At 39.8% G+C, this 288,358-nt stretch overlaps 4 protein-coding genes across 4 annotated transcripts; 2 read left to right on the top strand and 2 right to left on the bottom strand.

The window, feature by feature from the left end:
- Nucleotides 1-24,170: 24,170 nt before the first annotated feature.
- Nucleotides 24,171-33,557, bottom strand: Nhlrc3 (NHL repeat containing 3). The gene is made up of 7 exons (XM_042685532.1): nt 33,272-33,557; nt 32,360-32,509; nt 31,797-31,944; nt 29,157-29,357; nt 27,249-27,340; nt 25,087-25,199; nt 24,171-24,573 (listed from the first exon to the last, which is right to left on the bottom strand). The coding sequence occupies exons 1-7, from the start codon at nt 33,353-33,355 to the stop codon at nt 24,321-24,323; spliced, it is 1,041 nt and encodes a 346-aa protein (XP_042541466.1). The 5' UTR covers nt 33,356-33,557; the 3' UTR covers nt 24,171-24,320.
- Nucleotides 33,558-34,380: 823 nt separating this feature from the next.
- Proser1 (proline and serine rich 1) lies at nt 34,381-55,406 on the top strand. Its single transcript, XM_042685753.1, has 13 exons — nt 34,381-34,752; nt 37,148-37,213; nt 39,601-39,669; nt 41,437-41,531; nt 42,529-42,622; nt 44,320-44,430; nt 46,683-46,766; nt 48,179-48,257; nt 48,732-48,827; nt 50,939-50,983; nt 52,265-54,017; nt 54,475-54,625; nt 55,139-55,406. Exons 1-13 carry the CDS (start codon nt 34,708-34,710, stop codon nt 55,259-55,261), a joined length of 2,811 nt encoding a protein of 936 aa, XP_042541687.1. The 5' UTR covers nt 34,381-34,707; the 3' UTR covers nt 55,262-55,406.
- Nucleotides 55,407-62,373: 6,967 nt separating this feature from the next.
- Nucleotides 62,374-84,574, top strand: Stoml3 (stomatin like 3). The gene is made up of 8 exons (XM_042685841.1): nt 62,374-62,425; nt 71,669-71,772; nt 71,857-71,929; nt 77,229-77,311; nt 79,076-79,279; nt 80,984-81,118; nt 83,174-83,380; nt 84,503-84,574. Exons 1-8 carry the CDS (start codon nt 62,374-62,376, stop codon nt 84,572-84,574), a joined length of 930 nt encoding a protein of 309 aa, XP_042541775.1.
- Nucleotides 84,575-93,806: 9,232 nt separating this feature from the next.
- On the bottom strand, nt 93,807-250,542 carry Frem2 (FRAS1 related extracellular matrix 2). The gene is made up of 24 exons (XM_042685857.1): nt 245,370-250,542; nt 238,677-238,766; nt 171,426-171,572; nt 168,003-168,233; nt 153,689-153,814; nt 151,704-151,955; nt 129,482-129,631; nt 127,006-127,215; nt 124,843-125,040; nt 123,394-123,558; nt 121,847-122,029; nt 118,608-118,738; nt 116,126-116,284; nt 113,629-113,932; nt 111,796-111,927; nt 110,769-111,100; nt 102,655-102,847; nt 100,817-100,921; nt 99,364-99,491; nt 99,109-99,243; nt 97,385-97,511; nt 96,408-96,595; nt 95,805-95,951; nt 93,807-94,987 (listed from the first exon to the last, which is right to left on the bottom strand). Exons 1-24 carry the CDS (start codon nt 250,540-250,542, stop codon nt 94,475-94,477), a joined length of 9,519 nt encoding a protein of 3,172 aa, XP_042541791.1. The 3' UTR covers nt 93,807-94,474.
- Between the last annotated feature and the right edge of the window lie 37,816 nt (nt 250,543-288,358).

Raw genomic sequence — 288,358 nt, 5'->3', positions numbered from 1 at the left:
ATTTGAGCTGTCTTCAGCACAATTCAAAGCCAATGATATCTTCTTAAAGTTATTCTCTTTTATAACTTCTGTCATATTATTCTGTCCTAGGTTTCCCACCACCCCACTTGCTGTTCCTTCTGTGTCCTTGCCCAGCTTTGTGTGTTTGTGTGAATGTGTGCCTCTGTGTGTGTGTGTGAGTGAGTGTGTGTGGGTGTGGGTGTATGTACACCAGTACCAGGGCCTTTCACTCTTATTTGGCTTTGGTGCTCAGCAGCTACTCTACTACTTGTGCCATGCCTCTAGCCTGGCATTTTGCTAGTTAATTAAAGTCTTGTTCATCTTGTCTTTGAACCTCAGTCCTCAGATTTGAGCTTCCTCTATAGCTTTGATTATGGGTGTGAGTCACTGATGCCCACTGCTAACTCTCTTTGAATTCTTTCTTAAAACTTGAAGCTCTTAGCTGAGCACTGGTGGCTCATTCCCGTAATCCTAGTTCTAGTCAGGAAGCTGATATCTGAGGATCGAGGTTAGAAATTAGTTGGGGCAGGAAAGTCTAGGTGACTTTTATCATCTATGAGCCACCAAAAAGCTGGAAATTGAAGAATAGTTCAAGTTGTAGAGCACAGCCTTGAGTAGAAAAAAACTTAGGAACAGTGCTCAGGCAGTGAGTTCAAACCCCAGTATCAGCATCAACAAACAAACCCCAAATACAAAAAAACAATTTAATGCTCTTATGCTTTGGTTCACGGTTTTCTTCCATTACTTTTCCCATTCTGATTGATCCCACTTATTTAGCTTCCTAATTCTACCTAAACAAAGGTATTTTTCCTAATTTCAGCCAAGATTTTTCTTCTGAGCTCCATGGTGGAATATCCAACTACTAACAAGTCATTTCATCTTGAATATACCACAAGCATCTTAAGTTCAAATGGTGTCCTAAAATTGAATTAATTGCTTCTTTTCTCCAAATACTTTTCTGTGCTCTTTTCTGGAAATCTTATGCCAGAAACCAGGGATCATTCTAAATTCATTACTGTCCTTCACTGTCTTTGTCCAACTTTATGCAAGCCAAGCCTCATAGTTTCTAAAGTCATGATGCTTACCATCCCTATTTCTTCCTCTTCCTCCCTGATGGCTTCCTTCAGTAATTCTTCTTATCCCAAAATTGGTCATCTGTGCCATTTATCTCTCTTCCCATTCTCTCCACAGCAACCAATGTGGCCTGTCCCAAACAGTACCTTATCTTTATGTTATGTCTCACTTAACACCTGCCAATGTAAGAATACTTTCTATGTTTAAGACTATGGAGATACTTTTCTCAACCATCAAGTCAAAACTTAGTACATGCTGGGTGAAGTGGTTCACATCTGAAATCCTGGCTACTCAGGAGGCTGAGATCTGAAGACCATGGTTCAAAACCAGTCTGAGCAGAAAAATGAGACTTTTATCTCCAAAAACTAGCAAAAAGCCATGGATGGGTGGCTCAAGTGGTAGAGCACCAGGCCTTAATGAAAAAACCAACAGAGGGGGGGAGATGGGAAGGGATGGGAAGCGGAAACAAACGAAGAGGCTACAATGCTTGATAAGAAATGTACTCACTATCTTGCCCATGTAATTGTAACCCCTCTGTATTTTCACAATTAAAAAAAAAGAAAATTAAAAAGAAAAAGAAAAAGCCAACAGAGAACAAAGCTCTGAGTTCAAGCCCAGGCCTGGCACAGAAATAACTTAGGACCTCCAGGGAGTTCTGTATAATCTGGTCTCCAACTTAATTCTGTTTATTATCACTTTCCCTCCCTAGGAATCCTGTATTCCAACTACATGGACCTATTTCTACTCTCTACGTTTATAATGTTATTTGTGCTTCTACTTTTTCGTGTGTGAAAATACTATACAGAGGGGTTATGTGCTTCTACTTTTGCAGATGCCTTTCTTCCTTCTTTTCTTCTACCTGGGAAACTCCTACCCATCCATTAACCTATGTTCAAGTAACTTCTTTGCTAAAATATTCTCTGACTCAGAAAATCAGGACAAATAATTGTTCAATAATGTCCGTATTCTTCCTTGGATATGTGTCAATTATTGCATTTGCAATGCATTTTAACTATTTTCACATGCCTCTAGTACTTATTGTTAGTCCTTGATATTCTTTTTGTTTTCAATGCTGGGGATATCAGTTATGCCCAGCAATTGTTTTACAATTGTTTGACACCTCCAGTCCAGCATTTGATATTCTTTTTTTAATTATTATTAATTTTTATTGTGAAAATACTGTACAGAGGGGTTGCAATTACATGAGCAAGATAATGAGTACATTTCTTATCAAGCATTGCTTTTGTTTCCCCTTACCACCCCTGCCCTCCCATCTCCACCCCCTACCCTCCCACCCCTGCCAAAGTTGTAAAGTTCGTTTTTTGACATAACATGTTGTACATCTCATTGTTGCAATGGGTCCACCTGTAGCCCTATTTAAACAATTTGATATTCTTTTTTTTCCTTTTTGTCAGTTGTGGGGCTTGAACTCAGGGCCTGGGTGCTGTCCCTGAGCCTCGTTGTGCTCAAGGCTAGTGCTCTACCAATTGAGCCACAGCTCCACTTCTGGTTTTTTGAGTGATTAATTGGAGATAAGAGTCTTATAAGGACTTTTCTGCCTGGGCCAGCTTTGAACTAGGATCCTCAAATCTCAGCCTCCTTAGTAGCTAGGATTACAGGAATGAGCCACCAGTACCTGGCTTCTTTTTCTTTTTTTTTTCCCGGTCAGTCATGGGGCCTGAACTCTGGCCCTGGGTGCTGTCCCCCAGCTCTTCAGCTCAAGGCTAGCACCCTACCACTTGAGCCACACAGTGCCACTTCTGGCTTTTTTCTGCTTATGTGGTGTTAAGGAATTGAACCCAGGGCCTCATGCATGCGAGGCAAGCACTCTACCACTGAGCCAAATTCCCATCCTCAACCTGGCTTCATTTAAAGACAGAGATGATGTCATAGAATTTTTTTGAGTCTCTGGACCTAAAACACTACCTAACACATATAGTCATTGAATGACTATATTGAAAGACCATCATCTCATAGATCAAATATCCGTATATTAAAATTGAACTGTTTTTGATCTAAATTACTTCAAGTAAGTCCAAAGCTTGAGTGTATAAACCACTCGTCCTTCTATCCCTTCTCTGCCTCATCATTACTTGATGAGGCTCTGGAGATCCTAATGTTCATACTGTTTTGTTTGTTTGTTTGTTTCAGGAACAAAAACACACACTCCCTAGTAATTTCTATCAAGGACCAACTATCATCTGCTAATGAACCTGTTATTTCACATGCATTATACTTAGCATTATATACACAATGACAAAATAAGTATAATGGAGTTTTACTCCAATTCTTTTGATCAACAAGGAGAATATTTCATTAATTCTGAGTGATTATAACCAGACCGTAAGTTTATACAATGTTATTTTGGGAAGCCTAAAGCAACATCTTAAATGATAAATGTTTATTGTTCAGAATAGGAACATGTAAATAAGCTGATAATAATTCATTTGTTAATAGTTGTCCTCTGTTCATGAACAAGAGCCCAAGCAGTGATTGCTATAGAAAGCAATGATGAAGTAATCAGTGAAGCCAGATTTAAGTGTGGTCATTGATATGTTTAATCATTTATTAGATCAAAGGAATCCTGTCCCTTAGTTGTACTGAGTATATGGGGAAGTATTGACTGCACCTGAACTGCTGATTTAAAAGTAGAAATCACAAAATGTTATTTCTTCATCAGTGATTCAGGATGACTTTAAGGGACTTTAAGACAACCTGGGTTTTATGGAAAATAAACTATTTCATGAAAAGGAAAAAATCCACATAGAAATTAAGTGATTCAAAGTCACATACAGCAATAAATCTTACTTCAAACTCCAAACCTATTGTCTTTCTATTATAGAAAAGATTGCATAATTGTTGGAAGACTTATAACACACAAATAAAGAAGTGTTACTGAATCCACTTAACGGGCTGATCTTTTTTTTGGTCCAAATGTGCTGTGGTGTGGCAAGTGGTATACCAATCGAGCATAATAATAAGTGATACATACAGAAAATCTTACTGTCTGATTTCCTTACTAGACATCATAGCTGAGGCAGGAGGAATAGTAATTTAGTTAAGAACATCAGCTTCAAAAAGGTACCCAAAAGTGAAATTTCCCTTTGTAGTAGTGCCATGCCCTGAAAGATGGAGAAAAGACCAAGAATTCTGCTTATCAGTAGTAAAACAGCCAGCTCTACAAGCAGATGCCCAGTTGGTCACTTTCTGCACTGGAAGGTGGCTGTCAAAAAGAAATGAAATAATGTAGGGAAAGGAGCCTGGCATGTTAGTGACACTTTCTGTTCTTCTTTTCCTTTATGAGGTCCCTGAATCATTTTTCAGAGCCAAAATGGCTTCCTCTAGAAGTCAGTTGCTCAGATGAAGAAAATAAGGCACAAAATCTGATGGCAATCAAGATAATATTAGGAATTAAGTCAGGGCTCATCTGCTACAGTACCAGCAAGAAGAAGGCCATGAGTTCACACCCAAGTACTCCCCATAATACACAAAAATACTATAGTGCAATATTTTATAAATCATATACAATGTAAAAGAAACTCATGATAAAAAATCATTTCAACAGCACATAGTTCTAAAAAATGTCTTTCATATTCTTCAGAACAAGAATAGTAGTGTTTATTATTTGCATGTTTTAATGATAAGTTGTTGATTCTACATAGCTATTCATAACTCTGACATAGCCAATAGCAGCAGGAAAAACTCTTTAGGTGCATTGTTTCAAATTCATTTAAGATTGACTTTGAATATGAACTCAGCCATATCTTGAGTATTTGGCCACTTTATTGATGGGCTGAGCCCACATATGGCCTCCTTTGCAGATAGGACCATCCATCACTGGCCCTATTAAGGGTCTGAGAGGCCAAAGATGACTCTTAATCCATTTTTTTTTGTCTGCAGTGAACTTGTCTTCTGCTTGGAGTGATACTCCAGAGTACCACCTGTGTCACACATATTAAAGTCCATCACAGATTGGGAGATTGAACATAAAGTAATCTTGAAAAAATGTCATTGTGAGTCATAAATTAAAGAGAATGCAAGTACTTTACTGTCAGAGCTTTCATTGGTAAGGTAGATATCTACAGAGATTGTTCCCATCAGGCAGGAGAGAGGCTTTCTTTTTTCCAAATAAATGAGTGCTAGAAATGTTTTATATATTGTTTTAGCTGCCTGTCATTAGTATTCTAATTTGATAAGCTCAGGTTGCATAATAAATCAACTTATAGAAAATAATTTTTCTGGGCTGGGAAGGTGGCTCAGTAATACAGTGTTTGTCTTGCATGCATGAGGCTCTGGATTCTATTTCTCCATACCACATAAGGTAGAGTGCTAGCTTTGAGCTGAAGAACTGAGGGACAGTGCCCAGGCTCAGAGTTCAAGCCCCATGACAAGAAAGGAAAGGAAGGAAGGAAGGAAGGAAGGAAGGAAGGAAGGAAGGAAGGAAGGAAGGAAGAGAGGGAGGGAGGGAGGGAGGGAGGGAGGGAGGGAGGGAGGGAGGGAGGGAGGGAAAGAGAGAAAGAAAGAAAAAGAAAGAGAAAGAAAGAATGAAAGAGAGAAAGAAAGAAAGAAAGAAGGTAGGAAAGAAACGAAAGAAAATAATTTTTCTTAGTCCAAATCGTTCTTATCATTCACTGCCTTTCATACAGACTCAGCCTGATCATCACTCTATTCCTTTCCTACCCATTAAATTTCTCATTCAAGTTGCTTTTCCTAACATCAGACCTTTCTTAGTAGCCACATATCCTTGTATAATTCTTTTTTTTGGGGGGGGGGTGGTCCGCTCATGGGGCCTGAACTCTGGGCCTGGGTGCTGTCCCTCAGCTCTTCAGCTCAAGGCTAGTGCTCTACCACTTGAGCCACAGCGCCACTTCCGGCTTTTTTCTTTTTGCTTATGTGGTACTGAGGAATCGAACCCAGGGCCTCAAGCATGCAAGGCAAGTGCTCTACCACTGAGCCACCTTCCCAGACCTCCTTGTATAATTCTTAATTCTCAGTAACTGCTACTTTGCTTTCTCTGAGCTAAAAATCATGACTAAAGAAGTAAGGGAAATGAAAACACTTAACACTTGGCATTCTTCCTCTCTGACTTTAGTTGGCAAGAAATTCAATGATTTTTTGTTTCCTAGCACAACATTTGCAATAGCTATCCAATGCCTAGTTTCTTCCTCTGACTCATGCTTAACCATGTATGGCAAGGTTACTGAGCATGTATTTTCTCACTTAACATTCCTCCATCTAAGGCTCTTGTTTTGTTTTTTAAATTTTATTTTACTGTAAAGATGCTGTACAGAGGGGTTACAATTACATGAGTAAGGTAATGAATATATTTCTTGTCGAGCATTGTTACTCCCTCCTTTATTGTTCTACCACTCTGATCTCTGTTTTAGTCAATATTTTGAGGATATTTGCAGGGGGGGAGGGCAGGGGGAGGAGGGGGAAGGGAGCTGCCAGTACTGGGGCTTAAATTCAGGGTCTCATCCTTGCTCTGATAGTGGTCTCCCATTTGAGCCATGTCCCCAATCAACCTTTGCTTGTAATTCTGGAAATAGCATTTCATGAATTGTTCTTACCTGGCTAGTGTTGAACCATGATCCTCTAGATCACAGTGTATGGGTAGCTAGGATTACAGATGTGACCCACCAAAATCCTGCTAATATTTTTAAAATTTAATTTCAACACAACTCACCTAAGTTTGCAAAGCTTTGATAGATGTAAATACATACATGCATGTATATATAAAACTACCATCAAAATGAAGAAGAGCTTGTTTTCCATTATTATAAAGTTACCTCATAACATTCCATCTTTGTGGCTTCAAACATATCAGTTTCTGTCATTATAGAGTAGATTTTCTTTCTTTCTTATTTTTATTTTTCCAGTCCTGGGGCCTAGGCACTGTCCCAGAGCTTTTATTGCTCAAGGTTGCACTCATATCACTTGAGCCACAGTGCCACTTCTGGCTTTTTCTGTTTATGTGGTACTAAGAAATCAAACCCAGGGCCTCATGCATGCTATCACTAAGCCATATTCCCAGCCCTAGATTTTCTTTCTCTAGAATTTTACATAAGTAAAATCATATAGTACTTTTTCATTTCTTCTTGTTCTTAGCATAATATATAGGAGATTCATTTGTTGACTTGAAAATAAATGTGCATTTCACATTAGAAGTGCGATACTTGCACTTCTAAATGTCTTGTCTTTATATAGAAATTCATTTCTTATACTGTACATAGTTTGGTGTTTTTGTTTCATCCATTCTAACAGTCACTGGGGAATTTTAATCATTTACACTTAATATAATATTGAATATGACTGGATCTAACTCAAACACTGTTTTCCATTTGTCCTGTTTGTCCTTTGTTCCTTCTCCCTCTTTTCCGGTTGTTTTGAAACTTTATTTGTATATATTTTATCTTATTCTATTGACTATACATGTTTCATTTTTTTAGAGATTGCACTAAAATTAAAAATATCCCTCTTCAGGAAAAAGTCTACTTTTTTTTTTATTGTGAGAATACCGTACAGAGGAGTTACAATTACATGGGCAAGATAACAAGTACATTTCTTATCAAGCATTGTTGCCTCCTCTTTGTTTCCCCTTCCCATCCCTTCCCATCCTCCCCCCCTCAAAAGTCTACTTTTGAATGGCATACTACTTCCCATATTCTTATAATTGTATGTTTCAATTTCCTTCACCTCATCCTTTGTAATAATTTCATCATGATTTATATTTTTGCCTCATACACACACACACACAGCAGTTCATTGTTACTAGAGTTGTTTTAAATTGACTCAACTTCAAAAGAATTTTTTAAAAAGAAAAATGTCTTTGATACTCAGCTTCACATTTGTCCTTTTGGACTCTTTTTATTCCTCTGAGTAGATCAAACTTTCCAGCTGGTACAATTTTTTTCACAGTTTATATATCTGCCTTTAACTCAGATGTGGTGGTTCATATTTGTAATCTCAGCACTTGGAAGGCAGAGGAAGGATGATTGAGAGTCGAAGTCCTGTCTCAGAACAACTAAAACAACAAAATCTTCCCACAACAAAATCTTCCTTTAATATTTCTTATAGTATAGAACTTATGTCACCGACTATTCCCAATGATCATTTGCTTGAAATATCACATTGGCCTTTACTTTTGAAAGAAATACTTTCTTAGTACTAGATTATTTCTTCTTTTAGCAATTTGGAGATATGACCCCATTACCTAGAGATTTACAATCATTTCTCTTTATTGCCACATTATGTGTATTGTAACTCTTATGTTTATTCCATACATGATGAAAATATACTTCCATTTTTCAAAACGATGTCCCTCATTTGCTTGAAACTAGCAACACCATTAGCATGAACATTTTCACTAAAATTCCAGTGAAATGAGGATATATGGCTATCCAGGACAGCACAATTTTGCAATGTTGTTGTTGCAACAACTTACCATAGTGAGTGACATAAAACAATACAAATTCATTATTTCATACTACTGAAGGCTAAATGTCAGCAATCAGTACCAATGAGCCAAAATCAAGGTCTAAGCAGGACCATATTCCTCTTCCCTAAAGGCTTCAGGAAAGAATCTTGACCTCTTCCCTCTTCCAGTGTCTGTTGACATTCCTGCCTTTGGCTTCACCCTTCTCATATCTGCTTTCATAATCACATTGACTCCTCTTCTGTCTAGATACCAAGTCTCTGTTTATCTCCTTCCCTCAAGGAGGCATGTGACTGTGCCATAGCCATGCAGATAATCTAGGATTCTCTGTAATAACCTCATCTCAGAAACTTTCTTTTTTAGCCATATACGAGGCCAATCAGAAGCAACAAAGAAAGGAACTCGATAATGTGGAGGAGTGGGAAATATTCACGAGGCAATTTAAGTATTTCTTTTTTTCACGTGAAATGATTCCCATCCTAATGGCTTCACTGAATGTCAGCTAAACACAAAGATCAGCAGTTGTGAGAAAATAGCTTCTCAGGGTGAGTCGATGGCTAGAAACACTATGAAAGCAGGGTGGATATACATCTGGGTAAAATGTAATGGATGAGACAGGATCATCTTTGAAGCTTTGAAAATTCAGAGCATTTCTATAAAGTACCTCTAATGCCTGAGATAGAACAAAGGATACTTACGTGTATTTAGATGAGGAGGAAGTTGGCTCTCAAGTCACAGCTTTACAAAGACAAAAAAGGGTACACAAAAAAAGCATTACAGAGTGGGTGGAAAAAGGAAGGATGGGTGACTACTGTCAGAATACTCAATGTACATATGTGAAAATGGAACGAGGTAACAAGATAATGAGTGGTATCAGAATAGAGAATGAAGAAGGGTGACATTGATCAATATGCACGGTATTCAGAAACTGACATGCTGAATTGATACCCCTTTGTATAACTAAAGATCAGTTTTTAAAGAGAACATTACATAGCCATAAAGAAAAATAAAGTCATGTCATTTGCAGGAAAATGGATAGAACTATAGTATATGGTCTTGAGTTAGGTAAGTCAAACTCAAAAATATTGTATGTTTTCATTCACATGTGGATAGTAACCTAAAAGGCATACATATTCATGGACACACACATATATGTATCCATACATAAACACACAGAGATAGAAATATGGTACCATTTAGGAGAAGGAGAAAGGTAAAAAGTAAGAGAGTGAATAAATTTTGTAATACATTGCAACCAAAGTTGTTAATCAATGAGATTTGGAGAGGCAGAGAAAAAAAACATTACATATATATATATATATATATATATATATATATATTGCCAGTCCTGGGGCTTGAACTCAGGGCCTGGGCACTGTCCCTGAGCTTCCTTTTGCTCAAGGTTAGCATTTGAGCCACAGCGCCACTTCTGGATTTTTCTGTTCATGTGGTGCTGAGGAATCAATCCCAGGGCTGTATACATGCTCAGCAAGCACTCTACTACTAAGCCATATTCCCAGCCCAGACAGTTATATTGAGCAAAACACAATATATTCACATCAGAAATACCATGGTGAAAATTTTTGGTGCAATTTTAATATGCATTATAAGAATGAATGACAGGGAAGTGGCGCTGTGGTTTAAGTGGTAGAGCACTTGCCTTGAGCTGAAGAGCTTAGGGACAGCGCCCAGGCCCAGAGGTCAAGCCCCACAGCCAACAAAAAAAAAAAAAAAAGAATGAATGACAAGAAACTTATAAATTGTTGGAATGATACCTGAAGGAGGAGGTTTGGTTCCCAAGAAAAGGGGGAGTGAGGATGAATATGGTTGAAGTAGTTTGTTTCCAAGTATTGAAAATAGAATACAAAAACATGTTAAAATGTTTTAAGAAGGGTAAGGGTAAGTAATGAGGGGATGAGATTGACTGGAATACATTTGTTCATGTAGAAATGTCACAATGCACCTTTCCCTTAAATAACTAATGTACACGAATGAGAGAAAAATCACCCTTATGAGCCTGGAAAGTGATGCCAAGGATTCCTTTCTTCAGTAATAAAGAAAGGAAATGAGAAAGGAAAAGAGAAAGAATATAGTTGTCTCAGTAGCTAGGACTACTACAGGATGTCCTGAAATCCAGTTAAGTACCCCAATGGAAAGATCATTTGTCATAGGATGCTTACATTGCTTAACATTATATTGAACTATTCAAAGGTATGAGTTTCTAGAGAAGCTAAGTTATGATACTAGCAATGGGATACATTCTTGCAATTCACACTTGACAAGTTGATTGACCACCTACTATGTGTTGATGTGGTACTAAACAAAGCAAAGTCACCTCAACCCGTAAGAACACAGAGGGAACAATAAAATTAATGACCAGTATCAGAGAATTGCAAGAGTGAAGATGAAAATGAAGTCAAGTGAGAGAAAACATAGGTAGGAATGAGAAAAAAAATGTTTTTTGCGATAAAGGTTCAGAGCACACTTTACAAACATTTGCATCTTAAGTGTTGTGCAGAGGCCCCTGTGTTAAAGATATGGTCCCTAGCTTATAACACTTAACAAGTGAGGCCTACCGAAAAAAGCTAGGCCATCGACAGCATGCCTTGAAAGGCCACTGTGGGACTCCTTCCTCTTTCCTTTGCTTCCGGGTTGCCACAAGGTGAGCAGCCATGCTCTCCCACAAGCTTCCTGTCATGGTGCTACAGGCCCAAAAGCAACAAGGCCATACAAACATGAACTGAAACCAAGGGCTGGAAATAAAACATCCTGTATTTTAAACTGATTATCTACAGTGTTGTTTCATGCCATTCATGGTTTCGGTGATTTCAGTACATGGTCAGTTTGATTTCTACTTTGGGCCTGTGGTGACACAGTACCTCATGGCAGGAGTGCATGACAAAGGGAAGTGCCCATCTCATGATGGCCTAAAGATGGTGAGGAAGGTTCTGGGCACCAAGTACCCTCTCAAGGACACACCCCCAGCATCCTAATTTCTCCCTACTGAACCTTGGAACTTAAAGATTCCACCACCTCCTGATTAGCCATGGGCTGAGGTCCAAATCTTTTCTAACACATGAGTCTTTTGAGGTCATTAAGGATCCAAACTTGGCAGCACCGATCCCTTTGAAGAGGTTCATTTGAGCAGAACTTGAAAGAATATATGAAGTGAGTAGAGAACTTAAGTGAGGATGCTTCCAGTAGATAGAGGAGCCGAGCCCTTAGGGTAGTACATGGTGGTAGTCTTCGATTTGAGATGGAAGGAAATTAAGTAGCTATTTTTGACATGTTACATTTAAAATAACTATTAAATGTCCATGTGGAAATGTCAAGAAGGTAATTGTCTATCGAAGTCCAGAGCATAAAAGAACCACAGATGTTAATTTGGAAGTCATTAGCATTTGGGTGGTAATTAATTTCATTATGTTGGATGGGAAGGGACAAGAACAGAGAGAAAACAAGAGCAAGCCCAGGGCCCTGAAAAATGACAGCATTTAGAAACCAGGAAGAGAGGATCCGCAAGCATAGCAAGATATTGGGGAAAAATCAGTAAGGTAAATGGAACCCCAGAAGAATGTATAACCTTGGAAGTCATGAGAAAAATGCATCTCAAGGATAAGGAATTTGGAAAATCAGATTCATCATCACAGTTTTATATTGTTTACCAGTGAAATTTAAATTAGCATAAATATTCTTGGATTCAGAGGTGCTAGACAGCAGTGCCTTTCAGAAAGGAAAGAGGGACAAGAAAGCAAAACAAAGGCATTTGTGCAATCTAGAAGGATAATTTCCCCATTTGTTTTACTGCGTGTCACTATATAGGCCTATCTTTCCTATAATTCCACCACACAAACATTATCACTCCAATCTGTCATATAATGCAGAGGCTGTCAGTTCAACTCTAGACTCTAACGCTAGACTACATGGGTTGAAATCCTGGATCTTCCTTTTCTGTTGCACACTCCTCATCTTAGTATGTCTGTGGCTCAGCTGCCCTGATGTGAAATGAAAATGGTAATATTTACTCACAGGACTTCTATAAAGATTAACTGGAATACTTCACAAAGAGCTTAGACTAGTACTTTGCTTAGAGAAATTAGGATGCATGTTGTTACTTAGTGGTAACCACACAACCACAATGAACATCTTCTATCATTCCTACAGATCTTCCCCACTTGGTGTGGATCTTAATCATGTGGCTTTATACTCCCCATAATCTCTGTTTTTCCTTATATAGGTCCTGGGGCTTGAACTGAAGGCCTAGACACCATCCCTAGGCTTCTAGTGCTCTACCATTTTGAGCCACAGGACCATTTCTGGCTTTTTGGTAGCTAATTGGAGATAAGAGTCTCACAGACCTTTCTGGCTTTGAACTTCTATCCTCAGATCTCAGCCTCCTAGGTGGCTAAGATTACAGGCGTAAGCCACCAGTGCTTAGCCATAATAATCATTTCTAAGGCCTGCAAAAGTATCTTTATAGGATGGACATATCATAATATCACATTGCTATCTTGTATATTGATGAATTCTAAAAATTTCTATTTAGTGAATACACACTTGCAGACATTCCCAAACACTTTTAAACATTAGTACGTTTTTGTGTGTATCTTCTCTGTTTCAACTCTGTCTGTTTCTCTTTCTGTCTCTCTGTCTCTGTGTCCGTCTCTCTCTCTCTCTCTCTCTCTCTCTGTCTCTGATCCAGCACAAGGGCTTGAATTGTGGGCCTTGAGCTATCACTTAGATGATAACAGCTGACACTCTACCACTTGAGTCATGTCTCCAATCTGGCACTTTGCTGTTTAGAGACAAAAAGCCTCAAAAACTTTTCTGCTGACTTCAAGCCATGATCCTTTAGGTCTCAGCCTCCCAGGTAGCCAGGATTAATTGGTATGAACAACTGATATTATCTGTGGGCATCCTTCTAAGAAAGAAGCAGATTAGCACAGTGGTTGAGGAAAAGGTTTGGAACCATTCTTCCTTGTGTTTGAATCCCATTGCTACACTCTACCAGTTGCCTGAGTTGCTCATCTTTACTGTGACACCACGGTTCATCTAACAATAAATATGTACTTACCTCAGGGGCCATGAGGAGAATCAGAATCAAGTGAGCAAATACATGTAATGTGCTTAGATAGAGTAGGGTCCTCTGCCAAGTAGTAAGTCTCCCGTAACTGCCAACTCTTCATTTTGTTTGAACTATTTCTAAGGGAATCATCCTTATGAAGTACAAGTAGTGCCATAGTGACATCCTTTAGCTAAGAAGTTCTACTTGTTAGGATGGCCGTAATTGAAAGAACACAGCAATAGCAAGAGTAGGGAAGGACATAGAGAACCCTGTTCACTGCTAGTGGGTCTGTATAATAATGCAGCTGCTATGCAGGACAGGATGGAGTTTCAACAAAAGCTTAAATTAGAATCAGAGCATACATCCTAGAGCACCCAAAGCAGGATCTGAGCTATCTGTCTAGCCATATTCATGGAAGTATCCACAATAGCCAAGATGAAACAAAGCAACTGCCCATGGACAGATGAACTGGTAACAAATAAATGTGATATAGGGGCTGGGAAGGTGGCTCAGTGGTAGAGCGCTTGCCTTGCATGCCTGAGGCCCTGGGTTCGATTCCTCATCACCACATAAGCGAGCTGAGGGACAGCCCCCAGGCCCAGAGTTCAGGCCCCACGACCAGACCCCCCCTCAAAAAAAATAAATGTGATATAAACACACAATGGAATAATATTCAGCCTTTAAAATATGGAATAGGCCTGGGAATGTGGCTTATTGGTATAATACTTGCCTAGCATGCATGAAGCCCTGGGCTCAATTCCCGCAGTACTACATAACCAGAAAAGGCCAGAAGTGGCACTATGGCTCAAGTGGTAGAGTGCTAGCCTTGAGCAAAAGAAGCCCAGGGACAGTGCGTAGGCTTTGAGTTCAAGCCCCAAGACTGGCAAAAAATATAAAATAAAATATGGAATAATCTTTTCGCATGTTACAACATGGATAGAGCTTGAGGACATTATTTTAAGGAACCCAAAGGGCAAAATTATATTATGCTATGTATAGAATACATGTATGTAATCACAGGCATAGAACAAGATTTCTAGAATACTGGTTGCCAGGGAATGGAGAGGGATGGAAGTAGTTTCATGAGTAGTTTCAGTTCTGCAAGATGAGAAGTGTTTAGAGATTGGTTATACAACAATGTGAATAGCTAACACTACTGAATTGCACACTTATAAACGGTTAAGAAAATTCATTTTAATGGAGTGTTTTGGATTTTTGTTTGCCCATTTGTTTTTTGTTTTGTTTTTTTTGTGCCAGTCCTAGGACTTGGATCTATCCCTGAGCTTCTTTTCCTCAGGGTTAGCACTCTACCACTTGGGTCACAGACCCATTTCCAGCTTTTGGGGGGTTAATTGACTTTCTTGCCAGGTATATGTTGTCTTTGAATCATGATTCTCAGATCTCAGCCTCCTGAGTAGCGATTATTACAGCAAGAGCCACTGGTGTTCAGCATGATATGTGTGTGTGTGTGTGCGTGTGCGCGCGTATTTAGAAGTTAAAAACAGCAAAAAGCCCTGAGTGTTTGGCACAAGGCCTGTGCTAAAAAATGTCAAATGAATAAAATTTCTCCTCTCCAAGTCTAATATCCTGGCTTTATAATCAGATATAAGGAGTAGCCTTAGGCAACAACCAGTTTCATAATTACTCTCAGCAATCAAGAGTCCAATACTAATCACGGTTAAAATGAAAATCACTAGGGGGAACTCTTCATTTTGAAGAGTTCAAATGAAAAATACTGAATAACCCATTCATGGGTCAATTTTTTTTCAGTAACATACATTTCTGTAGCTAAGTATCTGTGGCATGACACCCCAAATAAAGACTGTTTAAAAGCAAAGTGGATACAACAAACCATTTCTTCTTAAATTGGGGGGGGGGGGGGCGTTAATGGGACACAATGGCTTACACCTGTAATCTAGCTACTCTGGAGGTAAAAGTCAGGAGGATCATGTTTTGAGGCCCGCTGAGACAAAGTTTGCAAGACTCCAATTCAACTAATAAAAAGCTGGGTGCACCAGGCATCAATGGCTCACTCTTGTAATCCAACTCAAGAGGCTAAGATCTGAGGAGCATAGAAAGTTCATGGGACTCTTATCTCCAATTAACCAGCAAAAAAAGTGGATCAAACAGTAGAGCACTGGCCTTGAGCAAAAAAGGTCAAGGATAGCACCCTGTGTTCAAGCCCTCAGACCAGCACGCAGGTGCACACAGATGCACATAGGTACAGTGGTGTGCCTGTGTCTGTTGCCTTAGCTACATGGTAAGAGCAAATAGAAGGATCATGCTCTATACTCACCCTGAACATAAATATGAAACCCCATTTGAAAAAATAACTAAACCAAAAGCAAAATGGGCTGGTGTATGGCTGAAATGTTAGAGTTCCTGCCCAACAAACACAAGGCCTTGAGCTCAAACCTCAGTGTGACAAAAAAAAATGTTGCAATTACCTCAGATGGCCCTTAACAGGTAAAGACCTGTATTGTAGATACTTGGTATGGTAGTTTAGAATGACATTTTAGTTCAGACGTCAGTATAACTTTTTTGTTGTATTTTGTTTTGTTTGAATCAGGATTGTGCTATTTAGTCCAGGGTATTGGCATTGAACTCTATAGCCTGGGATTACAAGCAAAGTAACTTAGAAGATTCTTGGTTTTTTCTGCTATCTACATTAGGACAACTCCAATTTCCAGTCAGGAGGGTCACACTGGATAATCAATGGTCTCAAGGGTTTGGCAAGAGATGTCTAAAAGAAAATTGTTAGGATGTTGATGATACCTCAGTGAAGAACTAACTTTCTTGTACCAGAAGATGGCTTTATCCTCGACAGTTTTGAATTCTATACCACATCCAAATGGCTGAAGCCAGAGGCTGAAATAAAATGCAGACATCTCTCCCTCACAGAAATGGGAATAAGCTGCACACAGGACAATTAGGCCACTTATGAGAGACTTCCTAATCTCCAGGCTGACAGGTAAAAGAAGGAAGGAACATCATAATCACCCATGACTAGCTCCCCTTCATTCTTGTTTGGACATGGTCATTAGCCACTTTGGTACCACAATCCCAGTTTAGATGGGGGCTCTCAAAATAAAGGTAAATTACAAAATTGAACCAGGAAATTAAATGAAGTTATGCCACTATAACAAACCTATGCTACCCTATCCAATATAGTAGACAACAGCCACATATGACTATTTATTCATTTTAATTTTATATTATTTATGTGTTTATGTATTTACAGTATATAGGTACTAGAGCTTGAACTCAGGGCTTCACACTCTTGCTCAGCTTTTTTGCTCAAGGCTTGCACTCTGCCACTTAAGCTGCATCTCCACTTCCAGCTTTTTGCTGGAGATAACAGTCTCTCAGACTTGTCTGTGTAGGCTGGCATTGAACCATGATCCTCAGATCTCAGCCCTTGAATAGTTAGGTTTAGAAGCATGAACCACAGATGCTTGGTGACAATTCAAATTTTAGTTAAAGTATGGTAGAGAAGTATCTCCACACACACACACAATATCATGTCAAGTGCTCAGTAACCACCTGAGCTACTGGACAATAGAGATAACAACTGTTATCTTTATACTGGATAAAGCTGATGACCATGCATCCAATTACTGGTATATAATTATTATTTATTGGTTTATATTTTAGTGTATATTATTGACATACATATTTACTGGTTTAAAAGCCCTATCCCCTTCTCACACCATCGTTGTCTTTATTATTAAAAAAAATTAAAGTTTCATGTTCTATTAAATTTTAGATGATGTGTTTTGTTTTGCCTATAAGGATCCATGCAATGTTAATAGGAAGATTTTGATCTATCTATCTATCTATCTATCTACCTACCTACCTACCTACCTACCTATCTATCCTCCATTGCTTCCACTGCTCAAAAATAACTTATTAATCCAGGTTTTGAATGTAAGTACTTTTATCCCACCCCCATGCAATTTCTGATATGATTTTATCTGTATCATTTCTTTTGGAGATAGCTAGAACATATATAGTAAAGTAAATTGCATATGAACAGAACTAGACTGCCCTCTTTCTTTCAAGAATAAAAGTTCCAAGCAAGATATGAGGTCAAGAGCAGTTTTTTCCAAAAGTAAATCTAAGAAAAAAAATTTGAACCCTCATTCCACTAATATATTGCATATATCATTACCAGTTATTTTTGATAAAATTCCAAGAAATTAAAAAGAGACAAAATTGTCCCAATTGAAAGTAAATATTATACTGAGAAAACACTGGTATTTCTATTAAAATCAGAAATGAGGATAGTGTTCATTTATTACCAAACATTTTGAACAGTACAACTAATGTAATAAAAATGTTGAAAAAAAAACCAGTATTTTTAAAGCCTAGTCATAGTGGCAAACATAGAAAATGTAAATATCTATGGCTAATTACAGTCAGCAAAAGTTCCTTAAGGTAGAGATAGAAAAATTAATACCTTCTGTATAGCTATCATCAATGTCCCTTTACAAATGAGGGGGGAAAATGTACAGGATAAATTTGATACAGGAATCTAATCTATCACCAAAGAAAGGCAAAAAATATAAAAACAAGATATCAGAGTGACATATTCCCGGATATATAACAGTAAAACTGTAAAAAATTTCCATCCTTTTCAAATTAATACAGCCTCTTTCAATATTATATTTCCTAGGAATGTTTTGTCTTCATAAAAATGTTCAACTAATAGTAGCTTAAAATGCAGAAATGTTTAACCATCTCATATAAAAGGAAGTCTGGAAAAAGGAACTACAGGCTAGTACAGTGCTCTCCAATTTCCTGAAAACTCAAACGTTCCACATTTCTGCCTTCCCTAAGATTGCTGGTTTGCTGGTAGCAAAGCTGCTCAAGGTCACCAGCAAGCCCACTGAAGGTCAAGGCAGAAGTGAAGGTTGGACCTAAAGACTCCTGACCATTTTCTTTTCTTTCTTTTTTTTTTTAAATAAAGGGAACATGTTTTTCAGAAGTCTGCCAGTAGACTTCCATCTATGTTACAGTGTTTAGAACCAAGTGATACAGGTAACCCATCGATGCTTGAAGGCTAAGGAAGCAAGAAGAGAACTCTTCCAGGTCCTCTAGCAGTGGAGGGAAGAAAAGGATGGCAAGTAGCATCTGTTTAGTCAAATGTTAGTGAATACCACCAACTCTATCTAATCAGACTCCCATTTTCTTTTCCAAGTCCTCTATTTCCTCAATTAGAATATAATCCAGAAGAGAAGAGGATTTACCCTGCTCACCACCATATCCTGGCACCTAAAATGTAAACAGCTGTTCGATGAACTAATAGTTTTAATGTCAACTGAAACTTATTTTTTAATGGCATGTGTAATCCAACAGCTCAAGGTGATTCACACCTGTAATCCTAGCTACTCAGGAGGCTGAGATCTGAGGATCACATTTTGAAGCTAGCCTGGATAAACAAATCTAAGAAACTCTTATCTCCAATTAAGCTGCAAAAAGCCAGAAGTACAGATGTCCTTCAATGGTTAAACACCAGCCTTGAGGGGAAAAGCTAAAGGAGAGCATGAGGGCCTGAGTTCAAGTCCCAGTACTGGTACAGACACACACATACACACACACACACACACACACACACACACACACACACACACACACACACACACACACACACACACACACACACACACACACACACACACACACACACACACACACGATACTTTTCTCTTGAATGTAGCATCCTCAAGGAAATTCACCACTGCAGCTGTATACTAGGGCACAGACTCTCCTATTAATTTCCTATTAATATCATGATATTTATACACACAGTTTAGCTCTGCCAAAAAATTAATAAGGCTGATTTTTTTGGTCAATAAACTTTCTACATCTTTTTCAAATAATTTGCTGCCATGCCAGGTTCCCTTTCATAGAATTTTGAATGTATATGTGAAGCTCTAATTTATTCCATGTGAAGTTTCTAATCAAATTGCTCTGTTGTATTTGGGCTGATGCTGTTAACATGTGTATTTATACTTACATAATGCATACTTATGGTATACATGCCTATACCCCAAAAGGTAAAAATGCACATAAACCTAAAAGTTTATGATACCAACCTCTTGTGATATGCAAATTGATCTTTCTGAAGATTCTATTCAAGACTCAGTCTACCTAAGACATACTTGTCTAATGTATTACAATGATTCTTTATGCATTACACAGAAATACAATATGATAATTGAAAGTGTTATTTTACAGTCTTTAACTCTTATTTCCTTCCTGGAGAACAGGAAATATTTCTCTTTTTTCTATTTCTCCCTACTTTAACTATATTAAAATAAATCCTTGCTAAAACTTTCAAAAATTAAGTGTAACTAGCTATTATATCATTAGTTATTACAGTCTATAAGAATGGTTTTAAGAAATGCTATTTTTTACTGCTCAATTATTACTCAATTCATACATACAAAAAAGGATCCACATATAATGTATTTAGATCATTAACCAGAAACTCATAGGTTATAGGCAGGTTACAGGAATAGAAGGGATTTGGCCTTTTTATGAATAATTCATTTTTCTTATTTACAAAATCATCAACAATCACAGGTAAAATTGCTTTTATGTTTTTTTTTTTTTTTTTTTGTCGGTCGTGGGGCTTGAACTCTGGGCCTGGGCGCTGTCCCTCAGCTCTTCAGCTCAAGGCGAGCGCTCTACCACTTGAGCTATAGCGCCACTTCCGTAAAATTGCTTTTAAAAAGTAGCAAGAGGGCTGGGAAGGTGGCCTTTGCCTTGCATACATGAGGCCCTGGGTTCGATTCCTCAGCACCACATAAGCAAAAAAGAAAAAAAAAGCCGGAAGTGGTGCTGTGGCTCAAGTGGTAGAGCGCTAGCCTTGAGCTGAAGAGCTGAGGGACAGCGTCCATGCCCAGAGTTCAGGCCCCACGACCGGACCAAAAAAAAAAAAAAAAAGTAGCAAGAAAAAAAAGAATAATTCTGTGCTAATACAAATGCATTTTCCATTATACTAAATTTACCTAAGAAAATAGATGTATTGGTATCTAAGGTGAATAGTTTACTTATGGCTGTTAGCTTGAATTACTGAAACTATGTAAACTTTTTTTTTTTTTGTCAGTTGTGGGACTGGGCGCTGTCCCTCAGTTCTCCAGCTCAAGACTAGTGCTCTACCACTTAAGCCACAGTAACACTTCCAGTTTTCTGGTGGTTAATTGGAGATAAGAGTTTCATGGACTTTCCTACATGGGCCAGCGGTGCCCGGCTTGTAAACTTTTTTTAAAAGGAAAGTCCAATTAAGCAGTAAAAATGTGAAGCTCTTAAGGAATTAGTATAATTTTCTCAAGATATAAGTGAGCTACAGAAGAAAAAAGAAAAAGTATATGTGTGGTTAAGACAAGCTTTTTAAACTTAATTATCTTAACGTAGTTGTACAAAAGGCTTGTTATTTAACAAAGCAGTTCAATGCATCTTTAGCAACAATCTCACCCATCCCTCCTACAAGCTTCAATTTTAAAAAGCAAAATATAACGGGCCATCAAGATGCTCATAAGTAGAGCTCTACTGCCCTCTTCTGTCTTAAGAATATAGGAAACCACAAGTGCAAATTTCAGAAGTACTGAAGCCTTAATTAAGTCAAGGGTTAAATAGTGTTTCCCCAACTAGCATACAAGTAACACACAGAAGATCCTTGTCTAAATGCCTTCACATTTGTTGACACATAGATTTGTTAAATCAGTAATGGTCATATATTCTGACTTAATTTATTTCTGAGAATATATGCTAGAAATTTACACAATTTAAAATCTAAGAATGTTAACTAATGATTCAAATTAATCTTAAGATTCTAATTTTAATGTTGTTTTTTTAATCTATTCCAATGTCTAATTAAAAAATGCTTATAAATCATGAAAAGCAAAACAAATTATCTTAGCCTTATAACCAAAAATTGCCTAGCATTAGATGACATCCGTGTTTTCTCTGATTGACTAATTTTAAAGACTCAATCCTACAGTGGAAATATGAGAAGATATACATAGTCTTTGGTTAACTAAAGTGGAACAATTCCTCTATTCCCAAACCTCAAAATAAACCTAGAAATTAGAAGTATGAAGAAGTTCTACTTCTATCTGGGCACTGCTAGCTCATGCCTATAACCTTGGCTACCTAGAAGGTTCAAAGATAGAAGGGATGGACAAATCAGGTAATCCGCAAAAGTGGTGGAAGTGGAGGTCTGGCTCAAGTGGCAGAACATCAGCCTTGAGCAAAAATGCTGAGTGAGAGCATGAGGCTCTGAGTCTAGGCCCCAGTTAAAACATAACAACAACAACAAAAAAAAAAAAACCCTACCAAAATTAAAGCATTTAAAAGCATAAAAGAATAAAAGAAAAAAGTTCCCTTTTTACCACAGTGATAGAGCAATAATTAGCAAGTTATTACTGTCAGCTACATCTGATCTTCACACAAAGGAAGCTCCATTGTTTAAATCTTTCAAGCAACCTCTAGCATTATGGATGTATATTATCCTACACTACTTCATAAATATAAAACTGGAGACATTCTCTCAGTACTAGTCCATGAGCTTACTTAAATTCCTTAATGAAAAAAGAAATTGTATACTTTTTTAATCTTTTTTTTTAGCTTTTTATTTTGGTCGGTCATGGGGCTTGAACTCTGGGTTTGGGCATTGTCCCTGCGCTCTTCAGCTCAAGGCAAGTGCTCTACCACTTGAGCCACAGCACACTTCTGGTTTGCTAGTGGTTTTATTGGAGATAAGAGTCTCACAGATTTTCTGCCTGGACTGGCTTTTAATTGTGATCCTCACATCTCAGCCTCCTGAATAGGTAGGATTACAGGCGTGAGCCACAGGCGCCCGGCTTACTTTTTTAATCTTTAATTGAGAATCCAGACAATATTAACTGTTCTTTAAAATTCATAATTTTAATGTAAAACACATTTCTTATTCATTGAACTGATTAATCCAAAAACATCCAAGTAAAATTCTGTAATTGAAATTATACCAATAAAATAAACACTTTTTTTTGCAAGAACACAGGAATGGTATTTTCCAGCAAGTTTTACAAAATATAGAATGAGTTTAATGAAACTTTCGAAATGATACCAGTTGACACAACTTACCTTCCTTCAAAGAGAGAGACATTTGAACTTACTGTCCTGGATCACAAACAAACAAGTAAAGCTTAAAATTACTTTTGGCCATATTAGCTCAACTGCATTAAGCCCATTAGGATACATTTTACTAAAAGTAATAAATATAAAACCAAGATGAACTCAGTATTTGGTATCATGTACATGGCACATTTAGAAGAACCAGTCAATGAAATGCTTGTAACAGACCCTTATAGACTTCAAGGGGACTTCTGCACCTCAGAGCCTTTACCAAAGATGACAGACGGGAGCACTGTTATCAGTGGCTTGGGTTACAGCATAAGTATCTTATAGCTAAAGATCCAAAACTAAATAACTAAAGGTTGACTTTTACAAAAAGGTACAAAAGCCTGCTGAAATTCTGTTGTAACTCTTTACACCTTCCCTACTTGGATCAGGTTGTTTTCTCCTTCTCCCTGGTCAGCTCAAGAAGACACCAGTGCAGGCTCCATGAGTCCCAGCTGGATAAAGTTCCGCTGCATTTGTGTGCTGCTGTCCTAGTGCTGGGGCTATATGTCCACTTACTCTTCTACTAAACTCTGCAAGCTATTCAGAAGGCTGTCATCCTACCCTGCTTCTTTCCTTTTTGAGTCTTTAGTTCCTTGCATTCTATCGATACTCAAATTACTCTGCATACCATCTTGCTCAAAATTTCTCCAACAGTACATTAAAGAAACTAGCTGAACACTGTGGTGGCTCACACCTATAATCCTAGCTACTCAGGGAACTGGGATCTGAGAATCAAGGTTTTAAGCCAGTTTAGGCATGAAAGTCCCTGGGACTCTTATTTCCAATTAACCAGCAAAAAAAACAAACAAAAAAACTAAAAGTGGAGCCTTGTGTGAAAAATGCCCGGGCCTGAGTTCAAGCTCCAGTAAGGCATTACCTACACAAAAAGTAAAAAGAGAAGTGGGAGGGAGGAGAGGGGAAGGGAAGGGAGGAGGGACTCTTTTGCTTAAGGCTAGTGCTCTACCACTTTGAGCCACAGCACCAATTTCCATTTTTCTGGGGGTCAATTGAAGAGTGTTATCGGCCTTTCCTATCATCAGATCTCAGCCTCTTGACTAGCTAGGATTACAGCCAATGGTCCACAGGAGCCTGGCTGACCCCATTTTTTTAAAGTCACACGTCTTTCACTGAAATATGTTTACACAGTAAGTCCCTAGAACAGCAATAAAACATCATGACTCTTGATGCCATACAAACAAATTTTTCTGTTACCAGATCAGGTGAAAACAAACAAATTTTTGTGTTTGAGCTTTTTTTTTTTTTTGGTCGGTCATGGGGATTGAACTTTGGGCTTGAGCGCTGTCCCTCAGCTCTTCAGCTCAAGGAGAGTGATCTACCTCTAGAGCCACAGCGCCACTTTTGGTTTTCTAGTAGTTTATTGGAGATAAAGAGTCTCACGGACTTTCCTGCCCAGGCTGGCTTTGAACCATGAACTTCAGATCTCAGCCTCCTGAGTAGTTAGGGTTACTGGCGTGAGCCACCAGCGCCCGGCTTTGAGCATTATTTTGAAACACGGAACAACTCCAAAAATGTTAACTGCCACTCATCTCCAGAAAAAAGCAAAAACAAAGAAGACTAAACACTGAACCCAGGAACGTGGCTATTCAAAGGAACAAACTTTTGTACTTGCTTTGCCCCAATTTCTGCTACATAGACTGCCCCAGTCTTTCTATCTATTTCTAAGAGATGTGGCAGAACTTGATCTGGTAGCTGGATGGTGCTGATCACTGAACAGTGCCCGAGGTTTCCGGTGGGTGGGGCCGCCAGGATGGACAGCCTGCTGAGATTCAGCTGGGCCACAATCAAGTACTTCCCATCTGGAGTAAATCTAAGGAGAAAGTAATGTTCAGAAGAAGCCTAAATATTTACTTTGTCAACATTTTAATTCCCACTGTGCAAACTACATCAGTTATCTATTTGCTGGGTGATTCTGTTACAGAGAAAGAAAAATTGATCTAATTCTACAGAGGGAATAAGATATCTGGGACAGTAGAGACAAAGATTAACTTAAATTAAAAAAAAAAAAACCCTCAATATTACAGTTTACTAAACAAAAGGAAACGGAGTGAGAACTGGCAGTAGGCTGGGTCCACTATCACAGACTCACACTTTGATTCTCTGCCACTGGCTGTGGAAGGTTCACTGGGATTTCACAGGCCACTGGGAGTTAATAACTGTATCTGGGATATGAAATTCCCATATATAAAACTTCTCTCTATGCTTGTTTCTTTCCACTTTTCCTAGATGAACATGAATAATACCTTGAGCTTTCTGCTGGCCCTTCAGAGATAGTGAATCATATAAGCAAACAAAATTAAGGATTTTGAAAAGGCACAATTACCTGATTGAAGAGGGGCCTTCTTCTGTGAAACAACTACTCCATGCTCCTAACCACTCTCCAGTGTCTTTATCAAATACTTGGAGTCTTTTATTTCCTCGGTCAGCAACCCACACCTGAGAAAACAAAAAAATTTCAGTTGGGAAAAGACCCACGATATGAGAATATGATTACTTTTGCTCATTTATATAAATTATCTCCGTACTTAAGAGGTCTCCAAAGGAGAGGGCATTATTAAATCCTATTTTCTGATCTGTAAAAGCTACAGTTCAAAGGTCAAAAGCTTTGTTTGTGTGCAGTGAGAAACGTGAGGGCCACAGTCTAAGCCCAGTGTCAAAACACAGAGCCCAGGACGTTCTGGCTACTGTATTAACATGAGAGTAACTAAAAACCTGAGGGGCCTAACAGTCACGTAGCAGATTAAGGATACAGAAAGTCATTCATTCATTTGTTAATGAGCATTCACTATCTCTGAGGGCTGCCAATTTGTCACTTCCTAGTCTAGGCCACAAGACAATGACAAGAGAAAGTGGCCTAGCTCCACAGCTCAGCACAGTGGGAAGTTTACCTTCAAAAAGCAGTGTCTCTACCTGCAGTGACTGAGGTGTGTCCTAAGCGCTAGAGCACTTAAGAGAGGAAGGACGGGAGATGACAAAACATATGAAGGATAACTTGTTTAAGGTAGGTTATTGATGATGATGACTTATTAAGGAAATATTGGTATAAAGTAGGAGGTTAGATTCATTCTAAATGACTTCTATATGGATGGGTGAAACTTGCTACATAATGTGAAAGGGTTTTCATGATGTGGTTAGAGTTTTAGACAACAGGAAGAGTTGTCAAGTGGAAAGATCCTGCTACCCACTACCTCCCCATTTGGCTCCACTGGATCTCATGGGTTTGGGAATCCAGGCACCATTTCTTCGGGATAACCCTTAGATCTTTATCAATGTGTGCTTTTGGTAGTCCTTAGTTTTATTCCAAGTAGAAACAAAGGAGCTAACCCCAAGCAAATGGTATCTCTGATAAGGAAAGGGAGTAAAGGAAAAAGAACTGTTAATAAATGGGGGTGGAAAAGAAAAAGATTGAAATGTATTGGTTAAAGCTTTCTTTCTTTCTTTTTTTTTTTTTGGGTCCGGTCGTGGGGCCTGAACTCTGGGCCTGGGCACTGTCCCTCAGCTCTTCAGCTCAAGGCTAGCGCTCTACCACTTGAGCCACAGCTCCACTTCCAGCTTTCTTTTTGCTTATGTGGTGCTGAGGAATCCAACCCAGGGCCTCATGCATGCAAGGCAAGCGCTCTACCACTGAGCCACCTTCCCAGCCCTGGTTAAAGCTTTCTGTTCCCCATTATGGAACTAGTGAGAACAAGTGTTTTTCAAACGTTTAAAATAAAACTCTTTTGTCTTTTCATTTTGGTGAGAATTATTTTTTTTTCTTGTAAATGGAAAGTATTTCACTTAAAGACTTTTCCTAGTGGAAAGAAACATTTTCTCCCCCCTCAGGTAACTTTACGTTTGGATTCAGTATTCTTTTTACCACATAAGGGATATAAACACAACTATCTTGCTAATTTTTAAATATGTAGGGAGGGCTGGGAAGTTGGCTCAGTGGTAGAGCGCTTGCCTTGCATGCCTGAGGCCCTGGGTTCGATTCCTCAGCACCACATAAGCAAAAAGAAAAAAAGCCGGAAGTGGCACTGTGGCTCAAGTGGTAGAGTGCTAGCCTTGAGCTGAAGAGCTGAGGAACAGCACCCAGGCCCAGAGTTCAGGCCCCACAACCGGACCAAAAAATAAATAAATAAATAAATATGTAGAGAATGCTGTCAGTATAGGAGCTGAACATTAGTTAAGAGAAGAACTGAGGCCTGGGAATGTGGTATAGAATGGTAGAGTGGCAGAGTGCTTGCCTAGCATGCATGAAGCCCTGGGTTCAATTCCTCAGTACCACATAAACAGAGAAAGCTGAAAGTGGTAGAGAGCTAGCATTGAGCAAAAGAAACTCAGAGACAGTGCCTTGAGTATAAGCCCCAGGACTGGCCAAAAAAAAAAAAAAAGAGAGAGAGAGAGAATTGACCAGATATATCAATTAATTCTCTCTCTCTCTTTCTCCCCCCATCTCTCTATCTTTCTTTCCCCATCCCAAATATAAAGACAGTGCATTTTTACCCGACCAACTGAATCAAGTGTAACACTGTGAGGAATGTTGAACTTAGCAGGTCCTGTTCCATTTTCTCCACGCAGCCAAAGGATCATGAAATCTATAAATAGTAAGTACATATGGTCAGTGCAGTATATAGAATTGTGTCTCTGAATGCTATATTTCACAACATAAATTTTCAAAAAGTACACCCTACTGACTTGACTGTGCTTTCCTGGCTTTCTGTCTGTTGATCCACTTGCCTAACTCCTCCATTACTACAAGCAATTAGGGCACTTTTGCTATCTCTGCTTGATGACTGCTTCGAACTTACTTGCTTTTTAGTTTTGTTATTTCACTGAGCTTAGAATGTTATTTCACTGGGCTGACATTTTTATAGTCTGTCTACCTTATTAATCACTCTAGGGAGGGCTAAACTGTGGTCCTCCAAAAGATACGCCCATGTACCTGTCACCTACTTTAGAAATGGAACTTTCATTAAGTTAGGTATCCAAAGATGAGATTATCCTAGATTTAGAGTAGGCCCTAAATCCTCCTCCAAAGAGAAGGAATATAGAGACTTAAGCAACAAAAGGGTCATATGACAGAGGCTCAGACTATAGTTATACTGCCATGAGCCATGACAGTAAAACAAGCAAGGAACAACTTCCCCTAGAACCTTTAGAGGTCACTTCAACCTACTCAATTAATTTCAGAATTCAGGATTTCAAAAGTATCAGAATATATTCCTGTTGTTTAAGATCACCTCGTTTGTAGCTTTTTTTTTTTTTATAGCAGCCACAGAAAACCAATAGACCCATATTCAATCTGTCTCCTAAGTTTGATTGTTCACTCCTTTCATACAACTTTTTGGACCGCTGTTTTACCCTGTCTTACCTTCCTTTTAACTGATAATTTCCAAATGTACTCTTATATGGTAAGCTAACTACATAGCTCCAAATGACAGCACTCACTAACATGTCCTCATGTCTTATAAAAGCTGTTTCTGGAACATTACTTTCCTATTAAAACCTCAAAAAGAGCTGGGTTCCATTGGCTCACACTTGTAATCCTAGTTACTCAGGAGCCTTGAGTGCTGAAGTTCAAGACTAGCCTGAACATAAAAGTCTGTGAGAGTCTACCTTCAATTAACCAGCAAAGTACCAGGCTGGAGGCATGAATTAAGTGGTAGAACACCAACCAAGCAAGTGCAAGCCAGAGCACTAGCAAATGGCCTAGTTTAAACTCCAGCCCTAGCAAAAAGAAAACCAACCAACCATACAAACAAAACCACAGAAGACTACAATATAGGCAAAATATAGATTCAAGAGTCCTCAGATAATCTTTCTACTATTCCAGAAGCACATTTCCAGCTAATGACCTTTGTAAACCTCACAGGATAAAGCCTCCAGGACTGCTCTGCCCACCCTTTTCTTCGTTTACCAAAAGTAGTGTGGCCCAAGGACTTTATAACATCTCAGCCCATTTCTCTGGACAAATTAGTGGTTCCTACTCCTAAATTCTATTTTATTTTAAAAATTGCCACACATTACATTTAAGTGTCTCATCCATAACATAAAACAGACTTTCCCCTATAGTCACTACCAGGAAGTCTGGCATTGAATAAATTGCTAATGGATTGATCAGCCAACAGGCTACCTGACAATGGGGAGGAGCCCAGAGTATTAGGAGTTCCTAACATTTCCATTCTTAATTGAGTAAGAGATCCACTATCCCTATACCCACCCACCCACCCAGTTCCTTCAATGAAAAACCAGTAGGCCTGTAAGCACATTCATTTATTACTGGCAATCCTAGCCACCTGTTTTTTTAGTGTATTCCTAATGCACAATATATGGCCTTTATGCCAAGTATCAAATAAATCCCATTTATAAAGTAATATTCTCATAATTAACATTCAAAAGTAAGCCACGTACTTTGGGACAGTTTGATCAATCTGTTATTTAATCCTCCATCCCCATCCACAATGTAAATATCTTCTGTGTCCTCCACATACAGTTCTGCAGGGTTATCAAACTGCAGGGGATTCAAAGCCGTGCCTTTTTTGCCTGGAGTACCCAAGACTTGAACTAGATCACCAAAGGAATTGTATTTTTTAACAGTATGACCATAGGATCCTGTAAAGACAGATATTCATGTCTCACAAATAAAATCACTGTACAACCTCTACACTTTTCAAGTAAGAAAAAATTTGATATAAACTTAAAAAGGTCGACAGGCTTAGATAACTGTTAATAGTGACATCAAATAGAGTTTCTTTATAAGTTACAGCCGATTTTTGATGAATAAAATCTTAATTACTCCAAAACAGATTATAAATTCAAATAAATAACCAAAAATGTTTATAACACAGAAAGCTGATGAGGTTAACAAATTATTGGTGTGCCATTTTCATTTTCAGATGCATGGCCTTGCTTATTAAAAAGAATCAAGAAATAACTGTAAAAGAAATAACTTATAGTTGAAGGTATTTCAATCAGTCATGTGCAGCTATTTTTTAAAAAAATATGTATTCTTCTAGTGTAAATCAATTCAAAATTGAACCCACTAAGTATTCCTTTGAGGAGGAAAATAATCTTTGAGTTTAAGTGATTTTTATGGACAAAATAAGTAGAACATGAGTAAACAAGAGAAAGACAAACACTTAACAGAAATCAACTTGAAGGCATGCAAGGTTAAATTCATTAACAGGTATTCCAAAGACTAACTGGATATACTTGGCTTACTAGTTATAAACTGAATCACCAGGCATTACAAATTATATCTTAAGAAATATATTTATTATACTTAATCTACACACTTAAAATTTGCAGCAGTAGCTGGACACTGGTGGCTCACATATAATAATCCTTCCTACTCAGGAGGCTGAGGTTTGAGGATTGGGTTTTGAAGCCAGTCTAGACAAGAAAGTCTGTGAGATTCTTATCTCCATAATTAACTATCAAAAAGCCAGAAGAGAAGCTGTAGCTCAAATGGTAAAGTGCTAGCCTTGAGAAAAGGAGCTTAGGGACAGTGCTCAGGCCCTGAATTCAAGCTCTAGGACTGGCGTGTGCACATACATACATACACACACATGTGCAGAAGTAAAAAGAGAACAAGATATTACAGAAAAAGCAAACAGTTCCCGAACTTCCTCTAAAACTCAGTAGATGAAATCAATTCCTTGGAAAAAATGGGAAGGAACATAAAATTTGGTTTTTGGATCTGTGCATGGAAAAAAAGATGCAGTGGAAAAGAATGAAGTGTTCATATGTGCTATTTTTTTTCTTTCTGAGAATCAGTGAAGTTCTACATTAGAAAAAGATGACATGTAGAGAATAAATTAAAAGCGGGGGTCTATTAACAATGAATTCACTGTCAATGAAAATAAGGCAGGGAAGCAAAAATAGTCAAATCGAATTACAATTTTATACCAACTCAGGTACTACAAATTTTTTAAAACCATAACTTTATCCCCCAAAATGAAGCTTAAAATAGTTATCTACCACCCAAGGCCCAGAAATCTTTTATGTTCTGAGAACTAGTTTGACAATGTCTCTACTTATAGAAATCAAGAACCTCTTAATTCACACACTCACACACACACACACACACACACACACACACACACACACACACACACACAACTGAATTATCCAGAACTACACACACACACACACACACACACACACACACACACACACAACTGAATTATCCAGAACTAGAGAAGCAGTATGTCCTTCAAGTTAAGAACGTAACTTAGAGCCAGATGCTTAATGGCTCATACCTACAATCCTACTATCCAGGAGGCTGAGATCAGTCAAGGCAGGAAAGTCCAAGAGATGCTATTTCCAAAATATTAGGAAAAAAACTTGGGCTAGAGGCATAGCTCAAGTGGTAGAGTACCACCCAAGCAAGTGTGTGTGTTAAACACAGAGTTCAAATCCCACCCTGGAAAAACATATCTTAAAAATGAAAGAACATAACTGAGCCAAGAACACTACAAATACTACATTTATGATTTCATTCCTTCTGAGTTCTTAAGGTAATCTAGGCTATTTCTCCTACTAGCCGGTCTTCACCAGCACAGATAAATTTGCTTTTTTTGAGAAGTTTCTTCATAGCTGTAGACTCAATTGTGCTTTCTTTGTCTTTAGACATTGTCAACTAAAAATATTTGACAGAGGAAAAGATTTCAGATATGCTTTGGTCAGTGTAATTTCAAAATCATTAACCTCAGTTTCTGCAAATCTTTGCACTTGAGGCAGCAAAGTAATAATGGCTTGTTAGCACAAGCCCTTCTAAAAGAAAACTTGTCAAAGAAAATGAGAAGAAATGAACTTGTTCATTCTGAGTTGCCATTTTATTTGACTTTGCATGACGAAGTACAGACTTATTTGAGAGAAGCAACTGATAGCTTAAAGAAAGATCCCTTGAGTAATTTCCTTGTTCATTTATTCTTCACTGCAATAGAATTATTAAAATTTGGCAATTCTGATTTCAAAATGCAGAAGCAAGGACCTGAGCAAAGAGCGCGGCTTTGAGTAAAGTAATTTAATGCATATTACTACACATACCACTTCCTACATCCGTGATCCAGACGGATTGTTCGAGTGGTGTGCTGGATGCGAACATACCATGAGGTGTGTCAACTGTGTGATTCCAAGATCGTAGTAAATATCCGTCCTCTGTGAACACTAATACTTTTGGTATGTTATCCCCTCTCTGAAGGTATACAAAAATAACTGCTTAGTTACGTAGGATCCATTTTAAGGAATGATCATCTTTATTTTGTAAGAGATAAACAAAAAGGTTCATTTTGGAAATTCGTAATGTTTAAAAAAAACCCAACTTCAAAATCTAAGTTAAACCTGACTTATGTTAACTCTAACCAATCTGCACATCACCATTATAATAACAATAATAAGAATTAAAAATTTTAAACAACCTAACAGCTAACGGCTATTACATTCAAAACCAATTTACCTGACGCCAATTCAAAATTAAGTTGCATAACTAGCATAATATAAATGCATATGGCTACCTACGAATACACATATATACACATCTATATGGAAAAAAAACGGGGATCCATTGTTTCCTTTTATAGTGTCGGGGGCAAAATCCACATTTTACTTACTTGGGCCACGTAAACCAACCCGTTGAGGGAATCAACCGCAACACAAAATGTCACGCCAGTGAAGTATTCTGAAAACCTAGGCCAACCCAAATCCAAGCGATAAAGCATTTTCTCCGTTCTCCACTTTAGAAAAGGGCGTTTCCTTAAAACCTTCAATAAAACCAAAAGATTAGGACAAGTGTAAGAAAAAACAGGGAGGGGAAAGAAATGACCTTCTCTCTTTCTCTCCCTTCTCCTCCCCTCCCCTTCCCCTTTTCCTTCCCTTCCTCCCCCTCCTCTCTCTCTCAGGAGGGGAAAAATGAGGCCCCCCTATCCCTTCCCGCTCCCCACTCCCCTCTTGTGTGTGTGGGGAGGGGCGTTATATATGTATCTATCAGGTGTACCAGTGCTGGGGCCTGGGCGCTGTGCTTGAGGGGTTTTTTTGCTCAAGGCTACCATTTTTATTTTTAGCAATTCCAGTCTTTTTGCTAGTTAAATCTGAGAAAAAGTCTCCAGGACTTTCTGGCCCGGGCTGGCTTCGAAACCGCGATCCTCAAGTCTCCTATTCCTGAGTAGCTTGGATTACAGGTGTGAGCTACCAGCGAGCGGCGAGGCTTACTTATTTTAAGTATGTCTTTCCACAGCCTGAGGGCTTGCTGCCCTGACTGAAATGATTCCATAGAAATAGTGTTGTTGTTGTTAACGTCTAAAGACCAGAACGCACATAGAATAAGTGTGCAAATGAGTGTGGCAGGGGCAGATGAAGGCGTGGAAATGTCGCTACCATACTCGTTAACACTGAAAGCCTAGATGAACGGCCCGAGGTCCGGCCCCCGGGCAGCGTTTGAGGCCGGCCAGCAGGGCCGGAGCCCGGATCACCTTCGGAAGAGCATCTCTCCCGGGCTGTCCGCACCCCGTCGCCGCGCAACTCACCGCAGGGCCACAGAAATGCGAGTGCAGCACCAGACAGGCGAAAAACAGGGCGACGCCGGCCGCGCAGACCCAGCATCTCGCCATGGCCGGAGAGCAGCATCCGCAAAGGTCCGAGCGCTCGGTGGCTCACCGCCCCGCCGGTCCGCCCGGAAGTCCCGCGCTAACGCTTCGATTTCCAGAGCTCCAGCCCGGAGCCTCGGGCTTTCAAAGCCAAAATGCCAAAAGAAAAGGGAGAAAAGCAAAACGCCCAAGCTTCGCAGTTCCGCACGCAGCCGTCGGCCCCAACGCCCCGCCCCCACGTCAGGTGCTCAGATGCCTGTCACGTGACTGTTTCGCCCCGCCTCCACCCCCCACCCAGCCCGGGAGGGTCTACGCTGTTGATGTCTCCCGGACAGCAAACTGGGGTGTCCCGCGCATACTCCTTACTCATTTGCCACTCATTCTTTTAAATGCAGGTTCAATAAGGAAGGCACGACTTCTAAAAAGGAAGACTAAGGGGGAGAGCATGGTGGCGCTACAACTGCCAGACTCTGAGGACAATTCAATCCACATTCGTTTCCAAAACATTCAGGCATTGCCTGTGGACGTCTATGTTCCCACACTAGGACCCAGGAGCCTCCTTTCTCCCCGCCCCCCTCCCACGCCCTCCGCCGCTTTCAGAAAACTGGAGCCCCTACTGGCCGCACCAAGTTTACAGTTACTGAGCGCGACGCGGAGTACGGAAGGTCCCCCGAGCCGGTGGGGACTCTAGGGCTGATCCCGTAGTGCGCCTGGTGCGTTAGGGTGCTCCGGCCTTCGCGAGTCCCCCGGTGTGAAGCCGAGCTCCCCGCCGCCCGGCTCCTGCTTGCTCTCCGGCCGGCGGCTCGCTTCCCGAGCACCACGGAAGCTGGTAACAAAGAGCCTGCCGGGCCTCCGGCGACCGGAGTTGTGTGGCACCCCGCAGTCGGGCGGAGCGGCCGGGGATGAGCGGGAGCCTGGCGGTGAATCCCGGATCGCGGCGGTGAGGCGCACCGGTGCGGGCGCTGGTGCGGGCCGGGAGGCCGCCGAGGGGCGGGGGAGGGGGGGAGTCGGGGCGCCGGGGCCGCTGCGGTCGCGGAAAGTGGCCCCGCGGCCTTGTGGTCCTGGCTCTCCAGCTCCGCGCCGGAGCCCGGACTTGGCCGCGAGGCTGTGCCCTTCCCCGGGACGCCGTGGAGCTCGGTGTGGAGTTGGCTGCGGAAGCCTCCCGGCGGTGGCTTTCATCTATTTTTGGTGGTGAAAGTTTTTCCCATCCGCGTTTTAATGCGTTGACGGAGTTTGCAGTACTCTACCTCTTCACGACCCCGACCCCGAGTGATTTCCTTCCCTGGACTGTAAACGTGTTTTCCTCCGATCGGCGCTGACGACCAGAGATGAAGATTTTATAGTTGTCTAAAAACTACGTCGAAATAGGGCTCAAGATGGATAAAAAGTCCTTTGAGACGGTGCTGGATGAAATCAGGAAGGTAATGACACCCCAGCCGCTTGGAGCCTGGAATACTGGCGGGTGGGGGTGGGGGGTTGTTTGCTGGTTTGTTTCGAGGTACTGCATGTGGGGGCGTGCAGAAACTAATTGCTTCAATGCATTGGCAATTTCACGCGTGGTGTGGAAGCTACGTCTTGATGCGTTTCACGGTGCGTCTTTGGAAGTCAGTGAGGCATTGTGGAAATTCAGATTTACCTTCGGTTTCCAAGCCGTTTCCGCAAATCTCTGTTCTTCAGGATAAGAAACTTAAATACGTAGAAATGTTCTTTATGGTAATTCCTAGGATTTCTTTTTTTCTCAAATCTGAGGATGGGGTAGACTACCATGTTGACCTAGAGGGACTTGTTCTGTAACAAGTGTGACCTTAAGTTTACAGCCACGTTGTGGGGAAGGGATCTTCAGTAACTTGAACTTTGTTTCTTTGCGTGGAGGAGTCCTCCACTCTTGATTTACAAGGTTATTTTGAATCTCCTACCTCCCACAATCTACCAGAAGCATTCTGGGTAGAGTCTACAAGTATCTCCAGCATCCCAAGAACCTACCTACTTAAAACTAAAAGAACTTACAGGAAGAGGCTGTTGCGTCAGCATGGGCGCCATGGTTTGGCCATTTGGGCTAGTAATGGGTATTTCTATGCCTTAAACCCTTTAATCCCAAAAGAATCCAAACTGGGTGCTTTGGTACTACTGATTGTTTACTTCAGTTTATGAAGCTGCTAGTTTTCCTTTTTTCTTTATTTTCTTTCGCAAATTGGCCATTTTTAATTTTTCTTAGTTTGTTGATTTTTTAAAAAACATTTAAAATTTGGAAACTTGCAAATCCAACTTATCCAGTTAGTATTTGGAATGAAATATTGGTGTGCCAACTGTGTATACCTGGAATTTGTCAAATTTGTTCATGAATTGATTTTCAGCTTGCCTGAGAAAATACCTTGTAAATTCAAGCAGACCAGTAGATTTTCTACAGTAGATTTTCTACTTATAGCTGACACAGGGTTTCAATATGGATATCCTCTCCCTTAGTGTTGTTAAAATGTCCTATAGTAAATAGAAATGAGGGGTACAGGACATTTTCCAGAGATGAAAGATATTCAAGTGTGATGGCAACTTAAGTTATTCATGCTCTGCTCTTTGTAGATGTTCTTTTGCTTCCTTGGCCTAAAGATTGGGTGCTTGTCTGAAATACTTTAAAGTGGACTGCAGTAGGTGCATGCCTGAATATGGCTTTGCTATGGTTTGTCTTTAAATGTAAATGTCCAATTAAACTGGTCTTGTATCTCTTCTTAATTTGATTGTCACTATTGTCATTTAAAACAAGTTAGTAGACTTTTAGGAATGGAGATGGGAATGAGGGCTTTGTTGAATTTGAAGGTAACTTTAGCCCCTAATTGTGAGTACTTAATGTTTGAGTCACTTTCTTGGTTACCCCTGAGGGAGAGACTGATGGTTTTATTGGCGGCCCACCTAGTTCTGTTTAGTTTGACTGTGTGAGATTAAAGCAGTGGGTGGTAGGGTGTGTAGTATTCAATCTGAGGAAGTCTGACTAAAGCTTGGTACTCAGTGCCAGAGGCTAGGTATTTGAATCTGAATTGCTAACGCTTTTTTCCTCAGTTTCTGTGAGGAGCACCCTGAGGGTACCAGTAATTAACGACGTTTTCTCCTGCCAGAATCAAATATTTGGACTAATACAAATACTGTAATTGTTTCAGTGTAAGAGCAAAAGTATTAGTTCATTTTTAGTTATTAGTGACTCTCAAGTTATGGTAGTTGAGCATTTCTGTTTCTCAGTAAGGAGCTGGGAGTGTTACGGATGTGATTTCAGTTTTCCGGGTCCTGTACTTCTCTCACATACTGTTCCAGAGCAAAGAAACAGGTTACTGAACAGCTGTTGTGGGTCAGATCAGATTTTGTCTTGCACTTTCTTTGAGGTGGGTCGTGAATGATGCTTTAAAGGAATGAAAATGTCTGTCAAAGTCTGATGTCAGGGAGTGGCAGACCCAGACATTGATTGAGGTGTTTGCTGAAAGCCTCAACCTGACTTTGTATTCTTGTTTTTTTTTAATCACTTGACGTTCTATACATTTAATATATTAAGAAATGACAAATAGTTTAGGTGGCAAATACTATATGTAATTTCTCCCATTATTGACTCTTCCGTGTTAAAATGGTATTCTTTTCTTTGTAGGAGTGAGTAGGGAGTCCCAGGAGGCTCTCTGCGTGCTCTCTCTCTCCGCCTCTCTCCCTCCCTCCCTCCCCTTCTCTCCCTTTCCCTCTTCCTTCCTCTCTCCTCCTCTTGCCCCCTTTTCTCTGTAGATGCTGTTGAGTTGCTTGAACAGTTTGGTATATGTATATATTAATACTGCTTTTCTTTTCTAGGCTGTCTTGACAGAATATAAATTAAAAGCAATTGAATACGTGCATGGATACTTCTCTAGTGAACAGGTATTCCTTGTCTAAGCCTTCTCCCTAGACTAGTGTCCTGGTTAATATATGTATTTACCTGCTAGTCAAATACAGAGTTGCTTTTATTTTGTTGCTATAGTTACCCAGGAGCTTAAGAAACTCAGCAGAAAACTTTACAGATTTTAGTAAGTCAAAGATACTTTGTGAACCTACCCTTTATAAGACAATAATTAGCAAAATTCACTTGATATAAAGGAATGCATGAATGTTGTATGACGCCACTAACTGTAAACTGCGGCATTAAGGGAAAAGATACACAGTGTCTTAATGGTTCCCTTACTGTCTCAAGAAGACTAATGTATTAAACATGAATAATTTAGTGAACACTTTCCACCCCACTTCAGGGAACTTTAATGATTTTTAGAAAAGTGTTGGTACATATAAATGTGCACATATGCAGAGTGAAGGTACATATAAATGTGCACATATGCAGAGTGAAGGACAATTTTTATTAGCTTATGTTAGTTATACAAGGCAGGATTTCATTGTTACATCTCCACACATTTACATTGTGTTATAATCAATCTCATTCCTACTGTCCTCCTGCCCCCCAACTATCCCGAGTGAAAAGTTCTATCACCAACAGTTTTCCTTGTCCCATTGTCATATTACAAACTTATAGTATCCAGTGTCCTTGAGGACAGTGTTTGAGAAATGCTAGGAAGGGTCTTGCTAGAAATCAGAAATAATTGTGGAGGGCAGTTCTGGGATGGACATAGAGACTGGATTAGTAAACATCCACTCTCTTTCTCAAAGGCTTGAAAAGTATCAAGAACTTCAAAGGCCTAAAGGTCTGTCAACCAAGTTCTTAAAGCTCTTTTTTGATGTACATCTGTTACTATCCTTTTAATGTTGATTTTTAGCTTTCCCATGGCTTTACATAGTTATCTATGTTCTTTACATGTTTTGAAAATAAAAGTTATAGTCAATAGCTGTGTGTGAGGGGTGTGTGTGTGTAAGCAAGAGAGATTGATTTTATAGATAATCTTCCCTTAGTGGTGCTTCACTTTGTTAAAATCATTTAAATCTTTAAAGCTAAGTCCACCTGCTGCATTAAAAGGCTAGCAGTTTAAGTTTTATAATATATAAAATACAGCCTTGAATATGAAGTAGGAATACCATTCCCATAGAAAAAATTATAGCTTCATTTCAAATGAACTGGGAAGTATGAAGAACTCTTTTTACTGTTTGTGTGTTGCTTTATAAGAAAAGTATTTTCACTTTCTTTACATACTGCTTAATTAAGTTGTAGAATTGAAATGTTAGCACATTTTAAGGCCCTCATAATAAGGTAGTTGACCCAGTTTTGTGATGCAGTATTTATTTATTTATTTATTGAATTATCCTTGGGGGCAGTAGACTAGATCTTAGACCTTGTTCAGCTCTTATTCTCTGTCTGTTCGCTGGGTGGTAGTGGGAGTTAATGAGAACCTAGCTATCTGAATTCTCAAAAAGATAACGCCATTAAGAAACTGCTGGAGTTGCCTATGGTGATCCTTAGATTTTGAAAGAATAGATGAGTGAAGTATTGTGCCCTACATATTCAGGTGAAGTTAGACGCCATTGGACCTCCATAAGTCATACCCACCACACCTGTGTAGATGGTTGAACTCCTATCACACTCTCCATCTTTGTTTTAAAGTTTTCCATTCACAATATACTTTTACTGTCCCAAGCTGGTATTTAGTTACCATTTAGCACATCTCACCAGCCCTCCCACTGGTGCTCACTTTTTCCTGGATTATATATTTTCCCTTTTTTGTTTTGTTTTGTGTGCCTTTACTTTGTCTTGAGCTCAGGGCTTGGGCACTGTCCCTCAACTTTTTCTCTCAAGGCTGCTGCTCTGTCACTTAAGCCACAACTCTACTTCTATTTTTGTTACTGTTGTTTGTTGTGGGGTTTTTTTTTGGGGGGGGGGCTGGTTAATTAAAGGTTAGAGTCTCACAGACTTTTCCTGCATAGGCTGGGTTCCAACCATAATCCTCAGGTTAAACTCCTGAGTGGCTTAAGATTATAGATGTGATGAAACCAGTGCCTAGCATGTTTTCCTTTTTTTGGAAACCAGTGCTGTTCATCACAACTTTCTGTGATGGTAGAAATATTGTCTGTGGTAGCTGTTGGCTTCATACGGCTATTGAGTGCTTGAAATGTGCTTTGTGCTTCTGAAAAATTGAATTTTAAATTAGATTTAAGTGATTTAAATTTCCACATTCAAAGACATGGCTGGTTACTCCGTTGGAAGTCACATTTAGACTCCAGTGCCATCTTCATCACGTAGGCTGCACAATTTTAAATATTGGAATGAGTTTTTATAGAAATGTATGCAAACATACTGTCATCAGTACTAAATTAACATTTGCTTTCAGGTGGTTGATTTATTGAGATACTTTTCCTGGGCAGAGCCTCAGTTGAAAGCAATGAAAGCATTACAGCATGTAAGTATCGTATTATAAATTTTATCATAACAAAAAATTTAAACTTCCTGAAGCGTAAATTTATATTTCATGCCCTATTAAATTCCATACCACATTTCCATGATTAACAAATTAGAGGAAAGTATTAGTTGACTAGCTTGAATTTGTAAGTGTTCTTATGCACTTGATTAAACCATCTTATGCATTTTTTAAACCATCTTGGTGCCTCTTCTATTTAGTCTTAGAAGAGTCATCACATCAGGCAGGTTATGTTTGCATTCTTTGAGTCTATATTGATTTTCTTTAAAGGTAGATTTTTACCATTCACCCTGTGTGTTTTGGTAGGCATTGGTCACCCATAGCTATTGAACGTAATGGGCATAGCTAGCCTACGGAACTGTGTTTTTATTTCATGGGAATTATTATGATAGGCATGGAGTCTGGATAAACAGGAACATCTAGGAGGTACAGAGCACCCATCCAGTTGTAGAGGGAGGTGTTCCAAGGAGTGTCAGGGATGAGTAGCTTTGATAGAACCAGTTAACAAGTCCTTAACTTCTTACAGGAATCAACCTAGTATTTGTTTTTGTTATTGTTGTTGTTATTGTTTGTTTGTTTTACTTTACAAAAGAAGTAAGGGTTATCTCTCCCATCCTCTGGTATACACCTTTCTCCTGGCACCAGTGAGATTTATTTCTAAATGAAATACTGATGAGAGTCTCACATTATTTTATCAAACTCATAACCAGCTCTGTAGCCTGCTTGCCTCTCTGCCTGCTTTAGAATTACATTTCAGAGGTGAAGAGTGTTTTACAGGGCCAGTTCATATCATCTACCTGAGCCAAACTGTCGCACTTTTTCTATCAAAGGCAGTCTGATTTGACACATTATTTTCACACAGAAGACTGATTTTGCTAAAGAAGTTGTAAAAGGAATGTTTCCATACATTACATGAGCTACATTAATTTTTGGTGTTTTACATAATTCAGTATATGATTGTGTAACATTTCATTTAATCTTAGATTGTCTTATGAACATTAAGTAGATGCTTTATAACAGTTCTGGTTTTTTCCTGGCTCTGTCCAGCACTATGGATTGCTGCTTGGGAGGTGCTGGTCTGTGGCATACCAAATTCCTGCAATGAGAGAGATTGTCATTCTAGTCCTTTGACTAGTTTAATCTCCTGTATATATAAATACTCCTTTTATCTATAAATGTTCAGAGGAAGGTAGTACTTGTTAATTTTTTCACTCCATAAATGAACACATTTAGGAAATGTGGATTGAAAGGGTTCATAGAAAAACTTAGATCTTCATCTGAAAATAATAATTCCTTAAAATGTTAATTCCCTTGTGTAATTTACATGTTTTCAAACTTCATTTTGAGTTGTTTGGGCATTTGCTTCTGTTTTGTTTTTTGTTGTTGTTGTTGGTGGTGGTCATGGGGCTTGAACTGTGGGCCTGGGCACTGTCCCTCAGCTCTTTAGCTCAAAGCGAGCACTCTACCACTTGCCACAGCGCCACTTCTGGTTTTCTGACCATTTATTGGAGAAAAGAGTCTCACATACTTTCCTGCCCATACTGACCTTTAACAGTGCTCCTTCAGATCTCAGCCTCCTTTGTAGCTAGGATTATATGCATGAGCCTCTGGTGCCCAGTGGCCTTTGCTTTTCTTTCACCTAAAATGTTCCTACTAAGAACATTTATATTTTCATAAGGTGAGTGTGGGGGGACACATTTCTGGCATGAAAACTTGGCATTGATCTGAAATTATTTTTTGTATCAATAGAAAATGGTAGCTGTTCATCCAGCAGAAGTGGTCAATATACTCAACTGCTTCACCTTCAGTAAAGACAAGCTAGTTGCTCTTGAACTGTTAGCTTCGTAAGTAGTTCATTCTCTTACTTGAAATGTGGAAGCTTGTTAACCATGTTCCCACTCATTGCTGTGTGTTAATGTGTGAGAACTATGTACATAAATAGACCCTTAATAAAATACAGTCTAGAAAGTTTAATGATGGATTCTGATTCTATTTGAATAATAGCCAGTGTGCTTATTACTAAATGGTATAACCTACAAAATCATAGGACATGGAGGGATAATTTAGTTTGATTTTTCTTCATATCAGTGACTTGCTGCCTTCCTGCTCCAAATGACATGAAAGACAAGGTGAAGACACCTATACTTTCTGAACCTTCTTTCTCTTAATAGTAAAAATCAGGATTCACAGCTATGAAGTACATAATGAACTTTAAATGCTATAAGGGAAGTGAAGACACCTCAGAGCTTTTGAGAGATGGTCATAATGAGCATAGCTTGAGAAAAGGGAAGGATCTAATCCTTGTTCAGTTGAAGGATATGCAAGTTAATTTATTCATAGGGCATACATTTTGAATGTTTATATACTGATAATATCCATTAAAACACAAATTTTAATATGGCAAACATTTACATCAACCTTCATTTTAATGTATTGCATACATTCTAGTCCCATCTCTCCTGACACTCATCAGAGAGACTTTGTTTTCAAGAATTTTGAAACAATTGTTTTTTTCTTCTATATAATCTTTAAGTAGTATTGTGGGGTCAATTTATGAATGTAATGTATCTTGATTAATGTCAGTCCTTCCATCATTCTCCCTCATTTCAAAATCAAAACAATGTTCTTTGTTTGCTGTATTACTTTGTAACTTCCCAGTAATCATGTAAACAGTTCAGTTATTTTTGTCATTGTTATATAAATGTATTTAAATTGATCTGTTAAAGGAAATAATCCTGTTTTCTCCCTGTGTCCTGAGGTCTCAGCTATGCTTGTGTGGTAAACCAGAGTTGCTGACCTCTATGTTCTTAAGCAAAGAGCTGAATTGTGTTTCCTTGGTAGAAACATTGTTGATGCACAGAACTCCCGCCCCATTGAAGATTTGTTCAGAATAAACATGTCTGAGAAGAAACGGTGCAAGAGAGTACTGGAGCAGGTAATTTCCTCAAGATTGCTGTGAAAAGGACATGATGCCTTTTCAGAATAGTGGTGGTGAACGAAATGTCTCCCTCTTATCTGCTAACTTGGATATACGGAGGAGAGATAGGGCTGGCTCCATGGGGTGCCGGAGGAGATGGCTTAACAGTGAAAACAAATACTAAGGAGCTTGAGCTTTTGAATTGGCTGTCTTATCAGGCTTATGTTAAATTTATAGAAAATTAGTATAAAAATAAAAATATCAATTTAAAATGTATGAAAGAGGGTAAAACAGTACCTGCTCAAGCCTAAAATGCATGACTAGTCACTTAAGGTAGAAAATTCCTTAGCCTTCCCATGGCTGTAAGCTGAAATAATCAGAAAACTACATGAAGAATGTGCTAAGTAACCCTCCTATAGCCTCACAGCTTTCTCTGAATCCAAAGAAGGGTGGCAACGCTGCCTTTCTCTGTTTCATATACACAGATTTGAGCCCCGTTTTTAAATTTTTCATTGTGCTCTTGACTGAGGTCTTTATGGAGCCATTATATACATGGCTGTAGTTTTATTAAAAATTTTGTCAGTTTTCTCAGAAATATACTAGCAATAAGTGTTCTGTGGAATATAGGGTTTGATTAATTAGCATGACAACTGTATTCTCAAATGTAGACTTATAGACTCTTTAAAATAAAATGTTCAAACATTAAATGTTAGGACATTTTTTGCCCAAAAGTTCTACTTCCTGGAATTTGTTCTAAGGAAATAGACAGAAACATACAAATTCATATATAAAGTTATATATAAAGTTACTATTCATCTAGTATAGTTCACAGTGAATGACCCAAAATCGAGATTTTTTTTTTTCTTGCTCACAGCTGGCACTTGACCACTTGAGCCAGGCCTTAGCTAAGATGATTTTTGTAAGGGCTAACATTAGTAGGGAGCTGAATTATACAGCTAATAGAAATAAAAGTTATGAATTATAGTATAACTTGCAGGCGCACAAACATATGTATATATAAGATATAATATAGTTTTTTATGTAAATATTTCTATAATGTAGCATTGAAATTGCCTTATACAGTGGTTATCATTCATTTAACTTATTTATTGTGTACCAGGGTCTAGAGATGTAGCTCAGTGGTGCTGCAGCGCTTTTCTGGTATGCTCAAGACCTTGGATTCCGTTCCCAGCACCAAAATGATAGTAGTAATCTATAATTAGCTCTTTACTATCTAGATCAAAATATAAAGACTTCAGGGATTATGAACTCAGTATGTGTGAGACAACATTTTAGAAGCTGGGGATACAGAATTATACAGTCTAAAACCAAATCCCTTCTAGAATTTTGTAACATGTTGTGTCCAAAATAATTCTTGGCTACTAACTAGTATAGTTTTTGAAGACCTAGTGACCTGTGGAGTAGATTAGTTAATAAATAGATTTCTTTTCCACCCAATTTACCGAATATTGTGAAAATATTTTAAGGAAATATTAGTTATAACATTAATGTTCCCATTTTAATAATTGCACAGTAATATTATATACATATATATTTTGTATAGCATATTGCATTTGGACTGTTGTGTGCCCCAGTTGGTATATGAACCAATGGAAGGTGGTACTATTCCTTAATTCATACATTTTAGCTGGATTTAACAGATTACTTGACTTGGAGTTGATTTGACTTTTTTGAACTACTCTTTTGTATTACAGGCTTTCAAAGGGGGCTGTAAAGCTCCTCATGCTATGATATCTTCTTGTGGAACCATCCCAGGAAACCCATATCCCAAAGGAAAACCCAGTCGTATAAATGGAATATTCCCAGTAAGTACATTATGCTGACTATATGTGAAACTCCTTATGATTCAATGTGAAAGCAACATGAGTTCATGATATTTAAGAGAACATCCCAGATGATGAGACTTCTTCAAAGGAAAGGTCTTCTATGAAGTCATCACCTCAATGAATAGCTATATTAACTTGATTACACACGCACATGTATGTATGCACACCAGTACTGGGACTTGCACTGAGGGGTTCTGGTTCACATCTGACACTTTATTACTTGAGCCATGCTTCTAGTCTGGCTTTTTTGCTGACTCATTGGAGATGAAGTCTCTATGATTTCTCTACATGGGCTGATTTTTGAACACATGATCCTCGGACCTCAGCCTTTCAAGGACCTAGGATTAGAGGCATGAGCCGCCAATGTCCAGCTCATTATATCTGTAAATTTTTCAGAGGAAGCCAAACAAAATAGGATAGGTTTTGTTTTGTTTTTACATGTATTGTGGAAACACTGATTTACATTTAATAAAGGAGCATTTCTCAGATAGTCAGTACTTTTGTCTCAGTTAAATACTAAATAGTATGTAGACTTAGGAAAACTTTACATGTCCTATTTCCTTCATGAGAATTACATTGCATAGTAAAGCCTGGAAGAAGTTCTGTGAGAGAAGCATTTTTTATACCATCCAGGCTCCTTCAAATCCCTTTGTGAAATAACTGTTTCCATTTCTGTTACTATGTAACAGAAACTATGTAACACAAACCCCTGGTTTGTATATTAATCAATATTGGGGATTTTATATTGTTTCTTGTTTTTGTTTTTTGGTCAGTTGCGGGGTTGAACTCTAGGCCTGGACGCTGTCCCTGAGCTCTTCAGCTCAAGACTAGCTTTCTGCCACTTGAGCCATAGTGCTACTTCCAGCCTTTTCTGTTTATGTGGTACTGAGGAATTGAGCCCAGGGCCTCATGCATGTGAGGCAAGCACTCTGCCACTGAGCCACCTTCCTAGCCCCCTCAATATTGATCTTATATAGCTGAGGAACTTGAGTATGGCTTAGCTGGGTAGTTCTGGCTCAGGGTTTCCTGTGAATTTGCATTCATCTGATTGGAACTTAAACATATTCTTTCAAAATAGCTTACTTTCTTGCCTGTCAGGTTGGTGTTGCTGATTGTCAGGGGACTGTTCCTTGACATAAGGACTTTAACTTGTCAGTGGACTGTTCCTTAACACAAGGACTTTTCCATTATGCTGCTTGAATATTCTCATGGTATGGCAGCTGGCTTCTGTCAGAGCAAGCAATCTGAGAAGCCAAAAAGAAATGCAGGGGTTTTTATCCCTTGATCTTGAAAATCAAATGCCATCATTTTTGTATATGCTATTAGTTATACAGGCTGACCCTGTCCTTTCAGGGATGGGTACTATACTAGGGCAGGGACAAGATTAGTGCCAATGGAGACCATGTTGGAAGTTGACTTCCATACTAGTGTATGCCACTAAGGACATATAGTATTAGTCTAATCAGCTTATTCTGGTATGTTCATTTAGCAGTCTTTAGTGAGGTTTCATTTGTCTTTGAAAGCATAACATACTTTAATAGAGAACACCCTTTTCACATTTTCAACTGGAATACTGGTATTCTATTTCATTCTTTTTTTTTTTTTAATCAGTCATGAGACCTCAACTCAGAGATTGGCCACTGATCTTGAGTTTTTCTGCTCAAGGCTAGCACTCTACCACTTTGAGCAACAGTGCCACTTCCATTTTTCTGGTGGTTAATTGGAGACAAAAGTCCTAGACTTTCCTGTGTGGGCTGGCTTTCCTGTGTGGGCTGTCTTCGAACCATGATCCTCAGATCTCAGCCTCCTAAATAGCTAGTATTATAGGCATGAGCCACCAACACCTGGCTTGTTTCATTTTTTTGAGTGTTTACACACTGGGGCATAAGAAGTATGTTTTCATGTTTCTCTTACTTTCTGTGAAGAAGGAAATTAGAATATATTTGATTCTTCTGTGTTACTCCTTTCTGCTGATTGTATGTTTACTTTAGAGAACTTGATACCAGTGTTACCAAGTTTCATGACAGGACAGTTAAGAACCCTATCTGGGCCAGCCCGGTGTGGCACATGCCTAAAATCGCAGCACTTGGGACCACTTAGGCAGAAGGATCAAGAGTTTAAAGCTAGCCTGGACTACATAGTGAGACTCTAGGGCAGAATGTGGTCTAGAGTCTGAATCTTAACTCTAGGAAATAAGTCTAAATTATTTTTCTTTTCCTTTTTAAAAATAGGGAACCCCTTTGAAAAAAGATGGTGAAGAATGTACCAATGAAGGCAAAGGAATTGCTGCACGGATTCTTGGACCATCCAAACCAGTATGTTCTAAAAATAAAAAATGAAAACAGTATCACATGTAACTTTCTACTGAATGCATGTTTTTGCATAACAAAATTTAAATATACTAGAAGTTCTCAAGATAAAATACAGTATATATTATAGGGGCTGGGAAGTTGGCTCAGTGGTTGAGTGCTTGCCTCGCATGCATGAGGCCCTGGGTTCAAATCCTCAGCACCACATAAGCAGAAAACAGCTGGAGGTGGCACTGTGGCTCACAGCTCAAGGTTACAACCTTGAGTTGAAGAGCTGAGGGACATCATCCGGGCCCAGAGTTCAGCCCTCACAACCGACAAATAAACAAAAAAAGTATAATTAGTTAGCAGTATTAAGGCATTTTTGAGGTTAAGCAGTTTATTTTAAAGTAACAAAGTCAAATTGTTTTACTCCTTTCAGCTATTGAGTTGGAAGTATGAGTTGGCATATGCTTGAACTGATGTTCAGATTTGAGGTCAGCTTGGTGAAATAAGGATGGAACCAGGATGTTGAATCTCTCCAAGAGAGTGATTATGACTGGAATGTAAATTAAACAGGAGAATTTAATCCTTTGTTGAAGGATTGTTGAAGTTTGAGGCACCCACACACAGCCTCCCTGTGGTCCTTGCCTATCCTCATGACTAGAATGCTAGCAACTGTGGAGAAACAAGGTCCTGTCCCAGCAGTGATCTCTTCTATCCCAAAGGTTCACTCACACTCTCTCACTTTCTGCAGGTAAAAGTACAGCTTGAAATGTTTAGCTCTAAGTACTTCTGATTCTGAAAAGACCCAATTTTTTTTTAATGCTCTTTGTTACATAAACACCACAAACTGTACAGTTTAAATACTTAGCTTTAAATACTTCTGATTCTGTAAAGACAAAATTTTTAATGCTTTTATTAGCATAAACCATAAACTGTACAATAAAATGTGGGTTTATGGATTGCAATAGGCAAAAGAACTGAAATATTGAATTCCTAATTCCAATATACATTCTGTAGGAGTTGTTGGAATTCCAGGTGCTAAGAAAACTGCTTTTATCTTCCAAAAGGAGAAAAGAAGCTAGGGCTGATAGGATGAATTCCTAATCCGTTTAGAGTCTGCTGCCTTCAGGTTTCTCACAGAGCTAGTTTCTTCTGCTAGTTACAAAGGAAAGGATAGGAATGCTTGGATTTAACTTTATTTGAGTATTAAACACACAGCTAGCCATCTGTGGCAGAGCATGCCTTTGAATTTTAATAAGAACCACATTTATTAAAGAAAGATCCTTCATTTTCACCATTGCACTGTAGTAGCATTTGATACATTGGAGCATTTTTAGGCTTATTGGTACTAAAGTATAAAAAACAAGGTATATTTTGCTTGGAGACAGCTTACTTGGTTTTCTTCTAACTGCTTTACTTTCCCTCTTGTTTAGCCTCCTTCAACATACAATCCACACAAACCTGTTCCTTACCCAATACCTCCATGCCGACCACATGCAACTATTGCACCAAGTAAGAGTGCTCTCCGTTTTACTTATTAAGTTGAAAGTTTAGTTGCATTCTTGGGATATCTGTAGCACTTAGGAACTTGTATTCTCATGATCAGCTGTTTCTATTCTGTACCACAGAAGTGGAGTCCATTTGATTTTCCTTAAGATAAATGAAGTTCAGTTTCATTTTAATCACTCTTTATTATTGTAGTTTTTGTTTTGGTAAGTGATCTTGAATTTAAAATGGCAATGATGTATGTTAAGTATGACAAGTTCTGCCTTATGTGCCAGTGAATGGGCTTTTGCCTTCAATGGACATCTCCACTTGTCTGACTGCTGTCAAGTCTCACTTAACCCTGACCCCACATCTCCACCTGAGATGCAGCTCTTTTACAGAGTAGTTGTAAAAATAAGTTAGATAACTAATATAGTTGGAATTCCTGATAAAAGTGATACTAAGTTATATGTATTTTTTTGTATTGCATTTTTCTTTTAGGTGCTTATAACAATGCAGGTCTGGTACCATTAGCCAATGTCATAGCTCCAGGTATACCCCCTCCACCTCCGTATACTCCAAATCAAGGAGGAACAGGTAAAGTCATGTTATTATGGGTGTTAAAAGTAAGTAATTCATACACAAAGAGACTTAATTCATATAGAGATAGACAGATGGAGGGAGCAGTTGCTCTGCATGGTATGTCCTACCAACAAGAGCCTGACAGATTTGGTTGTTGTTTTCATAATTTCATACTTCCCTTTGCAGTATAGAATAATATTTTAATAGTTATTCGGTACTATTTTTAAGTAATATTTGATGGCCTTTCAAGATGTGCTTTGTGTTGGGCTTACAAAGGTGAAATATCCTGTTTACAAAGAGTATAAAGTGTAATGGGAAATACAGGTAAGGAAAACATTGAAATTTCCATGTAGTCGCCTATAATCCTAGCTATTCAGGCTGAAATCTGAGGATCATAGTTCAAAGCCAGCCCAGGCAGGAAAGTCTATGCGATTCTTATCTCCAGTAAACTACCAGAAAACTGGAAGTGGTGCTGTGGCTCAATTGGTAGAGTGCTAGTCTTGAGCTGAAGAGCTGAGGGAGAGAATTCTGGCCCAGAGTTCAAGCCCCTGACCAACCAAAAAAATTTTTTTTTCTGTATAGTCTACCTCATTGTTTCCAAAGCTAGCACTATACCACTTGAGCCACAGCTCCACTTTCTACTTTTTGGTGGTTAATTGGAGATAAGTCTCATGTACTTTCCTGCCTGGGCTGTGATCTTCAGATCTCAACCTCCTGAGTAGGTAGAATTACAGGTGTGAGCACCTGATGCCCGAGTTAAATAGCGCCTTTTTGCGTTGTCTTATTTCTCTGAGATAACTTAGATTATGAGGGGTAAAGAAAAATAATCACTACTGAAAGAGCAAAGTGCTGTGGAACTCACAGGAGGGTCTTCCAGATCCCCCATTTCAATAAATGTGAGCTGCTTATGTAATGTACCACTGCGGGTTTGTTGTGTTAGTAGTAGAAGACAAGACTGGTGATAAGATGTTCATGAGAAGAGTGGCAGAATGACAGTAAGGTAGATTTTTCTGGGCCAGGGACTACTTGGGGTATTTAGTAAACATACCTTCAATTTCTCAGTTGCTGAGATTCTGTTTAGTAGGTTAGTGATGGATCCCCACTATTATTTTATTTTCCTTGTATTCATTTGTTTGCTCATACTAAAGTTTTAAACTCAGGGCCTCAACCTTACTAGGCACTTGCTCTACTACTGAGGCACACCTTCAACCCTTTTTTGTGCTGGTTATATTTTGAGATATGGTCTCAATTCCTATTGGGGCACATGCCTAGGCACCATCTACCTTTTACCATCTACCCCCTCTTATAAACTTGGGTTGGCCTCAATTCATACTCCTTTCAATCTCAGCCTCCCAAGTAGCTCAGAATATAGGCATTAAGCACTGGTTCCTTGCCTGTTATTTTTTTTTCTTTTCCTTAATCATCACCAAAGGATTGTTACCAAACAAGTTTGGAAAAGCTTAGCATCTATACATAAAAGAATCCAAAAATGATAATAGTATCTGGTTTTGTTTAAGCCTTCCTGTTGACTATCAGATTAAAGAGAGTTTGAGGGATTTTGTTACTTCCAAACCTTTTAAGAATATTTGGGCACTAGGGTAGGTAGTCTCATGAACTTTTTTGTCCTAGTTAACCAGGAACTGCAATCTCAGCCTCTTGAGTAGCTAGAACTATAGATCTGAGCCACTGTGCCTGGCTTCTCTGATGACTTTCATAGTGTTTTTAACAGATAGCTTTTAATCTGTCTGCCCACTTGGATAACTGGATTCTGTACATATTCCCCCAGCAGCCATTGCCCACTCTCAGTCTCTACTCCTGTAAGCAGTGCTACCTAGAAGACTGGCTGTTGGCTCAGCTAATGACAGTTGTCTCTGCCCTTCCACAAGTTACACTTTCTTCTAGGTGGCAGATTCAAAGGGGTCTCTTAAATGTATCTTATTTTTTTTAAAAAAAATCTGTTTAAAACCTGACTTGTTAAGGCAAGGTCCTGCTATGGAAGGACAGGATGTTCAGAGAGGAAAAACAATTGTGTTTAATCCTGTCGGTGTATTTCCCATAGGTACATATTATGTTTACTGCTGTGTATTTACCTGTTCTTTAACTTATAATTATTTATTTTTATATAGAAAATGAAGATCTTTCCAATCAGTCAAAACCTACACAGAATCAAAGTAAGTACCAAGTTTGGTCAGGTATAATTTATCTTGTCATGTTTGTCTACTCTGTTAATCACTGAGCACAGTTTTGAGTTAAGCATATTTGGAATAGTTTAAGGAAAGCTCCTACATAAGGAATTAATGAACTACTTGCTAAAAAATGGCTTAGCCCTAATATGTTTGAGATACAACGTAAAATACACGCATTATACTGGGTCAGTTAATCCATGATTTTGTATCCTGTTTGCAAACATGCAATGACATCTGAATACCATGTGGCATGTGTGCCCATAGTCACTTTGCATTCTGTGACTTTTTAAACTCTATGTCAGATTCTCCTTTTAAATGTAATCATTTCAGTAGTACTGTTGGGCAGGAAAGGGAACGAAGGTACAGTGTGCTTAACAATTCCTCCAGGTGGCAGTAGCACCACAGTAGTGAAATTTCCATCTAGGCACTAATCCCCTGGTCAGGAAGGAGTCACTTCCTGACATGAAAGTTAGAATCAGTTCTTGTGTAGCAAAGTGCACATGGATCTAGTTATCTGGGCACAGTAAGAGTCTCAGAGGGAAAATGTCCTTCCCTGAGAATGATGCTTCTTGGTCCTTTTGAACTGGCTTCTGTGGGAGATTGACCTGGCTTGCTTAGCGCATGGGGGGTCCTCGCTTCCATCCCAGCACTTCTTGGAAAAAAAAAAAAAAAAAACAAGAACAGCCACAGCAAAAGAAAGACACAGTTGTCCTCATAGGAGCTTTCGGGACAAGCCAAGTGAAAGCGAGGGTTGATATAGACTAGATTGGTCAGTATAAGTAAAAGGTAGAGAGAGGGACCAGGGGACTGACACCCAGATTAATAATATGAAGTGTTTTACTCAACCCATGGGGCAGCAACAATACTTTGTATTGGGCAGTCACAAACTCCCAAGTTCTTGAGAAAGGAACCGATGTCTGATTATTACTCTGGATAAGTGGTTTATTAAAATAAATGCATTTAACTCTACTCACAAATTAGTTTCAGATTTTAAGAGTGGGAAAATAGGAAAGGAAAGCTTCTAAGCTTCTTACGACTCCCTCCTTGTTACTTGACAGACTAACACCACCTAGATCTGACTTAGGCTCCCAAGGGAAGATCAGGAATGAAATCCTGGCCATTTAAATATTACAAGAGCCAAGTATTATAAGACCCATTCTTTTCTTATTTGTAAAGCTTGATTTAAAAAATAATAGTTATGCATATCTTTGGAATTCAGATTGGACATTTCAACCTAATAAATTCTTCCCTTTCTTCCTCCCACAGCATTTTCTACCCCAGCAAGTCAGCTCTTTTCTCCTCATGGTTCTAATCCTTCTACACCTGCAGCAACTCCGGTCCCTACTGCCTCCCCCGTCAAGGCAGTCAACCATGCATCTGCATCAGCACCTGCCACCGGTTCTGGATTGAACATGCCCAGCACAGTACTTCCTGTGTTCCCAGGCCAGGTCTCCTCAGCTGTCCACGTACCTCAGCCGTCAACACCAAACCCAACAGTGATCAGGACCCCCTCCTTGCCCACTGCACCCGCTGCTTCCATCCACAGTACCACATCTGCTCCTGTTCCTTCCAGTTTTTCCGGCCTAGTGCCACTGCCCGGGCCTTCTGCTCCTCCAACCCCAGCCCCTCAGGCCTCATCTACGCCTCGGGCCACTCTTGCTTCCAACGAAACATTTGTTTCCACTAGCCTGTCCTTCTCTGCCAGCTCTTCTGTTGCTTCTACTAACAAGCCAAGTTCTGCTTCACTGTCATCGGCTTTTGCAGGTGTTCCTTTGCCCTTAACACCAACATCCCATGGGGTAGCCCACCCAATGCCTTCTGTAATTGCCAGTGGGTCTGTTCCCAGCACCACTGGCCCACTGGGTGCAAACAGTCCTCTTCTGTCTGCTCTAAAAGGCTTTCTGACATCAAATGACACCAATTTAATCAGTTCCTCTGCTTTGTCATCTGCTGTCACCAGTGGACTGGCTTCATTATCCTCTCTTCCTAATCGAAACTCTGATTCTCCTGCATCAGCCCTTAACAAGTGCTATGCCCCGTCCACTGTCCCTGCCATGCAGAGGTCATCCACTCCGGGGCTGGCCATGTTCCCAGGCCTGGCCTCTCCAGCAGCTAACTCTATCGCCACTCCCCCAACCCAGCCTGCACAAGCTCTGCTAGCTGCTCCTGCAGCCTCTTCAGCCACAGTGCCTGTGAGCTGTGGCTCCTCCACGGCCCTCCTGCATGGCCCCCACCCTGGCCCCACAGACCTGCGTATTTCCTCCAACCCTGCTGTAACAACTGTTCCAGTTATGATCAAAACTGAGCCCACCAGTCCTACTCCCTCAGCCTTCAAAGGCCCATCTCATTCCGTAAATCCCTCTCACGGCACTTTAGGTTTGTCAGGGACTCTGGGTCGTGCATACACTTCGACCTCAGTGCCCATCAGTTTGTCTACTTGCCTTAACCCTACCTTGTCAGGTCTTTCTGGTTTGAGTACTCCCTTAAATGGTTCCAACCCCCTTTCCTCCATTTCCCTCCCGCCACATGCATCCTCCACTCCCATTGCCCCAGTGTTTACTGCTCTTCCTCCTTTCACTGCGTTGACCAGTAGCTTTCCTTTACCCAGCAGCCCATCTCTTAATCCCTCCGTGTCTCTGGCAGGGTCATTGATAGCCGCCTCTACAGCCACGCCACACCCCAGCTCCACAGCAGCTGCACTCTCAGGGCTCTCCGCCTCAGCTCCCGCCTCGGCAGCACCTTTCCCCCTCACCCTGCCCACTGCCATGCCCTCGCTCTTCCCAGTCACCCAGGGTCCTCTTCCCCCTGCAAACCCCTCCTACCCTGGCTTTTCTGTCTCAAATACCCCGAGTGTGACCCCTGCGGTCCCTTCGTTCCCGGGGCTTCAGGCGCCCTCCACAGTGGCTGCTGTCACGCCCCTGCCTGTGGCTGCCACAGCCCCATCACCAGCTCCTGTCCTGCCAGGGTTCGCCTCAGCGTTTAGTTCTAATTTCAACTCTGCTCTTGTTGCACAAGCTGGGTACGTGAATACTTTGCAAACTGACTCAAATCATTTTTTAACGTAAACTTTAGATTGATCATATTTTAGGGAAACAAAAGTCAAAATGTCATTATTTGGTGATCCTGAATTATGTTTTTTTTCTGGGCCAAAAAAATTACGTTTCCAAGTGCCCAAAAATGTTTTCTGATTCTTTGTGTTAATATTAATACTTGTTAGGAAAGTTTTAGTATTTATATGTGCTGTTAACTGCTGCTTACAAAGTAACAGACAGTATGACACATGATAACACTATGTTGAATTTATTATAGAGGCTATTTCATTAATATTACATCCTGAGTGGCTAGCATTTCTGGTTTCTTACAACAGAGGAAGAAATTCTGTTTTGTTTATAACATCTTAAGATACTTCTTGACAGGTAGAAAGCAGCTTCTCTGTCTGATCTGCAATTTGACCTATTTTGTATCTATTCCTTTAGTTTATCATCCGGACTTCAGGCTGCTGGCAGTTCTGTTTTTCCAGGCCTTCTGTCCCTCCCAGGCATCCCTGGGTTTTCCCAGAGTGCTCCACAGTCATCCCTGCAGGAATTACAGCACAGTGCGGCTGCCCAGTCAGCATTGTTGCAGCAGGTAAGTGGCAAAGCCAGCCTGAATAGAAAGGTAGCACACACAGGTAACCTCAGTAGCGATCACACCAATAGTGGCAAGAATCTGCTCTTCTTTCTGGGGATTTCAAGATCAATTAGTTTCCCCCAAATTTGCAAGTTGTGCTTGCCTTCTTCCAGAAGATTAACAAAGGCTTAGATAAACCCTATGTGAATTTTTTTTCGCCACCAAAGAGATTTTTTTTAAATCTCCAATTGAAGATCTGAATAAAATGGATTCTTATGTCTGACAACTTGTCTTCTACTAAAAAGAACCTATTTGCAAGAATAGGTAGTATTTTAGTGACACTTCCATGCCTCTCCTCTACCTGAAGAAGTTTAAACATTTCCTAAAATGCTAGAAAGTCTGCTAGAAACAGACTTTCCTTCCTTAAAAGTTTGGCCTTTTCTTAATTTTACGAATATGTGTAACAGCCAAAGCAAGTCAAGACTTGATTGCATTTGGCGCTCTGCTAAGCTCTTTTTCTTTTTCTCCCAGGTCCATTCAGCTTCTGCTCTGGAAAGCTACCCAGCTCAGCCGGAGGGGTTTCCTGCTTACCCTTCCACACCTGGAACACCTTTTTCCTTGCAGCCAAGTCTGTCGCAGACTGGATGGCAGTGATCATCTCTAAATGTTTCTTGTTCTTGGGATCAACTTGAGAACTGCAGCGAACAATCTGACAAATGTGAAATTGGCCAAAAGTTAGAATATGAGGATAGATAGGCCTAGGAAGCTGGGACAAGAGTTGAAAAATTCCTGTTGCATTTTTTAAAAATAATGCTTTTAAGTGTGATTACTCCCCACTCCATTATAACTATACTAGCAAATTGTATGGATTAACAGTATTTAAAAAGTATTTGGGGAGTTTTTAACTTCCATCCTACAAAATTTTGAGTCATGTATGTGATCTAGATAGAATATTAAAGAGGAGACTGAACTCTTTATAGCCGAAAACAGCCTTAAATCCGCTTGTGTAGCCTCCACTGACAGAAGTAATAGTTGTGCCTCAGATGTATGGGTTGCATGCAGCCCTGGGGAAGTAGTACTCTTGATCAAATGCACAAGCAGCTTCTGCTCGTATCAGTTGGACCTTGGTACTCTCTATGTATCTGCAAAAGGGGATTCAAGACCCACTGTTTCTTTTCCTTTCTGCTATTAATGGTGGCACATACTGCTGAATTTAACTCTGTATTTCAGGTAAGTGAAAATGGTGCTTAATGTCATCTTGAGAATGACTTTCAGGTGTATATTCCAGAACTACAAAGTAGTTGTTAAAACTTGTAACTACTTTGTTACAAGTGAAGAAGGCTTTATGACAAGGTTGGCCTTCAGCACATTTCTAATCTCAGCAGTATCCAGATGAGTGAGGAACAGCTAATGGACTCTCAGCTGCACTATTACTCACTGTGCTCTGGAAGCTCTCGGTGAATGTTTACAATCATGGGATGTAGTATTTCTCTTTGTACTTAAAATCAAATGCTTATCTGAAAGAATTACATGACAGCAGCTAGAGAAGACTTGCGCAGTATATATGCAGTGTGTACGCTATCTAAGGACCTGTGGTAGTATATCATGATTGAATGTCATTAATTTAAGAACTGCCACATTGGGGGAGGGGGGACATAGGAAGAATGAATTCCAGTCCTATGATTTAAAAGCATAAACTAGAATCTACTGTAGTACATTTCAGCATCAAGAGGTTTTACTTTTATAAAGATGGTGTCTGGAAGATGTTGCAAATGTATTTTCCTTCAATACGGGGAACAAACATTTTTAAGTATATTAAATATTCCTGTATAGATAGTTTTTAACATTTTTTAAAATAAACTTTATGGATATGAAATATTTTATGCGTTTTATTAAATGCTTAGATAGGTTTTTTTAATTGGCTTTATTCACTAGAGCTAATAATTGTTTTTTCCTGTCTGAATTTGGTTGAAATGCAAACTATTGATGGCCCACTTCCTTAAATCTTTATATAAAAGCCATAATATTTGAAACTGATACATACTTACCGTCTTCAAACACAGAATATAACAGACTATAACCTGTTTGTCTCATTTAGTTGCTAGAAGTTACCATTTGTTCTTTTTAATTCTACATTAATCACACTTTAAAGTTTCTGTTTTATTGAATGAATCGCCTCTGTTCCCTATACTGTTACCTAGAGGTGTGTTTCTGTTCTCCTGTGCACAAAGCAACCATATCCTGTCTTCTACATTTTTTCTTGCTATCTCTTCTACATTTCTTCTTGCTATCTTGCACAAGTTGGACATAGGATTACAAAAAACTGAAGGAAACATTTATGGAACGCTTGCACTGATTTTTTTCAGAGTGATTTTATGTATCTTTCACAACCCTGTGGGGTAAATATTCCTAACCAAATTGGCTTGAAGAAGCCACACTGAGTTACACAGTAGGTAAGTGGTAAATGTCAGAGAAGTATATATTACCACACTGCTGTTACCGAGTGGTTAAGGAACATGGATGGGTGAGTCCAGGGGAAGGCCTTTGTTGCTAACCTGAAAGATTTCTTAGTGACATTAAAGTCTTAAAGGGTTGACTAAGATAATTTTTATAAAGGAACAAAAGGTGACAAAATAGCATAGCCATGTTATATATTTGAATGAAGCAAAAAAGATGTAATGACAGAAGATCTTATAGAGCCAGGTCTAGTGACAAATGGCTATACTACCAGCGCTGGGGAGCTGGAATCAGGAGGATCTAAAGTTGAAGACCATCCCAGAGTATAATAAAAGCTGTCAGCCATGCTAAAGGAGTTAAAAATTTGCTCTGGTCAATAGTTTTCAGTAATTAGAAAATTCAGACTAATGTAGAAGCTTTTGGGCTGGGAGACTGGATGATTATTGCAGAAACACAAAATTGTAAAATTGAGATTGATAACTTGGTTTGCCAGATGAGTTAATTGTGCATTTTAGAAAGCTGAATATTCCAAATCAGAGCTAATGAGATTTTATTTTATTTAAATATCTCTAAATTGCAAGGTTGGCATCAGTGTTTGTGCCTGTGATCCTAGCTAATCAGGAGGCTGTGATGTAAGGATTGTGGTTAAAAGCCAGCCTGGGCAGGAAAGTCCATGAGATTACCTTTAACTACTGGAAACCACAAGTGGAAATAGAGCACTATCATTGAGCAAAAAAGCTCAGGGACAGTACCCAGGACCCTAGTCTGAGCCCAGGACCAACACCAAAAGAAAAAAAAAAGCAAGTGGTTAAAAGTCAGTGGTGAGGGGCTGGGAAGGTAGCTCAGTGGTAGAGTGCTTGCCTTGCTTTCCTGAAGCCCTGGGTTTGATTCCTCAGCACCACGTAAGCAAAAAGAAAAAAAGCCGGAAGTGCGCTGTGGCTCAAGTGGTAGAGCACTAGCCTTGAGCTGAAGAGCTGAGGGACAGCGCCCAGGCCCAGAGTTCAGGCCCCATGACCAGACCCAAAAAAAAAAAAAAGTGGTGATAACTCATAATTGATAGGGAAAGATAGTTTTGGTTTCAAACCATGAGCCTCAGGTGATGGATTCCTGAGCAGCTGGGATTACAAGTGAGAGCAATTGGCTTAAAGGTACAAATTACTCTTGGTAATTTTGCAAAATTGCTTTAAGGCCTAGAAAAGCTTGCATGTTTATGTACTGGGAGAATTATACAAAAAACATTCATGATGGCATTTCTGGTAACAGAAACTCTTAAGTACTCCAAATAACTAGGTAAACCAGGACCAATTGACACTATTATGTATTGAGGAGTACTGAGAAATAGACAATAGCTTCGTGCAACAGTGTGAATAAGCCTCAATAAGATAGTATGGGTTGATAGGCAGAGAAGTACTTTTACATAGGTCAAAAAACAAATAGCAAGACTAAACTGAACATATATGATAACTAAAAGCAAGAGGTTAATGAAACTTAGATTGTCTTCTCCATAAGATTGTCTTTATGGAGAAGTGGAGATGAGAACCTAGAGAGACTAATCAAGTAGCTTCTGTGGTATCTAATTTTCTCCTTGGGTAAATGTTTGTGGTTGCTTTTTTACACAATAAATGTATATAAAACATACTGTATATGTCATTTGTACCAAAAACAGGCCCCCTGGGATGGGGTGGGGAATTGGGAGAGGTGACATTTTCCAAGAAGAAATGTACTCTTTACTTGACTAATGTAAGTAACCCCTCTGTACAACACCTAAACTAGCAACAAAAAAAATTTTTTTAAATGCCCATAAGAAAACCTTTTACTCAATATATTTTATGCAGCATATTTTAATTGTGTGTATCCAGGTAGCTGTTTATTCAGTGGATTGAAAAAAACATTTATTTTTCTGCAGAGAGAACAAGGTAGGAGCTGGGGAGTTACTCCTATACTGAATGAGATTTCAAGTATGTTGTTTTAAAATGTGGAAGTTCAAGAACTGAGTGAGAACTTTAAACAAAGTGCAATGAATGATGAGTGAATGAAATGGACAATTTCACAGAAAGGGGGGATGTACCTCTGTGGGATCAAGAAATGTCCTGGAACAGTTGGGCACTGGTGGTTCACCCCTGTAATCCTGGCTACTGGGGAGGTTGCCTTCTGAGAACTGAGGTTTGCAAATGTTCATGAGATGCTTATCTCCAATAAGCTATGAAAAAAAAAAAGCTGGAAGTGGAGCTGAGGCTCAAGTGGTCTAGTCACAGCCTTGAGCAAAACAAAGAGATAGGAGACAGAAAGGAAGAGATTAAAAAAAGGAAAGGAAAGAAAAAAAGAAGGAAGGAAATCCTAGAACAGATTCGTCTATCTTCGCAAAAAATGGGTTACACCTAGCCAAAGAATACCTAAAACTATACACTTGGGACAAGAGAAAGGTTCAGGACTAGAATGGATTGTCTCTAGTTCGGGGTTAGGTGTAAGGTGATGACCACATGTCACTTGTCAAGTGAGCATTGAACTAGGGCACTTCAAAGCAGCTGCCCTCGTAGTAGGGCTTTATCAGCAAATTGATAACATGACTGAGTAGAAACAACAAAACAATCCCGATCAGAAACAATTTCCCATCCTGCTCCATGGCCAAAGGAATCAGAACTTCACTAGAAATCTGAATTTCACTAAAATCTAACAGTTTTAGACAAAGGAAGAGGAAGGAGGAAATAGGAACTTGAGCTCACTTTTTACATCTCAGCATCCCTCTGTGGGGCCACAGCACCTTGCAGGTGCTCATTACTTGTTGAAGTCTTTGCTTTCTAGGGGAAACATTTGGGACATTTTTTTTTTTTTTCAGGAAGAAGAACAACAGCTGCTTAGTCATCTTCCAAGTCATCTTCCAAGCCAATTACCTTGGGGCTCCTCTCAAGTTCCCCAGGGAGCTGTGATTGTTTTTGTTTTTATACCTTGCACCTCCCTGGGAGAGCTCACGCAAATGATATTTGGCCAATTTGAAGGGAGAATGTGTTTCGAAACAAACTGGACTGGGGCCTTTTCTACATGACTCAGAGGAGCATTGGATTAAAAGAAAAAGGGGCTTCTAGTTCCAAGCAAAGATTGAAAATAGCCTAAGAAAGCGAAATGATAGAAACAAGAAATGTTCCTGTGGATCTCTCCAAAGGGTCACAGAGTTAAGGGTGTGACATGGTAATGAAAGCTGGAGTTAGGCAGAAAGAGGTGGAATTTAGGTGTTAACAATACAGAGCCAAGCACAGGCCTCAAATGTGTAACTGGAGTAGCCCTCAAGGAAGGACTCAAGACTGGTGACTGACCTACAGAAACACCAATCAGTCTTATGTTCATGTGATACCACTGTAACCCACTGTTTAAAAATTTAAAAACCCACTGTTCCCAAAGAGAAAGACACAGAGTTGTGGTGAGAAACATAGTTCAACTTCCATTCGTGATGAAAGCCACCATTGACCAATGCCAATCATTCTGAATATTTTGCATGTAACACTTGGTGATTCTCACACAGAAAAACAAGCCTGTTTGGTAGAAACTATTTTCTCCATGGTACACATGGAGAAAGGAAGAAGAAAAGAAAGGAAGGAAGGAAGGGAAGGAGGGAGGGAAAGAAAGCTAGATGTTAAATACCTTACCCACAGTCACATAACTAGTTCATGGTAGAGCAAAGGTTTCTTCCTATGGAGACAGTGTGAGCTTAAAGCCTGCTTTCTCCACCCCTGTAATGATGCCATTATTTTATCATGTGGAGACATCACCAAGGATGAAGAAGGAACATGCAGACAGACAGTGGCCTTGTGTATGCCCACACTTAAGTCTGAGTCTGTTCTGGGCCCTCAGTATCCTTCCCTAAAGTCCTAAATCCCATATTCATTCAGGTCATTACAATCTGCATATGGCAGCTATAGTTACTGCTGCTTTTTGAGTTTGTGGAGAACGCAATTAAGAGTTGGGAAAACTACCCCACAAGGTGGGAGCTTTTTTTTAAAAGAAGACAATTAATAGGAAGAAAATAGCTATATAGTTGAGAGAGGAAAAGTTGGAAAAGACAATGTGACCGAAGGTCAGAGCTTTCCTTTTTGTTATTTTTAGTAACTTACATTAGTTATATGGGGAGTGGGGTGAGGTTGCATCGTTACATTTCCACACATGGTTTCATATTGTTTTCATGCAGAAAGGGATGAGAAAGACAAATATTAGAAAGCTACCATTTTCAGTCTTGGAATGAACTCACGATGCTCATTGATTTCAGAAGAAAGAAGGAAACCAAGATGCTGAGGCTCTGGATTCAAAAGATGCCTTTGCCATTTTGGAGTCGGTATCACTGACAAATTGCTTCCTCTCCAAGTGGACAAGTATCTGTGGAACATTAGTCACGTGTCTGCATTTCTCTAATTGCTGCAGATGTGGAGGTAAAGAATACCAGACCCAGTCACTCTTCTTGTGAAAGTGTACAGCTGAAGGCAGAGCCAGCCCAGTTTTTCTAAAACATAGATAATATTTGTGATCCTCTGCCTCTGCCATAGCTACTCCACTGCAGGTGTGCAAAAGTGGCCACAGACATCGGGGAGACAAATGTGCATAGCTGCATTCCAATTACAGTTCACTTTTGAAAAACAAAGAGACAGAGATAAAGCGAAAAGGAAAGGGGAGGAAGAAGGTAGACCTGAGCTGTAGTTGGTCAACCCCTAATCTAGAGCAAATAAGAGACACAAGCCCAATATTCATTACGCATATGATTGCATGTGCAAAGACCCTGAGACCAGAGGGCACATGCGAATTTTGAGGGACAAGCGAGCCAGTGAGGAGACAGTGAGTGAGGATGGAAATGGAGGAAAGGACCCACTCACAGAGCCTCCAGGGACACTTAGGACTTTAGTCTTTACCTTCCTAATAATCAGCAGTCTCAGATGATTTTAGGCAAGATGATACCATGATTAGATTTGAGTATCAAAAGACCTCCCATTGCAGTGTGCATACACCACTGGTATACATAGTCCACAAAGAGCAGGGAAACATTGTACAATATATACATGCTACAGGAAAAATACACAGGGGTGTCACCTCAGAAGGTTTCTGTATGAACAATGAGAGTGTGAATTCATGAAAGAAACTTTGTTTCTGTTGCCAGGCTTCCCTCACCAGGGTAACTGCTCCTCTGGGTGCTCATGAAAGAGGCGTGTCCCTCACTCTCTATCCTTGGGCTCCAGCCCACTCCAAAGCACATCAGAGGTGCCACCTGCAAGCCCAGGTTTGCCAAACCCATGACAGTTCACCAAGTTTGAAAGCTTCTCAAGAATGTGATGGATTCCGGGGCGTCTTCCCCTGAGAAGCAGGATAAGGAGAATTTAGTGGGTAAGTTCTTTTCTTCCTCTCTTGCAAGGCAGAAGAGAGCTCTAGTGCAAGCATCAGATGCCTTTACTGGAACTGACTCTGGTTTCATTTCGAGCCCCTGAATTTTGGGTTATAGTAATTGCTTGTTCTGGTTTTATCTGCTTTCTAAGAGTAGTCTATAACTTGCTCTTTTGCCATATTTTAAAATAAAAATGGTTGCTTATCTTTGCTGTTCTTTTTTGATATTTTAATTTCTTACTCACTTAGGGCTAAAAACAACCCTTTTTAAGGACATAAAATGAAACACACCATAAATCTACACATTAAAAAAATATGGTATTAGTTTCAAACCCTTTAAGGTTTTGATAAGTTCTAAAGTGTAAAAACAATGTACTGTCTCAAATAAATTAGAAATATCACTTAACCTTTTGTAATTGTTCCTTTTTAAATTTTATTTTATTGTAAAGATGCTGTACAGAGGGGTTACAGTTACATGAGTAAGGTAATGAGTTTATTGTTGAACATTGTTACCCCTTCATTTGTTTTTCTCCTACTAGCCCTTCGCTCCGCCATGTCTCCCACTCCTCCCTCCCCCCTTCCCCTTCTCCTCCCCAAATTAGAAAAATGTATATACAAGATGCAGGGTACCAAAATCAAATACAGTGACAACAGGGGATATACCATAGGGGGAAGAACATACAAAAGAAACAAAAAATAATCACATAGTACATTAAAAATAACAATGACAAAGAAAAACTTCTTGTGTTCATTTCTTGGGGTTCATTTCATTTAGCATTTTATATGGTCATATGTATATAGTTAGGTTTTGTGTGTGTGTGTGTGTGTGTGTGTGTGTGTGTGTGTGTGTGTGTGTGTTGCCAATCCTGGGGCTTGAACTCGGGGCCTGAGCGCTGCCCCTGAGCCTCTCTATGTTCAAGGCTAGCATTCTACCACTTGAGCCACAGCACCACTTCTGGCTTTTTCTGTTTATGTGGTACTGAGGAATCGAACACAGTGCTTCATGCATGCTAGGCAAGCACTCTACCACTAAGCCATGTTCCCAGCCTTGTACATAGTTTTGGAGCTTTTCTGCTCATCTAATAAAATTATCCTAGACATATACTAATTATTCTTTGCATTCCTTTTTATCTTTCCTTTTTTTCCTTCCTCCCTTCCTTCCTTCCTTTCTTTGTTTTCTTCTTTCTTTGTGTGTGTGTGTGTGTGTGTGTGTGTGTGTGTGTGTGTGTGTGTGTGTGATTACCAGGGCTAGGGTTTAACTCCTGCTTGGCTCTTTCTCTCAAAGCTAGCACTCTACTTCTTGAGCCACAGTTTTACTTCAGAATCTTTCAAATTTGTCTGTCCAAGCTGACTTTGAACATAGATTCTCAGATCTCAGGCTCATGAGTAGCTAGGATTACAGGTGTTAGTCATCAGTTCCTCTCCCCATGCAGTTTTTCCTGCTCCAAAACACACAGAACAGTTTTTACTGGATATATTTTTAATTTTAAAGGTACTTCTTAAAATCACAAATGTATCTAAAGTTAAGAAAACTAAGATTTATAAACCTATTTAAAAAACGAAGGAAACTCAGAATGACCATGTTTTGATTACTCAGAAACAATGATTACTCATATTTTGATTTTCATCCACATTTTTCTTTCTATATATTCACTTGTACTAATTGAGATCCTACTGGCCAAATAGTTTCGAGCTCTATTACTTATTTTTCTTCTTCCTTTTTTTTTGTTTGGCGGTCGTGGGGCTTGAATTCTGAGCCTGGGCATTCAGTTCAAGGCAAGTGCTCTACTACTTGAGCCACAGTGCCACTTCCAGTTTTCTAGTGGATTTCGGAGATAAATGTCTCATGGACTTTCTTGCCCAGGCTGGCTTTGAACCTCAATCCTTAGATCTCAGCCTCCCGCATAGCTAGGATTACAGGCATGAACCACCAGCATGTAGCGAGCTCTACTACTTTTTGTTCCTCTTAGAATCAGTTCATAATGGTCTTCTCATGCATGCTTTTGTACACTTTAAAAAAAATGTTGCATATTTCAGTTTTGAGTGTGTGAATCACAGTTCACTTAATTATTCCTCCATTGTACTGCAAGGTGGGTTTTGTTTTTATTTTTGTTTTTTTGTTTCAAGCACTGAAATAAATGATGCTGTCTGGAAATTGTGTAAGTGTAACTCTCCTGGACAAAGTATCTGCACTTGTCTTTGACAGTGAGTGCTGTTATTTCAGACAAAGGGGGTGGGAAGCCTAGGGACCGTGGGACAAAGAATGATGCAAGGACACACATCTCTTTATTTTCTTCTCATAATGATGTTGTGGGGGTGAGCGGACAGTAGACAAGAGAAAAACGCAAGGGCATATGAGTTCCTGGTTAATTGAGTCTCCTGAGAGAAAACAATCTCTTCTGATGGATCATTATTTACAGAACAGAATGTTCAAACAGGTCTGTGCGTCTGTTTCTGTTGATCTGCATCATCCTGATTCTTAAAAGAGGTAGAAGTGTAGCTAACATTCATTTAATTCGTTTGGCATGGGCTGTGGATCAGGAAGTCAAGACACAAACACTAAATATCTGTGTTCAAAGGGCTTTAAAAAAATGTCAGGGAAGACAGAGAACTATAAACAAGCTGGGCCTGGTTGTTCATGCCTATACTCCTAGCTAATACAGGAGGCTGAGATCTGAAGATTGCAATTCAAAATCAGCACAGGCAGAGAAGTCCATCAGACACTTATCTATAGTTTAACAACAAAAAGCCAAAAGTGGAGCTGTGGTTCAAGTGGTAGAGTAGAATGCCTTGAGCAAAAATGCCGAGTTCAAGCCCTAATGCTGGCAGAAAATAAAATGCAACAAAAGACTCTTAGGAGATGTCAGAGTATTGTACTCATACACTATCATAGATGATAAGGTCCTTGTTCATATCTAAATTATCAGGATTTTTTTCTTTTACATGTTTGGGACAGTCTTGCTATATAGTCCAGGCTGACCTTAAACTTGGAATCCTGTCTCAGCCTCCCATGCACCATCATATTTGAATTAGCAATTCTGCACCGAAGAGTTGGCATTACTGGTTTCTTTAAGAGCCTAAAAGTTATCTGAAAGAGCTCACAATGCCAATGGCCAAATTATCTTTGCAGGTTAAAAACAATGTCACAGGATTTAAAGATTTTATTATATAAAATAGAAAATTTTGTTCTTGCACATACAGAAGAGCCACTATCCTATAAAGATTTAGAACAAGCCAATGAAAATGTTGCTAAGTCTAGGCCAAGTGCTAAAGGGAGAGTGGAGGAAGACTAAGCAACATGGGTAGTTACTCAGCAATTAGATACTGGGGATGGTCACACAATATTGCAAACATACTAAAATCCACTGAGATTGTTTTAACCCACTTAAATACTTTGCTCTAGGATAATGATCTACAATTGGAGTCACAGCCTCACTTTGGGCTTTTTGGTAGTTCATTGGAGATAAGAGTATCACAAACTTGCCTTCCTAGCCTGGCCTTCACCACAATCCTTAGATCTCAGCCTCTTGAGTAGCTAGGCTTACAATTGTGATGCACAAGCACCTGGCAAAAAATCAATTCTTTATGAAACAAACCCTACTCAGTAAAATAAAATAAAATGCATAATTGTCAGAAGAAGATGGTATTGAACAAAGTTAAGCAAACAAGCAAGAGTTTATTCATAGCTATAAAGGAGAAATACCAGAACTAAGTGTGGACCAACTTCACTCAACAAAGGTTGGTAGGGATGGTAAAGGGTGGTGGAGATAGTAGAAAACTTCCTGGAGAACCTTAAGGGTTGGTCATTGGCCGAGTGTGTGTGTGTGTGTGTGTGTGTGTGTGTGTGTGTGTGTGTGTGTGTGTGTGCGCGTGCGTGTGCGTGTGCATGCACCCACGTGCGTCCACACACTCATACATATTTTACAGATATACTGCTCATGTAGGTATGACAGAAGACAGCTGATAGCTTAGGGAAAGTTCCCCACTCAAGCCAGGCCCCCATCTCCTTTGATGATTTCACTCCTAAGACAGCTACTAGGTCCTTGTTTAGTTTCAGGAAGTGAAATCAGGAAAAGGATTTTCTAAATATGCAGAAACATGATCTAAGAAAAGGCTGGTTAGGGGCCTTGGAGTGAGGAAGAGGTGCATTCAGGCTCTCAAATTGTCTTGGTCAAAGCTCGCCTCTAGAAAAACTCTGGACAGTTCCCAAGTGGCTTAGAGGATCGCATCCGATAGGAGTAACTCCTTTAACTATTTTACTGTATCTATACGTGTGTGAACATATATACTTTTTTTCCTTATACTAGGTGTTGAAAATTAGGATCTTATCCTGACTACTCAAAGTGTTCTATTACTGCTTGAGCCAAATCCTCAACCCTTTTGCTTTTAGTTTAGTTTTGCCACCCCCACCCCCCTGGTAGACTGTTGTGATGACTTTTCTAGAACCACTTTCAGAATATAATTCTCTTTCCTCTGCCTCTTGAGTAGCTAGAACCATAAGCATGAGCCGCGATGCCCACATTGTTTCTGACGTTGGGTCTCACTAACTTTTTCTCCAGGCTGGCTTTGAGTTGTGATCCTCCTGCCTTCACCTCCCGAGTAGCCAGAATTACAGGCATGTGCTAACATGCCTAGCCCACATATGTTATTGTATTTAATCTTGATAACTAGCTGTTGTTGTCATTGTGGTTGTGCTACCACAGAGGAAAAGACATAAGCTAGTGGAACGGCTTGCAAGATGTCATGGCTTTGAAGTGGAGGTGTCTGGGTCAGAAAATGTGGCCGAATGACCCAGGGCTGAACTTCTTTTCCTCCCTGATCTGCACACCTATCTGCCCATGGGCTGTAATGCTGAAAGTTTCCTACCCTCTTCTTTCTGAGAATATAGAGCAAACACTAAACTATTAGAGACTAGCCTGATTTTAAATACTCTGATAGTTATTTGAATTACCTATTGAAGTATGATATAGTGCAGTATGACATACAAGCACAAGTCTTTGGCTTGGAAGTCTGAATGGGCAAATGGAAAAATCCAGGTCATGCATGCATGCATTAATACACACATGTACACACCAAATACATTCATATGCATATATGTATTTGTACATATATGTATGTGCACATATGTACATGCATACATGTATGCATGTGACTGTGAACCAAATCCTGTATCAACCCACCCAGAATATTGACCCATTATCTTTCATGAACAGCTCAGAAAGCCTGTCTGTTGTCTAATTCAGATTAGCCTTCAATGACAATCCAGGAATGCAGGCAAACAGTTTCTGTAAGAATAAGACCTACATTAATTAATTGCCAATAGCCGCCCTAATTTCTGTCCCTACTTCCAATTTAGGACCAATCAGAGAACTTCAGATATGTCTCTAACCAATCTGAAAGGAGAGTCCCCTTCTCAACAGTCTGCTTACAGCTTCCCCTCACCCACCAGGGCACACCCGAACCACCTCTGTTTCCCCCACACCTCTGGCTGCCTTTGCATCTCTGAGAGTGAAGGCACTGAAAATAGTCTTTGTCTTTCTCATTCAGTTGGTCTAGGTTTATTTCTCAGGCTCGGTATATATAAGTCTATGTAATCAACCTGCAGACACATACATCCTACATGCCAACAGGCTCTACCATGTCCTTCCCAGTTAATTCCCCAACCAGCAACAGCTTCACTTCCCAGAGATGGCTACTCCTTTCTCTTCAAATATACTAGTTCACTCTTCTTGAATAAATCATGACATATAACAAACCTTATAAATGGAGTCAAAATGTATGCAAAACTCGTATCTGCCTTATTTCACCAGTATTGTACTATAAAATTCATCTTTATTTTGTATATAAGCGATAGTTTTATATTTTTTTCTTACTGGATAATATTCCCTTGTACAAATGTATCACAGCTTATTTATCTATTCTCCTGTTCATGGATTTCAGTGGCCATTTTAGTAAATGTTCTCAAACATGCTTTTCATTGTCATTGGCCCTCATTCCTCTGGGGTAGTAGCAGTGACTATGAGTAAGGTTATATGTTTCAGTTTAGTATATGCTTCCAAATAGTATTGCAGGTAATTGTATCAATTTCTTTCCTTCCTCTCTCCTTGCCATCTTTCCTTCTTTTCTTCCTTTTCTTTTCTTTCTCTGTCTCTTTCTCTTCCCTCCTTTCCTTCTGTCTTTCCTTTCTTTCTCTCTTTCCTCTCTTCCCTCCCTGCCCTTCCTCCCCCCACCTCTTTCTTGCTTGCTTGCTTTCCCAGTACTGAGGCTGGAACTGAGGGTCTGAGCTTTTCTTTTTTTTTTTTTAATTTAATTTTATTTTATTTGAGAACACACTGTACAGAGGGGTTACAATTACATGGGCAGGATAATGCATACATTTCTTACCAAGCATTGCAGCCTCCTCCTTTGTTTACCCTTGGGTCTGAGCTTTTCAAAGCTGTCTCTCTACCACTTGAGCCACAGCTCTACTTCCAGCTTTTTTTTTGTCAGTTAACTGGAGACAAGAGTCTCACTGACTTGAACTGCGTTCTTCAGATCTCAGTCTCCATAGTAGCTAGGATTACAGATGTGAGCCACCAGGACCTGTCTGTGGTCTTGAATCCATTGACTAGATGTGATCCAGGTTTGATTTTTTCCCCCCTCTCATCAGCTCAATAAAGGCAGAAGCCTTGTGTCGATTGACATGAGGGCAGTGTGGGAATTTCTGAAGGCCTTTTGTGACACTGTCCCAGCATTTACTATCAGTCAGATGATTAATCCCAAATCCAGCACCTGGCTTTAGCTGTTGGAGCAAGCTCGGAGAAAGGCCGCTTGAAGGGATTAGCTTCTTCAGAAATGTGAAACCAGTGCTATGCCATCTCCTGCTGGACCCCGAGAGCCCTTCAGGCTGAACTGGGCCTGCCGGGAAAAGGGAAGCTTGGAAAGTGGCTTATGGGGTCTTGCTTTACCAAGAAGCTAAATGATACTCAGAGGTTCCCCCCCTGCCCTCCCTCCCCCCCAGTGCTCTCAGCAGCAGTGACTTTGGCAGTTGCAGTGCTCAGGTGCAACTCTTGGAAGATGTATGTGAGACTCTTCTTTTTGTGCTGGTCCTGGGGCTTGAACTCAGGCCCTGGGTGCTGTGGCTGAGGTTGTTTGTTTGTTTGTTTGTTTTTCCCCTCAAGGCTAGCACTCTACCACTTGAGTCACACAACTCCACTCCCAGCTTTTTGGTGGTTAATTGGAGATAAGAATCTCATTGGACTTTCCTGCCATGGCTGGCTTCAAACCTCAACTCTTAGATCTTAGCCTCCTGAGTAATGAGGATTACAGGTATGTGAGCAATCAGTACCTGGCTATGTTAGCTTATTATGTCCAACCAACTAGTAAAAGCCAGAAATGGAGCTGTGGAGTATTGGACTATGAGAAAAAGTCTTCTATCAAACTAAAGTGCTTTTAAATATTAATATTTCTTTGGTTCTGATATTTCCTAAAATTATTTGCTCCATATTACAATACGCTGAGGCCTGGGCAATTTCTGCTAATGCAATGTTAAATGGTCCTAGAGGTTTTATATGTTTAGACTTTCTTTGTTCTCCTTGCTCTTCCTTCCGTCTGTCTGTCTGTTTGTCATCTGTCTGTCTGTCTCTCCCTCTGTCAACCTTCAACCCTGTGCCTGCCAGGCCTGTGTGGCAGACACAGGCATAAGCTTCCCAGCCATCTGGGTAACTTTCTTTGTCTTGTAAATGTACTAGGAGCAGTTCAATTTCTCTCTCTCTCTCTCTCTCTCTTTTCTCTCTCTCTCTCTCTCTCTCTCTCTCTCTCTCTGTGTCTCTCTCTTGAATTTGGTAGTACTGCCTCCATTCCTGCTTGGAACAGCCTGGCAGGTGGGTCCCCCAATAAAGCCTGAGCCTATATGGGTTGCTGGCTTCTCATGTCTTACACTGGGTAGCTGGGATTGCAGTCATGAGCTACCGCTGCCAGGCTACAAGACAATATTTATTAAGCCAAAATGTCACTGATACCCTAATGTATGGTTCACAAAAAGTCATTGAATAGAATGAGCCAATTCCAACAAAGTCGTGTCACACATCAAAGTTGCCAAGTCCATGGCAACTTTCCTATCCATCTGTAAAACATTAATAATAGTAGTAATACAGTTTTACTAAGATAGATATTACTGCATGAGTCAGGGACCATATAAAAATAGTCTTACTTACTCTTCATGAAATCTTTCAAGGTCAATAGCTTCTATAGATCTAGCCAATGAGGAAATGCAGACCAGACAAGTTTAGTGGGGATTTGTATAAAGCCCTAAGGCTGAAGGTTGAGAGAGCACACATGGAAACTCCTACCTAAGGTCTCTTCCAACTGGTTTTCCCCCAACCCCCACTGAGGATAACCATACATACCTTCCTACCTTAGAGGTTATTTTGAGTTTCATCTGAAAAGTCCATGGAGCCCATGGTTCTGGTGTGATGGATGGATCTCATTCTATGAAGCATGGGTTTCTTTGCTTTGAGAATAATAAACTACATCAACTCTATACGTTCATTACTAAGAGACATTACTTAGAAGGGAGGAGTCAATTTAAATTTCTGAAAGCCTAAAAAAATGTGCACCGGGAGTGTATATGTGTGTGCCCAAGTGTACATAGATGTTGATGTGTGCATGGATGTTAGCTGCTTTCTAACATGTGGAAGTAGTTAAGTTTCCTCTTCAGTCACATCAGGCTTGGCCAGCTCTAAACAGTGGCCTGTGCAGGCAAATGGATTTTCCTTTCCTCCCCCTCTCCCTCTCTCCCTCTCTCCCTCTCTCCCTCTCTCCCTCTCTCCCTCTCTTTCTCCCTCCCTTTCTGCCTTCCTGCCTTTCTGCCTTCCTCCCTCCCTCCTCCCTTCCCACCATCCCTCCATCCCTCTCTTTCCCTCTCTTCCTCACTCTCTCTCTCTGTCTCTCTCTTTCTATTGTTTGTGCTGTCCTAGGGCTTGAACTCAGGGTCCAAGTGCTTTCCTGAGCTCTTGTGCTCAAGACTAGCACTCTACTATTTGAACCACAGCGCTACTTGAACCATAGCATTACTTCCCCGTGATTTCAGTAGTAAATTGGAGATAAGAGTCTTGTGGATTTTTCCTACCTGGGCTGTTTCAAAACATGAAACAGATCTCAGCCTCCTGAGTAGCTAGAATTAAAGGCATGAGCCACCCGTGTGCAGCTGCATGGATTTTCTAAGAGTCACATGGATTACCGGTTTGTTTCTTTTTTACTTCCTAGGAATCAACAAAAACCAGCTTGGCGTGTGTGGCTGGATTCTATTTTTGCTTTCTTTGCTGTTAGTGATCATTACCTTTCCCATCTCCATATGGATGTGCGTGAAGGTAATTCTCCGGGGAAGTAAAATGGGGCTCTCCATATGAGCTGATAAGCCATTAAGACTAAAATGTTCTCCCTTAATCTCTTAGATCATTAAGGAATATGAACGGGCTGTTGTATTCCGACTGGGGCGCATCCAAGCTGGTAAAGCCAAGGGACCAGGTAAGGTACTGTGTATAACCCTGTTACACACCATGGGTACCTGTTACTAGACCACCACTGATAGTCTTCCTAGAGGCATCTATTGGGAGTCAAAAACACAGGAAGCTGGAGCTCTCACCTTTCTGTGCAGTTGAAAGATACTGCCCTGTTTTCTCTATTATGTCAGTGGGTGAACATAACAAGGCAGTCTCATTGCTGGATGTCACTTGCAACCACTGCCACTGAGAATACAGCAAGAGAATGAAGGGACTGAGCAAATTGTCAAGGCACAACATTAAGTTATCTGTGGAGGCTATTCAAGGAGTTGGTTTAGCTCCATGCCAGTGGCTCGCGCCTGTGATCCTTGCTACTCAGGAGGCTGAGTTCTGATGATCACAGTTCAAAGCCAGTCCAGGCAAAAAACATCTGTGAGACCCTTACTCTCCATTTAGTAGCAAAGAACAGGAAGTAGAGATGTGGCTCAAATGATAGAGTACCAGTCTCAAGCAAAAACAAAAAAAAACAAACAAAAAAAAGCTGGTTGGGAATGTGGTTTAGTGGTAGAGTGCTTGTCTAGCATGCATGAAGCCCTGGGTTCAATTCCTCAGTACCACATAAACAGAAGAAACTGAAAGTGGTACTGTAGCTCAAGTGGTAGAGTGCTACCTTGAGCAAAAGAAGCTCAGGGACAGTGCATAGGCCCTGAGTTCAAGCACCAGGACTGGCAAAGAAAAAAAAAAGCTAAGGGACAGCACCTAGTGTCTGAATTCAAGCCTCAATACTGTTACAAAACAAACAAAAGGAGCTGGTTTCTAATTCTCACTCTTCAGAAGGAGCTAGTAAACAAGCAAAATGTAGTTTCTTCTCCTGGCAAGTAGATTGATAGAGATGCAAGCCATTGCACAACTTCTTTTGTTTAATTCCTTAGTTTTGAAAAGAATCTGAAACCAATGTTAAGTTTGATGATTGATCTAGAACAATCTTTATGAATGGCATACAGACGAGCTTCTAACACCTACTGTAACATTTCTTTCCATCTGTACAGCAATGGATGTAAAAAAGTATTTCAAACTATTCATGAGGCAAAAATAATCTTTTAAGGGGCATGGGGTGAGAATAGAGGTATCAGGTGGTAAACTTTAGAAAAAAACATGATGTAATACAACCTCTCTTAGTTGAAGCATAAGAAATTCCTCATGTGTGTTTTGATTAAAAAATGACAATTCTATATTCTGTTTGTTTCTAATTATTATAAAAAGCACCCCCATCTAAGCAATGGAAAAGGAAGAAAGGTTTATTTTGACACATAGTTTAGAAGTTTCAGTCTATGTTTAGCTGACTTCGTTGTTTTGGGTCTAAAGTAAGACAGGACATGAAAGTAGAGATGGCATGATGTAACAGAGCTCCTCATCTCATGGCAGCTAGGAAAACAGAGAGTCAGAGAGAGAAAGACAGAGAGACAGAGAGAGAGATGGAGAAGGAAAGATAGAGGAAGGAGGAGGAGGAAGAGGAGGAAGGAGGAGGAAGAAGGAGAAGGAAGGAGAAAGAAGGAAGGAGGAGGAAGAGTCAGGAACAAACTCTATCTTTCCTGGGCATACTCCAGTCATTCACTTTCTTGAACTAGGCCTTCCCTCCTAATAATATCTTCATATTATAATTCATCAAGGGATTAATCCTTTAATTATATGAGAGTCCTCACGATCCAATTACTTCTCCAAAGACCCATCTTTGAAAACTATCATATGCAGAACCAAGTCTCCAATACAGGGGCCTTTGGGGGATACCTGATATTCAAACCATAACACATATGGGTTAAGTCTAGTATTCTTGAAAGCATCTTAGGCCCATGGAAAACAATGTTCAGTAGCTGTATTTCCCTGGTAATGCTTGCTTTCTGTCTCTTCCTAATGTTTGTTTTAGCAAAATTGTTCTGTCTTCCACTGCACTATAAGATTTCTGGGGACTCAGCTGTCTTTATGCATGTGACATTCTGTGTACTTTTTACGTGGTCATGAACCACGATAGACATGATTTAATGTGATAGACATAGGATAGATGAATACATAGCAGATATTTACAAAATAGAAGCTGGATCATTTCACAGAGTATAATCTGGACTGTTTCAAAAGTATTGTCTTGACCATTTCAGATAGGATAATTTCTTAAAATTTTCTTGGCAGGACTCTGCTTTACACTAATGAGCACACATTTGTTTTACTGTTGCTCCACTGGAGCTATGCCTCCAGCTCTGCAGTGTAAAAAAAAAGTAATATAATTTTATTGTTATTATAAAGGTGTTGTATGGGAGGGTTACGATCTCATAGGTCAGATAATGAGGACAATCCTTCTTGAACAATGGCACCCCTTCCTTCGCTTTCTCTCAGTTCCTCCCTTCCATCCCTGCCCATAAGTTACATAGTTCCTTTTTTTCATAGTGTCTATTGAATACCATGACTGTGTTTCTGTGCCCCCATTTTGGCCTTCCTAAAAAGACAAAAAACATCAAACAACAGTAACAATAACAACAACACATATTTTCATTTCCTGGAAGATATTTTGATAAATACTATTTTAGATGTTCAGGAAAATTATGCTTTTGAGTTCCTCCCCTAAGAGTATCCTCCTTTAGTCTGATGGTTGGTGTGTGAATGTCTACAGCCCTGTATAAATGATCATGTCCAGTTTTTTTTTGTTAGATCTAGCTTCCACATAGGAGGGAAAACACTTACAGTTTGTCTCTCTGCTGGCTCTTCTTTTTACTGATTATTTTGGATAGAGTCTAGTGAATTTTGCTTCCTGGGCTGGCTGTGAAGTATATTCCTCTAGATCTCTGCCATCTAAATAGCTAACTAGGATTACAGATATAAGCCATCAGCATTCAGCAAATAGTATAATCTTACATGTCTAATGTCATGCAAAACCTGAGAAAAAGAAGGCAGGGATTCTTACCAGGGATGTTCTTACCAGTTTGTCAAGACAAATGTCAGACACATCCAACAAAGGATAATAACACAAAGAGATCCCCTCCCAGTCACATTTGATCTGGTGGCACTAAGATTATAAGTTAAAATAAAACTGGCTCTGAGAGAAGCAGAAGGAGACTCTGGGGGAAAAAATTTACATCTTTTAACTGAATTTTCCCAGAAGATTTCACTAGTAAATGCCCAGGATGACAAACCTCGTCATACTTCTCTCCAGGGGTGAGGAGTTACCTCAGACTCACAGGAGGAAGGGAAATCAGCCACATTGCCAATGGAAAACCACTTCTGTAAATTCTTTTTTTTTGGGGAGGGTGCGGTGCTATAACAGGGGCTTGACCTCAGGGTCTGGGCGTTATGACTTAGCTTTTTTGCTCAAGGCTGATGCTTTGCCTCTTGAGCTCTCCTCTACTTCTGATTTTTTTTTTTTTTTTTGCTGCTTATTGGGACTAAGAGTCTTGGCTGGCTTTGAACTATGATCCTCAAATCTCAGCCTCCTAAGTAGCTGGGATTACAGACATGAGCCAATAGCGTCTGGTGCAAATTATTCCTTTTATTTATTTATTTTTTGTCGTGGGCTTGAACTCTGGGCTTGGGTGCTGTCCTTGAGCTCTTGCGCTCAAGGCGAGTGCTCTACCACTTAAGCCACAGTGCCACTTCTGGTTTTCTGGTGGTTCACTGGAGATAAGAATCTCATAGACTTTCCTGCCTACACTGGCTTTGAAGCTAGGATTAAAGGTGTGAGCCACTGGTGCCTGGCAACAAATTATTCTTTAATTATGAAGGTATTAATAATAAGAGCTGCCATTTGTGGAAGTTAAGATGTATTTATCAATGTGTATCACTATATTTTAGTAGCATGTTGGATCATTTTAGCATGTTAATCTTTACTTCTACTGTGTATATGTGTGTGTGTGTGTGTGTGTGTGTGTGTGTGTGTGTGTGTGTGTGTGTGTATGTGTATCTACACACACACACACATATGCAAACAAAGCTCTGGAAAATTAGGTGAATGTTTCCTGGTCACAAGGCTAGACAATGACAGGGCTAAGATTTAACTCTTGCTAGGTTTCAGGACCATGATCATAATAAATATGACATGGCAGCACAAATGGAAGTAAAAATTGGAACAGAAAATTACTACCACAACTGAAAAAGGTTTAGACTCCTGTTCCCCCAAAATACTTCAGTGATAGTCTCCATCTAAGCTTTTCACGGGCCCTTCACATATGTTAAAAACGTGTTTTTACTGTTGAGAGCAAATACAGAACAAAGACAAAACTTCCCTGAGAAATAGAGATGGATTAGTGGCCTTCTCTTGCTGACATGCCTGGTGGTTCTAATCCTTTCAACTCTTTCAGTAAAGGAATAAAAGTATTTCTGGGTAATTCTGAAGATTTACAGAGTCCTCAAAGGAGTTCTGTTGTGCTTTTTCTTCGCTGGCCAATTCCAATATTTCACAACCCAGAGACAGTAAGTTTTTCTGGCTGAGTAACACCACTTAACTCAAGCCAGATCTTTTTCTTTTCTTTTTTTTTTTCTTTTCTTTTTTAGACAGGATCTTGCTATATGGCTTCAAAATCTTTAATTCTTGTTCTTTAGCCTCCTGAGTGCTGGGACTACAGGCAGGAGGTGTTAGTTCTGTAATGCATTGATTTCAGGAAATCTGAGATCCTGGAAATATTTTATCCACTTTTCTGTCAGCATTAATAAAGATGCTACAAATGTTAGCAGTCACTGCCAATTCATGTCTGTCTGTCATCTGAATCTTTTAAATAAGTACCTTTATTAAAAATCCAATTACTCAACTATGCCAAACAAACACACAGATTGAAGGAGATTATGTAAAAATGAAATTTAAACATTAAAAGTTATGTGGGGTGTCAGTGGCTCAAACATGTGATCCAAGCTACTCAGGAGGTTGAGAGGAGAGGGGTGTGATTTGAAGTTAGCCTGGGCCAAATGATGTTTGCTAAATTCTGTCTCTGAAATATCCAGCAAAAAGCAGAGCTGGAGGCACAACTCAGGTGGTAGAACACCAGTTATGAGTAAGCAAACCCATTGAGATCTCAAGTCCCTGAGTTCAAGCATCCAAAGCAGCAAAAGAAATAAATAAGTCAAGAATCTTTAGCTCCTAAACAGAAGGCATTGATTTCTAAGTAATTATTTTTCTTCAGTGACTAATAGGAGGAAATCATTTTCCTGTGCTCATTTGAAGATTATTTGTGAAGTATAAATGGTCCATGTAAATGAGGTAACATACAGCCAGGAGGGTTTGTTGTAATTAGTTTCAAAAAGTAAAACTCTAGATCAATTTTCTTTTCCTTTTTTTAAAACAATAGGTTTAATCCTGGTCCTGCCTTGCATAGATGTATTTGTCAAAGTTGATCTCCGAACAGTTACCTGCAACATTCCTCCACAAGAGGTAAAAGAGTAAAGATGTGTTACTAGAAGAGAAATATTACAATGTCTTTAAACTACATGCCAGAGGATGAAATGAATCTCCCTTGAGTTACCCCAGGTAGCTCCAAATCTAGTAGGCTTTGTTTTACCAAATGAGGATGAGGCCAAGGACATAGGCTGAAATTCTAGACGATATGGGATGAGCAAAGTGGGAAAAGAGATGGGTTAGAGAAAGACAGGACAAACAGGTGCTTAGAAGAGACAAGTCACTGTAGGAAGGAACTGAGTTGATCTTGACAGTGAACTGTGGGACATTCTGATACTCTCCCATCTCCTTCTCAAAGGACATTTTAGAAGCACCTACATGACTTACTTTTGCTTTTGACTTTACTATTCTTTCTTTTTTAATTCTTGGAACGCTATATGAAAGCACCAGCCGAGAAAACCACACGAACATATAGTCACATACAGCAAAAGCCTGCTGGCAGGCATGCTCTCTCAAGATAGAGAGTAGCAGCCTCTCCTTATGCAGGGCAAGTGGTTATATAGTGATAGAGAAGCTAAAGGCAGCACAGGGAGACTGAAAGCAGCAAGTCTTGAAGCTGAACACTAGACATAGCATGTGGCTGGGGCAGAATCTCCTGACTGTGGCAGCAGCATTTTGCTGGCACAGCTGGGGCTAGAGATAGAGCAGTTTGGGCAGGGGGTGGACAATTGTGGTCAGGCCTGAGCTGGTCATCTGATTTGGGGGAAAGGGCAGAGGACCTAGGATGGAGGCTGTCAAGCCAAAATAGAGATGGATATGCAAACACTGTGAATGAATGATCAAACAATAATTGAGCACCAGGTTTGATGAATGGTATTACTATAATCATACATAACCAAAGTGATCTAGAAAGAAAGAAAATGAGAGTAGGACCTAAGGGCGGAGAGAACAAAGGTAATGAGACAAAATGGTCAAGCTGGAGGCTGGTGGCTCACACCTGTAATCCTAGCTGCTCAGGAGGCTGAGATCTGAGGAGAGAGATTCAAAGCTAGAGCCTGAGAAGAAAAGCCCATGAAACTCTTATTTTTCAATTAACCACTAAAAAGTTGGAAGTGAAAAGTGTAACTCTAGTAGTAGAGGGACACCCTTTAGCAAAAATGCCAAATAGGAGCACAAGTCCCTGAGTTTGTCAGAACTCTGTCCAGTTCACAGGAGCCCTGAGAAGTCTCAGCAAATGAGACAAGGGATTTTCTAGATCTATCATGGGTATTTCTAAGTTCTGCTCCAGTGATTTACCCAGAAATGTCTTCGTCACTCCCCAAACCATATCACATTATTGGGAACAAATGATGCTGGTTCTCTGTAAAGCAAAATCCATCTGGCTTTACTTGACCATGGAACCTGGTCTCTGATACCATCTGTGTTTCATAAGAAGCATCACTCATCAAGTCTGATCACTGAAAACCAAGTGGAACCCAGGTATTGGGAAAATTAGTGTCCCATCAGAGTTCTACTATTACATTCTAAGTGGGAAGTGTCTGTTCTCACCCTATCCCATCAAGGACTTCTGTTTGTGTGATGTAAAACTTCTCCAAGGTGAGGTAATGAAGTTTGCAGTCATCAAATCAGTTCAGGAGTCTTGTGTTGTCCAGTAAGATGACATTGCACTCAAGCCAGGACAGAGTTCTGGTGCCTGCTGGTGTGAGTTGTCACCAGTACTCTCCCTCTGTGGAGAGGGTTCCTTTGATGATTGTTGTAAAAGTCATCCACTGATGATTTCACCTTGTTGTTCCTCCACAGATCCTCACCAGAGACTCCGTGACTACACAGGTGGATGGAGTCGTCTATTACAGAATCTACAGTGCTGTCTCCGCTGTGGCTAATGTCCATGATGTCCACCAAGCCACATTTCTGCTGGCACAGACCACTCTGAGAAATGTCTTAGGGACACAGACCTTGTCTCAGATCTTAGCTGGGCGGGAAGAGATTGCCCACAGCATCCAGGTAAGAACCAAGGATGGCATTTTTTTTTTATTCACTCAGTTCAATGATCTTGCAGTTCTAAGCACTCATCCACATACATACATACACACACAGATACACACAGCAGTTCTAGAGAAGTGAACTTAAAGTTAGTTAAAGTGAACTTAAAGTTAGTTAAAGTGAACTTAAAGACAAAGACTTAACTATCTGCATGGGAAAAGAGAACTCTTAGGAATTATGCCCTTTATTCTTTATTTTATTAATTCCAAATTAAGAATCAACCAACTAAACTTAGCCTTTTCTAAAGAGGTTACAATTCAGATTTAGTTTCTTTGGAGTGAAAAATTTAGAAGAGTCATTTAAGACGGCAAAAAATGACATGTCTGGACAATTTTTCTATCATACTACCAATATCAATCATACGAAAAATAATGGTAATCATCAAGGATGTAGCAGTTATGAACTCATCGCTTGTACATCCTAGTTTATAAATCACATTTTTGTATTTTCTTTTAATTATATTTTTATTCTCTTGAAGTAGTTGCACAAAGGAGTTACCATTGAACAAAGCAGCTTATGAATACAATGCATCTAGATTGATGTTAACAATACAGTTTTATAATATCTTAAATCATTTACAATTTGATTCTGATCCTGCAGTCTATGAGATGGGTCATTAGTGCTCTGTTGAATAGTCCCTCAGGTAGTTCAAAGGCATTAAGATTTTATGAGTAAGGTTAACACTGGGAGGCTGGCAATTCAGATGTTTCTTGTCTAGAATCGGGACCCAGGTATCTCTAGCTCCTGGGGTCCTGTAAAAATGATAAACAGGAAAATGTTTAATTGCCCTTTGGGAGTAGAGTTCTCTGCCCTGTTCCTAGGAGGAGTTGCTCTCTGATCTCATTATTTCCTGAGGTATCCTTGTCCGTCTTTCTCCAGGATAACCAGCAAGATATCTTCCATGGTACATATATGTATATAATATATATATATATATATATACAAATATATATACACATATATATGTATACTTGTCAAAAGAAAAAATGTATGTATATTTTACAAAGGATAAGAATATCTTTGATGTTAGGTGGCTTTAAAATGCTCTAAAATATATTCTAGAAATATCTTACACACATATTTGTATATTTGTGTGTGTATATATAGCATATAATACATATATACATACATACTTTTTTTCTATTTGTTTAAAACTAGTCCTAGGGCAGATGGCTGACGAGAGGAAGACAATATAATACATCAAGAAGTACCAATAATAATATTCATCAAATCACTGCTAGGCCTGGACAGATGTTTTATATGTATTATCTTCTAATCTTAGGGCAATCTTGAGAAGGAATCTTTCACAGATGAGAATCAGAGAGGTTATTAAGAAGTTGGCTCAGTCGTTTACACGTGCAGTATCAGAACCAGGACTGTCTGAGAAGCTTGCACCACCGTCTGGTGGATATCAGTGACAAGCAAGCAGCAAGCAGCCGCTCAAATCCATATGGACATCATGTAGTTACTTGGGGATGATTGTAGGGTGGCCCTTTTGGTAGAACACCAACAGACCTGTAAAAATTTGTCCCTGAAACCCTCATGGGATTAATTTCAATTCCAAAAAGTGAACAAGAGGTTCAGAAAAGGATTTGCTTTCCCCTAGACACTTACATCTGACCACTTTTCTTCTGATCAATGTCCTTTCTTTGAATTTGGGAACAGACCTTACTCGATGATGCCACCGAACTCTGGGGAATCCGAGTGGCCCGAGTAGAAATCAAAGATGTCCGGATTCCTGTACAGCTGCAGAGATCCATGGCGGCTGAGGCTGAAGCCACCCGGGAGGCCAGAGCCAGGGTAAGCCTGCCCAGAGCTCACGGGGAGGGAGAGCTGCTTGCTGTTGGAGCAGAGGAGTGTAGGCCTTGAATGGAAGATCAGGTACTGCTACAATAGTTTCATGAGCTGGGATGTATAGCTCAGTGGTAAAGCTCTTGCCTACCAAGTGCAGTATCTTGGGTTCTGTCCCCAGTATCACAAAAAGAAAGGACAAAAAAAAAAAAAAGGAGTTTCTTGTTACAGTTATTTTGCTGATAATTTCCCATGGATTAAAGTTGAGAGGTAAGATACTACTTAGGAGTCTGAGAACTAAGGATTGTAGTTCAAAGCCAGGCCAGGCAGTAAAGCCCTGTGAAACACTTATCTCCAATTAACTACCAAAAAGTGGAGCTGGGGCTCAAGTGGTTGAGTGCTAGCCTTGAGCACAAAAGCTCAGGGACAGAGCCCAGGCTCTGAGTTCAAGCCCCAGGACCAGCACACACACACACACACACACACACACACACACACACACACACACACACACACACACACACACACACACACACACACACGTAATTGGTACCAGGTCAAGAGTATGATTGACATGTGTGAAGCCCAACACTGGCTATATATCAAGAGTCTCCTAGAGAATTGAACACTGCAGATACAGTGGGGCAAGGTCTTGAATAGGTCCAGGTACCAATATTTTTAGGATATAACCAACTTGGTGCCAATCTTTCGAGCATCATTGAATACATTATTACTGATTTCAAAGGAAATAACTAAATACTCAGATTAACATTACAAAACTTAAGCCAAGTGTCCTTCCTCCCTCTCTCCCTCCCTCCCTCTGTCCCTTCATCCCTCCCTCTCCCTCTCCCTCCCCTCTCTCTCTTTCTTATTTTTGGGTTTGAACTCTTTTTCTGGGTTTGAACTCAGGGCCTGGGCACTGTCCCTGAGCTTCTTTTGCTCAAGGCTAGCATTCTACCACTTTAGCCACAGCACCACGTCTGGCTTTTTCTGTTTATATGGTACTGAGGAATCAAACCCAGGGCTTCATGCATGCAAGGCAAGCACTCTACCACTAAGCCATATTATCAGCCCCCAGATGTTCTTAAATCAATCACCTTCAGACTTGGATAGAGTCCCAGAAGTATCAGAAACCAATCAAAAGTAGAAAACTCCATGTACCTTCTTTGGAATCGTACTTAAGGTATGATGAAGGTCTCATTTGCTCTTCTTCCTCATTCATTATCTGGCTTATCTGCTGACTTCCTGTAGTTCCCAAGGAGAGATCTGGTTACCAGGGCTCACATGGACAGCGAGCCCCAGCTGAATTGTTCTTTGAGAAAAAAATGGGGAGTAAGTAACTAAAAGAATCCCAATGATAGTCATCAGGCTAGTACCCCATGTAATCTAGAGGTGAGAGACTAATTTAATAATATCATGAAATAAATGTATTTTGTGGTAAGTAAAAACGGCAAAAAGGCCAGTTGGAGCCCTTGAACTTTAGACTTTTCTGGAAATGAGTGCAGCAGTTAGTAAGACTGCAAAGAGTTTCAAGATCATTGCTGGAGTGGATGGCCAAGTCTCCTTTTGTCAAAGATGGTGCTTTTATTTATGTTTGTAAATAGAATTCAGGAATATATAGCTTGCAAAATACCTCTCTCAATATTGCATAATCTTGCTATCTGTGACCAGACTGTGTGTATGTGTGTGTGTGTGTGTGTGTGTGCGCGCGTGCGCTCATGCGCTCCTGCCTATCCTAGGGCTTGAACTTAGGGCCTGGGTGCTATCCCTAAGCTCAAGGCTAATGCTCTACCACTTGAGTCACAGCTCCACTTCTGACTCACAAACTTTCCTGACTGGGATGGCTCTGAACCAGGACATTCAGATCTCAGCCTGCTGAGTAGCTAGGATAACAGGTATGAGCCAATTGTGCCTGGCTCCACCACAGGATGTGAGACTCTAATTTTAACCAAGGAAAGAAGAAATCCGTTCAGACAAGTGAGAACTGGCAGGAGAAACGCCAGCATGGTCCCAGCAAAAGATCACCCTAGTCACAACTACCAACTATTTTTCCTTTCATTTTAGGTCCTTGCAGCAGAGGGAGAAATGAATGCTTCTAAATCTCTGAAGTCAGCCTCCATGGTGCTGGCAGAATCCCCCATAGCTCTGCAGCTGCGTTACCTACAGACCTTAACCACTGTGGCCACAGAGAAGAACTCCACCATCGTGTTTCCTCTGCCCATGAACATACTGGAGGGCATAGGTGGTGTCAGCTATGATAGCAACAAGATAGTCAGTAAAAACAAGGTCTGAGGTTTTTCCCTCTATCCAGACCATTGCTTAGCGAGTTCTTTGTACTCAACGGAGAAGCTAGCAGTTAGTAGTGTGAACATGCCAGCACTATTCCAGCCACTGTAACTCCAACAACTGCAATAGCGTTAACAGAGGAAAGCAAGGATAGAGAATATAATAGGGTCAAAATTACAAAAGTGAGGACTGTGTACTATTATTTTAAAGACATAATCAGCATTGCAATATTCGTAGGTAATTAGTTAAGGACTTGGCCCTTGACTTTTAGCAAGAACTTTTTCACAGTGGGGGAGAGAAACATTGGGTGACTAAGATTTCAGAATACCTTTTTTTAGTTGTTTTGAGGAAATATTCTAGATACTTCTTAAAGTAGAATGGGTCTCATATGTATTCCATATTGCTTTACAATTCCACAGTAATTATTTGATACAGCTCCTGTAGAAGAGTTGGATAGCTCTGTTGTTATAGCTCACAACAGAACCTCTCAATGCTGACCGTGATGGGTGATGTGTAAGATAAAACAGCAGCTGAGGCTTCACGTGGAGTGGGGAGGGGGAGGGAACTGCCCTCAGCTCAGGACAGGGGAGGGCCAGGATCTACTAAGGCACAAAGTTTCAGTAATTTCTGTGCTTTCAAGTGAGAATATTTACAAAGGCTCCATTCCTGAAGCCATAGGAGTCATCCTGTGAATTTCATGCTTTCACTCTCTTATTCCCTAGAGTCTCTGATAGTTAAGGATTGTTTTTCCCCTCTATCCACTCCCAACTAATTTGTTACAAATAAAGGAGTATTAGAATATGAATGTATTTTATATTATGTTTAACTATATTTTATTATATTATTATTTTAACTATATTTTTATTATCTTTAAGAAGTTGTACAAAGGAGTTGAACAAAGCAGCTCACGAATACAAAGCATCTTGATCAACGTCACCCCTTTCCGCAATGAATGTATTTTAAAAAATCGCTTTGTTGGGGGTTTATTTGGTGGCCAAAGTACTGATTTTTTTTTTAAAGGATCAGCTTTGAGAATTAGGCTAAACTTCCTTTACAGCTAGTATTTTGAATTGCTCTGTGTTACTCTGAAGTCTTTCCTTTATATAGATAACCAAGAAATATCCTTCAAGAGGAGAATGTCATGCCAAAATACGAAGTGATTTGTGTAAGTTCCCATAACCAATGAAGGTTGGATTAGAACTAAACAAACAAAAAAAAAACAAACAAAACCCACAAAAAGCAGCTCTGACTGCCACCTGGATCCTTGCTCTTGTGCTTACACGTCACTAAGTTTGACTGGGAGAGGGGGGTAGGTGGGAGGAGGGGAAGCCTTTTTGCTTTCACCACCAAACTCTGAGGACTGCCCAGATGGGCACACAGGTCCCTTGACTCCTCACTCCTTTCCACACTCCCTCATAACCTCGCCACCCTCGTATTCCACATCTCTGCCACGTCACCACCCTGTTCTCTTCTTGCACAAACACACACGCCATCAATGCATTTCATGAATGAATGCAAAATGGGGAATATACACTAACTCTGGGTTTGCAACCTATTTTATTTCCATGAAATGATATGATTTGAAGGCAATCTACAGCTCATGTTGGATTTTTTTAATAACTCATTCTTTTTTTTTTTTTTTTTTTGTGGGTCATGGGGCTTGAACTCTGGGCTTGGGCGCTGTCCCTGCGCTCTTCAGCTCAAGGCGAGCGCTCTACCACTTGAGCTACAGTTCCACTTCCAGTTTTGTAGTGGTTTATTGGAGATGAGTCTCACGGACTTTCTGGCCCAGGCTATCTTTGAACTGCGATGCTCAGCTCTCAGCCTCTTGAGTAGCTAGGATTACAGGCGTGAGCCACTGGGGCCAGGCTTACTAACTCATTCTTAACCCAGTGATAATCACACTTTCCCTTTATGGACTGAGAACATTAGTTGCATTGTAACAGGACTCGACAACTTCAGTCATGGGGAGACACCTAAGATAGGTCACTACATGAGCTATAGTTGGAGACTGTAAAGCTATGTCAACTAGACATGTGACTGGTGGCTTTACCTTGTAAGGACAATGGCACAAACTTAACACAGGCCAGGGCACTTCAGGCCTTGAGAGCTACCTGAAAGGATGCCCTGCATATACAAGGCATTTTGCTGGTCCTTCTTAAAAAAATTACCTTTATTCCAGATATGGACAGTGAGTCCTTTTTTGGCTTCTGGGATTCACATTCAAAATGCACATAAGTTTGCTGGCAACTTTTCAAATGGGGGTAAACATTCTTTCCCTCACTGACTCATTTCAAATGTCCAACCTTTTCTCCACATCACCACCGTCCAAAACTACAGAGGAAAAACGCTAACAAAAACAGTGCATAGCCTGTTTCCATTCTTTGGGATTGTGATTGGAGGTCTAAGAACTGTATTAAAAATCTGTGGGCTTGTGGAAGATACAGTTTGACAACTCCTCAGGAGATTCAAATTGTCCCATTTCCCCCCTCCCCCCACTTATTTAAACTTTAGCATATATTACAATAGGTTATTTATTATATTACTAAAAGCTGACACCAGATCTTTGGAAAGTAAGTACGCATAGGGACCAAGGGGTGTAGAACAGTCAGGGAAGTTCAGAGTTTGTTTGTGATGTGGCTGCCAAAGGTGATATTCAGAGCAGTGACCTCCACCCATCCCTAGAATAAGGCTAAGGTATTTTCCCCTAAATAGAGAGAGGAACAGGCCAAAAGGAGAGGCAGTAGACAATCTCTCTTGGAGAGAGAAATATTTAGTCTACTTATAATGCAGCCGTAGAACTCGAAAACATTACATCAATCATTAGGTCAGTGCAAATAACCTGTGTCAAGTGATTTTCCATTCTTTTTTTTTTTTGGTCAGTCATGGGGCCTGAACTCTGGGCCTGGGTGCTGTCCCTCAGCTCTTCAGCTCAAGGTTAGCACTCTACCACTTGAGCCACAGCGCTACTTCCGGCCTTTTCTGCTTATGTGGTGCTTAGGAATCGAACCCAGGGCCTCATGCATGCAAGGCAAGCACTCTACCACTGAGCCACTTTCCCAGCCCCGTGATTTTCCATTCTGACTTAGAGTTGTCCCAAACTAGAGTATCAATGCAGGGCTTGAAATTTCCATTCTCCAAGACATCGTTCTTGTTGCTGGACCTGGAGGTGATACTAATACTGCTTTGGTCCATTAGGAATGCTAGGATGAAAGACACCAATAGGTGGTTTATTAAAAAAGCACAATTTGGGAAGTAAAGGTATATCTCAGGTGGTAGAGCACCAACCTTGAGTGAAAAAGCCAAGCAGGAGCTGTGATTCTCTTGAAAACGAAAGAAACTTGCTAGCAGATTATGGAAGAAAAATTTACTCTAGGAACCATGATTAGTATTTCAAATAGTTAAAAATCCTTTCGACTCCATTGAATATTTGAACCTTTTCTTCTTTGCTTTATAATGAGAACCTATTAAGGAAACTGAAAAATGGAAAAAGGAAAATCAAAAAGTTTTCAATGTTTGTTGTCCCCAAACTCTTTCATTCTAGATTTCTGCTAACCATCTTTTGTCATGCTGTGCCCTGAGCCTGGTTTCAGTCAGAACTCAGCACTTCCTTTTTCTTCTTTTACCCTTTCTGACTCCACAACTAGTTGATATGAGAGAAGAGGCAAAAATTGTTGAAATTTGATCTTTACCACTCTAGTTGCAGGTGTTCCTAAATGTTGTGGTGTCTTGTCCATTTTCTGTTGCTAGAAGACAGTATCCAAAGCTGGGTACTTTATAATGAAAAGAGGTTTAGCTCACAGTTTGGAAGACTGGAATTCCATGATTGGATGGTGACAAATGTTATGTCTCTGTTGAGGACCTTCTGGCTACATGCATATATAATGGTCGGAATAACATAGAAGAGTACACAAGGCAGGGGTGTGCAGAAGAGATACCAAGGGAATGTGTCATGCTTGCTTATTACAACCCACTTTGGAGAACACTAATCTATTCCTGCAAGACCTGTGACTCTTCACTGACACCAGTTTTACCTTTCAGAGATGGAGTTCCAATGACTTAAACTCCTTCCAGTAAGTCCTCACTACTTCTCAACATCACTACATTGGGGATGATGACTTTCTGGGGTGCCAACCACATCCGAGCCATATCTGGAGATGTCCTAATAGGTCTTCTATCTAATTCTATCTTCTGTCTTCTAACTCTTATCCCCAAACAGATTCAAAGTGCTTACAATGCTAAGGGTGCAGGCAGAAATTGGGTTGGGATTAAGGAGCAGAGCTGGAAGCACAGTGGAAGAAAAGCCTCTCTTTCCTTTTTCTTCTTTCTTTTTTTCAGTGCTAGTACTGGGGCTTGAACTCAGAGCCTAGAGCTCTGAGCTCTTGGCTTTTTTGTTTTGTGTTTGCTTAAGACTGGTTAGTGCTTTACCACATAAGCCACATCTCCATTTCCAGTTTTCTGCTGAAGACTCTCTCAGATTTGTGTGCAGTGGGCAGCATTGACTGTTCATCCTCACAGCTCAGCCTTCTGTGTAGCTAGGATTATAGGCATGAGCCACCAGTGACTGGCTAGGATTTTTCTTCTACATTCCCTTCTTTTTCATTGTGCTTTTCCCTTTTCTTATAAGGTTGTATGTTCATCTCTTCTTGTTGCCAAATGATACTGGTGTCATGTTAAAAATCTGACTTCATGATAAATCAAATGATTGTTAGGTGAAGTTTGCATCAGGGTGACCCATCCATCTTGGCAGTAAAGACCCTAGCTGTCAATTCTTCCTCATCAATGAAGTTGGGAGGACTGTCTAATGATAGTAATGACTACTGACCTACTCCTTTGGTCAAAAGATGTCATCCCAAGTGTGCTGTCACCAGCAAATATACATGGCCCCTGGCAGGCCTTAGTCTGGATCTTTATCTTTTACAGTTGTGGGCATCTCAGGTGAACTAGTATCAGGGAGGAAATGGGAACACTGTCTCAGTCCAGAGGCCTGAATGATTTCAAAGCTCCAGTTAACTGCCGTTCATTGCGGATTGAAAGATTTCTGAGACTTCAGGTTAAATAAACATAAAGAATGTGTCATCACAAGTTGACCCTTTGAACGCATTATGCTTGCATTTATATGGGCTTTATTTATACTAAATACATGACATACTTTGAAGAAAGACAGGTGTACTTCAGCAACACACATGACAGAATTATTTTAGAATATGTTTACAACTGAACAGCTCTAAATGATTGCCATACTTATATTCCCCAGGAATAAACTTGGATATTCTGCAAATATGAAGTAACTTAGTAAATACATGGAATAAAAGAATGAGACCCTGTTAGTTTGTGGGGAATTCCCATGGGAAAATAACAAAGGCTAATGAGTTTTGTAAGTAATTCCATTACACATAGAGATACATCATTCAGTGACTATTAAGGTAAATTTACTAAGTATTACAGAGAAAGCCTGGGAAGCAAGCAAGCATGTGTAATTATTATCAAACACACAACCCCTTGTCCAAGGTAAAGTTTCTTTAATACACAAATGGGCTTTTAAGTCATCTTGCCAAATATTTGAATTCTTAACAGCAGAGGCAATGGCTCTCATATTGGTTATTTTTTATAACGATATTTTATCTTAGCCTTTATAGAAATTGCCTTATTATATTTGCCTTGTTATGTTTAACCAATGACTACCATTTTATTTTTAAGAATAATTTTCATTAAAGGTTCTTTAATTTTGTTAGCTTTTAAAAACAAGCATTATTATTTTTTTCTCTTTTTAAGGCATAATACTGATAGTTCTTTTGTGGACCCAAACATTGGGGAAAAAAAGTAAAACTCCATTGTAGATGTACCTGAATTGTTTAAGTGATCATGTAAAACAAGTGAAGGCATTATCCGGCTCATTGTAAAAGATCATTGTACATTTAGTAATTATAAATTGAACATTTTTCAGTGCTGTTGACAACCTACTAATCTCTTTTGCCTACTGGTCTCAGTGCAAAGTATTCACTTACTCTAAAAAAATTATATATGTCCATATATATAATATATATGAATGAATGAATCTTTGGTTTTAGACCCACTGAATGAAATTCTTAAAGGGTTTTTATATCCTATATGTCAAATCTATCCTTCCACTGAGAGAAAAAAAAATCAAGGTACAACGTGCTGTCATAATACTCTATATGACATTTTTGATCTTTGGGTAGCAAGTTTTTATTTCATCTCCAAATCTTTAATATTTTATAAAGAAGGGACACTGCACACATACTTGTGGACTTTTCCACATTGGATAGAAGAAAATGCTGACCACACAGTAAACATGGTAACAATTTCACAAGGAAAAGGGAAACCAGTCCTGGAAGAATTAACACATCTCAGAGAAAGCAAAATTAAGTTAAAGAAAAACACTGTAAAGTTGTTCTGTATAAATCAGATCACTATATGTGAGTGCATCTATTTTGAACTCTTTGGTTTCACTCTTGTATTTGTCTTCTTTCATACAATGTGGTGATAACATTGTCTTTACTATTATAGTGTTGTAATAAACTTTGGTATTTGTTCAAAAATAAAACAGAGGAGTCAGAGAGAGAGAGGCAGAAGAAGTCAAATTAGACATCATTGCCAAGATGGTTTTCGTTTGTTGAAATAAATTCATGCACAGAAAGAAACCAAATACATTGGAAAGGAAGAAAGCAAAGTTGTTTTAAGTTCTCAAATTTAATATTCTGATTTTTTTCCCAATAAAATTAAATCGAAAGGGTCATTTTGGCTGGTATGTTTTCCTTTATAGTGCTCTGCCTGAGAGAAAATTAGCTTTCTCTATGAAGTCTATGTAATCTCCTTCTAGGCAATTTCTATATAATATTTTTGCTGGTAAAAGAAAATTATGCTCTGTATTAAAGCCTTTCATCAAAATCAGAATAACTTCTTACACCTCCAAGCCTTTTTTCAAATATTTTGAGAGAATACTTTAAGGGAATACATTAACCTTTGAAATAATGTCATAAGGACTCCCATGAGAAAAGGTTTTCACAAATGACCCTTCATTATGCGAACTATTTCCGCTAGAATTATGGCTTTAGGGGCTATCTAGAAATGAGATGTCTTTGTTTGTGTGTGTGACAGTGTGAGAGAGAGACAGACAGTATTACTATGTATAGTTTTCTTCCAGATTACAAGTTTGCACGCTCTGCAAAGTCAGACTCATTGAACATATGATTCTCATTTATCTGGTGTACAGTTAGAAAAGGCACTTATTTTCATCCTTTTCCTATGGCCCATAATGGCTAGAAAAAATAGTTTCAAAAATTATCACATGCTTATTTTCAAAATAATACAACTAGGAGAATTTCCAATTTGTAAAATATTGGCATCTTTAACAATATATTTTCTTTTTCCCATTAAAGGACTGCTTGGTTTCCAAGTCAATATTAAGTAAATCTTTCCAAAATAAAATTTTTGCCAGGCGCCAGTGGCCAACACCTGCAATCCTAGCTATTCAGGAGGCTGACATCTGAGGCTCACTATTCAAAGTGATCCCCAGCAAGGAGACTCTTATCTCCAAATAACCACCAAACAGTGGAAAGTGGAGCTGTGACACAAATGGTGGGTAGAACACTAGCCTTGAGCAAAAATGCTTGGGGAAAGCAAGCACCTAGGATCTGCATACAAGCCCCAGAACTAGCACGTATACATACCAAAAAAAAATCAACTAATGTCATTACATTCAGCTCTAATATAGCTACTTCCACATGGTTCATCCTGGAGATAGTTCTAGCATTGATGGGGATGAGGACAGGCTTCTTGTAACTTTTATACTAATGTATTTCCATTCTTATGACCTAGGAGGTACCCTGGAAAAACATGTAAACTTTAGATGACTTGATAAAGGTCTTTCACTGTTTATAGAATAAAATCCCAACATACTGAGCCTACAGCAGGCCCTTTTAACAAATGCTGGATTCTAGCAGGGTTCTAGTTGGTCTAGACTTACATTATTCAACCATTGGACTTTGGTTTGAGTGGACCTTAGGAGACAGTGTTGACGCTAAAAGCGGAAGAGTTTATGTGCTACATCCCACTCCTGGAATACAGAGGGCTTGTCCTGCGTGAAGGGGAACAGAAAACACAGTGCCACCTACTGCCACACAATGTACTTCCTCAGTGTGGGCTTGGAATATTTTTCACTCTGTCATAAGAATGACTTATATAAATGTTTTGTTTTTAGATAAAAAAAAAAAAAGAGTGTAATCTAATGTTGGTGCTCCAGAGAATCTTTTCAATAGCTCATAGATATGCCTGGAAGAGAATCTTAATACAAATCTGGACATGCTATCCTGGAAAGAGCTAGATCAGACTGATCGACGACTGTACTTTTGTTTTTGTCATCTCCCAGAAGGGCTAATAAAATCTAGGTGAACACTCAATATATGTTAACTGAAGGAATAAACAAAAATGAGATGATTACTAAAATTTACTTATTTTTATGCTTTTTTGTTTATATGGTTAAAGGGGCCACTAATGATACTGTTTATTGTTTTTTGTATTATCATGTAATATCAACTATATAGTACTATGTAATATCAATAAGACCTTGATTGGGTCACAAGATACTGATGCATAGACTCTTTATTTTTTCAAGAGGATGAAGGGAAGAAAGAAGAGAGCAGGAGAAAGAGAAAAAGGAGAGATGAGCAAAGATTAGGAGAAGAAAAGGGAGACGTAAAGGGAGAAAGAAGGAGAATGGGGGAAGGAGAGGAAGAGGGAGGGGGAAAGGAAGAAAGAAAAGAAAAGGAAGGAAGGAAAGAAAGAAAAAAGGAAGGAGAAAGAAAGAAAGAAAGAAAGATTTCTTTTAGTTAGAGTGGAAAAATACATTTAACATGTTATTCAACTCAAAGACAGTGATTTCATTAGAAAAATATATTGTGGAGCAAAATTTGTATTTTAATGAGCCCAGCTAAAAGAAATTTGTTATAACGATATGTCACTAATTGCTTTATTTAATGACAGAGACCCAAAGACTGCATGAGAATCAGGTTCAGAAGTATTACCATATCAGGAAATGGATTGAGAATATTTGCTCTAAAGATCTTCATAAATTGAACTCCATACTAAGTAGTAAAAGTCTATGCACTATGTGAAGCTGTTTCATTCCTGTTAATTATGAGGTAGCTAAACATGTAGCTAAGCATCTGCCAGAAGGTAAAGCAAAAGAATGGGATAGAAAATTGAGAAGATATTACAACTTATTTTGACAAATGAACTCCTGGGCTATACAGTACTTTCGATTTATGTAAGTCTTTTTGGGGAGAATCTTTGAGATGTAGGTGAAATTTAGAAATTCCCCAATAGCACATTGCAGTTTACTTTCTTTCTCTTTACATGACTTTGAATGTAAAGCAAACAGCTTCCTAAAAGAAGGGAGGCAAGTATTAGACAATTTTCCCTTCTCCCCTAGTACTAGTGTAGCTTACTTTTCCCAACCAACCAGTGGCTGGTATGCACAGGCACCAAATAAAGAAGCACAGGTAGGACCTGAGAAGAAGGTCTTCTTCCCTGAATTTCCATTGTACCAAGAGGCTAAACTTGGCCAGATTATGGCTGAAGTAGAAGAGAATACCAGGTAGCATTTGCAGGTTATTCTTTAGGCATTATTCTTTTCCTTCTAACCTTATTTTTGTCTAAAATACACTGTCTGGATTTCAGAAGACTGGCCATTAAACTACTGATTTCCTTCTCCAAACTAGTTTCTTAAAAAACGAACAAACAAAACCCTACACATTTCTGCAGAAGGTAAATATCCAGAAAGAGGACTTCAGTACCTTGGTTTTGTAGAATGAACAGTAAGCAGTTACAGGTTTTTTTTGTTTTTAAATGTGGAGAGGGGTTGCTCTGAACTAGACACCACAGAGCGATGCTTTCTTCTTAGATCAAAGAAGCACATTACCAGTGGCACTAGGCAGCTCCTCATCTGTTTGTGGAACAATTGTAGTTAGGACATCCTACCACCGTCTGGACTGGGTGCCGTTTAGAATTTCATCACATGTCCTATGGCCACGTGGGTTCTAGAGTTATTCTGTGTCTCTGCGACTGTGAGGGTTGACCTCATCTGTCATGTTTCGAAATGTTCTTTTAAAGTATGTGTAAGAGGCACTCTGGTTATCCATAACCACATGCATAAATACCATTTTCAGTCTTCACCAGCTGTAAAGATGTCTCTCTCATGATCCTTTATGGGTTCAAACCTGCAAACATCTAGGCTCAGTTCTTGGAGAACATTGTCTTAAGAGTGAATCTAACATCAATCCTCTTATTTCCCACAAATATTTAGCACCAAAGAGGCATATGATGACCCAGGAGCTCTACATATCCCAACAGAGCACTCTTGCTTTTAAAAAAAAAGTCTTTGCCAGAATTAACATATTCTTTGGTTTAATTTAAATTAAATAAACAAATAGAAGAAGGAGGGCCTGAAAAGAACAAAATTCAATTCCAAGTGAGGAAGTTCCCTTCTTTCTATCTTTCTTTCCACTCTCTCCTAAATAGTAGCCAAGATGAGCAAGCCCTGGTCATATTTCTATGCTGTCTTCACTGAGTGGAAAACTTGTCATCATAAACAGTGTGTTCATCACCCTTCCAGACTACCAGTTAAAACTATTTCTACTAATAATCAGTTATACAATGAATGAACAAGTGATCATTGCACCTTCAAAGTTTACTCACACATAGCCACAATAGACTCTCAGATTTCCCAGAGAGCCTGTTAGCACCTTTGAATAGATCGTCTCCACAGTGTAGAGAGCATACCCAGAACAGGAAGTGAACTCCTCACCACCCATTCATGGTTCTGTCTATGTGTGACCACATCTTGGAAGCCTTCTGGGCAAGAGGAACGATGTGGTCCAAAAATGTCTTTCCATGCTTAAGAGAATAGATACCATATAAACCCAAGTACTTTAGCACAGGCAGGTGCTCTGAGCAGCTTCATCATGGAAGTCCCCAATTCTCTACCATCTATCTGGGGGCTCTGGTGTCATGTTTTCTGAGGCACTTAGGAAAAAGGTTGAATGCTACCTGCGGTATTCACACCTCTGAGCTGTCACCATGGTGGTTCTGTGGGGACATCATAGGCTCACTGCTGCCAGAGCCCTTGGCAGCATCCTTTGCTCTGATGCTCTTCTTCCTCCGGCACACCATGGCTGCAATGATGGAGAGGCACACGGTGAGTAATCCCACTGCAATGCCGCCCAAGGCAGTGATCAAGCTGATGTCAGAGCCAGGATTGTTGAACTCCCGGGGAAGGATGCCATCAGGAGGAACTCTCCCTTGCGGGATTTGCCTCTTGGTGCTGCGGTCCAGGGTGATATGCTGGATGTTTGTGCCTCGGTTGTTTTCAGCACCAATTTCCCAGGCCAGTGAGGGTGTGCTTCTGATCTCTCTCTTCTTCCTGCTCGTTGAAGTTGCCTGGGAATCTGCATGGCGCACCAGCGAGTGGTACTGGTACTCCACACTCCTTTTGCCAATCCCTCGGAGGGTATTGTCTTTTGATCTTACTGTATAGATTGTGTGTAGGTACCATTCTCGGCCCAGAGTGACCTAGAAAACATACAACACTACTTGTTAGGAAATGTGCCAATCTTAATCATGACTATGTATAAGAGAGCCTAATGGTAGAAATCATGATAAGTGATTATTTCATCTGTAGAACTAATTTACTCAATATTCTTTTTTTTTTCCTTTTTGATGTTATTGGGGTTTGAACTCAGGATCTTGTGCTCATTAGGCTTGCTTGCTTGGTTGGTGCTCGACCACTTGGGCCATGTCTCCAGACCTAGTTTACATTTTTATTGTTATTATAAAGGTGATGTACAGAAGGGTTACAGTTATATAAGTTAGGTAAAGAGTGTATTTTGCTGGGCACTGGTAGCTCATGCCTGTGAATTCTAGCTACTCAGGAAGCTGAGATCTGAGGATCACGGTTCAAAGCCAGCCCAGGCAGGAAAGTCTGTGAGACTCTTATCTCCAATGAATCACCAGAAAACCAGAAGTGGCTCTTTGGCTTAGGTGGCAGAGCGCTAGCCTTGAGCAAGCCTTGCAACTGCAAGGAAAAAAAATCTTCTTAAAAGTTTCAGAGAGGAAGTGGAGATATAGCTTGAATGGTAGAGTACCAGCCTTGAGTGAAAAAGCCAAGTGAGAACCAGTAGCCTTGAGTTCAGGCTCCAGAACTGGCATGCACAGACACGCACTCGCTCATACACACACACACACACACACACACACACACACACACACACACACACACACACATCCATAGGAAAGAAGTATTAAAAAAAGAAAAGCAAATTACTCTTGTCAGAAATGTTATGTGCACATGTCTATGTGGCTGTGATAAGTAAGCTTGTTTGGGACTTACTTGAAACAGCGGCGTTGAGTCAACTTTAAATCCATCGGACCCAGGCTGATTCACTAAGAGAATGGCTTCGGGATCATCTACTGCCAGTTTAGCATTAAAGAGCACATTTCCAAAACTGGTGGCTTGTGTCTCTGGCTGGGCTTTGTCCTTGAAGCAATAAGGAAAATGATGATTGTTATACGTTAATGCTAACTTTTGCCAGGATAGAATGTTTTCCTATGCGTTTTGGTCAAGGATAGATTATCATAAAGTATTGCTAAGCCGGACACCAGTGGCTCACACCTGTAATCCTAGCTACTCAGAGGCTGAGATCTGAGGATCGCAGTTCAAAGCCAGCCTGGGCAGGAAAGTCCATGAGACTCTTATCTCCAATAAACCACTAGAAAACCGGAAGTGGCGCTGTGGCTCAAGTGGTAGAATGCTCGCCTGGAGCTGAAGAGCACAGGGACAGCGCCCAAGCCCAGAGTTCAAGCCCGCCCCCCCCCCCGCCCCCCAGCCAAAAAAAAAAAGTATTGCTATGTGGTTAAATTAAAAAAAATATTATTGTTTGAAATGTCTGACAAAAAGGCTTAGTCTGTTTATTGCTTGGGTCAAAGCACTTACCACAATTTTAAATCTATAGAGGAGCGAAGGGGAATCTGCTAAGCAGCCGTATTCTTCATTTGCTGGACTATACTTGGGCACGTAGCCATCAGCTCCCGTGCACAGGAATACTTTCTCAATGCTGCAGTAAAAGGAGTCACCTAGATTCTGGACAGGATCTACCATGACACGACCATAAATTACATCCCCTGAAACAGACATGGGAATGTTATTTCTCTTGGTTGACAGACAGTACAAACAGTTTATGACAACAAGAACGTAGACATAGTTTCCTAATCTGTTGTCAGATGTAGAAGGCCAGAGTCTGGTCCTCTCCTAGGCCTCAGGTAAGATCACCCTGCAGACTGATCACAACTGATTGATGAGCGCTACAGAGCCTCAGAAGTTCAGCCACAGAGGGAATAATCTCAAAGTCTGGTCTGTGATTTAGCATTCATAAAATCCCCTTTGTGGTTAAAGTCTAGTTTGTAGTGAGATTTAACTAGGGAGATGTAGACTAATAAAATATAGAATAACACTGAAAAAATAAACACCAATAAAAGTCTGTAATTAATTCTATTTACTTCTGAAAGATGACTTTAATGAAGCCTTTGACATTCAATAAAACATTTCACAGCTATCATTGAACTCCTCACATGTGCCAGGTATTTTGCTACATGCTTGATATAAACATCATCAGAAAAGGCACACACAGCTTTGTGCTGGTGGCATTTATAGTCTCCTGTAGCTGCAGTTTAGTCTAACAAAATAGAAAAAAATCAAGAAAAGCAACCTCAGATTGGTTCCAAAAGTCACTCAGATAATGGAAATAGTAAATTCCCCAGAAATCCACTCAGTAACATATAGCCAGTTCCAGTGACTTCTCAGAAGTGTGAAAGAGGCAATTCTTGTCCCCACCCAACCTTCCTAACAAAGCAAACTATCCCAAACCACAGATGCACAGGACCAGCAGAGCTGCCTTCCTGTTCTCGTGATACCTTCTGCAAAAGCAACGTCACTCTCTTGCCCAAATCCCATGGAGCCATCTGACAACCAGAGACTCTTCTTGGAGAGCAGGTACATGTGGGTGTTCAGGCTGAATTCTGCTGCCACGGGATCACTGACCTAAAACCAAGGGTGAAAGCCCTTTATGTAATGTTAGTGGTTCTCACATGCATATGTGCACACCTGGGTGTTAGTAGGCACGTGTATTCATGGAATACGGCCAGGTTCAATGCTGAAGAGTGCATTGAAATTTCCATGGTCAGCCAAGCCAACCACTCCTTCTGGAGAAGGTAAGAATGGTGGAGTTAAAAAAGAATTTTTTTAAGGCATGAGGAGCATTCTATTTCCATCTATTGGGTGATTATCAAGGACTGATAAATTTCATGCCCAGTAGAAGGTCAACTCTTAGTATAATTTCTTAGACAAAAGTTGTCATCACAGCGTGGGGCATGGACCACTCTGGAGATTCTAGCTACTTAGGAGGTGGAGATATGAAAAGAAAAGTATCAGTTTAAGGCCAATTCCAGGCTTCCCATCCCCCAAATATGGTGACACTCCCATATTAGCTCATAAATAGAAACCAAAAACAAACAAAACTGCACATGGTGGTGTGAATCTGTCATTCCCAGCTATGTGAGGGAACATAAATAGGAGGAGCACGGTCCAGACTGGCCTGGGTCATAAACTCAAGACCCTATTAAAAATAACTGAAGCAAGTTGGGCGCTGGTGGCTCATGCCTGTAATCCTAGTTACTCAGGAGGCTGAGATCTGAGGATCACGGTTCAAAGACAACCTGTGCAAAGAAACTCTATGAGACTCTTATCTCCAATTAACCACCAGAAAACCAGAAGTGGTGCTGTGGCTCAAGTGGTAGAGTGCTCAACTTGAGCTGAAGAGCTCAGGGACAGCACCAAAGTTCAAGCCCCATGACTGACAAAAACAAAAACAACTGAAGCAAAAAAGGGCTAGGAGTGTGACTCAAGTGGTAGAGTCCTTGCCTAGAAAGCACAAGGCCCTGAATTCAAAACCTTAGTATCACCAAAAAAAGTTGCTAACATACATCTTTTAATAGTTTGTGGAAATGTAGGTACTTTGAGGTAGAATGAGCTACAAGATATTCATTCGCCTTTAAGACTGAAACCAAGATGGGGAAGTACAGAGGAGCTAGGGAAATTTTTCCCCCATCTCTAAGGTAGCAAACTGCAGGAGGAGAAAAGTGGAAATCAGATAAAGGATAAATAACTCATGTAGCTGGGCACCGGTGGTTCATGCCTGCAACCCTAGCAACTCAGGAGGCTGAGATCTGAGGAGCACGGTTCAAAGCCAGCCCAGGCAGGAAAGTCCATGAACTCTTATCCCTAATAAACCAATAGAAAACTGGAAGTGGTGCTGTAGCTCAAGTGGTACAGCACTAGCCTTGAGCTGAAGAGCTGAGGGACAGCGCCCAGGCCCAGAGTTCAAGCACGACTGACCAAAAATAAATGAATAAATAAATAAATAAATAAATAAATAACTCATATATGAACTTGAACTATGAATTATATACCCAGAAGTAGTGACAGATGGAAAATAATGTCTTCATCCTAATTGCTTCCCTATTTCTCAGCATATGAGAATTAAACTCGGTATGTGGAGAAAAATTACCAGTCAAAGTAAACCTTGATTCCAACAAAATTAGGTTCTAAAAGTGGAGGTCACAGATGCTCTGCAGCATACCTGTTGGAATCGAATGTCAAGGTCAAAGGTGACAGGCTCTCTGGGGTTGCAGGTGACTGGCAGGTGGTACTCCTGATTGGATGGTGTGGTGCACGGCACCAGCTTCACAGTGTAGGTTCCTGAGTAGTCACGTACCTTTGGAGAAGAGAGAAGACATTTATAGATTTATATAGCCATTTCTGGATTTTCCTTTGAAAAGTCTGTGCAATCTGAAATCAGCAGAAAAGCAAAACTGAGTAGGTCTTAGTCACTTACTGCAAAGTCAGAGACAAAGCTCCATTGCTGTACAGGCTGGTTATAGGTTGGTTCACTCCTTATGAGGCGGAGGGAAAAGGTCAGGCCTGGATGGTCAGCTGACATGATCATTGAACTTGTGAAGGACGCTAGGAAAAAAATAAATGTCCCAGATAACACTGTAAAGTGCTTAGGTTGGAAAAGTATGCCACAATTTAGCATTGTCAAAGCACCATATCCCGTACAACTTGCTTCTATTCTAATAAACAATGTGCAGAGTAAGCAAGGTTGTTGGTGTAAATGTCCTCAATGTGCAAGTAAAGAAACTGGGCTATGAGTGACTGTGTAGCTCTCTCTCTCAAGGTCATACAGAGAGGATGTGTGACCTTGGATTCGCACATTAGAAACTTTTCTGCCCTGTAATCCATCAATAGGTAATTGTACAGAAATACTCGAATGGCTCAGGGCTACTTTCCAGGAGTCAGCAAAGGGCAACCAGGCTGGGGAGAATGCATTAATTGTACACCCAAGCTAAGAGCCAAACTTAAAATAGGTCACTTCCATCCTCACATCCGCACATCTGGACAAACCCAATTTCTGAATGGACTCTTAATTATAATTAGATTGCCTGTAATCAGGGCTAAACAAAGATCCAGTGTATTAGAAAGGTGGAGATGTGGAAAGGACCATAAAGACCAGGAAATTCTTGATACCAGCATCGCCAATTACCATAAAGCAAAGTGATTCTTTTTGGGTTTTGTTCCTGAGGCTCAATCTCACAAAAATACCATGAATCCTCTTTGTTGCTCTTGAATATTCTACTCCATTTTCTCCTTTGTTAGAGCTCATGCCATGAAAAAGGGAGGCGTTGGTGTGGGTAAGTGGACTGTGTTGCCTTTCCCATTTGACAGGAGTTGGCACAGAAATAAAACAGACAAAAACAATATGGTAATAGGGAAAATCAAATGAAAAGAAATTATTTCTAGTGAAATGTTCTTGCTAATTCAGACCAACACACACGGGTGGGTGCTTTATTCATATTCAAACACAGTTCACCCTGGGGAGTTCAATTCCCTGGCCAATTCTTAATAAATGTAGCTGGTTAAGCCATGTGAAACTTGAGCGGGGAAGTCAAGTGCCTACTTCTGACTATTAGAAAGGATTCTCACAGTACCAAGCAAAGAGCAGGGAACAGAGAAACACCTGAAACGCAACAATGGAAACAAAGCAGAGAAAGGGACTGCTATTCCTATGTGCTCTTTCTGAGGAACACTACTCAGTACGACTTTCCTTTTTTGCACAGAGTCAGTGTTTTTGGCATTTTCTCCAAAAGCCTCCATAGGATAATTTTGCAGCTCCTGAGAGGCTGAAAAGTGATTTGCAAGCCCAAGGAGGAGCTAGCTGCATGTGTGAAATTCATTTGTTGAAATCTGAGTGAATATGGAATGTTTGTTGTGTGGGGAATGAGCTTTACCTGGATGTGACAGCACAAACAAGCCATGGAACTGAGCCTCTGTCTTGAAGTTCACAGCCAGACGACCCTCTTCACCAATGCGCATACTGGTTGGATAGAGAGAACCTACAATGGGGAACAAAAGCAGAGACGTCAGAGTCTAGCGACTTCAAATAGATAAATCCTTCCCCAAAGTTAGTGATTTCTCCCATCTTTACCCATTCTAGACATCTTTGTCTTTCAGGAGAAATCTGAATAATAAAAGAGGCAGAAGTTTCTTTGTTTCCTCTAAGGAGGAAAGACATCTAGAGAGAGGCAAATTAGGTAATATGAGCCATAACACTATGAAATACATAGATGATGACAATACACTAAGTGACTTAAAAAAAAACTTTTTGTCTGCCAAAATGAATCTGAGAGACAAGACAATTAAACTTGTCAAAATGGTAGTGGATTTAGTTGGGAGCTGGTGGCTTATTCATGTAACGCTAGCTACTTAAAGGAGATCTGAGCTCTGAGAATTAAGGTTCAAAGCCAACCTGGACAGGAAAGTACAAGAGACTCCTATCTCTAATTAAACACTACAAAGTTGGAAATTCAGATGTGTCTCAAGTAGTAAAGGACCAGAAGTGAGTGAAAAAACTAAGGAACAGTGCCCAGACTCTAAATTCAAACCCTAGTACCAGCAAACACCCCCCTCAACCAACCCTCCCCACCACATCTGTAGCTATTTGAGCATGGAAAGGGAGTGACAATTTTATGACCTTCAAGAAAATTCAGATACTTTCCCAAGACAAAATTTGGCCCCAGAGATAAGAGGACCACAGTTAGAGATACCAAGTAAGGTTCACCAATATTCATCTTTTAAGGCCAGATGTGGAATGCAAACACAAAGTGATCTAGAAGGAATCTTGAAGCTACTTCTCCCACAGCTCTAAGGTAAATTTAACCTGCTTCAGGTTGTAGATTTATATTGGAGATGCGCTGTCAACTGTGCTTTCTTTTAGGCTAGTAAAATATCATGCTGGCTTGATATGTAACTATAGATGGAACCAGATGGGCTAAAGGGTAATAGGAGAGTTGAACATAAAATGAGAACTTAAGTTCCAGAAATGTTACACCGTATGCACAAATAATTGTAGGGTAAGTCAGAACTTGTTCTGGACATAATTCATTCTGGATATTATAATGCGTTTCTTGTTTTTTTTTTTTTTTTTTACAAGAAAAAGATATATAACTTCTTCCCTTGTAATCAATTCTTTTTCCCCCTTGCAAGTGATTCTTATTTTCAGCTGGAACTTCCTAGGGAAATATGTTGATTGTGTTTGTAGTATATAAGGGATTTATCACCTAAGACAAGAATAAGAGTAACATATCTACAATATATAGCAAGGGACATATTTTTAGTACGTGTGTTCCTATACTAGGGCTTGAACTTAAGGCCTAGGCATGCTTCTTTAGCTTTTTTTTTTTTTTTTTTTGCTCAAGGTTGACACTCTACCACCTGAGCCACAGCTCCTCTTCTATCTTTTGCTAGTTAATTGGAGGTAAATCACAGACTTTCCTTCCAGGGAAACCTCAATCCTCAGATCTCAGCCTCCTCAGTAGTTAGGATTACAGAGGTGAGTCACAGGTGCCAGGCAACAAGGAAGATTTAACAATTCAAAAAAATGTGTTTTTTGGCAGAATTCGAGATATTACTATGATCTTATCAAACAAGAGTTTTCTCACGACGAAAGTAAGAGTGTAATTTACTGATTTCATAGTTACATATTTTATAATATATGTTTTACAATTAAAAAAAAATCCTTGCAAGTAATGCAAATAGATGAGAAAGCTAGTTTTCTAAGTCAACTCACCCTGGAGTTCAGCTTCTGGTGGGCTGCCAATGCCATCATTCCACAAGATGGCAGTGTCGTACACAAAAGTCAAACGAAGCTCTGACTTCAAGTCAAAATGCTGCCAGCCTCCAACCCCAACTGGGGAATGGAACACGTAGGAAACATACAGAGGAACTCGAAGGGTCACATAGGACTGTACCAAGTTGAGGACCTACGACAACAAAAATGATCCCCATCAACACCATTCAGAGTTAAACCAAATGAGCCTCTTGTTGTCCAAGCTACTCAAAACCGCCTCTCACTTCACTGAAGATTTCAGATCCTCAGGAAGGCAAGAAAATGAAAACATCCTATGACCTTATTTCCTCCTCGCTTCATTTTTGGATCTATTAAATTATTGTTCATAACTACCTCCATCACAGAGAGGTGCACAGCAATTCTTAAGATACACATTTTCTACAGAGGATACTTACACAGTATATCTTCTAGTATATATTACTGTATAATTAATTCAGTAGTTTTAGTATAGTCAAGAAGCCAAGCTTCCATGAATACAATCAATACAATTTAAGGATGTTTTCATCACTCCCAAAGAACCCTGTGCTCATTTGCAGTCCCTCACCATTTCCTCCTCCCCAGAGTCCCTGCCAACTTCTATCCTACTTCGTATGACTATGTAATTTGCTTATCTGAACATTTCATACAAGCGGATCAGGCAGTCCCTGTGTCTCTTTGTGTGTTTTTAAGGCATTTCCAGCAGGTGGCCTGCTTCCATCCATGCCTCATTCCTTTTGATTTTCATGTGTCAGAGCTGCATTTCATTTATCCACTCATTACTAGATAAACATTTGACCCATCAACTATTGGATCTTATTTTTTAAATGCTACTATGAGCTATTTTTAATTATACAGAGAGATGAGACAAGGGGCAAAGATCTGGAACTAAATCTAGTCACTAACAACATGTAGCATTTAAAATGTTTCAAGAAAAAAGCAAAGTGTCTTGCTTTGAATTTTATACTCTTCTTCTTCTTAAGATATTTGACAGATGGTTTGGGAATAGTGGAGGATAAATGAATATTTATTTGTCAAGCACCTACCAAATTTCAGACGCTGTGTAGGGTCCAATAGAAGTTATTTAACATTACCATTTACTCTTGCAACTATGTTTGTGTATATTTGTGAGTGGCTGACTTACGGGTTGCATGATGGACAGAAAGAAAAAGACATAAGAAAATTAAGTATTAAAGAAATACAGTAAATTTTCTATAGAATTCCATATGCTTCCCCAGGGCTCTGCCAAAACCTAGTTTCTGATCTTTTCTTCTCTCTCTCACACCTCACTACATACCAAACAAAGATGGCACAGTCCTAATAGATCACCTAATAAAAATTATTGCATTTAACTCTCAAAATAGGTCTAAAATACAACAAAGCAAACACTATGGCTTATTTTCATGAGAGGAAAACAGAGCCTGCTTCTTGGAAGCTTTAGTCAGGTTATATGATAATCATCCAAATAAACTGGCTAAAAGGACTTAGACACCTGAGTTAGCAAATAATTTAAATTATATGAACTATTGTCCTGTAATCCAAGCTATCCAAGAGGCTGAGATCTGAAGATCTGTGTTGAAGCCAGCCTAAGCAGACACACATGAAAGATATTCACCTTCAATTATCCCCCCAAAACTGGAAGGGGAGGTATGACTCCAGTGGTAGTAAGCCAACCTTGAATTAAAAGTCTAAAAGACAGCAATCAAACCCTGAGTTCAAGCCCCAGCATTGAAAAAAGAAGTACAAATACTGAGACTGAATTTCTATAGCTTATTAATATAGCTTGTCAGCTATGGTTTGCCTAACCAAGCGAACATATTTAGGAATTTTCCTTTGCAATGCAATTATTAAAATATAAAACGAATGACTTTTATTTGTCAGTATTAAGCATGTACTGCTTAGCTTGCTTGCTCCACAGGCACACTACTTGGGCCATGGCTTTGCCCAGGTTTTTTTCTGTTTTATTTGTTTTTGTTTACTTTGGATATAAGGATCTTCCTTCCTTCCTTCCTTCCTTCCTTTTTCTTCCTTCCTTCCTTCCTTCCTTCCTTCCTTCCTTCCTTCCTTCCTTCCTTCCTTCCTTCCTTCCTTCCTTCCTTCCTTCCTTCCTCCCTCCCTCCCTCCCTCCCTTCTTCCTTCTTTTGGGTGCCAATACTTGGGCTTGAACTCAGAAATTTGAGCTCTTGCCTAGCTTTTCCTTTCAAGATTGGTGCTATGCCATTTGAGCCATTAACAAAAAGCCATATTTCTGGCTTTTTAGTGTTTAACTGGAGATAAGAGTCCCATGGATTTTCCTGCCAGGGCTGGCTTCACACCTCAACCCTCAGATCCAGCCTCCTGAATAGTTAAGATGAAGAAGTGTGAGTCGTGTGGTGTGCAGTGTTTTATTTTTTTAAAGAATGGCTTTCAAGAGAAAATTCACTAAACATCCAATGGTTTAAAAAACTTAGTTTAACTTTATTAGCCATTTTGCATCAAAAGTATTTTTCATTTGGGCACTGGTGGCTCACGCCTGTAACCCTAGCAGCTCAGGAGGCTGAGATCTGAGGATCATGGTTCAAAGTCAGCCTAGGCAGGAAAGTCTGTGAGCTTCTTATTTTCAGTTAACCACCAAAAAATCAGAAGTGGCACTGTGACTCAAAGTGGTACAACACTAGCCTTGAGCTGAAGAGCTCAGGGACAGTGCCTAGGCCCAGAGTTCAAGCTCTACAACTGACAAAAAAAGAAAGAAACAGGTTTTTCATTGTATTTAACTTTTATAAAAGCACCAGGTACATATAGATTCCTTCATTTAAATTATTTTTAATTAAATTATTACATTAGTCTTTCCATTCTTTTTAGTTTAATTATTCAATTGTTTTTATATTTTAGAAGCAAATGATTGAAAACTATTTTAGCCAAATTTCTCTATGGAAGCTTTAAGGTTCTTTTCCTTGGCATGTAAAATTCTTAACGTTTTATAAGAATGAAGAGCTGACTCTTATAATTCTACTTTGGTAGTGTATAGATTTGGTCTGCAATCCTTGATTGTCCCCTGGAATGTTCTCTGGGAATATCCCTGGAATGTTCACTGCCGGCTTCTTCAATGAGTGAATGTACAAAGGAGTGGCCAATGAAAACACAATCAAGATATCAGCTGAGGATAGCAGTAGTCAAACTGCATAAATGATCATCAAACTTCCTAGCTGCTGACAATTATCCCCAATTTTTTTTCCACCTGATCCCTTCTCTTTGGCAACTGTTTCTTCTGTGTTAAATAGTCTAAACTGGGAGCTTAAAGGAAAGTAGAAAACTCGGAGTGTGTCAGAGACAGATTTCTATTCACCCTCATGAAAATGCAGGGACTTGGCAATATTTCATCATGGTAGCTGTAAATACAATGACCACATAAGGAAACAAAAATAACTCAGTTCCTCAGTATGCTGCTCCTGGCAGAAGCAATTACAGGGTAATAAAAGTTGTTTGCACAACGATTACTTTATGCTAAAGTGCCAGTGCTAGGAAAGAATGAAAAGAGAGAAGGGACCGCAGAGGGCACACAGACCTGTATGTCCTGCTTACTTGAGGCGTCCAAGGGACCAAAAGGAAAGAGGGGAGAAGAACGAGAGGAGAAGAGAAGCCATTGAAACATTATTCCCATGATGGTGGAAAGTGGAATCCAATTACCATGCATTTAGTTTGCTTTCCTTCAGATGTTGTCTCAAGAAATTGGTTTGCACTGAGCTGCAAGCAAGTCACCAGTGGCTCATGTCTGTAATCCTAGCTACTCAGGAGGCTGACATCGCAGTCAAAGCCAGCCGAAGCAAGAAAATCTGTGAGACTCTTCTCTCCAATTTAGAAAAAAAAAAAATCAGAGCTGTGGCTCAAATGGTAGAGTGCTAGTCTTGAGCAGAAAAGGCTCAGGCTCAGGGATAGCACCCAGGCCCTGAGTCTTGAGTTCAAGCCTCAAGACCAGAAAAACAAAACAAACAAAACAAAAAAATCCCAACAACAGGGCTGAGAAGGTGGCTCAGTGGTAGAGCGCTTGCCTTGCATGCTTGAGGCCCTGGGTTCGATTCTTCAGCACCACATAAGCAGAAAAAAAAAAGCCGGAAGTGGCGCTGTGGCTCAAGTGGTAGAGCGCTAGCCTTGAGCTGAATAGCTGAGGGACAACACCCAGGCCCAGAGTCCAGGCCCCACGACCGGACAGCCCCCCCTCCCCCAATCCCAACAACAAGAACAACAAAAACTCAAACACAAAAATCAAATCAAAACCAAGCTGAGCTCTCTGCACACTGAAGCTGTAGATTGCCTTTGAAAGGACCTGGATTTGTACTGTTTTATTAGTAGGGGCTGTGTGATGTACCCTGGCACCTGTTTTTATGGTTGCTACTGGTCAGCATTATAATAAGAACAGCGGGAAACACTCGTTAGGCACGTGTGTATGTGTGGTGTGTGTGTGTGTGTGTGTGTGTGTGTGTGTGTGTGTGTGTGTGTGTGTGTGTATGTGTGCTGGTCCTGGAGCTTGTATTCAAGGCTTGGGCATTATCCCTGAGCTTTTTGCTCGAGGCTAGCATTCTACCATATGAGCCACAGCTTCACTTCTGGACTTTTGGGGTGGTTAATAAGAGTCTCACAGACTTTCCTGCCTGGGCTGACTTTGAACTGTAATCCTCAGATCTCAGTCCTTTGAGTAGTAGGATTACAGGTGTAAGCTACTGGCATCGGCTTTCATTAGTCACTCTTGCAATCACATCTGTGACAATCATTCTTCATACACACTTGATTAGATATGCCCTAAGCATTATGATGTAGGTGTGAACACAGCATGACCAGCTCCCTGAACATGGGAGTGATCTGACTGGAAGGGGACTAAAGCGGTACTTACAGTGTTTTTATCCAGTTGCATAAAAGATGCTATGTATTTAGGAAAGCATGGTAAACATTAAATGCATATTAGCTATGATGATGATGATGATGATGATTTTGTTATTCCTATGACTACGTCTTGTCTTCTCTAGAACCCCAAGACCAATGGAGAAAAAGTAAGGGATTAGCTTTAGATGATTAGTTTTCTTCTGCATCTTTAACTTCTCCTTTACTATATTTCAATACTATGTAAAGTGTGTTGAGGGGAGAATATCAATAGGAGAAAAAATAGAAGTTTAAGCCCAAAGAAGAACATAGGGACAAATGAGATAGTCATCTCTATTCTTTCCCTGTAAGAGAATAAGCACCTCATTTTATGTGCTTGTGCTACTGTTTACATATTACACTGAGGGTTTTAGAATGTTACAAGCAGGTGCTGTGGTCTCAGTGAGTTACACTGAATGTGCTCATCACTGTGATACTGATTGCATGGTTATACTTTTACATATCTTTCAATATTGCCCAAGCCAAAGAAATCCTCTCAGAGAGAATTCATATCACATGCTGGCCATCAATTTAATATTGCACAAACGGGGTAAGAATCTCATGATGTGACAGCCTCACGCAGTGTGTATCCTTATTCTCTGTGTTATATAGAACCAGACTCAGGTATATGGAGCTTCGTTGAAACCTAGAGCTGCCTGTTTCCACCTAACACAGCAGAACCACTCACAGTTCAACTACAGAGTCAGAGGTATGAGTTTTCTAACTAATTGAGGTCCTGATAAGAAAGAAAGCTCCAAACTCAAAGCCAGACGCTGCTGGCTCACATCTATAATCCCAGCTATTCAGGAGGCCGAAATCTGAGTGAAGACAGAAGTTTGAAGCCAGTTTAGGCAGACAAATCTGAGATACTCTTATCTCTCCAGCAACAAGCTGGAAGGGGAGTTATAGCACAAGTGTTAGAGTGCCAGGTTTTAGCAGAGAGAGCTAAGTGAGAATGAGAGGTTCTGAGTTCAAGTCCCATTTAGTACTGGCCCACATGCATGCCCATTCTTTCTCTCTTACACACACACACACACACACATCCTACACACACAAACCCTCAAAGAATTCAATGGAGGAACTGGAATTTAGCAAAGCAGGGTCAGTGCAGGTAATTATTTTATAGTTGGTTTTAGACTGAGGAGTTAACACCATAGTTTTGCATTCGGAATGACCATAACACATTGGAGAACCAGACAGCTTTGACAAGATGACGCTCAAGGAAGTGTGTGTGGGATTTTCACTAGCAAACGCTGTCTGAATCACATATGAAAGACGAAAGAGTGCCACCATAGTGTGAAGAAAACAGAAAACGTCTCTGAGTAAAAATTAGACAAGGCAGGGGGAAAGAAAAAGAGATTTCAACAAGGAACAACTAAACTACGAATGTGACCTACTACTCTGTCCTTGGTTTACCTGAATAGTTTCAGTGCCTTAAGCAAATCCCTAGGAGTAGAGCAATCAGAAAGGGAATGGTGATTGTTCACAGTTGACTGGGACCACGCTCTGTGAGGAAGAGGGGCAGGAAGCAGAGGTAACTGATGTATAAAGAGAAACACTGGGATAGCTTCAGTAACAGTCTTTATTTTGACTCTGAGGATAGGATATCTTTCTTTCATAGTATCCTTGTTTTCCAGGTAGCAAAGACGGGCGCAGATGAGGCTCTGGAATAGCTCTCATGTATGAGAGTTTAACACAACTTGCCAAGGTACATAGCTAGGACCAAATTCACACTGTCTTTACGTTGTGTTTTTACTTGGGAATTTTTTCTAATTCATGCAAGTTACTGAATATTGCTGCTCTGTGTGTGTGTGTGTGTGTGTGTGTGTGTGTGTATGTGTGTGCGTGCCTCTGTGTGTGTGTTTGTGTGTGTGTGTGTGTGTAGTATCTTGTGTTTTTGTTTAGCTTTTTCACTCAAGGCTGGCACTGTAATATTTGACTATACCTCAAGTTCCGGCTTTTTGGTAGTTAATTGGAGATACTGTCTTGTGCACTTTTCTGCCTGGGCTGGCTTTGAACAGAGATCCTCAGATTTCAGCTAGCTGGGTAGCTAGGATTACAGACAGCCATGAGCCACCCGCATAGAGTTTATTATTGTTGCGTTTAAAAGAGGCTGTTAAGCCAGGCACTGGTGGCCCACATCTGTAAACCTAGTTAGTCAAAAGGCTGAGATCTGAGGATTGTGGTTCAAAGCCAACCTGGGCAGGAAAGTCCAGGAGACTCTTATTTCCAATTATCCACCAGAACAGTAGAAGTAGAGCTGTGGCTCAAAGTGGTGGAGCGCTATCCTTGAGCAAAAAAGAACTCAGGGATAGCACCTAAGCTCTTAGTTCAAGTCTCATGACAACAAAACAAAATAACAAAATCCCCCAAAGAAGCTGTTAAGATCATGCCTCCTGACCACAGTGTCCACTGATTTCTGTATATAATTTGGGGCAGCTTGTTCTCACCAAATTTCTCTTGCTACCATGTATGTTATATTTTAACACTTTAGAGATATAGCCTGAATGAAGCTGGGAGCTGCCAGTTCCATTAGGAATCTAGACCAAATCTCAAAAGGCATGATTTAGTCTGCACACCATTCAGCACTTGAATGAGTAAGTTTGCTTACAGAATATTTAATTTATTCATGAATATACACAAATTAATGTTTACTGTGAAGAGAAATCACTATTTGGATGTATTTCTTCTTTTTGTTGGAACTAGAATTTGAACACAGGATTTCATATAGTTCAACTTGATGGCTTGGTTGATGCTTTACCAACCAAGATACAGTTCAGCCTTATTCTTTGGTAGGTATTTTGGACTTTGCTGCCCCTACTAGCTTTGAAACTCAAGCCTCTAGATCACAGCCTCTTAAACAGCTAGGGTAAAAGGTATGAGTCCCCAGCACCTAAGAATTTTTAGATGTCAGAGTAGATTTGGCCTTAAGGCCAATGATGATACACTGACTTCTGACATAAAGAGAATGTTACTGTCTATAGAATACCTGTATTTTGATGCATAGTTCTAGCAATAGACAAAGATTTTTCTCACCTTCCATCCAATTATTGGGTTCTACTTGTGACTAAAGTCTTGTATCACTGAACATAAACTGAACCGAAATCATTAGTAAGAAAAAGTACAAATCTATTGACAGAACAGATTTATCCAGTGATGAGAGCTCACAGGCTGTAAATGTGTACCTGGCCATCAGTCCCGATGGTGCCTCCGCAGTCAGTGAGGAGCTCTGACATGTCATAGTAGCTGACAAACTCCCACAGGCAGGCCTCCAGGTTCAAGTTTCGGTAGAAGCGTAAGGTGTTGGAGCCTCGGATGGGAGAGCTGTACTGGTAAGGATAGGTCTCTCCGATGACTTCGGGGTTTTTGGTGGCCTCCGTGAGGAAACCGTGGTGGGTCTTCACCTCTGTGTAGTCCAGGAGGTTGGAGCACTTGTGGTTCCCAACTCTCGTCCCATCAGGGCTAAGGATCAGCTCGAAGTTGGAGAGCTCTCGAGTGGAGATCACAGGGAGCATGCCTATAGGGGAGGGAGCGCATTAACACAATCCTGTCTCATTGTATTGGATCTTTCCCAGGCTTATTTATTATTTATTTATGTTTGTACTGGGGCTCAAATTCAAGGCCTTTAGTTCTTGCTTGTTTTTTTTTTTTTTTTTTTTGTGCCAGCCCTGGGGCTTGAACCCAGAGCCTGAGCACTGTGCTCAAGGCTAGTGCTCTACCACTTGAGCCACAGCACCACTTCCAGCTTTTTCTAAGTAGTTTATTGGCGATAAGAGTCTCATGGACTTTCCTACCTTGGCTGGCTTTGAACTAGGATCCTCAGATCTGAGCCTCCTAGTAGCTAGGATTGCAGGTATGAGCTACCATCACCCAGCTTAGTTCTGGCTTTCTGATGGTTAATTGAAGATAAGAGTCTTAAAGACTTTCCTGCCTAAGCTAGCTTCAAACTGTGATCCTCAGATCTCAGTCTCTTGAGCAGCTAGGATTATAGGTATCAGTTACCAATACCTGGCCAAGCTTGCTTAATTTTAAAGAATGATTACATTGTTAGACTTCTCAATACTGACAGAAATGAAAGATAAAAGACTTGAAGTCCATGTTACAAATTCAACACTATTTAGGCTTGGACATTTAGAAGAGGCCGAGTGAAATAAATCAGGTGACGAGGAACCCAAAACCCTTCCAACTGACTTGCTCAGTCTAGATCCCTACCGTCAATGTGTGGCATCGTGACTGTGAGTTTGATCAGGTTTGCAAAGTCTGAGTCTTCAGGGCCTGTGTATCGCAACTTAGCTGAGAATGGCTCAGCCCCCACAACTCCAGGCACACGAGGTTGACAAAGGCCTAGAGGAGAAGGAATACATTTATGTTAAAAGAAGATTAAGAGATTAACACCTAAGGAGTATGTTAATATAAGTGCTGTTACTTTTCTATTTGCTCTAACCTTCCCTGGGCACTAAAACATGGTGAAGAATGTAAATCACCACACACTCTTCAGTGGCTACTTTGCAGTGCTGAGATTTGAGATGATCTGAGAAAAGCCAGTTAGTCACTGTGATTTCATATGTGCTGGTCATTTTAGTTTATTAACATACTCACAAAATTATTTGAACACATTGCTTAAGCAAAGAGTGAAAATGGGTGAAAAAATCACTAGGGACAAAGTTATTAAGTGAAGTCGATATCTGCCCTAGAATAATATACTTATGATTAGTTATAAAGCATTATTTATTGATAAATAAAATATTTATTTATTTATTTATTAAATGGTGCTGGGGATTTTGCCCAGTGTCTCACGGAGGCTTGGCAAATGCTTCACCATTATGGCATAACCTTTAAAAAGTACTTAAACAGCTGGGTGCCGATGGCTGATGCCTGCAATCCTAGCTACTCAGGAGACTGAGATCTGGGGATCATGGTTTGAAGCCAGCCTGGGCAGGAAAGTCTATGACATTTATCTCCAATTAACCACCAGAAAACTGGAAGGGGAGCTGTGGCTCAAAATGGTAGAGGTAGAACACTAGCCTTGAGCAAAAAGAGTTCAGGGATAGCACCCAGGCCCTGTGTTCAAGTCTCATGACTACCACCACCACCAACAAAAGTACTTAGAGTGGTTTAGTATCACAAAAAGCAGCTGAGATCAGTGCACACATACCTGGACTTCCTTCCCTGCCGTCCCCAGACCAGCGGACTTCTCATCCAGCATCTAGCTGCGCTCCTGTGCATACCCGCCGTTCACATCTCATCCTGCTTTGTCTCCTAACCCTCCCTTTTCCTCTCACAAGCTTTTCCATTTCTCTGCTAGACACTTGCAAAATATTCCACTTTTTTTTTTTTGTTGGTCGTGGGGCCTGAACTCTGGGCCTGGGCGCTGTCCCTCAGCTCTTCGGCTCAAGGCTAGCGCTCTACCACTTGAGCCAAAGCGCCACTTCTGGCTTTTTCTGCTTATGTGGTGCTGAGGAATCGAACCCAGGGCCTCATGCATGCGAAGCCAGCGCTCTACCACTGAGCCACCTTCCCAGCCCCCACTTTTTTTTTTTTTTTTCATGCTGCGGTCATTGCTTATGTTTGAAGCTTCAGCTCTATGTTGAACTATCTGGACTCACAAATTTTTCATTGTTAGTGCCAGTCCTGGGGCTTGAACTCAAGGCCTCATGCTCTCCCTTGGCCTTTTTACTCAAAACGGGCACTCTATCACTTGAGCTTCACCTCCATTTCCAGAAGCAATCACTTCTAACTTTGCATTTCAGCACTTTATCCAGACTGACATCTGTGTGTATCCGTCAGCCTCTCTAAGGACTCCTTGATGATAGGGAACTTCCCTTCTTCCTCTTGCCAGGATAAATGCCCTCCATCACGTATATCATAGGTGCTCAAAACATGTGGACAGAATAACTGCGTTTCTAAGGAATGTTATTGTAAAGATGGATTTTCATATTGGAATGTGGAGCGTTACAGAACAGCAGCCGTCTGGAAGAACAGACATTGTGATATTCTGCAGCATTCCAGCCATCTTTATGCGAAGCTGGCAACACAACGGTTTACCTTCTTCTCTGCCAATCGTTATAATTGGGCTCATCAGCTCCAAGCCTTCATTGCCATCCATGTTCACAGCTCGAGCCGCACACTGCACTCGAGATCCAGGCTGGAAGTATATGGAGTCTAAGGTGATTATCTTGGAGGATGTAAAAAAAGTGTCGAAGTCCACCTCTCTCATGGGGCTGGTCACACCGTCAGGGCCAGCTGGAGCACTGATCAGCCATCGGTAGCGGGTCAACGTGTCATTGATGTTCTCGCTTGCACAAATAGACCCTGTTTTGTCATAGTCAGAATATTTGGGGTTACAAGCCTATGGGAAACAAAAACCTATGTTAGAACCACAGTACAGAACAGTGAGGATATTATTTCTTCCCAACCCCTCTCAATCCCAATGTCTTCACTGGTACCTCAGGTTACTCATGCAACTTCCTGTGTGTGTGTGTGTGTATGTGTGTGTGTGCACACACATGTGTGCGTGTGTGCGTGCCAGTCTAGGGCTTAAACTCAGGGTCTGGGTGTTGTCCCTGAGGTTTTGTTTTTGGTTTTTGAAGGCTAGCACTCTATTTCTTTAGCCACAGCTTCATTTTGGCTTTTTGGAGATAAGAGTCTCATGGACTTTCCTGACTGAGCTGGCTTCAAACCATGAGCCTCAGATCCTAGTCTTTTGAGTAACTAGAATTACAGATGTTAGCCATCAGCACCTGGCTGAATTTTCTTAGTTTTATTTCCAGCTGTGATAGTTTTTTTTTTAAATGAAGTCTAAATTGCATTTCTAACCAGTAATTGGATGTTTACATGTAAAATGTTTAAACATATCAACCTTCAAACTCACAAATTAAATTAGTGTTTTCTTTCCCTCATATCATTCTTTCCCTATGAAAGATGTCACCTTGCTCATGAGGTTGATAATTCCAGCAGCGCCATTATGGATACCTATTAGCCACTGAAAACTTCCTAGCTTCCTTCCTTCCTTCCTTCCTTCCTTCCTTCCTTCCTTCCTTCCTTCCTTTCTTCCCTCCCTCCTTCTCTCCCTCCCTCCCTCCCTCCTTCCTTCCTTCCTTCCTTCTCCAGGTGATCAGTGAACTTGATTATTCTTTCACACTGCGTGCGTGCGTGCGTGCGTGTGTGTGTGTGTGTGTGTGTGTGTAATTGTGGGTGCACATGTACCTGCACACGTGCCTGTACTGAGGCTTGAACTCAGGGCCTCATGCTGTCACTTGGCTTTTTTGTTTGATACTGGCACTCTACCATTTAGAGCCACCCTTACTTTCTGCTATTTTTGCTGGTTGCTGGAGATAAGAATCTCTTGAATTTTTCTACCTGGCAGGCTTCAAATTCAGATCCTCAGATCACAGCCTCCCAAGTAGCTAGGATTATAGGCATGAGCAACACTTTTAAATTTTAGTCTCTTCTTTTCCACTCCTGCCACTCTTTCCATCTAATTTCTTTCCAGTCAAGCAATGCACTACTGCCCAGCTAACTGTCCCAGATGATACCCCTTTAATAGAGCAGTTCTTCTCTGGAAGAGTTCACCATTACCCACCAAAAAGCCCAGGTTCCTTAATAAGATGTTTAGAGACCTAGACAATCTGTTACTAGTTATGACTTGTTAATTTGGTAAACTTTGCACAAATTCCTTTAGGTGGGTTGTTACACTAGGGCTGCTGTGATTGAAAAAGCAAGATATGTTTGCTCACAAGTTGCTTATGATTTAGTCAAGAGAAGACAAGTTAAAATGTGATGAACGTGTGCTACTTCTCCAGCTTTGGCTTCGGTTGCAATCATTTCTTTCTAGAATGATCTCTCCTTAACTAAACTGTATCATAGCTACTGAAACTCAACTTGATTATCTCAAACATCCCTTCATACTTAGAGTCACTGCTATGCTTTCTAACTTGAATCATTCTTATGGTAATGATCACATCTTGCCTCATATTAGAGCTAGTGGTAACTTTCTTCTCATCTATATGTTTAAATTCCTTGTGTGCAGAGGAGTCCATGTCTTATGTATGTATTTATGTATGTATGTATGTATTTATTTAGTGCCTTATTTAGAGTTTGAAATCAGGGCCTCATGCTCTTTCTTGGTTCAATGCTGGCACTCTAACATTTGAGTCACAGCTCCACTTCTGACTTTTTGGTGGTTAATTGGATATGAGAGCCTCACGGACTCTTCTACCTGGCTGGTTTCAAAACGAGATTCTCAGATCTCAGCCTCCTGAGTAGTTAGGCTTCCAGGCGTGAGCCATTGGTTCCTATAAACTTACTTTTTAAAAAATCAGTTTCTAAGATTTACTTACTGACCAGGCAGTAAATCATGTTTTAAATGAATAAGGTAAAACATGGAATCTTCATTTAATTAAGGTTATTCTTTTTCACTTAAAAACTCAAACCTGTTAATACTTTCCTACTTTCATTCCATCATGACAAATAATAATGAAGGTTTATGATTATTTTAAATAATTATCTAATTTCCCTTGTGTTTCGTCAATTCCATACTCACCGTAACACAGACGACAGGATAGCCAGACGCAGGTCCAGTGCCCTCTTTAGCTTTGGAAGTGTCATCATATATTAGCAAGGACACAATTTGAGGGACAGAAGGAAAAGTGACATCTGCCATGTTGTTTATTTCTTCAATGTACACAATGGCTTTGGTGACCTAGAGGGAAAGATAGTCATCATCAACTCATAAAATATTAAGAGTTTTAGTGCTTCTACTGTGCAGAATAATACTCAAGGTTCTTGCAAAACTCATGAACTCTTTGAGATGAAAACTGTCATGGCCAGAATCCTTGGAGAGTAGCAAGCCTTCTGTAGCTGGTTGTCAGTGACTCTGGCACCGTTTGTGAATATTCTATCATCTTAGAGGTAAGCATCTGAGGCTGGGGAAGCCAGTACAAAGGCTGGTCAGTGGCTTTCGTGGAACTTGGATCCCAATTGTTATTTTCTCCTCCAATTGTGGCAACAATAGACAAATCTGTCTTGCAGTTGTAAACTAGACGTTGTATGAAAAAAGTCCATTGGCTGATAGTGAGATGGATGCTGACAGACACCTTGAGAAAAGGTCAGGGGATCATGTGGGTCCTAATAAAGTGGAGGCCCATGAAAATCAAAACTTGAATGGGCAAGGCAAAATGGCAGTGCCTGAAGTGCAGGCTGAGAGATGTTGAGAACCAGACAGAAGTGGAAGCCACAAACACAATACCTCCTGCAGGGCAAGGTAAGGAAATTCCTTGCTATCCATTTGCCCTGTTTTTTGAACAACCTCCCAAGATCTGATAACTGGTATCACAGGTATAGCTGTTCTATGACTTAAGATAAGGTTATATTGAGCTGGGTGGCTCACATCTATAATCCTAGCTACTCAGGAGGCTGAGATCTGAGGATCACAGTTCAAATCCAGCCCGGGCAGGAAAGTCTGTGAGACTCTGATCTCCAATAAACCTCCACAGAAAACTGGAAGTGGCACTATGGCTCAAGTGGTAGAGCGCTTGCCTTGAGCTGAAGAGTTCAGGGACAGCGCCCAGGCCCAGAGTTCAAGCCCCATGACCGAACAACAACAACAAAAAAAGGTAAGATTACATTGCATGAACTCATCTCAATTTGAAATAGTAATGATTAAAAAATGCATTTGATTGTGTACAGCACACCTTCACAACAAAGGAACATGGTAGTCTCAACTGTAGCCCTTTGTGATTGTCCAGGAAAAGTGAAAGTCAACATACAAAGTGTGGGTTTTGACTAAATGCAATTTACTAAATCCTTGTAAGGCAGAGACTTCTGCTTAATTTTAGAGAAACTTTCGTAACAAAAGTAATTCTAGTGATTATTTTTTTTACTCCAGAGACTTTCCTATATTACCCCATAAAAATGATAATAAAAGATTGACTTCTATGTGATCAAGTTACAAAAGTAAGCTGGTGGCTCCCGTCTGTAATCCTAGCTGCTCAGAAGGCTGAGATCTGAGGATTATAGTTTGAAGCTAACCCTCTCAGGGAAGTCTGAAATGCCTCTTACTTCCAATTAAACAACAAAAAACCAAAAGTGGAGGTGTGGCTCAAGTGTAGAATTCCAGCTTTGAGTGAAAAAGCTAAGAGAGAACACCTAGGCTCTGCGTTCAAGCCCCAGTATTGGTGCATGTGTGAGTGCATGCATATACACACACGCGCACACACACACACACACATTTGCTGCAGATTTTCTGCCTATACTCATTGAATTATAAATATAGCTTTAAAAAGGAAATACAGTAGAAATATTGTCATTCAATTTTAAAATGATAAAATGGGATAAATACCCTAAGAGAAAACATTTCCTCAATTTGACCTCAGATTAATAGAGAAACCAATGATAAAAGCAATATAGCAAACTTAAGCACAGACATAAAATCAACCTGTTCCTAAAGTCATTTGTCATGTAGACAGTTAAATCTACTGTAAACATCAACATTTTTGCATAAATTATGGCTATCTTGAAGGAAATCTGTAGCACAATGCAAATTAAATAAGCATAGAAAACAAGTTTTATGTAATATTTTAGACATGAGGCTCTGAATAAAAATTTTCTAATTAAATCAAAAGGAACAGTTAGGATTTTGAGGGCTAGCCAAGAGTATTGTGGGTGAAAAATGTGTATTTTAATGAGTCGAGACACTGAATCAATGTCTCATCTCTATGCTGAGACAAAGCTTTCTCTCTGGAGATTAATTCTAAGTTTAGTCACTACTGACTGAAAGGTAATGGGCTAATGTGGGTTTTTTAAACTCCAGGTCATGAGTTTCTACAAATAGGATTTGTCAAGGAAAGAGAAAATTTCTGATTATGTTATAATCAGAATCAAGTTTATTTTTGAGAGGAAAGAGATGATGAGCATCCTTATCACAAGTGAAGTCTCATCACTTTATATAAGGTGATGTGATTTCTCATTGGCATTGCTCAGTAGAATGCTGGCCATGAATTTATACCAACCACACTGTTACTTACCTGCGTCTCTGCTACCATGTTTTCATCGGGTTTTAAGTGTACAGTGAAGGCCTCTCTCATCTCTCTGACCCCATCAAATAATACTTCAATTTCAACAACATGCTGCGTTTCTCCTTCCTTAAACTCAATTTCTACAAATGCAAAATCACAGATTTAAATCTTCTACACATGAACAAAAGTTATGGTCAAGCTTTATTTGGCCTGTGGATCTATAATGGAAAATAGAGTCCATATTGCAGTCTAGTACATTTATATATGTGTATATGTGTCAAAAAGGTAACCCACAGTTTAAGAAATATTACTTGTTCTTATAACACACTGAAACATTTTCTATTCTATTTTTTTCTACAATTGGAGCGTGAACTCAGGGCCTCCCCATTTGTCCTGCTTGCTTGCTTGGTTGATGCTCTACCACTTGAACTACAACTCCAGCCTAGCTTTTTGTTGGTTATTTTAGAGATGGAGCCTTGTGGACTTTTCTGCTTGGATTGGCCTTGAACTACAATCTTTTGGATCTTAGCCTCTTGGGTAAGATTACAGGCATTAGGCATTGTACTACTGTCGGGCTTATTCTGGACTATTCTTCTATCCGTTATCTTCCTACTAAAAGAAAAATTCTTATTATTTATTAGCTATTATTTATTATCTTATTATTTATAAGTTATTAAATTGATTTGTTGATTTTTTTAGAGTTTAAAAAATATGCTAGCTGGGTGCCGGTGGCTAACGCCTGTAATCCTAGCTACTGAGGAGGTTGAGATCTGAGGATCATGGTTCAAAGCCAGCTTGGGCAGAAAAGCCCATGAAACTCTTATCTCCAATTAACCACCAGAAAACCAGAAGTGGCACTGTGGCTCAAGTGGTAGAGCACTCACCTTGAGCTCAAGAGCGCAGGGACAGCACCCAAGCCCGGAGTTCAAGCTCCATGACCAACCAAAAAAAAAAAAAAAAAAATATATATATATATATATATATATATACGTTGAGTTAGAGGACAATCAATAATTCTCATACTGAGTGGTAATAGGACAAACTTACCTCTCATTCTTCAGAATTTCTAATAGAACCCTAGTCTTGTGAATGGGACTATAGGTAGAATTGAATATGCATGGTAGTTGTGCTATGTATGTAGAAGAGCTATACATAAAATTGCTGAGTTGTTAATGCAATATTGTATCTCAAAACATGTATTTTGGTTGTAAGTATGAGGCTTTGAGTTCAAACCTTAGTACCATTAGAAAAAAATCATTTCTTACACTTTAAAGTCTGGAAACTCATAGGAAAATAGAAGTTGTTGAAGTCTTTTATATAGCCCTACATGGTCATAGGCAGGTGGTGAGACAAGCCAAGAATGGGCTGTGTGGAGCAATAACATTTCCATCCCTCTCTGTCCCCTTTTACACTTCCTATGCTCTCTCATTTTCATTGCTGGTCTTCCTATTGCAAGCAGAAGCTTCTATAACCCCCTGAGTTATACAAATAAAACCTCTATGAAGTTTACAAAGTAATTTTTTAAAATATTTACCATATTAAATACTTAAATAATATTTAACCATTAAATTATTGTTTTAAAACACTTGCTAGATGATGGTCAATTTTCTCAAGTACATTTGTCTTAATCTGTCACTTTATTTTTAGGACATAAAAGAATTTCAACTTTGGTTTAATTTTGTTCTGTTTAATTTGATTAGGACTGACCTCCACTTAAACCATAAAAGGAGAAATGAAAACATTAAAAAATCAGGGCTGAGAAGGTAGCTCAGTGGTAGAGCGCTTGCCTTGCATGCATGAGGCCCTGGTTCAATTCCTCAGCATCATATAAGCAGAAAAAGCTGGAAGTGGTGCTGTGGCTTAAGTGGTAGAGCACTTGCCTTGAGCTGAAGAGCTGAGGGACAGCGCCCAGGACCAGAGTTCAAGCCCCATTACTGACCTTCCCCCGCCAAAAAAAAAAATTAAAAGATCCCTTAAGTTTTCATTATAAACACTATTAAACCATATGTTGAAATTTATAGGATAAAAGCCACATAGTTGATTTAGTATTATTTAACTTATATCTGACTTCATCTCTCAGTTTACTACACAGTTGTAAGATTGTTCCTGTTTAGCCAAAGAATTAAAGGAATTATATGAAAATCAGTTGCATTTTTTTCAGCCATTTATAATCTGCTTATTACAGAAAAGGCTGACTTGATATTTTAGAATTTAGTAGCTAATCAGTTTTATTTTCTCCTCTTTTAGATTATATGTGATTTATTTCACACACAGAGAAAAAAAAATCTAAGGACATATTTGAAGCTCCATAGTAAAGTTTTGCCATATAAGCAAAGGAGATACAGCTCCTTTGTAGAAAATACTCTTTTTGTATTCGTTCATTTGGTTTCTAGCCATTCACTAATTCCTATCAGTCACTTTGTAAATTTTGTTCATGAGTAAAATGGCTGAAGTGCACCATGGGTAAGAACTGATGTCTGCTACTCTGAGTATGTATTCCAAATGATTAATGAGCTTAATTTTGGAGGTAAGTTTATGTTTATTGTCAGCAGGTGTGTGTGTGTGTGTGTGTGTGTGTGTGTGTGTGTGTGAAAGAGAGAGCAAGCAAGAGAGAGAGACAGACAGAGAGAGACAGACAGACAGACAGATGGAGGAGAGGAGAGAGACAGAAAGATGGGCAGAGACACACAGAATATTGATTTGTCTTAATTGCTCCTAACAGGAGATAATAAAACTGATCCCAGCCTTTGCATCAGGAGATGAAAGGCAGCCATAGGAGACAGCCAGAGAGCGCATGGTCTTGGGGTCTCTGTGGCTGGTCTTCCAGAATCCTCTCATAGTCTTCTATTAGCACAAAGTTTTCTGGCTTTAGTTTCAGATTTCAGGGGTCCTCAAATAGATTATCATCTTGCCACAAGTTTCAGTGGAATGGACATTTACAGGAAAGTGATTGCATAAAGTCTGATCACTGCGTGAAGGTAACGTCACTCAAACAGAAAGCTATGGAGTACATCTACTGAAAATTCCTCAAAGTCTTAACACCTATACCCTATAAGTCAAAAAGGAACATTCTAGAATTTAATTCTGTTGTCTTTTTTTCTTTTAAGGAGATGAGTTTAAAAGATTGTATCTCTATGTATTGCATTGAATGATTCCCTTCTTTCCCCCTCCCCCCCCCCCCATTGGGCACAGTGCTAGTGCTTACTATTGGCATGACCTGGCTGGAGACAGGCCTGGGCGCCTCCTACCTTCGGACACAGGGTGATAGTCTTCTCCAGAGGTGGCAGAACCGTCTTTGGTGTGGACCCTCACGATGGAAACCTTGGAAGTATCTCCTTGGCGAATCACAGGAATTCTGACCACCACTGATTCTCTTGATTCTTTAGGTTCAGTGACACTAAATTTGGTTTCTCCAAATTTGATAATGGACTCTAAAGTTGGGGGAAAACACGTACCAATTAAATTGCTAGGCAGAGAAACACAATTTCCCCCATTTCTGTTTCCTTCCATGGGGGAGGAATGTAATGATGGTTGCATTCCTGCCTTCTCTCTGCCCCCTTATACTCAAGTAATAGTGAGTATGAAAATAAAAGCTGACATACGTAGCCCAACTCCTTCCTGAGAATTAACCAGTGTCAATAGGGCATATACTCTGGGCTGTCCTTTTGTGGCATAAATTACGTGTCTCAGGCCATTGATGGGGGATGGAGGAAAGGAAATTCTTGCTGCCAAACTACTTGCATTTCAAGATTTGTATAGGGGATTGGGAAGGTACAAAAGTTTGGGTTTTATTACTTAGGTATAAGACATACTCTTCCAAATCAACTTTGTTATCTATCTATCTATCTATCTATCTATCTATCTATCTATCTATCTATCTATCTATCACCTATCCATCCATTCACTCATCTATTAACTATTAATCTACCTATCTAATATGTATATGTATATATCTATCATGTATGTATGGGAGTATGTGTGTATGCATGTATCTATTATGTATCTATCAGTCATGTATGTATGTATTTGTGGTTATGCAAGCATTTATCAACTATGTATGTATATATGTGGATATATATGTTTATATGCATTTATGCATGTGTACATCTACATGTATCTATGTATCATCTATTTATTAATCAAAAATGTATTTATACATCCATCACCATCTATCTATCTATCTATCTATCTATCTATCTATCTATCTATCTACTCTTTCTCTATCTGTAGGCAAGTGTCTATATCTATCTGCCTGCTTGCCTGCCTGCCTGTCTGTCTGTCTGCTGTCTATCTAATTTTTTCAGTATTGGGGATTCAACTCAGTCCTCTTACATGTTAGGTAACCACTGTACAACTGAATTATATCCCAAACTCTTTATTGTATCAGTTTTTTTGGTCTATTGTGGGGCTTAAACTCGGGGCCTGGGCACTGTCCCTGAGCTCTTCAGCTCAAGGCTAGTGCTCTACCATTTTAAGCCACAGTCCACTTCTGGTTTTTAAGTGGTTAATTGGAGATAAGCTTCTCAAGGGGACTTTTCTGCCCTGGCTGGGTTTGAACTGTGATCCTCAGATCTCTGCCTGCTGAGTAGCTAGGATGACAGGCAGGAGCCACTGTCACCCAGCTATATTGTACCAGTTTTAATGTAGATTTCCCCCCCTCATTTGTGTTGTTTTTATTTTTCAGTTGCTCTAATTCTACTAAGAAAGGGAATTCTTTTCTGAGTCACCTCCAGCCATGATTGGGATAGATTTCAGTTTCCAATTCACCATTACATATAAGGAAGCAGCTTCTTACTATCAGCATCATCTTGGATCCTTATCAGGGTTTCATTTTGTTCACCAACTGCAGCCCCAAAGGGAGAGCTGCTTTGTGGACTCCCAAGTACCAGGCGCAACTCCTCGACTTCCTCATAGACCGTGTCATCCATCAATTCCAGGATGCATGGCTTTTCTGTCTCACCTGGAACAAACAATAATGGCAGAAAGACAGTCATATCCCATAGTCAAGGAGGATGATGTATCAACAATCAGAGTCCAAGCACCATAGGAGTAATGTTGTAGCTTTCCCCCTACTCGATCAGTGCAAAGATCTTCCAGCATATAGTAAGCCTTCAATAAATACTTGCTGAACAAATAAATGGATAAACTCATGCATCGACAGTCACCCCCACTGTTCTGCAGAAATTTTTGCCTTCTATAACTATAGTGAGATGTAGAATATTTCTGTTTCTATCCTTAGAAAGTAAGCAAAAAAGAGAAAAATGACAGTTCTCTCCTATTTTCTGGTCTTAAGATCAGAAAGAAAAGCTAGATTTGTATTGAGTGGTCAGTTTTTATTTGATCATAATACTAACTTCTACTATTACTAAATTTTTACTTATAATTGAGCCAAGAACAATTAGATCCTTGCTCTAATGAATTGGACCAAAATTATACTCTTAACTGCTCCAAACTCATTAACGATTATTTTTTGTATTTTATTTTTTGGTGTGTGTGCCAGTCCTTGGGCTTGAATTCTAGGCCTGGGTGCTGTTCCTGAGCTTTTTTGCTCAAGCTTAGCACTTTACCACGTGAACCACAGCTCTACTTCCAGTTTTTTTTTTTCTGGTTAATTGGAAGATAATGGACTCACATACTTTCCTTGAAACCATGATCATCAGATCTCAGCCTCCCGAGTAGCTAGGATTAAAGGCATGAGCCACTGACCCAATTTAAAAAAATCATAGTGGCTATAAAATATGCTGCCTGATGGATATTTACAGAAATAATTCTCAGTTGTTGACCACTTTTTTTTCATTGTTTCAGTACTATAAATAACTTTGTGATAAACATTTACATAGAGAAATTTTCTGTCTGTTTATGATTTTTTTCTCTTAGAACATATTCCTCTAAATGCAATTATTAGCTCAAAATGATCACATAAATTAAGGTACATATTAAAATAGTGCGAGCAATTTCATTTAATTATATTCAACATTAAGCTTAATTACCTGCATTGTGAAAGCTGTACAATGATATGTTCTTGTCCATTAAGTTTTGAATAAACCATGTAAGATTAGGAGCCAATAAGTCAACCGAGAAACCACAGGCCCATACACTCAACCTGTTACCATCAACTACTTGTCTCTTAGTACACCGAAGTCGTGGCTATAAGCTTGTTGAAATCATATATTACCCTATACACACTTCACAACAATACTTGGTTCTCTCAAATGACACTTAAAAACTTCAGGCTCAGACTTACCTGGGAGGAATGTGATGGTGGAGATGTCAGTGTTGGGACGTTCTTCGAAGTCCATCATCACCTGTGCAGAGCCCTGCCTGGTGTAGCATCTCACGGAAGACGTGAACTGGACATCCCCGCTCCTGCGGATTCCTGCAACGATCTGCCCATCCTTTTCACTGCCAGTGTGCACTCTTTCTTTGAATTGCATCTTTGGCACTACAAATCAAATAAACTCATGGATCAAAGTGGAAATTTCCTTAAGAAAAAGGTGAATGGATAGTGGAGAGAAGAAGGAAAAAAAAACTGAGAAGTGGAGCTCAGTCTACTGTTTGAGCTTGAGCAAATCAAGAGTACTTATTGCCTTGCTGGGCATGAATGACTCTTGTCTGTAATCTTAGCTACTCAGGAGGCTGAGATCTGAGGAGGGAAGTTCAAAGCCAGCTACCAGAAACAAATGTGAGAGACTTTTTTAAATTGCCAATTATCCAGCAAAAAGCCGGAAGTGGAGGTGTGTCTTAAGTGGGAGAGTACCAGACTTGAGCACAGAAGCTAAGCAAGAATGTGAAGCCCTGAGTTCAAGCCCCAGTACCACCAACATCCATAATAAAAAAAATGTTTTGAGGGCTGGGAAAGTGGTTCAGTGGTAGAGTGCCTGCCTTGCATGAATGAGTCCCTGGGTTCCTTAGCACCATATAAGTAGAAAAAGCTGGAAGTGGTGCTGTGGCTCAAGTGGTAGAGCGCTAGCCTTGAGCTGAAGAGCTGAGGGACAGCGCCCAGACCCAGAGTTCAGGCCCCCATGACTGACAGAAAGAATTTTGATTTATTTCCTTATCACTGAACTCTGAACTCTTTTTTTCCTACATATTTTGTGAAATTAAGGTATGCAATAAATTGCAAGAAAGCAGCCAAACCCAGAAGACCTTAAGCTGTTTCTGCCTACCTGTATTGTTTAGCCATGAGCATTTCAAAATACCTTCGTATGAAGAACGCTTCATATGTGCACATAATTATAAGCATCTGCAGACCGTAACAGGGAAAGCTGATGATGTAAATAATTTTAGAAAACCTAAGCTGGGTCAACACAATACAGATCTCATAGACAAAATGCTCTATTCCTCCAAGCATGGTTAGAATGATCATGAATGAAGAAGTGCTCAGCGTTCCTTTTGTGGTGACTGGACACATAGCCCTACCCCATCTTCCGTAGCTGGTTGTTGAAGGATAGTGTTCTTGGAACCTTATTAGGGAAAGTTGAGAGGCGACCTGATGAAGGAAATGACATAAAGAGTGGAGAAAATAAAAGAGATCATTGACATTCAAGAGGCCGTGGAGCTCTGTCTGGCTCCAAGCATGCGAGATGAGGAAATTCTTGAGATAGCATCAGGAGACCAATGATAATAACATATTTTCTTTAAAATATGAGAAGACTAGAGGTTCCCTTTAAAGGCTAAGTCTCTCAAAATAGTCGATAGGAGAAAGGAAGGCATGGTCGGCGGGGAGCCTGTATGGGTTGAATAGTGTGGCCTGTCACATTCATACGCTGAGAATATGACTTTGTTGGTAGGTTAACGTCTTTAATGAGATAATCAAGTTGAAATGAAGGTATTAGGAGGGACCACAGCCCAAGGTGATTAGTGTTCTCATTTTATAAAGGGGGAATTGAACAGAAAGGCATATGGGAAGACAAGAAAGGAAGACATGTAGGGACAGACGATCATCGATAGATCAAGCCTCACCCAGTCTTCAGAATGGATCAACCTAAGCAACACTCTTGTATGACTTGTAGCTAACAGCTGTGAGATAATCTTTCTTTTTTTCGGAGGGGGGGAGGAGGAAAAGAGGCAGTACTGTCCCTTAGCTTTTTCACACAAGGATGGTCAGTGCTCTATCACTTGAGACACAACTCCACTTGCATCATTTATGGTGGTTAATTGGAGAAAGGAGTCTCATGGCCTTTCTGCCTGGGATGGCTTTCGAACTGGGATCATCAGATCTCAGCCTTCTGAATAATTTGGATTGCAGTGGTAAGCAATTGGCACCTGAGATAATTTCCCTTAAGCCATTGAGTCCTTGATGCTTCAGAATGGCTGCCTTTGCAATTGAATATAATCTATATGATTTTTCATTCTAACTGCCACATTTATAAGTCCTGATGTTTGTGATTGTGAAATGAGCACTCACAGTCAGAGACAGAGTCGTTGATGTACACGGTGGCTTTGCTGGGCTCGCCAAGGGCAGCATTCACAGGCATACGAAGTACCAGCTCAAACTTCTCAACTCCCTCCAGCACGGGCTGTCCAAGGTCGTCCACAATAATAATCCGAACTCTCTGCATGTTCACTCCAGGGGCAAAATCCAGATTACGGCTGATTCCCACATAGTCAGTTCCAGCTATAGAGAAGAGCAAAAGGATTACCCAGGTGAGAACTAAATTTTTTTAAAGTGCAAGAAATAAATTATATAATCATAGCACAGAAAAGAACATTTACTGAAATGCCTACAATTGGTATCTATGTAATTAATGAGGTTATGACTTTAAGGTCAGGTTCTAAATTTGGTGTATGTCTCATGGTTGAAAGAATCTCACTAACTCGTGTGTGTGTGTGTGTGTGTGTGTGTGTATGCAAGAGAGAGGGAAAGAGTGAGAGGAAGAGAGAGAAAAAGAGTTAGAGAGGGGGCTGGGAAGGTGGCTCAGTGGTAGAGTGCTTGCCTTGCATGCATGAGGCCCTGGGTTTGATTCCCCAGCACCACATAAGCAAAAAGAAAAAAAAGCCAGAAGTGGCACTGTGGCTCAAATGGTAGAGCGCTAGCCTTGAGCTGAAGAGCTGAGGGACAGCGCCCAGGCCCAGAGTTCAGGCCCCAGGACCGGACCCCCCCCCCAAAAAAGAGAGAGAACTGAGATTTGAACTCAAGGCCTCATTATCTTGCTTAGCTTTTTCTCCCACGGTTGGCATTCTACTATTTGAGTCATACACATCTCCACTTCTGGATTTTTGTTGATTAGTTTGCAATGAGTCCTTCAGAATTGTTTACCCAAGTTGGCTTTGGACTATGATTTTCAGATCTCAGCCTCCTGAGTAGCTAGGAGAATAGATATGAGCCACCAGTGCCCCATCCACAAAGCAACCTTTTAAATTTCAGCCTCTATATTCTTAAAAGGCCAGATTGGAGGACAGTAAGTAGTTCAGTATCATTGCTTCTCTTTCTGTTTTCATACTTTTTGCTTGTCTGACTCTAGCTCTACTTTTCCTTTTCCATGTGTGACTGCTTAGTATATCTATGTTCAATATATTTCAAAAAATACTTGAATCTTGGGGATGTAGCTTAGGAATAGAGGTGCTTAGCACACACAAGGCCTTGGGTTCAAAGCTCTAGCACAAAAAATACAGAAGTCTGTAGCTCCTTATTTTTTTTGTATCCTTTGCTTTTTTGCCACTTTATTTGCATTTTGGTAACTCCTTACTCTCAAATTTCATTTGCATTTATTTCTTTTACTTTCAGTGAGTAATTGGGTTGATCACATGTTTATTGGACACAGAATGCTGCTGGTTCTAAAAAAAATATAAGGGTGGCTTTGAAAATGGCCTTACTTCTGTTTACTTTCAGTGGCTGGAAGCAAACTGTGTGTAATGAATGTGTTCATATGTACAAAGCACACATTTGTCACACAAAGGTGAATATATATATATATATATATATATATATATGACATATAAGAAGATATGTATAGGACAGTTTGTACTGTTGGCTAATTAAAAAAAAGAAAAGGAAATACTGAATCCTATGTTTGCCTTAAACATGGTAATCATTTTTTTTTAAATACAAATTTAACACTAAAAGACAGGCTGCTTTAGCAAGAACAGCTTGTATAAACACATGTAGGAAAGGATTTTGTCTCGGAAGTATTTATGGGAACAAGTGAAGATGCATGCACACATGATGCGTAGCTGTCCTTAGATTTCTGTGAGGGCGACGGGATTACTCTGCATACTTATACATCATTGCATTCAACCTTGTGAGGTGAGTCAAGACTGGAGAACCGGTGGGCTGAGATGTAGCTCAATGGAAAAGCACTGGCCTAGCAACCGCAACATCCTGGGTTCAATCCCCAGTACCAAATCCTCCCCACCCCCACTCCCCCTAAAGAAACAAAAACCCAGATGAACAAGAGTGGAGAACCTGTCTGGTGTTAGTGGTTCACACCTACAATCCTAGCTACTCAGGAGGCAAGATCAGCCCAATCCATGAGACTCATCTCCATTTAACCAGCAAAAAGCCAGAAGGAGAAGTATGTTTTGGATGGTAAAGTGCCAGCCTTAAGCCTACTTAGAGAGAATGAGGGGCCCTGATTTCAAGCCTTAATATTGGTACACACACACACACACACACACACACACACACACACACACACACACACACACGATTGGAGAACCCACCAACTTGTGCTAATGTAGGCATTCCAAATTTACAGACTTTGACTCTTGCATTGTAATCTGGCTTGATGCAGTTGAAATTTATCTATGATATAGTAATGATTAGAAGGGGAAAATCCATCCAGGTTGCTTTCACAGAGTGAAGAGTTTTGCCTGAGAGGCATGTTGTGTCCTGAGAGTTGGAAGTTGAAGACACTCAAGAGCTGCTGTAGGAACCTGCTCACCATCGGCAGAGGGTGGATCAGTTTTCTGAGATCTCACTGTGATGCTAGATGGCCTGGAGAGGTCGGTGCCTGTCCTCCACACCTGTACCTCCACGTAGCCTGCGCTCTCATCCACTGAGTACTGGACATCACCAAAGTAGAAGATGGGTTCTGTTAAGAAAGGCACAGAAAACACTGTGGTTACTTTTATTTTTCCCCCATCAAATGCTGTGGATCCAATTTAGAGGACTTAGCTCTACCTTAAATCGTCATATCAGTTTTCTCTTAGGCAGGTACCATCTCTTTCAGTTTGTACTTTTATTTCAGGTCCAAATATCAATACTAAAACTAAAAATGCATCTGGTCAAGTGCCTAATGGGAATCTTGAGGCACCAAAATTAATTTCTCTCCCATGTATGAGATTTATAAGGCTTCTAAACCTCTGAAACCTTCTCTAGGAAAATAAATTCAAAGAAATTATATTACAATGATTTATTTCAAGTTTGGCCTGGGCATTTGTTTTATCATCTCTTACTAAGTTTTCACTCTGGAGATTCTGGTACTTGTGTTAGGTAATCTAGTTCATTAGATTCAGGATTAATCCAGGGTATTTGGGGCTGTTATAATCACTAAGGTTGGAGTCCTTTGGTGTAACTATGCTTATGAGTCTTAAAGACTTTATGGACACCAAGGCCTGATGGTTGGCTACCTATAATGTTGGAAAGATCCTCTATACAAACTAAGCTTTCATTAAATAAATATCTTTATATCCAGAGGTTAACATTTGTCCTCATGGATGATGACGATGTGACTTAGGTCACCAAACCAGGGCACATACTTAGGTGACTTTGTATTTTCCTCCAGTGTTGATAATGAATTTGAATTGATCTGCTCATTATTTCCTACCAATAGCTTAGTTGACATAGCTGCTAGAAGTATAGCAGTTAGATAGCATCGATTAAAAACTATGGGATAAATTTGTAACAAATTTATTGGCAGGTGCTGGTGGCTCATGGCTATTATCCTAGCTACTCAGGAGGCTGAGATCTGAGGATGATAGTTCAAAGTCAGCTCTTGCAAGAAAGTCCATGAAACTCTTATCTCCAATGAACCACCAGAAAACTGGAAGTAGCATTAGGGCTCAAAGTGGTAGAGAGCAAAAGAGCTCAGGACAGTGCCTAGGCCAGGAGTTCAAGCTGCATCAAGATGGGCGGGGGGGGGGGGGGGGAAAGCTGAGTGCCGGTGGCTCACACCTGTAATCCTAGCTACTTAGGAGGCTGAGATCTGAGGATCATAGTTCAAAGCCAGCCATGGCAGGAAAGTCCGAGAGACTCTTATCTCTAATAAACCACCAGAAAACCGGAAGTGGTGCTATGGCTCAAATGGTAGAGAACTTGCCTTGAGCTGAAGAACTGAGGGACAGTGCCCAGGGCCAGAGTTTAAGCCCCATGACTGACAAAAAAAGTTAATATATAGATAAGTTCACAGGAGACTGTAAAAATAATAGAACTCATAAATTTTCCCAGTGTGAACTAATTTTATAAACACTTATTAAGAAAGATAAATTGGCTGAGTGCATACACATATTGTGAATAGCTCTTTGGCATGAAACAGGCTAATAATTTGTCTTTGGTTTTAGAAGATTCAGAAGAATTTTACAACTCACACCACTGTGCCTTAGAACACAAGTCATTCAGGAGATAGTATCATGTCTCAGAGAATCAGAATGAATTACCCATACCCCAAATAAAACCAAGTCCTCCAACAATGGCTCACAAAGCCACTGGAAAAGCCAAAGGCAGTCTGCACACTGCTCGAGTTGAAAATGAATTCTTTATTTTCTTGCTTCAAGTTAAATTACAACTAAGTTGGAAATGTTTGTTTTCTCTGTGTCTTCAGCTGCTGGGCATGATTAAAAGCATCTAGCTCCTCTGAACTCTTGAATAATAGGAAATCAGTCTTGGACATTTTGTTTGCATACTTTGGTGCAAGAGCGAGTGATAAATCTGTCCACAGAATACTTCACGTGCCTCCCATCCTTTTAACTTGGATGGGGTTCCCTCCAACCTGTGAGTGTGTGGCTATGGATGGAGATGTTATCTCAGCAGCCTCAGGCAAAGTAGACCTGGACATTCCTCACATTCCCACCTCTAAGGAGGGGGTCAAAGGTGAAGACAGAGAGCCCTAAAAATTTCTCATTTGGACCAGATGGCCAAAACAGGCATCTTTGTTTGTCTTTTATAATTATCACAGAGCTCGATCACCTGTCTCTAACAAGTGAGCTCTCTAAATCTGTTGACATTCCTGGAAAACTGCATCAACACACAAATTAAGTTTCTGAGTTATGAGAGCAAGTAAGCTGTGAAATCCAGAGAGGTAGAATGACTTTTTAATAATGCTGTCCCCACCTTTCCAATCCTCACAGAGCCCTATGAGAAACTAAATAGAATAAAGTCAAGTGAATGAGTATTGTCAAAAAGCACCAAAGGAGCCACACTTCAGGGCAAAACTGTGCTTTGCTTGTGTGTTCAAATTCATTCTCTCAGCTCTAGAACAAGTTTTTTGTTGTTGTTGTTGTTTTTAACTTCATGGCTTACTGCATGGCTTATGCAAGAAGAAAAGCCTCATGTAGCACCCTGTGGAATTTTTTTATCCAATTTGTCATGAATGAAGAGTAATGATAATAGTTACCATATACAGACAGGGATGGTTTATATGCATGAACACAGAGAGAAAGATGGAAAGAGAGGGAGGGGAGAGAGAGAATATCAATCAGTATTATCATATTGTTACACGGTACATTGTTCCCTTCAATGAAAGAAGAAGCTGCAATAGAAAAAGGGTTTGAATGATAAATTCTTCAATTGTAATACAGCAGTTAATAGAAGTTGGTTAAGTCAATTAATTCCTTAAAAAGTAGTTTTCAGTAGATTTCAACATTTAAAATGTTCTTTTTACTTTTTAATTAATTTTAGTGTACAAAGGAGTTTCCATTCAACATATCAGTTTATGAGTACAATGCATGTTGATCAATGTCACCTCTTCTATCATTCTCCTCCAGTGGTTTGGTTCCATTTCCACATATTTACATTGAATATGATAATTATACTTTCCCACCATTCCTCTCTTCATCCAACTTCTCCCCTTCCCCTTATTATACTTCCTGAAACAAAACACATTTCAGGTTTTTGGTATTCATTTTGTTAGACTAAGTTAGTTGTTCAAAGAAATCAGAGTTATTTCTATATGATTTCTCACTCTCTGTACTTCCCTGAGGAATACTAGAAAATGAGGCAAATAATCAATTGCAAATCATTGTATTGTTTGAAGTAATTGACTCTTAGGAAATTAAAACCCAATTCAGTAGTTTCTGTAAGGCCCAAACAAACAACAATAATAATACCGCTTTCAAACCATAAATACCTAGTTTCTTTTTTGCCATGAGTATTATGAAATAGGTAAAAACACCTATTTTTTCAGCAGAGAGGAATTGAGCAGGCCAGTGAGAGTACATATTTCAGTTTCTCAGTATCTTTTCAAAATTTCTCAAATTTGAATATGATTTACAGTTGTTATAACTAAGACAAAACCTTATGTACATGAGTTATAGATCTTCAAGCAGTGAGATGAATTACAGGCATCACCCGAAAAAGAAAAATAGACTGTGGAGGGGTCTGGTGAATCACACCTGTAATATAATTCACCCCTATTCAGATCTGAGATCTGAATGAGATCTGAGGACTGTGGTTCAAAGCCAGCCTAGGTAGCCAAAAAGTATATGAGACCCTTAGCTCCAATTAACTAGCAAAAAGTCAAAAGTTGGAGGTGTAGCTCATAACAGTAGAGCACTAGCCTGAGCAAAGCAGCTATGGACAGTTTCTAGACCCTGAGTTCAAGCACCAGTATTGATACAAAAATGAATGAATGCATATGAATAAATACATAAATATAAAAACAAATATACAAACAAACAAACAAGATGTTCCTGGACCATTTTAATACGAGGTGAAAACAGTCAAAGGCTGTTATTTATGAGTATGATGTTTACATTCTAATCTCTTTTATAAACTTATTTTTCCCATTTGTAGGAACTTTATTTCTGTTAAACATTCAATTATGGACACAGGCTTTTTACAATGTAGAGCAAATTAGGAAAAGCTTACTGAATCCTCTACTTCGTCCATTAAATACACATTGTATGCCTTTTACTGTTTTGACATTCAAACTTCAAGGGGAAGGTCGGTGGTTTATATGAGTCTCTGATCGAAGAAGGCACAAATCCTACATCTCCACCTATGTAATACCATAACGCAGCCAACTTCCCCGGTCCCCTCTCTTTAGCTAAGGGTACATCTTCATGTTTATCCTCTGTGTCTAAAGCAGGCAAGATACATCCAAACTGGGTGTGAGCAGCCCAAAGGAGGTTTTCAACTGGCCTAGAGAAAGTATGAAATTCCAGAAGGAAGTTGGAATCTATTGTCCATCTTTCATGGTGTATACTTCAAAGTCACGGTGCAGATCAAATCAGTGAGTACAGAAGTGTCTACTTTCGCCCAGTGAACGTTAATGAGACTTTCAAAAGCTGGAGGTACACTTTCCAGCACAGAGATAATCATGTTTGCTTCCTACAAATGTAGAAGGGAAGGCTATGGACAAAGCTAAACAGAGCATACACCTGCCACAAAGAGAAATAATTTGAGTTTGTTCCCTTGGGGAAAAAGTGAAGTTTTTTTTCCCCCCTCCAGCCTCCAGATAGATGTTTACAATTGCAAGTGTCTCCTGAGATGAAAGAACCAAATAACAGCAGTAATTGCTATCTACAGCCAAATCTTATTTACTCATGTGTATGTGGACCATCAGTCAATCAGCTTGTGTCTTTAACTACCATGTTTACTTAGAACTGAATAGAGGCTTTGATGCATTCTTTTGGAACAGAGCTGAGAACAACACAACCCCCCTAAAATTTTCCCCCATCAGGTTATCTCTAGCTCAGATCTTCTGGTTTTTGGAGCCTAACTTTGCAGGCTCAACTCTCTTCCCTTGCATACCGCAAGGTAAACTTCATCAAAACAGTGAAGAGAGAGAGCTCCACCCCCTATTTTGGTTCTGGTGGTCTCAGGGCCACTGGTCAAGGAGCTGCCAGCAACTCCTTCCATTCAACTTCTCCCATAACCATTTAAATAGGCTTGTAGCCCATCTGGCAGAGGGGCATCCTGGTAATCCTTTGCTGACAAGCTTCCAATGTTTCTTCTGGCTCTTGGGTTGCTCATAAATGCCGGAAGGTAGTTTATAAGACACTGAAGTAACTGGTTTGCCTTCCAGTCCTCCTGTTGGTCCCCATTCTACTCAGTAATCCATAGTCTGGATTGTCTTTCCTTGGGCCATGCCCAGCTTTTTCTGCAGGGTGACACACCTCCCTCCCCTCATCTGGTTAACTCCTGCTGTCTTTCTGACACTTTGACTTCTTGGATAGTGGAAGAGGTTCCACTGTCATTGTTTCTTTCTCAGCCTACTTGCTAGAAACCACACTACTTGTTTAAACACTCACCTTGTGTCAACCTCAACCTCACTGCCATCCTTTGAGGTTTGTACTACATTAATCCTCTTTCACAGATAAGGAAGTCAGGGATTAAAGGAGATCAAGAGATTTGCCCAAGGTTTCCAGCAGGGAAATGATAGAGCTCACAGATTCAGATCTAGATAAAGCCTACGTGTTGACTTCAGGAGGATGAAAAGGAAAAAAAAGGCTTCATTAGGATAAAGGCTTTCAATTCTCTTTATTTTTCTTTTTTTCTTCTCCCTTTTTCTCTTTCTCCCTCTTTCTTTCTTTCTTTTTTCTTTTCTGTCTGTCTTTTTCTTTCCCTCCCTGTCCTTCTTTCCTTCCTTCCTTCCTTTCTTCCTTCCTCCCTTCTAGCGTCCCTCTCTCCCTCCCTCCCTCCCTTCCTCTTCCCTTCCTTGTTTTTCCCCTTTCCTTCCCTTCCCTTCCCTTCCTTTCCCTTTCCTCCTCTTTTCTATTTTCTGGGACTCTTACTTGCTAAGCAGTACTCTATCATTTGAGCCAAGCCCTCAACTCCTTTGTTTTTCATTTTTTTCTCGAGACTCTGACTTTTGCTGAGACTCCTCTCAAACTCTTGATCTCTCTACCTCTGCCTTGCTGGGAATTCATACATGTGCCACCATGCCCTGCCTGGATAAAAAGTTTTCACAGACTTAGTGGGCAAGACTTTTACCTAGACATTCATATAGAAATGCATGCATGCATATAGACACATAAAAAGGAATTGTAGTTCATTCATTTGTGCTAGGGCATCATGGGAAATAGTCCTAAAAATATCAGAAAGGGACTTAGTTCTTGGCTGGAGATGTAGTTCAAAGGGTAGTAGTCACTTAATATTCTCAAGGGCTTGAGCTGTGCCCCCTAGCACTGAAGACAAATAGAATACAGTAAAATAAAATAAAGCTCCTTTTCTCTCTCTGTCTTTCTCTGTCTCTCTCTCTCACACACACACATATACACCATCAGATTAATAGATACTACTTGAGATATTTATATTAATGGTAGCTCTGTGATGCAATATCTACTTGGATTTGAACTTAGGGCCTTAGCTCTTACTAAGCAAGCATTCTACCGTTTGACCCATGCCCCAAGACCTTTTTTATTTAGTGATTTTTTTTTTTAAAGATTAAAGTCTCTAGCGTTTTGCCTGGTACAGCCTTAGACCATGATTCTCCTTCCTATGCATCCAAATAGCTGTATCACCACAGCTGGCTTGTTTATTGAAATAGAATCTCACTGGGTTTTTGCTGGTCTGGCTTTGAACTTCAATTCTTCCAATCTGTGCCTCCAGAGTAGTTTGGATTACAGGCAGTGTACCACCTTTATCTTATTTAATCAGCACTCAGGATAGATTAAAAATAAAAGGTAATCTGTCATTTATGTTTGGAAGTGTTGAAATTTTTCCCATTGTCATTAATATATCCTGTAAGTAAAGAATGAACTAGGCGGGGCTGGGAAGGTGGCTCAGTGGTAGAGTGCTTGCCTTGCATGCATGAGGCCCTGGGTTCGATTCCTCAGCACCACATAAGCAAAAAGAAAAAAGCCGGAAGTGGCGCTGTGGCTCAAGTGGTAGAGCGCTAGCCTTGAGCTGAAGAGCTGAGGGATAGTGCCCAGTCCCAGAGTTCAGGCCCCACGACTGGACCCAAAAAAAAAAAAAGAATGAACTAGGCTAAAAATCCAGTAGGATGAAAGTGGAACAAAACATCACTGTGGTCAAGTGGAGCCAAAGGCATGTTTCTGCTAGTCTCTAAATGTGAGGATTGATAGTGAATCAACACTTGAGAATGTCATCGAAAACCAGCCTATAACATAATGGAAGGGGGAGGGTAGAGGTATGGAATTTTTAGGCGTCAAAGATGAAGGGGTGGTATGGGATGTAGCTCAGTGGGAAAGTGTTTGTCTAGCAAGTGCAATGTCCTGGGTTTGCTCTCTAGTACCAAAAAAGAAAAGACAAAGATGAAGAGGTATCAGCTCCTTAAAGGAGCACACTGAAAAATTACTAAGTGCACAATAAAACTAAATTCAAAGGACTGTAGATGCAAGAAGTTATGCTGAGGAGAAAAAAAAATCAATGAAACATGTTGGTATGCTCAAATACCTATTGCATAAGGATGAAAATGATGATAGTTTATATTTTTCTATTTAATGGCTGAACTACCTTAATGTCCCTTTTTTTTTAAAGAGACAAGTAATCTCTTGCTAGACTTGTGACTCAAATGATAGAGTGCCGCCTGGTAATTATAAGGCCCTGGGTTCTACCCCTAGTAATTCTGAGAGAGGGAAAGAAGTATGGGAGACGGAGGGGGCAGGGGAAAAACAAGGGGTGAGGGGAGATAGGAGGAGAGTGATCAAATCTCATTCCTCAGATTTCAGCCTCCTGAGCAGCGAGGATTGATTATAGGTATCAGTCACCTGTGCCTGGCTTAGTGGAAAACTTTTATTAATTTATAATTATAGCAGGTTTTCATTGTACAGCTTTCAGAACATGATAGAGGAGGCTAGAACAATTTAGTGAGAATTTTTAAAAAGTTACAATGCAAATTCTAAGGTTTGAATATATATATATTCTTGCTCTGAAGCACAAAATAAAACTTTCATTAAACCATAAATGGAGAAATTGGACACTTACATAAATATGCAAGTGTCAGACTTGTTCTACGACTTGTTCAGTAAATAATTTTACTAGGGCTCAGGGACATAAAAATTGGAAAAACCAATGGGATTCTGTAAGACTGGAAGAAAGCGAAGAAATTCTGCTTGAGAAAAAATTGTTCTCAAATACAGCTGGTGGAAATGCAAGTTGGTTCTATCACTTTGGAGAGGTTTTGTAATATCTGGTAAATACAAAATTGTTCAATCAGTACAACCCAGCTCTTCTACCCTTAGGTATATACTCTTTAGGGTTTCTGTACATATATTTACAGGCATGGTTTTTGATGTAACCTTATTTATATTTCAAAAACAAAAAGAAAGATCCATGTTCATCAGTAGGGGGACAGATAACTAAAACTTATGTAAATTATTTCAAGTGATCAGATCTCCAAAGTACAATGCTGATATTCTTTTTTTTTTTTTTTTGGGTCTAGTTGTGGGGCCTGAACTCTGGCCTGGGCGCTGTCCCTCAGCTCTTCAGCTCAAGGCTAGTGCTCTACCACTTGAGCCACAGCCCCACTTCCAGCTTTTTTCTTTTTGCTTATGTAGTGCTGAGGAATTGAACCCAGGGCCTCAGGCATGCAAGGCAAGCGCTCTACCACTGAGCCACCTTCCCAGCCCCCAATGCTGATGTTCTTTAAGGAAAACAAGTTGAAATATGTGAACATGTATATGTGTGTGTATATACATATATATATATATATACATATATATATACATATGCATATATATATATATATATATATATATATATATACCTGTATGCACATGAGCCCCCTCATCCTCTGCAGCCCCCCCCCCCACAGTATTATGATCATTGTTACTCTTGGGTACTATTGTGGTTGAAAGATACTGGTTGGAATCCAGCATTGTATGTGTAATCTTTGATAACTGTAACAGATTTGCATATTGGTGGTCTAGCTCAGTAGTGGAGCTTATGCTTAGCTAGTATGAGTAGCTGGGCTCAAATCTCAGTATAAAAAGAAAAATCTGAATTAATTATGAAAAATGATGACATTCCTTAATCTTATAAGCGGGCATATTTTGCTGTATTAGTTTTGCAATTTTTCTAGTAACAAAAATGAAGAAAAAAGATACTTGATTGAACTAACTTCCTATAAGTAACATTTTGTTTTCTAAAAAATAAAATTAGTTTTAGTTAATTAGGACTGAACTTTCCTGCTTTTCCTTTAAGACATTCTTTAAATCCATAAACATACCTTCTTTAGAATGGCCTCATCTGGTCTTCAAAAAAATTTTTTTCAAAATCTTGAGCCCAAACTGATGATTGTGTAAAAATAGATGTTCTTTTAAGGGTACAATTTTGACATTCATTTTTCTGGCAAACTATAGTTTTCTCCAAGAGAATAAAGAAGAGTGGACTCATACTTAAGAAGCTGATAAGGATGGGAAATTCCCTTGGAGGACACACAGTCAGCTCTTCTTCAAAAAGACAGAGTTTATCAGAGACTACTAACAATCTAGTGGCACTCCAAATTCTTTCTGATCTTTCTCAGGGTCAGCCTGAGTTGAAAGTGAAATTTCTATGTCCAAGTCATCAGAACTCTATCATCCAGTGGCACAGAGTAAGATTGCATGAAGATTTTTTTCTCCTGTTGCATGAAATTTAATGTAAGTATGAGCATAATTATTTGGGAAGACTAGTTAAAAAATAATGTATTGAGTCAACATTAAATCAGTTTTACAGGCGATAGAAAGCCTGCAGAGAAGCAACTTTTGAAAGTGAATCATAGATGGAATGTGGCCAGGTTGTTTGATGTGGGTGAAATAAATTCTTCCCAAATCTGTGTTTGGATGTGTATCTTTCAAGTCTCCAGACACCACTGATATAACTTGCTTAATCAGGAAAGGAATGAGCTCTACTCTCACTTAGTAGGTAAAACCGTCACCCACTAGGAAATTTAAAAGGCAAAGGAGACCATGTTTACCCAGTGCCTCAATTCCTATACACTTACTTAGTGGGCTACCTTACCAACAAGCGAATAGACCCCCCAATATGCTGGGTGCCTTTTTTTGCCCAAGGCTGGCACTCTACCATTTGAGCCACACATCCACTTACAGCTATTAATTGGACTAAAGAGTCACAGAGTTTCCTGCTCAGGCTGCCTTCAAACCATGACCCCCAGATCTGTCTCCTTAGTAGCTAGGATTGCAGGTGTGAGTCACTGGTGCCCAGCTAGATGCTGACTTATATAGCAGTGTTCATATGTAGCAGTGTTCATATCTCTTTGTGTTCAATAATAAATATTTTCTGTTGTCTAAGACCAAAGAGAGGAAGGATGGTACATAAGAGAGCTCTCTAAGTAAACAGAATGTTTGATATATTTACTTTATTACTGAGGGGTATAACACACTCTTGGATTGCAGCCAGGTGACACTGTGGATGTCCTTTCATAGGTGAATGATTGTTTTGCATGCAAGGGGGCTGTAGTTCCATTCCTGTCTAGTGGTAGGGCCTCAGGCAACTTACAAAGCAAGACTGTTTGACTACCTCATTTGAGGACAAAACAGGACCTGCCTCACAAATAAGATTAAGGAAGCGTGTATATAGAATGAGCTCAGAGCAGCGCTTGGCATGGTGCAGGCTCTCAGTGAGTATTAATCATTATGGGTATTGTACCATGCAAGTACTTTGTTGTCTCATTAAATGTTGTTACATTTAAAAGGGAATGTGAGAGACACTAGATAAATAAGTGATGGCCATATATGTCATTACAGAATATATGTGATTTCAAAGAGATCTGTTAAATATGCCCTGTTGAATATGTTTTAGCTACATTGTGCAAACATACAATATATTCAATAGTCAAAGGATTAGTGGAGCTCATATGAATTTACCTAAAAAGATTTTCATGACAGGCTGTTATGTGAAATGAAGTGTATCACAAGATAATGTCTATCTGATCACATAATAATAACCAATAGTTACTGAGTGCTTTTAGAGTGCTTTAAGGCTACATGTATATGCATACCTGTGTACACATACAAGTACAAGTACACACACGTATAACACATACTCATATTTATATATGTCCACTGGATCTTCCTGACAAAGTTAAATGGTACTTGTCTCAGCAAGTAGTAGTATAACTTTTCCATATCACAGATGTGGAAACTGAGGTCTAAAAGTACAAGAACCAAAGCCAACGAATAGGCAACATGGGGACCAGAAGACTGCTTTAAGAATATGTTTTAGTTTCTACTGCACTCTAGTGACACACAATTGCTTCTAATCAAAATGAAAACAACAATGTGCAACAAAGTGTAACTATGCATGGAAAGACTCACAGCAAACTACTGGATCAGGGGAGAAGATGAGGCTTTGGTGGAGAGAGGTTAGACTGTCACTATTTAGTTGGTGTACTTCCGTTTAGTACTCTTGTCATGACTTTAAAAATCTTATGATTCAAAAAAGACAAACCCATAGGATCTGTCTTCTTTAAACATGATCACAAACTAGACCTAACAAAAATCAATACAGAGCAGAAAAATCCATCCTTCCTGTGAAGGTATAAGCTATTTTTTATTCTTAACAGGTTTTGGTATTTCTATCAACTTTGCTGTTGCATTTCACAGTAGTGTGGATGGGAATGTTTCCCAGGGAGCTGAACAATAGTTAATGCAATAATAGTAATAGCCAATCTAATTCATGCAGACATATGCCCAGTGTTTGTCTCTGTAAGTCATATCAATATCTCTAAAATCTTTTTACATGCCTTTAGTGCTTATAAGGTTATTATTTCTAACAGTCCTACAAGGTAATTATTGTCATCTGTTGTTTATAAACAAAATGGATTTGAGACACAGATAGGTGAAGGAAGTTGTGGGGTTGAATGTGAATACTATAACATTTGTCCTCCCCCCACTTCCTCTGAAAATGGTTAAATAACTAGACAGGCAAAAACTGTCAGATGCTTACGTTTAGAATATTTTCTTTAATATACGTATGTATATATTTATATATAATGATAGTGATTGAAGTAAAAGTGAAGAATATAATCTATGTAAGAGAAAAAAATAAGAGTAGGCTATATACACTTTCACATTTATAACTTAAGAAGGTACATTTCTCAAAATATGAAAAAAAAACCCAACCAGGTAAAACCATCATAGAAAGAAGGAAAGACCATGAGTCATTCCCTTATGCTAATTCTCCTCACCCCTTTACAATTGTCCCTGTTTTCTCAAACCAGCAATCCAACGGTAAACATGTCCATTTTTGTGCCTGCTTACGAGAGTGAATTTTATAAACAACATTTCAGAATCAATGGAGACTCTGACATCATGGTGATTTATTTGGGAATCCCAACGGCTGAAGGGAGACAGGCTACAACTAATAAAGTGTTAAACAGCATCCGTGTGAGGTCTCAAGAACAAAAAGCTGTGGCTGTCACTGGAAAAATAAATAATGCTGGCCACAGTTTGCTCAACAACAGACCCTTGACATGTACCCACTGGAGGCTGAGGAAGGGGCTGTGACCCCCTTGTTCCAAGCTGAAAGGGCTTGGGAGCTCAGTGCTCTCCCTGGCCCATGGATTCCAGGGCAGGAATGGAAGACACAGTCATTCTCCACGCATGCCCGTGGATACTTGTGCTCTCTGGTCATTGGGAAATGTTTACCATGGGGAAGCCTATGCTTTAGGTCTTGGATTTCTGTTCTGCAACGTGAGATAATGCACTGGGGCTCTGGGAAGTCACATCATTAAACTGTATTACCCAGCACCTTCTCCTGTCCTTCCCAGAAGCTCGTGACTGTGTCCATAAGGACTAGCTGACGGCTAGTCTCTCATTGAACACCCCTGCAATCCTCACATGCTCACTCTCTGCATTCCTTTCTGAAAGGGAAATCCTCTCAAGGAAAACTGACTTAGAAAACCATCTTTGTCTCATAAGTGGTTGATAACTGATGGGGAAACCATAGCCAGGGTACTAACATCTGTCAGCATTATCATTTTAATATGATTTCCCATATTCAGATAACACATACTCATGAACACTATAACTTCTATGCCTGTATCATTTTTTCCTCTCTCACACTCTTTAGAAAGCAAGAGAAGACAAAGAGGTTTGCAAGCACAACTAAATTCCATAATTTCCCTGATGCAATGTTTTGAATCAGGTAATAAGCCATCCCCTGAGAATTAATCAAACCACCCCTCTCCCTCCAGCTAATAGTTGACTTAGCCTTTCGATGTTTTGAACTAGATCCAACACATGCTATCACTGAAGTTTACCAACCTTGAAAAGAACTTGAAAATATGTGTTCTTGATGATTATCAGTGAAAATGTGCACATGAGGCCTGTCAGGAGGACAAGGATCTCTGGCGAATGGTCTAAACTTCTGTCCCTCTCTCCACCCCTTTATTGAGATGGAGGCCAGATACACAGGCATGGAGTATAGAGCCAACCACCCTAGCCATCAAATTCCCACCCCGCCTCCTGCTTACAGCATCATCTTGCAACACTGGCACTATAAAGACTGTCGCTTGGCTTTTCACATTTTTTTTTTTTTGGTTTTTCAGTTTTCCCCCTGGCAGTTGATGACTCCTGAAAACTGCCCCATTGAATAAGAGTGGTTTTGTTTATTTATTTATTTTTTTTTAAAAAAGGAAAAGAATGATCTCCTTGTTGGCATTCTCACCAGAGCTCTTTAGTTTGGTGGTGCATTTCCTGGGACCGTGAAGCTGATTGTGTAGGAAGCACCCCAGGGGAGTCTGAAGCTGAGATCGATTTCAGCCACCCAGGGTGGAAAGCGGAAGTATTTTCTCTCACCGTGCCTATAATAAAGAGTGATCGGCCCTTTTATTTCTTTTCACAGAAATGTATTTAAAGGCAGGGGCTGCTGACCCGTATGGCTCATCCCAAACAGTGAGGCTGTCTTCACAATAGAGAGATTGTCACAGCCTATTCGGACATGTGACAATGAACATCATTTTACAAGCTGCCAACTCGAATGACTCAGTCATCTCAGTTCTTTGTGTGGTGGAAGATTAGCCTTCCTGGAGCCCAAGGCCCAAACTGCATGCCCTTCTGAAGGCTCCTACCCCATGTGGAGCCCCGCTTCACAGTGTCTCATGATGCATTTTTTGTCTGTCTCTTTGCCCAAATCCTTTATAGACTGTGCTAATATATTTGCCATCATACCCCACCATTGGGGTATGCCTACCGCTAGAAGTGACTTAGTAGATATAAGGGTTTTGGACAGAAGAGTGCAATAGAGGGTTTTGGAAAAAACTGTAGTGGTCTATTTAAGATGAGTTTTTTTAAACTGCTAAACTGTATTAACTCGTGATAACAAGTAACTTCAAGGTTTAGAACATTCCGAACCAAAGGGGTGTGAATGGGGCTTTCAAACCCTGCTGGTTGTAGTCAAGAGGGAGCTGCTCACTGTACCTATATGCAGTGAGGGTGACAGGACAAATTCTTGGTTTCTGTTAATCTATCAGAGGCCCCTGGAACATGACAGACAGGTTCCACAATAGTGAACAGATGCATAAATGCACCATCGCCTCTTTGTCTCCATGGGAGACCATTTCTACGACCCTCTCCTAAATACCCAAGTTCACAGACACAAGTCTCTTTCTGGAATGAACAGTGTTTTGCGGAAAACTTACCTCATCTTCATTTTAAATCATTCCCATCTTATTTATAATGTTGTATACTATTTACCATGTAAATGGTATACAAATAATTTTGCCCTATTACTTCAAGACAGGGTTGCAGGGGGAGGGGGACTCAGTGGTTCAGAACTTCTGCCCACCATAAGATTTAGGGAATAAAGACACACAAAACAATCTGTGCAACTTCAGCCCAGATCTAATACTTTTCAACTCTTTGATTTAAGGATGATTGAATCTGTATGTGTGGAACTCACAGATAGAGAGGGCTGACTGTATTGTATTCAAAGGCAGGCAGAATGAGGAGCTGTTGTTTCTTAGAGAAAAGATGAGAAAGATGCTTTCTTTTTCTTCAGAAGTGTGACAGGAAAAGAGTAAAATGGTTCAAAGAAGAAAGGCATTTTTAGTTAGAGACAAGTATCACCACTTCCATATAGATCATTATTGAGATTTGTAGTGGGATATATTCTGTGTTTTTTTAGGATGGCCTCTGCACACTTTTCTAAGCAAATGCTGAGAGACATGACTCAATTTAACCACTGTGACCTGTTCCTATACAGTCACTCCATCTTGAGTCACCCAAAGGCCACAAGCCTGCAAGTATACTCCATGAACCTGAAGATGCACTTCTGAATGAACTAGACCCAGATCCTGGCACAGTTCCCTGTGTTCACTTTCTTATGGGCAAGAAGGTCCTTGTTTAGTGTAAACGATACACAACAGTTTGCTGTTGTCCTAAGAACTCTAGAGTCTTTGCCTTTTCTAGTCTTGTGGGGAAATGTTTGCATGGGACTTAGCAGGAGAGTCAGATGGCTACCTGCCAAGCTTCTGTGCATGCAATGGAACAAAGCTTGTTAACACTTGGCCTGGGGTGAGCAGAACACTTACTTAGTTTCAGAAACACCAGGGGAATTCACAGGAACACAGCACAAGCTCTTTAGAGGCTGAGTCAGACAGAACCCCAATGCTAAGGAACACACTCAGCAGTCTCTGGACCAGTGATAGCTTGCTTTTATTTTAAACTGTGACTATCTTCCTTTTTGGAACATCCCTGAGAGCTGGCCTTCTGACTAAGGCCTAGAACAAAGTAGGCAGGGTTAGGAATCAGAATAGTGGAGAGCCCCAGGTCCTCTCAAGGCCAAACACAGAGCCATCATTTATTTCTCCATGTCTTTAATGGATGACACATTCATTCAATGCACACAGCTTTCTCTTTCTGTCCTCTCCTACCCATGTTTGTTGACTATGAATAAATGCTGAAATTTTGTAAACCTGAAACCATTATAATAAAAAGTGCTTCTGTGTGTGTGTGTGTGTGTGTGTGTGTGTGTGTGTTTTGAGGCTTGAATTCAGGGCCTGGGTGCTATCCCTGAGCTTCTTTTGCTTAAGGCTAGCCCTTGACCACTTAAGCCATAGCACGACTTCTGGCTTTTTCTGAGTAGTTCACTATAGATAAAGAGTGTCATGGACTTTCCTGCCCAGGCTCGTTTTGAACTGGCATCCTTCAATCTCAACCTCCTGAGTAGCCAGGATTACAGGAGTGAGTCACCAGCACCCGGCTAAAGTGCCCTTTAAAAAATCAGAAACTGGGGACTGGGAAGGTGGCTCAGTGGTAGAGTGCTTGCTTTGCATGCATGAGGCTCTTGGTTCGATTCCTCAGCACCACATAAGCAGAAAAAGCCAGAAGTGGCACTGTGGCTCACTGTGGCTCAAGTGGTAGAGCGCTAGCCTTGAGCTGAAGAGCTGAGGTACAGCGCCCAGGTCCAGAGTTCAGGCCCCACGACCGACAAAAATAAATAAATAAATAAATAAAAAATAAAAATCAGAAGCTGCTTTAAACTGAGGTGTAAGAGTATGCATTTGCAACAATTTAGTTTTAATTTATTTTGAAAAGGGGCAGCAGTTAAAACCATAAGCCGTAAATGTAAATAATACTTTTTGTTGGCAATTTCAATAATGGACTGAATTAATTCTTTCCTTTTCTTTTTCCTTTCTTTTCCCCTTTGCTTTCCTTTTTTCTTTTCTCTTTTTTTTGTGCTAGTACTGGAGCTTGAATTCAAGGCATGGGCACTGTCTCTCCACTTTCTTGTCAAAAGCTGGCACTCTACCACTTGAGTCACAGCTTCACTTCCAGTTTTTTGTTTGTTTGTGTTTTATGTAGTTCATTAGAGATTAAGAATTTCAAGGTACAATGCACGAATTCTTTATGCTGGCAGAAACCCATTTTTCCCGGTTCTTCTTTTCTAATGTTGTTCTAACTCTAGCACACTCAATGCAGAATATAAGTTTGTTTTGTCCAGTCTTCTCTTTAATTGCATCTGGCCATGCTTTGAACCATCTGGCTAGCATTCCTTTGTTTTGAGTTTATATTAACATCAATTATTATGTTTAAGACAAAAAAAGGGTGGCGAGTAGGCTTTTCAGCTTTGCAAAAATGAATACAAAAATTCACCCACGCACCCTTCTGGGATGTCTTTTTCCAGCACTAGAAGTGTTTTCTTCACTAAGTGCTCTTGTAGCTGTGAAAGCTTTTCCACTGTCAGTAAGCCTTTGAGTGGCACAGCATTGACTTACATTTAGTACTAAGCTCACTGTGATTCCCCACCCCCCCTTTTCTAAAACAGGTTCCTGGCTTCTTTCTGGCATGGTAATTTTTCCAGAGCGGTTGAAGGAGACAGCTCCATTAGTCAAACCCCTGAGGGTTTCCACACCAAGGCAGAGAAAGAATTTAGCTGGAAGGTTCCTTAATTCATTTCCAAAGCCTGACAACAAAGATTAGTAATACTCCCAGTATTGCTTTTATACTTTTCCTAAAGAACCAACATGGCAGTATTAAATGGTAGACTTAGTACTGAGGATACAAAGATATATAGGGACATCTGCACATTGTTAGTGTTGCTGGTGTAAAGTATGTACTTCTTTCTCAAATAATGAAAAATTTTAGATATTCCTTAATGCTGCAATCCTGATTTTATCAAGATATGTCTCTACTTCTAGAGTCTCTATTGTGCTCTCCTACAGTTAAGAGCTGGCAAAGAGCCAGCCTCAACCTTGTAATTCTAGCTATTTAGGAAGCTGAGATCTGAAGGATCACTGTTTGTAGCCAGCCTAGACAAAACAGTCCCCATGAGACTCCATCTCCAATTAATCAGCAAAAAGTTGAGCTTTAGGACTGGCTCAGGTGGTAAAGTGCTAGCTGTGAGCAAGCCAAATAACTGCAAGACTCTGAGTTCAAATCTTAGATTTAACACACATACACACAGAATAAATAAATAAGTTAATAAAGCAAACAGCTCTGTCCATTATTAGTCCAAAAAATGTTTCAGCAGAAGCCAGGCACCAGGTGGCTTACACCTGTAATCCTAGCTGCTCAGGGGGCTGAGATCTGACGATTGAGGTTCAAAGCCAGCCTGGGCAGTCAAGTTTGTAAGATTCTTATCTCCAATGAACTGCCAGAAAACCAGAAATGGCATTGTGGCTCAAGTGGTAGTGTGCTAGCCTTGAACTGAAGAGCTGAGGGATAGGGCCTAGGCCCAGAGTTCAAGCCACATGACCAATCAAAAAAAAAAAAAAGCCTCAGCAGAATAATGGGAGTGGAGAGGGAGGCTTGTTACTAAAGAAACAAGAGACAGTGACAACCATGGTTCTTTTTAAAAGGGCTAAGAATGAAGAAGGTTGGTTTATTGATTCTTCACCTGTTATCTTCATTACTCCAGAAACAGGCATGGTAATGAGAGTGCAAAGCATGAGAAAAAGCACAAAGGATACCTCATCTAGACTGTGGGGCCAGCTTGCATACCCACACTCCAATCACATGATTTTTAGTGGATGATGAACTGGCCATCTCACAAGTGATATCACTCTGACCAATGTCTCATATTCAAATTGTTTTGTTTTAGTCTCATTGTCAATTTTCTCTCTTCAGATATGTCAGAAGATTATAACCCCCTTGATGAAATTTAGAACTCAAGAGAGCCTAGTGGAAAAGCCCATCAAATCTGAGCTAAGTAAACCTAGACTCTAAAACCATATGTAACACTTTGCAGCTTTGTAATCTTAAGCAGTTTTTTTTATCTTCCTCTCTACCTCTTTCTTTCTTATGTCAATATTGGGGCTTGAACTCAGGACCTAGACACTCTACCTAGCTTTTTATATTCAAGGCTGGCACCTTTCAGTCACAGTTCCACTTCCAACTTTTTTGTTTTTTTGATTAACTGGAAATAAGAAACTCATGGAACCACACTAAAGCTACCAGCACGACTATGTTTATTGCAGCCTTATTTACCATAGCTAAAATATGGAACCAACCCAGATGCCCCTCAATAGATGAATAGATCAAGAAAATGTGGTATATATACACAATGGAATTCTATACCTCCATCAGAAAGAATGACATTGTCCCATTTGTTAGGAAATGGAAAACTTGGAAAAAATTATATTAAGTGAAGTAAGCCAGGCCCAAAGAAACATAGGTCCCATGGTTTCCCTTATTTGTAATATCTAGTATATGTATGAGTCAAGCGGAAAAGGTCAGTTAAGTTGATGTTAGGGAAATGAACCCTAAGATATGTGTACAAATGTTTTTTTTCTTTCATGCGATTGTTTCTAACACATTTATAAGATTATTTCTTTTTGCTTTGTACGTCCCTCCCCCTCGGTATAACCCCTGCTTTCACTCTATTTGATGTTGGTATAATTTGTGGAGGGAAAGGGAAAAAACAAATGGTTTAAATAGGGATACAGGTGGACCCATTGCAACAATGAGATGTACAAGTCATTATGTTGAAAACAAACTTTACAACTTTGGTGGGGGGGGGGAGGAAGGTTGGTGGGGGGTGGGGGATGGGATGGGAAGGGGAAACAAAGGAAGAGGCTACAATGCTTGATAAGAAATGTACTCATGGGGCTAGGAAGGTGGCTCAGTGGTAGAGCACTTGCCTTGCAGGTATGAGGCCCTGGGTTCGATTCCTCAGCACCACATAAGCAAAAAGAAAAAGCTGGAAGTGGCACTGTGGCTCAAGTGGTAGAGCAGCGCTAGCCTTGAGCTGAAGAGCTGAGGGACAGTGCCCAGGCCCAGAGTTCAGGCCCCACGACCGGACCCAAAAAAAAAAAAAAAAGAAATGTACTCATTATCTTGCCCATGTAATTGTAACCCCTCTGTACAGTATTTTCACAATAAAAAAAAAAAGAAAGAAAGAAACTCATGGACTTTCCTGCCTTCACTAACTTTGAATCACATCCTCAGATTTCAGCCTCCCGAGGAGTTTAGGATTATAGTGTGAGTCACCTTTGGTGGCCTGGCTTAAGTAGTTTTGTAAACTTCTGTAACTTGTAGTTATCCATTTATCCAGTGGAAAAGGTACTTATACTTTGTAGAATTTGAGAATGCTCTGGGTCACTTAGAGAAAATCCTCAGTACTCACAGAAGTCAGAGCTGTTACGGTTGTATTTCTACCATTAGAAATCATGTCAGCTTTCCATCACTGTGAGAAAAAACTTGAGATCCTGGCTCACAATTTTGGAGGTTTCAGTTCATAGTCAGTTGGCCTGGCTGCTCTGGCTCTGTTGTAAGGCAGCACCTTATGGTGAGAACAGGTGATGGAGGAAGATGTTTACCTCATGGCAGCCAGGAAACAAACAAGGAGAGGAAGGGGATGGGCTCTTGAAATTCCCCCCAGTGATTTAACATCCTCTGACTAGACTCCACCCACTATGGCATCATGTGTTTCCTGATAGCCACAAAGTCTGGTCACAAGAGCTTCTGGGGAACATTTCAGACCCAAATGATAGTACATATGAAAGAAAATTGACTTTCTTTCCATTAATGTGGGTATCCTTGCTTCTCTCAAATCAGAATAAAAGAAAGATGACTGCTCTAGTGATTGTCGTCATCATATTAACGGTCCTACAGTAAGTGCTACAATAAAAGAAAGACAATAGTGAGAATTTCCTTATACAGAACCAAACAGGAGAGTGAATAAAAAGATATGAATGTCATGAGTACAGGTTCTAGGTTCTATACCATCATTTTTTTTCCTTCTGTGTAGTTTTCCCCAAAGTACTAAGAAATCATCATTCAGTCAGTGTGATAGTCTCTGAAGTATTTTAGCCCAAAGGCTTGTATGGAGCAGTAGAAGTAGATGAGGTAGACAGGTCACTCCAAAGTTATAGCTTGCTGAACACCAAGCTGAGACACCTCACAGTGAGGAAGATGAAGCTTCGTGGAGAGCCTGAACCATCAGCTGTGTTACCTCGCCAGAGGAATCATTCCTTTAGCAGGTCAACATTAATCTCACCGCTGAGCTTCTTAAAAACAGAACCCTTGAAGAACTATACATTGAGTTTGTTTTACTAATGGTATTTTAAGTAAGTAGAAAGAAAAGGTTTAGCTGGGCGCTGGTGACTCATGCCTATAATCCTAGCTACTCAAGAAGCTGAGATCTGAGGATTGTGGTTTAAAGCCAACCCAGGCAGGAAAGTTCCTGAGATTCTTATCTCCAAAAAACCACCAGAAAACCGGAAGTGGTGCTGTGGCTTAAGTGGTAGAGTGCTCGGCTTGAGTTGAAGAACTCAGGGACTGTGCCCAGGCCCAGAGTTCAAGCCCTATGACTGACAAAGAAAAAAAAAAAAAAGAAAAGGTTCAGATATCTGAATGGAAACATGGTTGGGAGAGAAATGGTTGTACCTAAGAGACACCCAACTGGGCTTACCTGAGGTCTCTTTATTGCTCCACTGGATATGGTGTACTTTCCTTGATCTTCCTTAATTCCTTGGAGCATCCTGTTCTTACCCATCAGCTTGTCTTTAGTTTGTTCTTATGGACTTATTCTGTCTGTGCCTCATCTACTGGTCCTCCTCTCCCTCCTATCCTTCAACTTGATTGGCCTTTGGTAGCTAATTGGAGAGAGTCTCATGAACTTTCCTTCCTAAACTGGCTTCAAATCTCAGTCCTCAGATCTCAGCCTCCTTAGTAGCTAGGATTATAGGTGTGAGCTACTGGCACCTGGCTGACATATTTCTTTGAAAAACAGAAGTTACAAACTATAAGCTTTAAAAAGAAAGCCACATGAAAAAGGGATAAATTAGTTTTGTTAAAATTTCATCATGATGAAATTGAAATTAATTTTGTTAAAATTTCATCATGATGAAATTTAAAAAGTTGTAATCACCTGATGTAAATAGCATTGTGAAAGAAACTACTGAGAAACAGGACACATAGGTTTGACTTTTGCCCTTTGGAAAGCTTATGCCTTAAAACAGGAATCATGGCATAAAATTCAGCATAAAATAGATGTGCTGGGTATGATGCTTTTTGTTTCCAGATTTTCCTGTCTAGAAAGTTTTCAGCCATGCTGTTCTTGGCTAGTGAAGGATTTTGAGGTCAGTAGATACTCACCATCATCTTTGTCAGGGAGGATGGTAACCCGAGCTCCTGGGAACTCTGAGCCCATTTTCCCACCCATGGGCATGCTCAGCCGGACCTGGAAGCTCTCCTCCTCTTCGTACAAGGAGTCATCAATAACAATGATGCGACATGCTTTTTCCCGTTCCTCTCTGTCAAAGCGAATGACACTGGTGTGGTCCTCAGGCCTGGATATGTAATCAGAGTAGGACAACACGGAAGTAGGCACAGTTCCAGTTGCTGTTCCTGGAGGTGGAAAGAATTCAAGAGGTTTTCATGTGTCACTGTCGTATTCCCAGGGTATTTCTTGAAACCATTCATTTTTGCTGTGTTGTATTTCAGTGGTCGCCACTGCATCTGAACACCCAGAACTATACAAGCAATCACTTTCTGTTCCTGCTCCATGGTCATGAGATTCAACCTCACAATGACCTCAAGCTAAAAGCAAGGGTCCAATTTCCACCGGTTTCTTGTCTTTCTCATCAATGGCAATTTCCGCTGTTCTCCTGTCTCTCCCATCAGTGGACTGTTTGGATCAACACGGTATTGTGAAATAATAGCTCCTACTGTTCAAATACTTAGACTGCAGGCCAAGAGCCAAGGGCCTTACGTGCTTGACTCATTAATCCTCTCCACTGCTTTATTAGGTTTTACAGACTTGGTGCGCACACATTAAGCCACTTGCTCTGGGAACCCAAAAGTGAATCCTGAGGTCTGTTTTTAATTGTTGTTCTAGACTGGTGTTCAATTCACATACATATTAATGAAGATGTTAATGAAAGTTTCCTCATATATTAACAGCCTCTGTAACATTTTCTTTTCTATTCTTGGCAAATCTAGGAAGATATGTAGTGTATTAATGACAAGTATAGATAAATCTTAATTTTGGGTTGTATAAATTCAAGTGTCAGAGGATATTTACCCATTAGCAAAATAAATAATTGGAATTGTTTGTTATGTGTTTAGACAAGTTTTAAATTTTAAATGTGTGTGTGAAACATTACATTTGCTAACATAAATGTTTCATGGAATTTTTGAAACCTTTCAGGACTACATAGCTTAAAATCACTGACTGCTAACTTTGATCAAAATACAACAGCAGTTAGGATTATTTATCCTGCTATATTTCAACTCAACTTTAATCATTTTAAAATCATATGCACAAAGGAAACATTATTGATTATTGTTGCAAAATTTACACATATATGGTCATATAATGATGTACCAAAGTAATACACCTTTTCTTATATTATCTGAAAAGGTTATGTTTGGTAAAACTTTTGGAGAAAATTTAGATCTATTAGCACATTATATATATATATATATATACATATATATATATATATGTATATAATATGATGTATGTAATATGTATAACCCCAGTACTGGTAAATATATATGCCAGCATATATAAAAATACAGCATATTTTTATAAAAATATTTATATTTTATATTTAAAATATATATTTATAATATTTACAATACTATCTATAAATACTTATATGTACAATAAATAAATACACACACACACACACACATATATATATACACATACATATATATATATGTATATATACATATATACATATATATATATATATATATATGCCATACCAGTACTGGGTTAGAACTCATTGCTCAATTACTTGAGCCACATCTGGTCCTTTTTGTTTTAAATTATTTTCCAGATGGATTCCTGATTTCTCCCCTAGAACTGGCCTTAGACTATGATCCTACTATCTATGTCCTCTGTGTAGCTGGTATGACAGGTACCCTCATACCACATTCAACTTGTTGAAATGGGGACAGGGGTCTCATCAATGTTTTACCAAAGCTGGCCTCAAACTGCTAAATTGATGTCTTTTCGTATCTATGAAAAAAATCTGTTAATAATGCTAAACTACCATGGAGAAAAGTCATGGGTGCAAAAGGTTAAGGAGGTGTGTATACATCTGCAGTTCTTTCACGAATGGCTCTACCTTGCTCTGTGTAGCAGATCACCATCAGCTCCTGGCTGACATCCCCAGTCCTCTGGAGGGGAATAAGCAATTCACCCACATCTTCTTCAATGCTGTATTCAGACTGAGGGATGAATACAGTTGACTCTAAGGAGAAAGCACAACCACTGCCATTATAGTATCTGTCCAAACTTCTTATTCCTGAAAAGAAATCCTATGCAAGTGAGAAGTGAGATTCTCTAGTGGCTGAGGTTTCCCTCCCCTTTCCCCCCTCTTTCTTTCTTTCCTTCCTTCCTTCCTTCCTTCTTTCTTTCTTTCCTTCTTTCCTTTTTCTTCTTTTTGGATAACACAGTTCAAGGGGAAGGAAGGGAAAGAGGTAAACGGAAGCAGATGTGAAGGTGTCCATACTCTGTATCAATAAACTAAAAAAGAAAAAAACCCATCATGAAACCCAAGGTGGCTTTTTCCACCAGTTACTGCATTTCTCCCAATTAGTAAGTGCTGTGGATGCAGTTCTTTTAAATCCAGCTTGTTCTCTTGGCATACACTAGCACCTCCCCCTGGAATGGGACACACTGAGAGGTGCAAAGACCTGAGAAGTCCTCTTGACCCATTGCTTACTTTACACTGGGGACCTCAGGCTCTCAGAGTCAAGCTTAGTTGCCAAGAGGGCTCACTGTTGAGTCAGGATTAGAATTCAAGTCTTGTAGTAGTATCTGCTGTTATTTTTTTTCACCTAAAGAGTGTTCCTTCTTTTTTCTGTGAAGTCTCTGTCTCCTTTGCCAACTTATTAATTGGGCCACTGATTCTTTGGGAGGTTTAGTTTTTTGAGCTCTTTGTATATTCTTGATATTAAGTAGATATAAAGCTGAAAAAGATATTCTATTCTCTCCGTTTAACTTAGTAACTATGTCCTTCACTTTTCAGCTTAATACAATCCCATGTGTCCTTCTCTCTCCCTGGAATATACTGGAATTCTACTCATGAAGTTCCTATGTCAGTCAATAAGTTCTGGTGTTGCTCCTACTGCCACCTGTAGTAGTTTCAAAGTTTCAGGTCTTAAACTGAGATAATAGATACATTCGGAATTGATATGAGTACAAGGTGACAGGTAGTGGGGAAGTTAATTGGAGAGAGGAAGGGTAGGAGAAACAGTCATAATATAGGATATGTGAGGTTGGGAAAGATGGAGGAGAATGAGGGAAGGGGTGACATTGATGGAGAGTCATTGCACACATAAATGACATTGAATTGACACCCTTTATACAACCAGTCAAAGAAAACAAAATAATTTTAGAAAGAACAGTCCTTTTGGATGATTCATGATCAACGTAATAGGATTATATTGCTCAACACTTTGAAAAATAGCAATTTCTTCAGGATTCATGAATCTAGTTATTTTTACAATAAAAACATTTTTAAGAAGTCTACATTGCACATATGAGTGAAAACATGGCATTTGTCTTTCTGAGCTTGACTTATCTTGCTCAATGTGATAGTCTATCTTCCTGCAAACGATATAATCCTATTATTTTTATGGCTGAATAATATTCCCTTGTGCACATGTACCACATTTGTTTTATCCACTCATCAATTTATAAGAAGCACTTAATCCACTAGTTTGACATCTTAAACCCCAAACAAATTTGGTAGTCAGCTGTAAACCTGTTTGGTATGTATTGCATTCACATAGACACACTCACTACACCTTTTTTTTTTTTGTCAGTGTGGGGCTTGAACTCTGGGCCTTGGCACTGTCCCTCAGCTCTTCAGCTCAAGGCTAGCGCTCTACCACTTGAGCCACAGCGCCACTTCCTGTTTTCTGGTAAGGTTAATTGGAGATAACTGCCTCACGGACTTTCCTGCTGATCTGGCTCTAAACTGTGATCCTCAGATCTCAGCCTCCTGAGCAGCTAGGATTACAGGCATGAGCCACTGGTGCTGGGCCATCATTATTTTTTAAAATAGTATGACCACTTTTTTTTGTTTTGTTTTTTTGATGATAATAACAATTCAAGGAAAGCAGATACAATCTTTGAGGTTCATATTCCCACCCTGCTCTCTGTCCCAGGAGCTAACTAGTGGATGCTTCAGGAGATATTAACTTTGTTCTATGGTTTTGGAGTGGAGGAGGTCAGTCAAAGGGAAATACAGGTAGGGGCTTATTCCTCCTGTTCTCCTCACATTCCCAGACCTGACTTTCCCCTGCCCCAGTCTAAAGGCCAGGGTACCTGTTTGTGATCAGCTCTCTCTCTGGGCCCCTCAGACTGCAAGGTAGAGATGGCCCAGCCTCTCAGTAGCCCTGGGACACATCACTGCCTCTGGGGCTCCACAGTCTTGCCCTCATCTTAGTAATAATAGTGTTAGGAGATTGAACCGTTTTAAAATTACTCATCTTGAGTGTGTTATTTGTGTCTTCTTAGAGCTCTGGCACATTCACTTTTAAAATGTTCCGCATCTAAGCTTTTATAACTAATCACTGATTTATCAAATACTGATGGTGTGACTTGCTAGGCACTGTCCTTGGAAGAGTACATAGAGAAGTAAGCCAAGTCTCTGGCCTCAAGGAGTTTTCTATCTAGTAACATATGAAAAGATCAATGTTGTATTATGTAACATAATATGAAAAAATTGTATGTGTGAAGGGTGATGGGGAGGCTTGATCTAGGCAAATAGGCATGTCTAAATTTAGGCTTAGATATGTAGGATTAAGGTTTGAAGCCAGCCAAGGCAAAAAAGACTCTTCAATTAACCAGCAGAATGCTGGACTGGGGGCATGGCTCAACTGGAAAGTGCAAGTCATGAGCAAAGGAATAGAGTAAGAGGATGAGGCCCTGGGTTCAAGCCCTGGTAAGGACATTTAAAAAATGGAAATAGACAAATCTACCCAATGAGATGAGAGCAAGCAACTATGTCTTATGTACAACTTCTTGTGTGATGGAATTTGATGGAGTGTCAAAGGTAGGTAGAGAACCAGGAACAGGCTGGGCATCTCATGGTATTCCTGAGGAATGCTTATTTGGGTTGCTCAGGTTGGTCCAGATTTGGAAGTGAGACCAAAATTAGGGAAGGTGGTATCAGATCAAGTCCTGGTTATCTTGAGTTGATTGTTGTAGAATCATCATGTGGCTTGGTTGGTCCTAGGGACTGTAGGTTGTGGGTCAGAGCTGTATTTTTAATACATGATCCTGAATGATCTATTTGCCCATTCACTTTGTCCATATGGAATGAGAAAGCTTTGGGCATGGGATAATGGTAAAATAATCTGATCTATTTTGAGAACATAAGCTTTGGCTGTTGTGTGAGAGAAAATAAATCCTAGGAGCTGAGACAAAGAGCCCCATTAGAAGACTTTAAAACCATCTGGGAAAGAGATGATAGATAGTCCTGGAAGAAAGATAGTAGGGCTGTATGGAGGATTTATTACAAAAGAAGAACGAAACAGTTTTCTGATGGACCAGATGTGGTATACGAAAGGAACTAAAGAATGACGAAGGACTTTAAGGTTTGTTGTCTTGACTAATTGTCTTCCTCTTTTTGAAGATAGGGACAATGAGGGGATAATCAGTTTTGGGAGAAACAGTTATATTTTGAGTATATTAAAAAATAAGGCAAGCTAGGTGGCTCATACCTGTAATCCTAGCTACTCAGGAGGCTGAGATCTGAGGATCACCATTCAAAGCCAGTCCTGGAAGGAACATCCACCAGAATACTGGAAGTGGTGGTGCAGTGACTCAAAGTGATAGCCTTGAGGAAATGAGCTTAGGGACAATACCCAGACCCTGAATTCAAGTCCCAGGATCAACCTACCCCACCCCCGCCCCCAAAAAGAGCTATCTTCTAAATATCTGAGTTGAAGTGTCCAAGAAATTTCTGGGTTTACATTCCTGGATTTCAGTGAGATTTCGAGACTGGAAATATATAGTTGGGAGTCACCATTAAGCAGTGGTATGTATGTAAAGTCTTAGGTCAGAAGAATGGTATGAGGAGGAATATAGATAAAAAAAAAGAGAGAGAGAACAGGTCTAGGGATGCACTACGGGGCATGATGAAGTCAGGGAGATAAGAAGACTGAACAAAGGAGGATGAGGAGAAATCTTAAGGGTGGAAACAGTCGAAGCAGTGTAGATGTGGGAGGCCAAAAGCAAAGAGAAAGACAGAAATGAATAAGGCTGCTGACAGATCAGTGCATAGGGCAGGCACGGGCATTGCTGTCAAGAAGGTGTGCTTGGAAAGGAATCAAGGCGACTCTAGAGAATACTCTTTTTTTCCTGATTTATTGAGTTTTTAACATGAGTTTTAGTAAGGCATGAATTGCACTTACAATTATGAAGCGAGATTTAAGCAACTATAAAATTTCCACCCAGCTATCATTCTGACTTTTAGCACAAAAATATATAATGCAATGGAATATGTCGATCAAACACTCAGTGAGTTTCAGTGAGTATCTTGTGATGAATTCTTGGGATTCAATTAGGTGTGAGCTATGTCTTTTAAGCCAGTACTCCACTGCCTTAGTACAAAACCGTATGGAAAACCTGGTCTTTCTTAGGGTTTGTTATGGGCTCAATGCTTGTGTTTCTCCAGATCCGTACATTGAAGCTTTAGAACCAGATGTGATGGTGTGTGACATGGGCCATTGGGAAGTGATTAGGTTTAGGTGAGGTCATGGTAAAAGGGCTTCCCATGGTGGATTAATGTGCTTACAAGAAGGGCAGGGAAACCATCTCTCTCACAGCATACACTGAATGCTGAGTGACAAGGTAGACGCAAAGACTGAAAAACTTAAGATACCTATCCAAGAATTCAATCACTATGAGCCCCTTGATGTTAGATTCCCCTACCTCCTGAACTGTGAGAGACAAATACTTGTTGTTAAAGCGAACCAGTCTATTACATTTTTGTTGTAATAACTGGAATTGACTAAGAAAGAGTTAACCCTTTATAACATTTAGTCTATACTAGCCAATTTTGTATTGTTATTGAAGCTTGATGAATAGAATTTCAATTAAATAACTCTCTAAGAGTGAAACCTTGAATATCTGAGTTTTGCTTGTCCTTATACCCCATGACCCATACAGGAGTGATAAAGCAAGTCAGGACTTCTTGCCAGTGCCAGGAGTTTCGAATTGTGAATAAAGCCGAGAGCTGGGTGTCATGACCGGCACTCGGCTCTGGAATTCACTCCTACAGTTGATCTGACAGAGGGTAAATAGGCCCAGTATCAAGTTCAGACCTTCTGTTGACCTAACTTCTAACAGAAATGTATAATCTGTGCGAGAAACTAGAAAAGGCTATCAGAGAGACAAAGAATCCCTCTGGTAGACTTTCCAGCTAATGTCCTTTTCCAACTTCACTTTATATATACAATAGAGATGTATGTTTAGATGGTTTCAAATAAGCACTGCTCTTTATGTGCAAAATGTCTAAGAGCACCATTCTTGTATTATTCTTAAAAATGATTAGCTAACATATAGAGATCTTTACTGTTTGCGAAAGCTATTCTAAATAGTCCACAGGCCCTAGCTAGTTTGGTCTTTGCATCGACCTTTGAGGTAACGATTATTGAGACTGTCATTTTACCTCTGAGAACACGAGGTACACCAAGGATAAGTAACCTGCAGCAGGCCTGGTTGTTAGCTACTTGTCCTGGATTCCAAACCAGATATCACATCCCAGAGCACACACTCAACAGAACACTGGGCTCATTCAGGGTTCTGCAAAGAGAAGATCACCCAGGGTCTTAAGAAACAACATTCACCCCAGAGGAAACCAAAGCTAAATGTGAAAGGAGATTAAGGTTCCACTGCTAAGGAAGAGAGTGGTCAGAGGAAGGAGAGACAGGGAAAAGGAAGCTAGAAACAAGTGCTTGGAGGATTCCATTAGACTCAATATTTCCTCAGAAATTTTATAAATGTATATAATTGTATACATACAAAAATTGCAAACATATGTAAGATACATGACATAAATATTCATATACATATACAGCAAGAGTGTAGCACCTGCAACTAAAAATAGAAAAGAATGAATGTCAAATCCCGTTCATACTTCAGATTGAAGCTATAGCAGTCTCTGGGAAGACATTCACTGAAGAAAAGAGCCGATATAGTAAATCCTCATTAAGTAAATAGAGACCAGTGGGAAACATGAGTTCTGGGTTGCATTCTCAAACATTCTACATCAATAATGCTCACCCATGTTGTAGAATTATAAATGATTTTGTGTGTGTGAGAGAGAGGAAGAAAGAGAGAGAGAGGCTGATAGACACATCACGTTTATTTGTAAGTGAAAGGAAAGCATCAAAAGAAAAGCAGCAAAACAGACTCTCAATAGAGAGGGGTCCCAAAGATGGGAGCCCAACAGAGTCTGTCAGAGGTTCATTATTATAGTGTGGGGCTCTCCCCATGTGTCCTGGGCTTTATGCTGATTGGTTGATGGCTTGTGTCATGCATGCACTGCATTAGTTCTTTGCAATGGTTGAGTGGGGCCCAGGGTGTTATGGGAAGAAGGAGGAACCCAGGGAATCTGGGGGGAAAGTGCCATTTTGAAGAGTCTAAGATACTTTGGGAACAAGAAATGCCACAATGGGCCACATGTTATCTGCCATGTGTTATGTCCACTACTTTTTATTACTTTCTACCTAACAGTTTCTCTTTCTTTCCCACATTCCTCTCTCTCTATAAGTGTCTTTTATAAGGCGAAACGACTATGATTTCTTTTTTTTTTTTTGGCAGTTTTAGGTGTATAAAGACATGAGTTGAAGGTACATAGATTTCTTACCAACACCTACATTCCCCCTCTCCCATTTTCCACCGTTAGAACCTCAAATATCTATTTATTTGGTGATCCTGCATTTTTTTGGACAGTAAACCTAAGTTCCTTTTGTACTTTCAGATAAGTTTCCGTACCCTTCGTGTCGAAAGATAGATTGTATAAAGTAATTGCAGTCTTTATCAGTCCTATTATGAGCACTTTAATTAGTAATTGCCGTTTTTATTTTTTAAATTTTGACTGTGCTGCAACTTACGCCAAAAAGAATGAGGAAGAAGTTGAGGGGGAGGAAGAAGGAAGAAAAAGAAGAAAGAAGAAGCAAAGTAGTTAGCTGTAGCTATATCTGGAAGAGGATGTTCATCGTGTCTTTTCTCTCAATTATCCTAAGAAGATGAACAACAGCACACTCTGCCAAATCATGATAGAATAAAATATCTCTGAAAAATCTTTCATCACAGATCAAAGGAAAGCAAATGCAGTCAAAGGGTAAAAGTATTGAGTGCTCATTGCCTTTGAAAAATCTGGCAAAAACAACTCCAGTTTGCCTCCTGGCAATCATGGCACCCTCCCACTGGTCAGCAAGTGCGTGGACAAAGCAGGGCCTGTCACAGATGTGATTGAACTTGGGCATGGCCCTTACATTTTTTGTTTATGTTTTTTACCTAAAATAAACCTAGTATCACAGAATAATTTGAAAAGAAGCTTGAAAAAGCAGCAGGGGGAGATAATGAAAACGTGCCTCACCCACATGATAATGTGTCACAGGCTCACCCCCAGATAGTCTTGGATCCAAAAATTGGCCTACCGGACTATTCAGAGTTGGGGGTAAGAGTGAGTTTTAGGCTTACTTTTGTTTTTAATTGAATGTCTTTATCTTTTCAGTGTAGAAAGTGTTAGAAGGTATTTTCCAAGAGGATGTTAGATGTTAAGTAAAGTCAGACTCACAGAGAAATTATCTATCTATCTATCTATCTATCTATCTATCTATCTATCTATCTATCTATCTATCTATCTATCTATCTATCTATCTATCTATCTATCTAAACTGAAGTATGGTATACACAGGAGTGGATACTCATGGCCTAAATCATTTCAACAGTGAAGCTGACAGTTTAAATGAATGAATATCAGGAAGAATGAAGCATATTTTGTTTGAGAGAAGGTTGGATTAACGGAGTGGATTGGATGAATAAAGAGAGAGAGAGGAATGATAATAATATTCACTATACATATTAGAAAATGAAGCTAGGAAACTTGAGGGGAGGGATGGAGAATGATGGAAGGGGTGACACTGATCAAGATGTATGGCATTCTTAAGATGATATATTGAATTGAAGTCTCTGTGTATAACTACCAAATTAAAATAAAAAAGCAAAACTAGACCAAGGGATAAAAAGGCTAAATCTGTTTTAGTCATAGCATAGTTTGTGCCAGAAGCTATGGCTGTATCTTCAACACATGGTTAGACGTGTGTGTTATGATGATGTCCAACGTTTCATAGTAAAACAAGTTCAAATAGGAGGTTTGACCCTACTGAAGCATGCTTTCTCTATCATTTCTGGGTCATTGGCTATAGTTGATCATCATCTTGTTAGTTCTGGGCCTTGAAATTTGGACTCTTCTGAAAATAGAAGCTCTTTGCCAACACTGACGATGGCACAGAATTTTAAAAAGTCAATATTTGCATTACATACATAGTTCAGCCTGTGTTATCTGAATTTCATCCCATGAAACGGGTTTGTTCACTCAGACCAGAGACAAGTTTTCCTTTTTTTGTATGTAATAACATTAAGGTTTCTTGAGAACGTTAAGTTCTACATTCCTTTAGAATAATGTTTACTCTCTATTAATATTATATAGCATTAACCTAATATGCTCCCACCAACATGATTACATAGACCAAATATTTAATCTGCTAGTTTATGGAATGAGCTATATTTTGGAATCATAGCAATTATCAGAATGCAAGTCTAGCTCTGAAGGCTTTTTAAGTGTGCCAGGAAAATAATCACACAAAACACTTCATGGTCTTGAGACACCTTTGTTGAGTATTTGTACCAAAGTACCTCTGTATTTGAGGTTGTGGTCTCCCAAATAAAGGTACATTTGATTCAGTTTATTCTGGTTAGAATTTAGGAAGTAAAAGAGCAATGATTTTTTTAGGTCAAATGAGTTTTGTTCTTCCATATTTTCTGTTTTTTTATTGTAAAAATACTGTACAGAGAGGTTACAGTTACATGAGTAAGGTAATGAGTACATTTCCTATTAAGCACTGTTACCTCCTCCTTTGTTTTTCCCAGAAATGAAAATGCTTAATATCAGTTATCTAAAAATAAGAAAAGATTTTAGATAGTAAGTTTAGTATGCAGAATCATTCTCTTGTAAAACTTATCTTCTCTCTCAAAATTGAGTTTTATACTCCTTCCAGCCAGGGGTAGAGAAGCCTCTGGCCCACAGTCTATATAAAGCCTGAAAAATAATTTAGTACACGACAAGGCAGGCACACACACTTCTCAGTGGCTGCCCTCTAGTTTATACAGATACTTTTGCATGGCCCGCAATGATAGTATAAATGTCCAGGGGGTCCTTGACAAAAAAGAAGCCCCATCTCTCATGAGTTCTGTTTGTTCCTTTGTCCCGGCACTTAACACTCAATTTTAACAACATGGTGGAATGCAATCACCTCATTTATAGGACTATCTGGAGGGGTTAGCATAAAGGACAGGGTAGCACCTGTGTCCTTAGCTCTTAGTGGAATGGCTGCCATCTAGCAAGATGTTCCAGCTGTCTTGCTGAATGTACAGATACGTTACGAAAGAGCTGACTGGGTTTCGCTTATCTCCATGGAACATTTGGTTTCACCTAGCTATATGAATGCATTCCAGTCAATATGGGAAAAAAATGCAATGGAACAAGAAACAAGGAAATGATTTTGTTGTTAGTTTCATAGGAGTAACTAAAGTGATGTTGTTGGGGCTAAGCAAGCCTATTAACTATGATTTGGAATATCCCTTGTGTAGTCATGATAAATGATGGCAGGTTGTATAACTCAAAGGAAAGGAAAGAGCTTAAGAAGAGTGCATGAGTTTATCTTAATGGTCAACCTGAGTGCACTAAGGAAAGCCTAGGTCGCTGGAGAAATGTCCTTGAGGAATATTATGCCCTAGCCCCTTCCAGTATTCTGCTTCCTCTACTTCTTGGCCACTGTGATGGGAATTGTTTTACGCTGACATATCCTTTCTACCAAAAGTTGTTTATGCCAGGTGTATGGTCACAGAGACATCAAGTCTGACAAATACGCGGTGGAGGGATATGCATATATATGTATGTATACATAAATGTATATACTTGTATACTACTTGATTCATTTCTCCAATATTATTTCTACCACTTTGGGGCCTGGAAATTTGGGGGAAATAAAGTCTTTAAACCTCAGTGATCTCATTTGCCAACTGACAGTCACAGAATTGTAAACAAATGTTTCATTCAAGCAATCAGTTAATTACTAATCTGTTTATTTATTTGGCAATAATGGGATTTGAACTTCGGGCCTTGCTCTTGTATCTATTTGACATAATGAAATGGGTTTCTTTTTTCTTTTTTTTTATGGTGCCAGTCCTAAAACTTGAACTCAGGGACTGAGTGCTGTCCTTGAGCATTTTTTGCTCAAAGCTAGTGCTCTGCCACTTGAACCACAGTCACATTTCTGGCTTTTTGCTGGTTAATTGGAGATAACTTTTCTGCCTGGGCTGGCTGTAAACCACAATCTTCACTCATATCTCAGCCTCCTGAGTAGCTAGGATTACAGGTGTGAGCCTCCTTCATCAAGCTGGATGTGAAATTCTTGATCCAAAGGTGGGACTGATCCCAGGTGGTCCTATCCTGATTGGCTAGAAAGCAGGGACCATCTGCTAGCAGAGCTTCAAGATTTAGCTTCATCACATTTAGTCCTATCCCAAAGCTGTCAGGGATGGGATTGGGAAGACTGTTGTGCTCATGGACTCCAGGGTGCCTGCCACTCAGCACAGGCTAGGGTCCTGTACATACACTGCACAGCACCTAATGACAGGGCTTCTCTCAACAGAGGGGTGGACAGTATCGATCACAGAGCCGTGGTTTCCAAACAGAGGGTCAAAAACACATGGCCGGTCAAAGGAATCACTGACATTAGTGTGAGCACTGAGCCCTGCTCAGGTGAAATCCACGAGTAAGCATTCAAGAGTATGCTATTTTCCTCAGTGGATCTAGATACTGATCCATGGCAGAGACACCATCATTTAAATCTTTACCTGAATCAGAACTGAGTGATATAAAACATTTATGTGGGTAGGAAGAATTAAAACAGTATACTATGAATGTGTGAGAAGGTAGGGGGCATGTATGCACTTCTTGTAGGCGCGTGTTTGGGTGTATATGCAGAGATTTGAAATGGAAAAGCTATTCTGGTCATACAGTTTGGGTACTAACGTTCTAGAGCTTCTCACATGTAATTAAGAACCTCTTATAAGCATCAAGTAAAATATCTAAAAATGGTAGATGTGTCTATACGATAATGAGATTAAAAAGATTGCACAAATATGATGTGCGAACCATGCTGTCTGGCAAACAGTGGGAAGTACTTGATGAATCTCAGTTTTACCATTTGTCAAATTTACCATTATCAAAGGCAACTATGAGTAAGGAAAGTACCAAGAAAAGTATGGACTTGCATGTATTTATACAGACCTGCTAAGAAGTAAACGCGATTCCCAGCCCTAAATTCAGCAGAGGTGGTTCAATTTCTCTGGTTTTTGTTAATACTTTACTGTATCACATCATGTTTCGTGCAGGGTCCTCTTCCTATTGTTTCTGGTAGACAGTGTATTTTTGTAACACTAGTATGTAATGCCAAGGAAGAGCTGGATAATATTAAAATGTTACATGCCAAAAATATATATCCAGTATACAAAGTATATAAAATATGCATGCCAACAAAAATCATGTAAGCTACTTTAGAATGAATATCGGGAGGGGTGGGTAGGATAGAAAGAGATGTTCCAAGGGAAAGTGAATTTAAATGTGAAGTAGGAAGAGAAAATGTACAAAGAAACAATTAAAAAAATTAAAGTGATCCTCTGTAGGGCGGGAATAAAAGATCATGAATTTCTGAAACAAAAAAATCTAACACTGGATTAGTGATTTTAGAAACAATAATATGTAAGTCTGCTTTTTGTTTTATAGAATTCTTTCTTGGGCTGGGAAGGTAGCTTAGTGGTAGAGTGCTTGTCTCACATGCATGAAGCCCTGGGTTCGATTCCTCAGCACCACATAAACAGAAAAAGCCAGAAGTGGTGCTGTGGCTCCATTGGTAGAGCACTAGACTTAAGCTGAAGAGCTCAGGGACAGTGCTTAAGCCCAGAGTTCAAGCCCCACGACCAATCAAAAAAAAAAAAACAAACAAAACTGTGCCATAGTAGCTGTTTCATTTAAGGTAAAGTTGGAGTCAAATTCAAATGTGGTGTGTGTGTGTGTGTGTGTGTGTGTGTGTGTGTGTGTGTGTGTGGTGTATGTGTGTGAGTATGTATGAGTGTGTAACAGTACTGGGGCTTGAGTTTAGGGCCATCAACCCTTGCTTGGCTTTTCATTTATTATGATTTCAAGATCAATAATCTCCAACAAGACATAGAACATAATAAAGCGTTAGGGAATACTTATCAATTGTCAGATGTTAGTTATGGTTTGGAATGAATAGAGACAACTTGATCTAGAAAATTCTAAAGATCGTTCAGATGATCAATACATGAAATGAAATTAAGACTGCATTGTATAGGAAACTATGTGTGTGTGTGAGGTTATGTATATGTGTGTATGCATGTGGGAATGTGTATTGTTTTAATATCTCACTGCTGAGACAGCACTGAGAGTATCACTCTGGGCTTATAAATAGGAAGGCAAAAATAAGTATAAAATGTCTTATTCCTAAAGGAAAAGTACGGCAATGGTACCAACTAGCAAATAAAATCTCAAGAAATGGTTTCCACTTTTATTAATGAACCAGGTGAAAAGAACTAATATCTTCCTGGGTTTATTTAAAGATGAAAAACTTCATTATTTCATATACCCATAGCTCAGAACTAGAAGAAAATTTAATTAGCTCTCCCTAGATGATGCAGATTGTAAATGTAGTAAAATGCCAACTGTGCCTTAATGGAAATTATAAACATAATTTAACATTGTATTTGGTGAAAGGCAGAGGAGTTAGTTAAACCAATGATGCTGGAGCTCTGGTTTCTGATTTATGCTCTTTAATTTTGTTCAATCTTTTAACACAGGGATTTCCACACCCATCTCCATTAGTGTAATCAGCAGATAATATCTCTGCATGGCATTTAAGAGTTTTCTAACAAAATAACATAAGCTGGCAGTTTAAAACAAAGTCATGTCTGGCTTCTGACAGGATTTCGGCTTTAGAAGTCTCTACAAAGTTTGTATAAATGCCAACCCTCAAAAAAGCCATTCAATCAGTCTCCCTCCACCCACCAACCTCACCCCCTGACTAACTTCCATCAAGACAAACCAGGATTGTGGGCATTTGGCAGGAGCAGAAAAAGGTCAAATTGCATAGGAAAGCATCCAGGCTCACTTCTCCCAACTGCAACCACGAGTGTATATTGACCAACCCCCCCACCTAAAAAACAAAAAACAACACACACACACACAACACACATACACACAAAATCTAAAAGAAATTAAGGGCAGTGAGTCAAAGCATTGCGTTTACTATGATTGGGTTAGCCCAGTTGGGTGGAGCAGATGTTAGAACAAATGTGAGGAAGTAGATAGCCAAATGAAAATAGGGCAAATATCTGACAGCCACTTGCATAATTGAATGAGACAAGGAAATTATTAAGTTACCCGCTAAGCAGTCTAACTCTTAAATCATTAGTCTCAGTTGTTATTTTATTACTTGTTACTAGTTAATAGTGTACTGTGTGTGTGCGCACGCGTGCACTTGTGGTGGGGCTTGAACTCAAGGCTTAGGTGCTGTTCCTTAGCTTTTCCCCTCAAGACTGGCACTCTTGAGCCAGCCCTCCATTTCCAGCCTTTTGGTGGTTAACTGGAGATAAGACCCAACATAGACTTTTTTTGCCCAATCTGGTTTGCAATAGAGATTCTCAGATTTCCGCCTTCTGAGTTGCTAACGTTACGGCCTTGAGCCACCATCGCCTGGTGTAAGACAGTGTTTTAAAGCAAATGAAATAAATTGAAGATGAACGAATACGAACAATGTCGATCCTAAAGAAAACAAGTGTGCTATCAGAAAACACTGATTATTATCAACCATAGGGGTATTTCATTGGGAAAAAAAACCCACAAAATAGTCTCCCTTCATCATTATTTTTTTTTTACGTTTTCCTCTTCCCATTATCCTCCCTAAGAGAATTGAACCGTTCATCTAGAAAAATTCTCTGCACAGAAAAATCCAAATACTGGATTTTAGGTTCCTTGTGTAAGGCATTTTGTCATGAAAACCTAGTTGGCAATAACCTAGCAAGCTGGCAATGACCTAGCAGGTCCTTACCATCTCCGGGGTCCACGATCTCCACGGTGGTCACCGCAGGGAACTCCAGGGCGGCCAGCACTGGTTCCGAGAGAATCACCTGGAAGGTCTCCGACTGCTCATGTGTACCATCGCTCAGGATCCGCACCCTCCACGTGGCCCTGGTTTGGCCCGGGTTGAATTGCACTTGCTTTTGAGCTTTGCCCTTGAAGTCTTTGTCTTTCACCGCAGTCCCATCTCTCGTGCCAATACCTCCATGGAAAGATCATATTTATTTTCAATAGGATTCCCAACTATCTTTGTTGAGTGCTGGAGATGTAACATGGCTCCTCACACCTGCTAGGCAAGTACCACTGAACTGCACCTCATCCCTGAGGATTATTATTTGTTGTTTGTGTTTCTGCTGGTCTTGAGGCTTGAACTCAGGGCTTGAGTGCTGACCTTGAGCTTTTCTGCTCAAGGCATGGCTCTACCACTTGAGCCAAATCTCCACTTTTGTCTTTTGAGTTTGTTTGTTAATTGGAGATGAGAGTCTCTTGGATTTTCTTGCCCTGGCTAGCTTCAAACATGACCCTCAAACCTCTGCCTCCTGAATAGCTAGGTCTACAGGTGTGAGCCACAGACACTCAACCTGATTAATAACTTTTTACAATTGGGACTGTTAATGGTTTGTGTGACACTTTGTTTGATAGTTCAATCAAGGGATGGGTCCGATGTGAGAGTTAGATGATGATAGTGTTGGGTACCTTATGATTCTTTCCCTATTTATGATATGCTTATATATTCTTTGGGCAAATTTTGTGTTGGAACTTCATGCAAAATAAGATTGAATAGAATAAAGGGGAAAGGAGAGGATATAGGAAGGTATGAAATAAAGCACATTCTATGGACATGGAAATAGCATAACGAAACCCTTTAAAGACTCTTAACATGAAGAGGAAGAGGAAAGAGAGTCAAGAAAGGGAGGATGAATAAATGCAAGGGGGAATATAATGTATTTTGAAATATATACATGTATATGAATATTGTGACAAATCCTACTGCACAATTATTTTGTGCAAGTAAAAATGAAACAGTAAATTTGCTTTTATGTTGTACAATATCCTTACACCTGCAAAGCTGTAAACTTTAATATTCTTTACATTCACTTTCCCACAGATTGCACTATTTCATAAAAACATAAATACTCTCTAACTATCCAACACAGGTCAATAGGTGATTAAAGACCTCTTTGACAATCTTACTTCATAAATATCCAAACAGAATAATAAAAGAAAATGGCAATGTTCCCTGAACATTCAAAGGAAATAAGACTCCTTAGAGAATCAAATTTAGTTGATCACTATGGTCATTGCCAGGTGCGTCTTTGTGGAACATTCCAGAATACCATGAAGCCATGTGAACAGAATTGGAGAGCTAATATATGTAATTATTTTGAGCAGTATGCATGTCTGACTCTGATGGGTCACTCAAGGTCACCTGCAGTGGGCTAGAAAGGCTAAAGGGTCTCTGTTTCTAACTACATTAAACGAAGACCACTGCATGAGGTACTCAGACTGTAAGCTGAAATGCAGGGAACAAATTCTGTTTTAGAATAGTTAGAAATACTCCTTGTCCTTGTATATCCTTTAATTTTTTAAATTCTTGTTTTTTTAAATCTTTCAGTGCTTGTACAAATGGGTTTTGATTGAACATGTCAGTTTATGATCAATGTTATCTCTTTTATCATTCTCCCTCCTCCCTTCTATCTCGACGCTACTCTTCCATCAAGTTACCTGGTATTTCCTTTTGTATGGGACCAGAATCTTAGTGAATCAGGCTGGTAATTTGCAGGTATACTTTTTAAAAAATATAAATTTTTTTTAGAGAAGTTGGATAGGATAAACACTTAAACGAGGAAACAAATGTAATTTAAAAAGTTTTCCATTCAAACACAAATGCTCACTGAGGAATTACTGGGTGTCAGGCCTCAATCCTGCCTCAGGAGTCTCTATCAGAGAATAAAACAGACAAAAACTTTGGTCCTCAGATTGCTCATGTAAGATGAATTAGAATTTTTAAATCACTGGCTGTTAATTGAACCTTGAGATGAATGTAAAAATAAGGGTTTTGTTAAAAAAATATTTATCTTGGGAGGAGAAGGGATAGGAAAGATAGATGAAGTTGACCAAAGTATATTATTTGAATGTTATAAATATCACAATAAAGGCTTTTTGTACAATTAATTGCAAAATGCAAAATTTGTCTCACAGATCTCAGAAAAATAAATGACACAAAGATTGCAGTGCATTTTTTTCTTTTTCAGTAGACTGATTTGTTAAGTGGCAAAGTATAGGGTGTGTGTGTGTGTGTGTGTGTGTGTGTGTGTGTGTGTGTGTGTGTGTGTGTGTGTGTGTAGGGGAGAAAGAGGAGGGACAGAGAAGGAGGAAAAGAGAAATACAGGGAGGCAATCAAAACAAAAGAGACAGACAGGCAGACAGACAAACAGAAATTTTTCTGTTGATAGGGATCTACTGGTTGGTTAAGGGTTGATGGATCAGTAAAATTTCAAAATAATCACAGGGCTCCTGAGCTTTTATTTTGCTGGCATTTCCATAGATCCTTATCTTAGTTGATAGTCTCACTCAATAAAAGCTCTTTCACCCATATAAATTCTAACAGCCTAAATGTCTGCTAAATATAGGGAACAAAAAAATAATGCTTAAGAGACTGCAATTTTTTCATTGACATATCAAGTATGCAGTGCTAACTATATATTATTGCTTCAAATGATCTAAATATGTGTACTTTTCATTATTTTATGCTTTATGAAAGAAAATGAACCTAACTTACAGTTGAAAAATTATTAATTTGCATTTGACTTTCAGTTTTGCTTAAAAGATGTAATACAGAAGAAAGGATTAGAATTTTGCTTTGGAATATTGGTGACAAAGAAAATAGACAACATAAATCTTTCATATAGTGTCTGGGAAATCGTGCAACTTTTAGTGAGCTACCAGAACATTTAAATAGTAAGGTACACTTTGTTGTCTAAAGATCACTGAATAGTTTTGTTTATTTATTAAAGTAGCCCTAATTCATTCCTTATACTGATTCAGACTTTTATACAGAAAGTATAGAGTCCCTTAAACTTTTTCTACACTAGTGACATCAGTTTTCATTTTTTAACATATGAGTGACTACATTCTATTATGTAAAGTTGTTTGATGCCTAAGAAAGATCATCTTTAGGCTGAAGGCTTAAAGATGTACGTAACTACACAAAAATTGTTTTTATATTTTTATATTTTTAGCAGCTAAAGAATCTTTAAATGTGAATATGTTCCTCTCCCTAAGCATTTAAACCTGTGAACCAAATTAGTGTTTTTATCACTCTAAGGAAAAAAATGATAAGCCTTTACTATAAAAACAAGATTTTGATGACAGAAATACAAGTTGAACTTACTTATAAATGAAGTTTCTCCCAAGTAACCTCTGCGTTTAAGGATGACATCTAGAAATTTGGAGTCTTCGTTGACCAGATAATATTCCTTTTCAAAAGAGATCCATGCCCAATTCAGACGAAAATGCTGGTTGGTTAACCGGTTTCCCCCTGGAAAATTAAAAAAAATACTTGAAACTCTGAGTTCATGCTTTCTTGAATAAGCAACCTCAAAAATCCCACAGACTATTTCAATGATGCAATTTGAAGAATCATCACAACTCTGGAACCTGTACATGGAGATATAGCTCCTATTTAGTGATTGTTATATAGACTTACAACTGCTTACATAATTCATCCCAAGTTCCTTTAAAAAAAAAAAAAAGAGGTTGATGAGGAGGAGGCACACAACACTACTAGACACAACCTTTCAATCATAAAACTCAATATCTACCGTTGCAGGACGAGGCCTTACCCACAAGGTGGCGGAAGAGAGCAATTTTTTTCTTTAGACATGGCTGCAAGCCTTCTTTGTCAAGTTTCTAAAGATTTTTGCAACTTCATAAATACCTTTTTCTGGTTCACAGAACAATTGGGTGGAAGGCTTTAATTATAACCACTTAAGGAAAAACAAATATCCCTTCTCTGGTTCTCTTCCCCACAAGATTCCACTCCATTCCTCAGAGCAAACAGACAGCTCTTTCCACTGTGAGATAAAGCTTTCTCCTCCCACCTTCCCACCAAATTGGATCTGGCTGCCTAACTAGAGAAAATGAATCTGGCTGGCAATCTCTCTAATATGAAAGCTACTCTGTTGGGTAAACAAAGGAGAAATGATTATCAGCTGATCACATTGCACCTATCCCTCCACTCCTTTTGATCTCTGCCAATTATTTCAGAGTAAGGTGAGGTTTATAAACAAAGGTATCAGCAAGTCCTTTTAAGTCTTTTTGGAAAAAGATAGAAGAAAAAAAAAAAAGAAACCCAAATAATAAACATAGCTAGAAGCACACTTTTAATTCAGTTTCTTCTTTTCTGGGTTCCCATAAAGAAATCTACATGAGAAAAAATAAATAAGACTAGAAAATGTGGAGACTTTTACAGACTGAGTAAAATGATTAAAAAAATAAAATCCACAGAGAGGGCAAGTTGCAAGTGAACAACACATCAAAATATTCTGTTCTATATTTTTTGAAAAAAGAAAAAGTGCAGTGATTTTGAGGTTTTTTTTTTAATACATAAACTAGAAAATAATCTCTGGGAGAGCTGAGCATATGTAGGAAAATTGATTTTCTTATTTTTTGTCAGTTGACTTGTAAATACAACAAAGCTTTTTATACAGCTCTAGGGTAATGGGAGTATGAGGCAAAAAATGATTTTTATATAATTTAATGTTGAAGACTCCCTATGGATTTTTGTTTTAAGATAAGCAAAAATATATTTATAAGGAATCATCACACTATTTCTTGTTTTGGATTTTTGGTTTTTGTTTTTTGTTTATGGTCGTGGGGCTTGAACTCTGGGCTGGGGTGCTGTCCCTCAGCTCTACCACTTGAACCATGGTGCCACTTCCGGTTTTCTAGTGATTTGTTGGAGATAAGAGTCTCACAAACTTTCCTGCCCAGGCTGGCTTTGAGCCATGATCCTCAGATCTCAACCTTCTGAATAGCTAGGATTGCAGGCGTGAGCCACCAGCGCTGGCTTGTTTTCATTTTTGAGATAAGTTCTTTCTATGTATCATGTGCTTGACTCCAACTCACAATCTTCCTGCCTCATTCTCTCAAATGTTGGTGTACACTATCATATGTGGTTAAATTTTTTGTACTTTTTTATTGTAAAAATGCTGTACAGAGGGGTTACAGTTACACGAACAAGGTAATGAGTATGTTTCTTATTGAGCATTGTTGCCTCCTCCTTTGTTTTCCCCCTACCATCCCTCCCTTCCCACCTCCACTACACACCTCACCCCCCCCCACCGAAGTTGTAAAGTTCATTTTCAACATGGTGTTTTGTACATCTCATTGTTACAATGGGTCAACCTTGTATCCTTATTTAAGCATTTTGCTTTTTTCTTTCCCCTCCCCGAATTAGAGAAGTGTATATACAAGATGCAGGGCACCAAGATCAAATACAGTGAAAATAGGGGTTATACCATGGGGGAGGTACATTCAAAGAAACACAAAAATCACATGGTACATTATAAATACACTAGAAACAATAGCAAGAAAGAAAAAAGATATTTGTGTCCTTATCTTGGGGTTCATTTCACTTAACCTCACCTTATATGGTCATATGTACATAGCTTTTGGCCTTTTCTGCTTGTCCTACACATGTATTAGTATTGTTCAACCACTTTGGAAAGCAGTATGGAGGTTCCTCAAAAGACTCCACATAGAGCTCCCCTATGACCCAGCAATCCTACTTTTGGGCATTTACCCAAATGATCACAAACAAGACCATACTAAAGCTACCAGCACGACTATGTTTATTGCAGCACTATTTACCATAGCTAAGATATGGAACCAACCCAGATGCCCCTCAGTAGATGAATAGATCAAGAAAATGTGGTATCTATATCTAGCTATCTATCTATCTATTTATCTATCTATCTATCAATCAATATCTATCTATCTATCTATATGAATTCTATGCCTCCATCAGAAAGAATGACACCACCCCATTTGTTAGGAAATGGAAAGACTTGGAAAAAATTATTTTAAGTGAAGTAAGCCAGGACCAAAGAAATATCTGGTTAATTTTTAAGTAAAAATTTTATTTTATTTGTGGGAAGGGGCGGGGCTTCCTTGAATCCTGGACTCATGTGTGTCATTCAAGGCTAGTGCTCTACCACTTGGAGTCACAGCTCCACTTCTGGCTTTTTTTACTGGTTGTTTCTCAGATATGTCTGCCTGGATTGACTTCAAATTGTGATCCTCAAATATCAGCATTGGGAGTAGCTAAGTTATAGGTGAATGAGCACTAATGCTTGGTTTTATGTTAACTTTTAAAACAGATCAATATCTATGTTGGAGACTAAGAATCTGATGTTGGTTTAAGAAGGAAACTCATCCCTTGTTTAGTCCTCATACACTTAGCTAACATTCACCGGTCCCCAGAGGCTCCCTATTCTAAAGAGAAGACACCTTGTCTGGAGGACAAGTCTAGAGTGCTACTAATTACCACAAGTGGTTATTCTGTGGCTCAAGTGACACAACCCATAATGCACATATAACATCATGTGGCCAGATAGTATGCTATAAACACTCCCTGATCCACTGCCTTGCCAACCTGCCTACACTTGCCCCAATCCACCCTGCATTCACTGTCTTGCTACACATTTACTTTAAACCTATTGGAGCTCGTCCTGCTTTGTCTCCTTCTCTTACAGCTATTGCACATGTCAAGCCAACTCCTCTTTGGATTTCCAGGTTTATGCTGAAATACCTGAGTATTCCTAACTTATTCTCATCTGCTAACTCAAGGTCAAGCCAAGATCCTGCAGCTCCAGGGATCTGTCACTTTTGTTCCTGACCATCCATTGTCTTCCTGCCTGGTCTGATCTTTGGTTGGCACTACACATGAATCCTTATCTTTACCCCCCACCCCCAAAGCCTCCTGGGCCTTCTGTAATCCTTTCTTCTTCGTGATTCTATGGCTGCTCATATGTGGATTTTTCTCTACAATCCTGCACCTCAGTGGATATCTCTCACAGCTTTTAATTGTATTAAATTATACTAATTTGTGTGAGAAGTTAAGAGTGTATACTCTTGCTGTCAACATTTTGTCTATCAAATTATGTGATACACCAGGGGCTGATCTCTAAATGAATTAGTACATGTTAACCATTTGATGCCACATTTCTGTTCATTTAGATTATAGTTCCAGTCAGCTCAGGTTTTACCCCCCAAAATGTCGGTTGTGTTATTTCAAGACATCCCTTGTCTATCTTAACTGTAATGGCTTTAATACTACCACTTCTTTTTTAAAGTTTTCATTTGATGATAATTTGCTAAATGTATACAATGCATTAAACTGTATAAAATTGGAAGAGTAAGCATTTCCATCTCCTTAAACACAGTTTAAAGTATTTTTCTGATGTGCTTACTACAGAAGAGTGAGGGGAGGAAGGGAGGATAGAGAGAGGTAAATAGTAGATATCAAAGCACAATTTGATGCAAAAAACACAGTTGGAAAATTACAAGTCATAGTAACTTAAACTGCAGTTTTGTTGATATGTTGAATCTTAGTTCCCAGGTCCATGGCACTCTTGGGTGTTGATGGACACTTTAGGAGGTGGGGCCTAGCGGGAGGAAGTTAGGTCAATTGGAGGGATATTAAATCCGTAGCACTACTTCTTCCTATTTTTGCTTCCTGGTTGACACAAGACAAGCAGGTTCCTCCAGCCTATACTGCCTGCCATAATGATATATATACTGCCTCACTACAAACAGGGCCTATTGATTATCATCTGCCAACTTCTACAACTCTGAACAAAAATAAACTTGTTTTCTCCTTAAGGTGATTATCTGAGCTATTTTGTTTGTTACAGTAACAGAACTCTTATGTATTTTGTGGATAACTGGAAAAGAGGAGCTTGAAATGATAAAGAAATGGAAATGCCAACTGCTTTGATTTGCTGGATAAACATTGCATGCATTTATTGAAGTATGCTGTATATCACTTCTCTAAAGAGAAACACTGATCAACACCCTATTCTCATTGTTGCCTGTACACAGATGGGGGATTTCACATATTCTATTACCTTCTACTAAGAACAACCTTAGCTTTTCTATGCCTCCTCCAATTAAACTCTCTTTCCTAAGTTTTGACAAGTTTTGGCTAGCTGTACAAATTGACCCTCATTCCTGAAATATTGTTTAAAAGTTTCTCTTCTAAACATTAGATATTGAAGAATGTTTTGTGAAGGGCCTTCTCTTGATGTTCTGTAAAACAGCACGCCTGAACACAAACCACGGTGCCAAATGACCTTTTCATTCTGATGAATTTTTCTCTACAGCGGTTTCCACAACCTCCTGGCCTAGATGTAGTTACTCTTCTGTTCCATCGTTATTTGTGTCTTCTCCTAAGTGATCCAAAAATGGCAGAGAGTCCACTTGCTTATGGTTAGAAGAAAAAAGATGGCTATTGAATGAATTAAGATCTTAGGTGTCTTTGCTGAGAGAGAACTTGAGACGTGCTTCATTTTTATTGAGTAATATAAATTTCTGTTTACACATAACCCATCTCAGTACTGATTCTTTTTTATTAAAATATATTTGTTTCTATGCTGGGTGCTAATGGCTCACACTTATAATTCTAGTTACTCAGGGGGCTAAGATTTAAGGATTAAAGTTCAACGCCAAACCCAGGCAGGAAAGTCCATGAGATTCTTATCTCCAAATAACCAGCAAAAAAGCCAGAAGCAGAGCTGGCACTCAGTTGGTAGAGTAACAGCCTTGAGGGAAAAAAAGCTAAGGGAGAGTGCCCAGACTCTAGGTTCAAGCTCAACTACTTTCTACAACGCATCAACACTAGGTAAAGCTTTAAAAGTGATTGCCCATGAATGTGAATCACTGGAACTTGTATTTCGGTAAATGACACCTTCAGGGATTATTGGAGATGAAAGGCTTCTGCCCCATTATGGAAGAGCATGGGTTAGAGCATGTTAGCCAGACCTACCCATTTCATTAAGTAGAAATTTCATTTTGTTTCTACTTAATGATGAACACAACTTACTTTCAAGTTGATGTCTATGCTTTGGAAGGATGAGGGAAGTTATCAAGTTGCTACTTAATCCAAGGTTTTGAATGACAGGGAGCATAACAGTCTTGTCAGTATTTCACATGGACACCCACTGCTTTGGGGATTTTATTTGAAATAAAATTTAGCAACAACAGCAAGAAACTTTGCTTTGGGAGACAGTGAGATGTTCCAGGTTAATTATTACAGTAACTCAGAATTCATTCTTGAAGAGAGATTTTTTAAAGTAGATATTTAACTAGAGAATAGGAAATTAAGTCCATAAAGCTTAACTTGGAACAGAAATAAGTACTACAGAACTTCTGCAACACACACACACACACACACACACACACACACACACACACACACACACACACACACACACACACACACACACACCCCAATTTCTATTTTGTTTCAGAATTTGTAAAACGTCAGCACTTATTAATATACAAGTGATATAAGGATTGGAGGAACTAAGCTGTAGTTTCTTATTACTCTCTTCTTTAAAAATTAAACTCTAAGCAGGACACTAGTGCTAGTGGCTCATGCCTGTATTGTAATCCTAGCTACCTGGGAGACTGAGATCTGTGGATGGCATTTCAAAGCAATCTCTAGCAGGAAGTTCCGTAAGACTCTTATCTCCAATTAACCAAAGAGAGAAAGACAGAAAGAGAGAAAGAGAGAAGGAAAAGAAGAAAGAAAGGAAGAAAGAAAGAAAGCGAGTGAGCAAAAAAAGAAAATGTCAGAAATAGAGGTGTGGCTTATCTCATAGAGCACTAAGCTTTGAGCAAAAAAGCTCAGGGACAGTGCTCAGGTACTGAATTTAAACCCAGGACTGACATTAAAAAAAAAAAAAGTTGTTTCACTCACTCATGTATCACAAACTATGTAAAATGTTCTAAAAATAAAGGGAAACCATAAATGCTCATGATTTAACCAAAGCTAAAAGTAAAATTTTTGATGAAATCAAGCTGTTTAGAAACTTGATCAAGTTTTCATTTACATGTGATTAGATGCCTTCCAAAAACAGTCTGTCATGTATGAAGTCTGAGGGCCTAGCCTCAGTCTCGTGGGAAACAAATTAAATCCATAACTGTATTATAAATCCACACAACAGGTGCCTGACAGCTGATAAGCACACTCCCCAAAGCTTTGTCCCCAAGCTCTGACACTAAAGCCATTAAGGTTTTGATGAAAAGACCCCTTTTGAACTTTTCCAGCTGGTCTTTAGTCTTCTTTTCAATTCAAACTCTGTAGTTATTTTAGAATAACAAAGAATTCCAATCTTCAATTAGCCCTCCCTAAACACACAGGGCTGCCTGACTCCTCTAAAGACAAAAGCGTACTTCAATTCCTAGATGCCAGCGTCACAACTTTGGTGCTGGTTGAATTGTTAGTTTAGCTTTGTAAGACATTTCTTCTTGGACAAGGTAAGTTACAAGTAACCAACGTCCTTGATATTTTCTAGTTTGGTAGAATTTCACAGGACAAGAACCAGGTTTGACTTTGAGGCTGACTGTAAATTAAATATACAGCAACCTTTAAAAAAATCCCAAAACAAGACCAACCTATAGTCTTTTTCTCTTTTTTTTTAAAAAAAAATTTATTTACTTTATTATTGGTAGTATTGGGGTCTAAGTCACACTATTTTTGATGGTTATTTTTGAGATAAGACTTACAAATTTTTCTGCTTGGGCTGCCTTAAACCATGATCTGTAAGCCTCCCAAGTAAGTAGAAAGTAGCCACCAGTAATGAGAGTCTTTTAAATCAACAAACAGATATTCAAGGATTGGGAATGTGGCTCAGTAGTAGCGTGCTCACTTAAAATGGATATTAAAAAATACATTAAGATAATATAACCTGCTTCACTGGGGGAAATAATTCAAAAACTTTAAGCAAAGTTTTAAAAGTCTTGCTCTCTTAGAGAATAAGCCAATGATTAGCCTGCCTGCCATCACCACCGGGATTAGAGTTAATAATTATGGTGAGAATCTAAATCAAACACAAGAGCTTGGTTTCATGGCTATTTCTGTGATATGACAGTGTTCACTTTAACTTTGCATAGCCTTAAACATCTTCCACAAGAGAATCTCTGCTAGCTGTGGAATTTGATTCTCTGGCCCTTAAAAGTCAGGCTGATTTTAGTGTTGGCTGAGATCCATCTTGTACAAAGCTGAAGTTCTCAGTGGAACCCTCGACCTGCTCCCAGCAGTGGATATTCAAATATAGGAGATAGAGCATGAGCAATGCTGGCCTGTGGCCTGAGGAAACTGGAGCTGTATGTGCTCCAGGAGGCCTGGATAATGAGCTGTGGGGCTTCACAAGAGGGAGGGATTGCTTTTACCTGAGAGGATCAAAGGCAAAGTCATGCAAGGGATAGTGGTTAAATGGGCTTTAAGTACAGGGTGGTCTTTGGATGTGCCAGGTGATGGAGAAGGTGGTATTCCTGAAAGATTATAAGACATCTAGTAGAAAAAGAACTTCAAAGAATTCAGCTCAGGACATCTACTAAATATTAATTTCCTTCTCCTATTCCTTATATGTGAATGGATATTAGAGACAATGAAGCCGTAGTTAAGATTCACCTAAAGCCTTAGTTGGGATGGGTTGGGAGGAGAGCTTATCCTGACGTGTCATAGACACTAAATGTTGATCATCTTAAACTTAACAGCACCTGTGACTTCAAAGAGCTCCTGCAGAACTCAGGGGTACATTTTGAAGAATTGCCAATATCCTTTGTTTTGTTTTGTTTTGTTGTGTCTGGTCATGGGACCTGAACTCTGGGCTGGGCGCTGTCCCTCAGCTCTTCAGCTCAAGGCTAGCGCTCTACCACTTGAGCCACAGCGCCACTTCCGGCTTTTTTCTTTTTGCTTATGTGGTGCTGAGGAATCGAACCCAGGGCCTCATGCATGCAAGGCAAGCGCTCTACCACTGAGCCACCTTCCCAGCCCAACCAATATCCTTTGTAATAGTGCAGGTTACTCCATAATTTTAATGACGATTTTCATCCAAAAATAAAGTTTTCAAAAATTCTTGCCCTATGCACCTTTTGATCATTGAAATAGGATTTTCCCCTTCCTTTGTGTGTCACTTTCATTAGCTTATACTGTATGTTCCAAGAGACAGGCAGCAGAGCACTTGGGGTCAATCCCACTCACAGAGAAAGAGAATGTGGAGAGAAACACATAAAAAGATGAGTGACATGACAAAGACCCAGAAGGAAGAGAGAAACAGAGAAGGCACTCACTGATCTGCTGCATACACACACACACACACATGACAGCTGTGGGACCTTTTAGACTATTCTGGGGTATGTGTATACGTGGGGGTGGGGGGTGTTTGTATGTGTGTGTGTGTGTGTGTGTGTGTGTGTGTGTGTGTGTGTATGACCTCAGAGCATGGGCACTGCCCCTGAGAATTTTCTTTCAAGACTGGCACTCTACCACTTGAGCCACACCTGCACTTCTAGCTTTTTGGTGGTTAATTGGAGGTAAGAGTCTACAAACTTTTCTGCTGGAGCTAAAAACAAATCGTTTGAATAGGAATACAGGTGGACCGATTGCAACAATGAGATGTACAAGTCATTATGTCAACAAATGAACTTTATAACTTTGATAGGGGGGAGGATCGGGTGGGGGGAGTATGGGAAGGGATGGGAAGGGGACACAAAGAGGAGGCAACAATGCTTGGTAAGAAATGTACTCATTATCTTGCCCATGCAATTGTAACTCCTCTGTATGGTATTCTCACAATTAAAAAAAAATCAGATCCTCAGCTCCTAGGATATGGATAGCTACGATTACAGGTGTGGGCCACAGATGCTCAGCTCTTTTTAGCTACTTTCAGAAAAAGCACAAAATAAACATGCCTTTCACAGCCAAGAGAATAAAGGAAGATAAGACACCTTGGCAACTTCCAGCTGAACTAACAGTTTGGATTAATTCACACTCTGTGCTTTAGTTTTCTGTGGGCTCTCCAGGACGTTCTCAGATAATGCACACGTGTGTGTGTGTGTAAGAGAGAGAGAGAGAGAGAAAGAGAGAGAGAGAGCATGAGAGCATGAGAGCGAGAGAGAGGGAAAGCGCGAGCACACATACTTGTGTATACTGATGCTGGGAGCTAACAAGCCACATGATGAAGTGGAGTTTTATTCCTTCTCTGTGTGATATATGCCCATAATGGCTAAGGTATGGGAGAGGTGCAAAATAGGGTATATTTCTTCTGTGCCTGTAATGGAGCTTGAACTTAAGGTCGTGGGCTTTTGCTTGGCTGTTTTTGTCCAATGCTGGTATTCTACTACATGAGCCACAGCTACACTTGTGGCCTCATTGCTTTCAATTGGAGATGGGAGTCTCATAGATTTATCTTCCCTGGCTAACTTTGAACCACAATCCTCTGACTTCAGCCTCCTGAGTAGCTATGATTACAGATGTGATCCACCAACACTCAACAATGTTTTTTTTAATGTGACTTCTTGAAGACTTGAATTCCTACCCTGTACTAGAGGCTGCTTTGCAGCCATTCTTATGTCTGTAGTCCATATTTGCAAATGGATCTAGTGAAAAGAATTTGCAGCTGCCCAAATCAATACTCGAAGTGATTTTTGTGATCATTCTTAAATGTGCACATATGGTATTAAAATTTTTGATTAACCTGATACTCTTATATAAACACATATTCTCATCACAGTCTGGTTGCTGGCACATTTTCATATGTTTGTAGGTGACTGCACTATTTAAAATGGTCCCACATCATGGAGCTAAAGAGCTATGCAGTATTCTTAAACACAAGAGAACTATAACATACATTTCAAGGAAAATGTGCATCATATAAATTTTATTCACTCATAAGCTCTGTTGCTGTTGGCTATGAAGGCCATGCTAATTGTCGGCAATAAGGTGCTTTTGAGCAGAACACGCAGGCAACAAAGAGCTGTGTGGATCAATTGATGAGAAATTAGTGTCTAGAACTCACAGGAACCTTATTTCCTTTAGGAACGCTGGTTCACTGTTGGTGAATTTAGTATTCATGGTGATTTGATAGCACCTAGTTGTCATGAATAGCAAAAAGCATGGCATGGGCTCAGTATAAGTCGCAATACGTTATTCTTTTTGGACATGAGGAGTGGAGAAGTACTCCCTTCATCTTCTCATCCTTTCTTGAGTCAGTTGGTTCTCTGGCTTATGTTCAGTATGAGTTGAAAGGAATTCCCTTATGTTCTCAGATGGGCAGCTACAGGCTTTCTCCAGCTGTTTATCTCTGTCCACCACAACACTGGTGTGCAGACAGTGCTATGGCTCCTGTATGAAGAATGTCTACTTCCTCCTTGGCTACCTGCCATAATCTGAGGTTTTATAAAAGGAACCTTGAGAGTTGTCCTTACTCTGTATGAAGGTAATGTAGGTGGAAGTAATCCTCACACAGAGCCACTCCTAATCTTACTGGAGAGTCTGAGCATAACTCTCTCTGGGATCTTAGTTTAAGTACAGATCATGCCTGAGAGGCCTCATAGTCCCTGATTTTTCAGGGCTACAATACGTCACTAGAGACAGAACTAATCACAATGGAAATGGATGTTATGGACAATAATAGACTCCATGCCAAGTCTTCGATCATTAGTGTGCAGCTGAGACTCACGGTGGTGTGCAAGTCAACTCATTACTAACTCTCTCCCAGGTTCTTCCTGAATGAGCATTTGGGTCTCAGCAAAAAAGAAAACCAGAAGTGGAGATTTCATTTAATGCTCAGTTAATCTTTGCTTTGTGTTCCATATCAAGGCCCATGGAGAACTTTTGGATACCCTTTTCCTTTGATACAAAATAACAGCAAGCTGGGAGCTGGTGGCTCACACTTGTAATCCTAGCTACTCAGGAGGCTGAGATCTGAGGATCACGGTTCAAAGCCAGTCTTGGCAGAAAAGTCTGTGAGACTCTTATTCCAATAAATCCCCAGAAAAAACAGAAGTGGAGCTGTGGCTCAAGCAGTAGAGCGCTCGCTTTGAGCTAAGAGCTGAGGGACAGTGCCCAGGCCCAGAGTTCAAGCCCCACGACTGACAAAAAAAAAAAAAAAAACCCAAAACCAAAACACTAAAACAAATAAAACAACAAAATAACGGCAAAGTGTAAGGCACAGTTCTAAGGCATACCCTGAAAAAGCTGGGCATAGCTGCTCAAGCTGTGCTGGGATCATGGATTGTGGGCATCAGGGAAGGTTCAAAAAGAAGCATCATTGGCCAGTGGCACTGGCTTGAACCAGACAGCTTCAGTACAACACAGGCAAAGGTGAGTCCAGAGGCTCACTGGCTAAGTAAAGATGTGAACCAGCTAAACTCCACACAACCTTAAGGATCCTAAACATGTCCATTGAAGAAGGGCTAGGCAGACTGGGGAACTGGTCAGTGAATTTGTATCAGGCAGAATGTCTCGGTGAATTTTGCAAGAAACCCTACAAGCAAGGAATTTTCACACTTTGTGTATAAGGCAAAGGAGTACAAGTTAATTCTTTTACACCAAAATTCTTTTCATTGCCTCTAGGGGCAGATCACAGGTTTGAATCCAACCTGTTGGCATTTTTCTCAATACTTCCTCCAAGTCATCAACGACTTCATTCCAGTCAATATTCAGTATCAGGCTATTCCAGATTCATTCTAGAATGAATTTATACATTAGTGTTACTGGAGAGAAGCAAAACACAATGGGAGTGTTGCTTCACCATTTGCAATACCTTGGTGTTATGGAAGAGGTAATAATAGCCCATCAAATGGTAAAATAATAGTAATAATAATAATAATAATGGAATCACAAAAAGAGTATCATTTCTAAATATTTGAGGTAGAATTATAGAGAAAATAACACCAAATAAGAGTTAAGATCTTTGTGTATTAGTGATGGTTTGGAGTCACAGTCAAAGCTGGGATGACTAGAAGCCTGGAAGGAAAACCTTTCCTCCCGGCTGACTGATTGATGGAAACTATCAGTTAGATCCAGTAGAAAAAAAAAGAAAGAAAGAAAAGGAAAGAAAAAAATGTGCAAGCCTGATCTGGCAAGGACCTTGGATGTTTTCTAACAATGGCTCTTCCGCCTGCTTCCAACCACCCTCTTCCCATGAGATAATTAATTAAGTGTAAAAAGCATACACTTGTTTTCATACTCTGCACCAAAAGAACCCTCAATTTAGATCCACTCACCAGGGTTTAAGCATATTTCCTTAGTCAAACTGAAAGGTGTCAGGCTTCAAACTTCCTTTGATAGTTAGAACCTCAGTCAGATTGGGATGGATCTGTATACTGCAAGAATGCAGGCCTGGGAGAAGGAATTCAGATATAGATCCACCCAGGGACAAAGGACAAAGCAAACCTGTAATTGCTAGGTGGACTCTCTGTCACACACGGACAGCACCGGATTATCGTTCTGAGTCTTCAATTAAAAGCTAGCTTAATCATTTTGATGTTGTAATGTGAACAGCTAGGGGATATTATTTTTACCTTCTCCCCCCCCCACCTCCACAAAAATAAAAGTGCAACACTGCATCTTAAACAAGTACACATGAACTCAAGATAAAATCATATTGGAAAACAATGTAAATATACACTATACAGGCATCTTTTCTCAGTGGTCTGTTTTACCAAGGTCCACACAGTTGTGGCTTGAGTTAAGAATATAAGGCAGCTATTTATAAAAGAAGGATAGATTTCCAGGTTTTTTGTTTTAACTCCTCATCCCCTTTCCATGTAGTAGGCTGTGGCTTCAAATACTACCATGAATAAGATCATAAAAATTGTGTGTTGACATTACACAGCACACATATACTTATACATATATATACACTCACAAACATGTATGCCTATATGTACGTGTTTGTATGTATTTAATTGGAGGACATCTTTCTTTTATTTCTCTTGAAAGCAGTCTAGAACTAGTTTCCAAATCGAAGTAAACATGTCTATGAGCACAATACCCTCTCAGAAGCACTATCTGCTTCACAGAAAGGAGAGCTGAGTGAAATTTGTCAGGAAGCTCCACCTCCTCTTCACCCTCTGGGGAAAGGAAAAAATACAAAACCAAACACCTGGCACAGCAAGATTTCATGCGTGCACTGCCTGTGGCTACAAATAAATTTATTAGATCTCTGGCAACACATTCTTAAAATAAACTTAATGGCCTTTGGGTCCCTGTTCAAACCGCAGCCTAATTCCTTTTATGGCGCCAGACATCTCCCACACCCCATGAAAACTAGGGGAGAGACAGGCAATGGCCCTCTATTCTCTCACTTCCATAAGTAACTGGTTTAGCACCCCCAGCTAATCCCCAGTGAGGTGAGTCTGTTTTCTAACTCCTATTTGTATAACAGTATCATATACACTGTCAGAAGATATATACAACTAGCATAGGGAGGGGCATTATGCTTTTGTGTGTGTGTGTGTGTGTATGTGTGCTGGTCCTGAGGCTTGAACTAAGGTCTGGACATTGTTCCTTAGTGTTCTGACTCAAGGCTGGTGCTCTACTACTTGAACCATACCTCTACTTCCAGCTTTTTGCTGGTTAAATGGAAATAAAAGTCTCATATCCTTTCCTGCCCAGGCTGGCTTTGAACTCTGATCCTCTCACCCAGCTTCCTGAATAACTAAGATTACAGGCATGAGTCACTGGTACCTGTCTTTGATTATTTTCTGACAATGTGTTATACCCACAATAAAACATAAAAATTTCCAAGGGGGAAAAAATAAGAAGTGCCTCAATCTGACTGTTAAAAATCTTTAACATTTTGTTGCATTATACAACATTTATATTAAGTGATTAAGTTGAACTAGGAACACAAAAGTCATTCTATGAATTAGAATTATGTAATTGAGTCTCTTGGTACAGTAGAAAGTTAGAATTTAATAAGAAACACTTCTCAAGAAGAATTATGTTTCATAGGCTGTGATTGTAGAGTGAAATTTGAGTCAATAATATATTCTAAGCTCTATTCATTTTCAGCAGTGAAATAAAAAACTGCAAGTTCTAATCTCCTTTCCATCACATTTATTCAATCACATTAGCTACTAATGAATAGATTTCAATGTGTGTGTGCCACTTCTACCCATACAGGCAAGATGCTTTCATCACCACACCCATCCTTGTGATTCTGTTTTCACTGCCTTCATGGGCCACTTACAACTTTCAGGCCATCTCTTTTTTTCTTTTCTTTTTATAAATTGTAAGTTTTAAATCTCTACACTCTCCAAAACTATACAGAAGCCAGGTGCCAGAGGCTCATGCTTGGTCATCCTAGCTACTCGGGAGGCAGCTCCAGCAGAAAAGTCTGTAAGATTCGTATCTCCAAATAACCACCAAAACACCATAAGTGGATCTGTGGCTCAAGTGGTAGAGTACCAGCCTTAAGCCAAAAAGCTAAAGAACAGTGCCCAGACCTTGAGTTCAAGCCCTAGGAGTGATGAACACACACACACACACACACACACACACACACGTGTGCACAGGTATACACACAAATAGATATGGAATACCAAGTTACTAGATATTTCTAGGACAAACTAAAAATGAGGGTAGGAGAGGAAGAATAAATGAAAGATAAAGAGGGAGAGACGGCCACAGAGAGACAGGAACAAGAAAGGATAGGGTAGTATAATAATAGTGGCATGTCTGCATTTATCTTTTCTTTTCACTTATTTCAGATTGATTTCATAAAGCTGTCTTTTGTACTCCTCCTGTAGTATCATTTTATTAGGCGAACACCTTGGTAACTACTGTTCTGATCTGTTTAAAATTACACTGGAGCCCTCATGGGCGATTTCATTATCTCAGCTTAATATAAGAGCTACGCATCTACATACACAGTTACCAAACAAGGGAATAAACAACAACAACAACAACCACCTTCACCTTAGACTACCAGATTAAATGAAAAGAAAATGTAACAACATAGAGCATTTTCAAACGCCACATATGCAAAATATAAAGTAAAAAAATAACACGTAGGATGAAAGTAAAATGTGAAGTCCCTGGGATTCAGAGGAATGGTGGGGGAGTGTTGGGTTGAAGAGACCTCGGAGGACATTTCAGGGACCCTAAAGATAATGTCACATGAGCCACTGGCACGGGTGTGGGCAGCAAGAGACACGGCTCTGCCTGGCTGTGGAGGATCCCTGGAGGAGGAGGAGGAACACTGGAAAGTCAGGCTGCTCCCTGGCTAGATGTTAGGTGTGGGAAGGTGTCATCTGCTCCATGCTAGAAGAAATACAAGTGTTATTTCAAGTAACACAAGGTTAGTTGGTGGGAAGATAAATTGGTACAGTTATTATGGTAAACAGCACGGAAAAACAATTGCAGGTGGATGTACTATAATCCAGTTAGCTCACTTCTGGATCTATAGCTATGTAAAAGGGTTGAAATCAGAATCCTGAAGAGATATTAGAACTTGCACCTTCATTAGAATATTATTCCCTACCAGTCAACCTAGGAAACAACCTATGTGTCTGTCAGTGGATTAATGGTCAAGAAACTGTGGTAGATGCACACAATGGAATATTATCCCATTGCATTGAAAAAGAAGGAAATACTCTTGTTTACAAAACATGAATGAACTTAGAAGATACCATGCTCAGTGAAATATATCAGGCAGACAAAGACAAAAGCCAAGAGCCTTTTATAGAGGCCAAGAACCGAGTTAGTTAGTAGCCACAGCTGGATTGGGAAGTGGAGTCAGGCAAAGCAGAAATTTGGTCAAAGGGATGAAATTTCAGTTAGGCCTGAGACCTAAGACACAAAATGTGACTACAATTAATTGTGCTATTTTGGTGTACTTGACATTTGCTAAGGGTATCTTAATTGTTTTAAACAATCAAACAAAAAAAAGATATGATTTGGTGAGGTTTGTAAACTAGCTTGATTTTGGTATTTCACAATCCTACTCGTATAACAACAACAACAACACATACATACCCTCACATACACACACACACACACACACAACACACGATTTCTTTTTTTGCCAACTACACCTGAATAAAATGCTGAAAATGAATGCTGACTTTTTGGAACAATTCAAAGATGGTCTAAGAACCAAAACACTCTCAAATACTTCCCAGTTGCCTTCTCTACTGGTCTAACAGAAAATCTGCATTATGATACTGATGAGTCCATAAATATTACTCTAGGAAAAATAAAAGTTTTGTCCTTAAAAATGGTAAGAAGCTTGGGTTGGTATGGCAATGCATCTTGTAATTCTAGCACCCAGCAGGAGGATCACAAGTATGCTGCAAAGCCTGGATGATGAAGTGAATGCATTGTCAATAAAGAAATAAGAGATGGCCTTTGCTGTGGTAGTATGTTCAAAGCTGTATCTCATTTACTACTTCAAATATTTTGGTTGATGGATTTTGGGTATCCATTTTTATTTCTGAGTAAATTTTAGTATTTAAAATATTCCTGTGAGTCCGGTGACTCACACCTGTAATCCTAGCTACTCAGAAGGCTGAGATCTAAGGATCAGAGTTCAAAGCCAGCCAGGGCAGGAACGTCCATGAGACATCTTATCTCCAACTAACCACCAGAAAACTGGAAGTGGTGCTGTGGCTCAAGTGGTAGAGCACTTGTCTTGAGCTGAAGAACTCAGAGGCAGTGCCCAAGTCTAGAATTCAAAGTTCCATGACTGACAAAAAAAAATTAAAAAAATTATTCCTTTTGTTTGTTTGTTTGAGATAGAACAGCGCAGGCTCATCTCCTAGTTAACAACTTTTTACTATCTACTTCCTTCCCTGATCCCACTGCAGGGACCATAGGTGGGAGCCACCATGCCCATGGAAACAGCTTTTATGAAAGTTCCTTTGGCAACTCATTTTGGATAGAAGTCAAGAAAGAAGGGTCTTAGCCTCCATAGGATTAGAACAAATCCGCAACCCACACTCATTCTTAGGTATGGTTTTAGAAGGAATCTCAAGTCTTCTGACCATTTATTTTATGTCTGTCAGGCTACTGATTACAGAATTACTTGTAAATGCAAAAGCCCTCTCCCAACCCCTTCACCCACCTCAAAATGAGATTATTGAATAAACTCTGGTGTATCTATAGACTAGGGTTATACACATCTATAAAAGGAATGATAAACATATCTATACCACTCTTAAGTTTGGAGTTTCAAAATGTACATGTGTATGTGTGTATGTGTGTGTGTGAGGGTATGTGTGTGCGTGTGTGTGTGCACACATGCATCAATCCTGGGCTTGAAGTCAGAGTGCTGTTCCTAAGCTTTTTTTTTTGCTCAAGGCTAGCATTCTACCATTTGAGCCACAGCTCTATTTTTGTCTTTTTGGTGTGTGTGGTTAACTGGAAATTAGAGTTTCATGTACTTCCCTGTTGAGGAGGCTGGTTTTACACTGTGATGCTCACGTCTCAGTCCCCTGAGTAGGTAGGATTGCAGGCATGAGCCACTGGCACCCAGTGAGAAGCAATGTTAAGCTAGCAACAAGATAGTCGAGTAATCCTTCAATCCTGCCAGTAAGTACTATTAACAAGTCTTATAAGTAATTCTCTTAAGACTTTGTACAATAAATTGGCATGCAAAGCTACTAAGATCTTTTATGAAGGTCTTAACATTTAGGTATTTAATTTATGTAGGGGTTTGGAAATCAGGCCCTGCACCAATGTACACACATTCTGAAGTTCATTCTCATTTTAGTACTTAGGAAGATGATGGAAAAGTCAGTGTTTTGAGAAATAAAAAGAAACCAAGCCTGAATTTCTTGGGGGAAGTTTTGTGGCTATTCAGTCAAAAGCTCAATCATACATATCTCTGTCTGTCTCTTTCTGTTTCTGTCTTTGTGTCTCTGCCTCTGCCTCTGTATTGGTTTCTATGTTTGTGACAGGTTCTTCAACCCCCACATACATATAGAGATAAAGAGAGAGAGAGAGAGAGAGAGAGAGAGAGAGAGAGAGAGAGAGAGAGAGAGAGAGACTGCCTCAAACATAGTGCTAGGAAGCCATGTTTATTTATAAGCTGAATTAACAATCCACATGATCAAATGATCAACTGCCTTCTTTTCTTATATAAGCGTGTAAAGCATCCACCACTGACATGGAAAATTTTCTACTAGAGTTTTCAGGAAGTCACTGAGGCAGTAGTTTTCCAGCTCTGTCTTAATTTATGGTTAATTCCACAGGAAGTTAGGGGTGAGCAAGGATCTTGAGGAATAAAGCAAATGTGTGTCCGAGTAAAAGTCAATGCATGATTTAGATTTGGCATGAAATCAGATCTGTGGGTAATGGTTTCTTTTGCAGATATTTGCAGCAGAGTAAGTTTTGCCAGAGAAACTGAGAGTGGAGAATTTGAAGTCAAAAGCCTTCCTGGATCATCGTAGGTCGACAGATCTGAGCTCTGAACAGAAGTTGTCTACCTAGACAACTGCCTTTTTGTAGGTGAAAGGGGAAATAGTACATGTTCAAATGCTTATGTACACTTGAAGAAACATACGTAAACAGAAACACACACACTCTCATATTTGTCTGGCTTGACAAAGAATCAAAGTATTTTTCAAGCTGCTCTTTAAAAACAGAGTATATACAGTACTAAATGGTTTATTTTTTATTCATTTAGGTAGTAGTGAGGCTTGAACTCAGGGCTTTGAGCTTCCTATGCAAGTGTTCTACTACTTGAGCCACATCCCTAGAGCCTTTTTTCTTCTGGTTATCTTTAAGATGTAGTCTAGCTTTCTGTTTGAGCTTGCCTGGACCATGATCCACTTACTTTATGCTTTCTTCTTTAGCTGGGATCACAGATGGATATCACTATGCCATGGTATTTATTGAGATGAGGCCTTGTGAAAATTTTGCCTGGACTGGCCTTAAGCCACGATCCTCTTGACCTTTGCCTTCCAAGTAGTTAGGGTTATAAATATGAAACAACAGTGCCCAGCTGGTCATGTATTTTGTTTTTTAAATGCCCTATTTGATACCAATAGTTGAGAGTCTACAAGTTAAGGGTTTTTATTTTCTACAAAAAAATCCTGTTATCAGGAACTTCCATTTTCAAACTCAAAAGACAAGGTAAATATGTTAGTTTGTGGAATACCAGGAAAAATAAGTTCCAGTAAACACTGGCATACTTGCGGAGACCATATTTGCTGTTGCAGACAAACGTTTTGCTTTTGTGGCTTAACAAGACAATCCTTCAACCCTGCTTTTTAATTAGTAAAATACGGGATCAGATCTCCAATGAGGCAAATCTTGGGATTTTGACTAGTTCCTTAAAAACAGTTAAGTAAATGATCCAGCTAAAATCGCCAACAATGTACTGGCTATCCCAGCCCCCATTTTCAACGGGGCTCTTGCTTGCTGTGGATATTTGAGACCTGTGCCCTGTCTGCTTGTTCTGATAAGGGACTTAGGCTTTCTGAGAGCAATGCTTCTGAAAGTATTAAGCCACTAGAACAGGAAGTGTGGGCCAAGCTGGGGTCTGGAGAAGGGATAAGACTGCAACCTAAACTGTAAGTCTGATAAATGGATAAACGTTGTGAAAGCACATTGTGTCCTCCTGTACTTCTTCCTCAGCCTGAATGGTAACTGGTTCCCAGGAGATCAGCAAGCACAGGAACCCTGTACTTATCAATTTTAAACACACAACGTTTAACTAGGGATACAGGTGGACCCATTGCAATAAGGAGATGTACAAGTCATTATGTCGAAAAATGTACTTTACAACTTTGGTGGGGGGGGTTGTGGGGGGAGATGGGAAGGGATGGGAAGGGGAAACAAAGGAGGAGGCAACAATGCTTGATAAGAAATGTTCTCATTATCTTGCCCATGTAATTGTAACCCCTCTATACGGTATTTTCACAATAAAAAAAAAAAAACAGAAGGAAACAGAAAGATCATTTCTACTTATCAATTCATACCTTGCTAAGTTCTGTAATGATATTAATAAGTTCTACTGGAAAATGTCTTTTCTTATCTAAAGAACCAAATGGATTATAAAATGAAAAGCATTCATGAGCCCCACTCCTGTGTTCTTTTTTTTTTTGGGTCCGGTTGTGGGGCCTGAACTCTGGGCCTGGACGCTGTCCCTCAGCTCTTCAGCTCAAGGCTAGCACTCTACCACTTGAGCCACAGCGCCACTTCCAGCTTTTTTCTTTTTGTTTATGTGGTGCTGAGGAATCGAACCCAGGGCCTCAAGCATGCAAGGCAAGCACTCTACCACTTAGCCACCTTCCCGGCCCCCCCACTCCTGTGTTCTATATGCATATCAGAACATGTACACACACATACACACATACATACATATATAAACATATATGTTTATATCAGGTGTTCTGAAGAGGAGACTAAGGCAGTATTTATTTTACCATAAATATATTCCAAAGTTTATGTCCCTAAGAAACTGTTGTTGATTATTTTTCCTAAGAGAGAAAATCTGAGTCCTTTTCAAAAGCAATAATAAAACTCTTTAGGAATAGCGATTTTCAGGATGTATTTATTTTTCTCTCTCTTTCTCTCTCTCTCTGTCTGTCTGTCTCTCTCTCTCTCTTCGTACTGGGGCTTGAACTCAGCGCCATATGCTTGCTAGGTAAGCACTCTATTACTTGTTTCATGAATCCAGTCCTTTTTTTGTTTTAGTTAATGTTCAGATAAGGTCTTATGTTTTGCTAACGTCCAACCTCAAACCATGATCCACCTTACCTATGCCTTCTAGTAGCTGCCTCCCAAGAATTACCATGTATTGTTCAGAATGTATTGGTGTGTATGTGCTATGTATGTCTGATATACTGGGGCTTGAACTCAAGGCATGGGTGCTGTCTTGGAGTTTTCACTCAAGGATGGTGCTTTACCACTCGAGTCACGGTTCCACTTCTAGCTTTTTGTGGCTAATTGGCGATAAGAGTCTCAGTGGACTTTCTGGCCCAGGCTAACGTCAAACAGTGGTCCTTGGATCTCGGCTTCCTGAGTAACTAGGATTACAGGTGTGAGCTACTGATGCCTGGCTCAGAATGCAATGAAGCAGAGAAAAATATTCTTTTAGTGGATGAGATTGCAGAATGCTTCTCTTTCTTCTTTTTCTTCTTTTCTCCTTGTCCTTTGTGGGAGCAGAGGCTCTCACTCTGGAAGACCATGTGGATGGTAGATGGTAGATCTGACAGAACCTAAAAAAGCTGGACTGTCGGATTTAAGCAAGGGAAATTGGACTGTATTTCTCTTGCTTCTAGTTAAGGATCTGGGTGTTACGAACATTGTATGTGTCACAACACTATCTTGCTCAGAGTGGTTCTGAGTATGAAATATTCCCCACAGGTTCATGTGGGAGACTTGGACTTTATCTGAATTTGCTCCCCTTGCCCGCATTGATGGTGCTATTTCAACGAGCTGTAGAAATTTTTGAAGGTGGGGACTCTTTGGAGGAATTAGGTCCCTGGGTCTGTGTCTCTAAATGTTCCCAGTCTTTTCCTCACTCTCTGCTTCCTGTCCACCCTGAGGTGAAAGGCCTCTTCCTCACATACCTGTCACCATGGGGGTCTGTCCAGGAACATGCAACCAAGCTGCCACGGACGGAACCTTCTGAAACCCTGAGCCAAATGAAGCCAGTCTCCCTGTTTCTGGCAAGTATTTGGTCACAACAGAGAGAAAAGTAATCCAAAGCTTCATTTCATTTTACATTCGACACGCCTAGGCGACAGTACAGAATTTTTAGTGGGAACAGACTGAAGTCATGTAATAGCTTCATTATGCACAGTTTCCTCTACTTAAGTTCTTGTCAGTCTCATCAAAAGAATTAAGTGGTGCAGGGATGTTGTTCTGCACAAAAATGTTTATAGTTACCAGGATTAGACAGAGAACTCCTATTTAGCATAAGTGGTTTTAACATCCACTTAGGACAAAAGAGTAGAAGTGAATGCAACTACAACCAAAATTCTATGAAACACACACACACACACACACTCACACACACACTTGTAAATCTAACAAGTATTGGCTGCTGTGTTCTGTGAGGTAAGAGTTCCCAGATGATGTGGTATAAGGGCCGTGAAAGTGAGAAATAGGGTTAGATTTCTCATGTAGAAAAATGATCTTGACTAGGGAGTTTGGAGAAACATAAATGTGGCACAAGGGGCAACAGAAAGGCTCGACTGTGAGGAGGCGAAGAGGATGAAAGAGAAATGTGGAAGGAAAGGCAGGAGATTGCTAATTTTGTGAATACTCCTGGATAATAACTCAGCATTGACTCTGGAAGCCTCCTGGCTTCCATCTGCACTTATGATTTTGAGATTTTAGAGAGGAAATAAACAATTGAAATAAATGCTTTCTTATGATGATCAGGATTTATATGAAGTGATCCATGAAAACAGCAAGAGTATAAATCCAGGAGGAAGAGGTGGTTTTTTTTTTGTTTTTTGTTTTTTTTTTTTTTAAGGCAAATCCTCACAGGAAAGATAGGAATTGGCCTTGTGATTTTAGGGGCCTGATTAAATACTATTATAACTTGTAGAAGGTACCATATCAGAATGGAGAAAAGGGGATATCATAAAATGCTGGTGACTTTACAATGTCGGAGGGGGGGGGGGGAGGGGGGGTATGATTGGGTGGGGGGGAGAGGGGAGGCTGGGAAGGGAGGTGAAGGGTAAACAAAGGAGGAGGCTGCAATGCTTGGTAAGAAATGTATGCATTATCCTGACCATGTAATTGTAACCCCTCTGTACAGTATGTTCTCAAATAAAATAAAATAAAATTAAAAATAAAATAAAATAAAATAAAATGCTGGTGAGTGTGCCCATTGACTTTCTTGTGTCGAATAGATATCTATTTGGTTGTGGATCTTAAAAGCCCCCCTACCTTCCACCCCAAATACCACGGCTTAAGGATTGGTCTCCCATGTGCAGTGCTGTGGGGAAGTGGAAAAACACTTAGGATGTGGGGATATGGAAAGAGACTGGATCATTGACACTTGACCATAGGTTTCAACTTCTCTCTCTGTCTCTCTCTCTCTGCTTCTGCCTCTGTCTCTGTCATCACGATTTCTCTTTCTCTGCTTTGTTTTCTAGATGCTGTGAGTTGAACATGATATCCTCTGCCATCACAGCCTAGTTCAACAGGTTGAAGCAACCGTGGACTGAAACCTCAGAAAACATGATTCTAAAGGAACCTTTTCTCTTATATGTTGATGGGTCCCAGTACTTCACAGAGATGGCAAGCTAACACACACCATTCCATGCACATCATGTTTCTTTTTCACCATTTCTCACACATTCCTATGACTGTGGTACAAAGGGGCTCAACACAATGTCAATTTATAAGTGCATTGCATTTGACCAATGTGAGCCCTTCCAACATTCTCCTTCATCTTTCCCAACCTCACCCATCCCCTCAAGTCAACTGGTGCCATTTTCACATATGTAATTTGAGTACTGTGGTCCACCATTCCTCTCTCCACTCATCCAGTTCCTCCTCCCCTTCATCCCAATCCCCTTTAACAAAACATGCTTCCGCTTCCTAGCATTCATTTTGTTAGACTGTAAGTTTCTTGCTCAGGGGAATTATGCCACTGGATTCTTCCCCTGAGTATACCATACTGTCATCAAGTTGTTTTATGTGTTTATGCACATGGCCGTGTATGTGTTTTCACATATGTTTGTCATTTAGCTCTAACTTCCACACAAGAGAAAATACGTGCCCTTTGTCTCTCTGAGCCCGACTTACTTTGTATAACACATTTTTTTAGAAAGGTGCAGTTGTGATGCAAAGTAGAAACGTGTCCATGCTTGACAACTTGACAACGCAATTATGAACAGCTGTTATTACACTGCTCTGTAACAGCAATGTCTCATAGCTTCTGGAAGAATATAAGGCTTTGCTCCTGTACTACATAATGTGCCTTGTGCCACCAGAGGCACATTAAAACAAAATTTTTTTTTTCTGTCATTACTGTGAATTGTTAGCTATCACTAAGGTTAGTGATTTTTACTCCTAGGAGATTCTACTTCCAACTCACCAATATCCTTCCTTCCTTCCTTCCTTCCTTCCTTCCTTCCTTCCTTCCTTCCTTCCTTCCTTCCTTCCTTCCTACCTTCCTTCCTTCCTTCCTTCCTTCTTCCTTCCTTTCCTCCTCCCTTCCTTCATTTCTCCTTCCTTCCTTCCTTCCTTTCTTTTTTAAAATTTTTTTAATTTTAATTTTTATTGTGAAAATACTGTACAGAGGGGTTACAATTACATGGGCAAGATAATGAGTACATTTCTTATCAAGCATTGTTGCCTCCTCCTTTGTTTCCTTTTCCCATCCCTTCCCATCCTCCTCCCGTCCCCCCACCCAATCCTCCTTCCCACCCCCACCAAAGTTGTAAAGTTCGTTTTTCCACATAATGACTTGTACATCTCATTGTTGCAATGGATCCACCTGTATCCCTGTTTAAACGATTTGTTTTTCCCCTTCCCATCCACAAATTATACCAACCTCAAATACAGTGAAAGGAGAGGTTATACCATGGGGGAGGGACATACAAAGCAACAAAGAAATAATCTTATAACTGTGTTAGAAACAATCATCTGAAAGAAAAAAATATTTGAATATATATCTTAGGGTTCATTTCCCTAACATCAACTTATCTGACCTTTTCTGCTTGACTCAGACATATACTAGTTATTGCAAATAAGGGAAACCATGGGACCTAAGTTTCTTTGGGCCTGTTTACTTCACTTAATATAATTTTTTCCAAGTCTTTCCATTTCCTAACAAATGGGGCAATGTCATTTCTTTCTGATGGAGGCATAGAATTCCATTGTGTATACATACCAAATTTTCTTGATCCATTCATCTACTAAGGGGCATCTGGGTTGGTTCCAGATCTTAGCTATGGTAAATAATGCTGCAATAAACATAGTCATGCTGGTAGCTTTAGTGTGGCCTTGTTTGTGATCATTTGGGTAAATGCCCAAAAGTGGGATTGCTAGGTCATAGGGGAGCTCTATGTAGAGTCTTTTGAGGAACCTCCATACTGCTTTCCAAAGTGGTTGAACAAGTTTACACTCCCACCAACAATGAAGTAAGGTTCCCTTCTTTCCACATCCCCTCCAGCATCTGTTATTATTAGAGTTCTTGATTATAGCCATTCTAACTGGGGTGAGGTGGTATCTCAATGTTGTTTTGATTTGCATTTCTTTTATGGCTAGAGAAGTTGAGCATTTCTTCATGTGTCTATTGGCCATTCTTGTTTCCTCTTCAGAGAAGTTTCTCTTTAAGTCTTTAGCCCACTTATTTATTGGGCAGTTGTTTCTTTGAAGATTTGTTGTTGGGGGATTCCTTCCTTTCTTCTTTCCTTTCTTTCCTTCCTTCCTTTTGTTTCTTTGTGCTGGTCCCTGGACTATTTTTATTCAAGGCTAGTGCTCTACCACTTGAGGCTCAGCTTTGATTCTAGATTTTTGGTGGCTGATTGGAGATGACAGTCTCTACTCTCTGGAGTAGCTACTATTTTTGAAATACACTGGAAATGTAAAAAAATAAATCAAACCTACTTCAAGGTTCTGAGTAACTGTGAGACAAATCAGCATACCTACTTTAAAAAAATCAGAACAATGGTATGCAATATACTATTCAAAAGCAGAAGACTTACTTAAGTTTGTCAAGTATAAAGGTAACTGGATCCTTCCTAGATTGGCATTCCAACATATTTGGTCCAAAAGAGACTTGTGCACAGGAAAAACCTGTGAGTAAGGTCCATGAGACAGTCTCAAGGATAAACTGAGTCTGTCAATTTTGTTTATAAGCTGCTTACTTGCTCTTTTTTACTTCTGGTATTTTACATATATCTATATATAGATATATAGATATATAGATATAAGTTTGCCAACTATGTGATGTATTTGAAGTATTTTTGTTTGTTTTTTGAGAGTAATGAGACTTGAACTCGGGACCTAGATGTTGTCCATGAGCTTTGTCACGCAAGGCTAGCGCTCTACCACTTTAAGCCACAGTGCTACTTCCAGTATTTTGGTGGTTAATTTAAGATAAGTCTCATAGACTTTCCTGTCTGGGCTGGGTTTGAACCATGATCCTCAGGTCTCAGCATCCTGAGTAGCTAGGATTACAGGTATGAACCACCAGTGCCTGGCTGTGTATGAAGTACTTTTAATGTCTACATTATCTCAGAACTTTTATTTCAGACCTTGCAATAAGACCATTTCTGCCAACAATATAATGGTTATTTAACATTATACTATAATGCTATAGTATAACGTTTATTCAACACTAGCAGTATAATGATTATTTACCAGTTGCAATAATTTGCAAGTGTTGTTTCTTAGCTGTGTAGAAGGTAGTGGACAAAGTTAACTCCTAAGTCCCCAAATTCACTGGAAGAACTATTGTAATATAGTTTTATGGCTCAAAAGTTACACACAGATATTCCACGTTCTTTGGAAGGCCCACAACAATTCCAGCTTGTAAATAATAAAATGGCACAAAAACAGCAGGACAGAAACTAAGGCAAAAACATTTGGTATCTTGAATCAAGTGGATGAACCTAAAAGACTTAGAATATTAGAAAAAGCAAGAAGGGAAATTCACCTGAGCAAGACCCAAAAGCAACCTGGCTTCTGTCTGTGGACTCTAGAAAGACTCAAGGACTTAATAACATCAAGAGGATGCTAACCTTTATCCCTTCTGTCAAATTCAGTAGTATTCATATTCATATATACTGTACTGGAAAGACCATATTAATTTCTCTGTACGATCTCATTTTCATGATTCCTGTACCATATATGTTAGAAAATCTTGCCTCCCAAGATCATTACATTTGCAAGTGCATATTTTTATAGAACACTTATCATCATAGTTATTAGTCCTAAATTTTTCTTTGAGTCAATCATGGATAGAGAGGACTTAAAACCTAAGCAATGGAAACACAATGTAAGGGCCTGGTACTAGTGGCTTATGCTTATAACCCTAGCTGCTCAGGAGGCTGCCACTGGAGAATAGCAGTTCAAAGCCAGCCTGGACAGGAAAGTCTGTGAGACTCTTATCTCCAATTAACCACCAGAAAACCTGAAGTGGCATTGCGGCTCAAAGTGATAAAGAGCACGTGCCTGGAGCAAAAGAGGTCAAGGACAGCACCCAAGCACTAATTCAAGACCCAGGGCCAGCAAAGACATTGCAAGGGAGATGTTGACAGAGAGGAAAATGGCTGTCTTATGATTATTGTAATTAAAATGCTACTTTTGCTTTTAGTTCAGTGATTCAAAATAATAATTTGGGTGGATTCCTCATTAGATATTTCTGCCTTGTGCTCAATATTTCACCATCAAGATTCTCCAGATGAACAATGAGAAAATAATGATCAGCAAGGCTGTGGTGGTAAGTCTTCAAATTCCAGAGGTGTACGTAAGACCTCAGCCTTAGACTGGCACTTAGGATTTGGGGAATATTCCCCTAGTGGATTGACAAAATGATTTCCACTTTTCACAGCGTCAGAAATGCAGGCCCAGAACAAAGGACCCATAGCAATTATCATCCATGACTGATGAACACAGCTGCTTCAGCTCAAGGAAAGGAAGGAATAAAAACGATCTTTTCACAAAGGAGGAGGCAGCAATGCTTGATAAGAAATGCACTCATTATCTTGCCCATGTAATTGTAACCCCTCTGTACAGTATTCTCACAATAAAAAATAAAATTAAAAACAAACAAACAAACGATCTTTTCCAAAGAACAAGATTCAGGGAGCCACTCAATGAAGCACTATGAAGGTCATCATGTTCCTAGGAAAAACAGTACTCAAATGTCTCCAGGATCTTCATTTATTCCAACAGCGACTTGACTTGCCTGGATCAACAGTGGGGCATCGTTTGTTTTTACACACTTGAGAACTGACTTCTACTGTGGAGTTTTCAGTCAAAAAACCATACTAAGTTCCCATTTGTTCATTTACTTCAGGCACGGAAGGTCTTCCTTAGGGAAAAATTATAGCATGGTGGATACAATATTTCTTCCATGTTTTAAAATCGGTTAGTAGTACTCCTTTCTTTGTGTATTTCTACCTGCGTAATTTGTTTCCTACTGTCCCATCCCAGTGCTGACTCAAGCCTGGGTCTCAATTGTCTCCCCTTGTGACCCTCAGGGTGGTTGGCAATGGGGTCTAGTAAAAGAATGATTTAAGTTAGATTAGGGTTTGAATTCCAGTTCTGCCAATTACTCTCTACTTAAAATACTTTATATCTCCATGTCTTTGTTTCTTACCTTTTAATATACATACCTTATAGGGCAAGGATTTAGAGTCCAAGGATATAGGACAAAAGTATATATTCTTCAACTTACTATGGCAGCTTCTGCACGTGACCCATAGGTACATAGAACATGACACTGTTGAATAGCAAAGTTTGCTCTGTCTTCCCCATCCCCCATTAGGGTGGGCAGGGAGTCAAGTACTCATTATGTTTTCTCCTAACAGAAAGAACTAACAAAGGGGCAAACTTCTAAACTGGCACCATGAATAAAAGTTTCCTAAAACCTAAATACAGCAAACAAGAGCACAATTCTTTTTTACAGTTCTAAGCACACCATCATGCTTCTTGGCAATTCACATTTTAATTATCATCAATATTTATTGATGGCCAGAGGGCCAATTGCACACTGCATCATTCATAATAGCAGGTGTTGCCAGGAAGTCATAGAACAGAATGCAGAATGAGACATTCATTTCCTGATGAGGAATGATGATAATGAGGCACTACCATTTTCTTTGTCTCTTTTGTTCTTGTAGTAAAGAACAGAACAAAGGCTAGAGCCAATGGTTCAAGCCTGAAATCCTAGCTACTCAGGAAGCTGAGATCTTAAGGATCACAGTTCAGAGTCAGCCTAGGGATAAAAAGCCCACAAGACTCAAAATACCCAGTGATATACATGGTGGAAGTAGGGCTCAAGCTTTTGAGTTCAAGGTTGGTGCTCTACCACTGGAGCCACATTTCTACAGTTCCACCATTTCTATTACCACTGACACGTCCTCCCTCATAAGCAACTGTCATGTGCTTTCTGGGGACTAGACATTGCCAAGAGTGCTGAATATCTGGTGTGATTTAATCCTCCCACAAATATGATTAGGTACATACTGCTCTGGTGCCTACATTTTAATCAGGATGGGGACTGATTGGAAGTTATACTCTCGTGCCCACATTTTAATCAGGATGGGGACTGATTGGAAGTTATACTCTCATGCCCACATTTTAATCAGGATGGGGACTGATTGGAAGTTAGTTACTTTGCTTAAAACTGTGTCTGATTCCAGAATTGGAACTGTAAATGGTGTTTTAGCCTTACATGGGGTTTCAATGTCTATCATCTGTGTTTGTTTCGCAAGAGATCCTCTTCTTCTCTCTGGACTCCAGAGCTCTGTACTCAGCAGCTTGCCTTTCTTATAATCTGTGTCTGCATGACATTGATTTGATCTCATAGGCCTGGCTCTGTCTCATGCACAGACTCCTATCTAACACATCAGTTGATCCAAGCCATACTTGTCAGTTTCAGAGTAGGATCAGCCACTTTCCATGACTTGAGTCTTCTTTAGATGTCCCTAAGGTACCTGGAATTCACTTGTGTCCAAAGCTGAGGTCCAAAGCTTCTCTTCCTACCATCTTCATTGTAGAGGACAATGTTGACATTTTCTGAGCATGAGGAGTCATACCAGCTTGTCTCATTACTCACCTCAACATCTAACCAAATCTTCACCACCAAGTTTTAACCATCTCTGAAATCTACCCCTTCTTTTCATTACTACAGCATGCCTTTTTATAGTCTTTAAAATTTTTCAGATAGGCTTCCCACCCAGTGTGTCTCCCTTTCCCTCCACATCCATCTTCCATTTCATGCTCCACTGATCTTACTATCATGCTAATAAGTCATATTTCCATTCATAGATTCCCTAGTAACTTAAGGATAAAATCTAAGACCTTAGAACATGCCTAAACCTTGACCATTTGTAATCTCCAGCTTTCCAAACTCCTTAGATGCATCTATACCAACACCTCATATACCAGTCCAGGCTGGGCACTGATAGCTCACAACTATAATCCTAGCTACTCAGGAGGTTGAGATCTGAGGATCATGGTTTGAAGTCAGCCTGGGCAGAAAGCCTGTGAAACTCTTATCTCCAATAAAACACCAACTTACCCCCCCCCCCCCAAAAAAAAGCTGGAAGGGAGCTGTGACTCAAGTGGTAGAGTTCTATCTAGCCTTAAGCAAAAGAAGCTCAGGGACAGTGCTCAGGCCCTGAGTTAAAGCCCCAGGACCAGCACAAAACAAAACAAAAAACTGCCCACTAGTCCTGGACAACAATTCCACCTCTGAAGACTGCTACACGAATCAATAGTTGATGGCTGACTAGCATCTCTCAAACACCAATCTTGACTGTTTCCTTCACTGCTCTTTCTTGTCTTCTGATAAAATTCTCAAGTCCTTGGATTTTAATTTACTCTTAGTTCCAACTTTAAAATTAGAATTCAGAACTGATTTATATCTCACAGATCAAAACAAAGATTTCCTGTACTATCATACTTGTTGGACAATCTCTAGCAACTTGTAGTGTCATAGATATACAAGAGAAACACACTAACATTGTTGTATTCTTTCCTTCAGGTATCTTGGGTGCTGACATTAATTAAAATAAGCCTAAGAAATAACTGGGGGCCAGTGGCTCATACTTGTAATCCTAGCTACTCAGGAGGCTAAGATTGAGGACTGAGGTTAGAAGCCATCCTGGGAAAGAAAGTCCATAGGTCTCTTATCTCCAATTAACCACAAAAAAAAGCTGGAAGTAGAGCTGAAGCTCAAGTAGTAGAGCATTAGCTTGAGCAAAGGAACCTCAGGGACACCTGCATACACACACACACACACAACTAAAAACTCAAAAACCCCTAAATAATAAAAAGCACATGCATAAAGTATTGAAATAACAACATTTGAGAGAATTATTCAAAGACTGTGTTCATTCGTTTTGTTCATTTGATTTACAAACCTTGAAAGTCTGTAATTTTCAAGGGGCTAATTTCAGGTGGACAATCCATAAATGGAGACATAGAATCCATGGGAGTCAGACAGGAATTCATAATACTGAAGTAGCCACATACGCTGCACACTGTATAGGACTTTGAAGTATGGGAAGGAGGCACAAAGAACTGGGTTTGTATTAGCCAATAATGTTACCCAGAAGAGAACATACAAAATTAGAGACTGATACACATGAACTTTAAGCTGGGAAGGTGAATAGGGACAGTTGAACCAGGAAAAGTTCCAAGTTCTTAGGAGAAGCCACTAAGCATAAAGTATTGAGAGAGAGACAGAAGTAAAACAGAATGAAGGAAGCCAGAACAAGAATAAACAGTTCATCTCTGAGTTTCATGTCTGTATAACTTCTACAGACAGTTAGCACTGCCAGTGGCTAGCGGAATTTCCATCACCAGTAAACATGGAAGCTTTAGCATCACTATGAATTCCGTTATAGGAGGATTTATGGTATTTACTTTAATTAGGATTATCCAGTGATGTTTTTGCTTCGTCTTCTTAACAGATGAGGCTTGCCAATGAGCCCATGGGTCTGCCTTTTCCATAAGTTTCATGCTCAAAATATTCCTGCTATACAATATCATGTTGCCTATCTAACACAGACAGGACGAACATAGTGTTTGATAAGCATTTGAGAATATGGGAGAAAAATGGAAATTCTTCATTGTAAATCATCAAAAAAAATTTCACATGCTGAAATACCAACTTCTCAAAAGAAAATAAATAAGTACTCTTTCTCCAGCTTTTCTAAAAGCAGAATGCATTTCCTGATTAGAGAGAGGTTTTGATAAAGTAACAGTTAATAACAGAAGCCTCTCCACCCCAATTTCTAGTTACTTGCTCCCCCAAGCTACAAAACATTTGCTCGTTGGAATCACTGACTTACACACACACACACACACACACACACACACAATCAATCTTATAAATAGGTTACTTTTCTAGTTAAAAATTATCTTTCAAGGCTTGAGCTAGCTTATATCATTAAGGGAATCTGTGAGGCAGAGAACAGCTTGACTGAATAAACAGAGCAATATAGTCTAGGAATGAGTGACTCTGGCTCAGGGACACTGAGGACATCGGTTGAATGCAGTCAAGAGATTGCTGCCTTCCTGATTATGCCTTTCACTCTGCCACAGACGGACCCTTCACATTTCCAGGAGCAGTTTTCATACTAACAGCACCTTTGTAATTATGAGGAGTCCCATGAACCACATCCCTTTTACCACTCCCCGACTCCCCTCCCCCCTCCCCCCACACACAAAAGCTTTGGGATGTAGACAGAAGTAGACCCTGAGAGAGGGAGGCTTGGATGTGGCTGCTATTCCCCAAGCATGGAGGTTTCTGAAGATTTTTCACTGCCTTGCTTATCAGAAACAGTGGCTCCCATAATAGCATCTCAGTTTCTGAGCATCCTTGAAAAGCCATTCCATCCTGCAGAATGCTGGTGGCTCACATCTGTGATCCTAGCTACTGAGGATGCTTTCATCTGAGGATCTCAGTTCAAAACCGGCATAGGCAGGGGAACCTGTGAGACTGTTATTTCTTATTGACCAGCAAAAAGCCACAAATAAGAGTTATAGCTCAAATTGAAGAGCACCAGTCTTGAGCAAAAGGGTTAGTAAGGGCTAGCACCGAGGGCCTGAGTTTAAAACCCTGCTGGCACACACACACACACACACACACACACACACACACACACACACACACACACAGAGGTTATTCCATCATCCAAACATCTATACATTAAACCTTACTTCAACAACTACTTAAGATTTCCTAAGTAGTTTCAGAATAAGCATTGTAAAAGAGATCTTGCTATAATTTCCTGCTGTGGTGATGACAAATAATTACTATTTTGCTAAATGAATTTTTTAGTAAATAAAAACCATAAGTGAAATGACAAGGATATAATCAAAGAGAAGCATCAGAAAGAACAGGTAATTCTTCCCTTTGGTGACCTTCACTTTCAAACACAGACATGAATGGAATTATATTTTTTAGTCATTGCTCTGCTTATCTAAATTCAAACACATAATTTCTAAACAAAAGGGCACATTTATAATTTGGAATGTGAAGGTTTCTTTTTTTTTTTTTTTTGCCAGTCCTGGAGCTTGAACTCAGGGCCTGGGCACTGTCCCTGAGCTTCTTTTGCTCAAAGCTAGCACTCGACAACTTGAGCCACAGCACCACTCCTGGCTTATTCTGCTTATGTGGTACTGAAGAATCAAACCCAGGGCTTCATGCATGCTAGACAAGCACTCTACCACTAAGCCATATTCCCATTCCAGAATGTGAAGATTTTTATAAACTGGGATGACTTTAGGGTAAGTTTGAACATCTACATATAAAGGTGGACTTCAATTTCTAAAAATTAAATTTACCTAGAAGTTAGAATTCTTTACAAAAGTTATAGTGAGACTGTGCTCTCTTAATCAACTCCCAAGTGTCTTCCAAGCACACACACACACACACACACACACACACACACACACACACACACACCTACTGCCATCTTCCTATTTGTGCCCAACCACTGTGCTTTCCTCAAGGTGGTATAAAAGGGGCACCTAACCATTGAAGTCTGGCAAACTTCTTTTCTGCCCATGCTAGCCTTGAACTGTGATCTCCTCAGCTCTGTGTCCCAAGTAGCTAAGATAACAGACTAAAGTCACTATTTCCAGCCTTCAGATAGTTCTTAAAATGTACAAGTCTGAATTCTAAGATTTTACTTAGAAATAGTTATTATGAACACAAATGTTATTCAATATGTAATAAGTTCGTCAGTACTTACTTTAGGTGAATGAATAAATTATATTGGATTTTTTTCAGTTTAAATCATGATTTGTATCCATAAACTATATCCCAAAATTTGAGGTTATCAACAATGTTGTTAAGAGTGGGAAAAAATCTTAGGTCCTAAAAGTCTAAAAATATTGTTCCACAATGTGCACAACATTGCAAAAATATTCCAGGGGAAATAAAAAAACAATCTTACAATTAGTTGTCTAAGAAAACACTTTGTGACTGAAAAACACAAAAATATCTCTTCTTCTGGCTTCCTCTAAGCTCCAAATTTGCCCTGGCTGCTAGCCAGACTTGGAAACACATTTTAGCTGGATTCTGGTGGCTCATGGCTATCATAGTAGCTACTCAGGAGGCTGAGGATCAAGGTTTGAAGCCCTGGCAAGGGGTTCAAAGTCTATGAGACTTTCATCTTTAATTACCACTCCCCTCTGCAAAAAAACAGTAAGAAAAAGAAAAGAAAAGAAAAGCCAGAAGTGAAGCTGTGGTTCAAGTGTTACAGTACTAGCTTTGAGTGAAAAAGCGAAGGGACATCACCTAGGCCCCAAGTACAAGACTCAGTACCAGCACAACAAACAAACAAACAAACTATATATATATATATATATATATATATATATAATATGCACATACAAACAAAAAAATCATGCGATGTTTCAACCCAGCAAAGGAAATTAAACTGAAAATATCAGTATGATATCTGTTACCTAACAACAAAAAAAATAGACAGGTTTAAACAAAATTTCTATTAACAATTTACATTGTCTATATCAGAGATGCTCTCCTGGCTTCAATTTCAGCATTGTTTTGTTTGTTTGAGATACAATTTCTCTATGTGGCCCAGGTTTGCCTCAAACTTGTTATTCTTCTTCTGTCTCAGCCTCTCAAGTACTGAGATTGCAGGTACATCCAACCAGAGCACACTAATGGTATTTTTTTTAATTACTATTCTGAGTTACTGAAACATTATTCCAACATATTTTTTTAAAGTCTCATAATTTCCCAAGCCAGTATGACTCCTTTAGGCAAAACTGTACCAAAGGTTTCTAAATTCATATGTGGCAAAATTCTCTACAGATACATTATCTGCTAAGGACTGAACCCTCACTGATATTTGGCAGCTCTTCTAATCATTTCTTCTTAAACATCTTGCTAGGATAACTTCATTTGTTTGTTTTTGTTGGTCTTTGGGTTTAAACTCAAGGCTTGGGCAATGTCCCTGAGCTTTGTAGCTCAAGGCTAGAGTTCCACCATTTGAGCCACATAGCCACTTCTGGCTTTTTGGTGGTTAACCGGAGATAAGAGTCTTATATAGACTTTCCTGCCCTGGCTGGCTTCAAACCATGATCTTGGACTCCTGAGTAGCTGGAATTACAGGAGTCAGCCACAGGCATCTGGCTCTAGGGTGACTCTTTTACTTTGAGAATTTCTTGACGAATTCATTCAGTAAACATCAGTGATATGTAGAAGGTCTTCCTAGCTGGGGATACCACACTTAAGTCATAGACTTGGAACCCAGTTCTGTCTGGTTTTAATACTCCTCATTTCCCGCCCACAGCAAGTCTTATTACTCTTTGAATCACCAAACAGAGACAAACATAAAGCCCTTCATAAAATAAGTCCACAGACACTTGTTGAGTCAAAATATAATCTACTTTGAAAATTAAAGCTGTCCTAACTGATGCACTTTATTAGGTAAAAATAAATCACACATTTTAATGAGCATGTAGTTAGAGTGTTTTATTATTTGCAGTAATTTCTGTTCAATGAGCAACATTCCAGATAAACAAAGCCTAATGAGGAGTTTGGCAAGAGATGGAACAGGAATGGACAAGTTCTGATCTCTATAGTCACACCACTGCACTTCTATGGGTGAACACTGTTCAAATCTTAAAGAGCTCCTATGGTATGACATTTTGTCAAACTTAGTTTTAGTCTTTGAAAGGTGTGTATGTGTCTGTGTGTGTGTGCACACTACTTCTGGAGTTTGAATGCAGGGCCTGGATGCTGCTCCTGAACTTTATCACTCAAGGCTGGTTGGCACTGTACAATTGTAGCCACAGTTCCAGTTCTAGCTTTTAGCTAGTTCACTGGAGATACGATTCTCATGGATTTTCCTGCCCGGGCTGGCAATCCTCAGATTTCAGCCTCCTGAGTAGCTCAGACTACAGGTGTAGGGCCATCAGTGTCTGGCCTGTGAAAGTGTTTTAATGATGTTTAGATTTTGTGCATCTTTAATATGACATTCTTTCAAATGTAAAGAGATAATATACATTTCCAAATTCCAAATTTCTCTTTCAATCTCCTGATCCTGAAGTACCTGACAGCAGAGAGCACCCTAATATCTCAGAGATACATGTGAGGCATTTGAAGATGAAATTCACAACCATCCACCTTATACCAATTACTCAGTGATGATAATTCACAAGGTCTCTTTTGCACAGCAGGGTTATTTCCACTTCAACTATTTGCTCAGTTACTACTGAATACCAACCACACTTAATTTTCTTTTTTATTGACAAGTAGTAGTTAGCTGCTCCACTGAGACCATTTATTTGCAAATCGCTGTTCTGAGCAATTGTTTGTTTTACAGCTGGTGATGCAGAGAGGGCAAACTCCTCTGTCTGTTCATTGTAGAATTGCTTCCCAATGCCTAGCACAGCCTCAGGAACATAAGAAATAGCAATCAAATGTGGCTATTAAAGTATTTTTGCTTGCCAGGCACTGGGGCTCACTCTTGTCATCCTGGCTACTCAGGAGGCTGAGAACTAAGGATTACAATTTGAAGCCAGTCTGGGCAGGAAGGCTAAGTGATTTTTATTTGCAATTAATGACCAAATGCCAGAACTGGAGCTGTGGCTCAAGTGGTAGAGCATCAGCCTTGAAGGAAAAAAAAGCAACAACAACAACAAAAAGCATTTTCTCTAACTTTACAGGCCAGCCACTATTTACTTGTGAAGGACTGTCCCATTTTATACTGGTTGGCACCATGTCCAGAATCAGTAGGTTCCTCTTTCTCTCAAGAGAATCTTGGCTTGATATAATAAATTATAGTATCTACTTGTTTTTTTCAGAGAATAGAAGACCCCATTGTCAAGCTAGTTTTTAACAACACCCTGGCTTCTTGAGCTCTCTTCATTGGCAGCTTATCATTTCAGGAGCCAATTTATCTAAGAAGCATCTTTAATCATTTACTTCATAAAGTATGCATCTGGTCATTTAGTATTTAAAGTAGTGGCTAAATAAAGCAAATCAAACATAAACTATCCTTATGCGATACATTTTCTAGAAGTTAACATTGATGACTCAATATCTTCCTTATTTTTCTTGCCACATTCAGTGAAAAACCCTCAGATCTAACTTCTAAATAGGACACACTTATTAAAAATAAAAAAGCCGTGCAGTGCCAGTGGCTCCCATTTATCATCCTAGCTATTCAGAAGGCTGGGATCTGAGGATTGCTGTTTGAAGCCAGACTGAGAAAGAAAGTCTGTGAGACTCTTATGTTCAGTGAACTAGTGAAAAGCCAGAAGTGGAATTGTGACTCAAGCGGTAGAGCACTAGCCTTGAGCAAAAATGTTCAGGGGTAACACTGAGGCCTTGAATTCAAGTCCCAGGATCGGCACACACCCAGAAATCCAACAGAAAGTTGCATTAAATATCCTTTCAATTTTTTTTAAAATTTTTTTAATTTAATTTAATTTTTTTTGTGAACATATTGTACAGAGGGGTTACAATTACATGGGCAGGATAATGCGTACATTTCTTATCAAGCATTGCAGCCTCCTCCTTTGTTTACCCTTCACATCCCTTCCCAGCCTCCCCCGCCCCATCCTTTCAATTTTATGCCAGTATGAACAACTACAGCTTCTTCAGATTATGTGGAATCTAATATAATCTCTAATACCTATAGACCGATGACTGTTCCTCAGCAAACACACTTGGAGAAACCAAGAAGAAAGTGATTGTGGAAAATTCAGTGGCACCTGGACACATTTATATTTGTTTTGATGTGTTTCAGTCCGATTTTACATTTCAAGACTTCAAAAGCAGCGTCCTGAGCCTCCTCTCCGTTAATGCACAGTGGTACCGCTGTGGGTTTCATCTCTGCATCTACCACCAAATTGAGGCAATGAGCCTTGTCTAAATGACAAATCACAGCTCCATAAAAGCATTTCTGCCTTTGAGAATAAAGCTAGTACTGCATCTCAAAATACACAGGTGCAAATAATAGGTTGGGAGGAGGAGGGAGGGAGAGGGAGCTGCCTGAGGCAGAGGTCAAATATAATTCTTTCACTTTCTTCTCGCAAGCCTTTCCAAGAAAGTGCCAAGTGTTAATGAGACTCTCCAGCAATCCCACATTCCTTTGTCCCAGGATGGGATATTCTACTTCATAGCAAAAGCCTGCAAAGCTTTTTTTCCAAAAGCTTGCTTTCAAGCTTTTGGAAGTGCCTTTAGTAACCGCCTTGTCCCCCTGTCCCCCTGGATATATTCTCCATGTTAAGTCCCTACATGATATTTATGTTTTCACCCCCAAATGATGCTTAATGGAATTATTTTATAAAGGTTTATAATATGCATAAGAAAACCATCCACTCCTTTTCCCCGCCCGCCAAAAAAACAACAACCACCTATATGCCATTGAATACTGGGGCAGTCCAATGGAAAATAAGAAACTTTTAGTTAAAGCAAAGTCCTCTGGACATTGCAGCTAGATCTAAGGTTACCTGAGATGTGTGACGGTGGGATCTTTATTTGATGCTGTGTCTAAATTTAGAGCCATCAATGATTCACTTCTTTTCATCTATTTCACACACTCTTCTATCAGCATTGTTGATGGAACACTGTCCCCACTAGGTAGCTTAGTCAAGTCCTGAAGAAAGGTTAACCAATTCCGTGGCTTGACACCTACCCCAAGTCTCTACTTGCTCTTTTTCTCTAATTCAAGAAGTGAGAGCTAGGAGCGGGTGGCTCACAGTTGTAATCCTAGCTACTCAGAAGGCTGAGATATGAGGATCATGGTTCAAAGGCAGCCCAGGCAGGAAAGACTGTGAGACTCTTATCTCCAATTAATCATCAAAAAGCCAGAAGTGGAATTGTGGCTCAAATGGTAGAATGCCAGCCTTGAGTGTAAAAGCTGGTGACCCACACCCAGCATCCTAACTCCTCAGGGGACAGATCTGAGGATTGCGGTTCAAAGCTAGCCTGGGCAAGAAAGTCCATGAGACTTTTATCGCCAAAGTATCAGAAATGGCACTGTGGCTCAAGTGGTAGAGTATTCAAGTTGAGCAAAAAAAGCTCAAAACAGTGCACACACACACACACACACACACACACACACACACGCACACACACATGCACACGCACACGCACACACAGAAGCCGGTTACCCTTGTCCAATATGCACTTGTGAGATGAACACAACTTGCCTAACAGTTTTAGCAACGCTACTGTTGGAGAATTGGGCTGCCATCTATGCCATCCTCATAGGACAAGCTGGGGTGAACTTGTAATTATCATCAAAGAGGATTTCAACTCATTTTATAGTTCTGATGTGCTTCATTTTGGCCACCACTAAAATTATATAATAAAATTATAAAAATTTTCACCTGAAGTAAAACAGAAAAAAAAATACCATAAAGAAAAAAAGCTCATCAGAGGAAATCATTGCAGTAAGTAAAGCCTGAGGAGGTAACAGCATTCGAACACAGGTAACTGCTGCCATCTAGGACACTCAGCAGACATTCATTGATGAGTTTATTGGGCATTTACTGAGTACTTACTTTATACCAAGTATTATGTTGTTATTATTGGGCATTTACTGAGTACTTACTCACTTTATACCAAGTATTATGTTGTTATTATTGGGCATTTACTGAGCACTTACTTTATACCAAGAATTACGTTGTTAGGTACTGGAGAAAATGGTGAATACGCATGGATCCTCCAGTTATCCAGCTTGCAACACACACACACACACACACACACACACACACACACACAACATACACACATACACACACACACACACACACACACACATACCTCCAGTAAATGGGAAAAAATTTCAAATACATTTGAAGAACAGAATGTTGATCTCTTGTCATTTGAACACTATTCTTAAAGGAATGAGTAAAATAACAGGTTATATAGAGGGATACTGTTAGAATGGCATACAAAAATGTAGTAGTAAGGATTTCTGTATCTTCAACTCAAATCTGAAACCTAAATATCTGTAATTTAGAGGAGTCTTATTGCAATGGATGGAAACTTCAAGCAGCAAGACTTGTATTGAAGGCCTCCTAAGAGCTATGGGCAACAAACTCTGAAGAATTAAAACAATACTTTCTTTGCACCTTAATTAAAGTCAATAAAGAATCCCACTTTGTCAGGCCTGACAATCACCACCTTTCATTTCAACCATTTTAATTAAAATGCCTGGCAACTTGGCAGAAGATCTGCCGATTAACTGAACTACCACTTAACTCTTCTGGAAACATCTATCAGATGCCAAATGAAGGTGCAGCAACAACTGTAATTTCGTTCTATGCATAATGGGTAAATATTTTTATTTCCTCCCAACACAATTGTCTGTCTGTTCTAAAACTTCACCTAAGAATAGTTGAGGTAGCAGAGTGGGGGGAGGAGGAGGGCAAGTGGAATTCTTTTGTCCTAAGCTTCTTCTGGCCAGAATCTTTAGTGAAGGAGGAACCCCTTCTCACCCCCCCCCCAAAAAAAAATCCAGAGAGGACAATCTTTTAACATTGCTCTTAGATGCACTCTTCAACATTTTAGCAAAACTGTCAGGGATAGGGGTTATCTCAACGCTCCCTTCCATCCTCCAGGCCACACAATGATACATACCATGTGTACATGCATACCTCTTTGCTCTTGAACTCAATATAGTCTTTGTCTGTCTTCTTGGAGCTCTGGCATCAGAGAAACAGATGACCTGCTGACTGAGAGAATCTGCCCTACCTGGTGCTGGTTAATCCCTAGTGATAACAAAGCATCCCTTGGCAGTACACCTTCTGTAGGAAGAGCTCAGACTCAAAATCACCTCCTCCCTTTGACTCTTACATTCCACAGGCCTGTGCCTAATCATCGATCTCAAGGGCAGGTAGGTACCAGATAGAGCCTCACATCCCAGACCCTGCAGGAATTCTTCAAACTAGCCAACTCCGAGCCTGCGGACACTGCCTTCATCACAGAACCCATAGTAAAGACACATGCCCAAGCTTTCCCCTAGCTCCCTGTGTTTCCTGGCCCACCCTGCTCTCCTCTGTGGGGTGACCTGCATGGCATGGTAAAATGGTCTGCTGGCCTCATAATACCCGATGAATAGTAAAACCTGCACTTCAAAGCTAAGCTCAGTCTTTGTGAGTTCTACCCAGTATATGAAACGGTGTGCTAACTACCTCAATAACAGACAGACATCTCAATATTGGTATGCCTAAGGCAGAACTTTACATAGCTCAAGTCATAAGCCCTCACATCAGCCTTATCATTTATCCAATTATTTGAGGCCAAATCCCCCAATTCATAGATTTACAGAAATAAATTCATTTTTTGTTTATGATGGTGTCATGCTATATTTCCCCGGATGGTATTTAACTCTTAGACTCCAGTAATTCTCCTGTCTCAGCCTCCTGAGTAGCCGAGTCTACTGGTCTGCGCTCTTATGCTTTGTTCTGTGAAAGTACATCTGAATTACGTGCTTTTCTTTCTTAAACATCCCATGACAGCCTATGGAAGCTAGTCCTCAAAAGCTTCGATGGTTCTGACTGGTTTCTGCTCCGTTTTTCCCTTGGTGTCAGCCATACTGGGCTTCTGAAGAAGTGAAGTTCTGAAGAAGTGGAGGTTTTTTTCTTTTGTCCCCTCAGATCTTTGCAAAAAAAAAATGCAAGCACTGTCCCTTCTCCATTGCTCCTTTTGTGCTCATTAGGACTCTGCTTGAGCACAGACCAACAGGGCCTTCTCCCACCACAAGTCCTGGTTTATCCACTCTCAAAGCAACAGGGCAAATTGGCTATGGCCTAAAAGCTCCAGAAGTATAAACCCAAATAAACTTTACCCCTTTCTATTTTGACTTATCTCAGGTACTTGTCTCAGTCATGAAAGCTGAGTAACACATAGCACATAAATGGGTTCTTGAGTTTGACCACTCTTGGCTTACATCCTTCCCCTGTTACTTACTTTATGACCATTGGTCATAGAACTAAGTAGACTTGATTTCCTCCAGTGTAAAAAAAATAACATGCTGTCTTTTTAGGATGGCTCTGAGAATTAAATAAGCTACAACCCATGACGTGCTTGGCACAGAGTCTAGATTCCAGAACTAAAGGACATAATTTCAATCATTATTTTCTTAATGGTTCATATTTGTACTATTCTGAATGCACGAGCATGAAGCAAATTCATTTCATACAATGGGTGCTTTGGAACATTAGGCTTAATTCTCAGGAACCTGATTAAGAAGGTATGGCTATGAAAAGAGCTCAATAAATATTAACTATCACTAAAGTTCTGTAAAGTTCTTGTTAGATGATAGTGAAGGGACAATTACCTCTCTCTCTCTCTCTCTCTCTCTCTCACACACACACACACACACACACACACACACACACACACACACACACACACACTGGAAAGACCCTAAATGTCTAAAGCTCTTAAACAAATGGTTTCCTATATCTTTCTTCTCCCTTTCCCTCCCTCTCCCTCTCCCTCTCCCTTTTCTCTCCCTCTTCTTCTCCTTGCCCTCCCCCTCCCTCCCTTCCCCCCTCCTCCCTAACCCCTTTTCTTTTGCCTTTTCCTCTTCTTCAACTTCAGAGACTTTTATTCATGGCCAATAAATTTAACCAGAAGAATCTGCCTCAAAAATCTTTTAAGGAAACTGACTTTCTAAGTCTCAGATCCTCCCAACAGCATTGGGGCCCATTCTTTCCTGCTTGCTATTTACAAGGCTTGCAATTGTTACAAGCACATCAAAAAGTCTTGCTTTTTGTCCCACCCCAGTTTACCAAAAGCTCTGGTTTAGCTAAAAAGGATGAAAATACTCTTGATTTCACAAAAATAATTATTCTCATCCCGTTTGACAGAACAAAAGTTTGATACACGTGCTATCAAGCTCTATATAGTGCATGCTGTATCATACTAACACTTTGAAGAGGAATAAACAAATTGACTGAGAAATATCTTTGTGGCCATCACAAACTGGGTTCTGAAAACTTCTAATTTAAGCCTTCAAAATGTTGACTGAAAATGTTCTACTGGACTCTTTAATGGGTTGTCAGAAATAAGAAAAGCACTTAAAAAAATTCCATGGTCAATATTAATTCAGGGCCATAGATTGGAACTTTGAGGTCAAGTGGGCAGGCGGAAGAATGTAAAATGTGTTTCCAAAGCTAAATACTATTAGATTATCTTCCTGACATCTTGACAGAACATTGGTTCTCAACACATGCCACCAACACAAATGCCTTTGGCATTCTGAGTTCCACTCATATCTACTGGATCGGATATTCTGGAGCTGGGGTCACCAATCTGTGCTTTAACATTAAAAAATATTGTTATTATAAAGGTCTACAGAGGGATTGCAGTTATATAAGTCAGATAATGGGTATATCTCTTTTTGGACAAGGTCACCCATTCCCCCATTCTCTCCCAGTTTTTCCCACCCATCGTCTCTCAAAAGTTGTCTAGTTCATTTTCTGTGTAGTAAGTACCACAGTCTGGGCTTTAGTAAGCCCTCTAAGTTATTTTGATGCATTCTAAACTTCGGTTACTACTATTTAAATGCTCATTTATGTTAATCAGTTAAATAAAGAAGAAGGAGAAAGAGAAGGAAAAGGAGAAGAAGGAAAAGAGGAAGGAGAAGAAGAGGAGGAGAAGAGGACAAGGAGGAGGAAGAGAGAAAGGAAAGAGGAAGAATAAGGAGAAGCAGGACTAGCAACAGCAACAAAGAGGTCAGGCAAGATCAAAGAGTCCATCTCTCTAGTCAGAATGATTTGTAGTATTGGATGCATGTTGATATTACAGAGGAAGTTTGTTGTTTTTTAATCAGTGTTTGTGTCCTAGCACCACAGACTCAGATTTCTAGAACTACTAGAGACTCAAGATTTTAAACTCTCCAAGTGACTCCAATACTCGACTAGCATTAAGAACTTATTCCAAGCAGTTGATAGCATCCAGAAAAGGTGGAAACTGTTATTATCTCCAAGCCTTTTTTTTGTTCCTATTATTTCTGGTAAGAGTGGCTTTCCATATGACTGAGAAATAATGAGCTGGCACTTCCTCTGCTAACATGCAAAGGTGAATATTACTAAATTTACTGCTACCAAAATAAAATTTGGCAAGTTCCATCAAGATGACTGGACACATTGGTGCCAAAAATATTTTGTAAGGGGTAGATTAGCCTCAGATATCAGAACTATGAAGCAGCTAACTCCTTTTGCCCTGCAGCTGCACAGTTTGAGTATGCATAGCTTAGCCAACCACTTTTTTTTCTTTCATAAAACTCATTGTTAAACTGCCTTCTGGATTGAGATCAGTAAAAGGCATATCTGAAATGAACAGGTTTGGTCTGATACAGGTGATGGTATCTGCTTTATGAATGAGCCTGCCACTACTACATGGCACCAGGTGCTGGTAACCTGCTCTGACTGGTGCTGTTTTCCAGCTTCTCCAAGTGGCTGCTTTGCCATCATGGTTCTTCTGGTCGGCTACCTTTTCCCCCCGCCTAATCCTTGGTATGGCTTTATTCATTCCAACCATCTCTTGTCCTATGTATTCTATCGCTCTGCTTCTTCTAATGTCAGTTTCCATCACTCTTCTCAAATTCTAGAAACAGTGACAATGCAGCCGACAAAAACAAACATGTTGATCTTACCAAACACATAATTACTTTAATTACTTTAATCTTCAGAGAATCTGTTTTCATCAAAAGTCATGTTTAGGAATATCTTTGTCGCCAGACACTGCTGGCTTACACCTGTAATCCTAGCTACTCACTTAGGAGGCTGAGATCTGAGGATGAAAGTGTAAAGCCAGCTTGAGCAGAAAGTTCTATAAGACTCATATCTCTCATTAACCAGCAAAAAGCCACTAGTGGAACTGTGGCTCAAGTAATAGAGTGCTAGCCTTGAACACAAAAGTTCAAGGACAGACCCAGTCCCTGAGTTCCAGCTCCAGTACAAATAAAATAGTTTTGTCTATTTTCATTTTTCACAAACAAAATTCCTATTGCTAATGAGAACCTTCTACTTTTAATAATGTCCCGAACAATACTAGATTAATATTGAGTACAGTAATACAACATTTTCCTAAATACAATTCCTTTTGTGACCTTAACCCTCTGGGCCTTCTGCCCTGTCCCTTTTAACTCTAGTGAGGTTGAACGGATCCATGCTGTGTTGATTCAACTCTTTCCCTCTACCATATCGTCAACATTACTACTCTTTCTCATCTGCCACTTGGCCTCATATAATATTCACAAAGCAGTTTTTGGTACCCACAATTCAGTTGGCCTAAGGCCTTTGGCTTTTTGTTCCTTCAGCTGTGAGCAAGACACCTGCCCTTATCCTGGTCTTGCACAGTCTTTGAGAAATCCTTCCTGGCATCAAATTCTACAGGAGTGTGATTCAGACAACTTCTTTAAAAGCAAACAAGCAAACAAACAACAAACTTATTTAGATTATGCTGGTCAGAATTTGTAAACCCAGAATTTTGTCTGTCAGAATCTACCCAGAATGAGTGATATAATTAGGATCTGATAAAACATGTATAAGTTCCACAGCTTTAAACCATGTGGTTTGCATATATGAAGAATTCAATGAAAATTAGTCCAACTGATTTCTGCTCCTGGTATCTGTCAATCTCTGTAAACAAGTCTCCTCTCTATCCTCAATGACAGCAGGCCAATTGATTTCTTCAGAGTTAAACTGTCGAGTATCAACAAGACAGTGGTGAAGAAGGATTTATCGCTCTGAGAGTTGCAATGCAAGAGTTCGTACATGCTTGTAAGCCTACATAGGGGGGAAATCCTACCACTAAGACTAGCTCTTGGCTAAATTGTGGATCAGGTTAGAAAGAAAACTGGCATTATTCCATTTCCCCTTTCTGAGACCTTACTTATTTTCTTTTTCATCTTCTTTCTCTGAAATGTTCCCAGTTAGTAAGTCTCTCAAGTTGTCTGCATTTCATTTGGAGATTCTTGAATTTTTTTTTACTTACAAGCCTCATGAAAACCAATTCTAGAGATCAGTATGGTGACACATGCCTGTGATCTCAGCTACCAAGAAGGGAGAGATATAAGGATTTTGAGCCAGCCTTTGCAAAAGGAAGATACCCTATCTGAAAAAAACAAACTAAAAGCAAAACGGATGTAGTGTATAGCTCAAGTGATAGAGCACTGGCCTAGTCTAGAGCTCTAGACCTTTAGGTCCTGGGTTCAATGCCCAGTACTAAAAATAAGATGGAATTTCGGACATTCATGTTAGGCCATGACGATTATTTTTGCCTAGAAGGACATATATTATGATGCTTTAATTGCATACCTGATAGGTAAATTTAGACTTGTCATTTGGTTCATTTCATATAAGTAGAATGACTTTGGTAGGCCAAAAAAAAAGATTTCCCATGTCTTATCTACATGTCTTACCCGGGAATGTTAGAGAATTAAAATTGCAAGTGGAATTAAGGTTGCTATTCAGTTGGCTGGCTGTTGTTTTTGTAATTTGTAACCTTATTGAATTTGTTTAATGGTCACACAGAGAAATTAAAAGAAATAATGTGAGTAAAAATGCAACAATGAAATGTCCAAGACGTAATGTCGAAAACCAAACTTTACGATTCAGGCAAGGTTGCGGGGGGGGGGGGGGGGGCGAGATATGTAGTTGTGGAGATGAGATGGGAGGGAAAGGATGAGAGGGGAAAAACAAAGGAGGAGGCAACAATGCTGGATAAGAAATGTACTCATGGGCTGGGAAGGTGGCTCAGTGGTAGAGCACTTGCCTTGCATGCCTGAGGCCCTGGGTTCGATTCCTCAGCATCACATGAGCAAAAAAAAAAAAAAAAAAAGAAATGTTCTCATTACCTTGCTGTACCTCTGTACGGTATTTTCACACAAAAAACTTATTATAAAAAAAGACTCAAAATGAGAGACCAATGTCTAATCATCAGGGAAAGGCAAATTATCCCATTTTTCTTGGAAATAGCTACTATTTTATAGATTAATACTAAGTGTTGGTTAGCCCGTAACAAGAGGGGAATCCTCATACATTGGTGATGGAACTGCCCATTTGTAGAGCCATTCAGGAAAATGGAAAAAAAAAATAAAGACAAATAGTACCATAAGATGTATAATCCAACATCTGCATATATACCAAATGAGCTTAAAATGGTACGTTGAGATGTCTTAACACCCACATTTATTTCAGTGTTGTTCACAATATCCACAATACAGAGGTAATCTAATTGTCCATCAGCTGGTAATGGATAAGGAATAGGTGGCACATGTACACCGTGGAATACTATGTTGCCTTTAAAAAGAAGGAAACTATGTAATTTATAAGAAGGACAGGATATTAAGTGAAATAATCAGGAACAAAAAAAAAGATACTATGTGATTTCTCATATGGAATGCACAAAAGTCAGTCTCCCAGAAACAGTGGAAGGTATTTGCCAGAGACCTGGGGAAGAGGGTATAAAGAGTAGATGGGGGAAAGGGGAAGGTGTTAATTTAAAGGTACAAAAATTCAGTTAGAATAGAAGAATAAGATGTAGTGTCCAATAACTGTAGGGGGACTACAATACAATACTATGTACTTTAATACTTGAATATTGCTAAAATTAAGTTTTAACTTATTCACCACAAACACACACACACACACACACACACACACACACACACAAATTGGTAAACTGGTGAGATGATAGATATATCAATTAACTCAAATGAACTTGTCTACAATGTATACACAGAATCGAATGTCACATTCTGACTGGGAAGTAGCTCAGTTAATTGAGTGCTTGCCTAGCATACAAGTCTTGGGTGCAATCCCAAGCACCACAAACAACAACAAAAAAAAAGAAAGCAAAAGTCATATTCTATCTCACAGAATTTGTCAATGGGGAGAAGAATGATGGTTGAATACAGTGATAATAGTCAATACATAGGTGAAAATGGAACCAAGCAACTTGAGGAGATAGATAGAGTTGGGATAGATTGGAGGTGGTAATGAAATGGTGACGTTGATGAAAACACATTGTTTTCATAAATTGACATGTTCAATAGAAACCCCTTTGAACAACTAACTAAAGATGCAGTAAGTTAAAAAACAGGATGATGTTAATACCTACCTATATCAAACAAAAAAAGTAAAGAAAGTGCTATTAGCTCCTACCTTTAGTCCTAGCTACTCAGGAGGCTAAGATACATTAGACTGTAGGATTATGGTTCAAAGCAATCTTAGGCAGAGACTATCTCTCCAATTAACCAACAAAGGCTGCAATGAAGGTGTGATTCAAGCGGTAGAGTACAGCTATGACTAGCAAGCATAGTGAGTGAGTATGAGGTCCTGAGTTCAAGCCCTGATCCTGGCCAAAAAAAAAAAATCCAAACATTTTTTAAAAGTAAATAAATAATGCTGCCTTTGTGTCTGTCTGTCTGTCTCTTCCTGGTCACAATAATGTTATCTACTCTGTCACATGCTACCTCCAATGAAAACTGAAACCATAACTCAAAAGAAATGCTTCCTTGTTTTTCTCTGACATTTGGTTCCAGAAACAATAAAACTGATAAACACAGAATATTAATAACAAGGAAGCAGAGCCAGCTCTCTGACTACCTGAGGATGTGATTCCGAAGCCTTTGGAACTGGTTTGCAGGAGGAATTTGGAAGAGTTAGGAGAAGCAGACAAAACAAAAAAAACAGAATTCTGCAATGAATATAGTTGTGCTAATAGCTTTAGTGTGGCCTTGTGATCATTTTGATAAATGCTGAGGAATGGGATTGCTGGGGAACTCCATGTTTAGTCTGTTGAGGAACCTCCATATTGCAACTCTATTTACCATACCTAAAATATGGAAGCAATTCAGATGCCCTTCAGTAGATAATGGATCAAGAAAACATGGTATATGTACACAATGAAATTCTATGCTTCCATCAGAAAGAATGGCATTCATAAGGAAATGGAAAGACTTGGAAAAAATCATATTGTTAAGTAAGCTAGACCCAAAGAAACATAGACTCCATGGTTTCTCTCATTTGTAATAATTAGTGTGTATCTAAGATAGTCATAGCAGAGGATCACAATAGCTCAATGACGCATGATCATATAAAATGATGCTAATTGAAGTGAACTACAAGAAATGGAAACAAGAGGGTTTTTTGTTTAATGTATTGTATAAAGTTATTTCTTTTTTTCATTCTTCTTTCCCCATTGGTTTATCCCCTTTTGTCATTTTTTCTTGTTTTTTTTTTTTTTTCTTTTTGGTATTCTGTGTCTTGTATATATGTTTATCTGACTTGGGAAAAGGAAGGGGAACAACAAAATGCTAAGACAGAGGACAAAGGGTGAACACATGCAACAGTGATACTCACAAGACACTATATTGGAAATGAACATTACAACTTGTAGGGAGGGGAGATGAAGGGAGGGAAAGTGGGAGAAAACAACAAGAAGTCTATTCATTACCTTACTTATGTAACTATAATCCCTCTGTACATCACTTTCACAATAAAATAAAATTTTGAAAAAGTCAGAATTTTATAAATAGAACTTAAGTGGCCATTCAAGTAGGAGCTCAGAAAATGAGCTCATAAGATTTCTGTGGGAAGAAGGACTCCTCTGAGTATTGAACTAGAAGCCATGTGCGTTATATACTGGCAAAGAATGTGTCTGAATTTTGTTTAAGCCTTGAGACTTCATGGGAGTTTAGAGGTGATAGACCAGCTGGGCACAGGAATTCATGTCTATAATCCTAGTACTCAGGAGACTGAGATCTGAGCATCGAGGTTTGAAGCCAGCCTGGGTAGGAAAGTCTATAAAACTCTTATCTCCAATTAACCACCAGAAGAAAAAAAAGCCAGAAGTAGAAGTAGAACTCTGGCTTAAGTTGTAGAGTGCAAGCTTTGAGAAAAGAAAATTCAAGAATAGCACCTAGGTCCTGAGTTCAAGCCCCAGGAAAGGCATTTTTTTTTAAAGGTGACATCAATTAATCTGACAGAGAATATTTGAAAGCAGCTCAGCATTCAGGCTAGGTGTGACTACTGTCGGTTGCTTTTAGCCAAATTTATGGTAAAAACTGGGAACAGAAAGCAAGGCAGAAAAACTTGAAGTTTGACCAGAACCTTAAGTATAAAGTTAAGTCCAAAGAAACAAAGGCTGCTGAAGAGACTAGGGCCATTAAAAATGAGCCAAATACTGTGGAATGGGAAAACTGTGAAAGATGCTTTGAGAGCAACTCACAGATTGGACAGACCTAACACATTCAAGGACAGGACAGAGTGAAGAGATTTTGAAGACTTCGATCACACAGTGCTGCCTAGGTAATTCTTTTATGGTTTTTTTTGTTTTTTTTGAAGTTACTTCCCCAGGATTCATTTCCCCATTGACCTGGATCCTTCATCCATCCACATGATTTTGGTTTTGTAGTCATGCAAAATCCAAGAGTTGCAGAGTCACTAAGATTCCCATCTAAATTTCAAAAGAAAGCTGAAGAGGCCTGTCAAGGCGTGCCAGGGCTGAGTCTCTGCAGGCAGCGCCCCATGAGGAAAAAGATCAGGCTTATGCTGCAGTGGAGACCCTGGGATATTGGAGATACCAACAGAAATCTGGCATGTGGGCCAAGCAAAGTTATAGAAAGTGAGCAGAGCCAGGCCACAAGATAGGCCATGTGAGTTGCAACCACCAAAGCCATAAGGAACTTGGGCAGAACCTCAGAGCTCAAATTATATCATGGTGTATCCTGGATGCCAGACAGGGGATCATAGGATTCAATGTTTTCCCTCTTAGATATCTGACTTCCTTGGGTCCCATGCCTCCAATCTATGCCCCACTTCTACATCTAGGAAAAGGAATGTACTGTATCTTGAGAGTGTGTAATTTCTTTCTGGATTTTATAGTGGCTCACACCTCAAAGGGTTCTTTTGTTTTGTTTTGTTTTGTTTTTGAGTCACAGAAGAGGCTTTGAACTTTTGAGCCATGTTGAGACTGGGGACTATGGAAGTCTAGTGAAATGGGGCTGTTTAGATATTGCCTAGTACATTTTGCATAATGACATCGACGTAGTTAATCTAGCTTATCAATATGACTGTATTGAGAAACAGCCATACCTATGGGTATGCTTTTCAGAGAGGACTAACACAGGAAGACGTAGTGTCACAGTTCCATAGGCTGGGGTCCCAGATGAAAGTAAAGAGGGAGAAGAAAGGAGAGTAGTAGTTCAAGCATTACCTCCCTCTATTACCTAGCCACCATGACATGAGGTTCTTTTTCACATCATGATGGGTTAGAACCCCTGAAATCATGAGCAAAATAAACCCTTCTTCTCTTAAAGAAGATAAAAGTAAGCTGGGCACCAGTGACTCACACCTGTAATACTAACTACTCAGGAGGCAGAGATCAGAAGATTGTGGTTCAAACCCACCCTGGGCAGGAAAGTCCCCAAGACTCTAATCTCCAATTAACCACCAGAAAACCGGAAGTGGCATTGTTGTTCAAGTGGTAGAGCTCTAGCCTTGAACTGAAGAGCTCAGGGACAATGTCCAGGACCAGAATTCAAGCCCCATGACTAACAAAAAAAAATGCGAACAAAAAACAATTTAACTATTACAAGTTTTCCTCTAGATCTTCCAGTTGAAGACATCCCTGCTTATGATTTCACAATAAGAGAGACCCTTTTTGGATTTCTGATTTCTAAACTGTGAGATAAGAAATCTGTGCTGTTTTCATGCACTAAGTGTGTAACCATTTGTCATAGCAAGTAATAGGAATTAAATATACTAAACTTCAAAAATGTTTATGTAGTTTTGGTGCTGGGGAGTGAACCTAGGGATTTAGCATATTAGCATGTGCTCTACCACTGGGCTACATGCTTGGCCCTGAGAAATTTATCCTAATTCCTTTTGTTTCAATTGCTTCCTAAATAAGATGCAGCTATTGAAACTACCAACTCCCATACTAATCAGAGCAGTCAACTTAGGTAAAGAGCTGGTTCCAGAAAATTCCCCTCCACTTCTATTTGTTGCTCTCAGACCTCCCAATACCAACTGCTCATACTTCTCACAGCGATTCCCTCATTCAAAACTGCGGGCATGATAGGATCATTTAACCAGTATTACAGAAATATCTCTCAAATGTAATTTTTACAGGGTGATTTATTTTTACAGCAAAAGAAAAGAGAAACTAGCAGAATAAAAGCCACTAGCCAACACCAGAGAAACACTGTTTATGTAGAGGCTTATCATTGGAGGATATGAAATGGCTTTGGACCTAGTAGATGCTCTGACTAAGTATGCCAGGAATTCCAAGGCCAAAAGATTATTATAAACCATACTTTCTATCACAAATAAAAAGGAGGGAGAAGGGGGTGGTGGGGTTTGTGGTCTTAACAACTCTGAAAAGTAAGAGTAAGATGATTGCCACAAGACTCCATCTAGTTAACAGAGGGAGACAGCCTATCTGTAAATGGCTCCAAAATATCTTAATCAATAATTGGCATTGCTAGTTACAATAGTCTTTACCATACATACCCCCTAATATCGCAGGGTAGATATTTCATTAACAAGGCAAACAAATGAAGTCACAGGGAACTCTTAAGAAGTCATTTGTCATAGACACTTCTATTTTATCACATTATTTGATAACATCCTTTAAGAAAGTCTCCAGGATAAAATGCTTTGCTAATTCATATTATCTTACCATTATTAATCTTTGGCTCAAATTAAATAAAACAGACAATTGGTGTATTAATCTTTGTCTTACAATAAATAAAACAGACAATCGGTGTCAATTAATGGGCTCTCCTTTTTCAAAGGTGTTTTGTCCACAGATATTCAATGGACATTAGGATGGGGGTGGAGGGGTACTTGGTGGCTTTCTCAGTTTTCTCAAAGTGATACAGAGAAAGAGGGCAGTTAAATTAATCCATTAAGATGAGAGTAAAGGAAATGGATCTGTGGCTAAAGTGGTAAAATACCAGCCTCAAACGACAAAGCTAAGCAAGAACAAGAGTCCAGGAGTTCAAGCCCCAGTACTGGTACAAAGAATAAAATGAAAAAAAGAAAAAAGTGAAAAAATTAAAAAGAAAAGTGGAAGGAAGGAAGGAAGGAAAAAAAGACAAGGGTAAAAACTCACTTCATTCTCAATAGAACAAAAATCCATAAACTTCAGTATGCTTATTATGATGACCAAGTCAAAGGAGACACAGCTTCAATAAATAAAGATATATACAGTAGATTATATGGCATAGTATTTTAACAACATCATAATATTTATTTGGTAAGCACTTTACAAATAGTATATATGTGTATATGTATTTATATACTCATGTGTATGTATTTTTGACAATTAGAAAATGATTTAAATTATTACATATATACATTGCTATATAAATGAGTTTTTTCACTCAACAGAAGTGCAGAAAGTAGGTAAACTGGCTGGATTTAGTAACTTGGGTGACATGGGAGTAAAGTGAAATGATTTGGGGGTAGAGGAGCAAGAATAACTCAGAAACAATATCTTAAATGGCTACATACACCCTAGCTTTCATAACTTTGTATGCAGGATGTGGCAGACTTAATTTTCAGCCACTTCTGCATAAAACTAAGTAGGAGAAAAATATGGGTGCATTAAATGTTTTTTTTTCTGTCCCCTGGATTTCAGAAGTGCTCTGATCAGTTCCATCAGCCCATTTTCAATTGCTGAAGTGTGTTTCACACACTGTGCTTCAAATGCAACTTTTCTTCCATTACTGTTTTCTTCATCTCCAGCTCATGCCTCCGACAGCTACTTCTGTGGAAATAGAGGTAGCAGGTGGCATGTTGCTGAGATGAAATGATTAAATTTTTCTGTGTTGTAGAATCCAGTAGTCTGGAAGAATGTGATCAGATAATTCTCAAAACAAAATGAATGGTGTCCCTGTTTCCTTCATTAAAAAGTACCATGAAGAGTTATTTCTAGGCTGAGCTCAAAATAAACATGAAGAACAAAAAACTGTTCTAAGTTAGAAAACAAGCTGAGCTATATAATTATTCTCTGTCTTTTTTCTTTAACTTTCTTTGCTCTCAAAAATGCTAATAGCAGAATAAATCTTCTTAATAGTAATTAGCTATTACTGAGTAATTTATTCCACAAGCTTCTCCCCTTAGCTACAATGTCAGAATTCTAAAAGTAAACCATCGCAAAGTACACAGTTTTCTTAATGTGATATTTATTTTCTCAGTAAGAAAGTAATTTATAATCAGCTGCTTGGAAAATGCTTTTTTGACTGTCCAGAGCAGAACCAAATTAAACATTTTAGTACATTCACAATAACTACCTCCACATAGAACTTAAATGAGAATGATTTTTCTCACCTGCATAAATGATTTTGTTCTCATGAAATCTACATTATAAGAATCAATCTGCATTTGTGCAACAAGAGTAAATATACTTTGTGTTATAATATTCGGTGATCACTTTTCCATGAACCTAAAATTTAATAAATCTTATTTTTTCTTATTTGCAAACAACCAAGATTCAGTATGACGTTTTGTCCCTTTGGCCTTACTGAACTCTTAAATCAATACATGGCATTAATACTTAGCAGGCAGAATGTTCATTATTGTGTCTGCTAAATAAAATCCACCCATTATGCAATCATTATTGATAAGACTATCAGAATTATAAGACCTTAAAAAGTAGGTAGCTTAGCCAGGTGCTGGTGACTACTCAGGAGGCTAAGATCTGAGGAATATATTCAAAGCCTGCCTGGGCAGGAAAATCCATGAGATTCTTATTTCCAATTAACTACCAAATAAGCTCAAGTGGTAGAGTGAGCAAAAAGTGGTAGAGTATTGAGCAAAATAAAAGCTCATATATAGTGCCTAAGCCTGAGTTCAAGCCCCAGTATGGGTGCATGCAGACATGCACACACACACACAGAGAGAGAGAGAGAGAGAGAGAGAGAGAGAGAGAGAGAGAGAGAGAGAGAAAGAGAGAGAAATATAGATAGCTTATATCTAATCTCGCTGATTTTTATATTTTCATTACATGGAACCAGGAGGTGCTAGGATCCAGCAATATCATTCTTGGGCATTGATCCAGAATATTACAAGTCAGGATATGGTAAAGACACTTGGACAGTCATGTTAATTATTGCACTATACATGCTAGCCAAGTTATAAGACCTGCCCAGATGCCCTACAACAGATGGGTAGTTCAAGAAAATATGGTACGTGTATGCAGTGGAAGTTTACTCATCCATTAGAAGGAACATTATTATGTCACTTACAGAAAAATGGGTGGGCCTAGAAAATATTACGTTGAGTGAAGTAATTCAGGCCCAGCGAGACAAAGGATGCATGTTTTCTCTTGTGGTGGAAGTTATAAATTAGAAAACTTACATGAAAAAATATAAACAAGATTATAATGCATAAGTACAAGACACAAATTGACTAAAGGATGGTATAGTCAGGGGAGGACTTCAATGGTGTAAATCCTTTGAACAATAACAAATAGTGCAACAAAATAAATACCAGCAAGCTGAAACACGTTGGGGAGGTCAAGGAGAGGGAGAGAAGATGAATGGGGAGGGGAAAGGGAGTGAATAGTCAAAGTACACATGTGAAAATGGAACCATGTAACTTGAATGTATGGATGGGAATCAGAGAGATGGGGAGAATGATGAAAGGGACGACACCAATCAAGACGCATTGAACTCCTAATCTAACTTGTTGAATTAAAACCCTTTTGTGTAACTATTTAAAGATAATAATAATAAAAATGTAGTAGCTTTCCTCCAATCTCATAAAAAACAGATTTTACATTTTCTCTCCATGGAACTAATAACTACCTGTTAACTACAGCTTGTTCCCACAAGCAACATTTGGATTTTAAGACACACGTGCATACAGCATTCATTTTTTTCAGTGACTTCAGAGAATTTCATGGTCTATGCTCGTCTTAATGATTAAATGTTTGACTATTCTCAAAAGGATACTAATGCAATTACTTGCTTCCTTATAATATTCAGTCAATGAGGTAACTGCCTTCTAAGGCTGCAATAGCAGCCTATTTAGATGGTCCCAAGACCCAAGTAAACATGACATTTCACCAATGACTAGTTTCTTGTGACTCCATCTCTTACTGCTTTGCAAATAAAGCTAACTTTGCACTGGAAGTCTGCATTTGCTAAACCAGCTGATTTGGAGTGCTGCATTTTGTTAAAAATCAGATTACTAATTTTATCCTTGGAGTTGATAAAACTTATGCTCAAGAAATCGACAGTTTTATTTACTTATTTATTTAGTTATTTAGTTAGTTCTTTTTTTTTTAATTTAGTTTTTTATTTAGTTTTTGGCTCTTGGGGAAAATTCCTTATTAATTTTTTTAATGAAAATCTTAGTAAGCTGCTTAGGAACAGCAAAAGAACCTCAAAGCATTTATAGTCCTTAAACTCTGAATTAGAGAGAGGTTCACAACCTCTCATTTTCCATCTCTGCACCTGCCCCCATTTCTCCATCACAAACAGACTCTGAACAGCTGCTGTGAGAAGGACACTCAGAGAAGGGAAGAAGAGAACGGGGGGGGGGGGGGGGGGGAGGAAGAAGACTAAAAACATTGAAATAAATGTCATGATAAGGAAATGGTTAGACAGAAGGAGAGATGGAGGAGGGAAAGGAAGAAAAGGAGGAGAGGAGAAGAAGAGGAATAGGGTGAGGAGGAAGAGGAAAGGAGGAGGAAAAGACAAGGAGGATGAAGTAGAAAAGGAAGAAGAGGAAGAAGATGAGGAGAGGGAGGTGGACAAGGAGGAGGGAAAACCAGGCTAGATGTCAAAACTCCTATAATCCCAGAACGGAGAGGCAGGGCTAAGGCAGATGAATCGTGAATTCAAACCTGGCTTGGACTACATAGCAAAATGTTGTCTAAAAATCAAATAAGCTAATAAACAAAAGTAAACAAGAAGCAGAGGACATAGCAGGACAGAACAGAAAAGAGAAGAAGAGGAGGAAGCAACTCTGGCAGTTCTCAGAGGCACAGTTCTCAGACAGCAGGAAATAGTTGCTCCCCAGGCAGTCATTCTTATGTGACAGGAACAGGATGGCATGAATGACCTTCTATCCATGCCTCCTCTTACTTGATTTTCCAAAGACAGGGAGATAAGCAGGGCTAAGGCTAGCCTTTTTGTGTACACATTTCAAAAAAAAGGCTGACACCTCATAAGAAATTCACCGAAGATGCTACCTTCCTTTCAACTTTTATGTCATGGCCAGTCTTTCCCATTTCAGTAAACATGATCACCATTCTCTTCAGGTTGAAAAACCCAACTCAAGCTTACGTTCTCCATTTTGCTTTATCCCAATACTCCAATCCTAGCTGCACATTTAGACATGGGGTTGTAGCAAATCTTCCCTGTCCTTTCCATATATAACATCAGGTCCAGATCACACGCCCTCTTTGCTCATCCTGCTCTTCTACTGATTCTCGGAAGTTGCAAGACTCATTGTCTTAAAACCCAAATGGAAGCACTCTTGCATCATGATGATTTGGTAGCCTCCCTTTTTCCTCAGAACAAATCTAAAACAACTGAATGTACAAGATTCTACACATTAGGCTGTAGTCTGTGTCTCTGGCGCACATGGTGCCACTTTCTGGGTGACTCATTTAGCTTAAAGCGTAGAACTTTCATACAAGTGTCTGTCTGCTGAACAGGACAGGCTTCTTCCTGCCTTCTTAAATAGCTACATCTCATCTTAAGTTTAAAACCCACCTTTGAGAAGCCTTTCCTGATGGTTGCATTTCTGTGCTGTCACCTCTAGAATATTGTAAACAGTAGATAACTATATTGTCTATCACTTTTCACTAAGGATTAAACCCAGGTCAAAACCCTTGACTCTTACAGTCATTATTCTTTTCCTATATCCCAATAAACATCTGAAACCAAGTGTGAGTTCCAAAAATATTAGTTGAATTACTGATCAAGTAAATGAAGAAGAAATCTCTTCTTCAAAAATGAGTTTTGGCACTGAAGCTCCAAGTCTTCTTTTACAACCTTTCTGCTTCTCTGCACTCTCTCCAATCCTAGCAAATACAGAGATCATCTCTGATCACTACTGAACACTTGCCCATTGCAAACCGCCTCTTGGTTCTCCCAGCCACACAGAACAAACTTCAAGAGACAGCGTGGGATATTACTGAAGTACCTAATAGGTACCACAAATACATGTTTGATTTGAGATTTTTAATCACCCAAGGAAGTTTAATTTCATTTGTAAAAGGCAGCTCGCTGTCATTTGTGACAGATTCACATTTGATTATGATTGCAATTACATATGATAGAATCATATCTACATTCTAGATACACAACTGATAAAGACCCGGGTCATCCAAAAATTTAATGACTAAAAAGAATCCTGTGAACAAAATCCCATTAAAAACAAGTGTGTTCACCTCATACATAAGTTTAGAATGAGACTAAAGAACAACTAAATTTTAGTTTATGCTCTTATATATAAAGGATTGAGGTATGTTCATGGACACTGGCCAGTCTATTAGTTGAGTCACTTGAACCACTCTGAATTGCTCAATGGAAAAAGAAAGGCTTACACACATTTAGAGCCAGAGTAGCCAACCTGACTTGCCAAGGTCTGAATTCTAATAGATCTTTCTCTCTTTTCTTTTTTATTTGAAGATTAGGTTTAAACTCAGGGTCTCATACTTGCTAGGGAGGTTCTCCATCACTTGAACTACTTTATATTTTGTTGATCATGGGGCTTGAACTCAGTGCCTGGGCTCTGCCCCTGAGCTTTTTCACTTAAGACTAGCTCTCTACCACTTGGAGCCACAGCACCACTTCTGGTTTTCTGGTGGTTAACTGTAGATAAGTGTCTCATGGACTTTTCTGCTTGGGTTGATTTTGAACCATGATCCACAGATCTCAGCCTCCTGAGTAGCTAGGATTATAGGTGTGAGCCACCCGTGCTCAGCTCATTGGATATTTTTAAGATCGGGTCTTAACTTTATGCCTCGGCAAGCCTGAACCATGACCCTCCTATTTGTGCTTCACTATACAACTGCCATGACAAGTACTTGTACTACTCCTAGCCATTGTACATTCCCTAGGATGATAGGTACAAAAGGCTATGCCCAATCACTGACTGAAATAGTGTTACAAACTTCTTTTCCCATAAGCTAGCCTTAAACTACAATTTCCCAATCTATGCCTCCCAAGTGGCTAGGATTACAGGCTTGAGCTGCCTGGCCCAGTTGCATTTTAATATTGTACTTTCTTCCAGATTAAAAAGTGTTTGAATTCATGCCTGGCATTATGTCAGGCATCTGATTATAACTCCAGGCACTAGTATTTTTTCTCTGGTTCTCATGTCACTTGCAATTAATTTTATTGTTAAGAATGCTAACTTTTTTTTTCTCTAAGCCAAATACATCAGTATAATCTTCAAATGCTTGTACTAAGACTTCATTTTTCTACTTACTGTACTCATTTATTTTTTTTTCCAGCCCTAGCATTACATTCAAGCAAATTATCAGTAAACCCTGAGGTTTCTGGTCTCTTTCAAGCTAAAACTTGTGCTCCTTCTACTTAGGATGAGGAGTTCCCAGTGTTCCTCTCTCTGCTTATTTAATCATCAAGTAAAAATATGAAATCTTCGACCTTAGCTGACATTTCATAGATAAAAATGACTGCAGCTTCTTATGTGTCAAGATGCCATTTATATCTTTCAAGATCTTATGAACTAAAGCTCTTGGTGGATGGAAAATTGGGCACCACAAGGCATAATAAAAGACAATAAGAGAAAATGCTTGGCTGTGGACCCAGATGGTCATTAATGGCCCACGCAGTTATTGTGTCTGTTGCCCTGGTTTTCATGCCAAAATAGGCAGGCACAGCTTACTTAGATTGCATGCCCATGTCATGAGAGTTCAAAGGAGGGAGAAACAAACCAGCTTCCTAATAAAGCAAAGAGTAAGGCTCCTCTTACACTTATATCAAGCCAGATGAGCACATGTCCTGACTCTCTTATGCCCATCAAGAAATATCTTGAGAGGATGATGGAAGTGTAGCTCAGGGGTTACAGCATTAGCTTAGCATGCCTGTGGCCCTGTGTTTAATCCCTAGCAACACACACACACACACACACACACACACACACACACACACACACACACCTTCAATTCAAGGATGAGGCCTTGAGACTTAGAACAAAAAAGTTACACTAGAACTTTCTCATAAGGACTGGGCATAATTTTTCTGATACTGCTTTCTGCTTCTCTACTTGTCATAATGCTATCTCATGTGACACCTAAGGAAGAAAACTGGGGTAATCAAATGCAAAAATGTTATGGTTGAGGCTCTGGCTTACTTCAAAATGTTGGTAACTTATACAAATTTCTATTTCTCTTTACATTTTCAATTGCATGATTATTTTAATATACTGACAACTATTTTTCCTTCCATGCTGGAAAGAACTTTTTAAGAATAAGGGAAGTTCTGAACTGGTGCTCTTTACACTCTTCAGTTTATTTCACTGAAGACTTCAAAGGAATGTTCACAGCTGTACGTTCTATGTGTTTATAAATGCGAAAGCTTTACTAAGAATCTTTCTTGGTGCCACGGGGATTTAAATTAAAGCTAGGATAAGGGAACATTCTAAAGGAATGCAAGGGGGCCACTTGAAATTCTTTGTAGCAACTTCTCTTAGGTACTATTTAATTTTTCCTCACTTAAAAATGGAGTGCTTTTCTCTTATTTACTGCTGCATTCATGTCCATATCGTCACAGATTCATGTGAAGCATTTGCCACAGTTCTCAAGCATCAGGAAGCACTGAACCTCCAAGATTAATAATAAGCTCTTGGTAGGAAGTAATTTCTTCTCTCCAGTGGAGATCTCACATTAACAGTACTAAGACAGACATTCTCACTGTAATTAAAGTTCAGTCCAGGAACACAAAGAAAGACATGGTTAACTTCCTGATCAGGACACACACACATAATATATATATATATGTATATATATGCATATTCATATATTAATATATGTACATGTATATATTTATACATATATACATATGTATGATCACATGTATATATGTATTGATACATATACATATATGTATACACACACACATACACACATATATATATATACATATGTTAAAAGCTAAGGAAGAATCAGGTAAGAATAGAATACGTTTAACATTGAACCAGTTGGGTGGCTCAAGGCTGAAATCCTAGCTAGCTTCTTAGAAGATAGGGGATGAGGGATTATGGTTCAAGGTCAATTCAGGCATAAAAGTTCGTGAGACTCAACTAATGGCTGGATGCATTGATGGGTACTTGTTATCACAGCTGCTGGGGAAGAGCCGTTGGCTGAGTGTAGTGCCATGCATCTGTTATCCCCACTGGTATAGGCAGGAAAGCACAAATAGGAAGATTGCAGTCCAGTCTGGCCCAGAAATAAAATAAGACTACAGTTTGAAACTCATCAACACAAAAAAATGGCTGGAGGCATGGCTTAAGTGGTGTAGCTTTTGCCTTGCAAGTGCGAGGCCTGAGTACAATCCTCAGTACCAACCAAATTTTTATATATATGAAGGGAAGCTGGATGCAGGTGGCTCACACCTGTAATCCTAGCTACTTGGGAGGCTGACGTCTGTGGATCATAGTTCAAACCCAGCCTGGGAAGGAAAGTTCATGCAACTCATCTCCAATGAAACACCAAAAATAAGTGGAAGTGGAGCTGTGGCTCAAATGGTAGTGTACTAGTGTTGAGCTCGGGGACAGCGCCCAGGTCCTGAATTCAAGCCCTAGGATCAGCAACACAAAACAAAACCTTATGAAGGGGATCAAAGAATACAGGCTTTTCTCACCCACCACCTATCTAATGCGGAGTACTAGGTCTGAAGTTAGAATTTAATGAAATAGTAATCTAACGAAGACCTAGTGGTCAAGTCTGTATTATTATTATTATTACATGATTACCCTCTTGAATATATAAAGGATGATTTTTTTAATGAAGCTTAAATGAACTAAATCTATACATGATTGCCATCTATGTTTCAATACAAACGTCAGACAAAGAAAGCTGGAAAACACTCCCAAACTTCAGAATTTGGTTTTATAGATTACAACTACTATAAAAATGGACAGAACTTCTAAATAGATGAACTGTTTTGACATAATGAGTTCAGGCTCTTTGTTAATATTCCAGGAAACAGATTACATTACTAAATAATCATTGAAGGACCTACACTATGATACCAATAAAGAGTACTACAAAGTTTAGGACCATAGGACCTTTTCAGGTTTTTGTTTTATTTTGTTTATGAGGCACTAGCGTATGAATTCAAAGCCTTGCCCTGGTGTTTGCTGGTGAAGTGCTTTACCACTTGATACAAGCTGCCATCCCTTTTCGGTTTTGTTAATTTTTGAATAGCCTCTTGCTTTTTTCCCCCCAGGGCTGATTTCAGACTAAGATGCACTTTAATGCCTCTCAAGTAGTTGAGACCACAGGGACGTACCATCATACTCAATTTGTTAGTTGAGATGGGCTCTTAATTTTGTCCATGTTGTTTCCCAATTGCCATCCTTACATCTCCACCTCCTGGGTAGCTCAGATGATAAACCACTGTACTCAGTTATCTTTAAAGTTGAGACACAAACTTGCTGTCCTTAACAAGTGTGGACTTGATCAGTTTTCACTATTTGGGGGAAGTATCTATGCTGTAAATTAGCCTCTTGATGATTTTGGAGTTTGAAGGTAATCAGTTACCAATTTCAATGCCTCCATTTCCTTATCTGAGAAATATGAACCATGGTACTTTCATTGTTGCTACTTTACTGTACCCAGGATGCTAGGAAGGCAAAATTCTGTAAGCATGAATAAATTATGCAGAAGACTTAGAGCTTAATGGAAAAAACTCCAAGCTGTAAGCCTCTCTGTGCACTTTGTGTACTCAGTGCTAGATCTACCAACATTTATTAAGCCCACATGTAGTAAAGTACTCCTAAGATAAAAAGCCTGACATTATCTATTCCTCATTTCTCTCTTGTCATTTGGTAATTAATATAAATGTGCTACTAAACCTGAAATTCAGTGACTCTGAAACAAGTACCATCCCTTGAGAGTGATGGATGACCAACATGCATGGCCATATTAAAATGGAAGAATCCCATGGGCAGCTAGCTTCTCAGAGAACAACTCTGAAGCAAGAGTGTTTGGATGCTGGGCGCTGGTGGCTCACGCCTGTAATCCTAGCTATCCAGGAGGTTGAGATCTGAGGATCACGGTTCAAAGCCAGCCTGGACAAGGAAGTCCACAAGACTCTTATCTCCAATTAACCACCAGAAAACCGGAATTGCACTATGGCTCAAGTGGCAGAGCGCTCGCCTTGAGCTGAAGAGCTGAGGGACAGCACCCAGGCCCAGAGTTCAAGCCCCACAATTGACCAAAAAAAGAAAAGAAAAGAAAAGAAAAGAGTGCTTGGGCTTCTGTTTTAGTCTCTTCTTATATTCTTGATCCCTGACATTTGTGATAGGTTATTTTCTAGATTATTCAAGAGTTAAGTTTGGCACAGTTATTCCCTTAGAAAGCTATCCTTCTAAACCCAAGCTTGTAGAGTTGAAGCAGGCGAATTAGTACACTGGAAAGAGAATTAGGAGTAGAGTCAAGCACGGATGGCTCATGCCTGTAATTCTAGCTACTCAGAAAGCCATATCTGAGGATCAAGGTTCAAAGCCAGCCTGGATAAGAAAGTCCATGTGACTCTTAGAGAGAGTTCTTGACTATGCTGTAGTGCTCAACTGACCTCCCAAATGTAAAATAGTGGAAGAGGTTCACATATCTTTTAAGAATGATTTATGGGCATGGAGACCTCTCACTATGTAATAAATCTCTACAGCCAGGGCTTAGTACTGAATTTCTTATCTAAACATTAGACTACTTATGAGGCAGTACAAAAAAAACTTCCTTAAATTTAGGTTAAGTCAACTTTTGAGATCCACATATATTTTTTTCCAAATCTTGTAGGTTTCTGCATTTATCTTATGTAGGGGAAGTTTTTTGCAAGTCTGGAAAGTTAAGGTTAGTGCTATTTAATAATAGTTTGCCAGAGTATGCCTGAACCCCGTAAATAACACAATTACAGAGAGGAAGAAAGTAAAGAAGAAATATCTCTGGAATCTTCAGTTCCATGTGAACTGCAGCTCCAAGAAATCTGAAAAGACTCCCTTCTTCTTTCCACAAACACGAAGATCATCTTTTAAAGCCCTACCACACTTCTCAGCAATTCTAAAAATAAGCCCAGCCTCTTCACCTACTCATTCCTCACTGAAAATATCTAAATATAATACTACATAATGTTTCTCAACATTTGAATACAGACAAATTATTTAAAGGTGAATGCTACTACTATTTCATCTAGCAATGTATGTGTAGAATAGTAGAATAATTGTGTGTGTGTGGTTTGTGTGTGTGTGTGTGTGTGCTTATGAGGTAAAGCAAATATTTTGAAATATAGGCTACAGTATCTTAGAACAATTATAGCTATGAGCTACTTGTTTTTTTTTCTAATTTTAAAGAAAAGCACTTCACTGTTGAGGTTTGTACAGTTATTCTACAAAATAAACCTAGTCTATGCCTGGAAAAAATATCTGAATATTTCAGGTCCTTACTCTATAGTTTCATTGAGTAGAATTTTTCTCCTTTGAGCAGCAAGAGCCAATAACCAGACTAATTTTTTTTTTTTCAGTCGTAGGGCTTGAACTCGGCCTGAGCGCTGTCCCTCAGCTCTACACTTCAAGGCTAGTGCTCTACCACTTAAGCCACAGTGCAATTTCTGATTTTCTAGTGGCTTATTAGAGATAAAAGTCTCAAGGACTTTCCTGCCCAGACTGGCTTTGAACTGTGACTCTCAGATCTCAGCCTCCTGAGAAGCTAGATTACAAGCATGAGCCACAGGCACCTGACCAGACTAATTTTTATGAGTTGGTTTCTTTCTTAAAACTTTGTTCTTTATTGGGATACATTTTTATCATGATGGAGAACACTAAACTATGATCTGATTACTCTCAAAATAACAGCATAAGCTTTATTAAGCCTCAGATTTATAGTAGGAATCAAACAGTTGAACTCAAGTTAGCCTCCCTGGCACACACCCAAGAGATGTCATTTTTCAGCTGTGATCACATTGTGTCCAGTGATATTTCTAACAAATGCTATTTAATGCTTCAATAAACCTGCAGAGTAAGGATGCAACCATTCTGAGATGGATGACCTAATATGCATCAGTTTTTAAAAGAACCATGAGAACACAGATCAGACTGAGATCATTCTTTCTCCCCTCTCTTCTCTCTTGCACATATCCTTACTTCCTGTGCTCTCTTTATACACATAAGTACTTAGTGAGGTCCCTGTGTTTCCTTTGAGGGCAAACAAAACCAAAATATGCATATTCAATACCAGAGTGGGTCAGATTTTCCTTTACAGACCAAGGGAGAACTGGCACTGGGAGCTGAGCAGAGTGACTGGCTTGTCAGCTTAGGGAGAGTAATGACAATCATATTCCCCAGGAAACTTAGATCAAAAGCTGGGTGCCAACGGCTACACCTGTATTCCTAACTACACAGCAGGCTGAGACATGAGAATCAAGCTTCAAAGCCAGTGGAGGTAGAAAAGTTCACGTGACTTTTATCTCCAATTAACCACCAAAAATCCAGAAGTGGAGCTGTCACACAAGTAATAATGCACCAGGATTGAGAGAAGAAAAGAAAAAAAGCTTAAGAACAGCACCCTGGTCCTGAATTCAACCTCAATACTGGCACAAAAGTAAAAAAAAATAGTAATAATAGGCATGTCCCATTCTCTGCTTTTTTTTTCAAACTTGGAAAACTTTTAGCTACACTGTGTCACAAAATCCTCCAAACTGAGAAAATCATTAGACATACTATGATATCTAATGAGATCAAGTAGATATTTACTTAGTACCAAGTTCCTCATGAGGGTAACACTCTATTCACCATCATTAATTCACACAGCATCCCTGTGCACGCTAGGAAAGTGTAGCTCAGTATCTCATTTGGGCAACTGCACATCACTGGGCACAGGGTTGTGGGTGGAGAAGAGTTGGATTCCAACATCTTCCAGTGGCCTTAAGCATTCAACCTCAGACAAGGAATATGGCCGTGGGATCCCATTTATACAACTCTCTTCATCTCTTCCTTTCTTTCATGGTTAAAAATCACAAGAATGCTTAAAAATCAAAATACTACTGGAACATTTCTCTATAGTTATTACAGTATAGGGTTGTGCCAGATTGCAATGAGAAGTGTTCCCAATTTGCCAAATTCACTCTGCATAGATTCGAAGAAGCATCATGTGATACTCAGTAAAGAGTCCTTGTAAGAATTTTTCTGAGGAACAACCAGGAAAAACTTCTCTCCTGTGTTTAACTACCAGGAGAATGAGACACTTACCACCATCTTCAACTGCAAAACGGAACATGTCACTTGTGGCATTTGCTCCTTCTCGTAAAACGTAGCAGATTTTCATGTCATCAATGTCAGCTAGAAAACAATAACAACAACAACAAAACAGAAAAAAATAAGACAACCAATTCCTTGTTACTTATGCTATTGGCTATTAACTTTTCTGTAAACGTGATTTTTTTTAGGTCACTTTCTAAAGGGCCCAGTGCTCTATTAGTTCCCTGATCTCTAAACCCCTTGGATTCCAGCTGTCTCATGGAAATCTGATCCTTACACAGATAAATAGAGCTGGGGACTTAGATTATAATAATAGCAAGGTGTGGCTGCTCCTGGCACCAAAGGAGTGACTGACTACCTAAATACGGAATGCTAGACACCATGACAGGTGGAAACGAAGATATTTTGAAGCATGGCAGATTTCCTGGCCGCCTTGAAATCAGATCCTTTACCTCCCTGTAGGACTGGCCCTACCAGCAGGCACAGAAGAGGAAAAGGCTTTGCTTCCTCACTCTTGTTCACTTTTCGTGCTTCTAACTTTAAGCTCTTTGAAGTTTAAAACAAAAAAAAATCAAGGAGATTTTAAAAAATCCTGCAGATCTAAATATTGTTAGAACTCAAACACAAATCTAATAAAAACAGAAGCTTTTATTCCTAGTAGAAAGTTACACTCTCTCAGACATGCACCTCATACTGCTTGTTCCTTTGTAAAATCCACTTGCATAGATTTGTTCTCATTACTAAGTCAAACTCTCTTCTAAAACATATTTTTGTTATTATTAAGGTGTTGTACAGAGGGGTTACCATTTTGTAAGTCAGGCAATAAGTACATTTCTTTTTTTGGACAATGTCACCCCTTCCTTTGCTTTCCCCCAGTTCCCCTCTCTCATCCCTGCATACCACATGTGTAGTTTACTGAATAGTGTTTACTGAATACCATGAATGTATTTGTTCACCCTTCTTTCTTCTTTTGCCTACTGCAGAATAAAAGACAAAAAAATCCAAAAGGAAAAATGAACACTACCACCATAAACAAAAACAATAACTCCCTTCCCCATGTTTCCATTTCCTGGAATTTGTTTCAATACATTTAAAATGTTCAGAGGTGTTACCTCTGTGGATTTCTCCCCTTAGAGTGTCCTGCTGGAGTCTGTGTGTAAATACCAAGAATCTTGTCTAGGTTATCATGTCCAGTTGTATTTCAGATCCAGCTTCCACATATGAGAGAAAACATGTACTTAGTCAAACCATTTTAAGACTTTCTTTTTCATCTATTTAACAGTTCCAGACAATAGAATAAAACAAATAACTACTATATTGTGTGATAATAACAATAGGTTGTTACTTGAGCTGGGCCAATCAGTGAATTGACAAGTGTTATATAAAGTCAGATCATAATAAAAATAGCTTCCACATTAGGTATGTGATGTTTTATGGATTTTCTACCTCCTAAGAGCTACTAAAAGCTCATATTACAGAGTTCAAAGGTGTTAGACATAAGCCAATGGGTCTAAGGTAGAGGAAGAATCATCTCAAGCAAGGCAAGATTTGGTATCTCCAAATTACTTCATGATTTCCTAGAGCTCCATGTAACAGATGTGAAATATATGCTCTATCCTGGATTATACAATTCTGAAAGTTGATTCACTTATAATTAGAAATCTCAGGAAGGTGAAAATCTGATTTTAGAGTTAATATTATGTGCTTATTAACATAGGTACTTGTAGGTGAAGGAAGTCCCAAGGTATATCTCATGTTTATGTTTATAATAATTCCCCACACTTTCTCACTGGTGTCTTTTTTGTGTGCTTTATTTTTATTACTACCGTTAAGTAGTTGTATAAAGAGGTTTTAATCAATGTCACCCCTTCCATCATTTTCCCCCATCCCTTTCAACCCCACCTATCTCTTCAAAGTGACCTAGTTCCATTTTCACTAATGCACATTGCCTACTATGTCTATATTTACCCAACCTTTCTCCCTCCATTCTTATGCCCCTCCTCCTCTTGGCCTGTCTGACCCCCACAACACTTGTTCCAGCTTTCTGGTTTTCATTTTGCTAAACTGTAAGTTTGTTGTTTACAGGAGTTACAATATTGAACTCTTCTCCTGCATACCAGGATCCCTCCATATTCTGGCTGGTGTCATTTGTATCTCTCTATCTGGCTACCTTTCCCAGTAGATTGAAAACTTTTGCCTGTGTGTGTTGTGTGTGTTTTTCCCTATCTAGTTTCCCATAATCCTTTGCTCAAAGTCTTACTCTAAGAAAGGCTCAAGTGTTAGTTTGAAATGAAAGAACTGAGTGGTGCTGGCTCACACTTGTATCAGTACCCTCCCATGTGTGTTTCTGCAGAGCTAAGCAGTTCAGGCCCCTCCCCTGTACAGCTCTTGGTCTGTTTACTCTGAAAATTCAGCTTTTGTATGTTGGTTCTCTTTATCAGTAAGGAATGAACTGAACTCTGCTGACTACACATCCCTTTCTTGGGGCAATGCCCTTGATCATGTGAGGATGACTGTTCCAATGCTCTACCTTTTCTTAAATTTTGTAAGAAAAGATAGTATCTGAAAAATCTGTCACTGCATTGACTTATTTTTAAGAACTTTCTTTAAAAAAGAAAGTTGTTTATTATCTATATTAACCAATTACCTTAAAAAGGCAAATAGAACATGAGTACAATTGTAGGACATGCAAATGTCATGATTTCTTTCCAAATTAAGGTATGTAACATTGATTGGCACATACCCAAACCATGTTTATTTTCCTCATCACTTTGTTAATACTAATTTATGGTTTAAGAAATGGACTCTATTAAAATCTCAAGTAGGTAAAGACTTTTTGTCAACATTACTTCTTTTGACATTTAAAATTTTTATATAAAAATAATGAAACAGCCAGGTGTCAGTGGCTCATTCCTGTCTGTTACTACTCAAGTGGCTGAGAGCTGAAGATCTTGGTTTGAACCCAGCACAGGTAGAAGAGTCCATGAGATTCTTATCTCCAGTAAAAAGTCAGAAGTAGAGCTGTGGCTCAAGGGAGCAAAAAAGCTAAGTGACAGGGTGAGGCCCTGAGTTCAAGCCCTAATACCAGCACAAATGCAAATGCACACACACACACACACACACACACACACACACACACACACGCACGCATGCATGTGCATGCACACACACCACATGTGTGCATGTGTGTGTGCACACACACACAAACATGCATGAATAGAACCAGGAGGCCTCACTGTGATAATTCCATGGTAGGTAAAGACTTTGATCAAAATATTATCTTAAGCTGGGTGTTGGCTGTCTCACCCCTGTAATCCTAGCTACTCAGGAGGTTGAGATCTGAGGATTGTGGTTTGAAGTAAGCCTAGGAAGAAAAGTTCCTGTGAGACTCTTATCTCCAATAAACTACTCAAAAAAGCCAGAAGTGGTGCTGTGGCTCAAGTGGGAGGATGCTAGCCTTGAGCTGAAGAGCTGAGGGGCAGCGCCCAGGCCCAGAGTTCAGGCCCTATGACCAACAAACAAAAATTTTAAAAAAAGAAAAGAAAAGAAATGTACTTATTACCTTACTCATGTAACTGTAACTCCTCTGTACAGCATCTTTACAATAAAATAAGATTAAAAAAAGAATAACAGAAACGTAATGTAAGTATAAACACCAGATTTCTTAAAGTACATAAGTACTCAAGGATAAAAAAATCTAAGAGGTAATCAACTATCTAAGGGTTAACTGGGTTTTCTTCAGATTGCTGAATATGCATTGCTTTAATTTCAGCTAGTCTAAATCATCCTATAGTTTTTCATTAATATGAAATGGTAATTCATTAATATGCTCAGTAACCATTCCTGTTTCAAAATCTGGGGACATTACTCTTTTTCTGAAAATGATGAATAAATTATCCCACAAAAGATATGATAACATATTCTTTTTTAAAAAGTTACTATCTTTGAATAATTATACAAAAGGGTTTCAACTCAACAGGTCAGTTTGTGAATACCAATGCATCTTGATCAATGTCCCCTCTTCCATCATTATGTATTCTACACAAGGAAGAAAGAGTCCAGACAAGTGATTCAGACCTTGGGGAAAGTGAAGGATTGTGGGTAGGGATAACTTGGCAAAGAGGTAAAATTTGACGTAAACAATTTCTGTAATCCGACTAATTCTATACTGTTTATTAATGATGAGTTTTACAAACTAATTAATTCTTTTTCCCAGGGGCCACTAAGCCAATCAACTTAGGAATCAACCTTCACGAACCACCTTCGCTAAACTGACTTAACTCAGTGTATTAAAAAAAAATTTATCACATCAGTTTTGCATCTCTGCTCATGATTAAAGCAAAAGACAAATTAGAAAGAGAGCCCAGTTTTCTCTCTAAACACCACCTCCTTTCTCCTCCTGGAGTAACAGCCAGCCATGGCAGCTCTCTAGAGCTTTCTCCATTTTAAACACTTATCTAATCTCCATAAATCACCGCCACGAACCACACTCTAGCCTCAACTTGTTCCAATGAATACGGCATGATTCAATACCAACAGTTTCCCTAGTCAGTGTTTGAGTTTTTACCAAATATGACTAACTCCCCTTAGACGTTATTTTTTGAAAGACACCAGAAATTGTTATCATAAACATACCTACTCTACCTTTACAAATGCCATAAGAAAATGAGCCATGGCAACTCAAAAACCACTAAGAAATAGATCAATGTACTATGATAAAATAGCTTCATTTTAGAGTTTAATATTTCAGAAATAATATTCTAATATTTACAACTGTTGAACTTGGTCCACAGAATTTAAATAGCTTGCCTGCCTTCATCCAAAAATTCTTTTTAAAACACTCTGCAAAATCAGACTCCCTTTTCAGCTCAGTAGGAAGATTGCAAGTACCATTTTCTTTCCTCTCACAGATTCCTTTCATCCTCTTCATTTTCCATGAAAGTAAAGTGGGCTAAGCTGGCAAGGCCCCTCTATCCTCAGAAAGACTTCACACAAAAGTGTCCTGCTGGTCTGGCATGACACTTGGCACTCTGGGGTTTTCCTGTCCCTACAGGCCCTAGGATGTATGCAGGCTTTGGGCCAAGAATCAGGAGGCTGGAGTGTGAGACTATTTGCCAACATCAAACAGAGAAGTAGTTCACTTTAACACTGCCGTTTGCTACATCCATGTGTATTAAAGTATTTGTTATCTAAGTGCAGAACACTGTTGCAGGAAAAGAATACCGCTCGGGGATGGCCTAGGGTTAGACTCCAGCTTTACCCACAGAGCCCACACAGGGTAGATCTAGTTTCCATTCCAATGTGGGCAGATTTTCATGAAAGCAACACAAATCCCTTTGTAATGAGAGAGTTGTACATTCTGGAGAACGGAGCCCTAACTCTCCAGGCAGCACACTGAATGAACCTCTCCCTTCCCTTGCTGAATAACTGTGCATAGGTCATCTAACCTTCCTGTTTCAAAGGGCATCCATCTACCCCAGGAGACTGAGGTAAGAGGAATCTTGTTGCCTAAGGAATGCAGGTATGAGAGGAAACCAATGTCTGATATTGTGTTTCCAACAGCAGAGAGAGACAGAAGGGCACAAATGATAAAGTAATTTCCACCATCTACTATTATCTTGCTTACTTTTCTTTGGAGTCTTAATAGAATAGTGAAATAGTTGTATGGTTTGGAGGTGATCATTAACCTTTATATACCTCATTCATTATCCCCTCCCCCCTTTTTGTGTGTCTGTCATAGTAGCTTACAATGCTATATAACTTTTACAACTCTAGACAGGTGTTTATCTCTTAGGTTTTCAGAAAGGTATTTGTCTGAATATAAATATAATATATTTATATATTATATCAATATATCACAAAATATAAATATAAAATATAAACATAATATAAAAATCTTAGAGACAATACATACATAGTTTTTCTTCCCATTACAAAGTTCCTAACAACTACAACAATGTGGACAAAAATGTTCTTAAAAATAATGAAAATAACATAAATTTAAATGTGAATGAATGCAATTAACCAGTATCACACTTTGCTTTAATGTACTCAAATACTTCATGAAGGACATGCAGTATATGAAACATAGCAGCTCAGAAGACAGGTGTGGAAAATGTAGCAGAGTGGAATTCTGCTTTGATTTTTTTTAATTCACCAAAGTCTTGCTCCTGCTTTTAACAGTACACCTTGCCACTATCAAAATACATTGATATCTGGGCACTGGTGGCTCACGCCTGTAATTCTAGTTACTCAGGAGGCTGGGATCTGAGGATCACAAGTTGAAGCCAGCCTGCTTAGGAAAGTCCATGAGACTCTCATTTCAAATCAATCAGAAAAAAAGCTAAAAGTGGAGCTGTGGCTCAAGTGATAGACCTCCAGCCTTAAGCAGAAAAGCAAGAGAGAATGTGAAGCCCTGAATTCGAACGTAGTACCAGCAAAAAACAACAACAAAAAAGACCCCCCCCCAATCCATTATAGTCACTCTGAGAGAAGTTACTGTAATGAGATATAAACCAAAATGGAGCCATTTCCCCAGGAAAGTGAATCTACTGTCTCCTTCTCTTTCTCCCTTCCTTTGGACTCTGCTTTTATTGCTCTACTTATAAAGCTTTCAAGGACAGGCATTTATTCAAGAAGTAAGACCTAGAACATTGTTTGGTTTTAAAGAAAAGTCAAACATACCTTGGGTAAAATGGGTGATGCTGTGGTTGCCTTTGCCCAGGTTGAGGAGGTATCCATGTTGAGGGGCCTTGGTCACAATAAATCTAAGAGAAAAGTGTAGACTGTCTCTGTCCTCCACTTTCAATATTTTGTTTGTGATCATGAACCCCAAGTGGCCAGTGGTCAGGATGCGGAGCATAGAGGCCCCTTTATTGACTGTAATTTGGGGGATGTTATTGTCAACAGCTAAGATCTGAATCTTCATCATTTGGGGTCTCCTTGTTTCAAATACTGTATCAGGAAAAACATAGAAGTCTGTATGAGTACCATCAGTCACGGTGAAAGAGAAGCTATCTTCACTTGACTCTGTGCCATCATGTTTGTAGCTGATTAAGTTCTCGTTCAAGTCTTGCTTGGTAAACACCATGACAGGTTTGGTATGGTTGAAGAGGAGATGACCATGAACAGGGATCTGGGTGATGGTGAATTTCAAGAGTTGGTCTGGAGTATCTCTGTCTTCCACAGTGAGCTCAAAGGGAGTGATCAGCTTGCTCTCACTTTCAGTGACCACCAAGCTATGGATGGTAACCACTGGCTTTTTGTTGTCCACATCACTGATGGAGATACGGAATGTGCGAAAGACTGGGTTACGCCCATCGGTGACTTGAAACTCAAAGCTGTCCATCTTCACCTCGTCCTCAGCTGTGTGGATGTAGTAGATTTTGTTACCAGCTAGTTGGAGCTGAGTGAAAGATGTGATGGAGATTCCAAGTTGATCTGTGCATTCTAGGTGGCCTCTCATGGGAGCCCGGGTGATGGTAAAGACCAAGTTTTCATCAGGACTGTTCAGGTCACTGGTGCTGAGGAGGTCTGTTGTGAGAGTGACCTTGCCACCTTCCTTTAAGGAGACTCCCTTGCTGACCACGTCAGGGAAGACCATGTCAACACTCCCAATGGAGATATAAAAGTAACGATCTATGAGGGCATTTATTCCATCAGTCACATCAAATTTAATTAGATCCCGAATGCCTTCCTGCCCAACGTGGACGTATTGGATGACATTTCTGTCCACTTCATCCTGGGTAAAATTCATGCCCAGTGTGATATTTTCAAAGACACCTGTAGGTTTTTGTCGCTGGAGAAAACCATGTCCTGGCCCATAACGGATAATATAAACCAAGGATTTGTCTTCAGAGTCCAAATCAGTGGCCATTAGTATTTTGTTGTTGATCGTTTGGGTTTCCCCAATTTCTATCTCCAATCCATTATTGATGGTCATTCTGGGGGTCTCATCATCCACAGGAATAACCATGATGAGGACCACCTTTTCCACAGAATACTTGCCATCTGTGAGTTTAATCACAAAACTGTCTTCCTGGGTCTCAGAGTCATCATGCTCATAGATAATGCTGGAACTTTCTATGATTTGGTCTAGGGTGAAGCTTTCCACCAAGACAGTGCCATTTATCAGCTGGCTCATGATATGACCATGAGCAGGAAACTGGGTGATGACAAAAGTTAACTCATCAGGAGGGATGTCGGCATCAGCAGCATTGAGAATGGGGGTGTCGATCACCAGACTCATGCCTTCCATTACCATAAATTCTCTCATAAACAGTTCTGGCTGTTCATCGTTGGTAGGAATGATGACAATGGGGAAAAACTGTCTCTCTGAGAAGTTAATGCCATCAGAGCAACGGAATACAAATCGATCTTCCACGGGCTCCACCCCTTTATGGACACTCTGAATATAGTTAATGTGACCCTGCCTCAGATCTTTCAGAGTGAAGGCACTGATGGCAATCCCTGCTCTTGATTTCTCAGAGCCTGGGGCTGGAGAAATGTTCTCCACGTAACCTGAAGTTGGCTGAATCACTATGGTACATAAGAGGTCATCATTTGGGGAATCAATGTCTTCAGCACTGATGTGCATGGAGGTGATCACACCTTTATCACCTTCCAATACTATAAACTGTTCACCCACTGAAATTTCTGGGGCCTGGTTATCCACAGGCAGGATGGTCACCCACACAGTAACACCTTGGATAGTATTGCCACCAACTGTCCATTCTTGAGATGTATCTGACAGACTCAGGTTAAAAGAGTCTGCTCTGGGCAACTGACCAATCTCACCACTGGTGTGGGTATAGACAACAGAGCCCTCCAAAATGTCCTTTTGAGTAAAGTGCTCTGCTGGAGCTCCATTCACCAGGACTTCCCCATACAAGGGTGGGTCTTCTAAGAGGAAAGTCAACATCAAATCATCTGTGTACTCATCAGTCCCCTTAATAACATTAGCCGTGACTTCAGTAGCCTCATTTTCTAAGACATCCAGATAAGATTCTATTTTCCCAGCAGGAAGGGTCAGCATGGGGGCCTCATGTTCTACGGGGCGAACATTCACTCTAAGCGTAATTGGCACCACGTGGTGTCTGTCACTCACCTCCAAGGAGCAGCTATCAGCCAACGACTTGTCCCCGGAATGAAGGTAGGAAATCCGGCCTTGTTTGATGTCTTCCACATAGAAGATCTCTCCTACATGCAGTGTTTGTCCAGACACTCGCATGTGGCCATGTTTGGGTTCCTCTGTGAGAGTGAAAGAGATGTGGCCCACATCGGTATCAACATCCTTCACGTGCAACTCAGTCTCGGTCAGGACGTGGAGGCCCTTCTCCTGAATAGTGAAGCCGGTGTTTAGGATCTCAGGTGGCTGGTTGTCCACGGGCTGCAAGTAAAGGGTGAAGGTGCCAGGAGCCACATTTCCAGCTCGGTCCTCCACCTGGAATTGGAACTGGGCCACTCGAGCAGCCACTCCCAGCTCTTGACTTGGAGGTCTGTAAGCAATTTTATGGTGGTTGACCTGTGCCTGCGTAAAATGGGTTACCACGACTGAGGGGTTATCAGTCAGGACCAAAGTACCCAGAGGGGCAGGTGCATGGTTTTCATCTGTGTCCACGGGGGGCTGGGTCACAGTGTAACGAAGTTCTCGGTCATCTGTGTCCACATCAGTGTAACGCAGCCACTTCTTCCTCAGGGGTGTGAGCTGAGATTCCTGCACCACCATCCGAAGGGGACAGCCGCTACCCAGCTCTGGAGGGAGCCGATCCACCGGATGAATGCGTATCATGAACTTTTGAAGTCCAGATTGATTCGGAGGGTCGTGGTTATCCTGGACTCGAAATGTGAACTGGTCCATCACTGATCCAGGACTGTGGGGCCCAGAGTGTCTGTAGAACAACCTCCCTTGGGTTATGTCCTGCTGCTGCCACTCTGTCACTCTTCGTTCATAAAATGCTCCCTGCTTCCTCCACGGGCCCCTGGTCAGCTCTGGCTCCTCCCCAGGAGAGTGACTCTGGCGAAGAAGAAGATGCCCCATGGTGGGAAAGGGAGACTCCAACACAAAACGAAGCAGTGAGTCATCTGAATCCATGTCCGTGGCACTCAGAGCAAGGGGTGGGATGGGCACCGTGTCCCCCTCTGCCAGTGTCAGCCCCGTGTTGGCATTGAGGACAGGTGGCTGGTCATCCACAGGCACTAAGGTGATGGGAAACAGGAACTGGACCTGGTGTCTGCCTCCTCCATCCACCATGCGGAGGACCAGGTTGTCACTCAGCGAGCCATCTTTGTCATCATGTTGGTAGACCACCTGGCCAGCTGCCAGCTCTGCCACTGTGAAGGTCTTGGGAGCAGAGCTACCACTGGGAGCCCCCAGAATGAAGAGGTGACCATGCCGGAGTCCAGCCACCACCTCCAGCCGTACTGCTTCCAGATCATCCTCATCACTGATGACCAAGTTCTGCAGTCCACCACCGCCTGCAGGACCCGCGAGGGGCCGAGACTGACCTTCATAGAGAATAAGACCAGTGTTCCGGGTGACCACTGGGGCCAGCGTGTTCATGGGTTTCACCACTACCATGAAGGCAAAAGGATCAGAGGCTGCTCCCTCTGGATCCACCACCTCCAGTTCCAACTCAAAGAGACGCTCCTCATCTGAGTCTTCAGAAGGGGGCTGGTAGGCAATTTTCAGAAGGCGCAGGTCCCTCTGAGTGAAGGAAGAGAGGGGCAGGCTGCGGTCATCCGTGCTCACCAAGTAGCCCTGCCCAGGCTGGAAGGGAGAGGTAAGGTTAAAGATCAGCAGGTCAGGCGGAGACTCAGCGTCTTCAGCCGCCAGCATGTCCAGAGTCAGGGCGGTCAGGACGAACTGGTCCACCTCCATCATCATCATGGCCACAAAACTGGGTTTGGGGGCGGTGTTCTCAGCTCCTCCTCGGATCCTCACCAGCACCTGGAAGTGCTCGCGTTTTAAAGCAGGACTTCCTACCGGAGCTCCCCGGGAACGCAGCTCCACCACCATGGGTACCCAGTCCCGGTTTGGCGAGTTGCTGGAAGCTGTGTGGCGGTAACGGACGCCTAACTCCTGAAACGCTCTGCAGTCCATCAACAGAGGCTCGGGGTCGCCTCCTCGGGTTCCTCCCGGGATCTGCGGGTAGTGGAGGAGTTCTCCATAGCGAGGCAGCGCACCCAAGCCCGGCCGGATGCCCACGCGACACTCCTCCTTCTCGGGCTGGTAGGCGAACTCCAAAGTGCGTGCATCCAGGGCGTTGCTGGTCCCCAATAGTTCTTCCACGACCAGGGGCAAGTTTCGAGTCACCACCTCCAGCTGGGTGAAGACCACTTCCACCTCCAGGGCTAGAGGTAGCACGACGGTCCCTCCGGGAGCGTCATAACGCAGCTGCAGCCGGACTCGGTCCCGGGATGGGCTGCGCGCGCCCAGGTGAGAATAACGCACCTCCCCGGGGCCGAAGTCGCACGGGAAGCGCTTGGGACCCAGGCGGCCGGGCCGCTGGGCCAGCGCGTCGTTGTCCAGCACGGTCACCCAGCAGCGGTCCCCAGGCTGCACCTGCAACACGAGATCGTGCAGCGGGTCCAGCCACACTTCCCGTCCGAAAGGTACCCGGAGTCCGCGGTTCACCAACACGATGGCTTCCTCCGCCGGGACCCCAGCAGCCCCCGAGAGACCCGGGGACAGCAGGGCTGCGCCGCCGGGGGCCGCGGGCTGGGCGGAGAGGAGGCTTCCCAGTGACAGGAGAAGCAGCGGCAGCCAGGGCGGCGCCGCAGGTGTCGGCCGAAAGCCCGTGGGGTCCGCGGCGCGGCGCGCGCGGGGGGCGATCGCGGGAGTCCCGGTGGCTGGCATGGTCCGAGTGTTCTTCGGGCTCGAACTGGCGGTGAGCCTGGAAGCGTGCACCAGCGGTCCCCCCACCCCGGGGTAGACGGCGGGCGACACCTCTGGGAAGCGTCCCGTCCTCCGCGCGCTGCCCGCAGGGTTCTCAACCCAGAAGGGTGAGTGGTGAGCGGCGCGCGCGCGGCGCGGTCCTGGGCTGGAGCCCCCGCTGGCTCCGCCACCCGCTGCACTCCTAACTTTCCGGGTCTCCCCGGTCCCTTCCCACCCCCGCCTCCGACCCTGGGCTTTGAGGGAAATCCCTCCTCCTCTCCCCCAGTTACTCTAGTCCCCCCCCAGGAGGCCAATCGTTGGTCCCCGGAGGAGGCCCCGAGCCCAGGGTTGGGTAGCGACTCCTGTCAATCAGCTCTTAGGGGGACGAGGCGGGGAAACGGCGGGCAGAGGGGTCCGGGTGGGGGTTGGGGGACGGAGGCGCAACAGGTTGTCTGGGAAGTGAGCGAGCGAGCGTGCCGGGGCGCAGCCTGGAGCCCTTGCTTTGCAGGGCGCATGGATCTGACCGGCTTCAGCTGGGGGGAGAGGGGAGGGTCTCTCTCCCACCCCCGCGGTGAGGGATCCAGTTCTTCCTCGGCCTGCGATGCGGATCAACTCATCCCCCCCCCCCCCCCCTTCCTTCCCATCTCCCTTCTGCTATCAATGAAGAAAAAAAAAAAAAAACTTGCAAACCCTAAGTGGAAAGTTAAAGACAGAGTAGCAGGAGTTTGCACCGAAACCCAAGGCAGTGTTAGAAGAAGAAACTCTGGGGCTTATTAAACAAACAAACACACAAAAGCGCAACTGAAATGAGAAGCTGGAACAAGGTCTCCCCACCCAGTGCCCGCCCCACGTGGATTTCTCATAGATTACCTCGGACTGGTGAGGTTTTTGTTTTGTTTCACAAACTCCTTTGCAATCAACATTCACTGAGCAAAAGGGAAACCAAACAGCAACAACAACAACAAACTTTCAGGTATTTGGAATGCGTGAGAAATGCACTCGCATCAGAATGGCTAGACTCGCACCGAAGAATAAGTTTTAGGGAATGTAGCCCCAGGCTTTTCCAGAGCCGGGGCTGAGCGAGAGAGCTGTCATTACAGACGATTAGACCAAGTACAAACTCAACCCACTTGTCAGCATCAAGTTTCTTTGCTTGCCAAGAGAATTGATAAATACCCGGAGGGCGAACTAAAATAGTTGAGATCCCATTTCAGCCACCCCGGATTGAAGTCACAGCTTGAGCTCTTCCTGCCCCCTGGTGTCTGTCTGTTTTTCGTGGTACAGATTCCTTTTTATAGGTTTTCTGCCCATCCCAATGACCTCCTTCACCCTAAACTCTCAAAATTTAAACTCAACTATTTTTAAAATTGGTTCTTCAAGTATTCTTGTGTTTTTTTTTTTTTTACGATCCAGGTATTTTTATCCACAGGCAACGTTGTTAAAAAAATTACTATAATTGTAAAGGTGATGTACTGAGGGGTTACAGTTGCATAAGTGAGGTAATGGGTATATTTCTTTTTGAATGGTGTCACTTCCTCCCTTGTTTACTCCCAGTAATGCTTTTTCCCCTAATCATACAAATCTGTTTATTACACAGGAACAAAGAATTGAGATAATAGTTATTCTACTCTTTTCCTCTTCAAAAAGTACTTGGAATTTGAAAAAGAGACATCTGTAAGAATTGTGAATGCCCTCTGAAATTTCTGAATTAAAGATATGCAGGTGCTTGTTTGGGTAAATTCAGGAAGACATGCCATGCCTGTCTTTTTAACCTTCTGGGGCTAACTGGAGATCCTTAGGTGAGGATTTTGATCCCTGGCTGACACATGCAGCTTTTTCCAGACCACAGAACAACTCTGAACACAAGCATCTCTGAGAGATAGCAGGTTCAGTTCCACAAAGCCACTGGGCAGTTGATCTCTGAGAGTTAGAGGTGGAAATTTCAGAAACTTTTTAAAAAGAAGGAAGATAATAATGCAAACAAATAACATCTAATTGAATCACAAAACCTTATTCAGTGCGTGTGATCTTTGGAGAAGTGTGTGTGTGTGTGTGTGTGTGTGTGTGTGTGTGTGTGTGAGAGAGAGAGAGAGAGAGAGAGAGAGAGAGAGAGAGAGAGAGCGTGCAAGGCAGCATGCCAGTGCTGGGATTTGAACTAGCAATATTCCTGAGCTTTTTTTTTTTCTTTCTTTCTTCTTTTCTTTTTTGTCAGTTGTGCGGTTTGAACTTAGAGCCTGGGTATTGCACTTCAGCTTTCTCTGTTAAGGCCAGTGTTCTACCACTTTGAGCTACAGCTCTACTTCTGGTTTTCTGCTGGTTAATTGGAAATAAGAGTCTCACAAACTTTCCTGCATGGGCTGGCTTTGAACTGTGCTCCTCAGATATCAGCCTCCTGACTAGGTAGAATTAGGCTCTAGCTACCTGCTCCTGACTCCCTGAGGTTTTTGAGCTCAAAATTGGAACTCTTTCTATCACTTTAGCTCTCTGCTTTCTGGTGGTTAATTAGAGATTCACAGACTTTCCTGCCAGGGTTGGCTTTTAGTGGAAATCCTCATGTCTCCACTTCCTTAGTAGCTAGCTAGGACTATAGGCATCGCTCCCAATCTTTGGGGGGCTTTGAATTTGCACTTACAATTAAAAACTAGACTTCACAATGTATTGCAAAATACACAGTCAAGCACACAAACAGGTTGTGATCATTACTTTAAAAATCACCTAAGAAAAATCCCCATCTCACTCTATGCCAATTTCCAGTTCTCTTTTTCATTAGTATTTGATAATTTGTGATAATGATTTATTTCATGCAAGATTCAAATGCCAGATACAAAGATGTCCTATTTCCTGTCCACAAATATAATGATGCCAAATGGAATAGAAAATCAGTTTCAGGACATGGCTCTTTCTAGATCGTATTTCAGATGCTGATTGTATGTTTTTATTGAAAAATGTCAACTGAAAGCTAAGTAGTCCTTCTATAGGCCTTGTGAGCTGAGCGTGGGTGAGTTCTGAGCGGAATCACGACTGACTGACCCCTGAAGCTTCCCAGTGGCTCCAGGGTTTCCCTTTCTTCCTTTTAAAGTCCAACTCTGTTTGACTTGCCAGCAGTGATAAGATCAGCATTTAAAGTATGGTGGATGCCTGAAGGGCAGAGTTCAATATTTTGTTTCATGTTAAGAATACCAGCTCACCTTTATTTGTAAGTTGCCTTAGGAAATCAATAATCTTTCTAACTTTTACATTTAGCCTGCCTTGATTAACGTGATGGAATGATTCTTAAGACTTTTTTTCCTCATAAGTATTGTAGTTTATATTACAGCTAGATGGCAATGAATATAATGATCTGTTTAAATACCATTTATATTGATGATTTTGATCATTTAGTGAAACATTGCATTTTCATCTGAGATCCACTATTATTGATCCACTATTATTGATGATGATCTTTCTGAACAATAAGTTAGTCCAGTGCTAAAATGTCTCTGTGCTTAAAATTAGCAAGAAAATACTAATATTCACAGCAGGTTCAATATACTAAGAGATAAAATAATTCAACAAATGTGTGATTCTTTTTAAATCTAAGCCTGACTCTTCAGTTCTTATTTTCCTAATCCCTTTAATACTTTCTTATGTACTCCTGACAAAATATTCCCTAAAATAAACTCTCTCCTTCCCTCTCTCTCACCATATGTGTGTGTGTGTGTGTGTGTGTGTGTGTGTGTGTGTATAATATATGTGTGTGTGTGTATTACAATTTAGAAATCACAACTAAGTGGCTCCTGAAAACAATTTAAAGTTATTGGTTATTGAGACTTGAATACTTTCTGCTCTAAAGTTAAGTATCAGAGAACCTTTTTCCTAAAGTAAAAGAGGAACTTGGATGCTTTTAAGATTCAGGCAAGAATCAGGTCTAGGACTCTGAAGTTAGACATAGTTAGACCTAGATCAGCTGGATTATGGATCTGGCCTGAATTCATGTAGGAATTTCACACAGATATTTTTGTTTGTTTATAATTTTTAATTAGATTACAGAGTTCTCAAAGCTATATGTGGTTAAAATATCTTATGGGTTTCATATATAGTTTATTGCACCTTTATGCTCCTCTATTAGATGATGAAACTCTAAAGTGAGACTTTCTCACAAGAACTTCCTGGACAGTTATGCCTCAGCATCCACAGGGATGAGTTCCAGGATCCTCTCAAACATCAAAGTCTGTGGATACTTACCCTTATATAAAATAGGATAGTATATGTGCATGTAACTCTGCACACCCCCATGCCCTTTATACTTAAGACATCTCTAAATGTCTTATGCAAGTAGTTGTTATGCTATATTACATAGGGAATAAATACAGGAAGCATGTGATGATTTGCTTACATATCTTTTGTATTGATGATTATCAATAATGTAGTGAAACATGGATTTGAAGATGTGAAAGGCCAGCTGTTCTTGTAGACAAATGGCTAAAGCTTGGTGCCAAATATCGTTACTAGTTCTCAACAGAATTATAATCTTTGAGCTTCAAATGCATGGCTTTCTGATCAGCACAAAATTTGCAGATTTCAGTGCAGTCACAGGGAAGAGCAAAGAGCTCTGGAATGATTCCTGAGGAGCACTTCAGCCTTGGCTCTGATGTCAATTGTATGAATTGTAATAGCCTCTATGCTTCCAACTATGGGTGCCTCAAATGCAAAATGAAGAACACATCTATATGGATGAGTTCCTTTGTGGTGCTAATATGCAAGTGCCCTAATTTATAGATGAGCTCTGATTTTGCTGCCCCATTGCCTGTGACGCCTCGTTCTTGCCAGAAAGACTGACTTGATTAATGATATTTAAAAAAATTATATCACTGTTACAAAATCAGAAAACTGAGAATTCAGACCTCATGCTCCTTGTTCATGGGATCACTGCTTTCCAGGATATGTGGAATGACATTTTCATTTGTTGATATGGGGAGCTAACACACATCTCAAATGAATTATTGTTTTGAGGTAAAAAGAAAATTGAGATAAAAATCCAGCAATAGAAAATGAAACCATCTTGAGGATAGATAAGATTTCAAGGTAAATTTATTGTTAAGTGGTACACATTGTTTATAAGGACCTATACCTTCCAAAGTTATGTTCGGTTAGGAGATTAGTTTGCATAAGAAGAAAGAATATGGGACTAGAAGCTGACTTTCACAGCTTGAGGCTCAAGTCAAGTCAGTATACCTATCTTTAAAAATGTGATTAGGAGGGCTGGGAAGGTGGCTCAGTGGTAGAGCACTTGCCTTGCATGCTCGAAGCCCTGGGTTCGATTCCTCAGCACCACATAAAAAAAAAGCCGGAAGTGGCGCTGTGGCTCAAGTGGTAGAGTGCTAGCCTTGGGCTTAAGAGCTGAGGGATAGCGCCCAGGCCCAGAGTTCAGACCCCACGACCGTACCCCCCCTCAAAAAAATATGATTAGGACAAAGTAACATGTATATAAATAAAATTATGTCTGTGTGTATATAGTATATGCAAATGAGAAATGTAGAAAAAAAATTTTTTCAGTCACTTGTCTTTCTCAATTGAGCATATATATGAATATTTTCTAAGTGCACATATAAACTTTGTATATGCAAATATTTCCTAATTAAAGATGAAGAACTCAGTTTCTCTTTGTTTCTACTTATTCTCTGGACTTACCATCCTATGGATGAAAGATTGAAATATCTGCCTATGATTATAATAAATGATAATGCACCTACTGTGTCTTGATTGTTCTATTAGTTTTCCTCTTTTACCTATCTAGTCTTTCTAATTTCTTCATCTTTGATTAAAGTCTTTCTTAATTTTTCTATTCCATAGAAAAATAACTTCCTTCAACAATATCTCTGAGTCTTCCTAGCGCATAAGCATAATTGCTTCCTCAATGTTCTCATCAAAATGATTATGGACCTTATAGAAGGCGATGCTCATCTCATATCTTAACCATGACTGAACCCATTTTATGTAATCTGTCATCTACTGGGAGAATCTCTCCACAGTGCCTTCCACAACTGTGTTGTCTTCTCAGGCCTGTTGATCAGCATCCTTGCTCAGTTCATCGTTACTTTCCATCAAGGTTTCTTCAAATGCCTGTTTTATTGCTGTTACATATATCCCCATTATACAGAGCTCTAGATAAAGCAAAAGTCCATCATTTATTGTGGCATTTTGCTAGAATTGTTTCTGGTTTTTCATTGCTTATCAAATTAAGACATCTCTCTTTACCTTTAGATGGTACATTTTTTTAAAAAAAACTATAATTTTACATAAGATTATATTTTTGTACATCATGATTCATGTAGTAATTGCACATATTTATAGAGCACAGAGTGGCATTTCAATACATGCATATCATGGGTAATGATTGGTCCATGGTGATTAACATATTCTTCTCCTCTAACACCTATCATTTCTGTGTGCTAGAACATTTAAATCCTCTTTTCTTGGCATTTTGAAATTGTTCCCAATCGTCATTGTGTTTCCCCACTGTGCTACAGAGTTTTAGTAATTCTTCCTCCCACCTGCTGTTTGTGAAAGTCTGTTGTCTTTCATATGTTCAGAAAATGAAGTAAGAAAGTAAAGACCCGGGTGAGGGGTGTAGAGAGAGTGCTGATTGACTCCAATATCTGTGAGTGCATCCCACACTGCACAGTGTACCTTTAGGGATGATTTTGGATACTTCATTTTCTATGGAATCTCTGCTTATCATGCAATACAAGGGAGCTATGCATCTTCCCTCTCCTCCTGCTCTTTTCCTCTTATGATACAAGTCTTAATGATCCTTTCTGTTTATATTCGTAAGTGTTATGTTCCCTTTAATATTTTGAAATCTCTTGAATCTACAGCTTGCATCCGATTCTTTTTTCTACATAAAAGATAATGTTCACTAAACTACACTGTCCACATTTTATTCTGTCTCAAACATTTTAATATTTTTGTTCAAGACTGGAACTCTACCACATGAGCCACATTTTCCATTTCCACACAAATTTGTTACTCAGTTTTAGTGACAGCAATCAACAGAAATTGACTTTGCTGAATTAAGCAGAAAGGAAATGTGAAGATATTGGGTCACTCCCATAATTTCTAAGGGACCAAAGTAGGTCGGTATTGCAATCACTGGTCAGGTACCACACCTTGCAGGTGACATTCAAGTATGGCCAATATTTGGTAAGAGTCAGCCTTCTAGAAGCTACTGCCACTGCTGTTTGTGGGCCTTGGATGTTGCTACAGCCAGTAATGAAATGAACTATTCTGTCTCAGTTAATGTGAGTTCAATTGGATTATATAAGCTCAGGAACGAGGCCCATGTCCAGCTCCCAATGGCACAGGGAAGTGAAGGTTGGGATTTTCTGGGCTCCTGTTGGTGAATTTGCTTTTAAGACAGCCAAACACAGCCACCATTAATTACAGTAGGATAAGAGTCAATTGTACCATTTTATATTATATTTTTGAGAAAACTGAAACCTTGCAGGATTCAATAATTCTTCTAATTCACATAATTACTGAAAAAAATAGAATTAATTAAATTAAATAACAAAAAGTTCAATTAAAGGAATTAACATTTAAGTTCTCTAATTAGAGATTGAGTATCCCTTTTTTGAAATACTGAGGAACGGAAATATATTTGAATTTGCGTCTTTTTAAGATTTGTGAATATTCACATATGCATAATGAGATATATTGGTATCAGAATGTACATGTGAACACAACAATAATTTGTGTTTCATAGTCATCTTACACACACTGTCTGAAGGTAATTGTGAATTCATCTTTTTAGTGCACCTGTGCTTTGTGACCTGTCACATGATATCACTAGTGTGGAATTTTCTACTTGTGGGACTGGGTTAGCACTCAAAATTATTTGGATTTTGGAGCATTTCATATTCCATGTGTTTAGATAAGCACTGTCCAATGGAGATTACTTTCTTCCTAGTCTTTTCTTTCTTCTCTTATTTCCTGAATCATGCTTTTGAAAAAAATTTCAGGAACATTTGGTCAAGTCTTCTTCTTTTTCCTTTCTCATATAAGAAAGAGAGGGGCGTTTACTTTCTGACAAGATAGGTAGAAGGTATTAAAGGGCCCACACAATTATGAGCTGCATAGATTGGGTAGAGGAAGGAGGGGTGAAGTGATGCCTAGTCCCCATGGCTGTGGGAACCTGAGCTGAGTTAGCCATGAGCAGTCCCTCCATGTGGCCTGAAGTTCAGCATGAAAGCCTTCCCTTCACATCCTCTCCATTAGTTCAATTTCCCCAAATATTTGGCTGGGCCTCTTGTTAAGATCTCTTTGAAGCCAATGATCCTGGAGTGTTAATATTCACAGATTCTCCACCTGCAGGCTTTCAAACAAAGCCCAGGATGAAGTACAATTTAAACACTGTTTAAACAAGAGACCATCACTTAGCCGAACCCAGAAAAACTAAACAAGAACAAATAAGGATGGGAAATGGTTTCCTTACAAAGAGCTTTATTTTAAATTTTCTAAAACAACTCACAGGATTACTTTTGTAGGTGTCTTACATCAGCTCTATTTTCTGATTATTACTATAGATCTCCACTGAAGGTCTTACTGTGTTCTGAGAGAAACAATGTGACATTTGAGAAAAGCCTCTAATAGAGTCTACCTCTCTTGTCTTACAGTACTGAGTCTATGAAGTAGGCTAAAAGAAAAACTTAAGTTAGAGAGCTAATTTGAAAAGGAGACTAAAAAATATACATGTCTTTCAAAGGGAAAAAAATCCTTATTTTAATAGCTCTAAAACTGAATTATAAAGTTATAATATAAAAAACAATTATGTATTAAATTAATTCATTAATGATTAGTTAATTAATTTAGTGTGCCAGTTCTGGAGCTTCCAGTCAGGGCCTGGACACTGTACCTGAGACATTTTTGTTCAAATTTAGTGCTCTACCACTTGAACCATAGCTCCACTTCCGGCATGTTTTTTTGTTTTTGTTTTTGTTTTTCCTTTTTTAGTGCTTAATTGGAGACAAGATCTCATGGAATTTCCTGCCTGGTAGGCTTCAAACCATGACACACAAATTAGCCTCCTGAGTAGCTAGGATTACAGATATGAGCCACTAGGATCACATATATATTTATGCATACATAGTTATGAATTCTTATATATATATTACAAACTATTGCTTAAGATGAATCAGCTCTTGAAATGATTTGTTGTTATTGTTATTTGATAGTACTGGGTTTATTTTTATTTTTATTTTTAATTTTTTTATTTTTTGGGTCTGGTCATGGGGCCTGAACTCTGGGCCTGGGAGCTGCCCCTCAGCTCTTCAGCTCAAAGCTAGCGCTCTACCACTTGAGCCACAGCGCCACTTCCGGCTTTTTTCTTTTTGCTTATGTGGTGCTAAGGAATCGAACCCAGGGTCTCAGGCATGCAAGGCAAGCGCTCTACCACTGAGCCACCTTCCCAGCCCAGTACTGGGTTTAAAGGAAGCATTTTGGTTTGCTAAACAGCCACTCTACCAGGTAAGCCACTCCTCCGACCCTTTTTTGTTTTAGTTATGTTTTGGTTATCCAGACTAGCCTTGGACTGTAATCCTTCTACCTAAACCTTTCAGATATGATGAGTCTTGCAGGCATATACCATCAGGTTCAGCTCATTTGTTGAGAAAAAACTTATGAACTTTTTTTTCCCAGGTTGGCTTTGAACTTCCATGCTCCTAATTTCTGTCTCCAGAGTAGCTGAGAATACAAGTACCACAAGTGCACGTGAATGTGTGTGCCTGCACACACACACCTTCCCTTAGAGAGAATGATTTCATGACCAGGTTAGGTAACATTTCACCAAATATTTTTTCTCTTTTTATGATCGCTTAATCTTAGGCCTGTTTCTAAGTAATTTTCCACTTTTCAGTCTAGACAGCTGCCTGCTTTGTTCACTTCGATGCCTCATCTAGGCTCATGAGCAAATGTCTTCCATAACGCTTAATTACTGTTACCTTTTGGAAGGAACTCAAACTACTGCCTCCCCATCTACACTGCTTTGCTATATAGGATAGTACTAATTGGCTACACCAGAATTTAATAGCAGCCAGCTGGGTGGAAGTCAGGCTCATTACAGAAAGGTGATAATTATTAGAAAGTCCATCTTTCTATAAAGTTGAAAACTTTGTTCTAGTGATTTCCATGTGTTCTCTTCTAGCATGAAATGGATTTCATCTACTCTGTCTTCCACATGAGAGCTGATCAAGTATTTGAAGTCAGCAGACATGTCCACAATATGTTATCTTTCCACTAGACTAAATGTTGTTTTTCCCAATTATTCCTGAGACCTGTGTGTCAGATTCTTTGCCATTTTGCTGTCTTTGTCTTGTGGTTTACTGCATGACTGAGCTAGAATTTGAACCAAGGAAGTATATAACTGTGCTTGATCCTTCCTTCCCTTCCTTCCCTTCCTTCCCTTCCTGTCCCTCCCTCCCTCCCTCCTTCCCTCCCTCCCTTCCTCCCTCCTTCCCTCCCTCCCTCCCTTCCTCCCTCCCTCCCTCCTCCCTTCCTTCCTTTCTTCTTTCCTTCCTTCCTTCCTTCCTTCCTTCCTTCCTTCCTTCCTTCCTTCCTTCCTTCCTTCCTTCCTTCCTTCCTTCCTTCCCTTGCTTTCTCTCACCAGTCCTAGGGCTTGAACTCAGGGCTTGAGCACTGTTCTGAGTTTTTTTTCTCAAGGATGGAACTCTAACACTTGAGCTACAGCTCCACTTCTACTTTTTTTTTTTTTTTGCTGTTCTGGCTAGCTCCGAACTGTGGTTTTCAGATCTCAACCTCCTGAGTAGCTAAGATTACAGGCATGAGCCACTAGTACCCAGCCTTTATACTTTTTTCTGTTCTCTGTTATTTGTGGCTATAAGATATATTAAGGTAAAATATACTCCATTCTTGGAAGAGTAGAAAGGAATTAACTGGAAAGATCTCAACACTAACATTACAGATACACAAACAAAAGCAAAATTAAAAAATGATAAAGGAAATCAGGAAAGCTAAGTTAGACAAGGTTTTATCTTTTTAAGGTAGAAAGCATTACCAGAGGCTGGGAAGGTGGCTCAGTGGTAGAGTGCTTGTGTTGCAGGCATGAGGCCCTGGGTTCGATTCCTCAGCACCACATAAACAGAAAAAAAGCCGGAAGTGTCACTGTGGCTCATGTGGTAGAGAACTAGCTGAGGGACAGCACCCAGGCCCAGAGTTCAGGCCCCCTTACCGACCAAAAAAAAAAAAAAAGGCATTACCAGACTTGATGAAAGAGACTAGTTTATTGTTAGTGTTTTGGTTAGTTTCCAATGGGAGGGAGATTAGTTTTATTCCTTTGAAATGGTTACTTCAATTTCAAGAATTTATCCTAGGCCCTTATTTGCAATAACTAGGATATGTCTGAGTCAAGCAGAAAAGGTCAGATAAGTTGATGTTAGGAAAATGAACCCTAAGATATGTATTCAAATTTTTTTTCTTTCATGCGATTGTTTCTAACACATTTATAAGATTATTTCTTTGTTGCTTTGTATGTCCTTCCCCCATGGTATAACCCCTGCTTTCACTGTATTTGATGTTGGCATAATTTGTGGAGGGGAAGGGAAAAACAAATCGTTTAAATAGGGATACAGGTGGACCCATTGCAACAATGAGATGTACAAGAAGTTATGTCGAAAACGAACTTTACAACTTTGGTGGTGGGGAAGGGAAGGATTGGGGGGGTGGGGGGGAGGATGGAAAGGGATGGGAAGGGGAAACAAAGGAGGAGGCTCCAATGCTTGATAAGAAATGAACTCATTATCTTGCCCATGTAATTGTAACCCCTCTGTACAGTATTTTCACAATTAAAAAAAAGAATTGAAGAAAAACAAAAAGAAAGAAAAAAAAAAGAATTTATCCTAGGAACACACACACACACACACACACACACACACACACACAAACACACGCACACACACACACACACACGTTTACTAAAGTTAAAATGCAAGCATACCTCCTTTAAACAACCAATTTAGAGCTTCACAAAACAAATATTATCTGGGCACCAGTGGCTCACACTTGTAATCCTAGCTACTCAGAAGGCTGAGATCTGAGGATGGAGGTTCAAAGCCTGCCCGGGCAGGGAAAGTACATGAGACTCTTATCTCCAATAACCCACCAGAAAACCAGAAGTGGTGCTGTGGCTCAAGTGGTAGAGCACTATCCTTGAGCTGAACAGCTGAATGACAGTGCCCAGGCCCAGAGTTCAAGCCCCATGACCAACAAAAACCAAAAACAAAAAAGAAAAAAAAAACAAGAAATCTGGAACATGTGTAATGGGGGAGGGGGAGGTCAAGGGGAGGAAGGACAGACAAATTAAGACAGGAAGAGTACACAAATGCAGTCACAATATTCAATGTATATATGTGAAAATGCAACCAGGTAACTTGAGAGGATGGGTGGGGTTGGGAGAAATAGGAGAGAATGAGGAAAGGGGTAATATTGACCAAGATGCACTGTATTCACAAACTGACATGTTTATTTGAAACCCCTCTGTACAATACTGGAGGTAATACAATTTTTAAAAAGAATATTCACTAGGAGATAATCCAAGTGGATGTGCATGCTATGTAAAAACAAAGATTTGTGACAATGATACTGATGAAAGAAATTCACAGAGAAACCCTGTCTAAAAGAAAATGGAAGAAAAGTAAAATTCACTGTACACATAATTTGATACTTTGTGTGACTATTAGTGATAATAAAAGGTAAATTTAAAAAGATAATTGAATCACCTCTGCGTAACTGATGTAAACTAATAAAAATAAGGAGTAAAGATATTTAGTCACACCTTAATAGCACTGGTTATACTAAAAACAGCAAGTTCAATATACTTTATTGGTAATCCAGAGTTAGGTACATTGCTGCCAGAAATGAGGTGTTTCTTTATCCATTGTAAATAATCAGGTAGGTTGTATCTACCATTTTTCTAAGAATTTGCGATATTAAGAGAGTGAATAACTTATGATTTACAGTACGCAGTAAAATATAGTTGGTATTGCTTTAAACTCATGTTGCTATTTGTATATGTTTACTCTTTAAGTGTATTTATGTGTGAACAAAAGGCTATTCCATTCTTGAAACAGGGACAGGAACCATGGTGAGACCAGTCAGCGATTTCTATGAGCCAATTGTCACATCTTTTTGCTTTGGAAGTGACTTGCTCAGAAGCTGTAGGATGCTATATTCATGGATAAAGCACTTGAAAAACCACAGATGCTTTTTTTGGTAAGAAAAATTTCATTGAGGGAAGGTTCATATGTTCCAGCTTACCAAGGAGGCTGCCCATGACTGTGAGCACGGTATCAAGTGGGACCAACTGCTCAGCCTCTCCCGCTACATCTGGCAAGCACAGTCAGCCAGAAGAGCCAGGACACTGTGTGGCCCAAACAGGTGACCAAGGAGGCTTGCTCTGTCTACAACCATTCAAAGTCATGTCCAGCTGCCCACTACCATTCCACCTATGAACCAAAGATAACCACAACAGGTAGCCTGGCAGTCCCCGAAGAGCATGGTCCTGGCTTTAATGTTGGTGCTGAGCCTGCAGGTGGTAGCCATCTTCATAATATGCTTTGTCAAGGTCCAGGACAGGACTTACCAGACACTAATCTGACCCTCATGGGTCTAGATGCCATCCCAAATGACACTAAGGCTTCCCTGTTGGTTTCCTTTTGGGCACTGGGTTGGGATAAAGGTTGACCACCAATTACTGGCCCCTGTGGGCATCAGGCACAGAGCAGACCCAGCACTAATATCTGATATCCCCTCCAGTCCTAGGCCAGTCATTGACTCTCAGGACACTTCTCAACAACCTCATGACTCTTCTGTTGTCTCTTCTGGACATCCAGATTGGTACCTGGGGTCTGTGCTGCCTCTTCTTCCCAACCCAGCCTGGACAGGCAGCCCCCAAATAAACAGTCTGTGTCTACTCTTTGGTGTTATAACTGTCCACTGCTAGGAGATGCCTACTTATCATGCAAAACCATCGGTCAACCAGGCCAGAGTCTTTTCTTCTTCTGTCACCTGGTTAGAACGAACACCCTGTCGGATTAGAAGAGTGAAAAAAATGGGTAGTGTTACCCAAGTGGGGACTGGATGCCAAGGTCTCTTCTTCATGCAACTTGCTTGTATCTTCAGGACTTGCTCGTGCTCAGTCATGTATATGCCGTGCCTATCTGCTAACAGACAACTGTTGTTGAGTTACACAACATTAAGTTCAAGGTGAGTGGCTAAAATTGTACAGAAACTTGGTGGCCCAAGGCTAATCGTCCAGACTCCACTGAGGCCCAAAAGCAAGGGGGAGCTTATTCCTAGAAAAAAGTGTAGTGGTCTGCAGAGGACTCATAAGTGTCTTCAAATCCACAGGGGTCACACTGAGATTTACCTGTTGGGTCTGCCAAGTTCTCCAAACAGTATCCCTCTAAGCATCATTGAATCCATTGGACCATATGACATAGTGGCAGAGAAGCATGCACATTAGCTGGACCTGTCCCAGAACCTTCTGAGTATCACTTGAAACTAGCAACTTTTCAGTTCATTCTTAGTGAGGAACCCTGTGTAACATCCAGGAATATTTTTCTCCACAATCCAAAAACACACTTAGGAGTATGCTTCCTTTTTGGCTGTTGGAGGGGCCAGATGAAATTTATCTTTTCATTTTAGAACACTTGAACCTTCTCCTCTTTGCTGGACCCACAGAGATATCACAGAGATAGAAGGTCCTTGAGTTTTTGCCAGAATTATCTACCAAACTGTACAATGCAAGTACCTTACCTGTAAGTCATTTGAAAAGTATTAAGATTTGAAAAAATGAGTTGGGTGTTGTACCCATGCCTATAATCTCAGCCATGTGGGAGGTGTTGGTAGGAGAATCAGGGTCTGAGGCTAACCTGGGCAAATGCTTAGATATCACCTGAAAAATGAAGTAAAAAATTTGGACGTTGTAGCCAAAGTGGTAGAGTGCTTGCCTACCAATTCAAGGCCTTGAGTTCAAATCCCAGTACTAGCAAATGGAAGGAAATGGTTTGAAAGCTAAACCAGTACTAGTCATTTAAGAGTTTTAAAAAAACTACTAATAAAATATTAGTATTAGGACAATGAGTATATTGGCAACTAGCTCTTTGTAGGGTGAATGAAAATACAGGTGCTAGGAAGTCATTGCAGTGAAACAAATAAGGTTGGATGAGGAAGATGATTAGCAGCAATAAGGAGAAAAGGGAAGAGGATGGGATATTTGGAAGTAAAAAGGTGCTCATTGCAAACAGTTCTGATAAATAATGGTTTAGTTCTCTCTTCGTGCAAAGACATGCTAAAAATGGACAGAGGCTTAGTCAATGAAGAAGAATCAGAGACAGTTTTCGTCAAGTCGAATTAGATGAGTGGAAGAACTTGTTTCACACAGCAATGGAATTATGAGGGCTCTAGTATATAGGAGTTGAGGGCAGAGACCTGGAACTCAAGATGAGCTCAGAGGAGACTTTTGCCCCATTTTCCAGACACACCCACATCTACCCTACTGCCATCAAAGGAAGGCAGGCTATAATTTTAACCCACAGCTGTTAAGTTGCTTTCATCTTTTCTTGGTCAGTCTAAAACTATTATGCTCAAAGATATTCATGTTGGGATTTTTGAGAATTGCGGTAATGTCTCAGACTCTAATAAGTGCTTTTCTTCTGAGTCTTTGTATTATTGCTTTAGATTTGTGAAATAATATAATTATCGTATTTTTTAAAATGTGGATCTTGCCACTTAAATTCTAGAAGTAGGTCTTTTTTTATTATTTTGCCAAACAAATATTTCTTTTTTTTTAGCACATTCCTACACAATCTTCCCAATTCCTCAAGATTCCTGCATGTTAGTGACTGTCTGGCTGTGTATCTGAGTATAACTTTACAAAGTGGGTGGATTTTTTTTTTGTAGGAATGCAAAGTTAAGCTGAGGAAAAATATATCCATTACATCTGCGAATATGTACTGTAGATGCTTCAGAATAATGCCAAAAGTCTCAGACACCAGTGGCTCATGACTATAATCCTGGTTATTCAAGAGGCTGAGATCTGATGATTGTGATCTCAAGGCAGCCCAGGCAAGAAATTGAGTGAGACTCCTATCATCAATTAAACAACAAAATGCCAGAAGTGGAGCTGTGGCTCAACTGGTAAAATGTAAGCTCAAAAGCTTAGGGACAGTACCCAGGACCTGAGTTCAAGTCCCAGAAAATACACCCCCCCACACATACACACTAATAATTAACAACATCAACAACAATAATAATAATGCTGACTTCTGTAGGAAAGCTGAAAAAGAAATAACAAAATTTATACATGGATGCCTATATTATATATGACCATATATTATATTCAATAATATCTAATAATGCTGTCTATAACACATTTATTACTTTGGAGTGTTACTTTAATGCCATCTGGGAATTTACATGAGTATAAGTACTGGTAGATTATAACTAAATATACCAACCCATTTCACAAGTGTCCAGATAATATTAGATACAGAGAATGTAGCTTATTAAAAGAACTAGCAACTCCAAATGAAAATTTGCCTTATGATTTCTTTCTCAGAATATGTTGCCTGTCCCTAGTATGGGTGGTGTGAATAAAGTAATATTACTATTGGAATATCAGAATTTTTCGGACTTCTCTCTTATGATCAATTTGTAAGTTCATGGAAGCAACCTACTAGCGTTTAGTAATATGAGAAAAATCTGGCTCACAACTGTTTCTGAAAAGTGGCTATGATTGCACAGTTCTTACAAACTAGCGAGGAAATTAGGCAATACAGTAGCATATCTCAAATATAATATTCTACTTTGTCGATGGCATTCTGCAGAAGTAGCTCATCAATAGTCACACATTACATTACAATGCCAAGGGAAAGGTTAGCGCTGTCTGCTTATCTCCCCATGGGCTTAGGTCCAGGGCACACTGACTTTAATAGACGCTTCTCCCTGGAAGAACAAAGGTGACCAGAGCTCATTGCAAAGGCAGAGAAGGTCTTGGGTAATGAGTGTTTTGATCTCAAGAAAATGAAAAGAAGTACTTGTTTTGGAGGAAGAGTAAGGGATCATCTCTCTTGAGCGTGGAATGGTAGGAAAAGAATATCAAGGTTGGTTTATCTATAACTCATATATGATTCATGACAAGTATTCAGTAGAGGTTTGCAGATGAATGTAACATACCTGTTCTAGACACGTACATTACAAGGGCAAACAGAGAACAAAGTCTGTCTTAAGGAGCTTACTAGTTCACTGGGGAGAGTGACAAATTAACAGTGACCAAACAAAGTGCAAATATTCAAACAAGAGTTATGCCCTGTATGTAATAGAAGAAGGACAGAGGGAAAATTTATCTCTTTTTTGGTGCAGGAGGAAACCAAGCTAGAAATTTTCATAGTAAAGACACCAATTCAACCAAGCCTCAAGGAAGGGATTATTGTACATTCATCAAGTAGACAGGTTGGAAGGTACTCAGTGTACCCATAAGTATTTCAGATACTGGCGGCTGGAGCTCCATTTGACACCTGCCCTTATGAGCACTTAATCATAGAAGTACCTTAGTGTCGATTCCATCTGATCAATGCAATGGGTGGCCTTGCTCTCTTTTCTCATATATGAATGTTTACCTTTTAGCTTTGTTTCCTATTCCCAAATGTTCTGCTTAGCTCTGCTTACGTTCTATCTAGTCTAATCCTCTGTTCTAAGCTACTCTTTTAGACTATGGATTTCTCTTCACTTTTTCAGCCTTAACAATAAAAAGTGTCTGGTAATTGTCATTGTCAGACAATTCTAGGATGACAGATACATCATGACTTGGGGGAAAAAAAATTCACAACATTTAGGACCAACTGTGGCTCAAAGTGATAGAGCACTACCCTTGAGCAAAAAAGCTCAGAGGCAGACCCTGACAAAAACAAAAAACAAGAAAAACCATTTAGGGTCAACTGTAGTACACTGAGTTAGAAACATTTGTGCACTGAGAACAAGAACTAGACATTGACTTCCTCTCTGTAAACGAGTAAAATCAATATGCTAATTCTAACAAGAGAGTCAGCTGTGAATTCTTTCTGCAGAATCTCTATTCTATCCTTTACTTCACACTAAGAGCTACTGTTCAATAACCTCTAATGAGTAATGTTTGGGGGTCTTGCTCTGTTCGGGGTAAAAAGGAGAATGCTGTGTCATTAACCTTCACTTTGCTTCTTGTGCCAGCTTAGTCCTTCTCAGCCAGTTGGGAGTTTGGCTCTCAAGGAATTTGGAAATATCGGGGCACTTCAGTTTCTCCCAGGTGGGGGAGGCGTGTGGTGCTGCTGGTATTGGTGTCACCCTGGTAGAGGTCAAGGATGCTGCTGAGCATCCTACAAGGTGCAAGATATCCCTGTACCAGGGTGCCTTTCCCAGCTCTCAAATTCAGCACCATCATGGCTCCAGGGGTAGCTTTTAGTGCTTTGGGCAGTTTTCACTGTGAGAGGTGGCTAATAGACACACTTTCCCCTCTATACTCCTCTACTGCTAACCTGTTTTCCTGAGAACATCAGGAAATCAATAAGATTCTTCATTTGGGGGCTTCTGTTTCCAAGGAATCCACAGAAGACAACTTGATTGAAATACAGATTCCCAACACAGCTCTCTACAAGGGTTGGTAATGGTTTGCAAACCTTGACAGGAAGCTGATTGCTCTTAGGTCTACTGAAAGGTAACAAGCAGATTCCATTTACATGGAGGCACCCTTTTCTCCAAATCAGTTCCTCTCTGGGATCTGCTTTCCTTCTCTAGAAAACCAGACAAAAGATCTCAAGAAACTTAACAATTCTGAGAAATGGTTTCAATGTCTCACATACAATCGTGTCTTTACCAAGGGTCCTCTTTACTCTTGGGGTCCTCTATGAAACCCTAGATGTAGTATTTATCTTCTAGAAACTTCTAGAAGAACTTACTCCTCCACCGTCCATTGATGTGTCCACTCTCAGGTATGTTTGTCCATCTGTGCATGCATCTCTCCTTGTCTGCCTTTACCTATTTAGCCAAGAAGTGCAATAAATGAGTCTTTGTAGAAGGTAGCAGGAAGGAATGTGTAACGAACACAAGTTGAGTCTTTGTCTTATGTACCTGTTACCTAGTGGTGGATATTGATAAAAAGAAGAGATCATTTCGACACAGTCTGTCAAAAGATTATCACATTCAGTAATTGAAGCCAAAAGCACAAAGCTGAGTTTATTATTTACATTAACAAAGAAGAACTACATTGATCAGGCAGTCTCTCGGAGCATAGCAGTTATTGATATGGGCTTGGTATGCTTTCAGAAGTGGGAAGAAACAAAGCTCAAATGGCACTGCTGTGGATTGGTGGACTATGTAGAGGATTGAGTCTGTCTGTTTCCTCCCAGCTGATTCATGATTGGTGATAAGCCTTCCTAACTGTTGGCCTGAAAAAAGTGTGTTCCCAGAAGCAAATCATCATTAATTAAACTGAACTTAAAGAAGTTCTGGTGGCTACTTGTACTGGTGTGCCAGTGCTACACAGCCATCTGTCTTTTTCTATGAATATAGAATTTTTTAAAAATTCAAATAAAATTCATCCTATGATGAGATATTTTTTGCTTTTCTATCCTTAACCTGTTTCCTGTGTCTTGGCTCCTTTAGTAGATTTAGCATGAAAAGTTCAGGTGAGGATTTTAGTTTGATGAATTAACACTAAACACTCTTTCCACAATAAGTTCGAAAAGTCAGCTGTAGATTAGATTCATCAGTCTTTAATACAAGGTCATTACAATCTGGAAAATGCCAGGTATTAGATATATTATAGATAAATACCTTTTCTAATATAGGACATTTCTTTTTCTCTGGGCTTTATTAAATTTAAGGCAAGTTATCCCTCACCCCATGTATTTAATTTTTGAGTGTCATGAGAATATTGAAAATCTACATTTTTAGCAATTTTCAAGTATATCATATACTATTATTAACTATGCTACATAATAAGATCTCCAGAACTTTCTTTCTCCCAGTAGTAATTGTATATTTTTGACCTAACATACCCTTCTGACCTAGCCTTTGATAAACTACTGCTCTGAACTTTGCTTCTATTACTTTTACTTTGTAAGAGTCCATGTATAAATTGGACCATGCAGCATCTGTTTTCCTGTAATTGACTTATTTTACTTAGCATAATACCTTCCATATTCACTCATGGTTTTGCAAATGACAGGGTTTTCTACCTTTTTTTTTTTTTTTTTTGTCATCGTGGGGCTTGAACTCTGGGCTTGGACGCTGTCCCTGTGCTCTTCAGCTCAAGGTGAGCGCTCTACCGCCTGAGCCACAGCGCCACTTCCAGTTTTCTAGTGGTTTATTGGAGATAAGAGTCTCACGGACTTTCGTGCCCAGGCTGGCTTTGAACCTCGAACCTCAGATCTCAGCCTCCTGAGTAGCTAAGATTATAGGCGTGATCCACTGGCGCCCGGCTGTTTTCTACTTTTTTATGTCTGTGTGTTCTCCATCCCTCCCTCTCTTTATCTCTCCCCTTCTTCTTCTTCTCTTATCACCGCCCCCTCCACGAACAGGTAAGTAATTTTTATGTCTTGGCTATTAGGAATGGTGCATCATTGGACAGTGTAGTAAAGATAAACTTTACACTATTTTTAACTTTGAGGAATCTCTGTTCTATTTTCCATAATGGCTCTACCAATTTCTAGCAGAGACCTACAAGTGTTTCCTTTTTACCCACATACTTGCCAACACTTGTTTTCTTTTGTCTTTCTGATAGTAAGTTTTGGTACAAGTGTGAGGTGATGTTTTTTGTTAATTTACATTTCCCTGATGGTTAGTGAAGTGAAGCACTGCCCCTGTCCCCTGCCCCCCCAATATGCCTGTTGGCTATTCGCATGTGTTTTCTTGACAAATAGTTGCTCAGGTTCTTTGCACATTTCTTAATTTATTTTGTTTCCATTAAGTTGTTTGAGTTATGTTTTAATTCCATACAAGACACTTGGGTTGCAATTTTCTTTTCTGTCTGTTGCTGCTGTTCATTTCCTTTACTGTGCAGAAAAATTAAAAAGAACATTTTACTAGTCTTTTAATATATATCTAATTATTCAAAGGGTCTTTGGCATGCTATTTCACATATGCATATACTTTACTATAACCAGATTAATAGTCTTTATTGCTTTTTCTTTCCTCGTCCCCTGTGCAGAATTTTAAAAATGTGATGCAATGAGTAATGACTTGATATTTTTGATTTATACATTTGGGATCATGTCCTAAAATTTCATTCAGTATACCAATTTTGAGAGACTTTCACTTTATTGTTTCTTCTAGTAGTTTTACAGGTTTCGGTTTTATGTTTAAGTCTTATCTTGCCCCTTGGTTCTGGGAATTGAACCCAGGACCTTGTGGCTATTGAACAAGTACTCTTAGTTTTATCTTTCTTAGTTGTCTGTACATCAGTGCCATTAATTTAAGAAATTTCAGGGCTGAGCATCAGTGATTCCTATCTGTAATCCTAGCTACTCAGGAGGTTGAAATCTGAACATCAAGCTTTGAAACTTAGGTAGAAAAGTCCACGAGACTCATCTCTAATAACAACCAAAATTCTGGAGTGGAGCAATGGCTCAAGTAATAGAGCACTAACCTTGAGTGGAAACAGCTGAAGGATAGCACCTAGGCCCTGAGTTCAAACCCCAGGACCAGCGTAAACACAGACACAGACACAGACACAGACACAGACACAGACACACACACACACACACACACACACACACACACACACACACACACACACACATTTCAGGGAAGTTACAAATATGAGCACCCCTGACCAATTTTGCCCATATAGTACAAGAGTTCATAGATGTTTGTATCAGAATACCCATTTCCTAGAAACTATATGAGAAAGGCAAAAAGGAAACCAAGGGCTGAAATTTCAGTATGGAGAATAGAATGGAGGAAAGCTTGGAAACAGAGATTCCACAAAGAATCTTTGCAGAGGTTATCCCTCTGCTGAGTCAAAAAATCTATCCCTCCTGCTCTTGATTTCTTTGATTCTCTTTCTTGCTTTTCCCTTCTAGAAAGTTTTGAGCTTGAAAAATACTAAAACCAGGCTGATGGATGTCAGATGATTCCTCTCAAATGGTGTCTGATACTCCATTTGTGTCCTCAATGCAAAGTTTGTTCGTGCTGTCACTGGGCCTTGGTGCTGCTGCAGATGGAGACATTCAAACAGAAATTAAATGTATGAAAAAAAACATGTGGAAGTACATTTTTTTTCTCTTTTTTTGTCAGTTATGAGGCTTGCACTCAGGACCTTGGCTCTGTCCCTGAGCTCTTTTGCTCAAGGCTAGTGCTCTACTGCTTTGAGCCTTAGCACCACTCTCAGTTTTCTGGTGTTTAATTGGAGATAAGAGTCTCATGGACCTTCCTGCTCAGGCTGGCTTTCAATGCTGATCCTCAGATCTCAGCTTCCTGAGTAGCTAGGATTATAGGCATGAGCCACCAGCACCCGCCTCAAAACATGGCTTTTACATTGGGAAGTTCATTGCCTGTGCTCTCTGCTTGTGTTCATGTGGTATTTTGGTTGTACTTCATGACAGTGGGAAAAATTACTTCACTTCATGTCTTTTGCCCTTCCAGAAAGTGATTTTTTTAAAAAAAAACAAAACACCTTTCTTTACATCACCTGGTGGCTAGCCCTGTGAATCTGTCTTTGATTGTCAAGGATTTGAAGAAGCAAACCCTTTCTGGTACATCTGCAGGCAAAATACCATTCATACATACGTGTCATAATTCACTCAGACAGGTCTTATTGTGCAAACATCAAAATGGCATGCCAGCCCATCAAGTTTAAACATGTCGAGGGCATTATTGTCAAGCCACCCCTGCATGCCCCTCTCTTTGGTAATCTTTGCAAGAGCGATGCTGACAGTTTGTAGGGCAGATACATGTTTCTAGAGCCAGACAAAATGCAGAGGTGCCACACACTGTGGAGGGTGCAGTAAATTCCTGTGGACTAATTGTGGGTTTGCAGCCACTTGGCTAACTTGCAAAACCAGTCTTTGAAAGACTGCAGACATCACTCTTGAGTTTGTGCCCCTCCCATTATTCATGTGCTCTGAGTTTGTACTGTTCAATTAGAATAAAACCAAACTAAACTAAACCCATCGAAAGCAAATCAAACCATCTGATCTCTATCTACCATTGAAGGACCTTGCAGTTTAGAGCAAGACAAATGATAAGCAAGTGAACAGCCTTGTTTTCTTTAGCATGAGGAAAGAAATTTAATATGCTCTCAATTGCTTAGACTCAAGACTTAACTAAATTCTCCTTCCTTCTTAGTGGAGAAATGTAATGACATGTAGGGATTTAGGGACAGATTCTATAAATCAAACATAGAGAAAACATCTTTTGTACATGGGTTTCTCTATGTGGTTAATGAAGGCAGCTTTGTCTCTAATGCTGCTCTGGGGATGAATGTTTTAGAGGGAAAATATGAATCCATAGGTGTCAGGAGAAGGAAAAGCAGAGGGACAAGGAGCATGAACTCAGTGAGGAGATTTTAATACTTGAGAAGTTGCAAGTGTGTCAAATAAAAGGTGGGTAACAAGGCAGAAAAACAATGAAGGAAAGGAACTTTTGTGAAATTACTTGAGAGATATTGAATAGCTGAAACATGGTACATATGAAAACAGCGAGGAAAGTTAGCGATTTATTTGAAATTTCTTACTTTTGGCTTTGGGGGGATAGTAGTGTTCTCAAAAAAGAGCATGAAGACAGAAGAATAGAGGGAAAGAAGGAAGTCACATTTGGTAGACACTGCTTATTTAATGTTCATTCAATCTTTCTGTTTTGTTTTTGTTTTTGCTTTAAACTTATATCAAAGGCTAATTTACTCTCTAGGGTTTTCCCTACTAGTCATTAAGGCAGTATGTAAATAAAAGAACATTGCTATTTTACTGCTTAGCTTTTATATCTCTTTAATTGCTAATATAATCATAACATAAATTTTGTAGGTGGTTGTAAAAATTGTGATAATTACTATGATGCCTAGCAACATGAGGACAGACTAAGAATGATTTTCTTTATCTTCCCTCCATTCTTATTTCTAGTTTTCACTTCAGAATTATATCTTCCTATTCCAAGAAACTGGTACTGTGTCAGACATGACACCACCACTAGCCAAAAAAGAAAGAGTTTTGAACCCTATGTGTCTGACACAATCCTATGTTTTTGGAAAAGGAAGATAGAATCGATTCACTTACCATGGCTCCTTCCAGTTCTATTGATTTGACATCCATGTTGTCATTCATTTTTATACTTTAAATCATGTCTAGATGACTTACCATACCCAATACCATGTCCATGCTTTGGCAATAGTTTTTCTATCATATTGTTTAGGAAACAAGGACAAGTAAAAGCATCTTCAGTGCAATCCTTCCTAAAAACAGTATTTGGGATCCAAGATTGGTTGAATTTGTGACAAGGCACCCATATATACATAGAAGCCTGCCTGTATCATGCTCACAAAATACAACCCTCCAAAATAGTAAGTTAGATAGAAAAGTTAGTATATTAGCCTAGAGTTTGTATTTACAATGAGGGGATAAAAGAATTTTCATATGTTCTTATTGGAAAGGAAACATTCCACCTCGCTTTCATGTGAAAACAAAAGTGATTTAATTCTGTTATGTCCAGGAAGGGAAGAGTTAAACTTGCTTCGGTCTGGGTTTTTCTTTTTATCTTAACTGTGAGAGTTACTGCCTATAAACAGTTGGGGTCTTGCCCAGGTCTTCAATTCCATGATTCACATCAACTTTTAGACTCTTAGCGTAAAAGCGCTCAGGGCTGGTTTTGTAATCTGCCTCCTTTCTTCACTAAGCATGGTTGGCAGATAAAATAAAGCATTTAAAAAAAAAAAAGGCCAGTGGAAATTTCTGCCCTTTGCTCTCTTGTTCTACAGAGAACAGAAACAAAACATTCCATGCCTATGTTTTAAATGATTTTCATAGCCCCTTACAGAAGAGGTCAGAGCTCATGAGACTATTTTATTATTTTCTAAAAATTTCTCCCTCGAATCTTTCCACTGACAAAACTCGGATACTGAGTTTCCAAGTTTGGAAAGTGTAGATGAATCGAAATTTACAGAGGGCAGTCAATGGGCATGGTGTGTCTAGTGGCCTTCCCCCCACCCCACACATACCCCTACTCGCTCTTCATGAAAGCAATACCGAAGAGAACATCTTTAACTTTTTAGTCATCAATGTAGTCCTCCAGACAGGTGTGTGAGAAGAGGGAGAATCTAGGATTTGGGGTAATAAGTTCTTCAGAGTGTATATCAAAAAGCCACAAAATTGAGTTTTGAATTTGAGTTTAAATTCCAGGCTTGGGTAAGTCCAAATAACTTGGATAACCATTATGTATATATGTATCTATATAACTATCTATGGATCTATATTTCTATGTATCTAGCTATCCACCTACCTACCTATCTATCTACCTACCTATGTGTCTATCATCTATCTGTCTACCTATTCATATAGACTGTCTCAGTTCTAAGCTTAGCAGAGACTGAAAGTTCAATAGAGAGAATGTTTGAGGATGGGGGGAGCTAGAGAAGTTAGACATGAACTGGTCCACCGACGGCCACAACTTACAATGTGTTCCTGGATATGTCAGGAATGGCCATCCCTCTCTCATCATTGTGTAGGCATTTTTTAGCCTGCTCCACACACTGCAGTTAGATATAAGTATATAAATATAACTACCCCAAATGTGATAGATAAAACATCATAATGCACAAAATAAGGAAGCTCACAGTTGAAGGTCTTTTTCTTTATTACAGTGTAGACAGGATAGCATTTTCATACAGATAGAAGCCAAATGCCTCCATACATTGTGAAATACCACGAGTCCTGTCTCAGAGATGCTTAATGTTACGGTCTCAGTCTGTGTCCTGCTAACTATGAAGGTACTTCTGTTTCTTTGGGGTGAGAGGTGTTATTTAGAGAGCTTTTGGGGAAGTACTAGGGATTGAACTCAGGGCTTCATGCTTGGCCAGCACTCTAACACTTGAGCCATACTTTCAGCCATTTTTGCTTCAGTTTATTTTTCGGGTATTATTTTACACTTTTGTGTAAAATCAGACTGTGATATTCCCACCTCCACCTCCTTTGTACCTGAGATTACAGGCATGAACTGCCACCGTGCCTGGATTGATTTTTTTTTTTTATTGTAAAGCTACTATACAGAGGGTTACAGTTACATGAGTGAGGTTATGAGTACACTTCCTCTTGAACATTGTTACCCCCTCCATTGTTTTCCCCCTACCATCCCCTCCCTCCCTCCCTTCCCCGAGGTTCTTTTTTTTTTTTTTTTGATTGTGATTAAATGATTACCTAATTTCAAAGTCACAAGTTCATTCTAACTTCCCTGGAGCAAATTGTCTACCACAGTCTGTAATATATAACAGTGTTCACATGTTATATACCATATTTGTGATCAGCAGCATGAGGATATTTAGTAGTGGTTCAACCAGATGAGCGGGAGTTCTTTGTTTCTTAAGTCCTGTTAGTTTTGTCGTATTACCTAACCTTTTGGATTTAGCATCCACTTATCAGGGAGACCATGTACCGTTTGTCTCTTCGTTCTTGGCTTACCTCGCTCAACATGATTCCTTCTAGCTCCATCCATTTCCCTGCAAATGCCATTATTTTGTCATTTCTAATGGCTGCATAATATTCCATTGTGTATAGATACCACAATTTTTGGATCCATTCATCTGTGGTGGGGCACCTAGGTTGTTTCCATATCCTATTCGCTATTGCGAACAGTGCTGCAATAAACATGGAGGTGCACGTGTCCTTGTATATTGGTTCCTGTTGTTCAGGGTAGATGCCTAGAAGTGGTATGACTGGGTCGTAAGGGAGGTCAATCTTTAGCTTTCTAAGGACCCTCCAGACTGCTTTCCAAAGTGGTTGTATAAGTGTACATTCCCACCAGCAGTGTAATAGGGTTCCTCTTTCTCCACATCCCCTCCAGCATTTGTCGTTGGCTGATTTGTGGATGTGGGACATTCTGACTGGGGTAAGGTGGTATCTCAGGGTTGTCTTTATTTGCATTTCCTTCACCACCAGGGATGATGACCATTTCCTCATGTGTTTCTTTGCCATTTTTATTTCTTCATTTGAGAAGTCCCTCTTTAGTTCCCTTGCCCATTTAGTAATTGGTTTGTTAGGTTTGGGAGGGATTAGTTTCTTGAGTTCCCTGTATATACAGGATGTTAACCCCTTGTCTGATATATTGCTGGTAAATATTTTTTCCCAATTAGTTGGTTGTCTTTCTAGCTTAGTTGCGATAGATTTAGCTGTGCAGAAGCTTTTTATTTTAAGGTAGTCCCATTTGTCGAGTCTCTCTCCAACTTGTTGTGACCCTGGGACTCTGTTCAGGAAGTTCCTTCCTGTGCCTATTAGTTCAAGTGTCTCTCCTACTCTGTCCTGTAGTAGTTTCAGAGATTCAGGTTTAATGTTAAGGTCTTTAATCCATTTTGAGTTGATGTTGGTGCATGGTGATAGGCTGGGGTCCACTTTTAGTTTTCTGCATGTGGCTGCCCAGTTTTCCCAGCACCAGCCGTTGAAGAGGCTGTGTTTCTTCCATTGTATGTCTTTGGCTCCTTTGTCGAATATCAGCTGGCTGTAGGCCTGTGGATTTATATCTGGATCTTCTATTCTGTTCCATTGGTCTTCGGGTCTGTTTTTGTGCCAGTACCATGCTGTCTTTGTGATTATAGCTCTGTAGTAGAGTTTGAAGTTCGGCATGGATAGCCCTCCCATATTGTCTTTATCCCCTAGAATTGTTTTGGCTATTCTAGGTCTTTTGTTGTTCCATATAAATTTTTGGACTGTTTTCTGTATTTCAGTGATGTACGTCATTGGGATTTTAATAGGAATTGCATTGAATTTGTATATTAGTTTTGGAAGTATCACCATCTTTACTATATTAAGTCGGCCTATCCAGGAGCATGGGAGGTCTTTCCATTTCCTAGTGTCTTCTGCAATTTCTTTCTTTAACTTTTTATAGTTCTCATTAAATAGTTCTTTTACATCTTTGGTTAGGTTAATTCCTAAATATTTTATTTTTTGGGAGGTTATTGTGAATGGGGTTGCTCCCTTTATTTCCCTCTCTTCCTGTGCGTTATCAGTGTATAGGAAGGCAACTGATTTTTGTGGGTTTATTTTGTATCCTGCTATTTTGCCGAAGTGACTTATGATTTCTAAAAGTTTGGGGATGGAGTTTTTGGGATCGTGGAGGTATAGTATCATGTCGTCTGCAAAAAGGGATAGTTTCACTTCTTCTTTCCCTATGCGGATCCCTTTAATGTCTTTTTCTTGCCTTATTGCCCTGGCTAAGGGTTCTAGGACTATGTTGAAGAGGAGTGGAGACAGTGGACATCCTTGCCTTGTTCCTGTTTTTAGGAGGATTGGTTGTAGCTTTTCCCCATTAAGTATAATATTGGCTATTGGTCTGTCATAAATGGCTTTTATTGTTTTTAGAAATGTTCCTTCTATTCCTATTTTCTCCAGAGCTTTTAGCATGAATGAATGTTGAATTTTATCAAAGGCCTTTTCTGCATCTGTGGCGATAATCATGTGATTCTTGACCTTGGCTCTGTTGATATGCTGGATTACATTTATTGACTTACGTATGTTAAACCATCCCTGTGTCTCTGGGATGAAGCCTACCTGATCATAGTGTATTATTTTTTTTATGTGTTTCTGGATTCTGTTAGCTAGAATCTTGTTAAGGATCTTTGCATCTGTGTTCATCAAGGAGATTGGCCTGTAATTCTCCTTTTTGGTTGGGTCTTTGCCTGGTTTGGGGATGAGTGTGATATTGGCTTCGTAGAATGAGTTTGGGATAGCTCCCTCCTTCTCTGTTTCTCTGAAGAGCTTGAGGAGTATGGGTATTAGTTCTTCTTTAAAGGTCTTATAGAATTCTGCTGTGAATCCATCTGGTCCTGGGCTTTTTTTTGTTGGAAGACTTTTGATAGTTTCCTGTATCTCATTATAGGATATTGGCTTATTTAATTGGTTAACTTCTTCTTTGCTCAGTTTGGGTAACTTGTATTTCTCTAAAAATGCATCCATTTCCGCCAGATTTTCTTCCTTTAGAGAGTATAGCTTTTGAAAGTAGTCTGTTAGAATTGTTTGGATATCTTGGGTACGTGTTGTGATGTTTCCCGTGGCATCCCTAATCCTATTAATATGGGTTTCCTCTCTTCTTTTTTTAATTAATCTTGCCAACGGGCCATCAATTTTGTTTATTTTTTCAAAGAACCAGCTTTTTGTTTGGTTTATTTTGGTTATGGTTTTCTGATTTTCTAATTGGTTAATCTCTGCTCTCAATTTGGTTATCTGGCTTCGTCTAGTAGCTTTAGGTCCCATTTTTTCTTGTTTTTCTAGCTGTTTTAGTTGCAACATGAGATTATTTACTTGGTCTGTCTCAATTCTCTTGATGTGGGCACTGAGGGCAATAAATTTGCCCCTCAGGACTGCTTTTGCTGTGTCCCACAAGTTTCTTTGTGAGGTGTTTTCATTTTCATTGAGTTGTAGGAAATGCTTTATTTCTTCTCTGATCTCTTCTGTTACCCAGGCCTTGTTAAGGAGTGTGCTGTTCAATTTCCATGTATTAGAGAAATTTCTGCGGTATGCTTTGTTATTGAGAGCTAGCTTGATTCTACTGTGGTCAGATAGGATACAGGGGATTATGTCGATCCCTTTGTATTTGCTTAAGTTCCTTGCATGAACTATGATATGGTCTATTTTGGAGAAAGTTCCATGAGCTGCTGAGAAGAATGTGTACTGTGTTGTTTTAGGGTGAAATACTCGGTAGATGTCAGTTAATTCCGCTTGAAGTATGGCCTCACTTAATTCGGTAGCTTCTTTGCCAATCCTCTGGTTGGTAGACCTGTCCTTTGGTGAGAGTGGCGTGTTAAAGTCTCCTAGTATTATCGTATTGGGATCTATTTTATTCTGTAAGTTTGAGAGCATTTGTTTAACATATCTGGGTGCACCGATATTTGGGGCATATAAGTTGATGATGGTTATATCCTCCTCTTGGATTGTTCCCGTTATTAATATGTAGTGTCCGTCCTTGTCTTTCTGTACTGATTTTAATGAAAAGTTTATTTTGTCAGATATCAGGATAGCTATACCTGCTTTCTTATTGGGGGCATTTGATTGGTAGATCCTTTTCCACCCCTTCACTCTGAGTTTGTTTGTATGTTTGGCTGAGAGGTGGGTCTCCTGAAGGCAACAGATGGATGGGTCTTGTTTTCTGATCCAGTCCTCAGTTCGTTTTCTTTTAATTGGCGAATTCAGCCCATTTATATTAAGAGAAAGTATAGAGAGATGCATTGTTGTCTCTGCCATTCCGTTTTCCTAAGTTTTTCTTTTTTCCTTTCCTCCTGTGCTTGCTCAGTTAGACTTTGAGTAATGCCTGTTTGGGGCAGGTCCCAGTTCCTGGTTGCTTTCTTCAGGTTGTGTCCCCCCTCTTAGAATTCTTTGTAATGCTGGCTTAATGTTTATGTATTCATTTAGTTTTTCTTTGCTATTAAAAGTTTTCAGTTCTCCATCGAATGTGAATGCTAGCTTTGCCGGGTATATCAGTCTGGGTTGGCAGTTATTGGCTCTCGGGGCTCGTATGGTGCTTTCCCAGGCTTTTCTTGCATTCATTGTTTGTGTGGAGAGATCTGCAGTGATTCTAATTTTTTTCCCGTTGTAGTATAGCTCCTTCTTCATTTTTGCTGCATGCAGGATTGTTTCCTTATTATTCAGATCCATCATTTTTACTATAATGTGCCTAGAAGTGTTTCTCCTGGGATCTTGCTTGTTGGGTGTTCGATAAGCTTTTGTGATGTAGTTAAGATGGTCGTTTTTGAGGTGGGGAAAATTTTCATTGACTATCTTGTTAAATAGGTGTTGCATTCCCTTGCTCTGGAATTCCTCACCTTCGTCCACTCCGATTATGCGAAGGTTAAATTTTTTAGCATTATCTGCTTGCTCTTGAATTTCCCTTTGGTTTAATTTGAGTGATTTTTCCATATCTGTCACTTTTTGGTCCAGTTGGTGTATTCTGTCTTCTGTATCTGACACTCTACCTTCCATTTCATTCACTCTGTTGACCGTGGCTTCTATTGTGGTTTGCATGGTGGAAATGGATCCCTTTATGGATTCAATGTTGGTTCTCAGAGTACTGATCTCACCTCTCAATGAAGTGAGATCAGTATGCATTACCTCTACTTTGGCGTTTATCTCACTTCTTACTGAGGTTTGTGCAGTCTATTTTTGCATCCAACTTTTGTTTGATATCCTGTATATCTTTTGATAGTTCATCCTTGTGCTCTTTCAATTTCTGATCCATTTCACACTTTATTTCTTGAGTCATTGCCTCCAGCTACCCTTGGATGTAGTTTTTGTCTTCCATTCCTGCTTTGCTCCCACTGGGGCTCTCCCCTGCGTGGCTGCTGGCTTTTGAGGTGAGCTTGCTGTCCTTGGTAGTGGTAAACCTTGTGATTTTTCTCTGTGATTTTCGCATGGGGGTTCAGGAGACTGCTCTTCAATCTTCTGGATTGATTTTTAAAAGAAGGTGGTACTAACTTTTGCCTGGTTGGTCTCCAACTACAATCACCCTAAATAGCTGAGATTGTTACACTATTTTTTTTTCTGGTTTGGGACTTGGATTTAGGGCCTGGATTTAGGTGTTGTCCCTGAGCTTCTTTGTGCTCAAGACTAGTGATTTATCACTTGAGCCACAGCACCACTTCCACCTTTTTCTGTGATTAATTGGAGATAAGAGTTCCACAGAATTTCCTGCCCAGGCTGGCTTCAAAACTGAGATCCTCACATCTTGGCCTCCTATGTAGCTAGGATTACAGAGGTGAGCCACCGGCACCAACTTTTACTTAGATTTTTTTTTTTGGGGGGGGGTCAGTCGTGGAGCTTGAACTCTGGGCTTGGGTGCTGTCCCTCTGCTCTTCAGCTCAAGGCGAGCGCTCTACTGCTTGAGCTACAGCACAACTTCCAGTTTTCTAGTGGTTTATTGGAGATAAGAGTCTCACAGACTTTCCTACCCAGCTGGTTTTGAACTGTGATCCTCAGATCTCAGCCTCCTGAGTAGCTAGAGTTATAGGCATGAGCCACCAGCGCCTGGCTTTTACTTAGATTTTTTAATGCTACAGAAAAGATAGGGTATCAGGGACTATTTATTTTTCTTATTTCTTGCTATATTGCCCAGGTGGACCCAAAACTCTGACTTCCTATTTCAACTTCCTCAATAGCTAGAATTACAGGATTCAACCACCATACCCAGCTAAGGCAAAGAGTTCTGATTGTCACACATTCCTTTTGTTCTCCTTGGCCAGATAGAAAAAGTATATGGTGTAGGTGTACTGATTAATAGGGTGGTGCTATGTGACTGAGTTTGACCCAGGGATGTGGGTCAGCTGACATCCATGATATTTGGTGGTGGTGATGAGGAGACTTGTGTGACATCCTCTTCTTTCATGTGAGGATGTGAACAAATGAAAGCAGACCCGGCCACTGAACCATGTCTAACTGAGATGATTAGGAAATAGAGTGTGATAAGCTACTGAGATTTGGGGGTTGGTCTAGCCAAGTCTAGAATCAAGAGGAGAAATTCCACTGTTAATAAAGAAGGTATGCAAGTTTGTTGAGACGAACTCAACAGAAAATGAAAGGCAGGAAAGGGGCAACTGACATATTATTCTTTGAGATCAACTGGAAAAGAAGAGATCTGGTTCTTAACTTTAGCTTCCTGAATTGTATTACTTACTTTTTTTGGGGGGGGGGGGGTCCGGTCGTGGGGCCTGAACTCTGGGTTTGGGCGCTGTCCCTCAGCTCTTCAGCTCAAGGCTAGTGCTCTACCACTTGAGCCACAACGCCACTTCTGGCTTTTTTCTTTTTGCTTATGTGGTGCTGAGGAATCGAACCCAGGGCCTCTGGCATGCAAGGCAAGCGCTCTACCACTGAGCCACCTTCCCAGCCCCATATTACTTACTTTTGTGCCAAGGAAAAAAATCTTAAAGTTAGCAACTAAAAACAAGTGTTTGCCATCTGTGGTTTCTGAGTCAGAATCTGGGTCAGAATTACTTTGTTGGATAGTTCCTATTCAGAGACTCAGATGAAGTTATAAGTAAAATGTGAATCAGGATTGTAGTCATGTAAAGGCTTTGCTGAGGGCAAAGATGCTAGCCCTCAATGAGTCAGTGTAATGGTTGTTGGTTGGAGATCTCTGGTTACTGCCCATGGAACTCTCCCTAAGTTTATTTACCACCTTCTTCAGATAGGCAGAGAAGGAGGGAGAGAAGAAAAGAAGGAAGGAGAGAAGGAAGGAGGGAAAGAGAGGCAGAGAGAGCGAGAGGAACCTGCAAGAGTGGGGAGGAGTACAGGAGGTGTAGGGGAGGAGTAGAGAAGAAGAGAGGCACAGGATGGAGGGGAAGAGAGGAGAATGAATAAAGAGAGAGAAAGAGGGAGGAAGAGGGAGGAGAGGAAGTAGATATAGAGGAGGGGAAGAGAGAAGCAAAGAAGGTAAAGGAAGAAAGGGAGAGACAGGGCACAAAGTCTCTTACATTTTACTCTTGGAAGTAGCATAGTACATACAATGGTGTGCTGTGCCTATCTTCAGATTTAGAGCACAGTCTCCTACAAGGTTGTTCTTAACTTCAGACATCAGTGGAAATCCTAAGAGGTTCCAGGCTATCCACACTGGCAACCAATTAAAGGCTTTCACTCAGGCTCAATGGTTCACTAAAGTGACTCATAGAATGAAGAAAAATGTGTGCTTTTATCCCAAAAGTTAAAAATTAGGACCAGCCAAATGCAGACTAGAGTGCAAGGACTAGAAGGGTCCCCAGTACAGAGCAGAACATTCCTGCTTGAAGGCAAGTCACCTTCACAGCCCACCATCGCATCCCACTCACCAGGTTGCACATCGGAGTTTCTTTGATTCTTACTAAGGTTTTATTGTATAGGTAAGATTGAATGCATCAATGGGCAAATGATAGAATTAAATCCCAGCTTTTTCTATCCTCTTGAAAGGTCAGATATAGTATGGGGGTCAAGTCCCAGTCCTCTAATTACATGGTTGGTCTGCCTTGAAAAGCCTGTGGGTCTCCCCCCCCCCCCATTATAAAACTATCTTGAGGCCCAGTGTGAGTCACCTGGCCACTACCGGCTTGGGTGTGTTCCAAGGGACCCCCATCTCTAGTCACCAAGGAAATTCTGAGGGTTAAAAAAAAAAACAAAACCAGAGATCAGAGCCAGTTAACTTCTTTATTATTCAATACTATACGTACATATTCTGTTTTCGTATAGTTCAACCTTATAAAAATGTTGAAGGGGGCTATACGAGGGTATACATACAGAAAAGTAAGGATCGTGTTCCATATTTTTAAACCCTTCATAAATTAAAAAAAAAAAAAGAGGATCATTGCAAACATTTACAGGCTGCCTGCTGTACCTTAAATTAACAACATATCTCTACATTGCACTTGGATTTCTTCTTTCTTCCTCCTCCTCCTCTTCATCTTCTTCTTGTTCTCCTCCTCCTGCTCCTTCCCCTCCTCCTCCTTCTTCCCCTCCACCTCCTCCTCCTTCTTCCTCTCCTCCTCCTCCTTCTCCTCCTCCTCCTCCTGCTCCTTCTTCTTCTCCTCCTCCTTCCCCTTCTTCTTCTTCCTGCTCTTCCTCCTCCTTCTTCTTCCTCCTCTTCCTCCTTCTCCTCCTCCTCTTCCTCCTTCTTCTTCTCCTCCTTCCCCTTCTTCCCCTCCTTCTTCTCCTTCTTCCTCCTCCTTCTTCTTCCTTCTTCTCCTCCTTCTTCTTCCTTCTCCTCCTCCTCCTCCTCTTCCTCTTCTTCCTCCTTCTCCTTTCCCTGCTTAATGCAATCAATTTCCCTTCCTAATTTGGCAGAGAAATGAACTTTAAGTGCAATCTTTCTACTTAAGCACAAAGTAAAAAAGACTTAAGGAAAGTTTAAGAACAACTAGTATTAATCTTTAACCAAAGTTAAAATAACAGGTCAGTCATGTGGTTCAATAATTAATGAATATGGTTGCATTTAAATAAAATGGTATCTATTTTTTTCTTCATGAATTTAAACCAAATGACCTTGTAGACTATTCTATCACATAATTAGAACATTTTTCTAAATATGTTCTGTTTGAAGATAAATATGACCATTTTAATTAATGTTATTTGTTATTTGCGTAATTTTATACTTCTCTGAACTCATTTTATTCCTCATTGGCGCTTCATAATAAAAGATTTGTTATTTTGTTTACTCTTTTTTGTTTTTATGGATAAGTAGCTTTTGAAAATGACCTAAAAGAACAGAAGCAAGTATGATGTTTTATAGAAGTTATTTCAAGTTTTTTCCTTTATTTATAAATAGCAGAATGTTTTTAAGGTAAAAATAGTAATTCTTTGTCTTTATTTTGGAGTGCAATAAAAGATACAATACAATAGAAATCTTACAAGAAACTGAGTTTCTTTTTTAGGGTATTATCTGAAAACATCTTGGGTATTTGCTTAGAGTGTTATCCGAAAACTAGCTTACTTTTAAATCCTCTTGGATTGAATCTCAGTGACTGTCTGGTAGAATAGATGAAATAAGGATATTAGGATAGAAGGATATTAGGAGACCAGTAGAGCTTGGAAGAATTATTTTATTTATATCCATGGGAAGACAAAGCTCAAGGGTGTTTTAAAATACATCAAGCAAGCAGTGGGCGATCCAGACAATTCTGAGTAGATTACAAAGAGGCATTTTCTTGCTTGGATATTCAGATAACAGATTATGAGGTCCTGTGAAAGCAGGATTCATGTATCAAAGCTTTCCAATTTAACTGTGGTCACTGAGCTGTTTGGATTTAGTGAATTCGAGAGATGTTGATATATATCTTGGTAAGATTTCATTGCTAGAGATGTAAAGAAATTCAAGTCTAGTCCAAGAAATTAAAAATCTGTAGAGAATCTTTCTATCTTTCATCAGTTTTCATTCTGATGAAATCTAGAAGTCTGTTCAGGAGGTAGATCAGTTTACAAGTGTGTGATAGCAAGAATTTCTGTAGCATTGATAAGAAAGAGAAGCAGACTAAAATGATTTTAAATGATATCCTTTCTCTGAACAGGAGAGATATTTATACAATTAAGTTTGCTGTCTGAGCCAAGGTTTAGCATATTTAAATATATTATATATCTATATATCTATCTATATCTATATATAATGAAAAGCAGTAGCAACCATTTTTTGACCACTTACTATACATAAGGTTGTATTTTCTGCTTAGTGAAGAAATGAAGAGGAGTAATGGATAATTTTTTACATTTAAACAACATGAAGGGCAATTCATGAGTGAGAATATCTAAAAGAAAAACAAAAGTGAAATGGCTGGCCACTCTTGGCTCATATCTATGATCCTAACTACTCAGGAGGGTGAGATCTGAGGATCATGGTTCGAAGCCAGCCTGGGCAGCCATATCCAAAACACTTTATGTCCAAATAGTGAACAAAAAAGCAAGAAATGGATACATTGCTCAAGAAGTAGAGTGCAAGTCAAACATAGGCAGAAAAGCCAAGTGAGAGTGTAAAGCCCTGAGTTCCAGCTCCAGTCTGAGCATTAAAAAAATAAAATATAGAATAAAGTAAATAAAGGGGATGATAGTGGACCTGCACTGTCACTAGGCTGTGTCTGATTAAAGAACAGAGAACTCTGAATGCATAGGGATTTCTGAAGGAAGGCAGGTATTGAGAGTAAAGAGAGAAGTGAGAGGATGCTACAGCAGAATGATTTTGAGTAAACTCTCCAGGAGCAAGAAACCGATGAAGTAGGCTTGGGAGATCAACTACATGCGGCGTAGCATGAAATATGAAGGAATTTAGTCCCTTCACTTAAGAAAGTGGAGCATTATGAATTAAAAAGCGAGTGACCTCAAGAATCAACTGTAGTCCCAAAAATGGAAGTGCAGGAAACTGGAGTGTACTGGAATAAGTTGTGATCAAAGGAACCTGAGCTTTAGAATGAAAATCATATGACATTTTTGATAGTTGATAGATTTCGACCTATATCAATTGAAAATTATATAGTTCGCCCTGATAATCTTGAACAAAATGGGGGGGGGGGGAAGAGAGAGAGATGTCTTGGGAAAGATGCTGTTACAGACAGAAATAAGGAAGCTAAGTGGGCCAAGTTGAAAAGCTCAATCTTAAGTATATTGTCTTTCAATTCATGAGTGGAAATATCCACTGACTGACGATGCTGAACTGGAGCTCAGGGAAAAGGTGAGGGTGAAAAATGTCGATTTGGAAGTTCTTCCTGCCAAAAAGAGATGCTGAGGCCAGAGAATAGGACCTTTGATGAAGTAGAGATAAGTGAAGAAAGGCTAAGATCAAAGACCTTGTTTATTTTTTTTAAGAAGTGAGGGGCAGGTGGAGCGTGAGTGGTCAGAAACAGAAAAGGAAATGAAGTAACTCCACAGAATCACGCATGATGCAGAGTGAATAGCAGTCACTAGACTGAAAGGTTAGAAGGTGATATATAATCTTTGGGAAAGACACCCCAGTAGAGGGAGTGGGGGTGAGGTAGATAGTCTAGGAAGCAGGGGAACACAGTGATCATGGCCTCTATTACAAAAGGAACTATACTTAACTATGAACTATAGCAGCAAAGTCACTGCATTCTGTGAATTCCATC

The sequence above is a fragment of the Dipodomys spectabilis genome, unplaced genomic scaffold (genome assembly GCF_019054845.1).
Source record: "Dipodomys spectabilis isolate Male_0828 unplaced genomic scaffold, ASM1905484v1 ptg000095l, whole genome shotgun sequence".
Classification (NCBI taxonomy): domain Eukaryota; kingdom Metazoa; phylum Chordata; class Mammalia; order Rodentia; family Heteromyidae; genus Dipodomys; species Dipodomys spectabilis.
This window is presented reverse-complemented; position numbering and strand designations above follow the sequence as displayed.

Coding starts and splice junctions, on each gene's coding strand:
- Nhlrc3 (XM_042685532.1), bottom strand. CDS start 33,355: ATGGCGAGATGCTGGGTCTGCGCGGCCGGCGTCGCCCTGTTTTTCGCC. Junction 32,510..33,271: donor CGCATTTCTGTGGCCCTGCG/GTGAGTTGCGCG, acceptor GTTTTATTGAAG/GTTTTAAGGAAACGCCCTTT. Junction 24,574..25,086: donor GAAGGCCCCTCTTCAATCAG/GTAATTGTGCCT, acceptor CTTTCTCCTTAG/ATTTACTCCAGATGGGAAGT.
- Proser1 (XM_042685753.1), top strand. CDS start 34,708: ATGGATAAAAAGTCCTTTGAGACGGTGCTGGATGAAATCAGGAAG. Junction 34,753..37,147: donor TGCTGGATGAAATCAGGAAG/GTAATGACACCC, acceptor TTTCTTTTCTAG/GCTGTCTTGACAGAATATAA. Junction 37,214..39,600: donor GATACTTCTCTAGTGAACAG/GTATTCCTTGTC, acceptor ATTTGCTTTCAG/GTGGTTGATTTATTGAGATA.
- Stoml3 (XM_042685841.1), top strand. CDS start 62,374: ATGGATTCCGGGGCGTCTTCCCCTGAGAAGCAGGATAAGGAGAATTTA. Junction 62,426..71,668: donor GGATAAGGAGAATTTAGTGG/GTAAGTTCTTTT, acceptor TTTACTTCCTAG/GAATCAACAAAAACCAGCTT. Junction 71,930..77,228: donor TGGTAAAGCCAAGGGACCAG/GTAAGGTACTGT, acceptor TTAAAACAATAG/GTTTAATCCTGGTCCTGCCT.
- Frem2 (XM_042685857.1), bottom strand. CDS start 250,542: ATGCCAGCCACCGGGACTCCCGCGATCGCCCCCCGCGCGCGCCGCGCC. Junction 99,492..100,816: donor GTTTGTGCTGTCACATCCAG/GTAAAGCTCATT, acceptor TTTTTTTCCTAG/CGTCCTTCACAAGTTCAATG. Junction 96,596..97,384: donor TGACGTTGCTTTTGCAGAAG/GTATCACGAGAA, acceptor TGTCTGTTTCAG/GGGATGTAATTTATGGTCGT.